Below are 288,358 nucleotides of genomic sequence, written 5' to 3'. Positions count from 1 at the left end.
GTCTTTTTGTACACCCATTAAATGAACATTGGATCGCCTTCCCCACTTAATCACGCAAGGTTATAAACGCTCAGTTCGGGCTTCTTCTTTTGTCTGGAGTTAAGTGCATTGACATGGGAACGTCATAGGTTTGCTGTCTAATGTTTCATCTCTCCGTCCTCAATTTCTGAGCATGCACAGTTTTTCAGAAGAACTACTGAAAAGGCACTGCTGGGATTTGAACCCAGGATCTCCTGTTTACAAGACAGGCGCTTTGACCAACTAAGCCACAGCGCCACGAGACTGAGCACACGTTCCCATCGTTGAATGAGTTAATACCAAGAAGTGGGCCGATTTCCCATTTTGCAGTTTCCAAATTAGCTCATACGTTCACCTTGCAGTGTCTTTTGGCAAAACCCCACGAAGCATGGATTCAATTGGCAATGCTCTATCAACGACAGTTGAAAATGGTCTTGATGTTGCGCTTTTACAGTTAGTTTACCTGGGTTACTTTTAGTCCAATGCACTGGAATGATCTTTTCATGAGCATAAAGCACATGAAATGCAACTGCTAAAAAAAGACTTTTTCGGAATTCAGTACCTGACTTGTCCGCTGTGCAGACATGCTTTTTGGCCAGCCAGGCCACAACACCACAATCTGTGTTCCAATAGCGCGTCACGCCAATTCTTTGAATCAAGAGGAGTACAATCAGTGGCCATCCAAAATAAGAGGGAAATGGCCTACCGTCCCTGGGTGGGCTCGAACCACCAACCTCTCGGTTAACAGCCGAGCGCGCTGGCCGATTGCGCCACAGAGACATTGTGCTTGGCACTGTACATACTTTTGACATCACATCTTTCATGAGTAAAGTTCATTTTAAGATTCCGGTTGAATTGGGCTTCCCACTAAAGTCATTGTGAGCCCCAGAGAGCTGCAAACTGTGGAGAATGACGGCATCGATCCCTCTACCTCTCGCATGCTAAGCGAGCGCTCTACCATTTGAGCTAATTCCCCTCTGGTTGGTGCATCCAAAATGGTTACCGTCAGCTGTCATATTGTGCACCCATTAAATGATGAGTGGGTCCCCTGGCCCACTTGGCCCACTTCATCACGCAAGGTTATAAAAGGTGTTTTGTCCGGAGGTAAGTGCAGAGCATCGACATGAGAATGTCATTTGTTTGCTGTCTGACGTTTCCTATTGGCTTCCTCAAGTTAAGAGCGCGCGCAGTTTTCAGAACGACTACTGAAAAGGCACTGCTGGGATTTGAACCCAGGATCTCCTGTTTACTAGACAGGCGCTTTGACCAACTAAGCCACAGCGCCACAAGACTGAGCACACGTTCCCATCGTTGAGTGAGTTAATACCAAGAAGTGGGCCGATTTCCCATTTTGCAGTTTCCAAATTAGCTCATACGTTCACCTTGCAGTGTCTTATGGCTAAACCCCAAGAAGCAAGGGTTCAATTGGCAATACTCTATCAACTACAGTGGACAATGGTCTTGATGTTGCGTTTTTGCAGTTAGTTTTCCTGGATTACTTTTAGTCCGATCGGTTCCGACTGCATTGGAATTATCTGTTCATGAGCATAAAGCGCATGAAATGCAACTGCTAAAAAAGACACTTTGGGAATTCAACAAATGAAATTGTCTGCTCTGCAGACATGCTCTTTGCTCAGCCAGGCCAACACACCACAATCTGTGTACCAATATCCCGTCACGCCAATTCTTTGAATCAAGAGGAGTACAATCAGTGGCCATCCAAAATAAGAGGGAAATGGCCTACCGTCCCTGGGTGGGCTCGAACCACCAACCTCTCGGTTAACAGCCGAACGCGCTGGCCGATTGCGCCACAGAGACACAGTGTTGATCACTGTACATACTTTGAACATCAAAACTTTCATGAGTCAAATTGATTTTTGGAATCCTGGCTGCCTTGGGCTTCTTGCTAAAGACATCGTGAGACCGAGACAGCTACAAACTGTGGAGAATGAGGGCATTGATCCCTCTACCTCTCGCATGCTAAGCGAGCGCTCTACCATTTGAGCTAATTCCCCTCTTCTTGGTGCATCCTAAAAGGTTCCCATCAGCTGTCTTTTTGTACACCCATTAAATGAACATTGGATCGCCTTCCCCACTTAATCACGCAAGGTTATAAAAGCTCAGTTCGGGCTTCTTCTTTTGTCTGGAGTTAAGTGCATTGACATGGGAACGTCATAGGTTTGCTGTCTAATGTTTCATCTCTCCGTCCTCAATTTCTGAGCATGCACAGTTTTTCAGAAGAACTACTGAAAAGGCACTGCTGGGATTTGAACCCAGGATCTCCTGTTTACAAGACAGGCGCTTTGACCAACTAAGCCACAGCGCCACGAGACTGAGCACACGTTCCCATCGTTGAATGAGTTAATACCAAGAAGTGGGCCGATTTCCCATTTTGCAGTTTCCAAATTAGCTCATACGTTCACCTTGCAGTGTCTTTTGGCAAAACCCCACGAAGCATGGATTCAATTGGCAATGCTCTATCAACGACAGTTGAAAATGGTCTTGATGTTGCGCTTTTACAGTTAGTTTACCTGGGTTACTTTTAGTCCAATGCACTGGAATGATCTTTTCATGAGCATAAAGCACATGAAATGCAACTGCTAAAAAAAGACTTTTTCGGAATTCAGTACCTGACTTGTCCGCTGTGCAGACATGCTTTTTGGCCAGCCAGGCCACAACACCACAATCTGTGTTCCAATAGCGCGTCACGCCAATTCTTTGAATCAAGAGGAGTACAATCAGTGGCCATCCAAAATAAGAGGGAAATGGCCTACCGTCCCTGGGTGGGCTCGAACCACCAACCTCTCGGTTAACAGCCGAGCGCGCTGGCCGATTGCGCCACAGAGACATTGTGCTTGGCACTGTACATACTTTTGACATCACATCTTTCATGAGTAAAGTTCATTTTAAGATTCCGGTTGAATTGGGCTTCCCACTAAAGTCATTGTGAGCCCCAGAGAGCTGCAAACTGTGGAGAATGACGGCATCGATCCCTCTACCTCTCGCATGCTAAGCGAGCGCTCTACCATTTGAGCTAATTCCCCTCTGGTTGGTGCATCCAAAATGGTTACCGTCAGCTGTCATATTGTGCACCCATTAAATGATGAGTGGGTCCCCTGGCCCACTTGGCCCACTTCATCACGCAAGGTTATAAAAGGTGTTTTGTCCGGAGGTAAGTGCAGAGCATCGACATGAGAATGTCATTTGTTTGCTGTCTGACGTTTCCTATTGGCTTCCTCAAGTTAAGAGCGCGCGCAGTTTTCAGAACGACTACTGAAAAGGCACTGCTGGGATTTGAACCCAGGATCTCCTGTTTACTAGACAGGCGCTTTGACCAACTAAGCCACAGCGCCACAAGACTGAGCACACGTTCCCATCGTTGAGTGAGTTAATACCAAGAAGTGGGCCGATTTCCCATTTTGCAGTTTCCAAATTAGCTCATACGTTCACCTTGCAGTGTCTTATGGCTAAACCCCAAGAAGCAAGGGTTCAATTGGCAATACTCTATCAACTACAGTGGACAATGGTCTTGATGTTGCGTTTTTGCAGTTAGTTTTCCTGGATTACTTTTAGTCCGATCGGTTCCGACTGCATTGGAATTATCTGTTCATGAGCATAAAGCGCATGAAATGCAACTGCTAAAAAAGACACTTTGGGAATTCAACAAATGAAATTGTCTGCTCTGCAGACATGCTCTTTGCTCAGCCAGGCCAACACACCACAATCTGTGTACCAATATCCCGTCACGCCAATTCTTTGAATCAAGAGGAGTACAATCAGTGGCCATCCAAAATAAGAGGGAAATGGCCTACCGTCCCTGGGTGGGCTCGAACCACCAACCTCTCGGTTAACAGCCGAACGCGCTGGCCGATTGCGCCACAGAGACACAGTGTTGATCACTGTACATACTTTGAACATCAAAACTTTCATGAGTCAAATTGATTTTTGGAATCCTGGCTGCCTTGGGCTTCTTGCTAAAGACATCGTGAGACCGAGACAGCTACAAACTGTGGAGAATGAGGGCATCGATCCCTCTACCTCTCGCATGCTAAGCGAGCGCTCTACCATTTGAGCTAATTCCCCTCTTCTTGGTGCATCCTAAAAGGTTCCCATCAGCTGTCTTTTTGTACACCCATTAAATGAACATTGGATCGCCTTCCCCACTTAATCACGCAAGGTTATAAACGCTCAGTTCGGGCTTCTTCTTTTGTCTGGAGTTAAAGGAATAGGCCACCGTTTTTACATACCGAGATATGTTCTTACCTCACTTTAGCCTAGTTAATATATCCCCGTCTGGTCTTTGTCCGTGCGCTCTGCCAGGCAAACGGAGCACATACGCAGCCTCTCCCACATGTCACATAGCTCCGAAAACGCTCACGATAGAAGCTAACAAGCTCTTCCACGTGTTCCCTATTTAAATAAAGTTACGTGAAGTGTTTTCATGCGAAGTATATTTACACAGAAATGTAACATGTCGATTTTATAAGCAAATAAAAAGGGGGACTATATTGTGAGGCGTAATGATACGAGGAGCAAAACGTCCGCGCAGTAATTCCTAAAGACTTCCCCCGCTCACTTCCGTCAATAACCTTTAGGAGTTACTGCGCGGACGTTTTGCTCCTTGTATCATTACGCCTTACAATATAGTCCCCCTTTTTATCTGCTTATAAAATCGACATGCTACATTTCTGTGTAAATATACTTCGCATGAAAACACTTCACGTAACTTTATTTAAATAGGGAACACGTGGAAGAGCTTGGTAGCTTCTATCGTGAGCTTTTTTGGAGCTATGTGACATGTGGGAGAGGCTGCGTATGTGCTCCGTTTGCCTGGCAGAGCGCACGGACAAAGACCAGACGGGGATATATTAACTCGACTAAAGTGAGGTAAGAACATATTTTAGTATGTAAAAACGGTGGCCTATTCCTTTAAGTGCATTGACATGGGAACGTCATAGGTTTGCTGTCTAATGTTTCATCTCTCCGTCCTCAATTTCTGAGCATGCACAGTTTTTCAGAACAACTACTGAAAAGGCACTGCTGGGATTTGAACCGAGGATCTCCTGTTTACAAGACAGGCGCTTTGACCAACTAAGCCACAGCGCCACGAGACTGAGCACACGTTCCCATCGTTGAATGAGTTAATACCAAGAAGTGGGCCGATTTCCCATTTTGCAGTTTCCAAATTAGCTCATACGTTCACCTTGCAGTGTCTTTTGGCAAAACCCCACGAAGCATGGATTCAATTGGCAATGCTCTACCAACGATAGTTGAAAATGGTCTTGATGTTGCGCTTTTACAGTTAGTTTACCTGGGTTACTTTTAGTCCAATGCACTGGAATGATCTTTTCATGAGCATAAAGCACATGAAATGCAAATGCTAAAAAAAGACTTTTTCGGAATTCAGTACCTGACTTGTCCGCTGTGCAGACATGCTTTTTGGCCAGCCAGGCCACAACACCACAATCTGTGTTCCAATAGCGCGTCACGCCAATTCTTTGAATCAAGAGGAGTACAATCAGTGGCCATCCAAAATAAGAGGGAAATGGCCTACCGTCCCTGGGTGGGCTCGAACCACCAACCTCTCGGTTAACAGCCGAGCGCGCTGGCCGATTGCGCCACAGAGACATTGTGCTTGGCACTGTACATACTTTTCACATCACATCTTTCATGAGTAAAGTTCATTTTAAGATTCCGGTTGAATTTGGCTTCCCACTAAAGTCATTGTGAGCCGCAGAGAGCTGCACACTGTGGAGAATGAGGGCATCGATCCCTCTACCTCTCGCATGCTAAGCGAGCGCTCTACCATTTGAGCTAATTCCCCTCTGGTTGGTGCATCCAAAATGGTTACCGTCAGCTGTCATATTGTGCACCCATTAAATGATCAGTGGGTCCCCTGGCCCACTTGGCCCACTTCATCATGCAAGGTTATAAAAGGTGTTTTGTCCGGAGGTAAGTGCAGAGCATCGACATGAGAATGTCATTTGTTTGCTGTCTGACGTTTCCTATTGGCTTCCTCAAGTTAAGAGCGCGCGCAGTTTTCAGAACGACTACTGAAAAGGCACTGCTGGGATTTGAACCCAGGATCTCCTGTTTACTAGACAGGCGCTTTGACCAACTAAGCCACAGCGCCACAAGACTGAGCACACGTTCCCATCGTTGAGTGAGTTAATACCAAGAAGTGGGCCGATTTCCCATTTTGCAGTTTCCAAATTAGCTCATACGTTCACCTTGCAGTGTCTTATGGCAAAACCCCAAGAAGCAAGGGTTCAATTGGCAATACTCTATCAACTACAGTGGACAATGGTCTTGATGTTGCGTTTTTGCAGTTAGTTTTGCTGGATTACTTTTAGTCCGATCGGTTCCGACTGCATTGGAATTATCTGTTCATGAGCATAAAGCGCATGAAATGCAACTGCTAAAAAAGACACTTTGGGAATTCAACAAATGAAATTGTCTGCTCTGCAGACATGCTCTTTGCTCAGCCAGGCCAACACACCACAATCTGTGTACCAATATCCCGTCACGCCAATTCTTTGAATCAAGAGGAGTACAATCAGTGGCCATCCAAAATAAGAGGGGAATGGCCTACCGTCCCTGGGTGGGCTCGAACCACCAACCTCTCGGTTAACAGCCGAACGCGCTGGCCGATTGCGCCACAGAAACACAGTGTTGATCACTGTACATACTTTGATCATCAAAACTTTCATGAGTCAAATTGATTTTTGGAATCCTGGCTGCCTTGGGCTTCTTGCTAAAGACATCGTGAGACCGAGACAGCTACAAACTGTGGAGAATGAGGGCATTGATCCCTCTACCTCTCGCATGCTAAGCGAGCGCTCTACCATTTGAGCTAATTCCCCTCTTCTTGGTGCATCCTAAAAGGTTCCCATCAGCTGTCTTTTTGTACACCCATTAAATGAACATTGGATCGCCTTCCCCACTTAATCACGCAAGGTTATAAAAGCTCAGTTCGGGCTTCTTCTTTTGTCTGGAGTTAAGTGCATTGACATGGGAACGTCATAGGTTTGCTGTCTAATGTTTCATCTCTCCGTCCTCAATTTCTGAGCATGCACAGTTTTTCAGAAGAACTACTGAAAAGGCACTGCTGGGATTTGAACCCAGGATCTCCTGTTTACAAGACAGGCGCTTTGACCAACTAAGCCACAGCGCCACGAGACTGAGCACACGTTCCCATCGTTGAATGAGTTAATACCAAGAAGTGGGCCGATTTCCCATTTTGCAGTTTCCAAATTAGCTCATACGTTCACCTTGCAGTGTCTTTTGGCAAAACCCCACGAAGCATGGATTCAATTGGCAATGCTCTATCAACGACAGTTGAAAATGGTCTTGATGTTGCGCTTTTACAGTTAGTTTACCTGGGTTACTTTTAGTCCAATGCACTGGAATGATCTTTTCATGAGCATAAAGCACATGAAATGCAACTGCTAAAAAAAGACTTTTTCGGAATTCAGTACCTGACTTGTCCGCTGTGCAGACATGCTTTTTGGCCAGCCAGGCCACAACACCACAATCTGTGTTCCAATAGCGCGTCACGCCAATTCTTTGAATCAAGAGGAGTACAATCAGTGGCCATCCAAAATAAGAGGGAAATGGCCTACCGTCCCTGGGTGGGCTCGAACCACCAACCTCTCGGTTAACAGCCGAGCGCGCTGGCCGATTGCGCCACAGAGACATTGTGCTTGGCACTGTACATACTTTTGACATCACATCTTTCATGAGTAAAGTTCATTTTAAGATTCCGGTTGAATTGGGCTTCCCACTAAAGTCATTGTGAGCCCCAGAGAGCTGCAAACTGTGGAGAATGACGGCATCGATCCCTCTACCTCTCGCATGCTAAGCGAGCGCTCTACCATTTGAGCTAATTCCCCTCTGGTTGGTGCATCCAAAATGGTTACCGTCAGCTGTCATATTGTGCACCCATTAAATGATGAGTGGGTCCCCTGGCCCACTTGGCCCACTTCATCACGCAAGGTTATAAAAGGTGTTTTGTCCGGAGGTAAGTGCAGAGCATCGACATGAGAATGTCATTTGTTTGCTGTCTGACGTTTCCTATTGGCTTCCTCAAGTTAAGAGCGCGCGCAGTTTTCAGAACGACTACTGAAAAGGCACTGCTGGGATTTGAACCCAGGATCTCCTGTTTACTAGACAGGCGCTTTGACCAACTAAGCCACAGCGCCACAAGACTGAGCACACGTTCCCATCGTTGAGTGAGTTAATACCAAGAAGTGGGCCGATTTCCCATTTTGCAGTTTCCAAATTAGCTCATACGTTCACCTTGCAGTGTCTTATGGCTAAACCCCAAGAAGCAAGGGTTCAATTGGCAATACTCTATCAACTACAGTGGACAATGGTCTTGATGTTGCGTTTTTGCAGTTAGTTTTCCTGGATTACTTTTAGTCCGATCGGTTCCGACTGCATTGGAATTATCTGTTCATGAGCATAAAGCGCATGAAATGCAACTGCTAAAAAAGACACTTTGGGAATTCAACAAATGAAATTGTCTGCTCTGCAGACATGCTCTTTGCTCAGCCAGGCCAACACACCACAATCTGTGTACCAATATCCCGTCACGCCAATTCTTTGAATCAAGAGGAGTACAATCAGTGGCCATCCAAAATAAGAGGGAAATGGCCTACCGTCCCTGGGTGGGCTCGAACCACCAACCTCTCGGTTAACAGCCGAACGCGCTGGCCGATTGCGCCACAGAGACACAGTGTTGATCACTGTACATACTTTGAACATCAAAACTTTCATGAGTCAAATTGATTTTTGGAATCCTGGCTGCCTTGGGCTTCTTGCTAAAGACATCGTGAGACCGAGACAGCTACAAACTGTGGAGAATGAGGGCATCGATCCCTCTACCTCTCGCATGCTAAGCGAGCGCTCTACCATTTGAGCTAATTCCCCTCTTCTTGGTGCATCCTAAAAGGTTCCCATCAGCTGTCTTTTTGTACACCCATTAAATGAACATTGGATCGCCTTCCCCACTTAATCACGCAAGGTTATAAACGCTCAGTTCGGGCTTCTTCTTTTGTCTGGAGTTAAGTGCATTGACATGGGAACGTCATAGGTTTGCTGTCTAATGTTTCATCTCTCCGTCCTCAATTTCTGAGCATGCACAGTTTTTCAGAAGAACTACTGAAAAGGCACTGCTGGGATTTGAACCCAGGATCTCCTGTTTACAAGACAGGCGCTTTGACCAACTAAGCCACAGCGCCACGAGACTGAGCACACGTTCCCATCGTTGAATGAGTTAATACCAAGAAGTGGGCCGATTTCCCATTTTGCAGTTTCCAAATTAGCTCATACGTTCACCTTGCAGTGTCTTTTGGCAAAACCCCACGAAGCATGGATTCAATTGGCAATGCTCTATCAACGACAGTTGAAAATGGTCTTGATGTTGCGCTTTTACAGTTAGTTTACCTGGGTTACTTTTAGTCCAATGCACTGGAATGATCTTTTCATGAGCATAAAGCACATGAAATGCAACTGCTAAAAAAAGACTTTTTCGGAATTCAGTACCTGACTTGTCCGCTGTGCAGACATGCTTTTTGGCCAGCCAGGCCACAACACCACAATCTGTGTTCCAATAGCGCGTCACGCCAATTCTTTGAATCAAGAGGAGTACAATCAGTGGCCATCCAAAATAAGAGGGAAATGGCCTACCGTCCCTGGGTGGGCTCGAACCACCAACCTCTCGGTTAACAGCCGAGCGCGCTGGCCGATTGCGCCACAGAGACATTGTGCTTGGCACTGTACATACTTTTGACATCACATCTTTCATGAGTAAAGTTCATTTTAAGATTCCGGTTGAATTGGGCTTCCCACTAAAGTCATTGTGAGCCCCAGAGAGCTGCAAACTGTGGAGAATGACGGCATCGATCCCTCTACCTCTCGCATGCTAAGCGAGCGCTCTACCATTTGAGCTAATTCCCCTCTGGTTGGTGCATCCAAAATGGTTACCGTCAGCTGTCATATTGTGCACCCATTAAATGATGAGTGGGTCCCCTGGCCCACTTGGCCCACTTCATCACGCAAGGTTATAAAAGGTGTTTTGTCCGGAGGTAAGTGCAGAGCATCGACATGAGAATGTCATTTGTTTGCTGTCTGACGTTTCCTATTGGCTTCCTCAAGTTAAGAGCGCGCGCAGTTTTCAGAACGACTACTGAAAAGGCACTGCTGGGATTTGAACCCAGGATCTCCTGTTTACTAGACAGGCGCTTTGACCAACTAAGCCACAGCGCCACAAGACTGAGCACACGTTCCCATCGTTGAGTGAGTTAATACCAAGAAGTGGGCCGATTTCCCATTTTGCAGTTTCCAAATTAGCTCATACGTTCACCTTGCAGTGTCTTATGGCTAAACCCCAAGAAGCAAGGGTTCAATTGGCAATACTCTATCAACTACAGTGGACAATGGTCTTGATGTTGCGTTTTTGCAGTTAGTTTTCCTGGATTACTTTTAGTCCGATCGGTTCCGACTGCATTGGAATTATCTGTTCATGAGCATAAAGCGCATGAAATGCAACTGCTAAAAAAGACACTTTGGGAATTCAACAAATGAAATTGTCTGCTCTGCAGACATGCTCTTTGCTCAGCCAGGCCAACACACCACAATCTGTGTACCAATATCCCGTCACGCCAATTCTTTGAATCAAGAGGAGTACAATCAGTGGCCATCCAAAATAAGAGGGAAATGGCCTACCGTCCCTGGGTGGGCTCGAACCACCAACCTCTCGGTTAACAGCCGAACGCGCTGGCCGATTGCGCCACAGAGACACAGTGTTGATCACTGTACATACTTTGAACATCAAAACTTTCATGAGTCAAATTGATTTTTGGAATCCTGGCTGCCTTGGGCTTCTTGCTAAAGACATCGTGAGACCGAGACAGCTACAAACTGTGGAGAATGAGGGCATTGATCCCTCTACCTCTCGCATGCTAAGCGAGCGCTCTACCATTTGAGCTAATTCCCCTCTTCTTGGTGCATCCTAAAAGGTTCCCATCAGCTGTCTTTTTGTACACCCATTAAATGAACATTGGATCGCCTTCCCCACTTAATCACGCAAGGTTATAAAAGCTCAGTTCGGGCTTCTTCTTTTGTCTGGAGTTAAGTGCATTGACATGGGAACGTCATAGGTTTGCTGTCTAATGTTTCATCTCTCCGTCCTCAATTTCTGAGCATGCACAGTTTTTCAGAAGAACTACTGAAAAGGCACTGCTGGGATTTGAACCCAGGATCTCCTGTTTACAAGACAGGCGCTTTGACCAACTAAGCCACAGCGCCACGAGACTGAGCACACGTTCCCATCGTTGAATGAGTTAATACCAAGAAGTGGGCCGATTTCCCATTTTGCAGTTTCCAAATTAGCTCATACGTTCACCTTGCAGTGTCTTTTGGCAAAACCCCACGAAGCATGGATTCAATTGGCAATGCTCTATCAACGACAGTTGAAAATGGTCTTGATGTTGCGCTTTTACAGTTAGTTTACCTGGGTTACTTTTAGTCCAATGCACTGGAATGATCTTTTCATGAGCATAAAGCACATGAAATGCAACTGCTAAAAAAAGACTTTTTCGGAATTCAGTACCTGACTTGTCCGCTGTGCAGACATGCTTTTTGGCCAGCCAGGCCACAACACCACAATCTGTGTTCCAATAGCGCGTCACGCCAATTCTTTGAATCAAGAGGAGTACAATCAGTGGCCATCCAAAATAAGAGGGAAATGGCCTACCGTCCCTGGGTGGGCTCGAACCACCAACCTCTCGGTTAACAGCCGAGCGCGCTGGCCGATTGCGCCACAGAGACATCGTGCTTGGCACTGTACATACTTTTGACATCACATCTTTCATGAGTAAAGTTCATTTTAAGATTCCGGTTGAATTGGGCTTCCCACTAAAGTCATTGTGAGCCCCAGAGAGCTGCAAACTGTGGAGAATGACGGCATCGATCCCTCTACCTCTCGCATGCTAAGCGAGCGCTCTACCATTTGAGCTAATTCCCCTCTGGTTGGTGCATCCAAAATGGTTACCGTCAGCTGTCATATTGTGCACCCATTAAATGATGAGTGGGTCCCCTGGCCCACTTGGCCCACTTCATCACGCAAGGTTATAAAAGGTGTTTTGTCCGGAGGTAAGTGCAGAGCATCGACATGAGAATGTCATTTGTTTGCTGTCTGACGTTTCCTATTGGCTTCCTCAAGTTAAGAGCGCGCGCAGTTTTCAGAACGACTACTGAAAAGGCACTGCTGGGATTTGAACCCAGGATCTCCTGTTTACTAGACAGGCGCTTTGACCAACTAAGCCACAGCGCCACAAGACTGAGCACACGTTCCCATCGTTGAGTGAGTTAATACCAAGAAGTGGGCCGATTTCCCATTTTGCAGTTTCCAAATTAGCTCATACGTTCACCTTGCAGTGTCTTATGGCTAAACCCCAAGAAGCAAGGGTTCAATTGGCAATACTCTATCAACTACAGTGGACAATGGTCTTGATGTTGCGTTTTTGCAGTTAGTTTTCCTGGATTACTTTTAGTCCGATCGGTTCCGACTGCATTGGAATTATCTGTTCATGAGCATAAAGCGCATGAAATGCAACTGCTAAAAAAGACACTTTGGGAATTCAACAAATGAAATTGTCTGCTCTGCAGACATGCTCTTTGCTCAGCCAGGCCAACACACCACAATCTGTGTACCAATATCCCGTCACGCCAATTCTTTGAATCAAGAGGAGTACAATCAGTGGCCATCCAAAATAAGAGGGAAATGGCCTACCGTCCCTGGGTGGGCTCGAACCACCAACCTCTCGGTTAACAGCCGAACGCGCTGGCCGATTGCGCCACAGAGACACAGTGTTGATCACTGTACATACTTTGAACATCAAAACTTTCATGAGTCAAATTGATTTTTGGAATCCTGGCTGCCTTGGGCTTCTTGCTAAAGACATCGTGAGACCGAGACAGCTACAAACTGTGGAGAATGAGGGCATCGATCCCTCTACCTCTCGCATGCTAAGCGAGCGCTCTACCATTTGAGCTAATTCCCCTCTTCTTGGTGCATCCTAAAAGGTTCCCATCAGCTGTCTTTTTGTACACCCATTAAATGAACATTGGATCGCCTTCCCCACTTAATCACGCAAGGTTATAAACGCTCAGTTCGGGCTTCTTCTTTTGTCTGGAGTTAAAGGAATAGGCCACCGTTTTTACATACCGAGATATGTTCTTACCTCACTTTAGCCTAGTTAATATATCCCCGTCTGGTCTTTGTCCGTGCGCTCTGCCAGGCAAACGGAGCACATACGCAGCCTCTCCCACATGTCACATAGCTCCGAAAACGCTCACGATAGAAGCTAACAAGCTCTTCCACGTGTTCCCTATTTAAATAAAGTTACGTGAAGTGTTTTCATGCGAAGTATATTTACACAGAAATGTAACATGTCGATTTTATAAGCAAATAAAAAGGGGGACTATATTGTGAGGCGTAATGATACGAGGAGCAAAACGTCCGCGCAGTAATTCCTAAAGACTTCCCCCGCTCACTTCCGTCAATAACCTTTAGGAGTTACTGCGCGGACGTTTTGCTCCTTGTATCATTACGCCTTACAATATAGTCCCCCTTTTTATCTGCTTATAAAATCGACATGCTACATTTCTGTGTAAATATACTTCGCATGAAAACACTTCACGTAACTTTATTTAAATAGGGAACACGTGGAAGAGCTTGGTAGCTTCTATCGTGAGCTTTTTTGGAGCTATGTGACATGTGGGAGAGGCTGCGTATGTGCTCCGTTTGCCTGGCAGAGCGCACGGACAAAGACCAGACGGGGATATATTAACTCGACTAAAGTGAGGTAAGAACATATTTTAGTATGTAAAAACGGTGGCCTATTCCTTTAAGTGCATTGACATGGGAACGTCATAGGTTTGCTGTCTAATGTTTCATCTCTCCGTCCTCAATTTCTGAGCATGCACAGTTTTTCAGAACAACTACTGAAAAGGCACTGCTGGGATTTGAACCGAGGATCTCCTGTTTACAAGACAGGCGCTTTGACCAACTAAGCCACAGCGCCACGAGACTGAGCACACGTTCCCATCGTTGAATGAGTTAATACCAAGAAGTGGGCCGATTTCCCATTTTGCAGTTTCCAAATTAGCTCATACGTTCACCTTGCAGTGTCTTTTGGCAAAACCCCACGAAGCATGGATTCAATTGGCAATGCTCTACCAACGATAGTTGAAAATGGTCTTGATGTTGCGCTTTTACAGTTAGTTTACCTGGGTTACTTTTAGTCCAATGCACTGGAATGATCTTTTCATGAGCATAAAGCACATGAAATGCAAATGCTAAAAAAAGACTTTTTCGGAATTCAGTACCTGACTTGTCCGCTGTGCAGACATGCTTTTTGGCCAGCCAGGCCACAACACCACAATCTGTGTTCCAATAGCGCGTCACGCCAATTCTTTGAATCAAGAGGAGTACAATCAGTGGCCATCCAAAATAAGAGGGAAATGGCCTACCGTCCCTGGGTGGGCTCGAACCACCAACCTCTCGGTTAACAGCCGAGCGCGCTGGCCGATTGCGCCACAGAGACATTGTGCTTGGCACTGTACATACTTTTCACATCACATCTTTCATGAGTAAAGTTCATTTTAAGATTCCGGTTGAATTTGGCTTCCCACTAAAGTCATTGTGAGCCGCAGAGAGCTGCACACTGTGGAGAATGAGGGCATCGATCCCTCTACCTCTCACATGCTAAGCGAGCGCTCTACCATTTGAGCTAATTCCCCTCTGGTTGGTGCATCCAAAATGGTTACCGTCAGCTGTCATATTGTGCACCCATTAAATGATCAGTGGGTCCCCTGGCCCACTTGGCCCACTTCATCATGCAAGGTTATAAAAGGTGTTTTGTCCGGAGGTAAGTGCAGAGCATCGACATGAGAATGTCATTTGTTTGCTGTCTGACGTTTCCTATTGGCTTCCTCAAGTTAAGAGCGCGCGCAGTTTTCAGAACGACTACTGAAAAGGCACTGCTGGGATTTGAACCCAGGATCTCCTGTTTACTAGACAGGCGCTTTGACCAACTAAGCCACAGCGCCACAAGACTGAGCACACGTTCCCATCGTTGAGTGAGTTAATACCAAGAAGTGGGCCGATTTCCCATTTTGCAGTTTCCAAATTAGCTCATACGTTCACCTTGCAGTGTCTTATGGCAAAACCCCAAGAAGCAAGGGTTCAATTGGCAATACTCTATCAACTACAGTGGACAATGGTCTTGATGTTGCGTTTTTGCAGTTAGTTTTGCTGGATTACTTTTAGTCCGATCGGTTCCGACTGCATTGGAATTATCTGTTCATGAGCATAAAGCGCATGAAATGCAACTGCTAAAAAAGACACTTTGGGAATTCAACAAATGAAATTGTCTGCTCTGCAGACATGCTCTTTGCTCAGCCAGGCCAACACACCACAATCTGTGTACCAATATCCCGTCACGCCAATTCTTTGAATCAAGAGGAGTACAATCAGTGGCCATCCAAAATAAGAGGGGAATGGCCTACCGTCCCTGGGTGGGCTCGAACCACCAACCTCTCGGTTAACAGCCGAACGCGCTGGCCGATTGCGCCACAGAAACACAGTGTTGATCACTGTACATACTTTGATCATCAAAACTTTCATGAGTCAAATTGATTTTTGGAATCCTGGCTGCCTTGGGCTTCTTGCTAAAGACATCGTGAGACCGAGACAGCTACAAACTGTGGAGAATGAGGGCATTGATCCCTCTACCTCTCGCATGCTAAGCGAGCGCTCTACCATTTGAGCTAATTCCCCTCTTCTTGGTGCATCCTAAAAGGTTCCCATCAGCTGTCTTTTTGTACACCCATTAAATGAACATTGGATCGCCTTCCCCACTTAATCACGCAAGGTTATAAAAGCTCAGTTCGGGCTTCTTCTTTTGTCTGGAGTTAAGTGCATTGACATGGGAACGTCATAGGTTTGCTGTCTAATGTTTCATCTCTCCGTCCTCAATTTCTGAGCATGCACAGTTTTTCAGAAGAACTACTGAAAAGGCACTGCTGGGATTTGAACCCAGGATCTCCTGTTTACAAGACAGGCGCTTTGACCAACTAAGCCACAGCGCCACGAGACTGAGCACACGTTCCCATCGTTGAATGAGTTAATACCAAGAAGTGGGCCGATTTCCCATTTTGCAGTTTCCAAATTAGCTCATACGTTCACCTTGCAGTGTCTTTTGGCAAAACCCCACGAAGCATGGATTCAATTGGCAATGCTCTATCAACGACAGTTGAAAATGGTCTTGATGTTGCGCTTTTACAGTTAGTTTACCTGGGTTACTTTTAGTCCAATGCACTGGAATGATCTTTTCATGAGCATAAAGCACATGAAATGCAACTGCTAAAAAAAGACTTTTTCGGAATTCAGTACCTGACTTGTCCGCTGTGCAGACATGCTTTTTGGCCAGCCAGGCCACAACACCACAATCTGTGTTCCAATAGCGCGTCACGCCAATTCTTTGAATCAAGAGGAGTACAATCAGTGGCCATCCAAAATAAGAGGGAAATGGCCTACCGTCCCTGGGTGGGCTCGAACCACCAACCTCTCGGTTAACAGCCGAGCGCGCTGGCCGATTGCGCCACAGAGACATTGTGCTTGGCACTGTACATACTTTTGACATCACATCTTTCATGAGTAAAGTTCATTTTAAGATTCCGGTTGAATTGGGCTTCCCACTAAAGTCATTGTGAGCCCCAGAGAGCTGCAAACTGTGGAGAATGACGGCATCGATCCCTCTACCTCTCGCATGCTAAGCGAGCGCTCTACCATTTGAGCTAATTCCCCTCTGGTTGGTGCATCCAAAATGGTTACCGTCAGCTGTCATATTGTGCACCCATTAAATGATGAGTGGGTCCCCTGGCCCACTTGGCCCACTTCATCACGCAAGGTTATAAAAGGTGTTTTGTCCGGAGGTAAGTGCAGAGCATCGACATGAGAATGTCATTTGTTTGCTGTCTGACGTTTCCTATTGGCTTCCTCAAGTTAAGAGCGCGCGCAGTTTTCAGAACGACTACTGAAAAGGCACTGCTGGGATTTGAACCCAGGATCTCCTGTTTACTAGACAGGCGCTTTGACCAACTAAGCCACAGCGCCACAAGACTGAGCACACGTTCCCATCGTTGAGTGAGTTAATACCAAGAAGTGGGCCGATTTCCCATTTTGCAGTTTCCAAATTAGCTCATACGTTCACCTTGCAGTGTCTTATGGCTAAACCCCAAGAAGCAAGGGTTCAATTGGCAATACTCTATCAACTACAGTGGACAATGGTCTTGATGTTGCGTTTTTGCAGTTAGTTTTCCTGGATTACTTTTAGTCCGATCGGTTCCGACTGCATTGGAATTATCTGTTCATGAGCATAAAGCGCATGAAATGCAACTGCTAAAAAAGACACTTTGGGAATTCAACAAATGAAATTGTCTGCTCTGCAGACATGCTCTTTGCTCAGCCAGGCCAACACACCACAATCTGTGTACCAATATCCCGTCACGCCAATTCTTTGAATCAAGAGGAGTACAATCAGTGGCCATCCAAAATAAGAGGGAAATGGCCTACCGTCCCTGGGTGGGCTCGAACCACCAACCTCTCGGTTAACAGCCGAACGCGCTGGCCGATTGCGCCACAGAGACACAGTGTTGATCACTGTACATACTTTGAACATCAAAACTTTCATGAGTCAAATTGATTTTTGGAATCCTGGCTGCCTTGGGCTTCTTGCTAAAGACATCGTGAGACCGAGACAGCTACAAACTGTGGAGAATGAGGGCATCGATCCCTCTACCTCTCGCATGCTAAGCGAGCGCTCTACCATTTGAGCTAATTCCCCTCTTCTTGGTGCATCCTAAAAGGTTCCCATCAGCTGTCTTTTTGTACACCCATTAAATGAACATTGGATCGCCTTCCCCACTTAATCACGCAAGGTTATAAACGCTCAGTTCGGGCTTCTTCTTTTGTCTGGAGTTAAAGGAATAGGCCACCGTTTTTACATACCGAGATATGTTCTTACCTCACTTTAGCCTAGTTAATATATCCCCGTCTGGTCTTTGTCCGTGCGCTCTGCCAGGCAAACGGAGCACATACGCAGCCTCTCCCACATGTCACATAGCTCCGAAAAAGCTCACGATAGAAGCTACCAAGCTCTTCCACGTGTTCCCTATTTAAATAAAGTTACGTGAAGTGTTTTCATGCGAAGTATATTTACACAGAAATGTAACATGTCGATTTTATAAGCAAATAAAAAGGGGGACTATATTGTGAGGCGTAATGATACGAGGAGCAAAACGTCCGCGCAGTAATTCCTAAAGACTTCCCCCGCTCACTTCCGTCAATAACCTTTAGGAGTTACTGCGCGGACGTTTTGCTCCTTGTATCATTACGCCTTACAATATAGTCCCCCTTTTTATCTGCTTATAAAATCGACATGCTACATTTCTGTGTAAATATACTTCGCATGAAAACACTTCACGTAACTTTATTTAAATAGGGAACACGTGGAAGAGCTTGGTAGCTTCTATCGTGAGCTTTTTTGGAGCTATGTGACATGTGGGAGAGGCTGCGTATGTGCTCCGTTTGCCTGGCAGAGCGCACGGACAAAGACCAGACGGGGATATATTAACTCGACTAAAGTGAGGTAAGAACATATTTTAGTATGTAAAAACGGTGGCCTATTCCTTTAAGTGCATTGACATGGGAACGTCATAGGTTTGCTGTCTAATGTTTCATCTCTCCGTCCTCAATTTCTGAGCATGCACAGTTTTTCAGAACAACTACTGAAAAGGCACTGCTGGGATTTGAACCCAGGATCTCCTGTTTACAAGACAGGCGCTTTGACCAACTAAGCCACAGCACCACGAGACTGAGCACACGTTCCCATCGTTGAATGAGTTAATACCAAGAAGTGGGCCGATTTCCCATTTTGCAGTTTCCAAATTAGCTCATACGTTCACCTTGCAGTGTCTTTTGGCAAAACCCCACGAAGCATGGATTCAATTGGCAATGCTCTACCAACGACAGTTGAAAATGGTCTTGATGTTGCGCTTTTACAGTTAGTTTACCTGGGTTACTTTTAGTCCAATGCACTGGAATGATCTTTTCATGAGCATAAAGCACATGAAATGCAACTGCTAAAAAAAGACTTTTTCGGAATTCAGTACCTGACTTGTCCGCTGTGCAGACATGCTTTTTGGCCAGCCAGGCCACAACACCACAATCTGTGTTCCAATAGCGCGTCACGCCAATTCTTTGAATCAAGAGGAGTACAATCAGTGGCCATCCAAAATAAGAGGGAAATGGCCTACCGTCCCTGGGTGGGCTCGAACCACCAACCTCTCGGTTAACAGCCGAGCGCGCTGGCCGATTGCGCCACAGAGACATTGTGCTTGGCACTGTACATACTTTTCACATCACATCTTTCATGAGTAAAGTTCATTTTAAGATTCCGGTTGAATTTGGCTTCCCACTAAAGTCATTGTGAGCCGCAGAGAGCTGCACACTGTGGAGAATGAGGGCATCGATCCCTCTACCTCTCGCATGCTAAGCGAGCGCTCTACCATTTGAGCTAATTCCCCTCTGGTTGGTGCATCCAAAATGGTTACCGTCAGCTGTCATATTGTGCACCCATTAAATGATCAGTGGGTCCCCTGGCCCACTTGGCCCACTTCATCATGCAAGGTTATAAAAGGTGTTTTGTCCGGAGGTAAGTGCAGAGCATCGACATGAGAATGTCATTTGTTTGCTGTCTGACGTTTCCTATTGGCTTCCTCAAGTTAAGAGCGCGCGCAGTTTTCAGAACGACTACTGAAAAGGCACTGCTGGGATTTGAACCCAGGATCTCCTGTTTACTAGACAGGCGCTTTGACCAACTAAGCCACAGCGCCACAAGACTGAGCACACGTTCCCATCGTTGAGTGAGTTAATACCAAGAAGTGGGCCGATTTCCCATTTTGCAGTTTCCAAATTAGCTCATACGTTCACCTTGCAGTGTCTTATGGCAAAACCCCAAGAAGCAAGGGTTCAATTGGCAATACTCTATCAACTACAGTGGACAATGGTCTTGATGTTGCGTTTTTGCAGTTAGTTTTGCTGGATTACTTTTAGTCCGATCGGTTCCGACTGCATTGGAATTATCTGTTCATGAGCATAAAGCGCATGAAATGCAACTGCTAAAAAAGACACTTTGGGAATTCAACAAATGAAATTGTCTGCTCTGCAGACATGCTCTTTGCTCAGCCAGGCCAACACACCACAATCTGTGTACCAATATCCCGTCACGCCAATTCTTTGAATCAAGAGGAGTACAATCAGTGGCCATCCAAAATAAGAGGGGAATGGCCTACCGTCCCTGGGTGGGCTCGAACCACCAACCTCTCGGTTAACAGCCGAACGCGCTGGCCGATTGCGCCACAGAAACACAGTGTTGATCACTGTACATACTTTGAACATCAAAACTTTCATGAGTCAAATTGATTTTTGGAATCCTGGCTGCCTTGGGCTTCTTGCTAAAGACATCGTGAGACCGAGACAGCTACAAACTGTGGAGAATGAGGGCATTGATCCCTCTACCTCTCGCATGCTAAGCGAGCGCTCTACCATTTGAGCTAATTCCCCTCTTCTTGGTGCATCCTAAAAGGTTCCCATCAGCTGTCTTTTTGTACACCCATTAAATGAACATTGGATCGCCTTCCCCACTTAATCACGCAAGGTTATAAAAGCTCAGTTCGGGCTTCTTCTTTTGTCTGGAGTTAAGTGCATTGACATGGGAACGTCATAGGTTTGCTGTCTAATGTTTCATCTCTCCGTCCTCAATTTCTGAGCATGCACAGTTTTTCAGAAGAACTACTGAAAAGGCACTGCTGGGATTTGAACCCAGGATCTCCTGTTTACAAGACAGGCGCTTTGACCAACTAAGCCACAGCGCCACGAGACTGAGCACACGTTCCCATCGTTGAATGAGTTAATACCAAGAAGTGGGCCGATTTCCCATTTTGCAGTTTCCAAATTAGCTCATACGTTCACCTTGCAGTGTCTTTTGGCAAAACCCCACGAAGCATGGATTCAATTGGCAATGCTCTATCAACGACAGTTGAAAATGGTCTTGATGTTGCGCTTTTACAGTTAGTTTACCTGGGTTACTTTTAGTCCAATGCACTGGAATGATCTTTTCATGAGCATAAAGCACATGAAATGCAACTGCTAAAAAAAGACTTTTTCGGAATTCAGTACCTGACTTGTCCGCTGTGCAGACATGCTTTTTGGCCAGCCAGGCCACAACACCACAATCTGTGTTCCAATAGCGCGTCACGCCAATTCTTTGAATCAAGAGGAGTACAATCAGTGGCCATCCAAAATAAGAGGGAAATGGCCTACCGTCCCTGGGTGGGCTCGAACCACCAACCTCTCGGTTAACAGCCGAGCGCGCTGGCCGATTGCGCCACAGAGACATTGTGCTTGGCACTGTACATACTTTTGACATCACATCTTTCATGAGTAAAGTTCATTTTAAGATTCCGGTTGAATTGGGCTTCCCACTAAAGTCATTGTGAGCCCCAGAGAGCTGCAAACTGTGGAGAATGACGGCATCGATCCCTCTACCTCTCGCATGCTAAGCGAGCGCTCTACCATTTGAGCTAATTCCCCTCTGGTTGGTGCATCCAAAATGGTTACCGTCAGCTGTCATATTGTGCACCCATTAAATGATGAGTGGGTCCCCTGGCCCACTTGGCCCACTTCATCACGCAAGGTTATAAAAGGTGTTTTGTCCGGAGGTAAGTGCAGAGCATCGACATGAGAATGTCATTTGTTTGCTGTCTGACGTTTCCTATTGGCTTCCTCAAGTTAAGAGCGCGCGCAGTTTTCAGAACGACTACTGAAAAGGCACTGCTGGGATTTGAACCCAGGATCTCCTGTTTACTAGACAGGCGCTTTGACCAACTAAGCCACAGCGCCACAAGACTGAGCACACGTTCCCATCGTTGAGTGAGTTAATACCAAGAAGTGGGCCGATTTCCCATTTTGCAGTTTCCAAATTAGCTCATACGTTCACCTTGCAGTGTCTTATGGCTAAACCCCAAGAAGCAAGGGTTCAATTGGCAATACTCTATCAACTACAGTGGACAATGGTCTTGATGTTGCGTTTTTGCAGTTAGTTTTCCTGGATTACTTTTAGTCCGATCGGTTCCGACTGCATTGGAATTATCTGTTCATGAGCATAAAGCGCATGAAATGCAACTGCTAAAAAAGACACTTTGGGAATTCAACAAATGAAATTGTCTGCTCTGCAGACATGCTCTTTGCTCAGCCAGGCCAACACACCACAATCTGTGTACCAATATCCCGTCACGCCAATTCTTTGAATCAAGAGGAGTACAATCAGTGGCCATCCAAAATAAGAGGGAAATGGCCTACCGTCCCTGGGTGGGCTCGAACCACCAACCTCTCGGTTAACAGCCGAACGCGCTGGCCGATTGCGCCACAGAGACACAGTGTTGATCACTGTACATACTTTGAACATCAAAACTTTCATGAGTCAAATTGATTTTTGGAATCCTGGCTGCCTTGGGCTTCTTGCTAAAGACATCGTGAGACCGAGACAGCTACAAACTGTGGAGAATGAGGGCATTGATCCCTCTACCTCTCGCATGCTAAGCGAGCGCTCTACCATTTGAGCTAATTCCCCTCTTCTTGGTGCATCCTAAAAGGTTCCCATCAGCTGTCTTTTTGTACACCCATTAAATGAACATTGGATCGCCTTCCCCACTTAATCACGCAAGGTTATAAAAGCTCAGTTCGGGCTTCTTCTTTTGTCTGGAGTTAAGTGCATTGACATGGGAACGTCATAGGTTTGCTGTCTAATGTTTCATCTCTCCGTCCTCAATTTCTGAGCATGCACAGTTTTTCAGAAGAACTACTGAAAAGGCACTGCTGGGATTTGAACCCAGGATCTCCTGTTTACAAGACAGGCGCTTTGACCAACTAAGCCACAGCGCCACGAGACTGAGCACACGTTCCCATCGTTGAATGAGTTAATACCAAGAAGTGGGCCGATTTCCCATTTTGCAGTTTCCAAATTAGCTCATACGTTCACCTTGCAGTGTCTTTTGGCAAAACCCCACGAAGCATGGATTCAATTGGCAATGCTCTATCAACGACAGTTGAAAATGGTCTTGATGTTGCGCTTTTACAGTTAGTTTACCTGGGTTACTTTTAGTCCAATGCACTGGAATGATCTTTTCATGAGCATAAAGCACATGAAATGCAACTGCTAAAAAAAGACTTTTTCGGAATTCAGTACCTGACTTGTCCGCTGTGCAGACATGCTTTTTGGCCAGCCAGGCCACAACACCACAATCTGTGTTCCAATAGCGCGTCACGCCAATTCTTTGAATCAAGAGGAGTACAATCAGTGGCCATCCAAAATAAGAGGGAAATGGCCTACCGTCCCTGGGTGGGCTCGAACCACCAACCTCTTGGTTAACAGCCGAGCGCGCTGGCCGATTGCGCCACAGAGACATTGTGCTTGGCACTGTACATACTTTTGACATCACATCTTTCATGAGTAAAGTTCATTTTAAGATTCCGGTTGAATTGGGCTTCCCACTAAAGTCATTGTGAGCCCCAGAGAGCTGCAAACTGTGGAGAATGACGGCATCGATCCCTCTACCTCTCGCATGCTAAGCGAGCGCTCTACCATTTGAGCTAATTCCCCTCTGGTTGGTGCATCCAAAATGGTTACCGTCAGCTGTCATATTGTGCACCCATTAAATGATGAGTGGGTCCCCTGGCCCACTTGGCCCACTTCATCACGCAAGGTTATAAAAGGTGTTTTGTCCGGAGGTAAGTGCAGAGCATCGACATGAGAATGTCATTTGTTTGCTGTCTGACGTTTCCTATTGGCTTCCTCAAGTTAAGAGCGCGCGCAGTTTTCAGAACGACTACTGAAAAGGCACTGCTGGGATTTGAACCCAGGATCTCCTGTTTACTAGACAGGCGCTTTGACCAACTAAGCCACAGCGCCACAAGACTGAGCACACGTTCCCATCGTTGAGTGAGTTAATACCAAGAAGTGGGCCGATTTCCCATTTTGCAGTTTCCAAATTAGCTCATACGTTCACCTTGCAGTGTCTTATGGCTAAACCCCAAGAAGCAAGGGTTCAATTGGCAATACTCTATCAACTACAGTGGACAATGGTCTTGATGTTGCGTTTTTGCAGTTAGTTTTCCTGGATTACTTTTAGTCCGATCGGTTCCGACTGCATTGGAATTATCTGTTCATGAGCATAAAGCGCATGAAATGCAACTGCTAAAAAAGACACTTTGGGAATTCAACAAATGAAATTGTCTGCTCTGCAGACATGCTCTTTGCTCAGCCAGGCCAACACACCACAATCTGTGTACCAATATCCCGTCACGCCAATTCTTTGAATCAAGAGGAGTACAATCAGTGGCCATCCAAAATAAGAGGGAAATGGCCTACCGTCCCTGGGTGGGCTCGAACCACCAACCTCTCGGTTAACAGCCGAACGCGCTGGCCGATTGCGCCACAGAGACACAGTGTTGATCACTGTACATACTTTGAACATCAAAACTTTCATGAGTCAAATTGATTTTTGGAATCCTGGCTGCCTTGGGCTTCTTGCTAAAGACATCGTGAGACCGAGACAGCTACAAACTGTGGAGAATGAGGGCATCGATCCCTCTAACTCTCGCATGCTAAGCGAGCGCTCTACCATTTGAGCTAATTCCCCTCTTCTTGGTGCATCCTAAAAGGTTCCCATCAGCTGTCTTTTTGTACACCCATTAAATGAACATTGGATCGCCTTCCCCACTTAATCACGCAAGGTTATAAACGCTCAGTTCGGGCTTCTTCTTTTGTCTGGAGTTAAGTGCATTGACATGGGAACGTCATAGGTTTGCTGTCTAATGTTTCATCTCTCCGTCCTCAATTTCTGAGCATGCACAGTTTTTCAGAAGAACTACTGAAAAGGCACTGCTGGGATTTGAACCCAGGATCTCCTGTTTACAAGACAGGCGCTTTGACCAACTAAGCCACAGCGCCACGAGACTGAGCACACGTTCCCATCGTTGAATGAGTTAATACCAAGAAGTGGGCCGATTTCCCATTTTGCAGTTTCCAAATTAGCTCATACGTTCACCTTGCAGTGTCTTTTGGCAAAACCCCACGAAGCATGGATTCAATTGGCAATGCTCTATCAACGACAGTTGAAAATGGTCTTGATGTTGCGCTTTTACAGTTAGTTTACCTGGGTTACTTTTAGTCCAATGCACTGGAATGATCTTTTCATGAGCATAAAGCACATGAAATGCAACTGCTAAAAAAAGACTTTTTCGGAATTCAGTACCTGACTTGTCCGCTGTGCAGACATGCTTTTTGGCCAGCCAGGCCACAACACCACAATCTGTGTTCCAATAGCGCGTCACGCCAATTCTTTGAATCAAGAGGAGTACAATCAGTGGCCATCCAAAATAAGAGGGAAATGGCCTACCGTCCCTGGGTGGGCTCGAACCACCAACCTCTCGGTTAACAGCCGAGCGCGCTGGCCGATTGCGCCACAGAGACATTGTGCTTGGCACTGTACATACTTTTGACATCACATCTTTCATGAGTAAAGTTCATTTTAAGATTCCGGTTGAATTGGGCTTCCCACTAAAGTCATTGTGAGCCCCAGAGAGCTGCAAACTGTGGAGAATGACGGCATCGATCCCTCTACCTCTCGCATGCTAAGCGAGCGCTCTACCATTTGAGCTAATTCCCCTCTGGTTGGTGCATCCAAAATGGTTACCGTCAGCTGTCATATTGTGCACCCATTAAATGATGAGTGGGTCCCCTGGCCCACTTGGCCCACTTCATCACGCAAGGTTATAAAAGGTGTTTTGTCCGGAGGTAAGTGCAGAGCATCGACATGAGAATGTCATTTGTTTGCTGTCTGACGTTTCCTATTGGCTTCCTCAAGTTAAGAGCGCGCGCAGTTTTCAGAACGACTACTGAAAAGGCACTGCTGGGATTTGAACCCAGGATCTCCTGTTTACTAGACAGGCGCTTTGACCAACTAAGCCACAGCGCCACAAGACTGAGCACACGTTCCCATCGTTGAGTGAGTTAATACCAAGAAGTGGGCCGATTTCCCATTTTGCAGTTTCCAAATTAGCTCATACGTTCACCTTGCAGTGTCTTATGGCTAAACCCCAAGAAGCAAGGGTTCAATTGGCAATACTCTATCAACTACAGTGGACAATGGTCTTGATGTTGCGTTTTTGCAGTTAGTTTTCCTGGATTACTTTTAGTCCGATCGGTTCCGACTGCATTGGAATTATCTGTTCATGAGCATAAAGCGCATGAAATGCAACTGCTAAAAAAGACACTTTGGGAATTCAACAAATGAAATTGTCTGCTCTGCAGACATGCTCTTTGCTCAGCCAGGCCAACACACCACAATCTGTGTACCAATATCCCGTCACGCCAATTCTTTGAATCAAGAGGAGTACAATCAGTGGCCATCCAAAATAAGAGGGAAATGGCCTACCGTCCCTGGGTGGGCTCGAACCACCAACCTCTCGGTTAACAGCCGAACGCGCTGGCCGATTGCGCCACAGAGACACAGTGTTGATCACTGTACATACTTTGAACATCAAAACTTTCATGAGTCAAATTGATTTTTGGAATCCTGGCTGCCTTGGGCTTCTTGCTAAAGACATCGTGAGACCGAGACAGCTACAAACTGTGGAGAATGAGGGCATTGATCCCTCTACCTCTCGCATGCTAAGCGAGCGCTCTACCATTTGAGCTAATTCCCCTCTTCTTGGTGCATCCTAAAAGGTTCCCATCAGCTGTCTTTTTGTACACCCATTAAATGAACATTGGATCGCCTTCCCCACTTAATCACGCAAGGTTATAAAAGCTCAGTTCGGGCTTCTTCTTTTGTCTGGAGTTAAGTGCATTGACATGGGAACGTCATAGGTTTGCTGTCTAATGTTTCATCTCTCCGTCCTCAATTTCTGAGCATGCACAGTTTTTCAGAAGAACTACTGAAAAGGCACTGCTGGGATTTGAACCCAGGATCTCCTGTTTACAAGACAGGCGCTTTGACCAACTAAGCCACAGCGCCACGAGACTGAGCACACGTTCCCATCGTTGAATGAGTTAATACCAAGAAGTGGGCCGATTTCCCATTTTGCAGTTTCCAAATTAGCTCATACGTTCACCTTGCAGTGTCTTTTGGCAAAACCCCACGAAGCATGGATTCAATTGGCAATGCTCTATCAACGACAGTTGAAAATGGTCTTGATGTTGCGCTTTTACAGTTAGTTTACCTGGGTTACTTTTAGTCCAATGCACTGGAATGATCTTTTCATGAGCATAAAGCACATGAAATGCAACTGCTAAAAAAAGACTTTTTCGGAATTCAGTACCTGACTTGTCCGCTGTGCAGACATGCTTTTTGGCCAGCCAGGCCACAACACCACAATCTGTGTTCCAATAGCGCGTCACGCCAATTCTTTGAATCAAGAGGAGTACAATCAGTGGCCATCCAAAATAAGAGGGAAATGGCCTACCGTCCCTGGGTGGGCTCGAACCACCAACCTCTCGGTTAACAGCCGAGCGCGCTGGCCGATTGCGCCACAGAGACATTGTGCTTGGCACTGTACATACTTTTGACATCACATCTTTCATGAGTAAAGTTCATTTTAAGATTCCGGTTGAATTGGGCTTCCCACTAAAGTCATTGTGAGCCCCAGAGAGCTGCAAACTGTGGAGAATGACGGCATCGATCCCTCTACCTCTCGCATGCTAAGCGAGCGCTCTACCATTTGAGCTAATTCCCCTCTGGTTGGTGCATCCAAAATGGTTACCGTCAGCTGTCATATTGTGCACCCATTAAATGATGAGTGGGTCCCCTGGCCCACTTGGCCCACTTCATCACGCAAGGTTATAAAAGGTGTTTTGTCCGGAGGTAAGTGCAGAGCATCGACATGAGAATGTCATTTGTTTGCTGTCTGACGTTTCCTATTGGCTTCCTCAAGTTAAGAGCGCGCGCAGTTTTCAGAACGACTACTGAAAAGGCACTGCTGGGATTTGAACCCAGGATCTCCTGTTTACTAGACAGGCGCTTTGACCAACTAAGCCACAGCGCCACAAGACTGAGCACACGTTCCCATCGTTGAGTGAGTTAATACCAAGAAGTGGGCCGATTTCCCATTTTGCAGTTTCCAAATTAGCTCATACGTTCACCTTGCAGTGTCTTATGGCTAAACCCCAAGAAGCAAGGGTTCAATTGGCAATACTCTATCAACTACAGTGGACAATGGTCTTGATGTTGCGTTTTTGCAGTTAGTTTTCCTGGATTACTTTTAGTCCGATCGGTTCCGACTGCATTGGAATTATCTGTTCATGAGCATAAAGCGCATGAAATGCAACTGCTAAAAAAGACACTTTGGGAATTCAACAAATGAAATTGTCTGCTCTGCAGACATGCTCTTTGCTCAGCCAGGCCAACACACCACAATCTGTGTACCAATATCCCGTCACGCCAATTCTTTGAATCAAGAGGAGTACAATCAGTGGCCATCCAAAATAAGAGGGAAATGGCCTACCGTCCCTGGGTGGGCTCGAACCACCAACCTCTCGGTTAACAGCCGAACGCGCTGGCCGATTGCGCCACAGAGACACAGTGTTGATCACTGTACATACTTTGAACATCAAAACTTTCATGAGTCAAATTGATTTTTGGAATCCTGGCTGCCTTGGGCTTCTTGCTAAAGACATCGTGAGACCGAGACAGCTACAAACTGTGGAGAATGAGGGCATCGATCCCTCTACCTCTCGCATGCTAAGCGAGCGCTCTACCATTTGAGCTAATTCCCCTCTTCTTGGTGCATCCTAAAAGGTTCCCATCAGCTGTCTTTTTGTACACCCATTAAATGAACATTGGATCGCCTTCCCCACTTAATCACGCAAGGTTATAAACGCTCAGTTCGGGCTTCTTCTTTTGTCTGGAGTTAAAGGAATAGGCCACCGTTTTTACATACCGAGATATGTTCTTACCTCACTTTAGCCTAGTTAATATATCCCCGTCTGGTCTTTGTCCGTGCGCTCTGCCAGGCAAACGGAGCACATACGCAGCCTCTCCCACATGTCACATAGCTCCGAAAACGCTCACGATAGAAGCTAACAAGCTCTTCCACGTGTTCCCTATTTAAATAAAGTTACGTGAAGTGTTTTCATGCGAAGTATATTTACACAGAAATGTAACATGTCGATTTTATAAGCAAATAAAAAGGGGGACTATATTGTGAGGCGTAATGATACGAGGAGCAAAACGTCCGCGCAGTAATTCCTAAAGACTTCCCCCGCTCACTTCCGTCAATAACCTTTAGGAGTTACTGCGCGGACGTTTTGCTCCTTGTATCATTACGCCTTACAATATAGTCCCCCTTTTTATCTGCTTATAAAATCGACATGCTACATTTCTGTGTAAATATACTTCGCATGAAAACACTTCACGTAACTTTATTTAAATAGGGAACACGTGGAAGAGCTTGGTAGCTTCTATCGTGAGCTTTTTTGGAGCTATGTGACATGTGGGAGAGGCTGCGTATGTGCTCCGTTTGCCTGGCAGAGCGCACGGAAAAAGACCAGACGGGGATATATTAACTCGACTAAAGTGAGGTAAGAACATATTTTAGTATGTAAAAACGGTGGCCTATTCCTTTAAGTGCATTGACATGGGAACGTCATAGGTTTGCTGTCTAATGTTTCATCTCTCCGTCCTCAATTTCTGAGCATGCACAGTTTTTCAGAACAACTACTGAAAAGGCACTGCTGGGATTTGAACCGAGGATCTCCTGTTTACAAGACAGGCGCTTTGACCAACTAAGCCACAGCGCCACGAGACTGAGCACACGTTCCCATCGTTGAATGAGTTAATACCAAGAAGTGGGCCGATTTCCCATTTTGCAGTTTCCAAATTAGCTCATACGTTCACCTTGCAGTGTCTTTTGGCAAAACCCCACGAAGCATGGATTCAATTGGCAATGCTCTACCAACGATAGTTGAAAATGGTCTTGATGTTGCGCTTTTACAGTTAGTTTACCTGGGTTACTTTTAGTCCAATGCACTGGAATGATCTTTTCATGAGCATAAAGCACATGAAATGCAAATGCTAAAAAAAGACTTTTTCGGAATTCAGTACCTGACTTGTCCGCTGTGCAGACATGCTTTTTGGCCAGCCAGGCCACAACACCACAATCTGTGTTCCAATAGCGCGTCACGCCAATTCTTTGAATCAAGAGGAGTACAATCAGTGGCCATCCAAAATAAGAGGGAAATGGCCTACCGTCCCTGGGTGGGCTCGAACCACCAACCTCTCGGTTAACAGCCGAGCGCGCTGGCCGATTGCGCCACAGAGACATTGTGCTTGGCACTGTACATACTTTTCACATCACATCTTTCATGAGTAAAGTTCATTTTAAGATTCCGGTTGAATTTGGCTTCCCACTAAAGTCATTGTGAGCCGCAGAGAGCTGCACACTGTGGAGAATGAGGGCATCGATCCCTCTACCTCTCGCATGCTAAGCGAGCGCTCTACCATTTGAGCTAATTCCCCTCTGGTTGGTGCATCCAAAATGGTTACCGTCAGCTGTCATATTGTGCACCCATTAAATGATCAGTGGGTCCCCTGGCCCACTTGGCCCACTTCATCATGCAAGGTTATAAAAGGTGTTTTGTCCGGAGGTAAGTGCAGAGCATCGACATGAGAATGTCATTTGTTTGCTGTCTGACGTTTCCTATTGGCTTCCTCAAGTTAAGAGCGCGCGCAGTTTTCAGAACGACTACTGAAAAGGCACTGCTGGGATTTGAACCCAGGATCTCCTGTTTACTAGACAGGCGCTTTGACCAACTAAGCCACAGCGCCACAAGACTGAGCACACGTTCCCATCGTTGAGTGAGTTAATACCAAGAAGTGGGCCGATTTCCCATTTTGCAGTTTCCAAATTAGCTCATACGTTCACCTTGCAGTGTCTTATGGCAAAACCCCAAGAAGCAAGGGTTCAATTGGCAATACTCTATCAACTACAGTGGACAATGGTCTTGATGTTGCGTTTTTGCAGTTAGTTTTGCTGGATTACTTTTAGTCCGATCGGTTCCGACTGCATTGGAATTATCTGTTCATGAGCATAAAGCGCATGAAATGCAACTGCTAAAAAAGACACTTTGGGAATTCAACAAATGAAATTGTCTGCTCTGCAGACATGCTCTTTGCTCAGCCAGGCCAACACACCACAATCTGTGTACCAATATCCCGTCACGCCAATTCTTTGAATCAAGAGGAGTACAATCAGTGGCCATCCAAAATAAGAGGGGAATGGCCTACCGTCCCTGGGTGGGCTCGAACCACCAACCTCTCGGTTAACAGCCGAACGCGCTGGCCGATTGCGCCACAGAAACACAGTGTTGATCACTGTACATACTTTGATCATCAAAACTTTCATGAGTCAAATTGATTTTTGGAATCCTGGCTGCCTTGGGCTTCTTGCTAAAGACATCGTGAGACCGAGACAGCTACAAACTGTGGAGAATGAGGGCATTGATCCCTCTACCTCTCGCATGCTAAGCGAGCGCTCTACCATTTGAGCTAATTCCCCTCTTCTTGGTGCATCCTAAAAGGTTCCCATCAGCTGTCTTTTTGTACACCCATTAAATGAACATTGGATCGCCTTCCCCACTTAATCACGCAAGGTTATAAAAGCTCAGTTCGGGCTTCTTCTTTTGTCTGGAGTTAAGTGCATTGACATGGGAACGTCATAGGTTTGCTGTCTAATGTTTCATCTCTCCGTCCTCAATTTCTGAGCATGCACAGTTTTTCAGAAGAACTACTGAAAAGGCACTGCTGGGATTTGAACCCAGGATCTCCTGTTTACAAGACAGGCGCTTTGACCAACTAAGCCACAGCGCCACGAGACTGAGCACACGTTCCCATCGTTGAATGAGTTAATACCAAGAAGTGGGCCGATTTCCCATTTTGCAGTTTCCAAATTAGCTCATACGTTCACCTTGCAGTGTCTTTTGGCAAAACCCCACGAAGCATGGATTCAATTGGCAATGCTCTATCAACGACAGTTGAAAATGGTCTTGATGTTGCGCTTTTACAGTTAGTTTACCTGGGTTACTTTTAGTCCAATGCACTGGAATGATCTTTTCATGAGCATAAAGCACATGAAATGCAACTGCTAAAAAAAGACTTTTTCGGAATTCAGTACCTGACTTGTCCGCTGTGCAGACATGCTTTTTGGCCAGCCAGGCCACAACACCACAATCTGTGTTCCAATAGCGCGTCACGCCAATTCTTTGAATCAAGAGGAGTACAATCAGTGGCCATCCAAAATAAGAGGGAAATGGCCTACCGTCCCTGGGTGGGCTCGAACCACCAACCTCTCGGTTAACAGCCGAGCGCGCTGGCCGATTGCGCCACAGAGACATTGTGCTTGGCACTGTACATACTTTTGACATCACATCTTTCATGAGTAAAGTTCATTTTAAGATTCCGGTTGAATTGGGCTTCCCACTAAAGTCATTGTGAGCCCCAGAGAGCTGCAAACTGTGGAGAATGACGGCATCGATCCCTCTACCTCTCGCATGCTAAGCGAGCGCTCTACCATTTGAGCTAATTCCCCTCTGGTTGGTGCATCCAAAATGGTTACCGTCAGCTGTCATATTGTGCACCCATTAAATGATGAGTGGGTCCCCTGGCCCACTTGGCCCACTTCATCACGCAAGGTTATAAAAGGTGTTTTGTCCGGAGGTAAGTGCAGAGCATCGACATGAGAATGTCATTTGTTTGCTGTCTGACGTTTCCTATTGGCTTCCTCAAGTTAAGAGCGCGCGCAGTTTTCAGAACGACTACTGAAAAGGCACTGCTGGGATTTGAACCCAGGATCTCCTGTTTACTAGACAGGCGCTTTGACCAACTAAGCCACAGCGCCACAAGACTGAGCACACGTTCCCATCGTTGAGTGAGTTAATACCAAGAAGTGGGCCGATTTCCCATTTTGCAGTTTCCAAATTAGCTCATACGTTCACCTTGCAGTGTCTTATGGCTAAACCCCAAGAAGCAAGGGTTCAATTGGCAATACTCTATCAACTACAGTGGACAATGGTCTTGATGTTGCGTTTTTGCAGTTAGTTTTCCTGGATTACTTTTAGTCCGATCGGTTCCGACTGCATTGGAATTATCTGTTCATGAGCATAAAGCGCATGAAATGCAACTGCTAAAAAAGACACTTTGGGAATTCAACAAATGAAATTGTCTGCTCTGCAGACATGCTCTTTGCTCAGCCAGGCCAACACACCACAATCTGTGTACCAATATCCCGTCACGCCAATTCTTTGAATCAAGAGGAGTACAATCAGTGGCCATCCAAAATAAGAGGGAAATGGCCTACCGTCCCTGGGTGGGCTCGAACCACCAACCTCTCGGTTAACAGCCGAACGCGCTGGCCGATTGCGCCACAGAGACACAGTGTTGATCACTGTACATACTTTGAACATCAAAACTTTCATGAGTCAAATTGATTTTTGGAATCCTGGCTGCCTTGGGCTTCTTGCTAAAGACATCGTGAGACCGAGACAGCTACAAACTGTGGAGAATGAGGGCATCGATCCCTCTACCTCTCGCATGCTAAGCGAGCGCTCTACCATTTGAGCTAATTCCCCTCTTCTTGGTGCATCCTAAAAGGTTCCCATCAGCTGTCTTTTTGTACACCCATTAAATGAACATTGGATCGCCTTCCCCACTTAATCACGCAAGGTTATAAACGCTCAGTTCGGGCTTCTTCTTTTGTCTGGAGTTAAAGGAATAGGCCACCGTTTTTACATACCGAGATATGTTCTTACCTCACTTTAGCCTAGTTAATATATCCCCGTCTGGTCTTTGTCCGTGCGCTCTGCCAGGCAAACGGAGCACATACGCAGCCTCTCCCACATGTCACATAGCTCCGAAAAAGCTCACGATAGAAGCTACCAAGCTCTTCCACGTGTTCCCTATTTAAATAAAGTTACGTGAAGTGTTTTCATGCGAAGTATATTTACACAGAAATGTAACATGTCGATTTTATAAGCAAATAAAAAGGGGGACTATATTGTGAGGCGTAATGATACGAGGAGCAAAACGTCCGCGCAGTAATTCCTAAAGACTTCCCCCGCTCACTTCCGTCAATAACCTTTAGGAGTTACTGCGCGGACGTTTTGCTCCTTGTATCATTACGCCTTACAATATAGTCCCCCTTTTTATCTGCTTATAAAATCGACATGCTACATTTCTGTGTAAATATACTTCGCATGAAAACACTTCACGTAACTTTATTTAAATAGGGAACACGTGGAAGAGCTTGGTAGCTTCTATCGTGAGCTTTTTTGGAGCTATGTGACATGTGGGAGAGGCTGCGTATGTGCTCCGTTTGCCTGGCAGAGCGCACGGACAAAGACCAGACGGGGATATATTAACTCGACTAAAGTGAGGTAAGAACATATTTTAGTATGTAAAAACGGTGGCCTATTCCTTTAAGTGCATTGACATGGGAACGTCATAGGTTTGCTGTCTAATGTTTCATCTCTCCGTCCTCAATTTCTGAGCATGCACAGTTTTTCAGAACAACTACTGAAAAGGCACTGCTGGGATTTGAACCCAGGATCTCCTGTTTACAAGACAGGCGCTTTGACCAACTAAGCCACAGCACCACGAGACTGAGCACACGTTCCCATCGTTGAATGAGTTAATACCAAGAAGTGGGCCGATTTCCCATTTTGCAGTTTCCAAATTAGCTCATACGTTCACCTTGCAGTGTCTTTTGGCAAAACCCCACGAAGCATGGATTCAATTGGCAATGCTCTATCAACGACAGTTGAAAATGGTCTTGATGTTGCGCTTTTACAGTTAGTTTACCTGGGTTACTTTTAGTCCAATGGGTTCCGACTGCACTGGAATGATCTTTTCATGAGCATAAAGCACATGAAATGCAACTGCTAAAAAAAGACTTTTTCGGAATTCAGTACCTGACTTGTCCGCTGTGCAGACATGCTTTTTGGCCAGCCAGGCCACAACACCACAATCTGTGTTCCAATAGCGCGTCACGCCAATTCTTTGAATCAAGAGGAGTACAATCAGTGGCCATCCAAAATAAGAGGGAAATGGCCTACCGTCCCTGGGTAGGCTCGAACCACCAACCTCTCGGTTAACAGCCGAGCGCGCTGGCCGATTGCGCCACAGAGACATTGTGCTTGGCACTGTACATACTTTTCACATCACATCTTTCATGAGTAAAGTTCATTTTAAGATTCCGGTTGAATTGGGCTTCCCACTAAAGTCATTGTGAGCCCCAGAGAGCTGCAAACTGTGGAGAATGAGGGCATCGATCCCTCTACCTCTCGCATGCTAAGCGAGCGCTCTACCATTTGAGCTAATTCCCCTCTGGTTGGTGCATCCAAAATGGTTACCGTCAGCTGTCATATTGTGCACCCATTAAATGATGAGTGGGTCCCCTGGCCCACTTGGCCCACTTCATCACGCAAGGTTATAAAAGGTGTTTTGTCCGGAGGTAAGTGCAGAGCATCGACATGAGAATGTCATTTGTTTGCTGTCTGACGTTTCCTATTGGCTTCCTCAAGTTAAGAGCGCGCGCAGTTTTCAGAACGACTACTGAAAAGGCACTGCTGGGATTTGAACCCAGGATCTCCTGTTTACTAGACAGGCGCTTTGACCAACTAAGCCACAGCGCCACAAGACTGAGCACACGTTCCCATCGTTGAGTGAGTTAATACCAAGAAGTGGGCCGATTTCCCATTTTGCAGTTTCCAAATTAGCTCATACGTTCACCTTGCAGTGTCTTATGGCAAAACCCCAAGAAGCAAGGGTTCAATTGGCAATACTCTATCAACTACAGTGGACAATGGTCTTGATGTTGCGTTTTTGCAGTTAGTTTTGCTGGATTACTTTTAGTCCGATCGGTTCCGACTGCATTGGAATTATCTGTTCATGAGCATAAAGCGCATGAAATGCAACTGCTAAAAAAAGACACTTTGGGAATTCAACAAATGAAATTGTCTGCTCTGCAGACATGCTCTTTGCTCAGCCAGGCCAACACACCACAATCTGTGTACCAATATCCCGTCACGCCAATTCTTTGAATCAAGAGGAGTACAATCAGTGGCCATCCAAAATAAGAGGGGAATGGCCTACCGTCCCTGGGTGGGCTCGAACCACCAACCTCTCGGTTAACAGCCGAACGCGCTGGCCGATTGCGCCACAGAGACACAGTGTTGATCACTGTACATACTTTGAACATCAAAACTTTCATGAGTCAAATTGATTTTTGGAATCCTGGCTGCCTTGGGCTTCTTGCTAAAGACATCGTGAGACCGAGACAGCTACAAACTGTGGAGAATGAGGGCATCGATCCCTCTACCTCTCACATGCTAAGCGAGCATTCTACCATTTGAGCTAATTCCCCTCTTCTTGGTGCCTCCTAAAAGGTTCCCATCAGCTGTCTTTTTGTACACCCATTAAATGAACATTGGATCGCCTTCCCCACTTAATCACGCAAGGTTATAAACGCTCAGTTCGGGCTTCTTCTTTTGTCTGGAGTTAAGTGCATTGACATGGGAACGTCATAGGTTTGCTGTCTAATGTTTCATCTCTCCGTCCTCAATTTCTGAGCATGCACAGTTTTTCAGAACAACTACTGAAAAGGCACTGCTGGGATTTGAACCGAGGATCTCCTGTTTACAAGACAGGCGCTTTGACCAACTAAGCCACAGCGCCACGAGACTGAGCACACGTTCCCATCGTTGAATGAGTTAATACCAAGAAGTGGGCCGATTTCCCATTTTGCAGTTTCCAAATTAGCTCATACGTTCACCTTGCAGTGTCTTTTGGCAAAACCCCACGAAGCATGGATTCAATTGGCAATGCTCTACCAACGACAGTTTCAACGACAGTTGAAAATGGTCTTTATGTTGCGCTTTTACAGTTAGTTTACCTGGGTTACTTTTAGTCCAATGGGTTCCGACTGCACTGGAATGATCTTTTCATGAGCATAAAGCACATGAAATGCAACTGCTAAAAAAAGACTTTTTCGGAATTCAGTACCTGACTTGTCCGCTGTGCAGACATGCTTTTTGGCCAGCCAGGCCACAACACCACAATCTGTGTTCCAATATCGCGTCACGCCAATTCTTTGAATCAAGAGGAGTACAATCAGTGGCCATCCAAAATAAGAGGTAAATGGCCTACCGTCCCTGGGTGGGCTCGAACCACCAACCTCTCGGTTAACAGCCGAGCGCGCTGGCCGATTGCGCCACAGAGACATTGTGCTTGGCACTGTACATAGTTTTGACATCACATCTTTCATGAGTAAAGTTCATTTTAAGATTCCGGTTGAATTGGGCTTCCCACTAAAGTCATTGTGAGCCCCAGAGAGCTGCAAACTGTGGAGAATGAGGGCATCGATCCCTCTACTTCTCGCATGCTAAGCGAGCGCTCTACCATTTGAGCTAATTCCCCTCTGGTTGGTGCATCCAAAATGGTTACCGTCAGCTGTCATATTGTGCACCCATTAAATGATCAGTGGGTCCCCTGGCCCACTTGGCCCACTTCATCACGCAAGGTTATAAAAGGTGTTTTGTCCGGAGGTAAGTGCAGAGCATCGACATGAGAATGTCATTTGTTTGCTGTCTGACGTTTCCTATTGGCTTCCTCAAGTTAAGAGCGCGCGCAGTTTTCAGAACGACTACTGAAAAGGCACTGCTGGGATTTGAACCCAGGATCTCCTGTTTACTAGACAGGCGCTTTGACCAACTAAGCCACAGCGCCACAAGACTGAGCACACGTTCCCATCGTTGAGTGAGTTAATACCAAGAAGTGGGCCGATTTCCCATTTTGCAGTTTCCAAATTAGCTCATACGTTCACCTTGCAGTGTCTTATGGCTAAACCCCAAGAAGCAAGGGTTCAATTGGCAATACTCTATCAACTACAGTGGACAATGGTCTTGATGTTGCGTTTTTGCAGTTAGTTTTGCTGGATTACTTTTAGTCCGATCGGTTCCGACTGCATTGGAATTATCTGTTCATGAGCATAAAGCGCATGAAATGCAACTGCTAAAAAAGACACTTTGGGAATTCAACAAATGAAATTGTCTGCTCTGCAGACATGCTCTTTGCTCAGCCAGGCCAACACACCACAATCTGTGTACCAATATCCCGTCACGCCAATTCTTTGAATCAAGAGGAGTACAATCAGTGGCCATCCAAAATAAGAGGGGAATGGCCTACCGTCCCTGGATGGGCTCAAACCACCAACCTCTCGGTTAACAGCCGAACGCGCTGGCCGATTGCGCCACAGAGACACAGTGTTGATCACTGTACATACTTTGAACATCAAAACTTTCATGAGTCAAATTGATTTTTGGAATCCTGGCTGCCTTGGGCTTCTTGCTAAAGACATCGTGAGACCGAGACAGCTACAAACTGTGGAGAATGAGGGCATTGATCCCTCTACCTCTCGCATGCTAAGCGAGCGCTCTACCATTTGAGCTAATTCCCCTCTTCTTGGTGCATCCTAAAAGGTTCCCATCAGCTGTCTTTTTGTACACCCATTAAATGAACATTGGATCGCCTTCCCCACTTAATCACGCAAGGTTATAAAAGCTCAGTTCGGGCTTCTTCTTTTGTCTGGAGTTAAGTGCATTGACATGGGAACGTCATAGGTTTGCTGTCTAATGTTTCATCTCTCCGTCCTCAATTTCTGAGCATGCACAGTTTTTCAGAACAACTACTGAAAAGGCACTGCTGGGATTTGAACCCAGGATCTCCTGTTTACAAGACAGGCGCTTTGACCAACTAAGCCACAGCGCCACGAGACTGAGCACACGTTCCCATCGTTGAATGAGTTAATACCAAGAAGTGGGCCGATTTCCCATTTTGCAGTTTCCAAATTAGCTCATACGTTCACCTTGCAGTGTCTTTTGGCAAAACCCCACGAAGCATGGATTCAATTGGCAATGCTCTATCAACGACAGTTGAAAATGGTCTTGATGTTGCGCTTTTACAGTTAGTTTACCTGGGTTACTTTTAGTCCAATGCACTGGAATGATCTTTTCATGAGCATAAAGCACATGAAATGCAACTGCTAAAAAAAGACTTTTTCGGAATTCAGTACCTGACTTGTCCGCTGTGCAGACATGCTTTTTGGCCAGCCAGGCCACAACACCACAATCTGTGTTCCAATAGCGCGTCACGCCAATTCTTTGAATCAAGAGGAGTACAATCAGTGGCCATCCAAAATAAGAGGGAAATGGCCTACCGTCCCTGGGTGGGCTCGAACCACCAACCTCTCGGTTAACAGCCGAGCGCGCTGGCCAATTGCGCCACAGAGACATTGTGCTTGGCACTGTACATACTTTTCACATCACATCTTTCATGAGTAAAGTTCATTTTAAGATTCCGGTTGAATTGGGCTTCCCACTAAAGTCATTGTGAGCCCCAGAGAGCTGCAAACTGTGGAGAATGAGGGCATCGATCCCTCTACCTCTCGCATGCTAAGCGAGCGCTCTACCATTTGAGCTAATTCCCCTCTGGTTGGTGCATCCAAAATGGTTACCGTCAGCTGTCATATTGTGCACCCATTAAATGATGAGTGGGTCCCCTGGCCCACTTGGCCCACTTCATCACGCAAGGTTATAAAAGGTGTTTTGTCCGGAGGTAAGTGCAGAGCATCGACATGAGAATGTCATTTGTTTGCTGTCTGACGTTTCCTATTGGCTTCCTCAAGTTAAGAGCGCGCGCAGTTTTCAGAACGACTACTGAAAAGGCACTGCTGGGATTTGAACCCAGGATCTCCTGTTTACTAGACAGGCGCTTTGACCAACTAAGCCACAGCGCCACAAGACTGAGCACACGTTCCCATCGTTGAGTGAGTTAATACCAAGAAGTGGGCCGATTTCCCATTTTGCAGTTTCCAAATTAGCTCATACGTTCACCTTGCAGTGTCTTATGGCAAAACCCCAAGAAGCAAGGGTTCAATTGGCAATACTCTATCAACTACAGTGGACAATGGTCTTGATGTTGCGTTTTTGCAGTTAGTTTTGCTGGATTACTTTTAGTCCGATCGGTTCCGACTGCATTGGAATTATCTGTTCATGAGCATAAAGCGCATGAAATGCAACTGCTAAAAAAAGACACTTTGGGAATTCAACAAATGAAATTGTCTGCTCTGCAGACATGCTCTTTGCTCAGCCAGGCCAACACACCACAATCTGTGTACCAATATCCCGTCACGCCAATTCTTTGAATCAAGAGGAGTACAATCAGTGGCCATCCAAAACAAGAGGGAAATGGCCTACCGTCCCTGGGTGGGCTCGAACCACCAACCTCTCGGTTAACAGCCGAACGCGCTGGCCGATTGCGCCACAGAGACACAGTGTTGATCACTGTACATACTTTGAACATCAAAACTTTCATGAGTCAAATTGATTTTTGGAATCCTGGCTGCCTTGGGCTTCTTGCTAAAGACATCGTGAGACCGAGACAGCTACAAACTGTGGAGAATGAGGGCATCGATCCCTCTACCTCTCACATGCTAAGCGAGCATTCTACCATTTGAGCTAATTCCCCTCTTCTTGGTGCATCCTAAAAGGTTCCCATCAGCTGTCTTTTTGTACACCCATTAAATGAACATTGGATCGCCTTCCCCACTTAATCACGCAAGGTTATAAACGCTCAGTTCGGGCTTCTTCTTTTGTCTGGAGTTAAGTGCATTGACATGGGAACGTCATAGGTTTGCTGTCTAATGTTTCATCTCTCCGTCCTCAATTTCTGAGCATGCACAGTTTTTCAGAACAACTACTGAAAAGGCACTGCTGGGATTTGAACCGAGGATCTCCTGTTTACAAGACAGGCGCTTTGACCAACTAAGCCACAGCGCCACGAGACTGAGCACACGTTCCCATCGTTGAATGAGTTAATACCAAGAAGTGGGCCGATTTCCCATTTTGCAGTTTCCAAATTAGCTCATACGTTCACCTTGCAGTGTCTTTTGGCAAAACCCCACGAAGCATGGATTCAATTGGCAATGCTCTACCAACGACAGTTGAAAATGGTCTTGATGTTGCGCTTTTACAGTTAGTTTACCTGGGTTACTTTTAGTCCAATGCACTGGAATGATCTTTTCATGAGCATAAAGCACATGAAATGCAACTGCTAAAAAAAGACTTTTTCGGAATTCAGTACCTGACTTGTCCGCTGTGCAGACATGCTTTTTGGCCAGCCAGGCCACAACACCACAATCTGTGTTCCAATAGCGCGTCACGCCAATTCTTTGAATCAAGAGGAGTACAATCAGTGGCCATCCAAAATAAGAGGGAAATGGCCTACCGTCCCTGGGTGGGCTCGAACCACCAACCTCTCGGTTAACAGCCGAGCGCGCTGGCCGATTGCGCCACAGAGACATTGTGCTTGGCACTGTACATACTTTTCACATCACATCTTTCATGAGTAAAGTTCATTTTAAGATTCCGGTTGAATTTGGCTTCCCACTAAAGTCATTGTGAGCCGCAGAGAGCTGCACACTGTGGAGAATGAGGGCATCGATCCCTCTACCTCTCGCATGCTAAGCGAGCGCTCTACCATTTGAGCTAATTCCCCTCTGCTTGGTGCATCCAAAATGGTTACCGTCAGCTGTCATATTGTGCACCCATTAAATGATCAGTGGGTCCCCTGGCCCACTTGGCCCACTTCATCATGCAAGGTTATAAAAGGTGTTTTGTCCGGAGGTAAGTGCAGAGCATCGACATGAGAATGTCATTTGTTTGCTGTCTGACGTTTCCTATTGGCTTCCTCAAGTTAAGAGCGCGCGCAGTTTTCAGAACGACTACTGAAAAGGCACTGCTGGGATTTGAACCCAGGATCTCCTGTTTACTAGACAGGCGCTTTGACCAACTAAGCCACAGCGCCACAAGACTGAGCACACGTTCCCATCGTTGAGTGAGTTAATACCAAGAAGTGGGCCGATTTCCCATTTTGCAGTTTCCAAATTAGCTCATACGTTCACCTTGCAGTGTCTTATGGCAAAACCCCAAGAAGCAAGGGTTCAATTGGCAATACTCTATCAACTACAGTGGACAATGGTCTTGATGTTGCGTTTTTGCAGTTAGTTTTGCTGGATTACTTTTAGTCCGATCGGTTCCGACTGCATTGGAATTATCTGTTCATGAGCATAAAGCGCATGAAATGCAACTGCTAAAAAAGACACTTTGGGAATTCAACAAATGAAATTGTCTGCTCTGCAGACATGCTCTTTGCTCAGCCAGGCCAACACACCACAATCTGTGTACCAATATCCCGTCACGCCAATTCTTTGAATCAAGAGGAGTACAATCAGTGGCCATCCAAAATAAGAGGGGAATGGCCTACCGTCCCTGGGTGGGCTCGAACCACCAACCTCTCGGTTAACAGCCGAACGCGCTGGCCGATTGCGCCACAGAGACACAGTGTTGATCACTGTACATACTTTGAACATCAAAACTTTCATGAGTCAAATTGATTTTTGGAATCCTGGCTGCCTTGGGCTTCTTGCTAAAGACATCGTGAGACCGAGACAGCTACAAACTGTGGAGAATGAGGGCATTGATCCCTCTACCTCTCGCATGCTAAGCGAGCGCTCTACCATTTGAGCTAATTCCCCTCTTCTTGGTGCATCCTAAAAGGTTCCCATCAGCTGTCTTTTTGTACACCCATTAAATGAACATTGGATCGCCTTCCCCACTTAATCACGCAAGGTTATAAAAGCTCAGTTCGGGCTTCTTCTTTTGTCTGGAGTTAAGTGCATTGACATGGGAACGTCATAGGTTTGCTGTCTAATGTTTCATCTCTCCGTCCTCAATTTCTGAGCATGCACAGTTTTTCAGAACAACTACTGAAAAGGCACTGCTGGGATTTGAACCCAGGATCTCCTGTTTACAAGACAGGCGCTTTGACCAACTAAGCCACAGCGCCACGAGACTGAGCACACGTTCCCATCGTTAAATGAGTTAATACCAAGAAGTGGGCCGATTTCCCATTTTGCAGTTTCCAAATTAGCTCATACGTTCACCTTGCAGTGTCTTTTGGCAAAACCCCACGAAGCATGGATTCAATTGGCAATGCTCTATCAACGACAGTTGAAAATGGTCTTGATGTTGCGCTTTTACAGTTAGTTTACCTGGGTTACTTTTAGTCCAATGCACTGGAATGATCTTTTCATGAGCATAAAGCACATGAAATGCAACTGCTAAAAAAAGACTTTTTCGGAATTCAGTACCTGACTTGTCCGCTGTGCAGACATGCTTTTTGGCCAGCCAGGCCACAACACCACAATCTGTGTTCCAATAGCGCGTCACGCCAATTCTTTGAATCAAGAGGAGTACAATCAGTGGCCATCCAAAATAAGAGGGAAATGGCCTACCGTCCCTGGGTGGGCTCGAACCACCAACCTCTCGGTTAACAGCCGAGCGCGCTGGCCGATTGCGCCACAGAGACATTGTGCTTGGCACTGTACATACTTTTGACATCACATCTTTCATGAGTAAAGTTCATTTTAAGATTCCGGTTGAATTGGGCTTCCCACTAAAGTCATTGTGAGCCCCAGAGAGCTGCAAACTGTGGAGAATGACGGCATCGATCCCTCTACCTCTCGCATGCTAAGCGAGCGCTCTACCATTTGAGCTAATTCCCCTCTGGTTGGTGCATCCAAAATGGTTACCGTCAGCTGTCATATTGTGCACCCATTAAATGATGAGTGGGTCCCCTGGCCCACTTGGCCCACTTCATCACGCAAGGTTATAAAAGGTGTTTTGTCCGGAGGTAAGTGCAGAGCATCGACATGAGAATGTCATTTGTTTGCTGTCTGACGTTTCCTATTGGCTTCCTCAAGTTAAGAGCGCGCGCAGTTTTCAGAACGACTACTGAAAAGGCACTGCTGGGATTTGAACCCAGGATCTCCTGTTTACTAGACAGGCGCTTTGACCAACTAAGCCACAGCGCCACAAGACTGAGCACACGTTCCCATCGTTGAGTGAGTTAATACCAAGAAGTGGGCCGATTTCCCATTTTGCAGTTTCCAAATTAGCTCATACGTTCACCTTGCAGTGTCTTATGGCTAAACCCCAAGAAGCAAGGGTTCAATTGGCAATACTCTATCAACTACAGTGGACAATGGTCTTGATGTTGCGTTTTTGCAGTTAGTTTTCCTGGATTACTTTTAGTCCGATCGGTTCCGACTGCATTGGAATTATCTGTTCATGAGCATAAAGCGCATGAAATGCAACTGCTAAAAAAGACACTTTGGGAATTCAACAAATGAAATTGTCTGCTCTGCAGACATGCTCTTTGCTCAGCCAGGCCAACACACCACAATCTGTGTACCAATATCCCGTCACGCCAATTCTTTGAATCAAGAGGAGTACAATCAGTGGCCATCCAAAATAAGAGGGAAATGGCCTACCGTCCCTGGGTGGGCTCGAACCACCAACCTCTCGGTTAACAGCCGAACGCGCTGGCCGATTGCGCCACAGAGACACAGTGTTGATCACTGTACATACTTTGAACATCAAAACTTTCATGAGTCAAATTGATTTTTGGAATCCTGGCTGCCTTGGGCTTCTTGCTAAAGACATCGTGAGACCGAGACAGCTACAAACTGTGGAGAATGAGGGCATCGATCCCTCTACCTCTCGCATGCTAAGCGAGCGCTCTACCATTTGAGCTAATTCCCCTCTTCTTGGTGCATCCTAAACGGTTCCCATCAGCTGTCATATTGTGCACCCATTAAATGAACATTGGATCACCTTCCCCACTTAATCACGCAAGGTTATAAAAGCTCAGTTCGGGCTTCTTCTTTTGTCTGGAGTTAAGTGCATTGACATGGGAACGTCATAGGTTTGCTGTCTAATGTTTCATCTCTCCGTCCTCAATTTCTGAGCATGCACAGTTTTTCAGAACAACTACTGAAAAGGCACTGCTGGGATTTGAACCCAGGATCTCCTGTTTACAAGACAGGCGCTTTGACCAACTAAGCCAGAGCGCCACGAGACTGAGCACACGTTCCCATCGTTGAATGAGTTAATACCAAGAAGTGGGCCGATTTCCCATTTTGCAGTTTCCAAATTAGCTCATACGTTCACCTTGCAGTGTCTTTTGGCAAAACCCCACGAAGCATGGATTCAATTGGCAATGCTCTACCAACGACAGTTTCAACGACAGTTGAAAATGGTCTTTATGTTGCGCTTTTACAGTTAGTTTACCTGGGTTACTTTTAGTCCAATGGGTTCCGACTGCACTGGAATGATCTTTTCATGAGCATAAAGCACATGAAATGCAACTGCTAAAAAAAGACTTTTTCGGAATTCAGTACCTGACTTGTCCGCTGTGCAGACATGCTTTTTGGCCAGCCAGGCCACAACACCACAATCTGTGTTCCAATATCGCGTCACGCCAATTCTTTGAATCAAGAGGAGTACAATCAGTGGCCATCCAAAATAAGAGGTAAATGGCCTACCGTCCCTGGGTGGGCTCGAACCACCAACCTCTCGGTTAACAGCCGAGCGCGCTGGCCGATTGCGCCACAGAGACATTGTGCTCGGCACTGTACATACTTTTGACATCACATCTTTCATGAGTAAAGTTCATTTTAAGATTCCGGTTGAATTGGGCTTCCCACTAAAGTCATTGTGAGCCCCAGAGAGCTGCAAACTGTGGAGAATGAGGGCATCGATCCCTCTTCCTCTCGCATGCTAAGCGAGCGCTCTACCATTTGAGCTAATTCCCCTCTGGTTGGTGCATCCAAAATGGTTACCGTCAGCTGTCATATTGTGCACCCATTAAATGATGAGTGGGTCCCCTGGCCCACTTGGCCCACTTCATCACGCAAGGTTATAAAAGGTCTTTTGTCCGGAGGTAAGTGCAGAGCATCGACATGAGAATGTCATTTGTTTGCTGTCTGACGTTTCCTATTGGCTTCCTCAAGTTAAGAGCGCGCGCAGTTTTCAGAACGACTACTGAAAAGGCACTGCTGGGATTTGAACCCAGGATCTCCTGTTTACTAGACAGGCGCTTTGACCAACTAAGCCACAGCGCCACAAGACTGAGCACACGTTCCCATCGTTGAGTGAGTTAATACCAAGAAGTGGGCCGATTTCCCATGTTGCAGTTTCCAAATTAGCTCATACGTTCACCTTGCAGTGTCTTATGGCAAAACCCCAAGAAGCAAGGGTTCAATTGGCAATACTCTATCAACTACAGTGGACAATGGTCTTGATGTTGCGTTTTTGCAGTTAGTTTTGCTGGATTACTTTTAGTCCGATCGGTTCCGACTGCATTGGAATTATCTGTTCATGAGCATAAAGCGCATGAAATGCAACTGCTAAAAAAGACACTTTTGGAATTCAACAAATAAAATTGTCTGCTCTGCAGACATGCTCTTTGCTCAGCCAGGCCAACACACCACAATCTGTGTACCAATATCCCGTCACGCCAATTCTTTGAATCAAGAGGAGTACAATCAGTGGCCATCCAAAATAAGAGGGGAATGGCCTACCGTCCCTGGGTGGGCTCGAACCACCAACCTCTCGGTTAACAGCCGAACGCACTGGCCGATTGCGCCACAGAGACACAGTGTTGATCACTGTACATACTTTGAACATCAAAACTTTCATGAGTCAAATTGATTTTTGGAATCCTGGCTGCCTTGGGCTTCTTGCTAAAGACATCGTGAGACCGAGACAGCTACAAACTGTGGAGAATGAGGGCATCGATCCCTCTACCTCTCGCATGCTAAGCGAGCGCTCTACCATTTGAGCTAATTCCCCTCTTCTTGGTGCATCCTAAAAGGTTCCCATCAGCTGTCTTTTTGTACACCCATTAAATGAACATTGGATCGCCTTCCCCACTTAATCACGCAAGGTTATAAAAGCTCAGTTCGGGCTTCTTCTTTTGTCTGGAGTTAAGTGCATTGACATGGGAACGTAATAGGTTTGCTGTCTAATGTTTCATCTCTCCGTCCTCAATTTCTTAGCATGCACAGTTTTTCAGAACAACTACTGAAAAGGCACTGCTGGGATTTGAACCCAGGATCTCCTGTTTACAAGACAGGCGCTTTGACCAACTAAGCCACAGCGCCACGAGACTGAGCACACGTTCCCATCGTTGAATGAGTTAATACCAAGAAGTGGGCCGATTTCCCATTTTGCAGTTTCCAAATTAGCTCATACGTTCACCTTGCAGTGTCTTTTGGCAAAACCCCACGAAGCATGGATTCAATTGGCAATGCTCTATCAACGACAGTTGAAAATGGTCTTGATGTTGCGCTTTTACAGTTAGTTTACCTGGGTTACTTTTAGTCCAATGGGTTCCGACTGCACTGGAATGATCTTTTCATGAGCATAAAGCACATGAAATGCAACTGCTAAAAAAAGACTTTTTCGGAATTCAGTACCTGACTTGTCCGCTGTGCAGACATGCTTTTTGGCCAGCCAGGCCACAACACCACAATCTGTGTTCCAATAGCGCGTCACGCCAATTCTTTGAATCAAGAGGAGTACAATCAGTGGCCATCCAAAATAAGAGGTAAATGGCCTACCGTCCCTGGGTGGGCTCGAACCACCAACCTCTCGGTTAACAGCCGAGCGCGCTGGCCGATTGCGCCACAGAGACATTGTGCTTGGCACTTTACATACTTTTCACATCACATCTTTCATGAGTAAAGTTCATTTTAAGATTCCGGTTGAATTTGGCTTCCCACTAAAGTCATTGTGAGCCCCAGAGAGCTGCAAACTGTGGAGAATGAGGGCATCGATCCCTCTACCTCTCGCATGCTAAGCGAGCGCTCTACCATTTGAGCTAATTCCCCTCTGGTTGGTGCATCCAAAATGGTTACCGTCAGCTGTCATATTGTGCACCCATTAAATGATGAGTGGGTCCCCTGGCCCACTTGGCCCACTTCATCACGCAAGGTTATAAAAGGTGTTTTGTCCGGAGGTAAGTGCAGAGCATCGACATGAGAATGTCATTTGTTTGCTGTCTGACGTTTCCTATTGGCTTCCTCAAGTTAAGAGCGCGCGCAGTTTTCAGAACGACTACTGAAAAGGCACTGCTGGGATTTGAACCCAGGATCTCCTGTTTACTAGACAGGCACTTTGACCAACTAAGCCACAGCGCCACAAGACTGAGCACACGTTCCCATCGTTGAGTGAGTTAATACCAAGAAGTGGGCCGATTTCCCATTTTGCAGTTTCCAAATTAGCTCATACGTTCACCTTGCAGTGTCTTATGGCAAAACCCCAAGAAGCAAGGGTTCAATTGGCAATACTCTATCAACTACAGTGGACAATGGTCTTGATGTTGCGTTTTTGCAGTTAGTTTTGCTGGATTACTTTTAGTCCGATCGGTTCCGACTGCATTGGAATTATCTGTTCATGAGCATAAAGCGCATGAAATGCAACTGCTAAAAAAGACACTTTGGGAATTCAACAAATGAAATTGTCTGCTCTGCAGACATGCTCTTTGCTCAGCCAGGCCAACACACCACAATCTGTGTACCAATATCCCGTCACGCCAATTCTTTGAATCAAGAGGAGTACAATCAGTGGCCATCCAAAATAAGAGGGGAATGGCCTACCGTCCCTGGGTGGGCTCGAACCACCAACCTCTCGGTTAACAGCCGAACGCGCTGGCCGATTGCGCCACAGAGACACAGTGTTGATCACTGTACATACTTTGAACATCAAAACTTTCATGAGTCAAATTGATTTTAGGAATCCTGGCTGCCTTGGGCTTCTTGCTAAAGACATCGTGAGACCGAGACAGCTACAAACTGTGGAGAATGAGGGCATCGATCCCTCTACCTCTCACATGCTAAGCGAGCATTCTACCATTTGAGCTAATTCCCCTCTTCTTGGTGCATCCTAAAAGGTTCCCATCAGCTGTCTTTTTGTACACCCATTAAATGAACATTGGATCGCCTTCCCCACTTAATCACGCAAGGTTATAAACGCTCAGTTCGGGCTTCTTCTTTTGTCTGGAGTTAAAGGAATAGGCCACCGTTTTTACATACCGAGATATGTTCTTACCTCACTTTAGCCTAGTTAATATATCCCCGTCTGGTCTTTGTCCGTGCGCTCTGCCAGGCAAACGGAGCACATACGCAGCCTCTCCCACATGTCACATAGCTCCGAAAAAGCTCACGATAGAAGCTACCAAGCTCTTCCACGTGTTCCCTATTTAAATAAAGTTACGTGAAGTGTTTTCATGCGAAGTATATTTACACAGAAATGTAACATGTCGATTTTATAAGCAAATAAAAAGGGGGACTATATTGTGAGGCGTAATGATACGAGGAGCAAAACGTCCGCGCAGTAATTCCTAAAGACTTCCCCCGCTCACTTCCGTCAATAACCTTTAGGAGTTACTGCGCGGACGTTTTGCTCCTTGTATCATTACGCCTTACAATATAGTCCCCCTTTTTATCTGCTTATAAAATCGACATGCTACATTTCTGTGTAAATATACTTCGCATGAAAACACTTCACGTAACTTTATTTAAATAGGGAACACGTGGAAGAGCTTGGTAGCTTCTATCGTGAGCTTTTTTGGAGCTATGTGACATGTGGGAGAGGCTGCGTATGTGCTCCGTTTGCCTGGCAGAGCGCACGGACAAAGACCAGACGGGGATATATTAACTCGACTAAAGTGAGGTAAGAACATATTTTAGTATGTAAAAACGGTGGCCTATTCCTTTAAGTGCATTGACATGGGAACGTCATAGGTTTGCTGTCTAATGTTTCATCTCTCCGTCCTCAATTTCTGAGCATGCACAGTTTTTCAGAACAACTACTGAAAAGGCACTGCTGGGATTTGAACCCAGGATCTCCTGTTTACAAGACAGGCGCTTTGACCAACTAAGCCAGAGCGCCACGAGACTGAGCACACGTTCCCATCGTTGAATGAGTTAATACCAAGAAGTGGGCCGATTTCCCATTTTGCAGTTTCCAAATTAGCTCATACGTTCACCTTGCAGTGTCTTTTGGCAAAACCCCACGAAGCATGGATTCAATTGGCAATGCTCTACCAACGACAGTTTCAACGACAGTTGAAAATGGTCTTGATGTTGCGCTTTTACAGTTAGTTTACCTGGGTTACTTTTAGTCCAATGCACTGGAATGATCTTTTCATGAGCATAAAGCACATGAAATGCAACTGCTAAAAAAAGACTTTTTCGGAATTCAGTACCTGACTTGTCCGCTGTGCAGACATGCTTTTTGGCCAGCCAGGCCACAACACCACAATCTGTGTTCCAATAGCGCGTCACGCCAATTCTTTGAATCAAGAGGAGTACAATCAGTGGCCATCCAAAATAAGAGGGAAATGGCCTACCGTCCCTGGGTGGGCTCGAACCACCAACCTCTCGGTTAACAGCCGAGCGCGCTGGCCGATTGCGCCACAGAGACATTGTGCTTGGCACTGTACATACTTTTCACATCACATCTTTCATGAGTAAAGTTCATTTTAAGATTCCGGTTGAATTTGGCTTCCCACTAAAGTCATTGTGAGCCGCAGAGAGCTGCACACTGTGGAGAATGAGGGCATCGATCCCTCTACCTCTCGCATGCTAAGCGAGCGCTCTACCATTTGAGCTAATTCCCCTCTGCTTGGTGCATCCAAAATGGTTACCGTCAGCTGTCATATTGTGCACCCATTAAATGATCAGTGGGTCCCCTGGCCCACTTGGCCCACTTCATCATGCAAGGTTATAAAAGGTGTTTTGTCCGGAGGTAAGTGCAGAGCATCGACATGAGAATGTCATTTGTTTGCTGTCTGACGTTTCCTATTGGCTTCCTCAAGTTAAGAGCGCGCGCAGTTTTCAGAACGACTACTGAAAAGGCACTGCTGGGATTTGAACCCAGGATCTCCTGTTTACTAGACAGGCGCTTTGACCAACTAAGCCACAGCGCCACAAGACTGAGCACACGTTCCCATCGTTGAGTGAGTTAATACCAAGAAGTGGGCCGATTTCCCATTTTGCAGTTTCCAAATTAGCTCATACGTTCACCTTGCAGTGTCTTATGGCAAAACCCCAAGAAGCAAGGGTTCAATTGGCAATACTCTATCAACTACAGTGGACAATGGTCTTGATGTTGCGTTTTTGCAGTTAGTTTTGCTGGATTACTTTTAGTCCGATCGGTTCCGACTGCATTGGAATTATCTGTTCATGAGCATAAAGCGCATGAAATGCAACTGCTAAAAAAGACACTTTGGGAATTCAACAAATGAAATTGTCTGCTCTGCAGACATGCTCTTTGCTCAGCCAGGCCAACACACCACAATCTGTGTACCAATATCCCGTCACGCCAATTCTTTGAATCAAGAGGAGTACAATCAGTGGCCATCCAAAATAAGAGGGGAATGGCCTACCGTCCCTGGGTGGGCTCGAACCACCAACCTCTCGGTTAACAGCCGAACGCGCTGGCCGATTGCGCCACAGAGACACAGTGTTGATCACTGTACATACTTTGAACATCAAAACTTTCATGAGTCAAATTGATTTTTGGAATCCTGGCTGCCTTGGGCTTCTTGCTAAAGACATCGTGAGACCGAGACAGCTACAAACTGTGGAGAATGAGGGCATTGATCCCTCTACCTCTCGCATGCTAAGCGAGCGCTCTACCATTTGAGCTAATTCCCCTCTTCTTGGTGCATCCTAAAAGGTTCCCATCAGCTGTCTTTTTGTACACCCATTAAATGAACATTGGATCGCCTTCCCCACTTAATCACGCAAGGTTATAAAAGCTCAGTTCGGGCTTCTTCTTTTGTCTGGAGTTAAGTGCATTGACATGGGAACGTCATAGGTTTGCTGTCTAATGTTTCATCTCTCCGTCCTCAATTTCTGAGCATGCACAGTTTTTCAGAACAACTACTGAAAAGGCACTGCTGGGATTTGAACCCAGGATCTCCTGTTTACAAGACAGGCGCTTTGACCAACTAAGCCACAGCGCCACGAGACTGAGCACACGTTCCCATCGTTAAATGAGTTAATACCAAGAAGTGGGCCGATTTCCCATTTTGCAGTTTCCAAATTAGCTCATACGTTCACCTTGCAGTGTCTTTTGGCAAAACCCCACGAAGCATGGATTCAATTGGCAATGCTCTATCAACGACAGTTGAAAATGGTCTTGATGTTGCGCTTTTACAGTTAGTTTACCTGGGTTACTTTTAGTCCAATGCACTGGAATGATCTTTTCATGAGCATAAAGCACATGAAATGCAACTGCTAAAAAAAGACTTTTTCGGAATTCAGTACCTGACTTGTCCGCTGTGCAGACATGCTTTTTGGCCAGCCAGGCCACAACACCACAATCTGTGTTCCAATAGCGCGTCACGCCAATTCTTTGAATCAAGAGGAGTACAATCAGTGGCCATCCAAAATAAGAGGGAAATGGCCTACCGTCCCTGGGTGGGCTCGAACCACCAACCTCTCGGTTAACAGCCGAGCGCGCTGGCCGATTGCGCCACAGAGACATTGTGCTTGGCACTGTACATACTTTTGACATCACATCTTTCATGAGTAAAGTTCATTTTAAGATTCCGGTTGAATTGGGCTTCCCACTAAAGTCATTGTGAGCCCCAGAGAGCTGCAAACTGTGGAGAATGACGGCATCGATCCCTCTACCTCTCGCATGCTAAGCGAGCGCTCTACCATTTGAGCTAATTCCCCTCTGGTTGGTGCATCCAAAATGGTTACCGTCAGCTGTCATATTGTGCACCCATTAAATGATGAGTGGGTCCCCTGGCCCACTTGGCCCACTTCATCACGCAAGGTTATAAAAGGTGTTTTGTCCGGAGGTAAGTGCAGAGCATCGACATGAGAATGTCATTTGTTTGCTGTCTGACGTTTCCTATTGGCTTCCTCAAGTTAAGAGCGCGCGCAGTTTTCAGAACGACTACTGAAAAGGCACTGCTGGGATTTGAACCCAGGATCTCCTGTTTACTAGACAGGCGCTTTGACCAACTAAGCCACAGCGCCACAAGACTGAGCACACGTTCCCATCGTTGAGTGAGTTAATACCAAGAAGTGGGCCGATTTCCCATTTTGCAGTTTCCAAATTAGCTCATACGTTCACCTTGCAGTGTCTTATGGCTAAACCCCAAGAAGCAAGGGTTCAATTGGCAATACTCTATCAACTACAGTGGACAATGGTCTTGATGTTGCGTTTTTGCAGTTAGTTTTCCTGGATTACTTTTAGTCCGATCGGTTCCGACTGCATTGGAATTATCTGTTCATGAGCATAAAGCGCATGAAATGCAACTGCTAAAAAAGACACTTTGGGAATTCAACAAATGAAATTGTCTGCTCTGCAGACATGCTCTTTGCTCAGCCAGGCCAACACACCACAATCTGTGTACCAATATCCCGTCACGCCAATTCTTTGAATCAAGAGGAGTACAATCAGTGGCCATCCAAAATAAGAGGGAAATGGCCTACCGTCCCTGGGTGGGCTCGAACCACCAACCTCTCGGTTAACAGCCGAACGCGCTGGCCGATTGCGCCACAGAGACACAGTGTTGATCACTGTACATACTTTGAACATCAAAACTTTCATGAGTCAAATTGATTTTTGGAATCCTGGCTGCCTTGGGCTTCTTGCTAAAGACATCGTGAGACCGAGACAGCTACAAACTGTGGAGAATGAGGGCATCGATCCCTCTACCTCTCGCTTGCGCCTGCTGCATTCTGATTTTAGAGCAAAGTAAGCCCAAGTAAGCCCACAGGCAACCAATCAGCGCACGGCCTCATGCTCCCCTCGGGCCAATCACGTCGCGAGCTGGTGGGCTTACTTTCGACCAATCACGCTGCACCTCCCGGCTCCTTCATAAAGTCACGGAGGAAAGTGCGGAGATGTCATTCATCTGTCTGGACACCTTTAGCGATCGGTAAGTTTAAACATATTTACTTTTTTAACAGCTAAGTGTGTTAGACACGAAGGGTATCTTGTTGTTAGCAGCACATTAATGGTTGTTAGCAGCATGACATAGTTTTTGCGGAGAAAAACATCTATATTAACGATGCGTGGCGTCACTTCAATGCTTCCTAACGAGCTTTTTTATTACAAATATTGTGTTCATCACAAAGACAGTACATAATACTGACATTATCTGAGGTGTACATCCATGTTTTACCTGTTGGATGTGTGTTTTTAGCGCGCCTGAAGCGCCTAACGTAGCTACATGTATGCTGTAGTAATAATATTAATATGCATTATTTTCGTAATGTAATCTAGCACATTTAGCCTTCACGTTATATTGTGTGCGTTCCTGTAATCTCTGCTACAATTGCTAGACACAACAAAACGACTCATGCATGGCATTTGTTTAATGATTGTTAATAGTGTCATTAAATGATGTTACAGAATAATACAGTTACATCCCGCCTAAAAAAATGCGGGTGTATTTTGGGCGGGCTGGATGCTGTCAAGATGCTGATGGTGGTACAACGTAGCTAAATATGATAAGTCTGTACGGTATTTTAATATGAATTAATACTACTACAATTACTTAGTGACTCCAGGGCAGCAGTGGGTGACATTTGTAAATGAATAAAACCCATTTGTAAGTTATTTCAATGATGACAGGTTTTATAAATCCAGTGTTTCAATTATTAAATGTTTTACAGTCATGTACAGGCAGGGCTAGTCAAGACAGGTTTATTTGTAGAGCACAATTTGTAAACAAGGCCATTAAAAGGGATTCACAGTGGTATAAAATAACAATAATGTAGTAGTGCAGTACAGTGTAGTAAAATGCTTTCAGCTCTAATATGACAGCTATGTAACGTTCTGTTTATGCCTGTGTCCTTTCAGATTATGCATGCATATCCAGTTTTCCGCAAAACCTCGGAAGGTCGACTCCTCATGGGGCCAACTGAGGAGGCCAATAGGAGTGAGATCGTGGTGGCAGGGAGAGCCAGGTGTAAGGAGGAGGTCCTGGCTGAGGCCACTGCCTTTGTGAGGCAGAATCGAGGGAATCCTGGAGACGAGTTCTTGGTTCTGGCTCATTGCAAGATCCAGTTTGGGAAACACCAGGGCCAGCGGTTCCTGTGGCTGCTGGAGAACTCACTGGGGTATGCAGTGTATCTGGTCAGCAGCATCATGGGGGAGGAGGAGAGGGACAACCCGCTGTCGGCCAATAAACACCTGTTCCTTAGATACACCTCACAGATCAGGGAGATAGGGGAGGCTGTGGAGGTGCACCAGAGAAAACAGGCCATGCTGCAGGAGGCCCAGAGGACGGGAGACTCTGGTTGTCTGATGGTGGAGTTTGGTGACTTCAAGGGTAGGTCAATGAAGGAGGTGTATGAGGACCCAAGCAAGGAAGCCCGGGCTCTCATCAACTACCTCAAGAAGGCAAAGGCCAGGCCTAACACCAACATGGCCCTCTTCAAAGCATACGTGCTGAAGAGGCAGGCTCCAGCCCACCTGCCCACCACTCCTGTGCCCGCTGCATCTGCCCCCTCTGCTGCTGTGCCCACTGCCACTGTGTCTGTTCCTCCTCCACCTGCTGCCACTCAGAGCAGGCCGCTGCTGGCTGCCAATGTGAAGGCCCTGTTGGCGCGGGGGAAGCATTTGTCTGCTTCACAGCTGGCACAAAAGCTTTTGTCGCCAGCCAAACCCTGTAAGTGATTTGTAAGCTTTAAAATTATTACAGTGTATATGCAGTATGTATGTCTCACAACAAGACGTGTTTTGTTAACAGCTGTAGGACCACGTTGCCCTCCTGTGTCTGAGTCCGCAGCCCGGAGACGGCTCTTTACATCTGGTGAGTATCAGTTGACGCATACAGGTGAGTTTGTGACATGTGCTCAGTGTTTTATGTTATTTTACAGACTCTCCTGCTGGGGATTTTTTTGAGGAGGAAGATGACGAGGAGATGGCAACTGTAGCCTCACAAGCTGAGGGGCAACTTGCTCAAGGTATGTAAATCTCAAACAATATTTTACAAACAATTCTGTGACAACAGTATTTTTTAAATGACATATGTTCTTTTATTTTGCAACACAGAGGAATGGCACTTCTCAGGTGTCAATCTACATTCACTCGTTTGAGTGAACATCTTCAAAGCAAAAAGAGAATTTAAAGGTGTATGTAAAAGGTTTTAACTTAATTTTTTGTCATAACCACTTACTAAAGCTCATTCTTGTCATCTCACACATTCCCCACTCCCCTTAGAATAGGTGGCTGTTGTAGTTAGCGGCGCTTACAGTGCTTGGGCTGCTTTGCTTCACCTTTGGCTGATCCCATCTCCTTTTTCTTCTTGTATTTGTCCTAATGGTGCTTGGGTGAAAAACTTTTCACTGCTTCCTCCCATCGTTTCATCATCATGTCGCCTGTCTACTAATCATACATGCTTTGTACGAAACCATGTAATCGCAGTAGCTGTCCAGCAGAGCTGAAAAAGTCATCTAATGAAAGTCTAATCCAATAAGATAATTATGTTGTGTCTTTTTACGCTCCAGTCACTGCGGCTTCGAGAGGCCCTGCCCTGGCCCCTGCTCCTGTCCCAGCTTGTGCTCCTGCCCTGGCCCCTGCCCCAGCCCCTCCTGCTGCTCCTGCCCCAGCCCCTGCTGCTGCTCCTGCTCCAGCCCCTGCTGCTGCTCCTGCTCCAGCATTGTGGACCCCTGGCCAGGTGTCCCATCCGCCCGCAGAGCTTCCAGTGCACTGGAACGAGCAGCTCCCATCTTTCCAGCAGGACTGGATCAGGAAGACTCTGTTCAGGGCCAACACCAGAACAGGGAAGCCAGAGCTGACGCCACACCCCAATTTCTGGTGGTACCCTCCCCAGCCCCCAACCGTCTTCACCCAGCCCCCTGCCTCTCCTGATGTCTTCTTCTGCCGCCCTTTGTTCCTCTGGATGCCGCTGAAGATGTGGTCCATTCCACTCGTCTGTGTCCAGCCAGCCTGCAATAGCCACAAGCTGACAGCTGCAGGTATTTACCGCACTGTGCGCAAGGTCCTGGACATAGACGGGTGGTATGACATGGCCACAGAGTATCTGGAGTGCAAATGGTGCAAGAAGAAGTATCCAGCCTGGTCTGAAGACATCCTGGGACAGCTGGACATGGGACACCGCAGGAAATTCCCCGCCATTCTGACCTACAGGTAGAACACATTCATAATTAGACCAATGAACTGTAATGTGTTGTACTGCATACAATTAAATACATTGTTTTACTGACAGTAACATTGAAATAACAAGATGTGGCATTGAACAGAATTATTTGACTGTCTGTAGGTACTCGTGTGACTACCGTGTGGTCATTATGATGCGGGAGAGGACCCAGGGCAACAGCGTCACACAGCTTCACAAGAAGCTACAGGAGCAGCACACAGCAGCGTGGTCACAGCGGACACTGGAGTACCTCACTGTCTGTGAGCCCTTCACAGACTCCTCCATCATTGAGCCTCCAGTGTTCTCTGCGCCCCCGCCCCTCCCACCCATCCCCAAACCCAAGTGGCTGCTGTCTGTGTACGCCAGGGACGTCCTCTCGCGGCTACCTGAGGTCAAGGCCAAAATTACATCGGCCTTTGGCTCTGTCCTCAAGATGGACTCCACTAAAAAGGTATAAAAAGTCAAGTTTGAATAATAATCATTTTTATTATCTTACATTATCTTACATTTGTTTTTCTACTGTTTTTTACATAGGTCACCAAAAAGCTGGCTGGCGCTGCTGCCAACACTGCTGGTTGGTGCACCAATGTGGGTAATGAGCACGGCCAGGTGTTGGTGTCAGTGCTCACAGCGGCAGAGGGACATGGATTGTGGCCCATGGCGGCGGGGCTCATGAAGAGGTACAGGGAGGCGGGAGTGGCACCGCCTGCCATCATGTATGTGGACAGAGACTGCTGCAGCCCACACGGACAGTCGCAGGTCAGAGCCATGTTCGCAGAGTGGGATGAGCTCCAAGTGCGCCTGGACATCTGGCACTTCATGCGGCGCTTTGCGGCAGGTGTCATCACGGAGGCTCATCCGCTCTACGGCGCCTACATGACTCGGCTCTCCAGGTGCATCTTTGAGCTGGATCCACATGACGTCGCTGCTCTTCGGCTGGCCAAGCAGGGGGAGCTACAGGCCAGAGGAGCTGGTCCAGTCTCAGAGAAGGCCCTGGACAAGCTGATCACCAGGAAGGAGTTGGCCCTGCACTGTCGTAAGCGGACCAGAGGAGTGGAGGAGACCACCAGGAGGATAAAGGCGCTCATTACGGAGATGGACAGTGAGAAGGGGAGGGACACTCTGGGCGTACCACTGCTGGACCACGAGCGCATCCAACAGGTCTGGATAGACCAGCAGAGGCACATCGCCTGTATTCAGGACCCAGAGGGCTTCCCTCTGTACCAGAAAACAGGCACCCTGAAGAAGGGTGGTGTGGAGCTCAGCTGCTACCGGTGCGCTCGTGGCTCCACCTCTTTGGAGTCTTTTCACCTCCATTTGAACCGCTTCATCCCAGGTAGGTTATAACTTAAAGGAAAATTTCAGTTTTAAATGATATTTGTTCTAAATACATCGCATGCATATATTTGACTTTATTTCACCTCTAGGGACCAGTGCCAGTGACGCGCATTTCCAGGCCTATCTCCTGGAAGGCCTGATGCGCTGGAACCAGGACCGTATGGATGAAGCGGTGGGGGGAAAGACTGACCTGAGGACCTACAGCAGTGCTGAGCGGGAGGCATTGGACCGGCTCAGCCGAAAAGTGCTGAAGGTGTCCCTGGATGAGCGCTATCAGCCTCCAGGGGCTTACACAGGTGAGAATTATTCATGTTAATTCAAACAAAAGATTATACGTTATACAGGTGTTTGAGTGTACATTTTTATACTTTATTTCAAATACTTCAACTATTGTTGGGAGTTATTTGTACTTTGTACAAGGCTTAATATTAGCCTTTATAGCCTAATTTCTTTCCTTTCTTTTACTAAAGTGAATTTGCTTTTTTTTGCATTTACACTTATTATTTTCTTCTTCAAATTTAGATGGTTATTTACGTTATTGTTTATTGGTCACTGGTAGGGGCTAATTGAAACATTAATGCCTTTTTGATCTGATAAACTGTAGCCTCAGTGGCCCTTTGAAAAGTTGGATTTTTTTTTTTTTTTTTCAGTTTGTTATGGACAAATAGCCACTACAGCTATTATAATGTGATTGTGCTTTGCATGTGTTCTTTCGCAGGGGAGCTGCTCGGTATGGAGTATCTATACAGTCAGTCTGGGAAATCCCTGACTGTTATGGATAACCCGGAGGAGGAGGATCGGCTGGTGGAGCAGATGGACGATGAGGTGGTTCAGGATGAAGGCTTCGTTGAGGAGGAACCAGAGGACCTCACAGTGCCTGTCCTCTTTGACCCCACTGAGACTGTCCCAGTCCACAGCAGAGGGCCGCAGGTCTTCAACCCCTGTCCCTCCGCACCAGGACCATCCTCACTGCAGCCACCCACATCCAGCCAAGGACTGCAGCGCCCTGCTCAGCCTCCTCAGCAGCGCCCTGCTCTGCCTCCTCTACACCCTCCTCCGCAGTCTCCTCAGCAGCGCCCTGCTCTGCCTCCTCTACATCCACCTCTGCAGCGCCCTGTTCACCTTCCTCAGCAGTCTCCGCAGCTGCGCCCAGCCCAGTCTCCTCTACAACCTCCTCTGCAGTCTCCGCCACAGCAGTCTTCTGTCCAGCCAAGTATTGCCTCTGGTCCTGCAACATCAACTGGGTCCAGTGTTGCAGACCAGGCTCCTGTAAGTAAGCTGCTCATTATTAGTTCATTTTTGCTTTTACACTCTGACATCTAACATGCTGTGCATTGTTATTGTAATACTTCCCTGCAGGCTCCTGTTCTTGGACCCGATGGCCTCGCGGGCTGGGATAAGGTGCAGGATCTGGCTGAGTACCTGGTGTCCCTCCGTCAGGCACTCTACCTGGACGAGCAGCAGGTCACAGAGGTCATCCGCCTGTGGACTGCTCTTCCTGATGGGGACAAGAAGAGGATCCACTATCAGCCCAGACACCAGCCCAAGCTGACCCATGGACGCTTCAAGCCGCCAAAAAACACAGGAGTGACACCGGGTGTGGAGAGTGTGAAGAGATGTCTGATCGGTCATCCTGGGGGGCCGGCTCAGTGGCCCAGCACCAGTCGCTTAGTTGAAGCCATGTGCATCAAACTTTGTGCACTGCACAAGTCCCCAACTAAAAAGGATGGAGTCCGTCTTCCTCGTTGGACCAAGGTGCTCAATGACTACCACCACATCCGAGACCTGGTGCTGAACTGCCACACTCTGATGGAGGCCACGTCACTTCAGCTGTTTGTGCTGAATCAAAGGACTCTCACTCAGTGGTAAGCACAATAGTTTTACATTGTCATTTGAAAGAAAGCTTGCAGTTATTTATAATAAATATTTTGTTTTTATTGCAGGTTTAATCGAAGGGAGAACACCCAGGAAGTGACTGTCCTCACCCAGGGTCTTGCTGCAGAAGACCGCTTCACTGTGGCCAGCTCACAGCTTCCTGCTCCACGGGAAAGGCTGGATGAGGCTCCGTCCACATCAGGGGCCCGGCACGAGTTTGTCCTTCCTCCAAACAGAGCGGGACAGGCTCCTAAGCTGCGGCCGGGCAGACGACCCGCCAGTGCTACAATTGTGCGGCCCATCACCCCAGCAGCCCCTTCTCTTCCATCAGTCCCTGCGCCAATGCCCCAGTTTGTTTTATTGAACCCTGTGCCCGCACTGGTAGCAGCAGCTGCAGGTGGCCCTTCAGCTGCTCCTCTCCTGGCTCCAACTCCAGTGTTTCCTGCCGCACCAGTTACTCCTGCTCCCACTGCCCCAGTGTCTGTGTCCCGCTTCACACAGAGAAACAGGCGACGCAGGGCAGAAGAGGAGGCCAGTGGAGCACACAAAAGAAAATATGTCCGTGAAGCGGCATATAACCAGTGCTCCAAGTGTGGCCAGCCCAAAACGAAGGAGTTTGGCCACAGCCGCTTTGGCAGTGCTACTTTTTGCCCCAGCGTCTCTGGTGGCAAATCTTTGGAGGAGTGGCTGGTTGAACAACGCCAGCAGAAACAACATGGACAGCCACCACCATAAAAATAATAATCTTGTAAATACTGTAAATATGTTAACATGTAAATATATCTTGATACTTACCTCAGCTGCAACTAATTAATGTCAAAATGTAAATACTCCTACTTGTTTAAAGATCGTTTGTAAATACTTGTAAATACATATCTATGTGTAAATACAGTTAATGTTTATTTTTTTTTACATCTTTGTGTTATGTCTTGTTTGTTACATTTATATTACAGAATGTTCTAGTGGTTTATTGTTGTTTATCAATGTCTTGTACTTAGTTTGAGTAAATAAATTTTTGTTCACCCTCCTATTCATTGTGCTGCTTAATTGCCTTGGGACAGGAATGTGCAATGTTTACTTAACTGAGGTCAGCTGCACTGTAATCACAGCAGCTTTTCTTTGAACACAAGTGTCACAGTGGGGGGTCAGTGCAGGTGCACATCACATGAACTTCAATGACCCCAGTACTTTTATGACTCCTGATTGCTATCAAGTTCAGTCTCAAATGCAGTTACACATTTGGTACATTAATAATAATAACAATAATAATAATAAACAGAAACAGCCTTAATAGTTTTGTTACAAAAATATATATTTATACTTTTATTTGACCAAACTGTACAAATAAATCATTTAAAATGAGCATTATACACAGTAAACAGTGTGTACAGTTACTTCACAATGCCTGTAACACATTATGCAGAATATGTATTTACATAAAAGCTATATTATTTATTTATAATATTAATATACAGTTATTAATTCCCAAATAAATAATAATACATGACATAAACAGTGTAATAGTATCCAAGAACTAAATATATTGAACGTAACAACGAATGGATGAAAGAATCTGCTCTCCTGCGGGACTATATAACAGGTAGGATGTGGCGGAAGGAAGACGCACGCGTCTGCTTTAACTCCAGGGTTGTGAGATCGCGGCAGCCCGGGTCTGCCATTGATATTTAAAGAGTTTTTAATCTCAAAACCACGACATGCCAAAATGTTCTTCGAGGGTCCTCCTTTCATCACTCCGTGCAAACTCTCCTCCTTACGCGTCATTGGCACCGCCTTCGCGTGTGCGGGGGGGCGAGAAGATTGGGCCCCAGCTTATGCTAAGCGAGCGCTCTACCATTTGAGCTAATTCCCCTCTTCTTGGTGCATCCTAAACGGTTCCCATCAGCTGTCATATTGTGCACCCATTAAATGAACATTGGATCACCTTCCCCACTTAATCACGCAAGGTTATAAAAGCTCAGTTCGGGCTTCTTCTTTTGTCTGGAGTTAAGTGCATTGACATGGGAACGTCATAGGTTTGCTGTCTAATGTTTCATCTCTCCGTCCTCAATTTCTGAGCATGCACAGTTTTTCAGAACAACTACTGAAAAGGCACTGCTGGGATTTGAACCCAGGATCTCCTGTTTACAAGACAGGCGCTTTGACCAACTAAGCCAGAGCGCCACGAGACTGAGCACACGTTCCCATCGTTGAATGAGTTAATACCAAGAAGTGGGCCGATTTCCCATTTTGCAGTTTCCAAATTAGCTCATACGTTCACCTTGCAGTGTCTTTTGGCAAAACCCCACGAAGCATGGATTCAATTGGCAATGCTCTACCAACGACAGTTTCAACGACAGTTGAAAATGGTCTTTATGTTGCGCTTTTACAGTTAGTTTACCTGGGTTACTTTTAGTCCAATGGGTTCCGACTGCACTGGAATGATCTTTTCATGAGCATAAAGCACATGAAATGCAACTGCTAAAAAAAGACTTTTTCGGAATTCAGTACCTGACTTGTCCGCTGTGCAGACATGCTTTTTGGCCAGCCAGGCCACAACACCACAATCTGTGTTCCAAAATCGCGTCACGCCAATTCTTTGAATCAAGAGGAGTACAATCAGTGGCCATCCAAAATAAGAGGTAAATGGCCTACCGTCCCTGGGTGGGCTCGAACCACCAACCTCTCGGTTAACAGCCGAGCGCGCTGGCCGATTGCGCCACAGAGACATTGTGCTCGGCACTGTACATACTTTTGACATCACATCTTTCATGAGTAAAGTTCATTTTAAGATTCCGGTTGAATTGGGCTTCCCACTAAAGTCATTGTGAGCCCCAGAGAGCTGCAAACTGTGGAGAATGAGGGCATCGATCCCTCTTCCTCTCGCATGCTAAGCGAGCGCTCTACCATTTGAGCTAATTCCCCTCTGGTTGGTGCATCCAAAATGGTTACCGTCAGCTGTCATATTGTGCACCCATTAAATGATGAGTGGGTCCCCTGGCCCACTTGGCCCACTTCATCACGCAAGGTTATAAAAGGTCTTTTGTCCGGAGGTAAGTGCAGAGCATCGACATGAGAATGTCATTTGTTTGCTGTCTGACGTTTCCTATTGGCTTCCTCAAGTTAAGAGCGCGCGCAGTTTTCAGAACGACTACTGAAAAGGCACTGCTGGGATTTGAACCCAGGATCTCCTGTTTACTAGACAGGCGCTTTGACCAACTAAGCCACAGCGCCACAAGACTGAGCACACGTTCCCATCGTTGAGTGAGTTAATACCAAGAAGTGGGCCGATTTCCCATGTTGCAGTTTCCAAATTAGCTCATACGTTCACCTTGCAGTGTCTTATGGCAAAACCCCAAGAAGCAAGGGTTCAATTGGCAATACTCTATCAACTACAGTGGACAATGGTCTTGATGTTGCGTTTTTGCAGTTAGTTTTGCTGGATTACTTTTAGTCCGATCGGTTCCGACTGCATTGGAATTATCTGTTCATGAGCATAAAGCGCATGAAATGCAACTGCTAAAAAAGACACTTTTGGAATTCAACAAATAAAATTGTCTGCTCTGCAGACATGCTCTTTGCTCAGCCAGGCCAACACACCACAATCTGTGTACCAATATCCCGTCACGCCAATTCTTTGAATCAAGAGGAGTACAATCAGTGGCCATCCAAAATAAGAGGGGAATGGCCTACCGTCCCTGGGTGGGCTCGAACCACCAACCTCTCGGTTAACAGCCGAACGCACTGGCCGATTGCGCCACAGAGACACAGTGTTGATCACTGTACATACTTTGAACATCAAAACTTTCATGAGTCAAATTGATTTTTGGAATCCTGGCTGCCTTGGGCTTCTTGCTAAAGACATCGTGAGACCGAGACAGCTACAAACTGTGGAGAATGAGGGCATCGATCCCTCTACCTCTCGCATGCTAAGCGAGCGCTCTACCATTTGAGCTAATTCCCCTCTTCTTGGTGCATCCTAAAAGGTTCCCATCAGCTGTCTTTTTGTACACCCATTAAATGAACATTGGATCGCCTTCCCCACTTAATCACGCAAGGTTATAAAAGCTCAGTTCGGGCTTCTTCTTTTGTCTGGAGTTAAGTGCATTGACATGGGAACGTAATAGGTTTGCTGTCTAATGTTTCATCTCTCCGTCCTCAATTTCTTAGCATGCACAGTTTTTCAGAACAACTACTGAAAAGGCACTGCTGGGATTTGAACCCAGGATCTCCTGTTTACAAGACAGGCGCTTTGACCAACTAAGCCACAGCGCCACGAGACTGAGCACACGTTCCCATCGTTGAATGAGTTAATACCAAGAAGTGGGCCGATTTCCCATTTTGCAGTTTCCAAATTAGCTCATACGTTCACCTTGCAGTGTCTTTTGGCAAAACCCCACGAAGCATGGATTCAATTGGCAATGCTCTATCAACGACAGTTGAAAATGGTCTTGATGTTGCGCTTTTACAGTTAGTTTACCTGGGTTACTTTTAGTCCAATGCACTGGAATGATCTTTTCATGAGCATAAAGCACATGAAATGCAACTGCTAAAAAAAGACTTTTTCGGAATTCAGTACCTGACTTGTCCGCTGTGCAGACATGCTTTTTGGCCAGCCAGGCCACAACACCACAATCTGTGTTCCAATAGCGCGTCACGCCAATTCTTTGAATCAAGAGGAGTACAATCAGTGGCCATCCAAAATAAGAGGGAAATGGCCTACCGTCCCTGGGTGGGCTCGAACCACCAACCTCTCGGTTAACAGCCGAGCGCGCTGGCCGATTGCGCCACAGAGACATTGTGCTTGGCACTGTACATACTTTTCACATCACATCTTTCATGAGTAAAGTTCATTTTAAGATTCCGGTTGAATTTGGCTTCCCACTAAAGTCATTGTGAGCCCCAGAGAGCTGCACACTGTGGAGAATGAGGGCATCGATCCCTCTACCTCTCGCATGCTAAGCGAGCGCTCTACCATTTGAGCTAATTCCCCTCTGGTTGGTGCATCCAAAATGGTTACCGTCAGCTGTCATATTGTGCACCCATTAAATGATCAGTGGGTCCCCTGGCCCACTTGGCCCACTTCATCATGCAAGGTTATAAAAGGTGTTTTGTCCGGAGGTAAGTGCAGAGCATCGACATGAGAATGTCATTTGTTTGCTGTCTGACGTTTCCTATTGGCTTCCTCAAGTTAAGAGCGCGCGCAGTTTTCAGAACGACTACTGAAAAGGCACTGCTGGGATTTGAACCCAGGATCTCCTGTTTACTAGACAGGCGCTTTGACCAACTAAGCCACAGCGCCACAAGACTGAGCACACGTTCCCATCGTTGAGTGAGTTAATACCAAGAAGTGGGCCGATTTCCCATTTTGCAGTTTCCAAATTAGCTCATACGTTCACCTTGCAGTGTCTTATGGCAAAACCCCAAGAAGAAAGGGTTCAATTGGCAATACTCTATCAACTACAGTGGACAATGGTCTTGATGTTGCGTTTTTGCAGTTAGTTTTGCTGGATTACTTTTAGTCCGATCGGTTCCGATTGCATTGGAATTATCTGTTCATGAGCATAAAGCGCATGAAATGCAACTGCTAAAAAAGACACTTTGGGAATTCAACAGATGAAATTGTCTGCTCTGCAGACATGCTCTTTGCTCAGCCAGGCCAACACACCACAATCTGTGTACCAATATCCCGTCACGGCAATTCTTTGAATCAAGAGGAGTACAATCAGTGGCCATCCAAAATAAGAGGGGAATGGCCTACCGTCCCTGGGTGGGCTCGAACCACCAACCTCTCGGTTAACAGCCGAACGCGCTGGCCGATTGCGCCACAGAGACACAGTGTTGATCACTGTACATACTTTGAACATCAAAACTTTCATGAGTCAAATTGATTTTTGGAATCCTGGCTGCCTTGGGCTTCTTGCTAAAGACATCGTGAGACCGAGACAGCTACAAACTGTGGAGAATGACGGCATCGATCCCTCTACCTCTCGCATGCTAAGCGAGCGCTCTACCATTTGAGCTAGTTCCCCTCTTCTTGGTGCATCCTAAAAGGTTCCCATCAGCTGTCTTTTTGTACACCCATTAAATGAACATTGGATCGCCTTCCCCACTTAATCACGCAAGGTTATAAAAGCTCAGTTCGGGCTTCTTCTTTTGTCTGGAGTTAAGTGCATTGACATGGGAACGTCATAGGTTTGCTGGCTAATGTTTCATCTCTCCGTCCTCAATTTCTGAGCATGCACAGTTTTTCAGAACAACTACTGAAAAGGCACTGCTGGGATTTGAACCCAGGATCTCCTGTTTACAAGACAGGCGCTTTGACCAACTAAGCCACAGCGCCACGAGACTGAGCACACGTTCCCATCGTTGAATGAGTTAATACCAAGAAGTGGGCCGATTTCCCATTTTGCAGTTTCCAAATTAGCTCATACGTTCACCTTGCAGTGTCTTTTGGCAAAACCCCACGAAGCATGGATTCAATTGGCAATGCTCTATCAACTACAGTTGAAAATGGTCTTGATGTTGCGCTTTTACAGTTAGTTTACCTGGGTTACTTTTAGTCCAATGCACTGGAATGATCTTTTCATGAGCATAAAGCACATGAAATGCAACTGCTAAAAAAAGACTTTTTCGGAATTCAGTACCTGACTTGTCCGCTGTGCAGACATGCTTTTTGGCCAGCCAGGCCACAACACCACAATCTGTGTTCCAATAGCGCGTCACGCCAATTCTTTGAATCAAGAGGAGTACAATCAGTGGCCATCCAAAATAAGAGGGAAATGGCCTACCGTCCCTGGGTGGGCTCGAACCACCAACCTCTCGGTTAACAGCCGAGCGCACTGGCCGATTGCGCCACAGAGACATTGTGCTTGGCACTGTACATACTTTTGACATCACATCTTTCATGAGTAAAGTTCATTTTAAGATTCCGGTTGAATTGGGCTTCCCACTAAAGTCATTGTGAGCCCCAGAGAGCTGCAAACTGTGGAGAATGACGGCATCGATCCCTCTACCTCTCGCATGCTAAGCGAGCGCTCTACCATTTGAGCTAATTCCCCTCTGGTTGGTGCATCCAAAATGGTTACCGTCAGCTGTCATATTGTGCACCCATTAAATGATGAGTGGGTCCCCTGGCCCACTTGGCCCACTTCATCACGCAAGGTTATAAAAGGTGTTTTGTCCGGAGGTAAGTGCAGAGCATCGACATGAGAATGTCATTTGTTTGCTGTCTGACGTTTCCTATTGGCTTCCTCAAGTTAAGAGCGCGCGCAGTTTTCAGAACGACTACTGAAAAGGCACTGCTGGGATTTGAACCCAGGATCTCCTGTTTACTAGACAGGCGCTTTGACCAACTAAGCCACAGCGCCACAAGACTGAGCACACGTTCCCATCGTTGAGTGAGTTAATACCAAGAAGTGGGCCGATTTCCCATTTTGCAGTTTCCAAATTAGCTCATACGTTCACCTTGCAGTGTCTTATGGCTAAACCCCAAGAAGCAAGGGTTCAATTGGCAATACTCTATCAACTACAGTGGACAATGGTCTTGATGTTGCGTTTTTGCAGTTAGTTTTCCTGGATTACTTTTAGTCCGATCGGTTCCGACTGCATTGGAATTATCTGTTCATGAGCATAAAGCGCATGAAATGCAACTGCTAAAAAAGACACTTTGGGAATTCAACAAATGAAATTGTCTGCTCTGCAGACATGCTCTTTGCTCAGCCAGGCCAACACACCACAATCTGTGTTCCAATAGCGCGTCACGCCAATTCTTTGAATCAAGAGGAGTACAATCAGTGGCCATCCAAAATAAGAGGGAAATGGCCTACCGTCCCTGGGTGGGCTCGAACCACCAACCTCTCGGTTAACAGCCAAGCGCACTGGCCGATTGCGCCACAGAGACATTGTGCTTGGCACTGTACATACTTTTGACATCACATCTTTCATGAGTAAAGTTCATTTTAAGATTCCGGTTGAATTGGGCTTCCCACTAAAGTCATTGTGAGCCCCAGAGAGCTGCAAACTGTGGAGAATGACGGCATCGATCCCTCTACCTCTCGCATGCTAAGCGAGCGCTCTACCATTTGAGCTAATTCCCCTCTGGTTGGTGCATCCAAAATGGTTACCGTCAGCTGTCATATTGTGCACCCATTAAATGATGAGTGGGTCCCCTGGCCCACTTGGCCCACTTCATCACGCAAGGTTATAAAAGGTGTTTTGTCCGGAGGTAAGTGCAGAGCATCGACATGAGAATGTCATTTGTTTGCTGTCTGACGTTTCCTATTGGCTTCCTCAAGTTAAGAGCGCGCGCAGTTTTCAGAACGACTACTGAAAAGGCACTGCTGGGATTTGAACCCAGGATCTCCTGTTTACTAGACAGGCGCTTTGACCAACTAAGCCACAGCGCCACAAGACTGAGCACACGTTCCCATCGTTGAGTGAGTTAATACCAAGAAGTGGGCCGATTTCCCATTTTGCAGTTTCCAAATTAGCTCATACGTTCACCTTGCAGTGTCTTATGGCTAAACCCCAAGAAGCAAGGGTTCAATTGGCAATACTCTATCAACTACAGTGGACAATGGTCTTGATGTTGCGTTTTTGCAGTTAGTTTTCCTGGATTACTTTTAGTCCGATCGGTTCCGACTGCATTGGAATTATCTGTTCATGAGCATAAAGCGCATGAAATGCAACTGCTAAAAAAGACACTTTGGGAATTCAACAAATGAAATTGTCTGCTCTGCAGACATGCTCTTTGCTCAGCCAGGCCAACACACCACAATCTGTGTACCAATATCCCGTCACGCCAATTCTTTGAATCAAGAGGAGTACAATCAGTGGCCATCCAAAATAAGAGGGAAATGGCCTACCGTCCCTGGGTGGGCTCGAACCACCAACCTCTCGGTTAACAGCCGAACGCGCTGGCCGATTGCGCCACAGAGACACAGTGTTGATCACTGTACATACTTTGAACATCAAAACTTTCATGAGTCAAATTGATTTTTGGAATCCTGGCTGCCTTGGGCTTCTTGCTAAAGACATCGTGAGACCGAGACAGCTACAAACTGTGGAGAATGAGGGCATCGATCCCTCTACCTCTCGCATGCTAAGCGAGCGCTCTACCATTTGAGCTAATTCCCCTCTTCTTGGTGCATCCTAAACGGTTCCCATCAGCTGTCATATTGTGCACCCATTAAATGAACATTGGATCACCTTCCCCACTTAATCACGCAAGGTTATAAAAGCTCAGTTCGGGCTTCTTCTTTTGTCTGGAGTTAAGTGCATTGACATGGGAACGTCATAGGTTTGCTGTCTAATGTTTCATCTCTCCGTCCTCAATTTCTGAGCATGCACAGTTTTTCAGAACAACTACTGAAAAGGCACTGCTGGGATTTGAACCCAGGATCTCCTGTTTACAAGACAGGCGCTTTGACCAACTAAGCCAGAGCGCCACGAGACTGAGCACACGTTCCCATCGTTGAATGAGTTAATACCAAGAAGTGGGCCGATTTCCCATTTTGCAGTTTCCAAATTAGCTCATACGTTCACCTTGCAGTGTCTTTTGGCAAAACCCCACGAAGCATGGATTCAATTGGCAATGCTCTACCAACGACAGTTTCAACGACAGTTGAAAATGGTCTTTATGTTGCGCTTTTACAGTTAGTTTACCTGGGTTACTTTTAGTCCAATGGGTTCCGACTGCACTGGAATGATCTTTTCATGAGCATAAAGCACATGAAATGCAACTGCTAAAAAAAGACTTTTTCGGAATTCAGTACCTGACTTGTCCGCTGTGCAGACATGCTTTTTGGCCAGCCAGGCCACAACACCACAATCTGTGTTCCAATATCGCGTCACGCCAATTCTTTGAATCAAGAGGAGTACAATCAGTGGCCATCCAAAATAAGAGGTAAATGGCCTACCGTCCCTGGGTGGGCTCGAACCACCAACCTCTCGGTTAACAGCCGAGCGCGCTGGCCGATTGCGCCACAGAGACATTGTGCTCGGCACTGTACATACTTTTGACATCACATCTTTCATGAGTAAAGTTCATTTTAAGATTCCGGTTGAATTGGGCTTCCCACTAAAGTCATTGTGAGCCCCAGAGAGCTGCAAACTGTGGAGAATGAGGGCATCGATCCCTCTTCCTCTCGCATGCTAAGCGAGCGCTCTACCATTTGAGCTAATTCCCCTCTGGTTGGTGCATCCAAAATGGTTACCGTCAGCTGTCATATTTTGCACCCATTAAATGATGAGTGGGTCCCCTGGCCCACTTGGCCCACTTCATCACGCAAGGTTATAAAAGGTGTTTTGTCCGGAGGTAAGTGCAGAGCATCGACATGAGAATGTCATTTGTTTGCTGTCTGACGTTTCCTATTGGCTTCCTCAAGTTAAGAGCGCGCGCAGTTTTCAGAACGACTACTGAAAAGGCACTGCTGGGATTTGAACCCAGGATCTCCTGTTTACTAGACAGGCGCTTTGACCAACTAAGCCACAGCGCCACAAGACTGAGCACACGTTCCCATCGTTGAGTGAGTTAATACCAAGAAGTGGGCCGATTTCCCATGTTGCAGTTTCCAAATTAGCTCATACGTTCACCTTGCAGTGTCTTATGGCAAAACCCCAAGAAGCAAGGGTTCAATTGGCAATACTCTATCAACTACAGTGGACAATGGTCTTGATGTTGCGTTTTTGCAGTTAGTTTTGCTGGATTACTTTTAGTCCGATCGGTTCCGACTGCATTGGAATTATCTGTTCATGAGCATAAAGCGCATGAAATGCAACTGCTAAAAAAGACACTTTTGGAATTCAACAAATAAAATTGTCTGCTCTGCAGACATGCTCTTTGCTCAGCCAGGCCAACACACCACAATCTGTGTACCAATATCCCGTCACGCCAATTCTTTGAATCAAGAGGAGTACAATCAGTGGCCATCCAAAATAAGAGGGGAATGGCCTACCGTCCCTGGGTGGGCTCGAACCACCAACCTCTCGGTTAACAGCCGAACGCACTGGCCGATTGCGCCACAGAGACACAGTGTTGATCACTGTACATACTTTGAACATCAAAACTTTCATGAGTCAAATTGATTTTTGGAATCCTGGCTGCCTTGGGCTTCTTGCTAAAGACATCGTGAGACCGAGACAGCTACAAACTGTGGAGAATGAGGGCATCGATCCCTCTACCTCTCGCATGCTAAGCGAGCGCTCTACCATTTGAGCTAATTCCCCTCTTCTTGGTGCATCCTAAAAGGTTCCCATCAGCTGTCTTTTTGTACACCCATTAAATGAACATTGGATCGCCTTCCCCACTTAATCACGCAAGGTTATAAAAGCTCAGTTCGGGCTTCTTCTTTTGTCTGGAGTTAAGTGCATTGACATGGGAACGTAATAGGTTTGCTGTCTAATGTTTCATCTCTCCGTCCTCAATTTCTTAGCATGCACAGTTTTTCAGAACAACTACTGAAAAGGCACTGCTGGGATTTGAACCCAGGATCTCCTGTTTACAAGACAGGCGCTTTGACCAACTAAGCCACAGCGCCACGAGACTGAGCACACGTTCCCATCGTTGAATGAGTTAATACCAAGAAGTGGGCCGATTTCCCATTTTGCAGTTTCCAAATTAGCTCATACGTTCACCTTGCAGTGTCTTTTGGCAAAACCCCACGAAGCATGGATTCAATTGGCAATGCTCTATCAACGACAGTTGAAAATGGTCTTGATGTTGCGCTTTTACAGTTAGTTTACCTGGGTTACTTTTAGTCCAATGCACTGGAATGATCTTTTCATGAGCATAAAGCACATGAAATGCAACTGCTAAAAAAAAGACTTTTTCGGAATTCAGTACCTGACTTGTCCGCTGTGCAGACATGCTTTTTGGCCAGCCAGGCCACAACACCACAATCTGTGTTCCAATAGCGCGTCACGCCAATTCTTTGAATCAAGAGGAGTACAATCAGTGGCCATCCAAAATAAGAGGGAAATGGCCTACCGTCCCTGGGTGGGCTCGAACCACCAACCTCTCGGTTAACAGCCGAGCGCGCTGGCCGATTGCGCCACAGAGACATTGTGCTTGGCACTGTACATACTTTTCACATCACATCTTTCATGAGTAAAGTTCATTTTAAGATTCCGGTTGAATTTGGCTTCCCACTAAAGTCATTGTGAGCCCCAGAGAGCTGCACACTGTGGAGAATGACGGCATCGATCCCTCTACCTCTCGCATGCTAAGCGAGCGCTCTACCATTTGAGCTAATTCCCCTCTGGTTGGTGCATCCAAAATGGTTACCGTCAGCTGTCATATTGTGCACCCATTAAATGATCAGTGGGTCCCCTGGCCCACTTGGCCCACTTCATCATGCAAGGTTATAAAAGGTGTTTTGTCCGGAGGTAAGTGCAGAGCATCGACATGAGAATGTCATTTGTTTGCTGTCTGACGTTTCCTATTGGCTTCCTCAAGTTAAGAGCGCGCGCAGTTTTCAGAACGACTACTGAAAAGGCACTGCTGGGATTTGAACCCAGGATCTCCTGTTTACTAGACAGGCGCTTTGACCAACTAAGCCACAGCGCCACAAGACTGAGCACACGTTCCCATCGTTGAGTGAGTTAATACCAAGAAGTGGGCCGATTTCCCATTTTGCAGTTTCCAAATTAGCTCATACGTTCACCTTGCAGTGTCTTATGGCAAAACCCCAAGAAGAAAGGGTTCAATTGGCAATACTCTATCAACTACAGTGGACAATGGTCTTGATGTTGCGTTTTTGCAGTTAGTTTTGCTGGATTACTTTTAGTCCGATCGGTTCCGATTGCATTGGAATTATCTGTTCATGAGCATAAAGCGCATGAAATGCAACTGCTAAAAAAGACACTTTGGGAATTCAACAGATGAAATTGTCTGCTCTGCAGACATGCTCTTTGCTCAGCCAGGCCAACACACCACAATCTGTGTACCAATATCCCGTCACGGCAATTCTTTGAATCAAGAGGAGTACAATCAGTGGCCATCCAAAATAAGAGGGGAATGGCCTACCGTCCCTGGGTGGGCTCGAACCACCAACCTCTCGGTTAACAGCCGAACGCGCTGGCCGATTGCGCCACAGAGACACAGTGTTGATCACTGTACATACTTTGAACATCAAAACTTTCATGAGTCAAATTGATTTTTGGAATCCTGGCTGCCTTGGGCTTCTTGCTAAAGACATCGTGAGACCGAGACAGCTACAAACTGTGGAGAATGACGGCATCGATCCCTCTACCTCTCGCATGCTAAGCGAGCGCTCTACCATTTGAGCTAGTTCCCCTCTTCTTGGTGCATCCTAAAAGGTTCCCATCAGCTGTCTTTTTGTACACCCATTAAATGAACATTGGATCGCCTTCCCCACTTAATCACGCAAGGTTATAAAAGCTCAGTTCGGGCTTCTTCTTTTGTCTGGAGTTAAGTGCATTGACATGGGAACGTCATAGGTTTGCTGGCTAATGTTTCATCTCTCCGTCCTCAATTTCTGAGCATGCACAGTTTTTCAGAACAACTACTGAAAAGGCACTGCTGGGATTTGAACCCAGGATCTCCTATTTACAAGACAGGCGCTTTGACCAACTAAGCCACAGCGCCACGAGACTGAGCACACGTTCCCATCGTTGAATGAGTTAATACCAAGAAGTGGGCCGATTTCCCATTTTGCAGTTTCCAAATTAGCTCATACGTTCACCTTGCAGTGTCTTTTGGCAAAACCCCACGAAGCATGGATTCAATTGGCAATGCTCTATCAACTACAGTTGAAAATGGTCTTGATGTTGCGCTTTTACAGTTAGTTTACCTGGGTTACTTTTAGTCCAATGCACTGGAATGATCTTTTCATGAGCATAAAGCACATGAAATGCAACTGCTAAAAAAAGACTTTTTCGGAATTCAGTACCTGACTTGTCCGCTGTGCAGACATGCTTTTTGGCCAGCCAGGCCACAACACCACAATCTGTGTTCCAATAGCGCGTCACGCCAATTCTTTGAATCAAGAGGAGTACAATCAGTGGCCATCCAAAATAAGAGGGAAATGGCCTACCGTCCCTGGGTGGGCTCGAACCACCAACCTCTCGGTTAACAGCCGAGCGCACTGGCCGATTGCGCCACAGAGACATTGTGCTTGGCACTGTACATACTTTTGACATCACATCTTTCATGAGTAAAGTTCATTTTAAGATTCCGGTTGAATTGGGCTTCCCACTAAAGTCATTGTGAGCCCCAGAGAGCTGCAAACTGTGGAGAATGACGGCATCGATCCCTCTACCTCTCGCATGCTAAGCGAGCGCTCTACCATTTGAGCTAATTCCCCTCTGGTTGGTGCATCCAAAATGGTTACCGTCAGCTGTCATATTGTGCACCCATTAAATGATGAGTGGGTCCCCTGGCCCACTTGGCCCACTTCATCACGCAAGGTTATAAAAGGTGTTTTGTCCGGAGGTAAGTGCAGAGCATCGACATGAGAATGTCATTTGTTTGCTGTCTGACGTTTCCTATTGGCTTCCTCAAGTTAAGAGCGCGCGCAGTTTTCAGAACGACTACTGAAAAGGCACTGCTGGGATTTGAACCCAGGATCTCCTGTTTACTAGACAGGCGCTTTGACCAACTAAGCCACAGCGCCACAAGACTGAGCACACGTTCCCATCGTTGAGTGAGTTAATACCAAGAAGTGGGCCGATTTCCCATTTTGCAGTTTCCAAATTAGCTCATACGTTCACCTTGCAGTGTCTTATGGCTAAACCCCAAGAAGCAAGGGTTCAATTGGCAATACTCTATCAACTACAGTGGACAATGGTCTTGATGTTGCGTTTTTGCAGTTAGTTTTCCTGGATTACTTTTAGTCCGATCGGTTCCGACTGCATTGGAATTATCTGTTCATGAGCATAAAGCGCATGAAATGCAACTGCTAAAAAAGACACTTTGGGAATTCAACAAATGAAATTGTCTGCTCTGCAGACATGCTCTTTGCTCAGCCAGGCCAACACACCACAATCTGTGTACCAATATCCCGTCACGCCAATTCTTTGAATCAAGAGGAGTACAATCAGTGGCCATCCAAAATAAGAGGGAAATGGCCTACCGTCCCTGGGTGGGCTCGAACCACCAACCTCTCGGTTAACAGCCGAACGCGCTGGCCGATTGCGCCACAGAGACACAGTGTTGATCACTGTACATACTTTGAACATCAAAACTTTCATGAGTCAAATTGATTTTTGGAATCCTGGCTGCCTTGGGCTTCTTGCTAAAGACATCGTGAGACCGAGACAGCTACAAACTGTGGAGAATGAGGGCATCGATCCCTCTACCTCTCGCATGCTAAGCGAGCGCTCTACCATTTGAGCTAATTCCCCTCTTCTTGGTGCATCCTAAACGGTTCCCATCAGCTGTCATATTGTGCACCCATTAAATGAACATTGGATCACCTTCCCCACTTAATCACGCAAGGTTATAAAAGCTCAGTTCGGGCTTCTTCTTTTGTCTGGAGTTAAGTGCATTGACATGGGAACGTCATAGGTTTGCTGTCTAATGTTTCATCTCTCCGTCCTCAATTTCTGAGCATGCACAGTTTTTCAGAACAACTACTGAAAAGGCACTGCTGGGATTTGAACCCAGGATCTCCTGTTTACAAGACAGGCGCTTTGACCAACTAAGCCAGAGCGCCACGAGACTGAGCACACGTTCCCATCGTTGAATGAGTTAATACCAAGAAGTGGGCCGATTTCCCATTTTGCAGTTTCCAAATTAGCTCATACGTTCACCTTGCAGTGTCTTTTGGCAAAACCCCACGAAGCATGGATTCAATTGGCAATGCTCTACCAACGACAGTTTCAACGACAGTTGAAAATGGTCTTGATGTTGCGCTTTTACAGTTAGTTTACCTGGGTTACTTTTAGTCCAATGCACTGGAATGATCTTTTCATGAGCATAAAGCACATGAAATGCAACTGCTAAAAAAAGACTTTTTCGGAATTCAGTACCTGACTTGTCCGCTGTGCAGACATGCTTTTTGGCCAGCCAGGCCACAACACCACAATCTGTGTTCCAATAGCGCGTCACGCCAATTCTTTGAATCAAGAGGAGTCCAATCAGTGGCCATCCAAAATAAGAGGGAAATGGCCTACCGTCCCTGGGTGGGCTCGAACCACCAACCTCTCGGTTAACAGCCGAGCGCGCTGGCCGATTGCGCCACAGAGACATTGTGCTTGGCACTGTACATACTTTTCACATCACATCTTTCATGAGTAAAGTTCATTTTAAGATTCCGGTTGAATTTGGCTTCCCACTAAAGTCATTGTGAGCCCCAGAGAGCTGCACACTGTGGAGAATGAGGGCATCGATCCCTCTACCTCTCGCTTGCGCCTGCTGCATTCTGATTTTAGAGCAAAGTAAGCCCAAGTAAGCCCACAGGCAACCAATCAGCGCACGGCCTCATGCTCCCCTCGGGCCAATCACGTCGCGAGCTGGTGGGCTTACTTTCGACCAATCACGCTGCACCTCCCGGCTCCTTCATAAAGTCACGGAGGAAAGTGCGGAGATGTCATTCATCTGTCTGGACACCTTTAGCGATCGGTAAGTTTAAACATATTTACTTTTTTAACAGCTAAGTGTGTTAGACACGAAGGGTATCTTGTTGTTAGCAGCACATTAATGGTTGTTAGCAGCATGACATAGTTTTTGCGGAGAAAAACATCTATATTAACGATGCGTGGCGTCACTTCAATGCTTCCTAACGAGCTTTTTTATTACAAATATTGTGTTCATCACAAAGACAGTACATAATACTGACATTATCTGAGGTGTACATCCATGTTTTACCTGTTGGATGTGTGTTTTTAGCGCGCCTGAAGCGCCTAACGTAGCTACATGTATGCTGTAGTAATAATATTAATATGCATTATTTTCGTAATGTAATCTAGCACATTTAGCCTTCACGTTATATTGTGTGCGTTCCTGTAATCTCTGCTACAATTGCTAGACACAACAAAACGACTCATGCATGGCATTTGTTTAATGATTGTTAATAGTGTCATTAAATGATGTTACAGAATAATACAGTTACATCCCGCCTAAAAAAATGCGGGTGTATTTTGGGCGGGCTGGATGCTGTCAAGATGCTGATGGTGGTACAACGTAGCTAAATATGATAAGTCTGTACGGTATTTTAATATGAATTAATACTACTACAATTACTTAGTGACTCCAGGGCAGCAGTGGGTGACATTTGTAAATGAATAAAACCCATTTGTAAGTTATTTCAATGATGACAGGTTTTATAAATCCAGTGTTTCAATTATTAAATGTTTTACAGTCATGTACAGGCAGGGCTAGTCAAGACAGGTTTATTTGTAGAGCACAATTTGTAAACAAGGCCATTAAAAGGGATTCACAGTGGTATAAAATAACAATAATGTAGTAGTGCAGTACAGTGTAGTAAAATGCTTTCAGCTCTAATATGACAGCTATGTAACGTTCTGTTTATGCCTGTGTCCTTTCAGATTATGCATGCATATCCAGTTTTCCGCAAAACCTCGGAAGGTCGACTCCTCATGGGGCCAACTGAGGAGGCCAATAGGAGTGAGATCGTGGTGGCAGGGAGAGCCAGGTGTAAGGAGGAGGTCCTGGCTGAGGCCACTGCCTTTGTGAGGCAGAATCGAGGGAATCCTGGAGACGAGTTCTTGGTTCTGGCTCATTGCAAGATCCAGTTTGGGAAACACCAGGGCCAGCGGTTCCTGTGGCTGCTGGAGAACTCACTGGGGTATGCAGTGTATCTGGTCAGCAGCATCATGGGGGAGGAGGAGAGGGACAACCCGCTGTCGGCCAATAAACACCTGTTCCTTAGATACACCTCACAGATCAGGGAGATAGGGGAGGCTGTGGAGGTGCACCAGAGAAAACAGGCCATGCTGCAGGAGGCCCAGAGGACGGGAGACTCTGGTTGTCTGATGGTGGAGTTTGGTGACTTCAAGGGTAGGTCAATGAAGGAGGTGTATGAGGACCCAAGCAAGGAAGCCCGGGCTCTCATCAACTACCTCAAGAAGGCAAAGGCCAGGCCTAACACCAACATGGCCCTCTTCAAAGCATACGTGCTGAAGAGGCAGGCTCCAGCCCACCTGCCCACCACTCCTGTGCCCGCTGCATCTGCCCCCTCTGCTGCTGTGCCCACTGCCACTGTGTCTGTTCCTCCTCCACCTGCTGCCACTCAGAGCAGGCCGCTGCTGGCTGCCAATGTGAAGGCCCTGTTGGCGCGGGGGAAGCATTTGTCTGCTTCACAGCTGGCACAAAAGCTTTTGTCGCCAGCCAAACCCTGTAAGTGATTTGTAAGCTTTAAAATTATTACAGTGTATATGCAGTATGTATGTCTCACAACAAGACGTGTTTTGTTAACAGCTGTAGGACCACGTTGCCCTCCTGTGTCTGAGTCCGCAGCCCGGAGACGGCTCTTTACATCTGGTGAGTATCAGTTGACGCATACAGGTGAGTTTGTGACATGTGCTCAGTGTTTTATGTTATTTTACAGACTCTCCTGCTGGGGATTTTTTTGAGGAGGAAGATGACGAGGAGATGGCAACTGTAGCCTCACAAGCTGAGGGGCAACTTGCTCAAGGTATGTAAATCTCAAACAATATTTTACAAACAATTCTGTGACAACAGTATTTTTTAAATGACATATGTTCTTTTATTTTGCAACACAGAGGAATGGCACTTCTCAGGTGTCAATCTACATTCACTCGTTTGAGTGAACATCTTCAAAGCAAAAAGAGAATTTAAAGGTGTATGTAAAAGGTTTTAACTTAATTTTTTGTCATAACCACTTACTAAAGCTCATTCTTGTCATCTCACACATTCCCCACTCCCCTTAGAATAGGTGGCTGTTGTAGTTAGCGGCGCTTACAGTGCTTGGGCTGCTTTGCTTCACCTTTGGCTGATCCCATCTCCTTTTTCTTCTTGTATTTGTCCTAATGGTGCTTGGGTGAAAAACTTTTCACTGCTTCCTCCCATCGTTTCATCATCATGTCGCCTGTCTACTAATCATACATGCTTTGTACGAAACCATGTAATCGCAGTAGCTGTCCAGCAGAGCTGAAAAAGTCATCTAATGAAAGTCTAATCCAATAAGATAATTATGTTGTGTCTTTTTACGCTCCAGTCACTGCGGCTTCGAGAGGCCCTGCCCTGGCCCCTGCTCCTGTCCCAGCTTGTGCTCCTGCCCTGGCCCCTGCCCCAGCCCCTCCTGCTGCTCCTGCCCCAGCCCCTGCTGCTGCTCCTGCTCCAGCCCCTGCTGCTGCTCCTGCTCCAGCATTGTGGACCCCTGGCCAGGTGTCCCATCCGCCCGCAGAGCTTCCAGTGCACTGGAACGAGCAGCTCCCATCTTTCCAGCAGGACTGGATCAGGAAGACTCTGTTCAGGGCCAACACCAGAACAGGGAAGCCAGAGCTGACGCCACACCCCAATTTCTGGTGGTACCCTCCCCAGCCCCCAACCGTCTTCACCCAGCCCCCTGCCTCTCCTGATGTCTTCTTCTGCCGCCCTTTGTTCCTCTGGATGCCGCTGAAGATGTGGTCCATTCCACTCGTCTGTGTCCAGCCAGCCTGCAATAGCCACAAGCTGACAGCTGCAGGTATTTACCGCACTGTGCGCAAGGTCCTGGACATAGACGGGTGGTATGACATGGCCACAGAGTATCTGGAGTGCAAATGGTGCAAGAAGAAGTATCCAGCCTGGTCTGAAGACATCCTGGGACAGCTGGACATGGGACACCGCAGGAAATTCCCCGCCATTCTGACCTACAGGTAGAACACATTCATAATTAGACCAATGAACTGTAATGTGTTGTACTGCATACAATTAAATACATTGTTTTACTGACAGTAACATTGAAATAACAAGATGTGGCATTGAACAGAATTATTTGACTGTCTGTAGGTACTCGTGTGACTACCGTGTGGTCATTATGATGCGGGAGAGGACCCAGGGCAACAGCGTCACACAGCTTCACAAGAAGCTACAGGAGCAGCACACAGCAGCGTGGTCACAGCGGACACTGGAGTACCTCACTGTCTGTGAGCCCTTCACAGACTCCTCCATCATTGAGCCTCCAGTGTTCTCTGCGCCCCCGCCCCTCCCACCCATCCCCAAACCCAAGTGGCTGCTGTCTGTGTACGCCAGGGACGTCCTCTCGCGGCTACCTGAGGTCAAGGCCAAAATTACATCGGCCTTTGGCTCTGTCCTCAAGATGGACTCCACTAAAAAGGTATAAAAAGTCAAGTTTGAATAATAATCATTTTTATTATCTTACATTATCTTACATTTGTTTTTCTACTGTTTTTTACATAGGTCACCAAAAAGCTGGCTGGCGCTGCTGCCAACACTGCTGGTTGGTGCACCAATGTGGGTAATGAGCACGGCCAGGTGTTGGTGTCAGTGCTCACAGCGGCAGAGGGACATGGATTGTGGCCCATGGCGGCGGGGCTCATGAAGAGGTACAGGGAGGCGGGAGTGGCACCGCCTGCCATCATGTATGTGGACAGAGACTGCTGCAGCCCACACGGACAGTCGCAGGTCAGAGCCATGTTCGCAGAGTGGGATGAGCTCCAAGTGCGCCTGGACATCTGGCACTTCATGCGGCGCTTTGCGGCAGGTGTCATCACGGAGGCTCATCCGCTCTACGGCGCCTACATGACTCGGCTCTCCAGGTGCATCTTTGAGCTGGATCCACATGACGTCGCTGCTCTTCGGCTGGCCAAGCAGGGGGAGCTACAGGCCAGAGGAGCTGGTCCAGTCTCAGAGAAGGCCCTGGACAAGCTGATCACCAGGAAGGAGTTGGCCCTGCACTGTCGTAAGCGGACCAGAGGAGTGGAGGAGACCACCAGGAGGATAAAGGCGCTCATTACGGAGATGGACAGTGAGAAGGGGAGGGACACTCTGGGCGTACCACTGCTGGACCACGAGCGCATCCAACAGGTCTGGATAGACCAGCAGAGGCACATCGCCTGTATTCAGGACCCAGAGGGCTTCCCTCTGTACCAGAAAACAGGCACCCTGAAGAAGGGTGGTGTGGAGCTCAGCTGCTACCGGTGCGCTCGTGGCTCCACCTCTTTGGAGTCTTTTCACCTCCATTTGAACCGCTTCATCCCAGGTAGGTTATAACTTAAAGGAAAATTTCAGTTTTAAATGATATTTGTTCTAAATACATCGCATGCATATATTTGACTTTATTTCACCTCTAGGGACCAGTGCCAGTGACGCGCATTTCCAGGCCTATCTCCTGGAAGGCCTGATGCGCTGGAACCAGGACCGTATGGATGAAGCGGTGGGGGGAAAGACTGACCTGAGGACCTACAGCAGTGCTGAGCGGGAGGCATTGGACCGGCTCAGCCGAAAAGTGCTGAAGGTGTCCCTGGATGAGCGCTATCAGCCTCCAGGGGCTTACACAGGTGAGAATTATTCATGTTAATTCAAACAAAAGATTATACGTTATACAGGTGTTTGAGTGTACATTTTTATACTTTATTTCAAATACTTCAACTATTGTTGGGAGTTATTTGTACTTTGTACAAGGCTTAATATTAGCCTTTATAGCCTAATTTCTTTCCTTTCTTTTACTAAAGTGAATTTGCTTTTTTTTGCATTTACACTTATTATTTTCTTCTTCAAATTTAGATGGTTATTTACGTTATTGTTTATTGGTCACTGGTAGGGGCTAATTGAAACATTAATGCCTTTTTGATCTGATAAACTGTAGCCTCAGTGGCCCTTTGAAAAGTTGGATTTTTTTATTTTTTTTTCAGTTTGTTATGGACAAATAGCCACTACAGCTATTATAATGTGATTGTGCTTTGCATGTGTTCTTTCGCAGGGGAGCTGCTCGGTATGGAGTATCTATACAGTCAGTCTGGGAAATCCCTGACTGTTATGGATAACCCGGAGGAGGAGGATCGGCTGGTGGAGCAGATGGACGATGAGGTGGTTCAGGATGAAGGCTTCGTTGAGGAGGAACCAGAGGACCTCACAGTGCCTGTCCTCTTTGACCCCACTGAGACTGTCCCAGTCCACAGCAGAGGGCCGCAGGTCTTCAACCCCTGTCCCTCCGCACCAGGACCATCCTCACTGCAGCCACCCACATCCAGCCAAGGACTGCAGCGCCCTGCTCAGCCTCCTCAGCAGCGCCCTGCTCTGCCTCCTCTACACCCTCCTCCGCAGTCTCCTCAGCAGCGCCCTGCTCTGCCTCCTCTACATCCACCTCTGCAGCGCCCTGTTCACCTTCCTCAGCAGTCTCCGCAGCTGCGCCCAGCCCAGTCTCCTCTACAACCTCCTCTGCAGTCTCCGCCACAGCAGTCTTCTGTCCAGCCAAGTATTGCCTCTGGTCCTGCAACATCAACTGGGTCCAGTGTTGCAGACCAGGCTCCTGTAAGTAAGCTGCTCATTATTAGTTCATTTTTGCTTTTACACTCTGACATCTAACATGCTGTGCATTGTTATTGTAATACTTCCCTGCAGGCTCCTGTTCTTGGACCCGATGGCCTCGCGGGCTGGGATAAGGTGCAGGATCTGGCTGAGTACCTGGTGTCCCTCCGTCAGGCACTCTACCTGGACGAGCAGCAGGTCACAGAGGTCATCCGCCTGTGGACTGCTCTTCCTGATGGGGACAAGAAGAGGATCCACTATCAGCCCAGACACCAGCCCAAGCTGACCCATGGACGCTTCAAGCCGCCAAAAAACACAGGAGTGACACCGGGTGTGGAGAGTGTGAAGAGATGTCTGATCGGTCATCCTGGGGGGCCGGCTCAGTGGCCCAGCACCAGTCGCTTAGTTGAAGCCATGTGCATCAAACTTTGTGCACTGCACAAGTCCCCAACTAAAAAGGATGGAGTCCGTCTTCCTCGTTGGACCAAGGTGCTCAATGACTACCACCACATCCGAGACCTGGTGCTGAACTGCCACACTCTGATGGAGGCCACGTCACTTCAGCTGTTTGTGCTGAATCAAAGGACTCTCACTCAGTGGTAAGCACAATAGTTTTACATTGTCATTTGAAAGAAAGCTTGCAGTTATTTATAATAAATATTTTGTTTTTATTGCAGGTTTAATCGAAGGGAGAACACCCAGGAAGTGACTGTCCTCACCCAGGGTCTTGCTGCAGAAGACCGCTTCACTGTGGCCAGCTCACAGCTTCCTGCTCCACGGGAAAGGCTGGATGAGGCTCCGTCCACATCAGGGGCCCGGCACGAGTTTGTCCTTCCTCCAAACAGAGCGGGACAGGCTCCTAAGCTGCGGCCGGGCAGACGACCCGCCAGTGCTACAATTGTGCGGCCCATCACCCCAGCAGCCCCTTCTCTTCCATCAGTCCCTGCGCCAATGCCCCAGTTTGTTTTATTGAACCCTGTGCCCGCACTGGTAGCAGCAGCTGCAGGTGGCCCTTCAGCTGCTCCTCTCCTGGCTCCAACTCCAGTGTTTCCTGCCGCACCAGTTACTCCTGCTCCCACTGCCCCAGTGTCTGTGTCCCGCTTCACACAGAGAAACAGGCGACGCAGGGCAGAAGAGGAGGCCAGTGGAGCACACAAAAGAAAATATGTCCGTGAAGCGGCATATAACCAGTGCTCCAAGTGTGGCCAGCCCAAAACGAAGGAGTTTGGCCACAGCCGCTTTGGCAGTGCTACTTTTTGCCCCAGCGTCTCTGGTGGCAAATCTTTGGAGGAGTGGCTGGTTGAACAACGCCAGCAGAAACAACATGGACAGCCACCACCATAAAAATAATAATCTTGTAAATACTGTAAATATGTTAACATGTAAATATATCTTGATACTTACCTCAGCTGCAACTAATTAATGTCAAAATGTAAATACTCCTACTTGTTTAAAGATCGTTTGTAAATACTTGTAAATACATATCTATGTGTAAATACAGTTAATGTTTATTTTTTTTTACATCTTTGTGTTATGTCTTGTTTGTTACATTTATATTACAGAATGTTCTAGTGGTTTATTGTTGTTTATCAATGTCTTGTACTTAGTTTGAGTAAATAAATTTTTGTTCACCCTCCTATTCATTGTGCTGCTTAATTGCCTTGGGACAGGAATGTGCAATGTTTACTTAACTGAGGTCAGCTGCACTGTAATCACAGCAGCTTTTCTTTGAACACAAGTGTCACAGTGGGGGGTCAGTGCAGGTGCACATCACATGAACTTCAATGACCCCAGTACTTTTATGACTCCTGATTGCTATCAAGTTCAGTCTCAAATGCAGTTACACATTTGGTACATTAATAATAATAACAATAATAATAATAAACAGAAACAGCCTTAATAGTTTTGTTACAAAAATATATATTTATACTTTTATTTGACCAAACTGTACAAATAAATCATTTAAAATGAGCATTATACACAGTAAACAGTGTGTACAGTTACTTCACAATGCCTGTAACACATTATGCAGAATATGTATTTACATAAAAGCTATATTATTTATTTATAATATTAATATACAGTTATTAATTCCCAAATAAATAATAATACATGACATAAACAGTGTAATAGTATCCAAGAACTAAATATATTGAACGTAACAACGAATGGATGAAAGAATCTGCTCTCCTGCGGGACTATATAACAGGTAGGATGTGGCGGAAGGAAGACGCACGCGTCTGCTTTAACTCCAGGGTTGTGAGATCGCGGCAGCCCGGGTCTGCCATTGATATTTACAGAGTTTTTAATCTCAAAACCACGACATGCCAAAATGTTCTTCGAGGGTCCTCCTTTCATCACTCCGTGCAAACTCTCCTCCTTACGCGTCATTGGCACCGCCTTCGCGTGTGCGGGGGGGCGAGAAGATTGGGCCCCAGCTTATGCTAAGCGAGCGCTCTACCATTTGAGCTAATTCCCCTCTTCTTGGTGCATCCTAAACGGTTCCCATCAGCTGTCATATTGTGCACCCATTAAATGAACATTGGATCACCTTCCCCACTTAATCACGCAAGGTTATAAAAGCTCAGTTCGGGCTTCTTCTTTTGTCTGGAGTTAAGTGCATTGACATGGGAACGTCATAGGTTTGCTGTCTAATGTTTCATCTCTCCGTCCTCAATTTCTGAGCATGCACAGTTTTTCAGAACAACTACTGAAAAGGCACTGCTGGGATTTGAACCCAGGATCTCCTGTTTACAAGACAGGCGCTTTGACCAACTAAGCCAGAGCGCCACGAGACTGAGCACACGTTCCCATCGTTGAATGAGTTAATACCAAGAAGTGGGCCGATTTCCCATTTTGCAGTTTCCAAATTAGCTCATACGTTCACCTTGCAGTGTCTTTTGGCAAAACCCCACGAAGCATGGATTCAATTGGCAATGCTCTACCAACGACAGTTTCAACGACAGTTGAAAATGGTCTTTATGTTGCGCTTTTACAGTTAGTTTACCTGGGTTACTTTTAGTCCAATGGGTTCCGACTGCACTGGAATGATCTTTTCATGAGCATAAAGCACATGAAATGCAACTGCTAAAAAAAGACTTTTTCGGAATTCAGTACCTGACTTGTCCGCTGTGCAGACATGCTTTTTGGCCAGCCAGGCCACAACACCACAATCTGTGTTCCAATATCGCGTCACGCCAATTCTTTGAATCAAGAGGAGTACAATCAGTGGCCATCCAAAATAAGAGGTAAATGGCCTACCGTCCCTGGGTGGGCTCGAACCACCAACCTCTCGGTTAACAGCCGAGCGCGCTGGCCGATTGCGCCACAGAGACATTGTGCTCGGCACTGTACATACTTTTGACATCACATCTTTCATGAGTAAAGTTCATTTTAAGATTCCGGTTGAATTGGGCTTCCCACTAAAGTCATTGTGAGCCCCAGAGAGCTGCAAACTGTGGAGAATGAGGGCATCGATCCCTCTTCCTCTCGCATGCTAAGCGAGCGCTCTACCATTTGAGCTAATTCCCCTCTGGTTGGTGCATCCAAAATGGTTACCGTCAGCTGTCATATTGTGCACCCATTAAATGATGAGTGGGTCCCCTGGCCCACTTGGCCCACTTCATCACGCAAGGTTATAAAAGGTCTTTTGTCCGGAGGTAAGTGCAGAGCATCGACATGAGAATGTCATTTGTTTGCTGTCTGACGTTTCCTATTGGCTTCCTCAAGTTAAGAGCGCGCGCAGTTTTCAGAACGACTACTGAAAAGGCACTGCTGGGATTTGAACCCAGGATCTCCTGTTTACTAGACAGGCGCTTTGACCAACTAAGCCACAGCGCCACAAGACTGAGCACACGTTCCCATCGTTGAGTGAGTTAATACCAAGAAGTGGGCCGATTTCCCATGTTGCAGTTTCCAAATTAGCTCATACGTTCACCTTGCAGTGTCTTATGGCAAAACCCCAAGAAGCAAGGGTTCAATTGGCAATACTCTATCAACTACAGTGGACAATGGTCTTGATGTTGCGTTTTTGCAGTTAGTTTTGCTGGATTACTTTTAGTCCGATCGGTTCCGACTGCATTGGAATTATCTGTTCATGAGCATAAAGCGCATGAAATGCAACTGCTAAAAAAGACACTTTTGGAATTCAACAAATAAAATTGTCTGCTCTGCAGACATGCTCTTTGCTCAGCCAGGCCAACACACCACAATCTGTGTACCAATATCCCGTCACGCCAATTCTTTGAATCAAGAGGAGTACAATCAGTGGCCATCCAAAATAAGAGGGGAATGGCCTACCGTCCCTGGGTGGGCTCGAACCACCAACCTCTCGGTTAACAGCCGAACGCACTGGCCGATTGCGCCACAGAGACACAGTGTTGATCACTGTACATACTTTGAACATCAAAACTTTCATGAGTCAAATTGATTTTTGGAATCCTGGCTGCCTTGGGCTTCTTGCTAAAGACATCGTGAGACCGAGACAGCTACAAACTGTGGAGAATGAGGGCATCGATCCCTCTACCTCTCGCATGCTAAGCGAGCGCTCTACCATTTGAGCTAATTCCCCTCTTCTTGGTGCATCCTAAAAGGTTCCCATCAGCTGTCTTTTTGTACACCCATTAAATGAACATTGGATCGCCTTCCCCACTTAATCACGCAAGGTTATAAAAGCTCAGTTCGGGCTTCTTCTTTTGTCTGGAGTTAAGTGCATTGACATGGGAACGTAATAGGTTTGCTGTCTAATGTTTCATCTCTCCGTCCTCAATTTCTTAGCATGCACAGTTTTTCAGAACAACTACTGAAAAGGCACTGCTGGGATTTGAACCCAGGATCTCCTGTTTACAAGACAGGCGCTTTGACCAACTAAGCCACAGCGCCACGAGACTGAGCACACGTTCCCATCGTTGAATGAGTTAATACCAAGAAGTGGGCCGATTTCCCATTTTGCAGTTTCCAAATTAGCTCATACGTTCACCTTGCAGTGTCTTTTGGCAAAACCCCACGAAGCATGGATTCAATTGGCAATGCTCTATCAACGACAGTTGAAAATGGTCTTGATGTTGCGCTTTTACAGTTAGTTTACCTGGGTTACTTTTAGTCCAATGCACTGGAATGATCTTTTCATGAGCATAAAGCACATGAAATGCAACTGCTAAAAAAAGACTTTTTCGGAATTCAGTACCTGACTTGTCCGCTGTGCAGACATGCTTTTTGGCCAGCCAGGCCACAACACCACAATCTGTGTTCCAATAGCGCGTCACGCCAATTCTTTGAATCAAGAGGAGTACAATCAGTGGCCATCCAAAATAAGAGGGAAATGGCCTACCGTCCCTGGGTGGGCTCGAACCACCAACCTCTCGGTTAACAGCCGAGCGCGCTGGCCGATTGCGCCACAGAGACATTGTGCTTGGCACTGTACATACTTTTCACATCACATCTTTCATGAGTAAAGTTCATTTTAAGATTCCGGTTGAATTTGGCTTCCCACTAAAGTCATTGTGAGCCCCAGAGAGCTGCACACTGTGGAGAATGAGGGCATCGATCCCTCTACCTCTCGCATGCTAAGCGAGCGCTCTACCATTTGAGCTAATTCCCCTCTGGTTGGTGCATCCAAAATGGTTACCGTCAGCTGTCATATTGTGCACCCATTAAATGATCAGTGGGTCCCCTGGCCCACTTGGCCCACTTCATCATGCAAGGTTATAAAAGGTGTTTTGTCCGGAGGTAAGTGCAGAGCATCGACATGAGAATGTCATTTGTTTGCTGTCTGACGTTTCCTATTGGCTTCCTCAAGTTAAGAGCGCGCGCAGTTTTCAGAACGACTACTGAAAAGGCACTGCTGGGATTTGAACCCAGGATCTCCTGTTTACTAGACAGGCGCTTTGACCAACTAAGCCACAGCGCCACAAGACTGAGCACACGTTCCCATCGTTGAGTGAGTTAATACCAAGAAGTGGGCCGATTTCCCATTTTGCAGTTTCCAAATTAGCTCATACGTTCACCTTGCAGTGTCTTATGGCAAAACCCCAAGAAGAAAGGGTTCAATTGGCAATACTCTATCAACTACAGTGGACAATGGTCTTGATGTTGCGTTTTTGCAGTTAGTTTTGCTGGATTACTTTTAGTCCGATCGGTTCCGATTGCATTGGAATTATCTGTTCATGAGCATAAAGCGCATGAAATGCAACTGCTAAAAAAGACACTTTGGGAATTCAACAGATGAAATTGTCTGCTCTGCAGACATGCTCTTTGCTCAGCCAGGCCAACACACCACAATCTGTGTACCAATATCCCGTCACGGCAATTCTTTGAATCAAGAGGAGTACAATCAGTGGCCATCCAAAATAAGAGGGGAATGGCCTACCGTCCCTGGGTGGGCTCGAACCACCAACCTCTCGGTTAACAGCCGAACGCGCTGGCCGATTGCGCCACAGAGACACAGTGTTGATCACTGTACATACTTTGAACATCAAAACTTTCATGAGTCAAATTGATTTTTGGAATCCTGGCTGCCTTGGGCTTCTTGCTAAAGACATCGTGAGACCGAGACAGCTACAAACTGTGGAGAATGACGGCATCGATCCCTCTACCTCTCGCATGCTAAGCGAGCGCTCTACCATTTGAGCTAGTTCCCCTCTTCTTGGTGCATCCTAAAAGGTTCCCATCAGCTGTCTTTTTGTACACCCATTAAATGAACATTGGATCGCCTTCCCCACTTAATCACGCAAGGTTATAAAAGCTCAGTTCGGGCTTCTTCTTTTGTCTGGAGTTAAGTGCATTGACATGGGAACGTCATAGGTTTGCTGGCTAATGTTTCATCTCTCCGTCCTCAATTTCTGAGCATGCACAGTTTTTCAGAACAACTACTGAAAAGGCACTGCTGGGATTTGAACCCAGGATCTCCTGTTTACAAGACAGGCGCTTTGACCAACTAAGCCACAGCGCCACGAGACTGAGCACACGTTCCCATCGTTGAATGAGTTAATACCAAGAAGTGGGCCGATTTCCCATTTTGCAGTTTCCAAATTAGCTCATACGTTCACCTTGCAGTGTCTTTTGGCAAAACCCCACGAAGCATGGATTCAATTGGCAATGCTCTATCAACTACAGTTGAAAATGGTCTTGATGTTGCGCTTTTACAGTTAGTTTACCTGGGTTACTTTTAGTCCAATGCACTGGAATGATCTTTTCATGAGCATAAAGCACATGAAATGCAACTGCTAAAAAAAGACTTTTTCGGAATTCAGTACCTGACTTGTCCGCTGTGCAGACATGCTTTTTGGCCAGCCAGGCCACAACACCACAATCTGTGTTCCAATAGCGCGTCACGCCAATTCTTTGAATCAAGAGGAGTACAATCAGTGGCCATCCAAAATAAGAGGGAAATGGCCTACCGTCCCTGGGTGGGCTCGAACCACCAACCTCTCGGTTAACAGCCGAGCGCACTGGCCGATTGCGCCACAGAGACATTGTGCTTGGCACTGTACATACTTTTGACATCACATCTTTCATGAGTAAAGTTCATTTTAAGATTCCGGTTGAATTGGGCTTCCCACTAAAGTCATTGTGAGCCCCAGAGAGCTGCAAACTGTGGAGAATGACGGCATCGATCCCTCTACCTCTCGCATGCTAAGCGAGCGCTCTACCATTTGAGCTAATTCCCCTCTGGTTGGTGCATCCAAAATGGTTACCGTCAGCTGTCATATTGTGCACCCATTAAATGATGAGTGGGTCCCCTGGCCCACTTGGCCCACTTCATCACGCAAGGTTATAAAAGGTGTTTTGTCCGGAGGTAAGTGCAGAGCATCGACATGAGAATGTCATTTGTTTGCTGTCTGACGTTTCCTATTGGCTTCCTCAAGTTAAGAGCGCGCGCAGTTTTCAGAACGACTACTGAAAAGGCACTGCTGGGATTTGAACCCAGGATCTCCTGTTTACTAGACAGGCGCTTTGACCAACTAAGCCACAGCGCCACAAGACTGAGCACACGTTCCCATCGTTGAGTGAGTTAATACCAAGAAGTGGGCCGATTTCCCATTTTGCAGTTTCCAAATTAGCTCATACGTTCACCTTGCAGTGTCTTATGGCTAAACCCCAAGAAGCAAGGGTTCAATTGGCAATACTCTATCAACTACAGTGGACAATGGTCTTGATGTTGCGTTTTTGCAGTTAGTTTTCCTGGATTACTTTTAGTCCGATCGGTTCCGACTGCATTGGAATTATCTGTTCATGAGCATAAAGCGCATGAAATGCAACTGCTAAAAAAGACACTTTGGGAATTCAACAAATGAAATTGTCTGCTCTGCAGACATGCTCTTTGCTCAGCCAGGCCAACACACCACAATCTGTGTTCCAATAGCGCGTCACGCCAATTCTTTGAATCAAGAGGAGTACAATCAGTGGCCATCCAAAATAAGAGGGAAATGGCCTACCGTCCCTGGGTGGGCTCGAACCACCAACCTCTCGGTTAACAGCCGAGCGCACTGGCCGATTGCGCCACAGAGACATTGTGCTTGGCACTGTACATACTTTTGACATCACATCTTTCATGAGTAAAGTTCATTTTAAGATTCCGGTTGAATTGGGCTTCCCACTAAAGTCATTGTGAGCCCCAGAGAGCTGCAAACTGTGGAGAATGACGGCATCGATCCCTCTACCTCTCGCATGCTAAGCGAGCGCTCTACCATTTGAGCTAATTCCCCTCTGGTTGGTGCATCCAAAATGGTTACCGTCAGCTGTCATATTGTGCACCCATTAAATGATGAGTGGGTCCCCTGGCCCACTTGGCCCACTTCATCACGCAAGGTTATAAAAGGTGTTTTGTCCGGAGGTAAGTGCAGAGCATCGACATGAGAATGTCATTTGTTTGCTGTCTGACGTTTCCTATTGGCTTCCTCAAGTTAAGAGCGCGCGCAGTTTTCAGAACGACTACTGAAAAGGCACTGCTGGGATTTGAACCCAGGATCTCCTGTTTACTAGACAGGCGCTTTGACCAACTAAGCCACAGCGCCACAAGACTGAGCACACGTTCCCATCGTTGAGTGAGTTAATACCAAGAAGTGGGCCGATTTCCCATTTTGCAGTTTCCAAATTAGCTCATACGTTCACCTTGCAGTGTCTTATGGCTAAACCCCAAGAAGCAAGGGTTCAATTGGCAATACTCTATCAACTACAGTGGACAATGGTCTTGATGTTGCGTTTTTGCAGTTAGTTTTCCTGGATTACTTTTAGTCCGATCGGTTCCGACTGCATTGGAATTATCTGTTCATGAGCATAAAGCGCATGAAATGCAACTGCTAAAAAAGACACTTTGGGAATTCAACAAATGAAATTGTCTGCTCTGCAGACATGCTCTTTGCTCAGCCAGGCCAACACACCACAATCTGTGTACCAATATCCCGTCACGCCAATTCTTTGAATCAAGAGGAGTACAATCAGTGGCCATCCAAAATAAGAGGGAAATGGCCTACCGTCCCTGGGTGGGCTCGAACCACCAACCTCTCGGTTAACAGCCGAACGCGCTGGCCGATTGCGCCACAGAGACACAGTGTTGATCACTGTACATACTTTGAACATCAAAACTTTCATGAGTCAAATTGATTTTTGGAATCCTGGCTGCCTTGGGCTTCTTGCTAAAGACATCGTGAGACCGAGACAGCTACAAACTGTGGAGAATGAGGGCATCGATCCCTCTACCTCTCGCATGCTAAGCGAGCGCTCTACCATTTGAGCTAATTCCCCTCTTCTTGGTGCATCCTAAACGGTTCCCATCAGCTGTCATATTGTGCACCCATTAAATGAACATTGGATCACCTTCCCCACTTAATCACGCAAGGTTATAAAAGCTCAGTTCGGGCTTCTTCTTTTGTCTGGAGTTAAGTGCATTGACATGGGAACGTCATAGGTTTGCTGTCTAATGTTTCATCTCTCCGTCCTCAATTTCTGAGCATGCACAGTTTTTCAGAACAACTACTGAAAAGGCACTGCTGGGATTTGAACCCAGGATCTCCTGTTTACAAGACAGGCGCTTTGACCAACTAAGCCAGAGCGCCACGAGACTGAGCACACGTTCCCATCGTTGAATGAGTTAATACCAAGAAGTGGGCCGATTTCCCATTTTGCAGTTTCCAAATTAGCTCATACGTTCACCTTGCAGTGTCTTTTGGCAAAACCCCACGAAGCATGGATTCAATTGGCAATGCTCTACCAACGACAGTTTCAACGACAGTTGAAAATGGTCTTTATGTTGCGCTTTTACAGTTAGTTTACCTGGGTTACTTTTAGTCCAATGGGTTCCGACTGCACTGGAATGATCTTTTCATGAGCATAAAGCACATGAAATGCAACTGCTAAAAAAAGACTTTTTCGGAATTCAGTACCTGACTTGTCCGCTGTGCAGACATGCTTTTTGGCCAGCCAGGCCACAACACCACAATCTGTGTTCCAATATCGCGTCACGCCAATTCTTTGAATCAAGAGGAGTACAATCAGTGGCCATCCAAAATAAGAGGTAAATGGCCTACCGTCCCTGGGTGGGCTCGAACCACCAACCTCTCGGTTAACAGCCGAGCGCGCTGGCCGATTGCGCCACAGAGACATTGTGCTCGGCACTGTACATACTTTTGACATCACATCTTTCATGAGTAAAGTTCATTTTAAGATTCCGGTTGAATTGGGCTTCCCACTAAAGTCATTGTGAGCCCCAGAGAGCTGCAAACTGTGGAGAATGAGGGCATCGATCCCTCTTCCTCTCGCATGCTAAGCGAGCGCTCTACCATTTGAGCTAATTCCCCTCTGGTTGGTGCATCCAAAATGGTTACCGTCAGCTGTCATATTTTGCACCCATTAAATGATGAGTGGGTCCCCTGGCCCACTTGGCCCACTTCATCACGCAAGGTTATAAAAGGTGTTTTGTCCGGAGGTAAGTGCAGAGCATCGACATGAGAATGTCATTTGTTTGCTGTCTGACGTTTCCTATTGGCTTCCTCAAGTTAAGAGCGCGCGCAGTTTTCAGAACGACTACTGAAAAGGCACTGCTGGGATTTGAACCCAGGATCTCCTGTTTACTAGACAGGCGCTTTGACCAACTAAGCCACAGCGCCACAAGACTGAGCACACGTTCCCATCGTTGAGTGAGTTAATACCAAGAAGTGGGCCGATTTCCCATGTTGCAGTTTCCAAATTAGCTCATACGTTCACCTTGCAGTGTCTTATGGCAAAACCCCAAGAAGCAAGGGTTCAATTGGCAATACTCTATCAACTACAGTGGACAATGGTCTTGATGTTGCGTTTTTGCAGTTAGTTTTGCTGGATTACTTTTAGTCCGATCGGTTCCGACTGCATTGGAATTATCTGTTCATGAGCATAAAGCGCATGAAATGCAACTGCTAAAAAAGACACTTTTGGAATTCAACAAATAAAATTGTCTGCTCTGCAGACATGCTCTTTGCTCAGCCAGGCCAACACACCACAATCTGTGTACCAATATCCCGTCACGCCAATTCTTTGAATCAAGAGGAGTACAATCAGTGGCCATCCAAAATAAGAGGGGAATGGCCTACCGTCCCTGGGTGGGCTCGAACCACCAACCTCTCGGTTAACAGCCGAACGCACTGGCCGATTGCGCCACAGAGACACAGTGTTGATCACTGTACATACTTTGAACATCAAAACTTTCATGAGTCAAATTGATTTTTGGAATCCTGGCTGCCTTGGGCTTCTTGCTAAAGACATCGTGAGACCGAGACAGCTACAAACTGTGGAGAATGAGGGCATCGATCCCTCTACCTCTCGCATGCTAAGCGAGCGCTCTACCATTTGAGCTAATTCCCCTCTTCTTGGTGCATCCTAAAAGGTTCCCATCAGCTGTCTTTTTGTACACCCATTAAATGAACATTGGATCGCCTTCCCCACTTAATCACGCAAGGTTATAAAAGCTCAGTTCGGGCTTCTTCTTTTGTCTGGAGTTAAGTGCATTGACATGGGAACGTAATAGGTTTGCTGTCTAATGTTTCATCTCTCCGTCCTCAATTTCTTAGCATGCACAGTTTTTCAGAACAACTACTGAAAAGGCACTGCTGGGATTTGAACCCAGGATCTCCTGTTTACAAGACAGGCGCTTTGACCAACTAAGCCACAGCGCCACGAGACTGAGCACACGTTCCCATCGTTGAATGAGTTAATACCAAGAAGTGGGCCGATTTCCCATTTTGCAGTTTCCAAATTAGCTCATACGTTCACCTTGCAGTGTCTTTTGGCAAAACCCCACGAAGCATGGATTCAATTGGCAATGCTCTATCAACGACAGTTGAAAATGGTCTTGATGTTGCGCTTTTACAGTTAGTTTACCTGGGTTACTTTTAGTCCAATGCACTGGAATGATCTTTTCATGAGCATAAAGCACATGAAATGCAACTGCTAAAAAAAGACTTTTTCGGAATTCAGTACCTGACTTGTCCGCTGTGCAGACATGCTTTTTGGCCAGCCAGGCCACAACACCACAATCTGTGTTCCAATAGCGCGTCACGCCAATTCTTTGAATCAAGAGGAGTACAATCAGTGGCCATCCAAAATAAGAGGGAAATGGCCTACCGTCCCTGGGTGGGCTCGAACCACCAACCTCTCGGTTAACAGCCGAGCGCGCTGGCCGATTGCGCCACAGAGACATTGTGCTTGGCACTGTACATACTTTTCACATCACATCTTTCATGAGTAAAGTTCATTTTAAGATTCCGGTTGAATTTGGCTTCCCACTAAAGTCATTGTGAGCCCCAGAGAGCTGCACACTGTGGAGAATGAGGGCATCGATCCCTCTACCTCTCGCATGCTAAGCGAGCGCTCTACCATTTGAGCTAATTCCCCTCTGGTTGGTGCATCCAAAATGGTTACCGTCAGCTGTCATATTGTGCACCCATTAAATGATGAGTGGGTCCCCTGGCCCACTTGGCCCACTTCATCATGCAAGGTTATAAAAGGTGTTTTGTCCGGAGGTAAGTGCAGAGCATCGACATGAGAATGTCATTTGTTTGCTGTCTGACGTTTCCTATTGGCTTCCTCAAGTTAAGAGCGCGCGCAGTTTTCAGAACGACTACTGAAAAGGCACTGCTGGGATTTGAACCCAGGATCTCCTGTTTACTAGACAGGCGCTTTGACCAACTAAGCCACAGCGCCACAAGACTGAGCACACGTTCCCATCGTTGAGTGAGTTAATACCAAGAAGTGGGCCGATTTCCCATTTTGCAGTTTCCAAATTAGCTCATACGTTCACCTTGCAGTGTCTTATGGCAAAACCCCAAGAAGAAAGGGTTCAATTGGCAATACTCTATCAACTACAGTGGACAATGGTCTTGATGTTGCGTTTTTGCAGTTAGTTTTGCTGGATTACTTTTAGTCCGATCGGTTCCGATTGCATTGGAATTATCTGTTCATGAGCATAAAGCGCATGAAATGCAACTGCTAAAAAAGACACTTTGGGAATTCAACAGATGAAATTGTCTGCTCTGCAGACATGCTCTTTGCTCAGCCAGGCCAACACACCACAATCTGTGTACCAATATCCCGTCACGGCAATTCTTTGAATCAAGAGGAGTACAATCAGTGGCCATCCAAAATAAGAGGGGAATGGCCTACCGTCCCTGGGTGGGCTCGAACCACCAACCTCTCGGTTAACAGCCGAACGCGCTGGCCGATTGCGCCACAGAGACACAGTGTTGATCACTGTACATACTTTGAACATCAAAACTTTCATGAGTCAAATTGATTTTTGGAATCCTGGCTGCCTTGGGCTTCTTGCTAAAGACATCGTGAGACCGAGACAGCTACAAACTGTGGAGAATGACGGCATCGATCCCTCTACCTCTCGCATGCTAAGCGAGCGCTCTACCATTTGAGCTAGTTCCCCTCTTCTTGGTGCATCCTAAAAGGTTCCCATCAGCTGTCTTTTTGTACACCCATTAAATGAACATTGGATCGCCTTCCCCACTTAATCACGCAAGGTTATAAAAGCTCAGTTCGGGCTTCTTCTTTTGTCTGGAGTTAAGTGCATTGACATGGGAACGTCATAGGTTTGCTGGCTAATGTTTCATCTCTCCGTCCTCAATTTCTGAGCATGCACAGTTTTTCAGAACAACTACTGAAAAGGCACTGCTGGGATTTGAACCCAGGATCTCCTGTTTACAAGACAGGCGCTTTGACCAACTAAGCCACAGCGCCACGAGACTGAGCACACGTTCCCATCGTTGAATGAGTTAATACCAAGAAGTGGGCCGATTTCCCATTTTGCAGTTTCCAAATTAGCTCATACGTTCACCTTGCAGTGTCTTTTGGCAAAACCCCACGAAGCATGGATTCAATTGGCAATGCTCTATCAACTACAGTTGAAAATGGTCTTGATGTTGCGCTTTTACAGTTAGTTTACCTGGGTTACTTTTAGTCCAATGCACTGGAATGATCTTTTCATGAGCATAAAGCACATGAAATGCAACTGCTAAAAAAAGACTTTTTCGGAATTCAGTACCTGACTTGTCCGCTGTGCAGACATGCTTTTTGGCCAGCCAGGCCACAACACCACAATCTGTGTTCCAATAGCGCGTCACGCCAATTCTTTGAATCAAGAGGAGTACAATCAGTGGCCATCCAAAATAAGAGGGAAATGGCCTACCGTCCCTGGGTGGGCTCGAACCACCAACCTCTCGGTTAACAGCCGAGCGCACTGGCCGATTGCGCCACAGAGACATTGTGCTTGGCACTGTACATACTTTTGACATCACATCTTTCATGAGTAAAGTTCATTTTAAGATTCCGGTTGAATTGGGCTTCCCACTAAAGTCATTGTGAGCCCCAGAGAGCTGCAAACTGTGGAGAATGACGGCATCGATCCCTCTACCTCTCGCATGCTAAGCGAGCGCTCTACCATTTGAGCTAATTCCCCTCTGGTTGGTGCATCCAAAATGGTTACCGTCAGCTGTCATATTGTGCACCCATTAAATGATGAGTGGGTCCCCTGGCCCACTTGGCCCACTTCATCACGCAAGGTTATAAAAGGTGTTTTGTCCGGAGGTAAGTGCAGAGCATCGACATGAGAATGTCATTTGTTTGCTGTCTGACGTTTCCTATTGGCTTCCTCAAGTTAAGAGCGCGCGCAGTTTTCAGAACGACTACTGAAAAGGCACTGCTGGGATTTGAACCCAGGATCTCCTGTTTACTAGACAGGCGCTTTGACCAACTAAGCCACAGCGCCACAAGACTGAGCACACGTTCCCATCGTTGAGTGAGTTAATACCAAGAAGTGGGCCGATTTCCCATTTTGCAGTTTCCAAATTAGCTCATACGTTCACCTTGCAGTGTCTTATGGCTAAACCCCAAGAAGCAAGGGTTCAATTGGCAATACTCTATCAACTACAGTGGACAATGGTCTTGATGTTGCGTTTTTGCAGTTAGTTTTCCTGGATTACTTTTAGTCCGATCGGTTCCGACTGCATTGGAATTATCTGTTCATGAGCATAAAGCGCATGAAATGCAACTGCTAAAAAAGAAACTTTGGGAATTCAACAAATGAAATTGTCTGCTCTGCAGACATGCTCTTTGCTCAGCCAGGCCAACACACCACAATCTGTGTTCCAATAGCGCGTCACGCCAATTCTTTGAATCAAGAGGAGTACAATCAGTGGCCATCCAAAATAAGAGGGAAATGGCCTACCGTCCCTGGGTGGGCTCGAACCACCAACCTCTCGGTTAACAGCCGAGCGCACTGGCCGATTGCGCCACAGAGACATTGTGCTTGGCACTGTACATACTTTTGACATCACATCTTTCATGAGTAAAGTTCATTTTAAGATTCCGGTTGAATTGGGCTTCCCACTAAAGTCATTGTGAGCCCCAGAGAGCTGCAAACTGTGGAGAATGACGGCATCGATCCCTCTACCTCTCGCATGCTAAGCGAGCGCTCTACCATTTGAGCTAATTCCCCTCTGGTTGGTGCATCCAAAATGGTTACCGTCAGCTGTCATATTGTGCACCCATTAAATGATGAGTGGGTCCCCTGGCCCACTTGGCCCACTTCATCACGCAAGGTTATAAAAGGTGTTTTGTCCGGAGGTAAGTGCAGAGCATCGACATGAGAATGTCATTTGTTTGCTGTCTGACGTTTCCTATTGGCTTCCTCAAGTTAAGAGCGCGCGCAGTTTTCAGAACGACTACTGAAAAGGCACTGCTGGGATTTGAACCCAGGATCTCCTGTTTACTAGACAGGCGCTTTGACCAACTAAGCCACAGCGCCACAAGACTGAGCACACGTTCCCATCGTTGAGTGAGTTAATACCAAGAAGTGGGCCGATTTCCCATTTTGCAGTTTCCAAATTAGCTCATACGTTCACCTTGCAGTGTCTTATGGCTAAACCCCAAGAAGCAAGGGTTCAATTGGCAATACTCTATCAACTACAGTGGACAATGGTCTTGATGTTGCGTTTTTGCAGTTAGTTTTCCTGGATTACTTTTAGTCCGATCGGTTCCGACTGCATTGGAATTATCTGTTCATGAGCATAAAGCGCATGAAATGCAACTGCTAAAAAAGACACTTTGGGAATTCAACAAATGAAATTGTCTGCTCTGCAGACATGCTCTTTGCTCAGCCAGGCCAACACACCACAATCTGTGTACCAATATCCCGTCACGCCAATTCTTTGAATCAAGAGGAGTACAATCAGTGGCCATCCAAAATAAGAGGGAAATGGCCTACCGTCCCTGGGTGGGCTCGAACCACCAACCTCTCGGTTAACAGCCGAACGCGCTGGCCGATTGCGCCACAGAGACACAGTGTTGATCACTGTACATACTTTGAACATCAAAACTTTCATGAGTCAAATTGATTTTTGGAATCCTGGCTGCCTTGGGCTTCTTGCTAAAGACATCGTGAGACCGAGACAGCTACAAACTGTGGAGAATGAGGGCATCGATCCCTCTACCTCTCGCATGCTAAGCGAGCGCTCTACCATTTGAGCTAATTCCCCTCTTCTTGGTGCATCCTAAACGGTTCCCATCAGCTGTCATATTGTGCACCCATTAAATGAACATTGGATCACCTTCCCCACTTAATCACGCAAGGTTATAAAAGCTCAGTTCGGGCTTCTTCTTTTGTCTGGAGTTAAGTGCATTGACATGGGAACGTCATAGGTTTGCTGTCTAATGTTTCATCTCTCCGTCCTCAATTTCTGAGCATGCACAGTTTTTCAGAACAACTACTGAAAAGGCACTGCTGGGATTTGAACCCAGGATCTCCTGTTTACAAGACAGGCGCTTTGACCAACTAAGCCAGAGCGCCACGAGACTGAGCACACGTTCCCATCGTTGAATGAGTTAATACCAAGAAGTGGGCCGATTTCCCATTTTGCAGTTTCCAAATTAGCTCATACGTTCACCTTGCAGTGTCTTTTGGCAAAACCCCACGAAGCATGGATTCAATTGGCAATGCTCTACCAACGACAGTTTCAACGACAGTTGAAAATGGTCTTTATGTTGCGCTTTTACAGTTAGTTTACCTGGGTTACTTTTAGTCCAATGGGTTCCGACTGCACTGGAATGATCTTTTCATGAGCATAAAGCACATGAAATGCAACTGCTAAAAAAAGACTTTTTCGGAATTCAGTACCTGACTTGTCCGCTGTGCAGACATGCTTTTTGGCCAGCCAGGCCACAACACCACAATCTGTGTTCCAATATCGCGTCACGCCAATTCTTTGAATCAAGAGGAGTACAATCAGTGGCCATCCAAAATAAGAGGTAAATGGCCTACCGTCCCTGGGTGGGCTCGAACCACCAACCTCTCGGTTAACAGCCGAGCGCGCTGGCCGATTGCGCCACAGAGACATTGTGCTCGGCACTGTACATACTTTTGACATCACATCTTTCATGAGTAAAGTTCATTTTAAGATTCCGGTTGAATTGGGCTTCCCACTAAAGTCATTGTGAGCCCCAGAGAGCTGCAAACTGTGGAGAATGAGGGCATCGATCCCTCTTCCTCTCGCATGCTAAGCGAGCGCTCTACCATTTGAGCTAATTCCCCTCTGGTTGGTGCATCCAAAATGGTTACCGTCAGCTGTCATATTTTGCACCCATTAAATGATGAGTGGGTCCCCTGGCCCACTTGGCCCACTTCATCACGCAAGGTTATAAAAGGTGTTTTGTCCGGAGGTAAGTGCAGAGCATCGACATGAGAATGTCATTTGTTTGCTGTCTGACGTTTCCTATTGGCTTCCTCAAGTTAAGAGCGCGCGCAGTTTTCAGAACGACTACTGAAAAGGCACTGCTGGGATTTGAACCCAGGATCTCCTGTTTACTAGACAGGCGCTTTGACCAACTAAGCCACAGCGCCACAAGACTGAGCACACGTTCCCATCGTTGAGTGAGTTAATACCAAGAAGTGGGCCGATTTCCCATGTTGCAGTTTCCAAATTAGCTCATACGTTCACCTTGCAGTGTCTTATGGCAAAACCCCAAGAAGCAAGGGTTCAATTGGCAATACTCTATCAACTACAGTGGACAATGGTCTTGATGTTGCGTTTTTGCAGTTAGTTTTGCTGGATTACTTTTAGTCCGATCGGTTCCGACTGCATTGGAATTATCTGTTCATGAGCATAAAGCGCATGAAATGCAACTGCTAAAAAAGACACTTTTGGAATTCAACAAATAAAATTGTCTGCTCTGCAGACATGCTCTTTGCTCAGCCAGGCCAACACACCACAATCTGTGTACCAATATCCCGTCACGCCAATTCTTTGAATCAAGAGGAGTACAATCAGTGGCCATCCAAAATAAGAGGGGAATGGCCTACCGTCCCTGGGTGGGCTCGAACCACCAACCTCTCGGTTAACAGCCGAACGCACTGGCCGATTGCGCCACAGAGACACAGTGTTGATCACTGTACATACTTTGAACATCAAAACTTTCATGAGTCAAATTGATTTTTGGAATCCTGGCTGCCTTGGGCTTCTTGCTAAAGACATCGTGAGACCGAGACAGCTACAAACTGTGGAGAATGAGGGCATCGATCCCTCTACCTCTCGCATGCTAAGCGAGCGCTCTACCATTTGAGCTAATTCCCCTCTTCTTGGTGCATCCTAAAAGGTTCCCATCAGCTGTCTTTTTGTACACCCATTAAATGAACATTGGATCGCCTTCCCCACTTAATCACGCAAGGTTATAAAAGCTCAGTTCGGGCTTCTTCTTTTGTCTGGAGTTAAGTGCATTGACATGGGAACGTAATAGGTTTGCTGTCTAATGTTTCATCTCTCCGTCCTCAATTTCTTAGCATGCACAGTTTTTCAGAACAACTACTGAAAAGGCACTGCTGGGATTTGAACCCAGGATCTCCTGTTTACAAGACAGGCGCTTTGACCAACTAAGCCACAGCGCCACGAGACTGAGCACACGTTCCCATCGTTGAATGAGTTAATACCAAGAAGTGGGCCGATTTCCCATTTTGCAGTTTCCAAATTAGCTCATACGTTCACCTTGCAGTGTCTTTTGGCAAAACCCCACGAAGCATGGATTCAATTGGCAATGCTCTATCAACGACAGTTGAAAATGGTCTTGATGTTGCGCTTTTACAGTTAGTTTACCTGGGTTACTTTTAGTCCAATGCACTGGAATGATCTTTTCATGAGCATAAAGCACATGAAATGCAACTGCTAAAAAAAGACTTTTTCGGAATTCAGTACCTGACTTGTCCGCTGTGCAGACATGCTTTTTGGCCAGCCAGGCCACAACACCACAATCTGTGTTCCAATAGCGCGTCACGCCAATTCTTTGAATCAAGAGGAGTACAATCAGTGGCCATCCAAAATAAGAGGGAAATGGCCTACCGTCCCTGGGTGGGCTCGAACCACCAACCTCTCGGTTAACAGCCGAGCGCGCTGGCCGATTGCGCCACAGAGACATTGTGCTTGGCACTGTACATACTTTTCACATCACATCTTTCATGAGTAAAGTTCATTTTAAGATTCCGGTTGAATTTGGCTTCCCACTAAAGTCATTGTGAGCCCCAGAGAGCTGCACACTGTGGAGAATGAGGGCATCGATCCCTCTACCTCTCGCATGCTAAGCGAGCGCTCTACCATTTGAGCTAATTCCCCTCTGGTTGGTGCATCCAAAATGGTTACCGTCAGCTGTCATATTGTGCACCCATTAAATGATGAGTGGGTCCCCTGGCCCACTTGGCCCACTTCATCATGCAAGGTTATAAAAGGTGTTTTGTCCGGAGGTAAGTGCAGAGCATCGACATGAGAATGTCATTTGTTTGCTGTCTGACGTTTCCTATTGGCTTCCTCAAGTTAAGAGCGCGCGCAGTTTTCAGAACGACTACTGAAAAGGCACTGCTGGGATTTGAACCCAGGATCTCCTGTTTACTAGACAGGCGCTTTGACCAACTAAGCCACAGCGCCACAAGACTGAGCACACGTTCCCATCGTTGAGTGAGTTAATACCAAGAAGTGGGCCGATTTCCCATTTTGCAGTTTCCAAATTAGCTCATACGTTCACCTTGCAGTGTCTTATGGCAAAACCCCAAGAAGAAAGGGTTCAATTGGCAATACTCTATCAACTACAGTGGACAATGGTCTTGATGTTGCGTTTTTGCAGTTAGTTTTGCTGGATTACTTTTAGTCCGATCGGTTCCGATTGCATTGGAATTATCTGTTCATGAGCATAAAGCGCATGAAATGCAACTGCTAAAAAAGACACTTTGGGAATTCAACAGATGAAATTGTCTGCTCTGCAGACATGCTCTTTGCTCAGCCAGGCCAACACACCACAATCTGTGTACCAATATCCCGTCACGGCAATTCTTTGAATCAAGAGGAGTACAATCAGTGGCCATCCAAAATAAGAGGGGAATGGCCTACCGTCCCTGGGTGGGCTCGAACCACCAACCTCTCGGTTAACAGCCGAACGCGCTGGCCGATTGCGCCACAGAGACACAGTGTTGATCACTGTACATACTTTGAACATCAAAACTTTCATGAGTCAAATTGATTTTTGGAATCCTGGCTGCCTTGGGCTTCTTGCTAAAGACATCGTGAGACCGAGACAGCTACAAACTGTGGAGAATGACGGCATCGATCCCTCTACCTCTCGCATGCTAAGCGAGCGCTCTACCATTTGAGCTAGTTCCCCTCTTCTTGGTGCATCCTAAAAGGTTCCCATCAGCTGTCTTTTTGTACACCCATTAAATGAACATTGGATCGCCTTCCCCACTTAATCACGCAAGGTTATAAAAGCTCAGTTCGGGCTTCTTCTTTTGTCTGGAGTTAAGTGCATTGACATGGGAACGTCATAGGTTTGCTGGCTAATGTTTCATCTCTCCGTCCTCAATTTCTGAGCATGCACAGTTTTTCAGAACAACTACTGAAAAGGCACTGCTGGGATTTGAACCCAGGATCTTTAGTCCGATCGGTTCCGACTGCATTGGAATTATCTGTTCATGAGCATAAAGCGCATGAAATGGCACTGCTGGGATTTGAACCCAGGATCTCCTGTTTACTAGACAGGCGCTTTGACCAACTAAGCCACAGCGCCACAAGACTGAGCACACGTTCCCATCGTTGAGTGAGTTAATACCAAGAAGTGGGCCGATTTCCCATTTTGCAGTTTCCAAATTAGCTCATACGTTCACCTTGCAGTGTCTTATGGCTAAACCCCAAGAAGCAAGGGTTCAATTGGCAATACTCTATCAACTACAGTGGACAATGGTCTTGATGTTGCGTTTTTGCAGTTAGTTTTGCTGGATTACTTTTAGTCCGATCGGTTCCGACTGCATTGGAATTATCTGTTCATGAGCATAAAGCGCATGAAATGCAACTGCTAAAAAAGACACTTTGGGAATTCAACAAATGAAATTGTCTGCTCTGCAGACATGCTCTTTGCTCAGCCAGGCCAACACACCACAATCTGTGTACCAATATCCCGTCACGCCAATTCTTTGAATCAAGAGGAGTACAATCAGTGGCCATCCAAAATAAGAGGGGAATGGACTACCGTCCCTGGATGGGCTCGAACCACCAACCTCTCGGTTAACAGCCGAACGCGCTGGCCGATTGCGCCACAGAGACACAGTGTTGATCACTGTACATACTTTGAACATCAAAACTTTCATGAGTCAAATTGATTTTTGGAATCCTGGCTGCCTTGGGCTTCTTGCTAAAGACATCGTGAGACCGAGACAGCTACAAACTGTGGAGAATGAGGGCATTGATCCCTCTACCTCTCGCATGCTAAGCGAGCGCTCTACCATTTGAGCTAATTCCCCTCTTCTTGGTGCATCCTAAAAGGTTCCCATCAGCTGTCTTTTTGTACACCCATTAAATGAACATTGGATCGCCTTCCCCACTTAATCACGCAAGGTTATAAAAGCTCAGTTCGGGCTTCTTCTTTTGTCTGGAGTTAAGTGCATTGACATGGGAACGTCATAGGTTTGCTGTCTAATGTTTCATCTCTCCGTCCTCAATTTCTGAGCATGCACAGTTTTTCAGAACAACTACTGAAAAGGCACTGCTGGGATTTGAACCCAGGATCTCCTGTTTACAAGACAGGCGCTTTGACCAACTAAGCCACAGCGCCACGAGACTGAGCACACGTTCCCATCGTTGAATGAGTTAATACCAAGAAGTGGGCCGATTTCCCATTTTGCAGTTTACAAATTAGCTCATACGTTCACCTTGCAGTGTCTTTTGGCAAAACCCCACGAAGCATGGATTCAATTGGCAATGCTCTATCAACGACAGTTGAAAATGGTCTTGATGTTGCGCTTTTACAGTTAGTTTACCTGGGTTACTTTTAGTCCAATGCACTGGAATGATCTTTTCATGAGCATAAAGCACATGAAATGCAACTGCTAAAAAAAGACTTTTTCGGAATTCAGTACCTGACTTGTCCGCTGTGCAGACATGCTTTTTGGCCAGCCAGGCCACAACACCACAATCTGTGTTCCAATAGCGCGTCACGCCAATTCTTTGAATCAAGAGGAGTACAATCAGTGGCCATCCAAAATAAGAGGGAAATGGCCTACCGTCCCTGGGTGGGCTCGAACCACCAACCTCTCGGTTAACAGCCGAGCGCACTGGCCGATTGCGCCACAGAGACATTGTGCTTGGCACTGTACATACTTTTGACATCACATCTTTCATGAGTAAAGTTCATTTTAAGATTCCGGTTGAATTGGGCTTCCCACTAAAGTCATTGTGAGCCCCAGAGAGCTGCAAACTGTGGAGAATGAGGGCATCGATCCCTCTACCTCTCGCATGCTAAGCGAGCGCTCTACCATTTGAGCTAATTCCCCTCTTCTTGGTGCATCCTAAAAAGTTCCCATCAGCTGTCTTTTTGTACACCCATTAAATGAACATTGGATCGCCTTCCCCACTTAATCACGCAAGGTTATAAAAGCTCAGTTCGGGCTTCTTCTTTTGTCTGGAGTTAAGTGCATTGACATGGGAACGTCATAGGTTTGCTGTCTAATGTTTCATCTCTCCGTCCTCAATTTCTGAGCATGCACAGTTTTTCAGAACAACTACTGAAAAGGCACTGCTGGGATTTGAACCCAGGATCTCCTGTTTACAAGACAGGCGCTTTGACCAACTAAGCCACAGCGCCACGAGACTGAGCACACGTTCCCATCGTTGAATGAGTTAATACCAAGAAGTGGGCCGATTTCCCATTTTGCAGTTTACAAATTAGCTCATACGTTCACCTTGCAGTGTCTTTTGGCAAAACCCCACGAAGCATGGATTCAATTGGCAATGCTCTATCAACGACAGTTGAAAATGGTCTTGATGTTGCGCTTTTACAGTTAGTTTACCTGGGTTACTTTTAGTCCAATGCACTGGAATGATCTTTTCATGAGCATAAAGCACATGAAATGCAACTGCTAAAAAAAGACTTTTTCGGAATTCAGTACCTGACTTGTCCGCTGTGCAGACATGCTTTTTGGCCAGCCAGGCCACAACACCACAATCTGTGTTCCAATAGCGCGTCACGCCAATTCTTTGAATCAAGAGGAGTACAATCAGTGGCCATCCAAAATAAGAGGGAAATGGCCTACCGTCCCTGGGTGGGCTCGAACCACCAACCTCTCGGTTAACAGCCGAGCGCACTGGCGGATTGCGCCACAGAGACATTGTGCTTGGCACTGTACATACTTTTGACATCACATCTTTCATGAGTAAAGTTCATTTTAAGATTCCGGTTGAATTGGGCTTCCCACTAAAGTCATTGTGAGCCCCAGAGAGCTGCAAACTGTGGAGAATGAGGGCATCGATCCCTCTACCTCTCGCATGCTAAGCGAGCGCTCTACCATTTGAGCTAATTCCCCTCTGGTTGGTGCATCCAAAATGGTTACCGTCAGCTGTCATATTGTGCACCCATTAAATGATGAGTGGGTCCCCTGGCCCACTTGGCCCACTTCATCACGCAAGGTTATAAAAGGTGTTTTGTCCGGAGGTAAGTGCAGAGCATCGACATGAGAATGTCATTTGTTTGCTGTCTGACGTTTCCTATTGGCTTCCTCAAGTTAAGAGCGCGCGCAGTTTTCAGAACGACTACTGAAAAGGCACTGCTGGGATTTGAACCCAGGATCTCCTGTTTACTAGACAGGCGCTTTGACCAACTAAGCCACAGCGCCACAAGACTGAGCACACGTTCCCATCGTTGAGTGAGTTAATACCAAGAAGTGGGCCGATTTCCCATTTTGCAGTTTCCAAATTAGCTCATACGTTCACCTTGCAGTGTCTTATGGCTAAACCCCAAGAAGCAAGGGTTCAATTGGCAATACTCTATCAACTACAGTGGACAATGGTCTTGATGTTGCGTTTTTGCAGTTAGTTTTGCTGGATTACTTTTAGTCCGATCGGTTCCGACTGCATTGGAATTATCTGTTCATGAGCATAAAGCGCATGAAATGCAACTGCTAAAAAAGACACTTTGGGAATTCAACAAATGAAATTGTCTGCTCTGCAGACATGCTCTTTGCTCAGCCAGGCCAACACACCACAATCTGTGTACCAATATCCCGTCACGCCAATTCTTTGAATCAAGAGGAGTACAATCAGTGGCCATCCAAAATAAGAGGGAAATGGCCTACCGTCCCTGGGTGGGCTCGAACCACCAACCTCTCGGTTAACAGCCGAACGCGCTGGCCGATTGCGCCACAGAGACATTGTGCTTGGCACTGTACATAGTTTTGACATCACATCTTTCATGAGTAAAGTTCATTTTAAGATTCCGGTTGAATTGGGCTTCCCACTAAAGTCATTGTGAGCCCCAGAGAGCTGCAAACTGTGGAGAATGAGGGCATCGATCCCTCTACTTCTCGCATGCTAAGCGAGCGCTCTACCATTTGAGCTAATTCCCCTCTGGTTGGTGCATCCAAAATGGTTACCGTCAGCTGTCATATTGTGCACCCATTAAATGATCAGTGGGTCCCCTGGCCCACTTGGCCCACTTCATCACGCAAGGTTATAAAAGGTCTTTTGTCCGGAGGTAAGTGCAGAGCATCGACATGAGAATGTCATTTGTTTGCTGTCTGACGTTTCCTATTGGCTTCCTCAAGTTAAGAGCGCGCGCAGTTTTCAGAACGACTACTGAAAAGGCACTGCTGGGATTTGAACCCAGGATCTCCTGTTTACTAGACAGGCGCTTTGACCAACTAAGCCACAGCGCCACAAGACTGAGCACACGTTCCCATCGTTGAGTGAGTTAATACCAAGAAGTGGGCCGATTTCCCATTTTGCAGTTTCCAAATTAGCACATACGTTCACCTTGCAGTGTCTTATGCCAAAACCCCAAGAAGCAAGGGTTCAATTGGCAATACTCTATCAACTACAGTGGACAATGGTCTTGATGTTGCGTTTTTGCAGTTAGTTTTGCTGGATTACTTTTAGTCCGATCGGTTCCGACTGCATTGGAATTATCTGTTCATGAGCATAAAGCGCATGAAATGCAACTGCTAAAAAAGACACTTTGGGAATTCAACAAATGAAATTGTCTGCTCTGCAGACATGCTCTTTGCTCAGCCAGGCCAACACACCACAATCTGTGTACCAATATCCCGTCACGCCAATTCTTTGAATCAAGAGGAGTACAATCAGTGGCCATCCAAAATAAGAGGGGAATGGCCTACCGTCCCTGGATGGGCTCGAACCACCAACCTCTCGGTTAACAGCCGAACGCGCTGGCCGATTGCGCCACAGAGACACAGTGTTGATCACTGTACATACTTTGAACATCAAAACTTTCATGAGTCAAATTGATTTTTGGAATCCTGGCTGCCTTGGGCTTCTTGCTAAAGACATCGTGAGACCGAGACAGCTACAAACTGTGGAGAATGAGGGCATTGATCCCTCTACCTCTCGCATGCTAAGCGAGCGCTCTACCATTTGAGCTAATTCCCCTCTTCTTGGTGCATCCTAAAAGGTTCCCATCAGCTGTCTTTTTGTACACCCATTAAATGAACATTGGATCGCCTTCCCCACTTAATCACGCAAGGTTATAAAAGCTCAGTTCGGGCTTCTTCTTTTGTCTGGAGTTAAGTGCATTGACATGGGAACGTCATAGGTTTGCTGTCTAATGTTTCATCTCTCCGTCCTCAATTTCTGAGCATGCACAGTTTTTCAGAACAACTACTGAAAAGGCACTGCTGGGATTTGAACCCAGGATCTCCTGTTTACAAGACAGGCGCTTTGACCAACTAAGCCACAGCGCCACGAGACTGAGCACACGTTCCCATCGTTGAATGAGTTAATACCAAGAAGTGGGCCGATTTCCCATTTTGCAGTTTCCAAATTAGCTCATACGTTCACCTTGCAGTGTCTTTTGGCAAAACCCCACGAAGCATGGATTCAATTGGCAATGCTCTATCAACGACAGTTGAAAATGGTCTTGATGTTGCGCTTTTACAGTTAGTTTACCTGGGTTACTTTTAGTCCAATGCACTGGAATGATCTTTTCATGAGCATAAAGCACATGAAATGCAACTGCTAAAAAAAGACTTTTTCGGAATTCAGTACCTGACTTGTCCGCTGTGCAGACATGCTTTTTGGCCAGCCAGGCCACAACACCACAATCTGTGTTCCAATAGCGCGTCACGCCAATTCTTTGAATCAAGAGGAGTACAATCAGTGGCCATCCAAAATAAGAGGGAAATGGCCTACCGTCCCTGGGTGGGCTCGAACCACCAACCTCTCGGTTAACAGCCGAGCGCACTGGCCGATTGCGCCACAGAGACATTGTGCTTGGCACTGTACATACTTTTGACATCACATCTTTCATGAGTAAAGTTCATTTTAAGATTCCGGTTGAATTGGGCTTCCCACTAAAGTCATTGTGAGCCCCAGACAGCTGCAAACTGTGGAGAATGAGGGCATCGATCCCTCTACCTCTCGCAAGCTAAGCGAGCGCTCTACCATTTGAGCTAATTCCCCTCTGGTTGGTGCATCCAAAATGGTTACCGTCAGCTGTCATATTGTGCACCCATTAAATGATGAGTGGGTCCCCTGGCCCACTTGGCCCACTTAATCACGCAAGGTTATAAAAGGTGTTTTGTCCGGAGGTAAGTGCAGAGCATCGACATGAGAATGTCATTTGTTTGCTGTCTGACGTTTCCTATTGGCTTCCTCAAGTTAAGAGCGCGCGCAGTTTTCAGAACGACTACTGAAAAGGCACTGCTGGGATTTGAACCCAGGATCTCCTGTTTACTAGACAGGCGCTTTGACCAACTAAGCCACAGCGCCACAAGACTGAGCACACGTTCCCATCGTTGAGTGAGTTAATACCAAGAAGTGGGCCGATTTCCCATTTTGCAGTTTCCAAATTAGCTCATACGTTCACCTTGCAGTGTCTTATGGCTAAACCCCAAGAAGCAAGGGTTCAATTGGCAATACTCTATCAACTACAGTGGACAATGGTCTTGATGTTGCGTTTTTGCAGTTAGTTTTGCTGGATTACTTTTAGTCCGATCGGTTCCGACTGCATTGGAATTATCTGTTCATGAGCATAAAGCGCATGAAATGCAACTGCTAAAAAAGACACTTTGGGAATTCAACAAATGAAATTGTCTGCTCTGCAGACATGCTCTTTGCTCAGCCAGGCCAACACACCACAATCTGTGTACCAATATCCCGTCACGCCAATTCTTTGAATCAAGAGGAGTACAATCAGTGGCCATCCAAAATAAGAGGGGAATGGCCTACCGTCCCTGGATGGGCTCGAACCACCAACCTCTCGGTTAACAGCCGAACGCGCTGGCCGATTGCGCCACAGAGACACAGTGTTGATCACTGTACATACTTTGAACATCAAAACTTTCATGAGTCAAATTGATTTTTGGAATCCTGGCTGCCTTGGGCTTCTTGCTAAAGACATCGTGAGACCGAGACAGCTACAAACTGTGGAGAATGAGGGCATTGATCCCTCTACCTCTCGCATGCTAAGCGAGCGCTCTACCATTTGAGCTAATTCCCCTCTTCTTGGTGCATCCTAAAAGGTTCCCATCAGCTGTCTTTTTGTACACCCATTAAATGAACATTGGATCGCCTTCCCCACTTAATCACGCAAGGTTATAAAAGCTCAGTTCGGGCTTCTTCTTTTGTCTGGAGTTAAGTGCATTGACATGGGAACGTCATAGGTTTGCTGTCTAATGTTTCATCTCTCCGTCCTCAATTTCTGAGCATGCACAGTTTTTCAGAACAACTACTGAAAAGGCACTGCTGGGATTTGAACCCAGGATCTCCTGTTTACAAGACAGGCGCTTTGACCAACTAAGCCACAGCGCCACGAGACTGAGCACACGTTCCCATCGTTGAATGAGTTAATACCAAGAAGTGGGCCGATTTCCCATTTTGCAGTTTACAAATTAGCTCATACGTTCACCTTGCAGTGTCTTTTGGCAAAACCCCACGAAGCATGGATTCAATTGGCAATGCTCTATCAACGACAGTTGAAAATGGTCTTGATGTTGCGCTTTTACAGTTAGTTTACCTGGGTTACTTTTAGTCCAATGCACTGGAATGATCTTTTCATGAGCATAAAGCACATGAAATGCAACTGCTAAAAAAAGACTTTTTCGGAATTCAGTACCTGACTTGTCCGCTGTGCAGACATGCTTTTTGGCCAGCCAGGCCACAACACCACAATCTGTGTTCCAATAGCGCGTCACGCCAATTCTTTGAATCAAGAGGAGTACAATCAGTGGCCATCCAAAATAAGAGGGAAATGGCCTACCGTCCCTGGGTGGGCTCGAACCACCAACCTCTCGGTTAACAGCCGAGCGCACTGGCGGATTGCGCCACAGAGACATTGTGCTTGGCACTGTACATACTTTTGACATCACATCTTTCATGAGTAAAGTTCATTTTAAGATTCCGGTTGAATTGGGCTTCCCACTAAAGTCATTGTGAGCCCCAGAGAGCTGCAAACTGTGGAGAATGAGGGCATCGATCCCTCTACCTCTCGCATGCTAAGCGAGCGCTCTACCATTTGAGCTAATTCCCCTCTGGTTGGTGCATCCAAAATGGTTACCGTCAGCTGTCATATTGTGCACCCATTAAATGATGAGTGGGTCCCCTGGCCCACTTGGCCCACTTCATCACGCAAGGTTATAAAAGGTGTTTTGTCCGGAGGTAAGTGCAGAGCATCGACATGAGAATGTCATTTGTTTGCTGTCTGACGTTTCCTATTGGCTTCCTCAAGTTAAGAGCGCGCGCAGTTTTCAGAACGACTACTGAAAAGGCACTGCTGGGATTTGAACCCAGGATCTCCTGTTTACTAGACAGGCGCTTTGACCAACTAAGCCACAGCGCCACAAGACTGAGCACACGTTCCCATCGTTGAGTGAGTTAATACCAAGAAGTGGGCCGATTTCCCATTTTGCAGTTTCCAAATTAGCTCATACGTTCACCTTGCAGTGTCTTATGGCTAAACCCCAAGAAGCAAGGGTTCAATTGGCAATACTCTATCAACTACAGTGGACAATGGTCTTGATGTTGCGTTTTTGCAGTTAGTTTTGCTGGATTACTTTTAGTCCGATCGGTTCCGACTGCATTGGAATTATCTGTTCATGAGCATAAAGCGCATGAAATGCAACTGCTAAAAAAGACACTTTGGGAATTCAACAAATGAAATTGTCTGCTCTGCAGACATGCTCTTTGCTCAGCCAGGCCAACACACCACAATCTGTGTACCAATATCCCGTCACGCCAATTCTTTGAATCAAGAGGAGTACAATCAGTGGCCATCCAAAATAAGAGGGAAATGGCCTACCGTCCCTGGGTGGGCTCGAACCACCAACCTCTCGGTTAACAGCCGAACGCGCTGGCCGATTGCGCCACAGAGACATTGTGCTTGGCACTGTACATAGTTTTGACATCACATCTTTCATGAGTAAAGTTCATTTTAAGATTCCGGTTGAATTGGGCTTCCCACTAAAGTCATTGTGAGCCCCAGAGAGCTGCAAACTGTGGAGAATGAGGGCATCGATCCCTCTACTTCTCGCATGCTAAGCGAGCGCTCTACCATTTGAGCTAATTCCCCTCTGGTTGGTGCATCCAAAATGGTTACCGTCAGCTGTCATATTGTGCACCCATTAAATGATCAGTGGGTCCCCTGGCCCACTTGGCCCACTTCATCACGCAAGGTTATAAAAGGTCTTTTGTCCGGAGGTAAGTGCAGAGCATCGACATGAGAATGTCATTTGTTTGCTGTCTGACGTTTCCTATTGGCTTCCTCAAGTTAAGAGCGCGCGCAGTTTTCAGAACGACTACTGAAAAGGCACTGCTGGGATTTGAACCCAGGATCTCCTGTTTACTAGACAGGCGCTTTGACCAACTAAGCCACAGCGCCACAAGACTGAGCACACGTTCCCATCGTTGAGTGAGTTAATACCAAGAAGTGGGCCGATTTCCCATTTTGCAGTTTCCAAATTAGCACATACGTTCACCTTGCAGTGTCTTATGCCAAAACCCCAAGAAGCAAGGGTTCAATTGGCAATACTCTATCAACTACAGTGGACAATGGTCTTGATGTTGCGTTTTTGCAGTTAGTTTTGCTGGATTACTTTTAGTCCGATCGGTTCCGACTGCATTGGAATTATCTGTTCATGAGCATAAAGCGCATGAAATGCAACTGCTAAAAAAGACACTTTGGGAATTCAACAAATGAAATTGTCTGCTCTGCAGACATGCTCTTTGCTCAGCCAGGCCAACACACCACAATCTGTGTACCAATATCCCGTCACGCCAATTCTTTGAATCAAGAGGAGTACAATCAGTGGCCATCCAAAATAAGAGGGGAATGGCCTACCGTCCCTGGATGGGCTCGAACCACCAACCTCTCGGTTAACAGCCGAACGCGCTGGCCGATTGCGCCACAGAGACACAGTGTTGATCACTGTACATACTTTGAACATCAAAACTTTCATGAGTCAAATTGATTTTTGGAATCCTGGCTGCCTTGGGCTTCTTGCTAAAGACATCGTGAGACCGAGACAGCTACAAACTGTGGAGAATGAGGGCATTGATCCCTCTACCTCTCGCATGCTAAGCGAGCGCTCTACCATTTGAGCTAATTCCCCTCTTCTTGGTGCATCCTAAAAGGTTCCCATCAGCTGTCTTTTTGTACACCCATTAAATGAACATTGGATCGCCTTCCCCACTTAATCACGCAAGGTTATAAAAGCTCAGTTCGGGCTTCTTCTTTTGTCTGGAGTTAAGTGCATTGACATGGGAACGTCATAGGTTTGCTGTCTAATGTTTCATCTCTCCGTCCTCAATTTCTGAGCATGCACAGTTTTTCAGAACAACTACTGAAAAGGCACTGCTGGGATTTGAACCCAGGATCTCCTGTTTACAAGACAGGCGCTTTGACCAACTAAGCCACAGCGCCACGAGACTGAGCACACGTTCCCATCGTTGAATGAGTTAATACCAAGAAGTGGGCCGATTTCCCATTTTGCAGTTTCCAAATTAGCTCATACGTTCACCTTGCAGTGTCTTTTGGCAAAACCCCACGAAGCATGGATTCAATTGGCAATGCTCTATCAACGACAGTTGAAAATGGTCTTGATGTTGCGCTTTTACAGTTAGTTTACCTGGGTTACTTTTAGTCCAATGCACTGGAATGATCTTTTCATGAGCATAAAGCACATGAAATGCAACTGCTAAAAAAAGACTTTTTCGGAATTCAGTACCTGACTTGTCCGCTGTGCAGACATGCTTTTTGGCCAGCCAGGCCACAACACCACAATCTGTGTTCCAATAGCGCGTCACGCCAATTCTTTGAATCAAGAGGAGTACAATCAGTGGCCATCCAAAATAAGAGGGAAATGGCCTACCGTCCCTGGGTGGGCTCGAACCACCAACCTCTCGGTTAACAGCCAAGCGCACTGGCCGATTGCGCCACAGAGACATTGTGCTTGGCACTGTACATACTTTTGACATCACATCTTTCATGAGTAAAGTTCATTTTAAGATTCCGGTTGAATTGGGCTTCCCACTAAAGTCATTGTGAGCCCCAGACAGCTGCAAACTGTGGAGAATGAGGGCATCGATCCCTCTACCTCTCACATGCTAAGCGAGCGCTCTACCATTTGAGCTAATTCCCCTCTGGTTGGTGCATCCAAAATGGTTACCGTCAGCTGTCATATTGTGCACCCATTAAATGATGAGTGGGTCCCCTGGCCCACTTGGCCCACTTCATCACGCAAGGTTATAAAAGGTGTTTTGTCCGGAGGTAAGTGCAGAGCATCGACATGAGAATGTCATTTGTTTGCTGTCTGACGTTTCCTATTGGCTTCCTCAAGTTAAGAGCGCGCGCAGTTTTCAGAACGACTACTGAAAAGGCACTGCTGGGATTTGAACCCAGGATCTCCTGTTTACTAGACAGGCGCTTTGACCAACTAAGCCACAGCGCCACAAGACTGAGCACACGTTCCCATCGTTGAGTGAGTTAATACCAAGAAGTGGGCCGATTTCCCATTTTGCAGTTTCCAAATTAGCTCATACGTTCACCTTGCAGTGTCTTATGGCTAAACCCCAAGAAGCAAGGGTTCAATTGGCAATACTCTATCAACTACAGTGGACAATGGTCTTGATGTTGCGTTTTTGCAGTTAGTTTTGCTGGATTACTTTTAGTCCGATCGGTTCCGACTGCATTGGAATTATCTGTTCATGAGCATAAAGCGCATGAAATGCAACTGCTAAAAAAGACACTTTGGGAATTCAACAAATGAAATTGTCTGCTCTGCAGACATGCTCTTTGCTCAGCCAGGCCAACACACCACAATCTGTGTACCAATATCCCGTCACGCCAATTCTTTGAATCAAGAGGAGTACAATCAGTGGCCATCCAAAATAAGAGGGAAATGGCCTACCGTCCCTGGGTGGGCTCGAACCACCAACCTCTCGGTTAACAGCCGAACGCGCTGGCCGATTGCGCCACAGAGACATTGTGCTTGGCACTGTACATAGTTTTGACATCACATCTTTCATGAGTAAAGTTCATTTTAAGATTCCGGTTGAATTGGGCTTCCCACTAAAGTCATTGTGAGCCCCAGAGAGCTGCAAACTGTGGAGAATGAGGGCATCGATCCCTCTACTTCTCGCATGCTAAGCGAGCGCTCTACCATTTGAGCTAATTCCCCTCTGGTTGGTGCATCCAAAATGGTTACCGTCAGCTGTCATATTGTGCACCCATTAAATGATCAGTGGGTCCCCTGGCCCACTTGGCCCACTTCATCACGCAAGGTTATAAAAGGTCTTTTGTCCGGAGGTAAGTGCAGAGCATCGACATGAGAATGTCATTTGTTTGCTGTCTGACGTTTCCTATTGGCTTCCTCAAGTTAAGAGCGCGCGCAGTTTTCAGAACGACTACTGAAAAGGCACTGCTGGGATTTGAACCCAGGATCTCCTGTTTACTAGACAGGCGCTTTGACCAACTAAGCCACAGCGCCACAAGACTGAGCACACGTTCCCATCGTTGAGTGAGTTAATACCAAGAAGTGGGCCGATTTCCCATTTTGCAGTTTCCAAATTAGCACATACGTTCACCTTGCAGTGTCTTATGCCAAAACCCCAAGAAGCAAGGGTTCAATTGGCAATACTCTATCAACTACAGTGGACAATGGTCTTGATGTTGCGTTTTTGCAGTTAGTTTTGCTGGATTACTTTTAGTCCGATCGGTTCCGACTGCATTGGAATTATCTGTTCATGAGCATAAAGCGCATGAAATGCAACTGCTAAAAAAGACACTTTGGGAATTCAACAAATGAAATTGTCTGCTCTGCAGACATGCTCTTTGCTCAGCCAGGCCAACACACCACAATCTGTGTACCAATATCCCGTCACGCCAATTCTTTGAATCAAGAGGAGTACAATCAGTGGCCATCCAAAATAAGAGGGGAATGGCCTACCGTCCCTGGATGGGCTCGAACCACCAACCTCTCGGTTAACAGCCGAACGCGCTGGCCGATTGCGCCACAGAGACACAGTGTTGATCACTGTACATACTTTGAACATCAAAACTTTCATGAGTCAAATTGATTTTTGGAATCCTGGCTGCCTTGGGCTTCTTGCTAAAGACATCGTGAGACCGAGACAGCTACAAACTGTGGAGAATGAGGGCATTGATCCCTCTACCTCTCGCATGCTAAGCGAGCGCTCTACCATTTGAGCTAATTCCCCTCTTCTTGGTGCATCCTAAAAGGTTCCCATCAGCTGTCTTTTTGTACACCCATTAAATGAACATTGGATCGCCTTCCCCACTTAATCACGCAAGGTTATAAAAGCTCAGTTCGGGCTTCTTCTTTTGTCTGGAGTTAAGTGCATTGACATGGGAACGTCATAGGTTTGCTGTCTAATGTTTCATCTCTCCGTCCTCAATTTCTGAGCATGCACAGTTTTTCAGAACAACTACTGAAAAGGCACTGCTGGGATTTGAACCCAGGATCTCCTGTTTACAAGACAGGCGCTTTGACCAACTAAGCCACAGCGCCACGAGACTGAGCACACGTTCCCATCGTTGAATGAGTTAATACCAAGAAGTGGGCCGATTTCCCATTTTGCAGTTTCCAAATTAGCTCATACGTTCACCTTGCAGTGTCTTTTGGCAAAACCCCACGAAGCATGGATTCAATTGGCAATGCTCTATCAACGACAGTTGAAAATGGTCTTGATGTTGCGCTTTTACAGTTAGTTTACCTGGGTTACTTTTAGTCCAATGCACTGGAATGATCTTTTCATGAGCATAAAGCACATGAAATGCAACTGCTAAAAAAAGACTTTTTCGGAATTCAGTACCTGACTTGTCCGCTGTGCAGACATGCTTTTTGGCCAGCCAGGCCACAACACCACAATCTGTGTTCCAATAGCGCGTCACGCCAATTCTTTGAATCAAGAGGAGTACAATCAGTGGCCATCCAAAATAAGAGGGAAATGGCCTACCGTCCCTGGGTGGGCTCGAACCACCAACCTCTCGGTTAACAGCCGAGCGCACTGGCCGATTGCGCCACAGAGACATTGTGCTTGGCACTGTACATACTTTTGACATCACATCTTTCATGAGTAAAGTTCATTTTAAGATTCCGGTTGAATTGGGCTTCCCACTAAAGTCATTGTGAGCCCCAGACAGCTGCAAACTGTGGAGAATGAGGGCATCGATCCCTCTACCTCTCGCAAGCTAAGCGAGCGCTCTACCATTTGAGCTAATTCCCCTCTGGTTGGTGCATCCAAAATGGTTACCGTCAGCTGTCATATTGTGCACCCATTAAATGATGAGTGGGTCCCCTGGCCCACTTGGCCCACTTAATCACGCAAGGTTATAAAAGGTGTTTTGTCCGGAGGTAAGTGCAGAGCATCGACATGAGAATGTCATTTGTTTGCTGTCTGACGTTTCCTATTGGCTTCCTCAAGTTAAGAGCGCGCGCAGTTTTCAGAACGACTACTGAAAAGGCACTGCTGGGATTTGAACCCAGGATCTCCTGTTTACTAGACAGGCGCTTTGACCAACTAAGCCACAGCGCCACAAGACTGAGCACACGTTCCCATCGTTGAGTGAGTTAATACCAAGAAGTGGGCCGATTTCCCATTTTGCAGTTTCCAAATTAGCTCATACGTTCACCTTGCAGTGTCTTATGGCTAAACCCCAAGAAGCAAGGGTTCAATTGGCAATACTCTATCAACTACAGTGGACAATGGTCTTGATGTTGCGTTTTTGCAGTTAGTTTTGCTGGATTACTTTTAGTCCGATCGGTTCCGACTGCATTGGAATTATCTGTTCATGAGCATAAAGCGCATGAAATGCAACTGCTAAAAAAGACACTTTGGGAATTCAACAAATGAAATTGTCTGCTCTGCAGACATGCTCTTTGCTCAGCCAGGCCAACACACCACAATCTGTGTACCAATATCCCGTCACGCCAATTCTTTGAATCAAGAGGAGTACAATCAGTGGCCATCCAAAATAAGAGGGGAATGGCCTACCGTCCCTGGATGGGCTCGAACCACCAACCTCTCGGTTAACAGCCGAACGCGCTGGCCGATTGCGCCACAGAGACACAGTGTTGATCACTGTACATACTTTGAACATCAAAACTTTCATGAGTCAAATTGATTTTTGGAATCCTGGCTGCCTTGGGCTTCTTGCTAAAGACATCGTGAGACCGAGACAGCTACAAACTGTGGAGAATGAGGGCATTGATCCCTCTACCTCTCGCATGCTAAGCGAGCGCTCTACCATTTGAGCTAATTCCCCTCTTCTTGGTGCATCCTAAAAGGTTCCCATCAGCTGTCTTTTTGTACACCCATTAAATGAACATTGGATCGCCTTCCCCACTTAATCACGCAAGGTTATAAAAGCTCAGTTCGGGCTTCTTCTTTTGTCTGGAGTTAAGTGCATTGACATGGGAACGTCATAGGTTTGCTGTCTAATGTTTCATCTCTCCGTCCTCAATTTCTGAGCATGCACAGTTTTTCAGAACAACTACTGAAAAGGCACTGCTGGGATTTGAACCCAGGATCTCCTGTTTACAAGACAGGCGCTTTGACCAACTAAGCCACAGCGCCACGAGACTGAGCACACGTTCCCATCGTTGAATGAGTTAATACCAAGAAGTGGGCCGATTTCCCATTTTGCAGTTTACAAATTAGCTCATACGTTCACCTTGCAGTGTCTTTTGGCAAAACCCCACGAAGCATGGATTCAATTGGCAATGCTCTATCAACGACAGTTGAAAATGGTCTTGATGTTGCGCTTTTACAGTTAGTTTACCTGGGTTACTTTTAGTCCAATGCACTGGAATGATCTTTTCATGAGCATAAAGCACATGAAATGCAACTGCTAAAAAAAGACTTTTTCGGAATTCAGTACCTGACTTGTCCGCTGTGCAGACATGCTTTTTGGCCAGCCAGGCCACAACACCACAATCTGTGTTCCAATAGCGCGTCACGCCAATTCTTTGAATCAAGAGGAGTACAATCAGTGGCCATCCAAAATAAGAGGGAAATGGCCTACCGTCCCTGGGTGGGCTCGAACCACCAACCTCTCGGTTAACAGCCGAGCGCACTGGCGGATTGCGCCACAGAGACATTGTGCTTGGCACTGTACATACTTTTGACATCACATCTTTCATGAGTAAAGTTCATTTTAAGATTCCGGTTGAATTGGGCTTCCCACTAAAGTCATTGTGAGCCCCAGAGAGCTGCAAACTGTGGAGAATGAGGGCATCGATCCCTCTACCTCTCGCATGCTAAGCGAGCGCTCTACCATTTGAGCTAATTCCCCTCTGGTTGGTGCATCCAAAATGGTTACCGTCAGCTGTCATATTGTGCACCCATTAAATGATGAGTGGGTCCCCTGGCCCACTTGGCCCACTTCATCACGCAAGGTTATAAAAGGTGTTTTGTCCGGAGGTAAGTGCAGAGCATCGACATGAGAATGTCATTTGTTTGCTGTCTGACGTTTCCTATTGGCTTCCTCAAGTTAAGAGCGCGCGCAGTTTTCAGAACGACTACTGAAAAGGCACTGCTGGGATTTGAACCCAGGATCTCCTGTTTACTAGACAGGCGCTTTGACCAACTAAGCCACAGCGCCACAAGACTGAGCACACGTTCCCATCGTTGAGTGAGTTAATACCAAGAAGTGGGCCGATTTCCCATTTTGCAGTTTCCAAATTAGCTCATACGTTCACCTTGCAGTGTCTTATGGCTAAACCCCAAGAAGCAAGGGTTCAATTGGCAATACTCTATCAACTACAGTGGACAATGGTCTTGATGTTGCGTTTTTGCAGTTAGTTTTGCTGGATTACTTTTAGTCCGATCGGTTCCGACTGCATTGGAATTATCTGTTCATGAGCATAAAGCGCATGAAATGCAACTGCTAAAAAAGACACTTTGGGAATTCAACAAATGAAATTGTCTGCTCTGCAGACATGCTCTTTGCTCAGCCAGGCCAACACACCACAATCTGTGTACCAATATCCCGTCACGCCAATTCTTTGAATCAAGAGGAGTACAATCAGTGGCCATCCAAAATAAGAGGGAAATGGCCTACCGTCCCTGGGTGGGCTCGAACCACCAACCTCTCGGTTAACAGCCGAACGCGCTGGCCGATTGCGCCACAGAGACATTGTGCTTGGCACTGTACATAGTTTTGACATCACATCTTTCATGAGTAAAGTTCATTTTAAGATTCCGGTTGAATTGGGCTTCCCACTAAAGTCATTGTGAGCCCCAGAGAGCTGCAAACTGTGGAGAATGAGGGCATCGATCCCTCTACTTCTCGCATGCTAAGCGAGCGCTCTACCATTTGAGCTAATTCCCCTCTGGTTGGTGCATCCAAAATGGTTACCGTCAGCTGTCATATTGTGCACCCATTAAATGATCAGTGGGTCCCCTGGCCCACTTGGCCCACTTCATCACGCAAGGTTATAAAAGGTCTTTTGTCCGGAGGTAAGTGCAGAGCATCGACATGAGAATGTCATTTGTTTGCTGTCTGACGTTTCCTATTGGCTTCCTCAAGTTAAGAGCGCGCGCAGTTTTCAGAACGACTACTGAAAAGGCACTGCTGGGATTTGAACCCAGGATCTCCTGTTTACTAGACAGGCGCTTTGACCAACTAAGCCACAGCGCCACAAGACTGAGCACACGTTCCCATCGTTGAGTGAGTTAATACCAAGAAGTGGGCCGATTTCCCATTTTGCAGTTTCCAAATTAGCACATACGTTCACCTTGCAGTGTCTTATGCCAAAACCCCAAGAAGCAAGGGTTCAATTGGCAATACTCTATCAACTACAGTGGACAATGGTCTTGATGTTGCGTTTTTGCAGTTAGTTTTGCTGGATTACTTTTAGTCCGATCGGTTCCGACTGCATTGGAATTATCTGTTCATGAGCATAAAGCGCATGAAATGCAACTGCTAAAAAAGACACTTTGGGAATTCAACAAATGAAATTGTCTGCTCTGCAGACATGCTCTTTGCTCAGCCAGGCCAACACACCACAATCTGTGTACCAATATCCCGTCACGCCAATTCTTTGAATCAAGAGGAGTACAATCAGTGGCCATCCAAAATAAGAGGGGAATGGCCTACCGTCCCTGGATGGGCTCGAACCACCAACCTCTCGGTTAACAGCCGAACGCGCTGGCCGATTGCGCCACAGAGACACAGTGTTGATCACTGTACATACTTTGAACATCAAAACTTTCATGAGTCAAATTGATTTTTGGAATCCTGGCTGCCTTGGGCTTCTTGCTAAAGACATCGTGAGACCGAGACAGCTACAAACTGTGGAGAATGAGGGCATTGATCCCTCTACCTCTCGCATGCTAAGCGAGCGCTCTACCATTTGAGCTAATTCCCCTCTTCTTGGTGCATCCTAAAAGGTTCCCATCAGCTGTCTTTTTGTACACCCATTAAATGAACATTGGATCGCCTTCCCCACTTAATCACGCAAGGTTATAAAAGCTCAGTTCGGGCTTCTTCTTTTGTCTGGAGTTAAGTGCATTGACATGGGAACGTCATAGGTTTGCTGTCTAATGTTTCATCTCTCCGTCCTCAATTTCTGAGCATGCACAGTTTTTCAGAACAACTACTGAAAAGGCACTGCTGGGATTTGAACCCAGGATCTCCTGTTTACAAGACAGGCGCTTTGACCAACTAAGCCACAGCGCCACGAGACTGAGCACACGTTCCCATCGTTGAATGAGTTAATACCAAGAAGTGGGCCGATTTCCCATTTTGCAGTTTCCAAATTAGCTCATACGTTCACCTTGCAGTGTCTTTTGGCAAAACCCCACGAAGCATGGATTCAATTGGCAATGCTCTATCAACGACAGTTGAAAATGGTCTTGATGTTGCGCTTTTACAGTTAGTTTACCTGGGTTACTTTTAGTCCAATGCACTGGAATGATCTTTTCATGAGCATAAAGCACATGAAATGCAACTGCTAAAAAAAGACTTTTTCGGAATTCAGTACCTGACTTGTCCGCTGTGCAGACATGCTTTTTGGCCAGCCAGGCCACAACACCACAATCTGTGTTCCAATAGCGCGTCACGCCAATTCTTTGAATCAAGAGGAGTACAATCAGTGGCCATCCAAAATAAGAGGGAAATGGCCTACCGTCCCTGGGTGGGCTCGAACCACCAACCTCTCGGTTAACAGCCGAACGCGCTGGCCGATTGCGCCACAGAGACATTGTGCTTGGCACTGTACATAGTTTTGACATCACATCTTTCATGAGTAAAGTTCATTTTAAGATTCCGGTTGAATTGGGCTTCCCACTAAAGTCATTGTGAGCCCCAGAGAGCTGCAAACTGTGGAGAATGAGGGCATCGATCCCTCTACTTCTCGCATGCTAAGCGAGCGCTCTACCATTTGAGCTAATTCCCCTCTGGTTGGTGCATCCAAAATGGTTACCGTCAGCTGTCATATTGTGCACCCATTAAATGATCAGTGGGTCCCCTGGCCCACTTGGCCCACTTCATCACGCAAGGTTATAAAAGGTCTTTTGTCCGGAGGTAAGTGCAGAGCATCGACATGAGAATGTCATTTGTTTGCTGTCTGACGTTTCCTATTGGCTTCCTCAAGTTAAGAGCGCGCGCAGTTTTCAGAACGACTACTGAAAAGGCACTGCTGGGATTTGAACCCAGGATCTCCTGTTTACTAGACAGGCGCTTTGACCAACTAAGCCACAGCGCCACAAGACTGAGCACACGTTCCCATCGTTGAGTGAGTTAATACCAAGAAGTGGGCCGATTTCCCATTTTGCAGTTTCCAAATTAGCACATACGTTCACCTTGCAGTGTCTTATGCCAAAACCCCAAGAAGCAAGGGTTCAATTGGCAATACTCTATCAACTACAGTGGACAATGGTCTTGATGTTGCGTTTTTGCAGTTAGTTTTGCTGGATTACTTTTAGTCCGATCGGTTCCGACTGCATTGGAATTATCTGTTCATGAGCATAAAGCGCATGAAATGCAACTGCTAAAAAAGACACTTTGGGAATTCAACAAATGAAATTGTCTGCTCTGCAGACATGCTCTTTGCTCAGCCAGGCCAACACACCACAATCTGTGTACCAATATCCCGTCACGCCAATTCTTTGAATCAAGAGGAGTACAATCAGTGGCCATCCAAAATAAGAGGGGAATGGCCTACCGTCCCTGGATGGGCTCGAACCACCAACCTCTCGGTTAACAGCCGAACGCGCTGGCCGATTGCGCCACAGAGACACAGTGTTGATCACTGTACATACTTTGAACATCAAAACTTTCATGAGTCAAATTGATTTTTGGAATCCTGGCTGCCTTGGGCTTCTTGCTAAAGACATCGTGAGACCGAGACAGCTACAAACTGTGGAGAATGAGGGCATTGATCCCTCTACCTCTCGCATGCTAAGCGAGCGCTCTACCATTTGAGCTAATTCCCCTCTTCTTGGTGCATCCTAAAAGGTTCCCATCAGCTGTCTTTTTGTACACCCATTAAATGAACATTGGATCGCCTTCCCCACTTAATCACGCAAGGTTATAAAAGCTCAGTTCGGGCTTCTTCTTTTGTCTGGAGTTAAGTGCATTGACATGGGAACGTCATAGGTTTGCTGTCTAATGTTTCATCTCTCCGTCCTCAATTTCTGAGCATGCACAGTTTTTCAGAACAACTACTGAAAAGGCACTGCTGGGATTTGAACCCAGGATCTCCTGTTTACAAGACAGGCGCTTTGACCAACTAAGCCACAGCGCCACGAGACTGAGCACACGTTCCCATCGTTGAATGAGTTAATACCAAGAAGTGGGCCGATTTCCCATTTTGCAGTTTCCAAATTAGCTCATACGTTCACCTTGCAGTGTCTTTTGGCAAAACCCCACGAAGCATGGATTCAATTGGCAATGCTCTATCAACGACAGTTGAAAATGGTCTTGATGTTGCGCTTTTACAGTTAGTTTACCTGGGTTACTTTTAGTCCAATGCACTGGAATGATCTTTTCATGAGCATAAAGCACATGAAATGCAACTGCTAAAAAAAGACTTTTTCGGAATTCAGTACCTGACTTGTCCGCTGTGCAGACATGCTTTTTGGCCAGCCAGGCCACAACACCACAATCTGTGTTCCAATAGCGCGTCACGCCAATTCTTTGAATCAAGAGGAGTACAATCAGTGGCCATCCAAAATAAGAGGGAAATGGCCTACCGTCCCTGGGTGGGCTCGAACCACCAACCTCTCGGTTAACAGCCAAGCGCACTGGCCGATTGCGCCACAGAGACATTGTGCTTGGCACTGTACATACTTTTGACATCACATCTTTCATGAGTAAAGTTCATTTTAAGATTCCGGTTGAATTGGGCTTCCCACTAAAGTCATTGTGAGCCCCAGACAGCTGCAAACTGTGGAGAATGAGGGCATCGATCCCTCTACCTCTCACATGCTAAGCGAGCGCTCTACAATTTGAGCTTATTCCCCTCTGGTTGGTGCATCCAAAATGGTTACCGTCAGCTGTCATATTGTGCACCCATTAAATGATGAGTGGGTCCCCTGGCCCACTTGGCCCACTTCATCACGCAAGGTTATAAAAGGTGTTTTGTCCGGAGGTAAGTGCAGAGCATCGACATGAGAATGTCATTTGTTTGCTGTCTGACGTTTCCTATTGGCTTCCTCAAGTTAAGAGCGCGCGCAGTTTTCAGAACGACTACTGAAAAGGCACTGCTGGGATTTGAACCCAGGATCTCCTGTTTACTAGACAGGCGCTTTGACCAACTAAGCCACAGCGCCACAAGACTGAGCACACGTTCCCATCGTTGAGTGAGTTAATACCAAGAAGTGGGCCGATTTCCCATTTTGCAGTTTCCAAATTAGCTCATACGTTCACCTTGCAGTGTCTTATGGCTAAACCCCAAGAAGCAAGGGTTCAATTGGCAATACTCTATCAACTACAGTGGACAATGGTCTTGATGTTGCGTTTTTGCAGTTAGTTTTGCTGGATTACTTTTAGTCCGATCGGTTCCGACTGCATTGGAATTATCTGTTCATGAGCATAAAGCGCATGAAATGCAACTGCTAAAAAAGACACTTTGGGAATTCAACAAATGAAATTGTCTGCTCTGCAGACATGCTCTTTGCTCAGCCAGGCCAACACACCACAATCTGTGTACCAATATCCCGTCACGCCAATTCTTTGAATCAAGAGGAGTACAATCAGTGGCCATCCAAAATAAGAGGGGAATGGCCTACCGTCCCTGGATGGGCTCGAACCACCAACCTCTCGGTTAACAGCCGAACGCGCTGGCCGATTGCGCCACAGAGAAACAGTGTTGATCACTGTACATACTTTGAACATCAAAACTTTCATGAGTCAAATTGATTTTTGGAATCCTGGCTGCCTTGGGCTTCTTGCTAAAGACATCGTGAGACCGAGACAGCTACAAACTGTGGAGAATGAGGGCATTGATCCCTCTACCTCTCGCATGCTAAGCGAGCGCTCTACCATTTGAGCTAATTCCCCTCTTCTTGGTGCATCCTAAAAGGTTCCCATCAGCTGTCTTTTTGTACACCCATTAAATGAACATTGGATCGCCTTCCCCACTTAATCACGCAAGGTTATAAAAGCTCAGTTCGGGCTTCTTCTTTTGTCTGGAGTTAAGTGCATTGACATGGGAACGTCATAGGTTTGCTGTCTAATGTTTCATCTCTCCGTCCTCAATTTCTGAGCATGCACAGTTTTTCAGAACAACTACTGAAAAGGCACTGCTGGGATTTGAACCCAGGATCTCCTGTTTACAAGACAGGCGCTTTGACCAACTAAGCCACAGCGCCACGAGACTGAGCACACGTTCCCATCGTTGAATGAGTTAATACCAAGAAGTGGGCCGATTTCCCATTTTGCAGTTTCCAAATTAGCTCATACGTTCACCTTGCAGTGTCTTTTGGCAAAACCCCACGAAGCATGGATTCAATTGGCAATGCTCTATCAACGACAGTTGAAAATGGTCTTGATGTTGCGCTTTTACAGTTAGTTTACCTGGGTTACTTTTAGTCCAATGCACTGGAATGATCTTTTCATGAGCATAAAGCACATGAAATGCAACTGCTAAAAAAAGACTTTTTCGGAATTCAGTACCTGACTTGTCCGCTGTGCAGACATGCTTTTTGGCCAGCCAGGCCACAACACCACAATCTGTGTTCCAATAGCGCGTCACGCCAATTCTTTGAATCAAGAGGAGTACAATCAGTGGCCATCCAAAATAAGAGGGAAATGGCCTACCGTCCCTGGGTGGGCTCGAACCACCAACCTCTCGGTTAACAGCCGAGCGCACTGGCCGATTGCGCCACAGAGACATTGTGCTTGGCACTGTACATACTTTTGACATCACATCTTTCATGAGTAAAGTTCATTTTAAGATTCCGGTTGAATTGGGCTTCCCACTAAAGTCATTGTGAGCCCCAGAGAGCTGCAAACTGTGGAGAATGAGGGCATCGATCCCTCTACCTCTCGCATGCTAAGCGAGCGCTCTACCATTTGAGCTAATTCCCCTCTGGTTGGTGCATCCAAAATGGTTACCGTCAGCTGTCATATTGTGCACCCATTAAATGATGAGTGGGTCCCCTGGCCCACTTGGCCCACTTCATCACGCAAGGTTATAAAAGGTGTTTTGTCCGGAGGTAAGTGCAGAGCATCGACATGAGAATGTCATTTGTTGGCTGTCTGACGTTTCCTATTGGCTTCCTCAAGTTAAGAGCGCGCGCAGTTTTCAGAACGACTACTGAAAAGGCACTGCTGGGATTTGAACCCAGGATCTCCTGTTTACTAGACAGGCGCTTTGACCAACTAAGCCACAGCGCCACAAGACTGAGCACACGTTCCCATCGTTGAGTGAGTTAATACCAAGAAGTGGGCCGATTTCCCATTTTGCAGTTTCCAAATTAGCTCATACGTTCACCTTGCAGTGTCTTATGGCTAAACCCCAAGAAGCAAGGGTTCAATTGGCAATACTCTATCAACTACAGTGGACAATGGTCTTGATGTTGCGTTTTTGCAGTTAGTTTTCCTGGATTACTTTTAGTCCGATCGGTTCCGACTGCATTGGAATTATCTGTTCATGAGCATAAAGCGCATGAAATGCAACTGCTAAAAAAGACACTTTGGGAATTCAACAAATGAAATTGTCTGCTCTGCAGACATGCTCTTTGCTCAGCCAGGCCAACACACCACAATCTGTGTACCAATATCCCGTCACGCCAATTCTTTGAATCAAGAGGAGTACAATCAGTGGCCATCCAAAATAAGAGGGAAATGGCCTACCGTCCCTGGGTGGGCTCGAACCACCAACCTCTCGGTTAACAGCCGAACGCGCTGGCCGATTGCGCCACAGAGACACAGTGTTGATCACTGTACATACTTTGAACATCAAAACTTTCATGAGTCAAATTGATTTTTGGAATCCTGGCTGCCTTGGGCTTCTTGCTAAAGACATCGTGAGACCGAGACAGCTACAAACTGTGGAGAATGAGGGCATTGATCCCTCTACCTCTCGCAAGCTAAGCGAGCGCTCTACCATTTGAGCTAATTCCCCTCTTCTTGGTGCATCCTAAAAGGTTCCCATCAGCTGTCTTTTTGTACACCCATTAAATGAACATTGGATCGCCTTCCCCACTTAATCACGCAAGGTTATAAAAGCTCAGTTCGGGCTTCTTCTTTTGTCTGGAGTTAAGTGCATTGACATGGGAACGTCATAGGTTTGCTGTCTAATGTTTCATCTCTCCGTCCTCAATTTCTGAGCATGCACAGTTTTTCAGAACAACTACTGAAAAGGCACTGCTGGGATTTGAACCCAGGATCTCCTGTTTACAAGACAGGCGCTTTGACCAACTAAGCCACAGCGCCACGAGACTGAGCACACGTTCCCATCGTTGAATGAGTTAATACCAAGAAGTGGGCCGATTTCCCATTTTGCAGTTTACAAATTAGCTCATACGTTCACCTTGCAGTGTCTTTTGGCAAAACCCCACGAAGCATGGATTCAATTGGCAATGCTCTATCAACGACAGTTGAAAATGGTCTTGATGTTGCGCTTTTACAGTTAGTTTACCTGGGTTACTTTTAGTCCAATGCACTGGAATGATCTTTTCATGAGCATAAAGCACATGAAATGCAACTGCTAAAAAAAGACTTTTTCGGAATTCAGTACCTGACTTGTCCGCTGTGCAGACATGCTTTTTGGCCAGCCAGGCCACAACACCACAATCTGTGTTCCAATAGCGCGTCACGCCAATTCTTTGAATCAAGAGGAGTACAATCAGTGGCCATCCAAAATAAGAGGGAAATGGCCTACCGTCCCTGGGTGGGCTCGAACCACCAACCTCTCGGTTAACAGCCGAGCGCACTGGCCGATTGCGCCACAGAGACATTGTGCTTGGCACTGTACATAGTTTTGACATCACATCTTTCATGAGTAAAGTTCATTTTAAGATTCCGGTTGAATTGGGCTTCCCACTAAAGTCATTGTGAGCCCCAGAGAGCTGCAAACTGTGGAGAATGAGGGCATCGATCCCTCTACCTCTCGCATGCTAAGCGAGCGCTCTACCATTTGAGCTAATTCCCCTCTGGTTGGTGCATCCAAAATGGTTACCGTCAGCTGTCATATTGTGCACCCATTAAATGATGAGTGGGTCCCCTGGCCCACTTGGCCCACTTCATCACGCAAGGTTATAAAAGGTGTTTTGTCCGGAGGTAAGTGCAGAGCATCGACATGAGAATGTCATTTGTTTGCTGTCTGACGTTTCCTATTGGCTTCCTCAAGTTAAGAGCGCGCGCAGTTTTCAGAACGACTACTGAAAAGGCACTGCTGGGATTTGAACCCAGGATCTCCTGTTTACTAGACAGGCGCTTTGACCAACTAAGCCACAGCGCCACAAGACTGAGCACACGTTCCCATCGTTGAGTGAGTTAATACCAAGAAGTGGGCCGATTTCCCATTTTGCAGTTTCCAAATTAGCTCATACGTTCACCTTGCAGTGTCTTATGGCTAAACCCCAAGAAGCAAGGGTTCAATTGGCAATACTCTATCAACTACAGTGGACAATGGTCTTGATGTTGCGTTTTTGCAGTTAGTTTTGCTGGATTACTTTTAGTCCGATCGGTTCCGACTGCATTGGAATTATCTGTTCATGAGCATAAAGCGCATGAAATGCAACTGCTAAAAAAGACACTTTGGGAATTCAACAAATGAAATTGTCTGCTCTGCAGACATGCTCTTTGCTCAGCCAGGCCAACACACCACAATCTGTGTACCAATATCCCGTCACGCCAATTCTTTGAATCAAGAGGAGTACAATCAGTGGCCATCCAAAATAAGAGGGAAATGGCCTACCGTCCCTGGGTGGGCTCGAACCACCAACCTCTCGGTTAACAGCCGAACGCGCTGGCCGATTGCGCCACAGAGACATTGTGCTTGGCACTGTACATAGTTTTGACATCACATCTTTCATGAGTAAAGTTCATTTTAAGATTCCGGTTGAATTGGGCTTCCCACTAAAGTCATTGTGAGCCCCAGAGAGCTGCAAACTGTGGAGAATGAGGGCATCGATCCCTCTACTTCTCGCATGCTAAGCGAGCGCTCTACCATTTGAGCTAATTCCCCTCTGGTTGGTGCATCCAAAATGGTTACCGTCAGCTGTCATATTGTGCACCCATTAAATGATCAGTGGGTCCCCTGGCCCACTTGGCCCACTTCATCACGCAAGGTTATAAAAGGTCTTTTGTCCGGAGGTAAGTGCAGAGCATCGACATGAGAATGTCATTTGTTTGCTGTCTGACGTTTCCTATTGGCTTCCTCAAGTTAAGAGCGCGCGCAGTTTTCAGAACGACTACTGAAAAGGCACTGCTGGGATTTGAACCCAGGATCTCCTGTTTACTAGACAGGCGCTTTGACCAACTAAGCCACAGCGCCACAAGACTGAGCACACGTTCCCATCGTTGAGTGAGTTAATACCAAGAAGTGGGCCGATTTCCCATTTTGCAGTTTCCAAATTAGCTCATACGTTCACCTTGCAGTGTCTTATGCCAAAACCCCAAGAAGCAAGGGTTCAATTGGCAATACTCTATCAACTACAGTGGACAATGGTCTTGATGTTGCGTTTTTGCAGTTAGTTTTGCTGGATTACTTTTAGTCCGATCGGTTCCGACTGCATTGGAATTATCTGTTCATGAGCATAAAGCGCATGAAATGCAACTGCTAAAAAAGACACTTTGGGAATTCAACAAATGAAATTGTCTGCTCTGCAGACATGCTCTTTGCTCAGCCAGGCCAACACACCACAATCTGTGTACCAATATCCCGTCACGCCAATTCTTTGAATCAAGAGGAGTACAATCAGTGGCCATCCAAAATAAGAGGGGAATGGCCTACCGTCCCTGGATGGGCTCGAACCACCAACCTCTCGGTTAACAGCCGAACGCGCTGGCCGATTGCGCCACAGAGACACAGTGTTGATCACTGTACATACTTTGAACATCAAAACTTTCATGAGTCAAATTGATTTTTGGAATCCTGGCTGCCTTGGGCTTCTTGCTAAAGACATCGTGAGACCGAGACAGCTACAAACTGTGGAGAATGAGGGCATTGATCCCTCTACCTCTCGCATGCTAAGCGAGCGCTCTACCATTTGAGCTAATTCCCCTCTTCTTGGTGCATCCTAAAAGGTTCCCATCAGCTGTCTTTTTGTACACCCATTAAATGAACATTGGATCGCCTTCCCCACTTAATCACGCAAGGTTATAAAAGCTCAGTTCGGGCTTCTTCTTTTGTCTGGAGTTAAGTGCATTGACATGGGAACGTCATAGGTTTGCTGTCTAATGTTTCATCTCTCCGTCCTCAATTTCTGAGCATGCACAGTTTTTCAGAACAACTACTGAAAAGGCACTGCTGGGATTTGAACCCAGGATCTCCTGTTTACAAGACAGGCGCTTTGACCAACTAAGCCACAGCGCCACGAGACTGAGCACACGTTCCCATCGTTGAATGAGTTAATACCAAGAAGTGGGCCGATTTCCCATTTTGCAGTTTCCAAATTAGCTCATACGTTCACCTTGCAGTGTCTTTTGGCAAAACCCCACGAAGCATGGATTCAATTGGCAATGCTCTATCAACGACAGTTGAAAATGGTCTTGATGTTGCGCTTTTACAGTTAGTTTACCTGGGTTACTTTTAGTCCAATGCACTGGAATGATCTTTTCATGAGCATAAAGCACATGAAATGCAACTGCTAAAAAAAGACTTTTTCGGAATTCAGTACCTGACTTGTCCGCTGTGCAGACATGCTTTTTGGCCAGCCAGGCCACAACACCACAATCTGTGTTCCAATAGCGCGTCACGCCAATTCTTTGAATCAAGAGGAGTACAATCAGTGGCCATCCAAAATAAGAGGTAAATGGCCTACCGTCCCTGGGTGGGCTCGAACCACCAACCTCTCAGTTAACAGCCGAGCGCACTGGCCGATTGCGCCACAGAGACATTGTGCTTGGCACTGTACATACTTTTGACATCACATCTTTCATGAGTAAAGTTCATTTTAAGATTCCGGTTGAATTGGGCTTCCCACTAAAGTCATTGTGAGCCCCAGACAGCTGCAAACTGTGGAGAATGAGGGCATCGATCCCTCTACCTCTCGCATGCTAAGCGAGCGCTCTACCATTTGAGCTAATTCCCCTCTGGTTGGTGCATCCAAAATGGTTACCGTCAGCTGTCATATTGTGCACCCATTAAATGATGAGTGGGTCCCCTGGCCCACTTGGCCCACTTCATCACGCAAGGTTATAAAAGGTGTTTTGTCCGGAGGTAAGTGCAGAGCATCGACATGAGAATGTCATTTGTTTGCTGTCTGACGTTTCCTATTGGCTTCCTCAAGTTAAGAGCGCGCGCAGTTTTCAGAACGACTACTGAAAAGGCACTGCTGGGATTTGAACCCAGGATCTCCTGTTTACTAGACAGGCACTTTGACCAACTAAGCCACAGCGCCACAAGACTGAGCACACGTTCCCATCGTTGAGTGAGTTAATACCAAGAAGTGGGCCGATTTCCCATTTTGCAGTTTCCAAATTAGCTCATACGTTCACCTTGCAGTGTCTTATGGCTAAACCCCAAGAAGCAAGGGTTCAATTGGCAATACTCTATCAACTACAGTGGACAATGGTCTTGATGTTGCGTTTTTGCAGTTAGTTTTGCTGGATTACTTTTAGTCCGATCGGTTCCGACTGCATTGGAATTATCTGTTCATGAGCATAAAGCGCATGAAATGCAACTGCTAAAAAAGACACTTTGGGAATTCAACAAATGAAATTGTCTGCTCTGCAGACATGCTCTTTGCTCAGCCAGGCCAACACACCACAATCTGTGTACCAATATCCCGTCACGCCAATTCTTTGAATCAAGAGGAGTACAATCAGTGGCCATCCAAAATAAGAGGGGAATGGCCTACCGTCCCTGGATGGGCTCGAACCACCAACCTCTCGGTTAACAGCCGAACGCGCTGGCCGATTGCGCCACAGAGACACAGTGTTGATCACTGTACATACTTTGAACATCAAAACTTTCATGAGTCAAATTGATTTTTGGAATCCTGGCTGCCTTGGGCTTCTTGCTAAAGACATCGTGAGACCGAGACAGCTACAAACTGTGGAGAATGAGGGCATTGATCCCTCTACCTCTCGCATGCTAAGCGAGCGCTCTACCATTTGAGCTAATTCCCCTCTTCTTGGTGCATCCTAAAAGGTTCCCATCAGCTGTCTTTTTGTACACCCATTAAATGAACATTGGATCGCCTTCCCCACTTAATCACGCAAGGTTATAAAAGCTCAGTTCGGGCTTCTTCTTTTGTCTGGAGTTAAGTGCATTGACATGGGAACGTAATAGGTTTGCTGTCTAATGTTTCATCTCTCCGTCCTCAATTTCTGAGCATGCACAGTTTTTCAGAACAACTACTGAAAAGGCACTGCTGGGATTTGAACCCAGGATCTCCTGTTTACAAGACAGGCGCTTTGACCAACTAAGCCACAGCGCCACGAGACTGAGCACACGTTCCCATCGTTGAATGAGTTAATACCAAGAAGTGGGCCGATTTCCCATTTTGCAGTTTCCAAATTAGCTCATACGTTCACCTTGCAGTGTCTTTTGGCAAAACCCCACGAAGCATGGATTCAATTGGCAATGCTCTATCAACGACAGTTGAAAATGGTCTTGATGTTGCGCTTTTACAGTTAGTTTACCTGGGTTACTTTTAGTCCAATGCACTGGAATGATCTTTTCATGAGCATAAAGCACATGAAATGCAACTGCTAAAAAAAGACTTTTTCGGAATTCAGTACCTGACTTGTCCGCTGTGCAGACATGCTTTTTGGCCAGCCAGGCCACAACACCACAATCTGTGTTCCAATAGCGCGTCACGCCAATTCTTTGAATCAAGAGGAGTACAATCAGTGGCCATCCAAAATAAGAGGGAAATGGCCTACCGTCCCTGGGTGGGCTCGAACCACCAACCTCTCGGTTAACAGCCGAGCGCGCTGGCCGATTGCGCCACAGAGACATTGTGCTTGGCACTGTACATACTTTTCACATCACATCTTTCATGAGTAAAGTTCATTTTAAGATTCCGGTTGAATTTGGCTTCCCACTAAAGTCATTGTGAGCCCCAGAGAGCTGCAAACTGTGGAGAATGACGGCATCGATCCCTCTACCTCTCGCATGCTAAGCGAGCGCTCTACCATTTGAGCTAATTCCCCTCTGGTTGGTGCATCCAAAATGGTTACCGTCAGCTGTCATATTGTGCACCCATTAAATGATCAGTGGGTCCCCTGGCCCACTTGGCCCACTTCATCATGCAAGGTTATAAAAGGTGTTTTGTCCGGAGGTAAGTGCAGAGCATCGACATGAGAATGTCATTTGTTTGCTGTCTGACGTTTCCTATTGGCTTCCTCAAGTTAAGAGCGCGCGCAGTTTTCAGAACGACTACTGAAAAGGCACTGCTGGGATTTGAACCCAGGATCTCCTGTTTACTAGACAGGCGCTTTGACCAACTAAGCCACAGCGCCACAAGACTGAGCACACGTTCCCATCGTTGAGTGAGTTAATACCAAGAAGTGGGCCGATTTCCCATTTTGCAGTTTCCAAATTAGCTCATACGTTCACCTTGCAGTGTCTTATGGCAAAACCCCAAGAAGCAAGGGTTCAATTGGCAATACTCTATCAACTACAGTGGACAATGGTCTTGATGTTGCGTTTTTGCAGTTAGTTTTGCTGGATTACTTTTAGTCCGATCGGTTCCGATTGCATTGGAATTATCTGTTCATGAGCATAAAGCGCATGAAATGCAACTGCTAAAAAAGACACTTTGGGAATTCAACAGATGAAATTGTCTGCTCTGCAGACATGCTCTTTGCTCAGCCAGGCCAACACACCACAATCTGTGTACCAATATCCCGTCACGGCAATTCTTTGAATCAAGAGGAGTACAATCAGTGGCCATCCAAAATAAGAGGGGAATGGCCTACCGTCCCTGGGTGGGCTCGAACCACCAACCTCTCGGTTAACAGCCGAGCGCGCTGGCCGATTGCGCCACAGAGACATTGTGCTTGGCACTGTACATACTTTTCACATCACATCTTTCATGAGTAAAGTTCATTTTAAGATTCCGGTTGAATTTGGCTTCCCACTAAAGTCATTGTGAGCCCCAGAGAGCTGCAAACTGTGGAGAATGACGGCATCGATCCCTCTACCTCTCGCATGCTAAGCGAGCGCTCTACCATTTGAGCTAATTCCCCTCTGGTTGGTGCATCCAAAATGGTTACCGTCAGCTGTCATATTGTGCACCCATTAAATGATCAGTGGGTCCCCTGGCCCACTTGGCCCACTTCATCATGCAAGGTTATAAAAGGTGTTTTGTCCGGAGGTAAGTGCAGAGCATCGACATGAGAATGTCATTTGTTTGCTGTCTGACGTTTCCTATTGGCTTCCTCAAGTTAAGAGCGCGCGCAGTTTTCAGAACGACTACTGAAAAGGCACTGCTGGGATTTGAACCCAGGATCTCCTGTTTACTAGACAGGCGCTTTGACCAACTAAGCCACAGCGCCACAAGACTGAGCACACGTTCCCATCGTTGAGTGAGTTAATACCAAGAAGTGGGCCGATTTCCCATTTTGCAGTTTCCAAATTAGCTCATACGTTCACCTTGCAGTGTCTTATGGCAAAACCCCAAGAAGCAAGGGTTCAATTGGCAATACTCTATCAACTACAGTGGACAATGGTCTTGATGTTGCGTTTTTGCAGTTAGTTTTGCTGGATTACTTTTAGTCCGATCGGTTCCGATTGCATTGGAATTATCTGTTCATGAGCATAAAGCGCATGAAATGCAACTGCTAAAAAAGACACTTTGGGAATTCAACAGATGAAATTGTCTGCTCTGCAGACATGCTCTTTGCTCAGCCAGGCCAACACACCACAATCTGTGTACCAATATCCCGTCACGGCAATTCTTTGAATCAAGAGGAGTACAATCAGTGGCCATCCAAAATAAGAGGGGAATGGCCTACCGTCCCTGGGTGGGCTCGAACCACCAACCTCTCGGTTAACAGCCGAACGCGCTGGCCGATTGCGCCACAGAGACACAGTGTTGATCACTGTACATACTTTGAACATCAAAACTTTCATGAGTCAAATTGATTTTTGGAATCCTGGCTGCCTTGGGCTTCTTGCTAAAGACATCGTGAGACCGAGACAGCTACAAACTGTGGAGAATGACGGCATCGATCCCTCTACCTCTCGCATGCTAAGCGAGCGCTCTACCATTTGAGCTAGTTCCCCTCTTCTTGGTGCATCCTAAAAGGTTCCCATCAGCTGTCTTTTTGTACACCCATTAAATGAACATTGGATCGCCTTCCCCACTTAATCACGCAAGGTTATAAAAGCTCAGTTCGGGCTTCTTCTTTTGTCTGGAGTTAAGTGCATTGACATGGGAACGTCATAGGTTTGCTGGCTAATGTTTCATCTCTCCGTCCTCAATTTCTGAGCATGCACAGTTTTTCAGAACAACTACTGAAAAGGCACTGCTGGGATTTGAACCCAGGATCTCCTGTTTACAAGACAGGCGCTTTGACCAACTAAGCCACAGCACCACAAGACTGAGCACACGTTCCCATCGTTGAATGAGTTAATACCAAGAAGTGGGCCGATTTCCCATTTTGCAGTTTCCAAATTAGCTCATACGTTCACCTTGCAGTGTCTTTTGGCAAAACCCCACGAAGCATGGATTCAATTGGCAATGCTCTACCAACGACAGTTTCAACGACAGTTGAAAATGGTCTTTATGTTGCGCTTTTACAGTTAGTTTACCTGGGTTACTTTTAGTCCAATGGGTTCCGACTGCACTGGAATGATCTTTTCATGAGCATAAAGCACATGAAATGCAACTGCTAAAAAAAGACTTTTTCGGAATTCAGTACCTGACTTGTCCGCTGTGCAGACATGCTTTTTGGCCAGCCAGGCCACAACACCACAATCTGTGTTCCAATATCGCGTCACGCCAATTCTTTGAATCAAGAGGAGTACAATCAGTGGCCATCCAAAATAAGAGGTAAATGGCCTACCGTCCCTGGGTGGGCTCGAACCACCAACCTCTCGGTTAACAGCCGAGCGCGCTGGCCGATTGCGCCACAGAGACATTGTGCTTGGCACTGTACATACTTTTGACATCACATCTTTCATGAGTAAAGTTCATTTTAAGATTCCGGTTGAATTGGGCTTCCCACTAAAGTCATTGTGAGCCCCAGAGAGCTGCAAACTGTGGAGAATGAGGGCATCGATCCCTCTACTTCTCGCATGCTAAGCGAGCGCTCTACCATTTGAGCTAATTCCCCTCTGGTTGGTGCATCCAAAATGGTTACCGTCAGCTGTCATATTGTGCACCCATTAAATGATCAGTGGGTCCCCTGGCCCACTTGGCCCACTTCATCACGCAAGGTTATAAAAGGTCTTTTGTCCGGAGGTAAGTGCAGAGCATCGACATGAGAATGTCATTTGTTTGCTGTCTGACGTTTCCTATTGGCTTCCTCAAGTTAAGAGCGCGCGCAGTTTTCAGAACGACTACTGAAAAGGCACTGCTGGGATTTGAACCCAGGATCTCCTGTTTACTAGACAGGCGCTTTGACCAACTAAGCCACAGCGCCACAAGACTGAGCACACGTTCCCATCGTTGAGTGAGTTAATACCAAGAAGTGGGCCGATTTCCCATTTTGCAGTTTCCAAATTAGCTCATACGTTCACCTTGCAGTGTCTTATGGCAAAACCCCAAGAAGCAAGGGTTCAATTGGCAATACTCTATCAACTACAGTGGACAATGGTCTTGATGTTGCGTTTTTGCAGTTAGTTTTGCTGGATTACTTTTAGTCCGATCGGTTCCGACTGCATTGGAATTATCTGTTCATGAGCATAAAGCGCATGAAATGCAACTGCTAAAAAAGACACTTTGGGAATTCAACAAATGAAATTGTCTGCTCTGCAGACATGCTCTTTGCTCAGCCAGGCCAACACACCACAATCTGTGTACCAATATCCCGTCACGCCAATTCTTTGAATCAAGAGGAGTACAATCAGTGGCCATCCAAAATAAGAGGGGAATGGCCTACCGTCCCTGGGTGGGCTCGAACCACCAACCTCTCGGTTAACAGCCGAACGCGCTGGCCGATTGCGCCACAGAGACACAGTGTTGATCACTGTACATACTTTGAACATCAAAACTTTCATGAGTCAAATTGATTTTTGGAATCCTGGCTGCCTTGGGCTTCTTGCTAAAGACATCGTGAGACCGAGACAGCTACAAACTGTGGAGAATGAGGGCATCGATCCCTCTACCTCTCGCATGCTAAGCGAGCGCTCTACCATTTGAGCTAATTCCCCTCTGGTTGGTGCATCCAAAATGGTTACCGTCAGCTGTCATATTGTGCACCCATTAAATGATGAGTGGGTCCCCTGGCCCACTTGGCCCACTTCATCACGCAAGGTTATAAAAGGTGTTTTGTCCGGAGGTAAGTGCAGAGCATCGACATGAGAATGTCATTTGTTTGCTGTCTGACGTTTCCTATTGGCTTCCTCAAGTTAAGAGCGCGCGCAGTTTTCAGAACGACTACTGAAAAGGCACTGCTGGGATTTGAACCCAGGATCTCCTGTTTACTAGACAGGCGCTTTGACCAACTAAGCCACAGCGCCACAAGACTGAGCACACGTTCCCATCGTTGAGTGAGTTAATACCAAGAAGTGGGCCGATTTCCCATTTTGCAGTTTCCAAATTAGCTCATACGTTCACCTTGCAGTGTCTTATGGCTAAACCCCAAGAAGCAAGGGTTCAATTGGCAATACTCTATCAACTACAGTGGACAATGGTCTTGATGTTGCGTTTTTGCAGTTAGTTTTGCTGGATTACTTTTAGTCCGATCGGTTCCGACTGCATTGGAATTATCTGTTCATGAGCATAAAGCGCATGAAATGCAACTGCTAAAAAAGACACTTTGGGAATTCAACAAATGAAATTGTCTGCTCTGCAGACATGCTCTTTGCTCAGCCAGGCCAACACACCACAATCTGTGTACCAATATCCCGTCACGCCAATTCTTTGAATCAAGAGGAGTACAATCAGTGGCCATCCAAAATAAGAGGGGAATGGCCTACCGTCCCTGGATGGGCTCAAACCACCAACCTCTCGGTTAACAGCCGAACGCGCTGGCCGATTGCGCCACAGAGACACAGTGTTGATCACTGTACATACTTTGAACATCAAAACTTTCATGAGTCAAATTGATTTTTGGAATCCTGGCTGCCTTGGGCTTCTTGCTAAAGACATCATGAGACCGAGACAGCTACAAACTGTGGAGAATGAGGGCATTGATCCCTCTACCTCTCGCATGCTAAGCGAGCGCTCTACCATTTGAGCTAATTCCCCTCTTCTTGGTGCATCCTAAAAGGTTCCCATCAGCTGTCTTTTTGTACACCCATTAAATGAACATTGGATCGCCTTCCCCACTTAATCACGCAAGGTTATAAAAGCTCAGTTCGGGCTTCTTCTTTTGTCTGGAGTTAAGTGCATTGACATGGGAACGTCATAGGTTTGCTGTCTAATGTTTCATCTCTCCGTCCTCAATTTCTGAGCATGCACAGTTTTTCAGAACAACTACTGAAAAGGCACTGCTGGGATTTGAACCCAGGATCTCCTGTTTACAAGACAGGCGCTTTGACCAACTAAGCCACAGCGCCACGAGACTGAGCACACGTTCCCATCGTTGAATGAGTTAATACCAAGAAGTGGGCCGATTTCCCATTTTGCAGTTTACAAATTAGCTCATACGTTCACCTTGCAGTGTCTTTTGGCAAAACCCCACGAAGCATGGATTCAATTGGCAATGCTCTATCAACGACAGTTGAAAATGGTCTTGATGTTGCGCTTTTACAGTTAGTTTACCTGGGTTACTTTTAGTCCAATGCACTGGAATGATCTTTTCATGAGCATAAAGCACATGAAATGCAACTGCTAAAAAAAGACTTTTTCGGAATTCAGTACCTGACTTGTCCGCTGTGCAGACATGCTTTTTGGCCAGCCAGGCCACAACACCACAATCTGTGTTCCAATAGCGCGTCACGCCAATTCTTTGAATCAAGAGGAGTACAATCAGTGGCCATCCAAAATAAGAGGGAAATGGCCTACCGTCCCTGGGTGGGCTCGAACCACCAACCTCTCGGTTAACAGCCGAGCGCACTGGCCGATTGCGCCACAGAGACATTGTGCTTGGCACTGTACATAGTTTTGACATCACATCTTTCATGAGTAAAGTTCATTTTAAGATTCCGGTTGAATTGGGCTTCCCACTAAAGTCATTGTGAGCCCCAGAGAGCTGCAAACTGTGGAGAATGAGGGCATCGATCCCTCTACCTCTCGCATGCTAAGCGAGCGCTCTACCATTTGAGCTAATTCCCCTCTGGTTGGTGCATCCAAAATGGTTACCGTCAGCTGTCATATTGTGCACCCATTAAATGATGAGTGGGTCCCCTGGCCCACTTGGCCCACTTCATCACGCAAGGTTATAAAAGGTGTTTTGTCCGGAGGTAAGTGCAGAGCATCGACATGAGAATGTCATTTGTTTGCTGTCTGACGTTTCCTATTGGCTTCCTCAAGTTAAGAGCGCGCGCAGTTTTCAGAACGACTACTGAAAAGGCACTGCTGGGATTTGAACCCAGGATCTCCTGTTTACTAGACAGGCGCTTTGACCAACTAAGCCACAGCGCCACAAGACTGAGCACACGTTCCCATCGTTGAGTGAGTTAATACCAAGAAGTGGGCCGATTTCCCATTTTGCAGTTTCCAAATTAGCTCATACGTTCACCTTGCAGTGTCTTATGGCTAAACCCCAAGAAGCAAGGGTTCAATTGGCAATACTCTATCAACTACAGTGGACAATGGTCTTGATGTTGCGTTTTTGCAGTTAGTTTTGCTGGATTACTTTTAGTCCGATCGGTTCCGACTGCATTGGAATTATCTGTTCATGAGCATAAAGCGCATGAAATGCAACTGCTAAAAAAGACACTTTGGGAATTCAACAAATGAAATTGTCTGCTCTGCAGACATGCTCTTTGCTCAGCCAGGCCAACACACCACAATCTGTGTACCAATATCCCGTCACGCCAATTCTTTGAATCAAGAGGAGTACAATCAGTGGCCATCCAAAATAAGAGGGAAATGGCCTACCGTCCCTGGGTGGGCTCGAACCACCAACCTCTCGGTTAACAGCCGAACGCGCTGGCCGATTGCGCCACAGAGACATTGTGCTTGGCACTGTACATAGTTTTGACATCACATCTTTCATGAGTAAAGTTCATTTTAAGATTCCGGTTGAATTGGGCTTCCCACTAAAGTCATTGTGAGCCCCAGAGAGCTGCAAACTGTGGAGAATGAGGGCATCGATCCCTCTACTTCTCGCATGCTAAGCGAGCGCTCTACCATTTGAGCTAATTCCCCTCTGGTTGGTGCATCCAAAATGGTTACCGTCAGCTGTCATATTGTGCACCCATTAAATGATCAGTGGGTCCCCTGGCCCACTTGGCCCACTTCATCACGCAAGGTTATAAAAGGTCTTTTGTCCGGAGGTAAGTGCAGAGCATCGACATGAGAATGTCATTTGTTTGCTGTCTGACGTTTCCTATTGGCTTCCTCAAGTTAAGAGCGCGCGCAGTTTTCAGAACGACTACTGAAAAGGCACTGCTGGGATTTGAACCCAGGATCTCCTGTTTACTAGACAGGCGCTTTGACCAACTAAGCCACAGCGCCACAAGACTGAGCACACGTTCCCATCGTTGAGTGAGTTAATACCAAGAAGTGGGCCGATTTCCCATTTTGCAGTTTCCAAATTAGCTCATACGTTCACCTTGCAGTGTCTTATGCCAAAACCCCAAGAAGCAAGGGTTCAATTGGCAATACTCTATCAACTACAGTGGACAATGGTCTTGATGTTGCGTTTTTGCAGTTAGTTTTGCTGGATTACTTTTAGTCCGATCGGTTCCGACTGCATTGGAATTATCTGTTCATGAGCATAAAGCGCATGAAATGCAACTGCTAAAAAAGACACTTTGGGAATTCAACAAATGAAATTGTCTGCTCTGCAGACATGCTCTTTGCTCAGCCAGGCCAACACACCACAATCTGTGTACCAATATCCCGTCACGCCAATTCTTTGAATCAAGAGGAGTACAATCAGTGGCCATCCAAAATAAGAGGGGAATGGCCTACCGTCCCTGGATGGGCTCGAACCACCAACCTCTCGGTTAACAGCCGAACGCGCTGGCCGATTGCGCCACAGAGACACAGTGTTGATCACTGTACATACTTTGAACATCAAAACTTTCATGAGTCAAATTGATTTTTGGAATCCTGGCTGCCTTGGGCTTCTTGCTAAAGACATCGTGAGACCGAGACAGCTACAAACTGTGGAGAATGAGGGCATTGATCCCTCTACCTCTCGCATGCTAAGCGAGCGCTCTACCATTTGAGCTAATTCCCCTCTTCTTGGTGCATCCTAAAAGGTTCCCATCAGCTGTCTTTTTGTACACCCATTAAATGAACATTGGATCGCCTTCCCCACTTAATCACGCAAGGTTATAAAAGCTCAGTTCGGGCTTCTTCTTTTGTCTGGAGTTAAGTGCATTGACATGGGAACGTCATAGGTTTGCTGTCTAATGTTTCATCTCTCCGTCCTCAATTTCTGAGCATGCACAGTTTTTCAGAACAACTACTGAAAAGGCACTGCTGGGATTTGAACCCAGGATCTCCTGTTTACAAGACAGGCGCTTTGACCAACTAAGCCACAGCGCCACGAGACTGAGCACACGTTCCCATCGTTGAATGAGTTAATACCAAGAAGTGGGCCGATTTCCCATTTTGCAGTTTCCAAATTAGCTCATACGTTCACCTTGCAGTGTCTTTTGGCAAAACCCCACGAAGCATGGATTCAATTGGCAATGCTCTATCAACGACAGTTGAAAATGGTCTTGATGTTGCGCTTTTACAGTTAGTTTACCTGGGTTACTTTTAGTCCAATGCACTGGAATGATCTTTTCATGAGCATAAAGCACATGAAATGCAACTGCTAAAAAAAGACTTTTTCGGAATTCAGTACCTGACTTGTCCGCTGTGCAGACATGCTTTTTGGCCAGCCAGGCCACAACACCACAATCTGTGTTCCAATAGCGCGTCACGCCAATTCTTTGAATCAAGAGGAGTACAATCAGTGGCCATCCAAAATAAGAGGGAAATGGCCTACCGTCCCTGGGTGGGCTCGAACCACCAACCTCTCAGTTAACAGCCGAGCGCACTGGCCGATTGCGCCACAGAGACATTGTGCTTGGCACTGTACATACTTTTGACATCACATCTTTCATGAGTAAAGTTCATTTTAAGATTCCGGTTGAATTGGGCTTCCCACTAAAGTCATTGTGAGCCCCAGACAGCTGCAAACTGTGGAGAATGAGGGCATCGATCCCTCTACCTCTCGCATGCTAAGCGAGCGCTCTACCATTTGAGCTAATTCCCCTCTGGTTGGTGCATCCAAAATGGTTACCGTCAGCTGTCATATTGTGCACCCATTAAATGATGAGTGGGTCCCCTGGCCCACTTGGCCCACTTCATCACGCAAGGTTATAAAAGGTGTTTTGTCCGGAGGTAAGTGCAGAGCATCGACATGAGAATGTCATTTGTTTGCTGTCTGACGTTTCCTATTGGCTTCCTCAAGTTAAGAGCGCGCGCAGTTTTCAGAACGACTACTGAAAAGGCACTGCTGGGATTTGAACCCAGGATCTCCTGTTTACTAGACAGGCACTTTGACCAACTAAGCCACAGCGCCACAAGACTGAGCACACGTTCCCATCGTTGAGTGAGTTAATACCAAGAAGTGGGCCGATTTCCCATTTTGCAGTTTCCAAATTAGCTCATACGTTCACCTTGCAGTGTCTTATGGCTAAACCCCAAGAAGCAAGGGTTCAATTGGCAATACTCTATCAACTACAGTGGACAATGGTCTTGATGTTGCGTTTTTGCAGTTAGTTTTGCTGGATTACTTTTAGTCCGATCGGTTCCGACTGCATTGGAATTATCTGTTCATGAGCATAAAGCGCATGAAATGCAACTGCTAAAAAAGACACTTTGGGAATTCAACAAATGAAATTGTCTGCTCTGCAGACATGCTCTTTGCTCAGCCAGGCCAACACACCACAATCTGTGTACCAATATCCCGTCACGCCAATTCTTTGAATCAAGAGGAGTACAATCAGTGGCCATCCAAAATAAGAGGGGAATGGCCTACCGTCCCTGGATGGGCTCGAACCACCAACCTCTCGGTTAACAGCCGAACGCGCTGGCCGATTGCGCCACAGAGACACAGTGTTGATCACTGTACATACTTTGAACATCAAAACTTTCATGAGTCAAATTGATTTTTGGAATCCTGGCTGCCTTGGGCTTCTTGCTAAAGACATCGTGAGACCGAGACAGCTACAAACTGTGGAGAATGAGGGCATTGATCCCTCTACCTCTCGCATGCTAAGCGAGCGCTCTACCATTTGAGCTAATTCCCCTCTTCTTGGTGCATCCTAAAAGGTTCCCATCAGCTGTCTTTTTGTACACCCATTAAATGAACATTGGATCGCCTTCCCCACTTAATCACGCAAGGTTATAAAAGCTCAGTTCGGGCTTCTTCTTTTGTCTGGAGTTAAGTGCATTGACATGGGAACGTCATAGGTTTGCTGTCTAATTTTTCATCTCTCCGTCCTCAATTTCTGAGCATGCACAGTTTTTCAGAACAACTACTGAAAAGGCACTGCTGGGATTTGAACCCAGGATCTCCTGTTTACAAGACAGGCGCTTTGACCAACTAAGCCACAGCGCCACGAGACTGAGCACACGTTCCCATCGTTGAATGAGTTAATACCAAGAAGTGGGCCGATTTCCCATTTTGCAGTTTCCAAATTAGCTCATACGTTCACCTTGCAGTGTCTTTTGGCAAAACCCCACGAAGCATGGATTCAATTGGCAATGCTCTATCAACGACAGTTGAAAATGGTCTTGATGTTGCGCTTTTACAGTTAGTTTACCTGGGTTACTTTTAGTCCAATGCACTGGAATGATCTTTTCATGAGCATAAAGCACATGAAATGCAACTGCTAAAAAAAGACTTTTTCGGAATTCAGTACCTGACTTGTCCGCTGTGCAGACATGCTTTTTGGCCAGCCAGGCCACAACACCACAATCTGTGTTCCAATAGCGCGTCACGCCAATTCTTTGAATCAAGAGGAGTACAATCAGTGGCCATCCAAAATAAGAGGGAAATGGCCTACCGTCCCTGGGTGGGCTCGAACCACCAACCTCTCGGTTAACAGCCGAGCGCACTGGCCGATTGCGCCACAGAGACATTGTGCTTGGCACTGTACATACTTTTGACATCACATCTTTCATGAGTAAAGTTCATTTTAAGATTCCGGTTGAATTGGGCTTCCCACTAAAGTCATTGTGAGCCCCAGAGAGCTGCAAACTGTGGAGAATGAGGGCATCGATCCCTCTACCTCTCGCATGCTAAGCGAGCGCTCTACCATTTGAGCTAATTCCCCTCTGGTTGGTGCATCCAAAATGGTTACCGTCAGCTGTCATATTGTGCACCCATTAAATGATGAGTGGGTCCCCTGGCCCACTTGGCCCACTTCATCACGCAAGGTTATAAAAGGTGTTTTGTCCGGAGGTAAGTGCAGAGCATCGACATGAGAATGTCATTTGTTTGCTGTCTGACGTTTCCTATTGGCTTCCTCAAGTTAAGAGCGCGCGCAGTTTTCAGAACGACTACTGAAAAGGCACTGCTGGGATTTGAACCCAGGATCTCCTGTTTACTAGACAGGCGCTTTGACCAACTAAGCCACAGCGCCACAAGACTGAGCACACGTTCCCATCGTTGAGTGAGTTAATACCAAGAAGTGGGCCGATTTCCCATTTTGCAGTTTCCAAATTAGCTCATACGTTCACCTTGCAGTGTCTTATGGCTAAACCCCAAGAAGCAAGGGTTCAATTGGCAATACTCTATCAACTACAGTGGACAATGGTCTTGATGTTGCGTTTTTGCAGTTAGTTTTGCTGGATTACTTTTAGTCCGATCGGTTCCGACTGCATTGGAATTATCTGTTCATGAGCATAAAGCGCATGAAATGCAACTGCTAAAAAAGACACTTTGGGAATTCAACAAATGAAATTGTCTGCTCTGCAGACATGCTCTTTGCTCAGCCAGGCCAACACACCACAATCTGTGTACCAATATCCCGTCACGCCAATTCTTTGAATCAAGAGGAGTACAATCAGTGGCCATCCAAAATAAGAGGGAAATGGCCTACCGTCCCTGGGTGGGCTCGAACCACCAACCTCTCGGTTAACAGCCGAACGCGCTGGCCGATTGCGCCACAGAGACATTGTGCTTGGCACTGTACATAGTTTTGACATCACATCTTTCATGAGTAAAGTTCATTTTAAGATTCCGGTTGAATTGGGCTTCCCACTAAAGTCATTGTGAGCCCCAGAGAGCTGCAAACTGTGGAGAATGAGGGCATCGATCCCTCTACTTCTCGCATGCTAAGCGAGCGCTCTACCATTTGAGCTAATTCCCCTCTGGTTGGTGCATCCAAAATGGTTACCGTCAGCTGTCATATTGTGCACCCATTAAATGATCAGTGGGTCCCCTGGCCCACTTGGCCCACTTCATCACGCAAGGTTATAAAAGGTCTTTTGTCCGGAGGTAAGTGCAGAGCATCGACATGAGAATGTCATTTGTTTGCTGTCTGACGTTTCCTATTGGCTTCCTCAAGTTAAGAGCGCGCGCAGTTTTCAGAACGACTACTGAAAAGGCACTGCTGGGATTTGAACCCAGGATCTCCTGTTTACTAGACAGGCGCTTTGACCAACTAAGCCACAGCGCCACAAGACTGAGCACACGTTCCCATCGTTGAGTGAGTTAATACCAAGAAGTGGGCCGATTTCCCATTTTGCAGTTTCCAAATTAGCTCATACGTTCACCTTGCAGTGTCTTATGCCAAAACCCCAAGAAGCAAGGGTTCAATTGGCAATACTCTATCAACTACAGTGGACAATGGTCTTGATGTTGCGTTTTTGCAGTTAGTTTTGCTGGATTACTTTTAGTCCGATCGGTTCCGACTGCATTGGAATTATCTGTTCATGAGCATAAAGCGCATGAAATGCAACTGCTAAAAAAGACACTTTGGGAATTCAACAAATGAAATTGTCTGCTCTGCAGACATGCTCTTTGCTCAGCCAGGCCAACACACCACAATCTGTGTACCAATATCCCGTCACGCCAATTCTTTGAATCAAGAGGAGTACAATCAGTGGCCATCCAAAATAAGAGGGGAATGGCCTACCGTCCCTGGATGGGCTCGAACCACCAACCTCTCGGTTAACAGCCGAACGCGCTGGCCGATTGCGCCACAGAGACACAGTGTTGATCACTGTACATACTTTGAACATCAAAACTTTCATGAGTCAAATTGATTTTTGGAATCCTGGCTGCCTTGGGCTTCTTGCTAAAGACATCGTGAGACCGAGACAGCTACAAACTGTGGAGAATGAGGGCATTGATCCCTCTACCTCTCGCATGCTAAGCGAGCGCTCTACCATTTGAGCTAATTCCCCTCTTCTTGGTGCATCCTAAAAGGTTCCCATCAGCTGTCTTTTTGTACACCCATTAAATGAACATTGGATCGCCTTCCCCACTTAATCACGCAAGGTTATAAAAGCTCAGTTCGGGCTTCTTCTTTTGTCTGGAGTTAAGTGCATTGACATGGGAACGTCATAGGTTTGCTGTCTAATGTTTCATCTCTCCGTCCTCAATTTCTGAGCATGCACAGTTTTTCAGAACAACTACTGAAAAGGCACTGCTGGGATTTGAACCCAGGATCTCCTGTTTACAAGACAGGCGCTTTGACCAACTAAGCCACAGCGCCACGAGACTGAGCACACGTTCCCATCGTTGAATGAGTTAATACCAAGAAGTGGGCCGATTTCCCATTTTGCAGTTTCCAAATTAGCTCATACGTTCACCTTGCAGTGTCTTTTGGCAAAACCCCACGAATTATGGATTCAATTGGCAATGCTCTATCAACGACAGTTGAAAATGGTCTTGATGTTGCGCTTTTACAGTTAGTTTACCTGGGTTACTTTTAGTCCAATGCACTGGAATGATCTTTTCATGAGCATAAAGCACATGAAATGCAACTGCTAAAAAAAGACTTTTTCGGAATTCAGTACCTGACTTGTCCGCTGTGCAGACATGCTTTTTGGCCAGCCAGGCCACAACACCACAATCTGTGTTCCAATAGCGCGTCACGCCAATTCTTTGAATCAAGAGGAGTACAATCAGTGGCCATCCAAAATAAGAGGGAAATGGCCTACCGTCCCTGGGTGGGCTCGAACCACCAACCTCTCGGTTAACAGCCGAGCGCACTGGCCGATTGCGCCACAGAGACATTGTGCTTGGCACTGTACATACTTTTGACATCACATCTTTCATGAGTAAAGTTCATTTTAAGATTCCGGTTGAATTGGGCTTCCCACTAAAGTCATTGTGAGCCCCAGACAGCTGCAAACTGTGGAGAATGAGGGCATCGATCCCTCTACCTCTCGCATGCTAAGCGAGCGCTCTACCATTTGAGCTAATTCCCCTCTGGTTGGTGCATCCAAAATGGTTACCGTCAGCTGTCATATTGTGCACCCATTAAATGATGAGTGGGTCCCCTGGCCCACTTGGCCCACTTCATCACGCAAGGTTATAAAAGGTGTTTTGTCCGGAGGTAAGTGCAGAGCATCGACATGAGAATGTCATTTGTTTGCTGTCTGACGTTTCCTATTGGCTTCCTCAAGTTAAGAGCGCGCGCAGTTTTCAGAACGACTACTGAAAAGGCACTGCTGGGATTTGAACCCAGGATCTCCTGTTTACTAGACAGGCGCTTTGACCAACTAAGCCACAGCGCCACAAGACTGAGCACACGTTCCCATCGTTGAGTGAGTTAATACCAAGAAGTGGGCCGATTTCCCATTTTGCAGTTTCCAAATTAGCTCATACGTTCACCTTGCAGTGTCTTATGGCTAAACCCCAAGAAGCAAGGGTTCAATTGGCAATACTCTATCAACTACAGTGGACAATGGTCTTGATGTTGCGTTTTTGCAGTTAGTTTTGCTGGATTACTTTTAGTCCGATCGGTTCCGACTGCATTGGAATTATCTGTTCATGAGCATAAAGCGCATGAAATGCAACTGCTAAAAAAGACACTTTGGGAATTCAACAAATGAAATTGTCTGCTCTGCAGACATGCTCTTTGCTCAGCCAGGCCAACACACCACAATCTGTGTACCAATATCCCGTCACGCCAATTCTTTGAATCAAGAGGAGTACAATCAGTGGCCATCCAAAATAAGAGGGGAATGGCCTACCGTCCCTGGATGGGCTCGAACCACCAACCTCTCGGTTAACAGCCGAACGCGCTGGCCGATTGCGCCACAGAGACACAGTGTTGATCACTGTACATACTTTGAACATCAAAACTTTCATGAGTCAAATTGATTTTTGGAATCCTGGCTGCCTTGGGCTTCTTGCTAAAGACATCGTGAGACCGAGACAGCTACAAACTGTGGAGAATGAGGGCATTGATCCCTCTACCTCTCGCATGCTAAGCGAGCGCTCTACCATTTGAGCTAATTCCCCTCTTCTTGGTGCATCCTAAAAGGTTCCCATCAGCTGTCTTTTTGTACACCCATTAAATGAACATTGGATCGCCTTCCCCACTTAATCACGCAAGGTTATAAAAGCTCAGTTCGGGCTTCTTCTTTTGTCTGGAGTTAAGTGCATTGACATGGGAACGTCATAGGTTTGCTGTCTAATGTTTCATCTCTCCGTCCTCAATTTCTGAGCATGCACAGTTTTTCAGAACAACTACTGAAAAGGCACTGCTGGGATTTGAACCCAGGATCTCCTGTTTACAAGACAGGCGCTTTGACCAACTAAGCCACAGCGCCACGAGACTGAGCACACGTTCCCATCGTTGAATGAGTTAATACCAAGAAGTGGGCCGATTTCCCATTTTGCAGTTTCCAAATTAGCTCATACGTTCACCTTGCAGTGTCTTTTGGCAAAACCCCACGAAGCATGGATTCAATTGGCAATGCTCTATCAACGACAGTTGAAAATGGTCTTGATGTTGCGCTTTTACAGTTAGTTTACCTGGGTTACTTTTAGTCCAATGCACTGGAATGATCTTTTCATGAGCATAAAGCACATGAAATGCAACTGCTAAAAAAAGACTTTTTCGGAATTCAGTACCTGACTTGTCCGCTGTGCAGACATGCTTTTTGGCCAGCCAGGCCACAACACCACAATCTGTGTTCCAATAGCGCGTCACGCCAATTCTTTGAATCAAGAGGAGTACAATCAGTGGCCATCCAAAATAAGAGGGAAATGGCCTACCGTCCCTGGGTGGGCTCGAACCACCAACCTCTCGGTTAACAGCCGAGCGCACTGGCCGATTGCGCCACAGAGACATTGTGCTTGGCACTGTACATACTTTTGACATCACATCTTTCATGAGTAAAGTTCATTTTAAGATTCCGGTTGAATTGGGCTTCCCACTAAAGTCATTGTGAGCCCCAGAGAGCTGCAAACTGTGGAGAATGAGGGCATCGATCCCTCTACCTCTCGCATGCTAAGCGAGCGCTCTACCATTTGAGCTAATTCCCCTCTGGTTGGTGCATCCAAAATGGTTACCGTCAGCTGTCATATTGTGCACCCATTAAATGATGAGTGGGTCCCCTGGCCCACTTGGCCCACTTCATCACGCAAGGTTATAAAAGGTGTTTTGTCCGGAGGTAAGTGCAGAGCATCGACATGAGAATGTCATTTGTTGGCTGTCTGACGTTTCCTATTGGCTTCCTCAAGTTAAGAGCGCGCGCAGTTTTCAGAACGACTACTGAAAAGGCACTGCTGGGATTTGAACCCAGGATCTCCTGTTTACTAGACAGGCGCTTTGACCAACTAAGCCACAGCGCCACAAGACTGAGCACACGTTCCCATCGTTGAGTGAGTTAATACCAAGAAGTGGGCCGATTTCCCATTTTGCAGTTTCCAAATTAGCTCATACGTTCACCTTGCAGTGTCTTATGGCTAAACCCCAAGAAGCAAGGGTTCAATTGGCAATACTCTATCAACTACAGTGGACAATGGTCTTGATGTTGCGTTTTTGCAGTTAGTTTTGCTGGATTACTTTTAGTCCGATCGGTTCCGACTGCATTGGAATTATCTGTTCATGAGCATAAAGCGCATGAAATGCAACTGCTAAAAAAGACACTTTGGGAATTCAACAAATGAAATTGTCTGCTCTGCAGACATGCTCTTTGCTCAGCCAGGCCAACACACCACAATCTGTGTACCAATATCCCGTCACGCCAATTCTTTGAATCAAGAGGAGTACAATCAGTGGCCATCCAAAATAAGAGGGAAATGGCCTACCGTCCCTGGGTGGGCTCGAACCACCAACCTCTCGGTTAACAGCCGAACGCGCTGGCCGATTGCGCCACAGAGACACAGTGTTGATCACTGTACATACTTTGAACATCAAAACTTTCATGAGTCAAATTGATTTTTGGAATCCTGGCTGCCTTGGGCTTCTTGCTAAAGACATCGTGAGACCGAGACAGCTACAAACTGTGGAGAATGAGGGCATCGATCCCTCTACCTCTCGCATGCTAACCGAGCGCTCTACCATTTGAGCTAATTCCCCTCTTCTTGGTGCATCCTAAACGGTTCCCATCAGCTGTCATATTGTGCACCCATTAAATGAACATTGGATCACCTTCCCCACTTAATCACGCAAGGTTATAAAAGCTCAGTTCGGGCTTCTTCTTTTGTCTGGAGTTAAGTGCATTGACATGGGAACGTCATAGGTTTGCTGTCTAATGTTTCATCTCTCCGTCCTCAATTTCTGAGCATGCACAGTTTTTCAGAACAACTACTGAAAAGGCACTGCTGGGATTTGAACCCAGGATCTCCTGTTTACAAGACGGGCGCTTTGACCAACTAAGCCAGAGCGCCACGAGACTGAGCACACGTTCCCATCGTTGAATGAGTTAATACCAAGAAGTGGGCCGATTTCCCATTTTGCAGTTTCCAAATTAGCTCATACGTTCACCTTGCAGTGTCTTTTGGCAAAACCCCACGAAGCATGGATTCAATTGGCAATGCTCTACCAACGACAGTTTCAACGACAGTTGAAAATGGTCTTTATGTTGCGCTTTTACAGTTAGTTTACCTGGGTTACTTTTAGTCCAATGGGTTCCGACTGCACTGGAATGATCTTTTCATGAGCATAAAGCACATGAAATGCAACTGCTAAAAAAAGACTTTTTCGGAATTCAGTACCTGACTTGTCCGCTGTGCAGACATGCTTTTTGGCCAGCCAGGCCACAACACCACAATCTGTGTTCCAATATCGCGTCACGCCAATTCTTTGAATCAAGAGGAGTACAATCAGTGGCCATCCAAAATAAGAGGTAAATGGCCTACCGTCCCTGGGTGGGCTCGAACCACCAACCTCTCGGTTAACAGCCGAGCGCGCTGGCCGATTGCGCCACAGAGACATTGTGCTCGGCACTGTACATACTTTTGACATCACATCTTTCATGAGTAAAGTTCATTTTAAGATTCCGGTTGAATTGGGCTTCCCACTAAAGTCACTGTGAGCCCCAGAGAGCTGCAAACTGTGGAGAATGAGGGCATCGATCCCTCTACTTCTCACATGCTAAGCGAGCGCTCTACCATTTGAGCTAATTCCCCTCTGGTTGGTGCATCCAAAATGGTTACCGTCAGCTGTCATATTGTGCACCCATTAAATGATCAGTGGGTCCCCTGGCCCACTTGGCCCACTTCATCACGCAAGGTTATAAAAGGTCTTTTGTCCGGAGGTAAGTGCAGAGCATCGACATGAGAATGTCATTTGTTTGCTGTCTGACGTTTCCTATTGGCTTCCTCAAGTTAAGAGCGCGCGCAGTTTTCAGAACGACTACTGAAAAGGCACTGCTGGGATTTGAACCCAGGATCTCCTGTTTACTAGACAGGCGCTTTGACCAACTAAGCCACAGCGCCACAAGACTGAGCACACGTTCCCATCGTTGAGTGAGTTAATACCAAGAAGTGGGCCGATTTCCCATTTTGCAGTTTCCAAATTAGCTCATACGTTCACCTTGCAGTGTCTTATGGCAAAACCCCAAGAAGCAAGGGTTCAATTGGCAATACTCTATCAACTACAGTGGACAATGGTCTTGATGTTGCGTTTTTGCAGTTAGTTTTGCTGGATTACTTTTAGTCCGATCGGTTCCGACTGCATTGGAATTATCTGTTCATGAGCATAAAGCGCATGAAATGCAACTGCTAAAAAAGACACTTTGGGAATTCAACAAATGAAATTGTCTGCTCTGCAGACATGCTCTTTGCTCAGCCAGGCCAACACACCACAATCTGTGTACCAATATCCCGTCACGCCAATTCTTTGAATCAAGAGGAGTACAATCAGTGGCCATCCAAAATAAGAGGGGAAAGGCCTACCGTCCCTGGGTGGGCTCGAACCACCAACCTCTCGGTTAACAGCCGAACGCGCTGGCCGATTGCGCCACAGAGACACAGTGTTGATCACTGTACATACTTTGAACATCAAAACTTTCATGAGTCAAATTGATTTTTGGAATCCTGGCTGCCTTGGGCTTCTTGCTAAAGACATCGTGAGACCGAGACAGCTACAAACTGTGGAGAATGAGGGCATCGATCCCTCTACCTCTCGCATGCTAAGCGAGCGCTCTACCATTTGAGCTAATTCCCCTCTGGTTGGTGCATCCAAAATGGTTACCGTCAGCTGTCATATTGTGCACCCATTAAATGATGAGTGGGTCCCCTGGCCCACTTGGCCCACTTCATCACGCAAGGTTATAAAAGGTGTTTTGTCCGGAGGTAAGTGCAGAGCATCGACATGAGAATGTCATTTGTTTGCTGTCTGACGTTTCCTATTGGCTTCCTCAAGTTAAGAGCGCGCGCAGTTTTCAGAACGACTACTGAAAAGGCACTGCTGGGATTTGAACCTAGGATCTCCTGTTTACTAGACAGGCGCTTTGACCAACTAAGCCACAGCGCCACAAGACTGAGCACACGTTCCCATCGTTGAGTGAGTTAATACCAAGAAGTGGGCCGATTTCCCATTTTGCAGTTTCCAAATTAGCTCATACGTTCACCTTGCAGTGTCTTATGGCTAAACCCCAAGAAGCAAGGGTTCAATTGGCAATACTCTATCAACTACAGTGGACAATGGTCTTGATGTTGCGTTTTTGCAGTTAGTTTTGCTGGATTACTTTTAGTCCGATCGGTTCCGACTGCATTGGAATTATCTGTTCATGAGCATAAAGCGCATGAAATGCAACTGCTAAAAAAGACACTTTGGGAATTCAACAAATGAAATTGTCTGCTCTGCAGACATGCTCTTTGCTCAGCCAGGCCAACACACCACAATCTGTGTACCAATATCCCGTCACGCCAATTCTTTGAATCAAGAGGAGTACAATCAGTGGCCATCCAAAATAAGAGGGGAATGGCCTACCGTCCCTGGATGGGCTCAAACCACCAACCTCTCGGTTAACAGCCGAACGCGCTGGCCGATTGCGCCACAGAGACACAGTGTTGATCACTGTACATACTTTGAACATCAAAACTTTCATGAGTCAAATTGATTTTTGGAATCCTGGCTGCCTTGGGCTTCTTGCTAAAGACATCGTGAGACCGAGACAGCTACAAACTGTGGAGAATGAGGGCATTGATCCCTCTACCTCTCGCATGCTAAGCGAGCGCTCTACCATTTGAGCTAATTCCCCTCTTCTTGGTGCATCCTAAAAGGTTCCCATCAGCTGTCTTTTTGTACACCCATTAAATGAACATTGGATCGCCTTCCCCACTTAATCACGCAAGGTTATAAAAGCTCAGTTCGGGCTTCTTCTTTTGTCTGGAGTTAAGTGCATTGACATGGGAACGTCATAGGTTTGCTGTCTAATGTTTCATCTCTCCGTCCTCAATTTCTGAGCATGCACAGTTTTTCAGAACAACTACTGAAAAGGCACTGCTGGGATTTGAACCCAGGATCTCCTGTTTACAAGACAGGCGCTTTGACCAACTAAGCCACAGCGCCACGAGACTGAGCACACGTTCCCATCGTTGAATGAGTTAATACCAAGAAGTGGGCCGATTTCCCATTTTGCAGTTTCCAAATTAGCTCATACGTTCACCTTGCAGTGTCTTTTGGCAAAACCCCACGAAGCATGGATTCAATTGGCAATGCTCTACCAACGACAGTTTCAACGACAGTTGAAAATGGTCTTTATGTTGCGCTTTTACAGTTAGTTTACCTGGGTTACTTTTAGTCCAATGGGTTCCGACTGCACTGGAATGATCTTTTCATGAGCATAAAGCACATGAAATGCAACTGCTAAAAAAAGACTTTTTCGGAATTCAGTACCTGACTTGTCCGCTGTGCAGACATGCTTTTTGGCCAGCCAGGCCACAACACCACAATCTGTGTTCCAATAGCGCGTCACGCCAATTCTTTGAATCAAGAGGAGTACAATCAGTGGCCATCCAAAATAAGAGGGAAATGGCCTACCGTCCCTGGGTGGGCTCGAACCACCAACCTCTCGGTTAACAGCCGAGCGCGCTGGCCGATTGCGCCACAGAGACATTGTGCTTGGCACTGTACATACTTTTCACATCACATCTTTCATGAGTAAAGTTCATTTTAAGATTCCGGTTGAATTTGGCTTCCCACTAAAGTCATTGTGAGCCCCAGAGAGCTGCACACTGTGGAGAATGACGGCATCGATCCCTCTACCTCTCGCTTGCGCCTGCTGCATTCTGATTTTAGAGCAAAGTAAGCCCAAGTAAGCCCACAGGCAACCAATCAGCGCACGGCCTCATGCTCCCCTCGGGCCAATCACGTCGCGAGCTGGTGGGCTTACTTTCGACCAATCACGCTGCACCTCCCGGCTCCTTCATAAAGTCACGGAGGAAAGTGCGGAGATGTCATTCATCTGTCTGGACACCTTTAGCGATCGGTAAGTTTAAACATATTTACTTTTTTAACAGCTAAGTGTGTTAGACACGAAGGGTATCTTGTTGTTAGCAGCACATTAATGGTTGTTAGCAGCATGACATAGTTTTTGCGGAGAAAAACATCTATATTAACGATGCGTGGCGTCACTTCAATGCTTCCTAACGAGCTTTTTTATTACAAATATTGTGTTCATCACAAAGACAGTACATAATACTGACATTATCTGAGGTGTACATCCATGTTTTACCTGTTGGATGTGTGTTTTTAGCGCGCCTGAAGCGCCTAACGTAGCTACATGTATGCTGTAGTAATAATATTAATATGCATTATTTTCGTAATGTAATCTAGCACATTTAGCCTTCACGTTATATTGTGTGCGTTCCTGTAATCTCTGCTACAATTGCTAGACACAACAAAACGACTCATGCATGGCATTTGTTTAATGATTGTTAATAGTGTCATTAAATGATGTTACAGAATAATACAGTTACATCCCGCCTAAAAAAATGCGGGTGTATTTTGGGCGGGCTGGATGCTGTCAAGATGCTGATGGTGGTACAACGTAGCTAAATATGATAAGTCTGTACGGTATTTTAATATGAATTAATACTACTACAATTACTTAGTGACTCCAGGGCAGCAGTGGGTGACATTTGTAAATGAATAAAACCCATTTGTAAGTTATTTCAATGATGACAGGTTTTATAAATCCAGTGTTTCAATTATTAAATGTTTTACAGTCATGTACAGGCAGGGCTAGTCAAGACAGGTTTATTTGTAGAGCACAATTTGTAAACAAGGCCATTAAAAGGGATTCACAGTGGTATAAAATAACAATAATGTAGTAGTGCAGTACAGTGTAGTAAAATGCTTTCAGCTCTAATATGACAGCTATGTAACGTTCTGTTTATGCCTGTGTCCTTTCAGATTATGCATGCATATCCAGTTTTCCGCAAAACCTCGGAAGGTCGACTCCTCATGGGGCCAACTGAGGAGGCCAATAGGAGTGAGATCGTGGTGGCAGGGAGAGCCAGGTGTAAGGAGGAGGTCCTGGCTGAGGCCACTGCCTTTGTGAGGCAGAATCGAGGGAATCCTGGAGACGAGTTCTTGGTTCTGGCTCATTGCAAGATCCAGTTTGGGAAACACCAGGGCCAGCGGTTCCTGTGGCTGCTGGAGAACTCACTGGGGTATGCAGTGTATCTGGTCAGCAGCATCATGGGGGAGGAGGAGAGGGACAACCCGCTGTCGGCCAATAAACACCTGTTCCTTAGATACACCTCACAGATCAGGGAGATAGGGGAGGCTGTGGAGGTGCACCAGAGAAAACAGGCCATGCTGCAGGAGGCCCAGAGGACGGGAGACTCTGGTTGTCTGATGGTGGAGTTTGGTGACTTCAAGGGTAGGTCAATGAAGGAGGTGTATGAGGACCCAAGCAAGGAAGCCCGGGCTCTCATCAACTACCTCAAGAAGGCAAAGGCCAGGCCTAACACCAACATGGCCCTCTTCAAAGCATACGTGCTGAAGAGGCAGGCTCCAGCCCACCTGCCCACCACTCCTGTGCCCGCTGCATCTGCCCCCTCTGCTGCTGTGCCCACTGCCACTGTGTCTGTTCCTCCTCCACCTGCTGCCACTCAGAGCAGGCCGCTGCTGGCTGCCAATGTGAAGGCCCTGTTGGCGCGGGGGAAGCATTTGTCTGCTTCACAGCTGGCACAAAAGCTTTTGTCGCCAGCCAAACCCTGTAAGTGATTTGTAAGCTTTAAAATTATTACAGTGTATATGCAGTATGTATGTCTCACAACAAGACGTGTTTTGTTAACAGCTGTAGGACCACGTTGCCCTCCTGTGTCTGAGTCCGCAGCCCGGAGACGGCTCTTTACATCTGGTGAGTATCAGTTGACGCATACAGGTGAGTTTGTGACATGTGCTCAGTGTTTTATGTTATTTTACAGACTCTCCTGCTGGGGATTTTTTTGAGGAGGAAGATGACGAGGAGATGGCAACTGTAGCCTCACAAGCTGAGGGGCAACTTGCTCAAGGTATGTAAATCTCAAACAATATTTTACAAACAATTCTGTGACAACAGTATTTTTTAAATGACATATGTTCTTTTATTTTGCAACACAGAGGAATGGCACTTCTCAGGTGTCAATCTACATTCACTCGTTTGAGTGAACATCTTCAAAGCAAAAAGAGAATTTAAAGGTGTATGTAAAAGGTTTTAACTTAATTTTTTGTCATAACCACTTACTAAAGCTCATTCTTGTCATCTCACACATTCCCCACTCCCCTTAGAATAGGTGGCTGTTGTAGTTAGCGGCGCTTACAGTGCTTGGGCTGCTTTGCTTCACCTTTGGCTGATCCCATCTCCTTTTTCTTCTTGTATTTGTCCTAATGGTGCTTGGGTGAAAAACTTTTCACTGCTTCCTCCCATCGTTTCATCATCATGTCGCCTGTCTACTAATCATACATGCTTTGTACGAAACCATGTAATCGCAGTAGCTGTCCAGCAGAGCTGAAAAAGTCATCTAATGAAAGTCTAATCCAATAAGATAATTATGTTGTGTCTTTTTACGCTCCAGTCACTGCGGCTTCGAGAGGCCCTGCCCTGGCCCCTGCTCCTGTCCCAGCTTGTGCTCCTGCCCTGGCCCCTGCCCCAGCCCCTCCTGCTGCTCCTGCCCCAGCCCCTGCTGCTGCTCCTGCTCCAGCCCCTGCTGCTGCTCCTGCTCCAGCATTGTGGACCCCTGGCCAGGTGTCCCATCCGCCCGCAGAGCTTCCAGTGCACTGGAACGAGCAGCTCCCATCTTTCCAGCAGGACTGGATCAGGAAGACTCTGTTCAGGGCCAACACCAGAACAGGGAAGCCAGAGCTGACGCCACACCCCAATTTCTGGTGGTACCCTCCCCAGCCCCCAACCGTCTTCACCCAGCCCCCTGCCTCTCCTGATGTCTTCTTCTGCCGCCCTTTGTTCCTCTGGATGCCGCTGAAGATGTGGTCCATTCCACTCGTCTGTGTCCAGCCAGCCTGCAATAGCCACAAGCTGACAGCTGCAGGTATTTACCGCACTGTGCGCAAGGTCCTGGACATAGACGGGTGGTATGACATGGCCACAGAGTATCTGGAGTGCAAATGGTGCAAGAAGAAGTATCCAGCCTGGTCTGAAGACATCCTGGGACAGCTGGACATGGGACACCGCAGGAAATTCCCCGCCATTCTGACCTACAGGTAGAACACATTCATAATTAGACCAATGAACTGTAATGTGTTGTACTGCATACAATTAAATACATTGTTTTACTGACAGTAACATTGAAATAACAAGATGTGGCATTGAACAGAATTATTTGACTGTCTGTAGGTACTCGTGTGACTACCGTGTGGTCATTATGATGCGGGAGAGGACCCAGGGCAACAGCGTCACACAGCTTCACAAGAAGCTACAGGAGCAGCACACAGCAGCGTGGTCACAGCGGACACTGGAGTACCTCACTGTCTGTGAGCCCTTCACAGACTCCTCCATCATTGAGCCTCCAGTGTTCTCTGCGCCCCCGCCCCTCCCACCCATCCCCAAACCCAAGTGGCTGCTGTCTGTGTACGCCAGGGACGTCCTCTCGCGGCTACCTGAGGTCAAGGCCAAAATTACATCGGCCTTTGGCTCTGTCCTCAAGATGGACTCCACTAAAAAGGTATAAAAAGTCAAGTTTGAATAATAATCATTTTTATTATCTTACATTATCTTACATTTGTTTTTCTACTGTTTTTTACATAGGTCACCAAAAAGCTGGCTGGCGCTGCTGCCAACACTGCTGGTTGGTGCACCAATGTGGGTAATGAGCACGGCCAGGTGTTGGTGTCAGTGCTCACAGCGGCAGAGGGACATGGATTGTGGCCCATGGCGGCGGGGCTCATGAAGAGGTACAGGGAGGCGGGAGTGGCACCGCCTGCCATCATGTATGTGGACAGAGACTGCTGCAGCCCACACGGACAGTCGCAGGTCAGAGCCATGTTCGCAGAGTGGGATGAGCTCCAAGTGCGCCTGGACATCTGGCACTTCATGCGGCGCTTTGCGGCAGGTGTCATCACGGAGGCTCATCCGCTCTACGGCGCCTACATGACTCGGCTCTCCAGGTGCATCTTTGAGCTGGATCCACATGACGTCGCTGCTCTTCGGCTGGCCAAGCAGGGGGAGCTACAGGCCAGAGGAGCTGGTCCAGTCTCAGAGAAGGCCCTGGACAAGCTGATCACCAGGAAGGAGTTGGCCCTGCACTGTCGTAAGCGGACCAGAGGAGTGGAGGAGACCACCAGGAGGATAAAGGCGCTCATTACGGAGATGGACAGTGAGAAGGGGAGGGACACTCTGGGCGTACCACTGCTGGACCACGAGCGCATCCAACAGGTCTGGATAGACCAGCAGAGGCACATCGCCTGTATTCAGGACCCAGAGGGCTTCCCTCTGTACCAGAAAACAGGCACCCTGAAGAAGGGTGGTGTGGAGCTCAGCTGCTACCGGTGCGCTCGTGGCTCCACCTCTTTGGAGTCTTTTCACCTCCATTTGAACCGCTTCATCCCAGGTAGGTTATAACTTAAAGGAAAATTTCAGTTTTAAATGATATTTGTTCTAAATACATCGCATGCATATATTTGACTTTATTTCACCTCTAGGGACCAGTGCCAGTGACGCGCATTTCCAGGCCTATCTCCTGGAAGGCCTGATGCGCTGGAACCAGGACCGTATGGATGAAGCGGTGGGGGGAAAGACTGACCTGAGGACCTACAGCAGTGCTGAGCGGGAGGCATTGGACCGGCTCAGCCGAAAAGTGCTGAAGGTGTCCCTGGATGAGCGCTATCAGCCTCCAGGGGCTTACACAGGTGAGAATTATTCATGTTAATTCAAACAAAAGATTATACGTTATACAGGTGTTTGAGTGTACATTTTTATACTTTATTTCAAATACTTCAACTATTGTTGGGAGTTATTTGTACTTTGTACAAGGCTTAATATTAGCCTTTATAGCCTAATTTCTTTCCTTTCTTTTACTAAAGTGAATTTGCTTTTTTTTGCATTTACACTTATTATTTTCTTCTTCAAATTTAGATGGTTATTTACGTTATTGTTTATTGGTCACTGGTAGGGGCTAATTGAAACATTAATGCCTTTTTGATCTGATAAACTGTAGCCTCAGTGGCCCTTTGAAAAGTTGGATTTTTTTTTTTTTTTTTCAGTTTGTTATGGACAAATAGCCACTACAGCTATTATAATGTGATTGTGCTTTGCATGTGTTCTTTCGCAGGGGAGCTGCTCGGTATGGAGTATCTATACAGTCAGTCTGGGAAATCCCTGACTGTTATGGATAACCCGGAGGAGGAGGATCGGCTGGTGGAGCAGATGGACGATGAGGTGGTTCAGGATGAAGGCTTCGTTGAGGAGGAACCAGAGGACCTCACAGTGCCTGTCCTCTTTGACCCCACTGAGACTGTCCCAGTCCACAGCAGAGGGCCGCAGGTCTTCAACCCCTGTCCCTCCGCACCAGGACCATCCTCACTGCAGCCACCCACATCCAGCCAAGGACTGCAGCGCCCTGCTCAGCCTCCTCAGCAGCGCCCTGCTCTGCCTCCTCTACACCCTCCTCCGCAGTCTCCTCAGCAGCGCCCTGCTCTGCCTCCTCTACATCCACCTCTGCAGCGCCCTGTTCACCTTCCTCAGCAGTCTCCGCAGCTGCGCCCAGCCCAGTCTCCTCTACAACCTCCTCTGCAGTCTCCGCCACAGCAGTCTTCTGTCCAGCCAAGTATTGCCTCTGGTCCTGCAACATCAACTGGGTCCAGTGTTGCAGACCAGGCTCCTGTAAGTAAGCTGCTCATTATTAGTTCATTTTTGCTTTTACACTCTGACATCTAACATGCTGTGCATTGTTATTGTAATACTTCCCTGCAGGCTCCTGTTCTTGGACCCGATGGCCTCGCGGGCTGGGATAAGGTGCAGGATCTGGCTGAGTACCTGGTGTCCCTCCGTCAGGCACTCTACCTGGACGAGCAGCAGGTCACAGAGGTCATCCGCCTGTGGACTGCTCTTCCTGATGGGGACAAGAAGAGGATCCACTATCAGCCCAGACACCAGCCCAAGCTGACCCATGGACGCTTCAAGCCGCCAAAAAACACAGGAGTGACACCGGGTGTGGAGAGTGTGAAGAGATGTCTGATCGGTCATCCTGGGGGGCCGGCTCAGTGGCCCAGCACCAGTCGCTTAGTTGAAGCCATGTGCATCAAACTTTGTGCACTGCACAAGTCCCCAACTAAAAAGGATGGAGTCCGTCTTCCTCGTTGGACCAAGGTGCTCAATGACTACCACCACATCCGAGACCTGGTGCTGAACTGCCACACTCTGATGGAGGCCACGTCACTTCAGCTGTTTGTGCTGAATCAAAGGACTCTCACTCAGTGGTAAGCACAATAGTTTTACATTGTCATTTGAAAGAAAGCTTGCAGTTATTTATAATAAATATTTTGTTTTTATTGCAGGTTTAATCGAAGGGAGAACACCCAGGAAGTGACTGTCCTCACCCAGGGTCTTGCTGCAGAAGACCGCTTCACTGTGGCCAGCTCACAGCTTCCTGCTCCACGGGAAAGGCTGGATGAGGCTCCGTCCACATCAGGGGCCCGGCACGAGTTTGTCCTTCCTCCAAACAGAGCGGGACAGGCTCCTAAGCTGCGGCCGGGCAGACGACCCGCCAGTGCTACAATTGTGCGGCCCATCACCCCAGCAGCCCCTTCTCTTCCATCAGTCCCTGCGCCAATGCCCCAGTTTGTTTTATTGAACCCTGTGCCCGCACTGGTAGCAGCAGCTGCAGGTGGCCCTTCAGCTGCTCCTCTCCTGGCTCCAACTCCAGTGTTTCCTGCCGCACCAGTTACTCCTGCTCCCACTGCCCCAGTGTCTGTGTCCCGCTTCACACAGAGAAACAGGCGACGCAGGGCAGAAGAGGAGGCCAGTGGAGCACACAAAAGAAAATATGTCCGTGAAGCGGCATATAACCAGTGCTCCAAGTGTGGCCAGCCCAAAACGAAGGAGTTTGGCCACAGCCGCTTTGGCAGTGCTACTTTTTGCCCCAGCGTCTCTGGTGGCAAATCTTTGGAGGAGTGGCTGGTTGAACAACGCCAGCAGAAACAACATGGACAGCCACCACCATAAAAATAATAATCTTGTAAATACTGTAAATATGTTAACATGTAAATATATCTTGATACTTACCTCAGCTGCAACTAATTAATGTCAAAATGTAAATACTCCTACTTGTTTAAAGATCGTTTGTAAATACTTGTAAATACATATCTATGTGTAAATACAGTTAATGTTTATTTTTTTTTACATCTTTGTGTTATGTCTTGTTTGTTACATTTATATTACAGAATGTTCTAGTGGTTTATTGTTGTTTATCAATGTCTTGTACTTAGTTTGAGTAAATAAATTTTTGTTCACCCTCCTATTCATTGTGCTGCTTAATTGCCTTGGGACAGGAATGTGCAATGTTTACTTAACTGAGGTCAGCTGCACTGTAATCACAGCAGCTTTTCTTTGAACACAAGTGTCACAGTGGGGGGTCAGTGCAGGTGCACATCACATGAACTTCAATGACCCCAGTACTTTTATGACTCCTGATTGCTATCAAGTTCAGTCTCAAATGCAGTTACACATTTGGTACATTAATAATAATAACAATAATAATAATAAACAGAAACAGCCTTAATAGTTTTGTTACAAAAATATATATTTATACTTTTATTTGACCAAACTGTACAAATAAATCATTTAAAATGAGCATTATACACAGTAAACAGTGTGTACAGTTACTTCACAATGCCTGTAACACATTATGCAGAATATGTATTTACATAAAAGCTATATTATTTATTTATAATATTAATATACAGTTATTAATTCCCAAATAAATAATAATACATGACATAAACAGTGTAATAGTATCCAAGAACTAAATATATTGAACGTAACAACGAATGGATGAAAGAATCTGCTCTCCTGCGGGACTATATAACAGGTAGGATGTGGCGGAAGGAAGACGCACGCGTCTGCTTTAACTCCAGGGTTGTGAGATCGCGGCAGCCCGGGTCTGCCATTGATATTTACAGAGTTTTTAATCTCAAAACCACGACATGCCAAAATGTTCTTCGAGGGTCCTCCTTTCATCACTCCGTGCAAACTCTCCTCCTTACGCGTCATTGGCACCGCCTTCGCGTGTGCGGGGGGGCGAGAAGATTGGGCCCCAGCTTATGCTAAGCGAGCGCTCTACCATTTGAGCTAATTCCCCTCTGGTTGGTGCATCCAAAATGGTTACCGTCAGCTGTCATATTGTGCACCCATTAAATGATCAGTGGGTCCCCTGGCCCACTTGGCCCACTTCATCATGCAAGGTTATAAAAGGTGTTTTGTCCGGAGGTAAGTGCAGAGCATCGACATGAGAATGTCATTTGTTTGCTGTCTGACGTTTCCTATTGGCTTCCTCAAGTTAAGAGCGCGCGCAGTTTTCAGAACGACTACTGAAAAGGCACTGCTGGGATTTGAACCCAGGATCTCCTGTTTACTAGACAGGCGCTTTGACCAACTAAGCCACAGCGCCACAAGACTGAGCACACGTTCCCATCGTTGAGTGAGTTAATACCAAGAAGTGGGCCGATTTCCCATTTTGCAGTTTCCAAATTAGCTCATACGTTCACCTTGCAGTGTCTTATGGCAAAACCCCAAGAAGCAAGGGTTCAATTGGCAATACTCTATCAACTACAGTGGACAATGGTCTTGATGTTGCGTTTTTGCAGTTAGTTTTGCTGGATTACTTTTAGTCCGATCGGTTCCGATTGCATTGGAATTATCTGTTCATGAGCATAAAGCGCATGAAATGCAACTGCTAAAAAAGACACTTTGGGAATTCAACAGATGAAATTGTCTGCTCTGCAGACATGCTCTTTGCTCAGCCAGGCCAACACACCACAATCTGTGTACCAATATCCCGTCACGGCAATTCTTTGAATCAAGAGGAGTACAATCAGTGGCCATCCAAAATAAGAGGGGAATGGCCTACCGTCCCTGGGTGGGCTCGAACCACCAACCTCTCGGTTAACAGCCGAACGCGCTGGCCGATTGCGCCACAGAGACACAGTGTTGATCACTGTACATACTTTGAACATCAAAACTTTCATGAGTCAAATTGATTTTTGGAATCCTGGCTGCCTTGGGCTTCTTGCTAAAGACATCGTGAGACCGAGACAGCTACAAACTGTGGAGAATGACGGCATCGATCCCTCTACCTCTCGCATGCTAAGCGAGCGCTCTACCATTTGAGCTAGTTCCCCTCTTCTTGGTGCATCCTAAAAGGTTCCCATCAGCTGTCTTTTTGTACACCCATTAAATGAACATTGGATCGCCTTCCCCACTTAATCACGCAAGGTTATAAAAGCTCAGTTCGGGCTTCTTCTTTTGTCTGGAGTTAAGTGCATTGACATGGGAACGTCATAGGTTTGCTGGCTAATGTTTCATCTCTCCGTCCTCAATTGCTGAGCATGCACAGTTTTTCAGAACAACTACTGAAAAGGCACTGCTGGGATTTGAACCCAGGATCTCCTGTTTACAAGACAGGCGCTTTGACCAACTAAGCCACAGCACCACAAGACTGAGCACACGTTCCCATCGTTGAATGAGTTAATACCAAGAAGTGGGCCGATTTCCCATTTTGCAGTTTCCAAATTAGCTCATACGTTCACCTTGCAGTGTCTTTTGGCAAAACCCCACGAAGCATGGATTCAATTGGCAATGCTCTACCAACGACAGTTTCAACGACAGTTGAAAATGGTCTTTATGTTGCGCTTTTACAGTTAGTTTACCTGGGTTACTTTTAGTCCAATGGGTTCCGACTGCACTGGAATGATCTTTTCATGAGCATAAAGCACATGAAATGCAACTGCTAAAAAAAGACTTTTTCGGAATTCAGTACCTGACTTGTCCGCTGTGCAGACATGCTTTTTGGCCAGCCAGGCCACAACACCACAATCTGTGTTCCAATATCGCGTCACGCCAATTCTTTGAATCAAGAGGAGTACAATCAGTGGCCATCCAAAATAAGAGGTAAATGGCCTACCGTCCCTGGGTGGGCTCGAACCACCAACCTCTCGGTTAACAGCCGAGCGCGCTGGCCGATTGCGCCACAGAGACATTGTGCTTGGCACTGTACATAGTTTTGACATCACATCTTTCATGAGTAAAGTTCATTTTAAGATTCCGGTTGAATTGGGCTTCCCACTAAAGTCATTGTGAGCCCCAGAGAGCTGCAAACTGTGGAGAATGAGGGCATCGATCCCTCTACTTCTCGCATGCTAAGCGAGCGCTCTACCATTTGAGCTAATTCCCCTCTGGTTGGTGCATCCAAAATGGTTACCGTCAGCTGTCATATTGTGCACCCATTAAATGATCAGTGGGTCCCCTGGCCCACTTGGCCCACTTCATCACGCAAGGTTATAAAAGGTCTTTTGTCCGGAGGTAAGTGCAGAGCATCGACATGAGAATGTCATTTGTTTGCTGTCTGACGTTTCCTATTGGCTTCCTCAAGTTAAGAGCGCGCGCAGTTTTCAGAACGACTACTGAAAAGGCACTGCTAGGATTTGAACCCAGGATCTCCTGTTTACTAGACAGGCGCTTTGACCAACTAAGCCACAGCGCCACAAGACTGAGCACACGTTCCCATCGTTGAGTGAGTTAATACCAAGAAGTGGACCGATTTCCCATTTTGCAGTTTCCAAATTAGCTCATACGTTCACCTTGCAGTGTCTTATGGCTAAACCCCAAGAAGCAAGGGTTCAATTGGCAATACTCTATCAACTACAGTGGACAATGGTCTTGATGTTGCGTTTTTGCAGTTAGTTTTGCTGGATTACTTTTAGTCCGATCGGTTCCGACTGCATTGGAATTATCTGTTCATGAGCATAAAGCGCATGAAATGCAACTGCTAAAAAAGACACTTTGGGAATTCAACAAATGAAATTGTCTGCTCTGCAGACATGCTCTTTGCTCAGCCAGGCCAACACACCACAATCTGTGTACCAATATCCCGTCACGCCAATTCTTTGAATCAAGAGGAGTACAATCAGTGGCCATCCAAAATAAGAGGGGAATGGCCTACCGTCCCTGGGTGGGCTCGAACCACCAACCTCTCGGTTAACAGCCGAACGCGCTGGCCGATTGCGCCACAGAGACACAGTGTTGATCACTGTACATACTTTGAACATCAAAACTTTCATGAGTCAAATTGATTTTTGGAATCCTGGCTGCCTTGGGCTTCTTGCTAAAGACATCGTGAGACCGAGACAGCTACAAACTGTGGAGAATGAGGGCATCGATCCCTCTACCTCTCGCATGCTAAGCGAGCGCTCTACCATTTGAGCTAATTCCCCTCTTCTTGGTGCATCCTAAAAGGTTCCCATCAGCTGTCTTTTTGTACACCCATTAAATGAACATTGGATCGCCTTCCCCACTTAATCACGCAAGGTTATAAAAGCTCAGTTCGGGCTTCTTCTTTTGTCCGGAGTTAAGTGCATTGACATGGGAACGTAATAGGTTTGCTGTCTAATGTTTCATCTCTCCGTCCTCAATTTCTGAGCATGCACAGTTTTTCAGAACAACTACTGAAAAGGCACTGCTGGGATTTGAACCCAGGATCTCCTGTTTACAAGACAGGCGCTTTGACCAACTAAGCCACAGCGCCACGAGACTGAGCACACGTTCCCATCGTTGAATGAGTTAATACCAAGAAGTGGGCCGATTTCCCATTTTGCAGTTTCCAAATTAGCTCATACGTTCACCTTGCAGTGTCTTTTGGCAAAACCCCACGAAGCATGGATTCAATTGGCAATGCTCTATCAACGACAGTTGAAAATGGTCTTGATGTTGCGCTTTTACAGTTAGTTTACCTGGGTTACTTTTAGTCCAATGCACTGGAATGATCTTTTCATGAGCATAAAGCACATGAAATGCAACTGCTAAAAAAAGACTTTTTCGGAATTCAGTACCTGACTTGTCCGCTGTGCAGACATGCTTTTTGGCCAGCCAGGCCACAACACCACAATCTGTGTTCCAATAGCGCGTCACGCCAATTCTTTGAATCAAGAGGAGTACAATCAGTGGCCATCCAAAATAAGAGGGAAATGGCCTACCGTCCCTGGGTGGGCTCGAACCACCAACCTCTCGGTTAACAGCCGAGCGCGCTGGCCGATTGCGCCACAGAGACATTGTGCTTGGCACTCTACATACTTTTGACATCACATCTTTCATGAGTAAAGTTCATTTTAAGATTCCGGTTGAATTGGGCTTCCCACTAAAGTCATTGTGAGCCCCAGAGAGCTGCAAACTGTGGAGAATGAGGGCATCGATCCCTCTACCTCTCGCATGCTAAGCGAGCGCTCTACCATTTGAGCTAATTCCCCTCTGGTTGGTGCATCCAAAATGGTTACCGTCAGCTGTCATATTGTGCACCCATTAAATGATCAGTGGGTCCCCTGGCCCACTTGGCCCACTTCATCACGCAAGGTTATAAAAGGTCTTTTGTCCGGAGGTAAGTGCAGAGCATCGACATGAGAATGTCATTTGTTTGCTGTCTGACGTTTCCTATTGGCTTCCTCAAGTTAAGAGCGCGCGCAGTTTTCAGAACGACTACTGAAAAGGCACTGCTGGGATTTGAACCCAGGATCTCCTGTTTACTAGACAGGCGCTTTGACCAACTAAGCCACAGCGCCACAAGACTGAGCACACGTTCCCATCGTTGAGTGAGTTAATACCAAGAAGTGGGCCGATTTCCCATTTTGCAGTTTCCAAATTAGCTCATACGTTCACCTTGCAGTGTCTTATGGCTAAACCCCAAGAAGCAAGGGTTCAATTGGCAATACTCTATCAACTACAGTGGACAATGGTCTTGATGTTGCGTTTTTGCAGTTAGTTTTGCTGGATTACTTTTAGTCCGATCGGTTCCGACTGCATTGGAATTATCTGTTCATGAGCATAAAGCGCATGAAATGCAACTGCTAAAAAAGACACTTTGGGAATTCAACAAATGAAATTGTCTGCTCTGCAGACATGCTCTTTGCTCAGCCAGGCCAACACACCACAATCTGTGTACCAATATCCCGTCACGCCAATTCTTTGAATCAAGAGGAGTACAATCAGTGGCCATCCAAAATAAGAGGGAAATGGCCTACCGTCCCTGGGTGGGCTCGAACCACCAACCTCTCGGTTAACAGCCGAACGCGCTGGCCGATTGCGCCACAGAGACATTGTGCTTGGCACTGTACATAGTTTTGACATCACATCTTTCATGAGTAAAGTTCATTTTAAGATTCCGGTTGAATTGGGCTTCCCACTAAAGTCATTGTGAGCCCCAGAGAGCTGCAAACTGTGGAGAATGAGGGCATCGATCCCTCTACTTCTCGCATGCTAAGCTAGCGCTCTACCATTTGAGCTAATTCCCCTCTGGTTGGTGCATCCAAAATGGTTACCGTCAGCTGTCATATTGTGCACCCATTAAATGATCAGTGGGTCCCCTGGCCCACTTGGCCCACTTCATCACGCAAGGTTATAAAAGGTCTTTTGTCCGGAGGTAAGTGCAGAGCATCGACATGAGAATGTCATTTGTTTGCTGTCTGACGTTTCCTATTGGCTTCCTCAAGTTAAGAGCGCGCGCAGTTTTCAGAACGACTACTGAAAAGGCACTGCTGGGATTTGAACCCAGGATCTCCTGTTTACTAGACAGGCGCTTTGACCAACTAAGCCACAGCGCCACAAGACTGAGCACACGTTCCCATCGTTGAGTGAGTTAATACCAAGAAGTGGGCCGATTTCCCATTTTGCAGTTTCCAAATTAGCTCATACGTTCACCTTGCAGTGTCTTATGGCTAAACCCCAAGAAGCAAGGGTTCAATTGGCAATACTCTATCAACTACAGTGGACAATGGTCTTGATGTTGCGTTTTTGCAGTTAGTTTTCCTGGATTACTTTTAGTCCGATCGGTTCCGACTGCATTGGAATTATCTGTTCATGAGCATAAAGCGCATGAAATGCAACTGCTAAAAAAGACACTTTGGGAATTCAACAAATGAAATTGTCTGCTCTGCAGACATGCTCTTTGCTCAGCCAGGCCAACACACCACAATCTGTGTACCAATATCCCGTCACGCCAATTCTTTGAATCAAGAGGAGTACAATCAGTGGCCATCCAAAATAAGAGGGAAATGGCCTACCGTCCCTGGGTGGGCTCGAACCACCAACCTCTCGGTTAACAGCCGAACGCGCTGGCCGATTGCGCCACAGAGACACAGTGTTGATCACTGTACATACTTTGAACATCAAAACTTTCATGAGTCAAATTGATTTTTGGAATCCTGGCTGCCTTGGGCTTCTTGCTAAAGACATCGTGAGACCGAGACAGCTACAAACTGTGGAGAATGAGGGCATCGATCCCTCTACCTCTCGCGTGCTAAGCGAGCGCTCTACCATTTGAGCTAATTCCCCTCTTCTTGGTGCATCCTAAACGGTTCCCATCAGCTGTCATATTGTGCACCCATTAAATGAACATTGGATCACCTTCCCCACTTAATCACGCAAGGTTATAAAAGCTCAGTTCGGGCTTCTTCTTTTGTCTGGAGTTAAGTGCATTGACATGGGAACGTCATAGGTTTGCTGTCTAATGTTTCATCTCTCCGTCCTCAATTTCTGAGCATGCACAGTTTTTCAGAACAACTACTGAAAAGGCACTGCTGGGATTTGAACCCAGGATCTCCTGTTTACAAGACAGGCGCTTTGACCAACTAAGCCAGAGCGCCACGAGACTGAGCACACGTTCCCATCGTTGAATGAGTTAATACCAAGAAGTGGGCCGATTTCCCATTTTGCAGTTTCCAAATTAGCTCATACGTTCACCTTGCAGTGTCTTTTGGCAAAACCCCACGAAGCATGGATTCAATTGGCAATGCTCTACCAACGACAGTTTCAACGACAGTTGAAAATGGTCTTTATGTTGCGCTTTTACAGTTAGTTTACCTGGGTTACTTTTAGTCCAATGGGTTCCGACTGCACTGGAATGATCTTTTCATGAGCATAAAGCACATGAAATGCAACTGCTAAAAAAAGACTTTTTCGGAATTCAGTACCTGACTTGTCCGCTGTGCAGACATGCTTTTTGGCCAGCCAGGCCACAACACCACAATCTGTGTTCCAATATCGCGTCACGCCAATTCTTTGAATCAAGAGGAGTACAATCAGTGGCCATCCAAAATAAGAGGTAAATGGCCTACCGTCCCTGGGTGGGCTCGAACCACCAACCTCTCGGTTAACAGCCGAGCGCGCTGGCCGATTGCGCCACAGAGACATTGTGCTCGGCACTGTACATACTTTTGACATCACATCTTTCATGAGTAAAGTTCATTTTAAGATTCCGGTTGAATTGGGCTTCCCACTAAAGTCATTGTGAGCCCCAGAGAGCTGCAAATTGTGGAGAATGAGGGCATCGATCCCTCTACCTCTCGCATGCTAAGCGAGCGCTCTACCATTTGAGCTAATTCCCCTCTGGTTGGTGCATCCTAAATGGTTACCGTCAGCTGTCATATTGTGCACCCATTAAATGATCAGTGGGTCCCCTGGCCCACTTGGCCCACTTCATCACGCAAGGTTATAAAAGGTGTTTTGTCCGGAGGTAAGTGCAGAGCATCGACATGAGAATGTCATTTGTTTGCTGTCTGACGTTTCCTATTGGCTTCCTCAAGTTAAGAGCGCGCGCAGTTTTCAGAACGACTACTGAAAAGGCACTGCTGGGATTTGAACCCAGGATCTCCTGTTTACTAGACAGGCGCTTTGACCAACTAAGCCACAGCGCCACAAGACTGAGCACACGTTCCCATCGTTGAGTGAGTTAATACCAAGAAGTGGGCCGATTTCCCATTTTGCAGTTTCCAAATTAGCTCATACGTTCACCTTGCAGTGTCTTATGGCTAAACCCCAAGAAGCAAGGGTTCAATTGGCAATACTCTATCAACTACAGTGGACAATGGTCTTGATGTTGCGTTTTTGCAGTTAGTTTTGCTGGATTACTTTTAGTCCGATCGGTTCCGACTGCATTGGAATTATCTGTTCATGAGCATAAAGCGCATGAAATGCAACTGCTAAAAAAGACACTTTGGGAATTCAACAAATGAAATTGTCTGCTCTGCAGACATGCTCTTTGCTCAGCCAGGCCAACACACCACAATCTGTGTACCAATATCCCGTCACGCCAATTCTTTGAATCAAGAGGAGTACAATCAGTGGCCATCCAAAATAAGAGGGAAATGGCCTACCGTCCCTGGGTGGGCTCGAACCACCAACCTCTCGGTTAACAGCCGAACGCGCTGGCCGATTGCGCCACAGAGACATTGTGCTTGGCACTGTACATAGTTTTGACATCACATCTTTCATGAGTAAAGTTCATTTTAAGATTCCGGTTGAATTGGGCTTCCCACTAAAGTCATTGTGAGCCCCAGAGAGCTGCAAACTGTGGAGAATGAGGGCATCGATCCCTCTACTTCTCGCATGCTAAGCGAGCGCTCTACCATTTGAGCTAATTCCCCTCTGGTTGGTGCATCCAAAATGGTTACCGTCAGCTGTCATATTGTGCACCCATTAAATGATCAGTGGGTCCCCTGGCCCACTTGGCCCACTTCATCACGCAAGGTTATAAAAGGTCTTTTGTCCGGAGGTAAGTGCAGAGCATCGACATGAGAATGTCATTTGTTTGCTGTCTGACGTTTCCTATTGGCTTCCTCAAGTTAAGAGCGCGCGCAGTTTTCAGAACGACTACTGAAAAGGCACTGCTGGGATTTGAACCCAGGATCTCCTGTTTACTAGACAGGCGCTTTGACCAACTAAGCCACAGCGCCACAAGACTGAGCACACGTTCCCATCGTTGAGTGAGTTAATACCAAGAAGTGGGCCGATTTCCCATTTTGCAGTTTCCAAATTAGCTCATACGTTCACCTTGCAGTGTCTTATGGCAAAACCCCAAGAAGCAAGGGTTCAATTGGCAATACTCTATCAACTACAGTGGACAATGGTCTTGATGTTGCGTTTTTGCAGTTAGTTTTGCTGGATTACTTTTAGTCCGATCGGTTCCGACTGCATTGGAATTATCTGTTCATGAGCATAAAGCGCATGAAATGCAACTGCTAAAAAAGACACTTTGGGAATTCAACAAATGAAATTGTCTGCTCTGCAGACATGCTCTTTGCTCAGCCAGGCCAACACACCACAATCTGTGTACCAATATCCCGTCACGCCAATTCTTTGAATCAAGAGGAGTACAATCAGTGGCCATCCAAAATAAGAGGGGAATGGCCTACCGTCCCTGGGTGGGCTCGAACCACCAACCTCTCGGTTAACAGCCGAACGCGCTGGCCGATTGCGCCACAGAGACACAGTGTTGATCACTGTACATACTTTGAACATCAAAACTTTCATGAGTCAAATTGATTTTAGGAATCCTGGCTGCCTTGGGCTTCTTGCTAAAGACATCGTGAGACCGAGACAGCTACAAACTGTGGAGAATGAGGGCATCGATCCCTCTACCTCTCGCATGCTAAGCGAGCGCTCTACCATTTGAGCTAATTCCCCTCTGGTTGGTGCATCCAAAATGGTTACCGTCAGCTGTCATATTGTGCACCCATTAAATGATGAGTGGGTCCCCTGGCCCACTTGGCCCACTTCATCACGCAAGGTTATAAAAGGTGTTTTGTCCGGAGGTAAGTGCAGAGCATCGACATGAGAATGTCATTTGTTTGCTGTCTGACGTTTCCTATTGGCTTCCTCAAGTTAAGAGCGCGCGCAGTTTTCAGAACGACTACTGAAAAGGCACTGCTGGGATTTGAACCCAGGATCTCCTGTTTACTAGACAGGCGCTTTGACCAACTAAGCCACAGCGCCACAAGACTGAGCACACGTTCCCATCGTTGAGTGAGTTAATACCAAGAAGTGGGCCGATTTCCCATTTTGCAGTTTCCAAATTAGCTCATACGTTCACCTTGCAGTGTCTTATGGCTAAACCCCAAGAAGCAAGGGTTCAATTGGCAATACTCTATCAACTACAGTGGACAATGGTCTTGATGTTGCGTTTTTGCAGTTAGTTTTGCTGGATTACTTTTAGTCCGATCGGTTCCGACTGCATTGGAATTATCTGTTCATGAGCATAAAGCGCATGAAATGCAACTGCTAAAAAAGACACTTTGGGAATTCAACAAATGAAATTGTCTGCTCTGCAGACATGCTCTTTGCTCAGCCAGGCCAACACACCACAATCTGTGTACCAATATCCCGTCACGCCAATTCTTTGAATCAAGAGGAGTACAATCAGTGGCCATCCAAAATAAGAGGGGAATGGCCTACCGTCCCTGGATGGGCTCGAACCACCAACCTCTCGGTTAACAGCCGAACGCGCTGGCCGATTGCGCCACAGAGACACAGTGTTGATCACTGTACATACTTTGAACATCAAAACTTTCATGAGTCAAATTGATTTTTGGAATCCTGGCTGCCTTGGGCTTCTTGCTAAAGACATCGTGAGACCGAGACAGCTACAAACTGTGGAGAATGAGGGCATTGATCCCTCTACCTCTCGCATGCTAAGCGAGCGCTCTACCATTTGAGCTAATTCCCCTCTTCTTGGTGCATCCTAAAAGGTTCCCATCAGCTGTCTTTTTGTACACCCATTAAATGAACATTGGATCGCCTTCCCCACTTAATCACGCAAGGTTATAAAAGCTCAGTTCGGGCTTCTTCTTTTGTCTGGAGTTAAGTGCATTGACATGGGAACGTCATAGGTTTGCTGTCTAATGTTTCATCTCTCCGTCCTCAATTTCTGAGCATGCACAGTTTTTCAGAACAACTACTGAAAAGGCACTGCTGGGATTTGAACCCAGGATCTCCTGTTTACAAGACAGGCGCTTTGACCAACTAAGCCACAGCGCCACGAGACTGAGCACACGTTCCCATCGTTGAATGAGTTAATACCAAGAAGTGGGCCGATTTCCCATTTTGCAGTTTCCAAATTAGCTCATACGTTCACCTTGCAGTGTCTTTTGGCAAAACCCCACGAAGCATGGATTCAATTGGCAATGCTCTATCAACGACAGTTGAAAATGGTCTTGATGTTGCGCTTTTACAGTTAGTTTACCTGGGTTACTTTTAGTCCAATGCACTGGAATGATCTTTTCATGAGCATAAAGCACATGAAATGCAACTGCTAAAAAAAGACTTTTTCGGAATTCAGTACCTGACTTGTCCGCTGTGCAGACATGCTTTTTGGCCAGCCAGGCCACAACACCACAATCTGTGTTCCAATAGCGCGTCACGCCAATTCTTTGAATCAAGAGGAGTACAATCAGTGGCCATCCAAAATAAGAGGGAAATGGCCTACCGTCCCTGGGTGGGCTCGAACCACCAACCTCTCGGTTAACAGCCGAGCGCACTGGCCGATTGCGCCACAGAGACATTGTGCTTGGCACTGTACATACTTTTGACATCACATCTTTCATGAGTAAAGTTCATTTTAAGATTCCGGTTGAATTGGGCTTCCCACTAAAGTCATTGTGAGCCCCAGAGAGCTGCAAACTGTGGAGAATGAGGGCATCGATCCCTCTACCTCTCGCATGCTAAGCGAGCGCTCTACCATTTGAGCTAATTCCCCTCTGGTTGGTGCATCCAAAATGGTTACCGTCAGCTGTCATATTGTGCACCCATTAAATGATGAGTGGGTCCCCTGGCCCACTTGGCCCACTTCATCACGCAAGGTTATAAAAGGTGTTTTGTCCGGAGGTAAGTGCAGAGCATCGACATGAGAATGTCATTTGTTTGCTGTCTGACGTTTCCTATTGGCTTCCTCAAGTTAAGAGCGCGCGCAGTTTTCAGAACGACTACTGAAAAGGGACTGCTGGGATTTGAACCCAGGATCTCCTGTTTACTAGACAGGCGCTTTGACCAACTAAGCCACAGCGCCACAAGACTGAGCACACGTTCCCATCGTTGAGTGAGTTAATACCAAGAAGTGGGCCGATTTCCCATTTTGCAGTTTCCAAATTAGCTCATACGTTCACCTTGCAGTGTCTTATGGCTAAACCCCAAGAAGCAAGGGTTCAATTGGCAATACTCTATCAACTACAGTGGACAATGGTCTTGATGTTGCGTTTTTGCAGTTAGTTTTCCTGGATTACTTTTAGTCCGATCGGTTCCGACTGCATTGGAATTATCTGTTCATGAGCATAAAGCGCATGAAATGCAACTGCTAAAAAAGACACTTTGGGAATTCAACAAATGAAATTGTCTGCTCTGCAGACATGCTCTTTGCTCAGCCAGGCCAACACACCACAATCTGTGTACCAATATCCCGTCACGCCAATTCTTTGAATCAAGAGGAGTACAATCAGTGGCCATCCAAAATAAGAGGGAAATGGCCTAGCGTCCCTGGGTGGGCTCGAACCACCAACCTCTCGGTTAACGGCCGAACGCGCTGGCCGATTGCGCCACAGAGACACAGTGTTGATCACTGTACATACTTTGAACATCAAAACTTTCATGAGTCAAATTGATTTTTGGAATCCTGGCTGCCTTGGGCTTCTTGCTAAAGACATCGTGAGACCGAGACAGCTACAAACTGTGGAGCATGAGGGCATCGATCCCTCTACCTCTCGCATGCTAAGCGAGCACTCTACCATTTGAGCTATTTCGCCTCTTCTTGGTGCATCCTAAAAGGTTCCCATCAGCTGTCATATTGTGCACCCATTAAATGAACATTGGATCGCCTTCCCCACTTAATCACGCAAGGTTATAAAAGCTCAGTTCGGGCTTCTTCTTTTTTCTGGAGTTAAGTGCATTGACATGGGAACGTCATAGGTTTGCTGTCTAATGTTTCATCTCTCCGTCCTCAATTTCTGAGCATGCACAGTTTTTCAGAACAACTACTGAAAAGGCACTGCTGGGATTTGAACCCAGGATCTCCTGTTTACAAGACAGGCGCTTTGACCAACTAAGCCAGAGCGCCACGAGACTGCGCACACGTTCCCATCGTTGAATGAGTTAATACCAAGAAGTGGACCGATTTCCCATTTTGCAGTTTCCAAATTAGCTCATACGTTCACCTTGCAGTGTCTTATGGCTAAACCCCAAGAAGCAAGGGTTCAATTGGCAATACTCTATCAACTACAGTGGACAATGGTCTTGATGTTGCGTTTTTGCAGTTAGTTTTCCTGGATTACTTTTAGTCCGATCGGTTCCGACTGCATTGGAATTATCTGTTCATGAGCATAAAGCGCATGAAATGCAACTGCTAAAAAAGACACTTTGGGAATTCAACAAATGAAATTGTCTGCTCTGCAGACATGCTCTTTGCTCAGCCAGGCCAACACACCACAATCTGTGTACCAATATCCCGTCACGCCAATTCTTTGAATCAAGAGGAGTACAATCAGTGGCCATCCAAAATAAGAGGGGAATGGCCTACCGTCCCTGGGTGGGCTCGAACCACCAACCTCTCGGTTAACAGCCGAACGCGCTGGCCGATTGCGCCACAGAGACACAGTGTTGATCACTGTACATACTTTGAACATCAAAACTTTCATGAGTCAAATTGATTTTTGGAATCCTGGCTGCCTTGGGCTTCTTGCTAAAGACATCGTGAGACCGAGACAGCTACAAACTGTGGAGAATGAGGGCATCGATCCCTCTACCTCTCGCATGCTAAGCGAGCGCTCTACCATTTGAGCTAATTCCCCTCTTCTTGGTGCATCCTAAAAGGTTCCCATCAGCTGTCTTTTTGTACACCCATTAAATGAACATTGGATCGCCTTCCCCACTTAATCACGCAAGGTTATAAAAGCTCAGTTCGGGCTTCTTCTTTTGTCCGGAGTTAAGTGCATTGACATGGGAACGTAATAGGTTTGCTGTCTAATGTTTCATCTCTCCGTCCTCAATTTCTGAGCATGCACAGTTTTTCAGAACAACTACTGAAAAGGCACTGCTGGGATTTGAACCCAGGATCTCCTGTTTACAAGACAGGCGCTTTGACCAACTAAGCCACAGCGCCACGAGACTGAGCACACGTTCCCATCGTTGAATGAGTTAATACCAAGAAGTGGGCCGATTTCCCATTTTGCAGTTTCCAAATTAGCTCATACGTTCACCTTGCAGTGTCTTTTGGCAAAACCCCACGAAGCATGGATTCAATTGGCAATGCTCTATCAACGACAGTTGAAAATGGTCTTGATGTTGCGCTTTTACAGTTAGTTTACCTGGGTTACATTTAGTCCAATGCACTGGAATGATCTTTTCATGAGCATAAAGCACATGAAATGCAACTGCTAAAAAAAGACTTTTTCGGAATTCAGTACCTGACTTGTCCGCTGTGCAGACATGCTTTTTGGCCAGCCAGGCCACAACACCACAATCTGTGTTCCAATAGCGCGTCACGCCAATTCTTTGAATCAAAAGGAGTACAATCAGTGGCCATCCAAAATAAGAGGGAAATGGCCTACCGTCCCTGGGTGGGCTCGAACCACCAACCTCTCGGTTAACAGCCGAGCGCGCTGGCCGATTGCGCCACAGAGACATTGTGCTTGGCACTCTACATACTTTTGACATCACATCTTTCATGAGTAAAGTTCATTTTAAGATTCCGGTTGAATTGGGCTTCCCACTAAAGTCATTGTGAGCCCCAGAGAGCTGCAAACTGTGGAGAATGAGGGCATCGATCCCTCTACCTCTCGCATGCTAAGCGAGCGCTCTACCATTTGAGCTAATTCCCCTCTGGTTGGTGCATCCAAAATGGTTACCGTCAGCTGTCATATTGTGCACCCATTAAATGATCAGTGGGTCCCCTGGCCCACTTGGCCCACTTCATCACGCAAGGTTATAAAAGGTCTTTTGTCCGGAGGTAAGTGCAGAGCATCGACATGAGAATGTCATTTGTTTGCTGTCTGACGTTTCCTATTGGCTTCCTCAAGTTAAGAGCGCGCGCAGTTTTCAGAACGACTACTGAAAAGGCACTGCTGGGATTTGAACCCAGGATCTCCTGTTTACTAGACAGGCGCTTTGACCAACTAAGCCACAGCGCCACAAGACTGAGCACACGTTCCCATCGTTGAGTGAGTTAATACCAAGAAGTGGGCCGATTTCCCATTTTGCAGTTTCCAAATTAGCTCATACGTTCACCTTGCAGTGTCTTATGGCTAAACCCCAAGAAGCAAGGGTTCAATTGGCAATACTCTATCAACTACAGTGGACAATGGTCTTGATGTTGCGTTTTTGCAGTTAGTTTTGCTGGATTACTTTTAGTCCGATCGGTTCCGACTGCATTGGAATTATCTGTTCATGAGCATAAAGCGCATGAAATGCAACTGCTAAAAAAGACACTTTGGGAATTCAACAAATGAAATTGTCTGCTCTGCAGACATGCTCTTTGCTCAGCCAGGCCAACACACCACAATCTGTGTACCAATATCCCGTCACGCCAATTCTTTGAATCAAGAGGAGTACAATCAGTGGCCATCCAAAATAAGAGGGAAATGGCCTACCGTCCCTGGGTGGGCTCGAACCACCAACCTCTCGGTTAACAGCCGAACGCGCTGGCCGATTGCGCCACAGAGACATTGTGCTTGGCACTGTACATAGTTTTGACATCACATCTTTCATGAGTAAAGTTCATTTTAAGATTCCGGTTGAATTGGGCTTCCCACTAAAGTCATTGTGAGCCCCAGAGAGCTGCAAACTGTGGAGAATGAGGGCATCGATCCCTCTACTTCTCGCATGCTAAGCGAGCGCTCTACCATTTGAGCTAATTCCCCTCTGGTTGGTGCATCCAAAATGGTTACCGTCAGCTGTCATATTGTGCACCCATTAAATGATCAGTGGGTCCCCTGGCCCACTTGGCCCACTTCATCACGCAAGGTTATAAAAGGTCTTTTGTCCGGAGGTAAGTGCAGAGCATCGACATGAGAATGTCATTTGTTTGCTGTCTGACGTTTCCTATTGGCTTCCTCAAGTTAAGAGCGCGCGCAGTTTTCAGAACGACTACTGAAAAGGCACTGCTGGGATTTGAACCCAGGATCTCCTGTTTACTAGACAGGCGCTTTGACCAACTAAGCCACAGCGCCACAAGACTGAGCACACGTTCCCATCGTTGAGTGAGTTAATACCAAGAAGTGGGCCGATTTCCCATTTTGCAGTTTCCAAATTAGCTCATACGTTCACCTTGCAGTGTCTTATGGCAAAACCCCAAGAAGCAAGGGTTCAATTGGCAATACTCTATCAACTACAGTGGACAATGGTCTTGATGTTGCGTTTTTGCAGTTAGTTTTGCTGGATTACTTTTAGTCCGATCGGTTCCGACTGCATTGGAATTATCTGTTCATGAGCATAAAGCGCATGAAATGCAACTGCTAAAAAAGACACTTTGGGAATTCAACAAATGAAATTGTCTGCTCTGCAGACATGCTCTTTGCTCAGCCAGGCCAACACACCACAATCTGTGTACCAATATCCCGTCACGCCAATTCTTTGAATCAAGAGGAGTACAATCAGTGGCCATCCAAAATAAGAGGGGAATGGCCTACCGTCCCTGGGTGGGCTCGAACCACCAACCTCTCGGTTAACAGCCGAACGCGCTGGCCGATTGCGCCACAGAGACACAGTGTTGATCACTGTACATACTTTGAACATCAAAACTTTCATGAGTCAAATTGATTTTAGGAATCCTGGCTGCCTTGGGCTTCTTGCTAAAGACATCGTGAGACCGAGACAGCTACAAACTGTGGAGAATGAGGGCATCGATCCCTCTACCTCTCGCATGCTAAGCGAGCGCTCTACCATTTGAGCTAATTCCCCTCTGGTTGGTGCATCCAAAATGGTTACCGTCAGCTGTCATATTGTGCACCCATTAAATGATGAGTGGGTCCCCTGGCCCACTTGGCCCACTTCATCACGCAAGGTTATAAAAGGTGTTTTGTCCGGAGGTAAGTGCAGAGCATCGACATGAGAATGTCATTTGTTTGCTGTCTGACGTTTCCTATTGGCTTCCTCAAGTTAAGAGCGCGCGCAGTTTTCAGAACGACTACTGAAAAGGCACTGCTGGGATTTGAACCCAGGATCTCCTGTTTACTAGACAGGCGCTTTGACCAACTAAGCCACAGCGCCACAAGACTGAGCACACGTTCCCATCGTTGAGTGAGTTAATACCAAGAAGTGGGCCGATTTCCCATTTTGCAGTTTCCAAATTAGCTCATACGTTCACCTTGCAGTGTCTTATGGCTAAACCCCAAGAAGCAAGGGTTCAATTGGCAATACTCTATCAACTACAGTGGACAATGGTCTTGATGTTGCGTTTTTGCAGTTAGTTTTGCTGGATTACTTTTAGTCCGATCGGTTCCGACTGCATTGGAATTATCTGTTCATGAGCATAAAGCGCATGAAATGCAACTGCTAAAAAAGACACTTTGGGAATTCAACAAATGAAATTGTCTGCTCTGCAGACATGCTCTTTGCTCAGCCAGGCCAACACACCACAATCTGTGTACCAATATCCCGTCACGCCAATTCTTTGAATCAAGAGGAGTACAATCAGTGGCCATCCAAAATAAGAGGGGAATGGCCTACCGTCCCTGGATGGGCTCGAACCACCAACCTCTCGGTTAACAGCCGAACGCGCTGGCCGATTGCGCCACAGAGACACAGTGTTGATCACTGTACATACTTTGAACATCAAAACTTTCATGAGTCAAATTGATTTTTGGAATCCTGGCTGCCTTGGGCTTCTTGCTAAAGACATCGTGAGACCGAGACAGCTACAAACTGTGGAGAATGAGGGCATTGATCCCTCTACCTCTCGCATGCTAAGCGAGCGCTCTACCATTTGAGCTAATTCCCCTCTTCTTGGTGCATCCTAAAAGGTTCCCATCAGCTGTCTTTTTGTACACCCATTAAATGAACATAGGATCGCCTTCCCCACTTAATCACGCAAGGTTATAAAAGCTCAGTTCGGGCTTCTTCTTTTGTCTGGAGTTAAGTGCATTGACATGGGAACGTCATAGGTTTGCTGTCTAATGTTTCATCTCTCCGTCCTCAATTTCTGAGCATGCACAGTTTTTCAGAACAACTACTGAAAAGGCACTGCTGGGATTTGAACCCAGGATCTCCTGTTTACAAGACAGGCGCTTTGACCAACTAAGCCACAGCGCCACGAGACTGAGCACACGTTCCCATCGTTGAATGAGTTAATACCAAGAAGTGGGCCGATTTCCCATTTTGCAGTTTCCAAATTAGCTCATACGTTCACCTTGCAGTGTCTTTTGGCAAAACCCCACGAAGCATGGATTCAATTGGCAATGCTCTATCAACGACAGTTGAAAATGGTCTTGATGTTGCGCTTTTACAGTTAGTTTACCTGGGTTACTTTTAGTCCAATGCACTGGAATGATCTTTTCATGAGCATAAAGCACATGAAATGCAACTGCTAAAAAAAGACTTTTTCGGAATTCAGTACCTGACTTGTCCGCTGTGCAGACATGCTTTTTGGCCAGCCAGGCCACAACACCACAATCTGTGTTCCAATATCGCGTCACGCCAATTCTTTGAATCAAGAGGAGTACAATCAGTGGCCATCCAAAATAAGAGGTAAATGGCCTACCGTCCCTGGGTGGGCTCGAACCACCAACCTCTCGGTTAACAGCCGAGCGCGCTGGCCGATTGCGCCACAGAGACATTGTGCTCGGCACTGTACATACTTTTGACATCACATCTTTCATGAGTAAAGTTCATTTTAAGATTCCGGTTGAATTGGGCTTCCCACTAAAGTCATTGTGAGCCCCAGAGAGCTGCAAATTGTGGAGAATGAGGGCATCGATCCCTCTACCTCTCGCATGCTAAGCGAGCGCTCTACCATTTGAGCTAATTCCCCTCTGGTTGGTGCATCCTAAATGGTTACCGTCAGCTGTCATATTGTGCACCCATTAAATGATCAGTGGGTCCCCTGGCCCACTTGGCCCACTTCATCACGCAAGGTTATAAAAGGTGTTTTGTCCGGAGGTAAGTGCAGAGCATCGACATGAGAATGTCATTTGTTTGCTGTCTGACGTTTCCTATTGGCTTCCTCAAGTTAAGAGCGCGCGCAGTTTTCAGAACGACTACTGAAAAGGCACTGCTGGGATTTGAACCCAGGATCTCCTGTTTACTAGACAGGCGCTTTGACCAACTAAGCCACAGCGCCACAAGACTGAGCACACGTTCCCATCGTTGAGTGAGTTAATACCAAGAAGTGGGCCGATTTCCCATTTTGCAGTTTCCAAATTAGCTCATACGTTCACCTTGCAGTGTCTTATGGCTAAACCCCAAGAAGCAAGGGTTCAATTGGCAATACTCTATCAACTACAGTGGACAATGGTCTTGATGTTGCGTTTTTGCAGTTAGTTTTGCTGGATTACTTTTAGTCCGATCGGTTCCGACTGCATTGGAATTATCTGTTCATGAGCATAAAGCGCATGAAATGCAACTGCTAAAAAAGACACTTTGGGAATTCAACAAATGAAATTGTCTGCTCTGCAGACATGCTCTTTGCTCAGCCAGGCCAACACACCACAATCTGTGTACCAATATCCCGTCACGCCAATTCTTTGAATCAAGAGGAGTACAATCAGTGGCCATCCAAAATAAGAGGGAAATGGCCTACCGTCCCTGGGTGGGCTCGAACCACCAACCTCTCGGTTAACAGCCGAACGCGCTGGCCGATTGCGCCACAGAGACACAGTGTTGATCACTGTACATACTTTGAACATCAAAACTTTCATGAGTCAAATTGATTTTTGGAATCCTGGCTGCCTTGGGCTTCTTGCTAAAGACATCGTGAGACCGAGACAGCTACAAACTGTGGAGAATGAGGGCATTGATCCCTCTACCTCTCGCATGCTAAGCGAGCGCTCTACCATTTGAGCTAATTCCCCTCTTCTTGGTGCATCCTAAAAGGTTCCCATCAGCTGTCTTTTTGTACACCCATTAAATGAACATTGGATCGCCTTCCCCACTTAATCACGCAAGGTTATAAAAGCTCAGTTCGGGCTTCTTCTTTTGTCTGGAGTTAAGTGCATTGACATGGGAACGTCATAGGTTTGCTGTCTAATGTTTCATCTCTCCGTCCTCAATTTCTGAGCATGCACAGTTTTTCAGAACAACTACTGAAAAGGCACTGCTGGGATTTGAACCCAGGATCTCCTGTTTACAAGACAGGCGCTTTGACCAACTAAGCCACAGCGCCACGAGACTGAGCACACGTTCCCATCGTTGAATGAGTTAATACCAAGAAGTGGGCCGATTTCCCATTTTGCAGTTTCCAAATTAGCTCATACGTTCACCTTGCAGTGTCTTTTGGCAAAACCCCACGAAGCATGGATTCAATTGGCAATGCTCTATCAACGACAGTTGAAAATGGTCTTGATGTTGCGCTTTTACAGTTAGTTTACCTGGGTTACTTTTAGTCCAATGCACTGGAATGATCTTTTCATGAGCATAAAGCACATGAAATGCAACTGCTAAAAAAAGACTTTTTCGGAATTCAGTACCTGACTTGTCCGCTGTGCAGACATGCTTTTTGGCCAGCCAGGCCACAACACCACAATCTGTGTTCCAATAGCGCGTCACGCCAATTCTTTGAATCAAGAGGAGTACAATCAGTGGCCATCCAAAATAAGAGGGAAATGGCCTACCGTCCCTGGGTGGGCTCGAACCACCAACCTCTCGGTTAACAGCCGAGCGCACTGGCCGATTGCGCCACAGAGACATTGTGCTTGGCACTGTACATACTTTTGACATCACATCTTTCATGAGTAAAGTTCATTTTAAGATTCCGGTTGAATTGGGCTTCCCACTAAAGTCATTGTGAGCCCCAGAGAGCTGCAAACTGTGGAGAATGAGGGCATCGATCCCTCTACCTCTCGCATGCTAAGCGAGCGCTCTACCATTTGAGCTAATTCCCCTCTGGTTGGTGCATCCAAAATGGTTACCGTCAGCTGTCATGTTGTGCACCCATTAAATGATGAGTGGGTCCCCTGGCCCACTTGGCCCACTTCATCACGCAAGGTTATAAAAGGTGTTTTGTCCGGAGGTAAGTGCAGAGCATCGACATGAGAATGTCATTTGTTTGCTGTCTGACGTTTCCTATTGGCTTCCTCAAGTTAAGAGCGCGCGCAGTTTTCAGAACGACTACTGAAAAGGCACTGCTGGGATTTGAACCCAGGATCTCCTGTTTACTAGACAGGCGCTTTGACCAACTAAGCCACAGCGCCACAAGACTGAGCACACGTTCCCATCGTTGAGTGAGTTAATACCAAGAAGTGGGCCGATTTCCCATTTTGCAGTTTCCAAATTAGCTCATACGTTCACCTTGCAGTGTCTTATGGCTAAACCCCAAGAAGCAAGGGTTCAATTGGCAATACTCTATCAACTACAGTGGACAATGGTCTTGATGTTGCGTTTTTGCAGTTAGTTTTCCTGGATTACTTTTAGTCCGATCGGTTCCGACTGCATTGGAATTATCTGTTCATGAGCATAAAGCGCATGAAATGCAACTGCTAAAAAAGACACTTTGGGAATTCAACAAATGAAATTGTCTGCTCTGCAGACATGCTCTTTGCTCAGCCAGGCCAACACACCACAATCTGTGTACCAATATCCCGTCACGCCAATTCTTTGAATCAAGAGGAGTACAATCAGTGGCCATCCAAAATAAGAGGGAAATGGCCTAGCGTCCCTGGGTGGGCTCGAACCACCAACCTCTCGGTTAACGGCCGAACGCGCTGGCCGATTGCGCCACAGAGACACAGTGTTGATCACTGTACATACTTTGAACATCAAAACTTTCATGAGTCAAATTGATTTTTGGAATCCTGGCTGCCTTGGGCTTCTTGCTAAAGACATCGTGAGACCGAGACAGCTACAAACTGTGGAGAATGAGGGCATCGATCCCTCTACCTCTCGCATGCTAAGCGAGCACTCTACCATTTGAGCTATTTCGCCTCTTCTTGGTGCATCCTAAAAGGTTCCCATCAGCTGTCATATTGTGCACCCATTAAATGAACATTGGATCGCCTTCCCCACTTAATCACGCAAGGTTATAAAAGCTCAGTTCGGGCTTCTTCTTTTTTCTGGAGTTAAGTGCATTGACATGGGAACGTCATAGGTTTGCTGTCTAATGTTTCATCTCTCCGTCCTCAATTTCTGAGCATGCACAGTTTTTCAGAACAACTACTGAAAAGGCACTGCTGGGATTTGAACCCAGGATCTCCTGTTTACAAGACAGGCGCTTTGACCAACTAAGCCAGAGCGCCACGAGACTGCGCACACGTTCCCATCGTTGAATGAGTTAATACCAAGAAGTGGACCGATTTCCCATTTTGCAGTTTCCAAATTAGCTCATACGTTCACCTTGCAGTGTCTTATGGCTAAACCCCAAGAAGCAAGGGTTCAATTGGCAATACTCTATCAACTACAGTGGACAATGGTCTTGATGTTGCGTTTTTGCAGTTAGTTTTCCTGGATTACTTTTAGTCCGATCGGTTCCGACTGCATTGGAATTATCTGTTCATGAGCATAAAGCGCATGAAATGCAACTGCTAAAAAAGACACTTTGGGAATTCAACAAATGAAATTGTCTGCTCTGCAGACATGCTCTTTGCTCAGCCAGGCCAACACACCACAATCTGTGTACCAATATCCCGTCACGCCAATTCTTTGAATCAAGAGGAGTACAATCAGTGGCCATCCAAAATAAGAGGGGAATGGCCTACCGTCCCTGGGTGGGCTCGAACCACCAACCTCTCGGTTAACAGCCGAACGCGCTGGCCGATTGCGCCACAGAGACACAGTGTTGATCACTGTACATGCTTTGAACATCAAAACTTTCATGAGTCAAATTGATTTTTGGAATCCTGGCTGCCTTGGGCTTCTTGCTAAAGACATCGTGAGACCGAGACAGCTACAAACTGTGGAGAATGAGGGCATCGATCCCTCTACCTCTCGCATGCTAAGCGAGCGCTCTACCATTTGAGCTAATTCCCCTCTTCTTGGTGCATCCTAAAAGGTTCCCATCAGCTGTCTTTTTGTACACCCATTAAATGAACATTGGATCGCCTTCCCCACTTAATCACGCAAGGTTATAAAAGCTCAGTTCGGGCTTCTTCTTTTGTCCGGAGTTAAGTGCATTGACATGGGAACGTAATAGGTTTGCTGTCTAATGTTTCATCTCTCCGTCCTCAATTTCTGAGCATGCACAGTTTTTCAGAACAACTACTGAAAAGGCACTGCTGGGATTTGAACCCAGGATCTCCTGTTTACAAGACAGGCGCTTTGACCAACTAAGCCACAGCGCCACGAGACTGAGCACACGTTCCCATCGTTGAATGAGTTAATACCAAGAAGTGGGCCGATTTCCCATTTTGCAGTTTCCAAATTAGCTCATACGTTCACCTTGCAGTGTCTTTTGGCAAAACCCCACGAAGCATGGATTCAATTGGCAATGCTCTATCAACGACAGTTGAAAATGGTCTTGATGTTGCGCTTTTACAGTTAGTTTACCTGGGTTACATTTAGTCCAATGCACTGGAATGATCTTTTCATGAGCATAAAGCACATGAAATGCAACTGCTAAAAAAAGACTTTTTCGGAATTCAGTACCTGACTTGTCCGCTGTGCAGACATGCTTTTTGGCCAGCCAGGCCACAACACCACAATCTGTGTTCCAATAGCGCGTCACGCCAATTCTTTGAATCAAAAGGAGTACAATCAGTGGCCATCCAAAATAAGAGGGAAATGGCCTACCGTCCCTGGGTGGGCTCGAACCACCAACCTCTCGGTTAACAGCCGAGCGCGCTGGCCGATTGCGCCACAGAGACATTGTGCTTGGCACTGTACATACTTTTGACATCACATCTTTCATGAGTAAAGTTCATTTTAAGATTCCGGTTGAATTGGGCTTCCCACTAAAGTCATTGTGAGCCCCAGAGAGCTGCAAACTGTGGAGAATGAGGGCATCGATCCCTCTACCTCTCGCATGCTAAGCGAGCGCTCTACCATTTGAGCTAATTCCCCTCTGGTTGGTGCATCCAAAATGGTTACCGTCAGCTGTCATATTGTGCACCCATTAAATGATCAGTGGGTCCCCTGGCCCACTTGGCCCACTTCATCACGCAAGGTTATAAAAGGTCTTTTGTCCGGAGGTAAGTGCAGAGCATCGACATGAGAATGTCATTTGTTTGCTGTCTGACGTTTCCTATTGGCTTCCTCAAGTTAAGAGCGCGCGCAGTTTTCAGAACGACTACTGAAAAGGCACTGCTGGGATTTGAACCCAGGATCTCCTGTTTACTAGACAGGCGCTTTGACCAACTAAGCCACAGCGCCACAAGACTGAGCACACGTTCCCATCGTTGAGTGAGTTAATACCAAGAAGTGGGCCGATTTCCCATTTTGCAGTTTCCAAATTAGCTCATACGTTCACCTTGCAGTGTCTTATGGCTAAACCCCAAGAAGCAAGGGTTCAATTGGCAATACTCTATCAACTACAGTGGACAATGGTCTTGATGTTGCGTTTTTGCAGTTAGTTTTGCTGGATTACTTTTAGTCCGATCGGTTCCGACTGCATTGGAATTATCTGTTCATGAGCATAAAGCGCATGAAATGCAACTGCTAAAAAAGACACTTTGGGAATTCAACAAATGAAATTGTCTGCTCTGCAGACATGCTCTTTGCTCAGCCAGGCCAACACACCACAATCTGTGTACCAATATCCCGTCACGCCAATTCTTTGAATCAAGAGGAGTACAATCAGTGGCCATCCAAAATAAGAGGGAAATGGCCTACCGTCCCTGGGTGGGCTCGAACCACCAACCTCTCGGTTAACAGCCGAACGCGCTGGCCGATTGCGCCACAGAGACATTGTGCTTGGCACTGTACATAGTTTTGACATCACATCTTTCATGAGTAAAGTTCATTTTAAGATTCCGGTTGAATTGGGCTTCCCACTAAAGTCATTGTGAGCCCCAGAGAGCTGCAAACTGTGGAGAATGAGGGCATCGATCCCTCTACTTCTCGCATGCTAAGCGAGCGCTCTACCATTTGAGCTAATTCCCCTCTGGTTGGTGCATCCAAAATGGTTACCGTCAGCTGTCATATTGTGCACCCATTAAATGATCAGTGGGTCCCCTGGCCCACTTGGCCCACTTCATCACGCAAGGTTATAAAAGGTCTTTTGTCCGGAGGTAAGTGCAGAGCATCGACATGAGAATGTCATTTGTTTGCTGTCTGACGTTTCCTATTGGCTTCCTCAAGTTAAGAGCGCGCGCAGTTTTCAGAACGACTACTGAAAAGGCACTGCTGGGATTTGAACCCAGGATCTCCTGTTTACTAGACAGGCGCTTTGACCAACTAAGCCACAGCGCCACAAGACTGAGCACACGTTCCCATCGTTGAGTGAGTTAATACCAAGAAGTGGGCCGATTTCCCATTTTGCAGTTTCCAAATTAGCTCATACGTTCACCTTGCAGTGTCTTATGGCAAAACCCCAAGAAGCAAGGGTTCAATTGGCAATACTCTATCAACTACAGTGGACAATGGTCTTGATGTTGCGTTTTTGCAGTTAGTTTTGCTGGATTACTTTTAGTCCGATCGGTTCCGACTGCATTGGAATTATCTGTTCATGAGCATAAAGCGCATGAAATGCAACTGCTAAAAAAGACACTTTGGGAATTCAACAAATGAAATTGTCTGCTCTGCAGACATGCTCTTTGCTCAGCCAGGCCAACACACCACAATCTGTGTACCAATATCCCGTCACGCCAATTCTTTGAATCAAGAGGAGTACAATCAGTGGCCATCCAAAATAAGAGGGGAATGGCCTACCGTCCCTGGGTGGGCTCGAACCACCAACCTCTCGGTTAACAGCCGAACGCGCTGGCCGATTGCGCCACAGAGACACAGTGTTGATCACTGTACATACTTTGAACATCAAAACTTTCATGAGTCAAATTGATTTTAGGAATCCTGGCTGCCTTGGGCTTCTTGCTAAAGACATCGTGAGACCGAGACAGCTACAAACTGTGGAGAATGAGGGCATCGATCCCTCTACCTCTCGCATGCTAAGCGAGCGCTCTACCATTTGAGCTAATTCCCCTCTGGTTGGTGCATCCAAAATGGTTACCGTCAGCTGTCATATTGTGCACCCATTAAATGATGAGTGGGTCCCCTGGCCCACTTGGCCCACTTCATCACGCAAGGTTATAAAAGGTGTTTTGTCCGGAGGTAAGTGCAGAGCATCGACATGAGAATGTCATTTGTTTGCTGTCTGACGTTTCCTATTGGCTTCCTCAAGTTAAGAGCGCGCGCAGTTTTCAGAACGACTACTGAAAAGGCACTGCTGGGATTTGAACCCAGGATCTCCTGTTTACTAGACAGGCGCTTTGACCAACTAAGCCACAGCGCCACAAGACTGAGCACACGTTCCCATCGTTGAGTGAGTTAATACCAAGAAGTGGGCCGATTTCCCATTTTGCAGTTTCCAAATTAGCTCATACGTTCACCTTGCAGTGTCTTATGGCTAAACCCCAAGAAGCAAGGGTTCAATTGGCAATACTCTATCAACTACAGTGGACAATGGTCTTGATGTTGCGTTTTTGCAGTTAGTTTTGCTGGATTACTTTAAGTCCGATCGGTTCCGACTGCATTGGAATTATCTGTTCATGAGCATAAAGCGCATGAAATGCAACTGCTAAAAAAGACACTTTGGGAATTCAACAAATGAAATTGTCTGCTCTGCAGACATGCTCTTTGCTCAGCCAGGCCAACACACCACAATCTGTGTACCAATATCCCGTCACGCCAATTCTTTGAATCAAGAGGAGTACAATCAGTGGCCATCCAAAATAAGAGGGGAATGGCCTACCGTCCCTGGATGGGCTCGAACCACCAACCTCTCGGTTAACAGCCGAACGCGCTGGCCGATTGCGCCACAGAGACACAGTGTTGATCACTGTACATACTTTGAACATCAAAACTTTCATGAGTCAAATTGATTTTTGGAATCCTGGCTGCCTTGGGCTTCTTGCTAAAGACATCGTGAGACCGAGACAGCTACAAACTGTGGAGAATGAGGGCATTGATCCCTCTACCTCTCGCATGCTAAGCGAGCGCTCTACCATTTGAGCTAATTCCCCTCTTCTTGGTGCATCCTAAAAGGTTCCCATCAGCTGTCTTTTTGTACACCCATTAAATGAACATAGGATCGCCTTCCCCACTTAATCACGCAAGGTTATAAAAGCTCAGTTCGGGCTTCTTCTTTTGTCTGGAGTTAAGTGCATTGACATGGGAACGTCATAGGTTTGCTGTCTAATGTTTCATCTCTCCGTCCTCAATTTCTGAGCATGCACAGTTTTTCAGAACAACTACTGAAAAGGCACTGCTGGGATTTGAACCCAGGATCTCCTGTTTACAAGACAGGCGCTTTGACCAACTAAGCCACAGCGCCACGAGACTGAGCACACGTTCCCATCGTTGAATGAGTTAATACCAAGAAGTGGGCCGATTTCCCATTTTGCAGTTTCCAAATTAGCTCATACGTTCACCTTGCAGTGTCTTTTGGCAAAACCCCACGAAGCATGGATTCAATTGGCAATGCTCTATCAACGACAGTTGAAAATGGTCTTGATGTTGCGCTTTTACAGTTAGTTTACCTGGGTTACTTTTAGTCCAATGCACTGGAATGATCTTTTCATGAGCATAAAGCACATGAAATGCAACTGCTAAAAAAAGACTTTTTCGGAATTCAGTACCTGACTTGTCCGCTGTGCAGACATGCTTTTTGGCCAGCCAGGCCACAACACCACAATCTGTGTTCCAATAGCGCGTCACGCCAATTCTTTGAATCAAGAGGAGTACAATCAGTGGCCATCCAAAATAAGAGGGAAATGGCCTACCGTCCCTGGGTGGGCTCGAACCACCAACCTCTCGGTTAACAGCCGAGCGCACTGGCCGATTGCGCCACAGAGACATTGTGCTTGGCACTGTACATACTTTTGACATCACATCTTTCATGAGTAAAGTTCATTTTAAGATTCCGGTTGAATTGGGCTTCCCACTAAAGTCATTGTGAGCCCCAGAGAGCTGCAAACTGTGGAGAATGAGGGCATCGATCCCTCTACCTCTCGCATGCTAAGCGAGCGCTCTACCATTTGAGCTAATTCCCCTCTGGTTGGTGCATCCAAAATGGTTACCGTCAGCTGTCATATTGTGCACCCATTAAATGATGAGTGGGTCCCCTGGCCCACTTGGCCCACTTCATCACGCAAGGTTATAAAAGGTGTTTTGTCCGGAGGTAAGTGCAGAGCATCGACATGAGAATGTCATTTGTTTGCTGTCTGACGTTTCCTATTGGCTTCCTCAAGTTAAGAGCGCGCGCAGTTTTCAGAACGACTACTGAAAAGGCACTGCTGGGATTTGAACCCAGGATCTCCTGTTTACTAGACAGGCGCTTTGACCAACTAAGCCACAGCGCCACAAGACTGAGCACACGTTCCCATCGTTGAGTGAGTTAATACCAAGAAGTGGGCCGATTTCCCATTTTGCAGTTTCCAAATTAGCTCATACGTTCACCTTGCAGTGTCTTATGGCTAAACCCCAAGAAGCAAGGGTTCAATTGGCAATACTCTATCAACTACAGTGGACAATGGTCTTGATGTTGCGTTTTTGCAGTTAGTTTTGCTGGATTACTTTTAGTCCGATCGGTTCCGACTGCATTGGAATTATCTGTTCATGAGCATAAAGCGCATGAAATGCAACTGCTAAAAAAGACACTTTGGGAATTCAACAAATGAAATTGTCTGCTCTGCAGACATGCTCTTTGCTCAGCCAGGCCAACACACCACAATCTGTGTACCAATATCCCGTCACGCCAATTCTTTGAATCAAGAGGAGTACAATCAGTGGCCATCCAAAATAAGAGGGGAATGGCCTACCGTCCCTGGATGGGCTCGAACCACCAACCTCTCGGTTAACAGCCGAACGCGCTGGCCGATTGCGCCACAGAGACACAGTGTTGATCACTGTACATACTTTGAACATCAAAACTTTCATGAGTCAAATTGATTTTTGGAATCCTGGCTGCCTTGGGCTTCTTGCTAAAGACATCGTGAGACCGAGACAGCTACAAACTGTGGAGAATGAGGGCATTGATCCCTCTACCTCTCGCATGCTAAGCGAGCGCTCTACCATTTGAGCTAATTCCCCTCTTCTTGGTGCATCCTAAAAGGTTCCCATCAGCTGTCTTTTTGTACACCCATTAAATGAACATTGGATCGCCTTCCCCACTTAATCACGCAAGGTTATAAAAGCTCAGTTCGGGCTTCTTCTTTTGTCTGGAGTTAAGTGCATTGACATGGGAACGTCATAGGTTTGCTGTCTAATGTTTCATCTCTCCGTCCTCAATTTCTGAGCATGCACAGTTTTTCAGAACAACTACTGAAAAGGCACTGCTGGGATTTGAACCCAGGATCTCCTGTTTACAAGACAGGCGCTTTGACCAACTAAGCCACAGCGCCACGAGACTGAGCACACGTTCCCATCGTTGAATGAGTTAATACCAAGAAGTGGGCCGATTTCCCATTTTGCAGTTTCCAAATTAGCTCATACGTTCACCTTGCAGTGTCTTTTGGCAAAACCCCACGAAGCATGGATTCAATTGGCAATGCTCTATCAACGACAGTTGAAAATGGTCTTGATGTTGCGCTTTTACAGTTAGTTTACCTGGGTTACTTTTAGTCCAATGCACTGGAATGATCGTTTCATGAGCATAAAGCACATGAAATGCAACTGCTAAAAAAAGACTTTTTCGGAATTCAGTACCTGACTTGTCCGCTGTGCAGACATGCTTTTTGGCCAGCCAGGCCACAACACCACAATCTGTGTTCCAATAGCGCGTCACGCCAATTCTTTGAATCAAGAGGAGTACAATCAGTGGCCATCCAAAATAAGAGGGAAATGGCCTACCGTCCCTGGGTGGGCTCGAACCACCAACCTCTCGGTTAACAGCCGAGCGCACTGGCCGATTGCGCCACAGAGACATTGTGCTTGGCACTGTACATACTTTTGACATCACATCTTTCATGAGTAAAGTTCATTTTAAGATTCCGGTTGAATTGGGCTTCCCACTAAAGTCATTGTGAGCCCCAGAGAGCTGCAAACTGTGGAGAATGAGGGCATCGATCCCTCTACCTCTCGCATGCTAAGCGAGCGCTCTACCATTTGAGCTAATTCCCCTCTGGTTGGTGCATCCAAAATGGTTACCGTCAGCTGTCATATTGTGCACCCATTAAATGATGAGTGGGTCCCCTGGCCCACTTGGCCCACTTCATCACGCAAGGTTATAAAAGGTGTTTTGTCCGGAGGTAAGTGCAGAGCATCGACATGAGAATGTCATTTGTTGGCTGTCTGACGTTTCCTATTGGCTTCCTCAAGTTAAGAGCGCGCGCAGTTTTCAGAACGACTACTGAAAAGGCACTGCTGGGATTTGAACCCAGGATCTCCTGTTTACTAGACAGGCGCTTTGACCAACTAAGCCACAGCGCCACAAGACTGAGCACACGTTCCCATCGTTGAGTGAGTTAATACCAAGAAGTGGGCCGATTTCCCATTTTGCAGTTTCCAAATTAGCTCATATGTTCACCTTGCAGTGTCTTATGGCTAAACCCCAAGAAGCAAGGGTTCAATTGGCAATACTCTATCAACTACAGTGGACAATGGTCTTGATGTTGCGTTTTTGCAGTTAGTTTTCCTGGATTACTTTTAGTCCGATCGGTTCCGACTGCATTGGAATTATCTGTTCATGAGCATAAAGCGCATGAAATGCAACTGCTAAAAAAGACACTTTGGGAATTCAACAAATGAAATTGTCTGCTCTGCAGACATGCTCTTTGCTCAGCCAGGCCAACACACCACAATCTGTGTACCAATATCCCGTCACGCCAATTCTTTGAATCAAGAGGAGTACAATCAGTGGCCATCCAAAATAAGAGGGAAATGGCCTACCGTCCCTGGGTGGGCTCGAACCACCAACCTCTCGGTTAACAGCCGAACGCGCTGGCCGATTGCGCCACAGAGACACAGTGTTGATCACTGTACATACTTTGAACATCAAAACTTTCATGAGTCAAATTGATTTTTGGAATCCTGGCTGCCTTGGGCTTCTTGCTAAAGACATCGTGAGACCAAGACAGCTACAAACTGTGGAGAATGAGGGCATCGATCCCTCTACCTCTCGCATGCTAAGCGAGCGCTCTACCATTTGAGCTAATTCCCCTCTTCTTGGTGCATCCTAAACGGTTCCCATCAGCTGTCATATTGTGCACCCATTAAATGAACATTGGATCACCTTCCCCACTTAATCACGCAAGGTTATAAAAGCTCAGTTCGGGCTTCTTCTTTTGTCTGGAGTTAAGTGCATTGACATGGGAACGTCATAGGTTTGCTGTCTAATGTTTCATCTCTCCGTCCTCAATTTCTGAGCATGCACAGTTTTTCAGAACAACTACTGAAAAGGCACTGCTGGGATTTGAACCCAGGATCTCCTGTTTACAAGACAGGCGCTTTGACCAACTAAGCCAGAGCGCCACGAGACTGAGCACACGTTCCCATCGTTGAATGAGTTAATACCAAGAAGTGGGCCGATTTCCCATTTTGCAGTTTCCAAATTAGCTCATACGTTCACCTTGCAGTGTCTTTTGGCAAAACCCCACGAAGCATGGATTCAATTGGCAATGCTCTACCAACGACAGTTTCAACGACAGTTGAAAATGGTCTTTATGTTGCGCTTTTACAGTTAGTTTACCTGGGTTACTTTTAGTCCAATGGGTTCCGACTGCACTGGAATGATCTTTTCATGAGCATAAAGCACATGAAATGCAACTGCTAAAAAAAGACTTTTTCGGAATTCAGTACCTGACTTGTCCGCTGTGCAGACATGCTTTTTGGCCAGCCAGGCCACAACACCACAATCTGTGTTCCAATATCGCGTCACGCCAATTCTTTGAATCAAGAGGAGTACAATCAGTGGCCATCCAAAATAAGAGGTAAATGGCCTACCGTCCCTGGGTGGGCTCGAACCACCAACCTCTCGGTTAACAGCCGAGCGCGCTGGCCGATTGCGCCACAGAGACATTGTGCTCGGCACTGTACATACTTTTGACATCACATCTTTCATGAGTAAAGTTCATTTTAAGATTCCGGTTGAATTGGGCTTCCCACTAAAGTCACTGTGAGCCCCAGAGAGCTGCAAACTGTGGAGAATGAGGGCATCGATCCCTCTACCTCTCGCATGCTAAGCGAGCGCTCTACCATTTGAGCTAATTCCCCTCTGGTTGGTGCATCCTAAATGGTTACCGTCAGCTGTCATATTGTGCACCCATTAAATGATCAGTGGGTCCCCTGGCCCACTTGGCCCACTTCATCACGCAAGGTTATAAAAGGTCTTTTGTCCGGAGGTAAGTGCAGAGCATCGACATGAGAATGTCATTTGTTTGCTGTCTGACGTTTCCTATTGGCTTCCTCAAGTTAAGAGCGCGCGCAGTTTTCAGAACGACTACTGAAAAGGCACTGCTGGGATTTGAACCCAGGATCTCCTGTTTACTAGACAGGCGCTTTGACCAACTAAGCCACAGCGCCACAAGACTGAGCACACATTCCCATCGTTGAGTGAGTTAATACCAAGAAGTGGGCCGATTTCCCATTTTGCAGTTTCCAAATTAGCTCATACGTTCACCTTGCAGTGTCTTATGGCAAAACCCCAAGAAGCAAGGGTTCAATTGGCAATACTCTATCAACTACAGTGGACAATGGTCTTGATGTTGCGTTTTTGCAGTTAGTTTTGCTGGATTACTTTTAGTCCGATCGGTTCCGACTGCATTGGAATTATCTGTTCATGAGCATAAAGCGCATGAAATGCAACTGCTAAAAAAGACACTTTGGGAATTCAACAGATGAAATTGTCTGCTCTGCAGACATGCTCTTTGCTCAGCCAGGCCAACACACCACAATCTGTGTACCAATATCCCGTCACGCCAATTCTTTGAATCAAGAGGAGTACAATCAGTGGCCATCCAAAATAAGAGGGGAATGGCCTACCGTCCCTGGGTGGGCTCGAACCACCAACCTCTCTGTTAACAGCCGAACGCGCTGGCCGATTGCGCCACAGAGACACAGTGTTGATCACTGTACATACTTTGAACATCAAAACTTTCATGAGTCAAATTGATTTTTGGAATCCTGGCTGCCTTGGGCTTCTTGCTAAAGACATCGTGAGACCGAGACAGCTACAAACTGTGGAGAATGAGGGCATCGATCCCTCTACCTCTCGCATGCTAAGCGAGCGCTCTACCATTTGAGCTAATTCCCCTCTTCTTGGTGCATCCTAAAAGGTTCCCATCAGCTGTCTTTTTGTACACCCATTAAATGAACATTGGATCGCCTTCCCCACTTAATCACGCAAGGTTATAAAAGCTCAGTTCGGGCTTCTTCTTTTGTCTGGAGTTAAGTGCATTGACATGGGAACGTCATAGGTTTGCTGTCTAATGTTTCATCTCTCCGTCCTCAATTTCTGAGCATGCACAGTTTTTCAGAACAACTACTGAAAAGGCACTGCTGGGATTTGAACCCAGGATCTCCTGTTTACAAGACAGGCGCTTTGACCAACTAAGCCACAGCACCACGAGACTGAGCACACGTTCCCATCGTTGAATGAGTTAATACCAAGAAGTGGGCCGATTTCCCATTTTGCAGTTTCCAAATTAGCTCATACGTTCACCTTGCAGTGTCTTTTGGCAAAACCCCACGAAGCATGGATTCAATTGGCAATGCTCTATCAACGACAGTTGAAAATGGTCTTTATGTTGCACTTTTACAGTTAGTTTACCTGGGTTACTTTTAGTCCAATGGATTCCGACTGCACTGGAATGATCTTTTCATGAGCATAAAGCACATGAAATGCAACTGCTAAAAAAAGACTTTTTCGGAATTCAGTACCTGACTTGTCCGCTGTGCAGACATGCTTTTTGGCCAGCCAGGCCACAACACCACAATCTGTGTTCCAATAGCGCGTCACGCCAATTCTTTGAATCAAGAGGAGTACAATCAGTGGCCATCCAAAATAAGAGGGAAATGGCCTACCGTCCCTGGGTGGGCTCGAACCACCAACCTCTCGGTTAACAGCCGAGCGCGCTGGCCGATTGCGCCACAGAGACATTGTGCTTGGCACTGTACATACTTTTGACATCACATCTTTCATAAGTAAAGTTCATTTTAAGATTCCGGTTGAATTGGGCTTCCCACTAAAGTCATTGTGAGCCCCAGAGAGCTGCAAACTGTGGAGAATGAGGGCATCGATCCCTCTACCTCTCGCATGCTAAGCGAGCGCTCTACCATTTGAGCTAATTCCCCTCTGGTTGGTGCATCCAAAATGGTTACCGTCAGCTGTCATATTGTGCACCCATTAAATGATGAGTGGGTCCCCTGGCCCACTTGGCCCACTTCATCACGCAAGGTTATAAAAGGTGTTTTGTCCGGAGGTAAGTGCAGAGCATCGACATGAGAATGTCATTTGTTTGCTGTCTGACGTTTCCTATTGGCTTCCTCAAGTTAAGAGCGCGCGCAGTTTTCAGAACGACTACTGAAAAGGCACTGCTGGGATTTGAACCCAGGATCTCCTGTTTACTAGACAGGCGCTTTGACCAACTAAGCCACAGCGCCACAAGACTGAGCACACGTTCCCATCGTTGAGTGAGTTAATACCAAGAAGTGGGCCGATTTCCCATTTTGCAGTTTCCAAATTAGCTCATACGTTCACCTTGCAGTGTCTTATGGCTAAACCCCAAGAAGCAAGGGTTCAATTGGCAATACTCTATCAACTACAGTGGACAATGGTCTTGATGTTGCGTTTTTGCAGTTAGTTTTGCTGGATTACTTTTAGTCCGATCGGTTCCGACTGCATTGGAATTATCTGTTCATGAGCATAAAGCGCATGAAATGCAACTGCTAAAAAAGACACTTTGGGAATTCAACAAATGAAATTGTCTGCTCTGCAGACATGCTCTTTGCTCAGCCAGGCCAACACACCACAATCTGTGTACCAATATCCCGTCACGCCAATTCTTTGAATCAAGAGGAGTACAATCAGTGGCCATCCAAAATAAGAGGGGAATGGCCTACCGTCCCTGGATGGGCTCAAACCACCAACCTCTCGGTTAACAGCCGAACGCGCTGGCCGATTGCGCCACAGAGACACAGTGTTGATCACTGTACATACTTTGAACATCAAAACTTTCATGAGTCAAATTGATTTTTGGAATCCTGGCTGCCTTGGGCTTCTTGCTAAAGACATCGTGAGACCGAGACAGCTACAAACTGTGGAGAATGAGGGCATTGATCCCTCTACCTCTCGCATGCTAAGCGAGCGCTCTACCATTTGAGCTAATTCCCCTCTTCTTGGTGCATCCTAAAAGGTTCCCATCAGCTGTCTTTTTGTACACCCATTAAATGAACATTGGATCGCCTTCCCCACTTAATCACGCAAGGTTATAAAAGCTCAGTTCGGGCTTCTTCTTTTGTCTGGAGTTAAGTGCATTGACATGGGAACGTCATAGGTTTGCTGTCTAATGTTTCATCTCTCCGTCCTCAATTTCTGAGCATGCACAGTTTTTCAGAACAACTACTGAAAAGGCACTGCTGGGATTTGAACCCAGGATCTCCTGTTTACAAGACAGGCGCTTTGACCAACTAAGCCACAGCGCCACGAGACTGAGCACACGTTCCCATCGTTGAATGAGTTAATACCAAGAAGTGGGCCGATTTCCCATTTTGCAGTTTCCAAATTAGCTCATACGTTCACCTTGCAGTGTCTTTTGGCAAAACCCCACGAAGCATGGATTCAATTGGCAATGCTCTACCAACGACAGTTTCAACGACAGTTGAAAATGGTCTTTATGTTGCGCTTTTACAGTTAGTTTACCTGGGTTACTTTTAGTCCAATGGGTTCCGACTGCACTGGAATGATCTTTTCATGAGCATAAAGCACATGAAATGCAACTGCTTAAAAAAGACTTTTTCGGAATTCAGTACCTGACTTGTCCGCTGTGCAGACATGCTTTTTGGCCAGCCAGGCCACAACACCACAATCTGTGTTCCAATATCGCGTCACGCCAATTCTTTGAATCAAGAGGAGTACAATCAGTGGCCATCCAAAATAAGAGGTAAATGGCCTACCGTCCCTGGGTGGGCTCGAACCACCAACCTCTCGGTTAACAGCCGAACGCGCTGGCCGATTGCGCCACAGAGACACAGTGTTGATCACTGTACATACTTTGAACATCAAAACTTTCATGAGTCAAATTGATTTTTGGAATCCTGGCTGCCTTGGGCTTCTTGCTAAAGACATCGTGAGACCGAGACAGCTACAAACTGTGGAGAATGAGGGCATCGATCCCTCTACCTCTCGCATGCTAAGCGAGCGCTCTACCATTTGAGCTAATTCCCCTCTTCTTGGTGCATCCTAAAAGGTTCCCATCAGCTGTCTTTTTGTACACCCATTAAATGAACATTGGATCGCCTTCCCCACTTAATCACGCAAGGTTATAAAAGCTCAGTTCGGGCTTCTTCTTTTGTCTGGAGTTAAGTGCATTGACATGGGAACGTCATAGGTTTGCTGTCTAATGTTTCATCTCTCCGTCCTCAATTTCTGAGCATGCACAGTTTTTCAGAACAACTACTGAAAAGGCACTGCTGGGATTTGAACCCAGGATCTCCTGTTTACAAGACAGGCGCTTTGACCAACTAAGCCAGAGCGCCACGAGACTGAGCACACGTTCCCATCGTTGAATGAGTTAATACCAAGAAGTGGACCGATTTCCCATTTTGCAGTTTCCAAATTAGCTCATACGTTCACCTTGCAGTGTCTTATGGCTAAACCCCAAGAAGCAAGGGTTCAATTGGCAATACTCTATCAACTACAGTGGACAATGGTCTTGATGTTGCGTTTTTGCAGTTAGTTTTCCTGGATTACTTTTAGTCCGATCGGTTCCGACTGCATTGGAATTATCTGTTCATGAGCATAAAGCGCATGAAATGCAACTGCTAAAAAAGAGACTTTGGGAATTCAACAAATGAAATTGTCTGCTCTGCAGACATGCTCTTTGCTCAGCCAGGCCAACACACCACAATCTGTGTACCAATATCCCGTCACGCCAATTCTTTGAATCAAGAGGAGTACAATCAGTGGCCATCCAAAATAAGAGGGGAATGGCCTACCGTCCCTGGATGGGCTCGAACCACCAACCTCTCGGTTAACAGCCGAACGCGCTGGCCGATTGCGCCACAGAGACACAGTGTTGATCACTGTACATACTTTGAACATCAAAACTTTCATGAGTCAAATTGATTTTTGGAATCCTGGCTGCCTTGGGCTTCTTGCTAAAGACATCGTGAGACCGAGACAGCTACAAACTGTGGAGAATGAGGGCATTGATCCCTCTACCTCTCGCATGCTAAGCGAGCGCTCTACCATTTGAGCTAATTCCCCTCTTCTTGGTGCATCCTAAAAGGTTCCCATCAGCTGTCTTTTTGTACACCCATTAAATGAACATTGGATCGCCTTCCCCACTTAATCACGCAAGGTTATAAAAGCTCAGTTCGGGCTTCTTCTTTTGTCTGGAGTTAAGTGCATTGACATGGGAACGTCATAGGTTTGCTGTCTAATGTTTCATCTCTCCGTCCTCAATTTCTGAGCATGCACAGTTTTTCAGAACAACTACTGAAAAGGCACTGCTGGGATTTGAACCCAGGATCTCCTGTTTACAAGACAGGCGCTTTGACCAACTAAGCCAGAGCGCCACGAGACTGAGCACACGTTCCCATCGTTGAATGAGTTAATACCAAGAAGTGGACCGATTTCCCATTTTGCAGTTTCCAAATTAGCTCATACGTTCACCTTGCAGTGTCTTATGGCTAAACCCCAAGAAGCAAGGGTTCAATTGGCAATACTCTATCAACTACAGTGGACAATGGTCTTGATGTTGCGTTTTTGCAGTTAGTTTTCCTGGATTACTTTTAGTCCGATCGGTTCCGACTGCATTGGAATTATCTGTTCATGAGCATAAAGCGCATGAAATGCAACTGCTAAAAAAGACACTTTGGGAATTCAACAAATGAAATTGTCTGCTCTGCAGACATGCTCTTTGCTCAGCCAGGCCAACACACCACAATCTGTGTACCAATATCCCGTCACGCCAATTCTTTGAATCAAGAGGAGTACAATCAGTGGCCATCCAAAATAAGAGGGAAATGGCCTACCGTCCCTGGGTGGGCTCGAACCACCAACCTCTCGGTTAACAGCCGAACGCGCTGGCCGATTGCGCCACAGAGACATTGTGCTTGGCACTGTACATAGTTTTGACATCACATCTTTCATGAGTAAAGTTCATTTTAAGATTCCGGTTGAATTGGGCTTCCCACTAAAGTCATTGTGAGCCCCAGAGAGCTGCAAACTGTGGAGAATGAGGGCATCTATCCCTCTACTTCTCGCATGCTAAGCGAGCGCTCTACCATTTGAGCTAATTCCCCTCTGGTTGGTGCATCCAAAATGGTTACCGTCAGCTGTCATATTGTGCACCCATTAAATGATCAGTGGGTCCCCTGGCCCACTTGGCCCACTTCATCACGCAAGGTTATAAAAGGTCTTTTGTCCGGAGGTAAGTGCAGAGCATCGACATGAGAATGTCATTTGTTTGCTGTCTGACGTTTCCTATTGGCTTCCTCAAGTTAAGAGCGCGCGCAGTTTTCAGAACGACTACTGAAAAGGCACTGCTGGGATTTGAACCCAGGATCTCCTGTTTACTAGACAGGCGCTTTGACCAACTAAGCCACAGCGCCACAAGACTGAGCACACGTTCCCATCGTTGAGTGAGTTAATACCAAGAAGTGGGCCGATTTCCCATTTTGCAGTTTCCAAATTAGCTCATACGTTCACCTTGCAGTGTCTTATGGCAAAACCCCAAGAAGCAAGGGTTCAATTGGCAATACTCTATCAACTACAGTGGACAATGGTCTTGATGTTGCGTTTTTGCAGTTAGTTTTGCTGGATTACTTTTAGTCCGATCGGTTCCGACTGCATTGGAATTATCTGTTCATGAGCATAAAGCGCATGAAATGCAACTGCTAAAAAAGACACTTTGGGAATTCAACAAATGAAATTGTCTGCTCTGCAGACATGCTCTTTGCTCAGCCAGGCCAACACACCACAATCTGTGTACCAATATCCCGTCACGCCAATTCTTTGAATCAAGAGGAGTACAATCAGTGGCCATCCAAAATAAGAGGGGAATGGCCTACCGTCCCTGGATGGGCTCGAACCACCAACCTCTCGGTTAACAGCCGAACGCGCTGGCCGATTGCGCCACAGAGACACAGTGTTGATCACTGTACATACTTTGAACATCAAAACTTTCATGAGTCAAATTGATTTTTGGAATCCTGGCTGCCTTGGGCTTCTTGCTAAAGACATCGTGAGACCGAGACAGCGACAAACTGTGGAGAATGAGGGCATTGATCCCTCTACCTCTCGCTTGCGCCTGCTGCATTCTGATATTAGAGCAAAGTAAGCCCAAGTAAGCCCACAGGCAACCAATCAGCGCACGGCCTCATGCTCCCCTCGGGCCAATCACGTCGCGAGCTGGTGGGCTTACTTTCGACCAATCACGCTGCACCTCCCGGCTCCTTCATAAAGTCACGGAGGAAAGTGCGGAGATGTCATTCATCTGTCTGGACACCTTTAGCGATCGGTAAGTTTAAACATATTTACTTTTTTAACAGCTAAGTGTGTTAGACACGAAGGGTATCTTGTTGTTAGCAGCACATTAATGGTTGTTAGCAGCATGACATAGTTTTTGCGGAGAAAAACATCTATATTAACGATGCGTGGCGTCACTTCAATGCTTCCTAACGAGCTTTTTTATTACAAATATTGTGTTCATCACAAAGACAGTACATAATACTGACATTATCTGAGGTGTACATCCATGTTTTACCTGTTGGATGTGTGTTTTTAGCGCGCCTGAAGCGCCTAACGTAGCTACATGTATGCTGTAGTAATAATATTAATATGCATTATTTTCGTAATGTAATCTAGCACATTTAGCCTTCACGTTATATTGTGTGCGTTCCTGTAATCTCTGCTACAATTGCTAGACACAACAAAACGATTCATGCATGGCATTTGTTTAATGATTGTTAATAGTGTCATTAAATGATGTTACAGAATAATACAGTTACATCCCGCCTAAAAAAATGCGGGTGTATTTTGGGCGGGCTGGATGCTGTCAAGATGCTGATGGTGGTACAACGTAGCTAAATATGATAAGTCTGTACGGTATTTTAATATGAATTAATACTACTACAATTACTTAGTGACTCCAGGGCAGCAGTGGGTGACATTTGTAAATGAATAAAACCCATTTGTAAGTTATTTCAATGATGACAGGTTTTATAAATCCAGTGTTTCAATTATTAAATGTTTTACTGTCATGTACAGGCAGGGCTAGTCAAGACAGGTTTATTTGTAGAGCACAATTTGTAAACAAGGCCATTAAAAGGGATTCACAGTGGTATAAAATAACAATAATGTAGTAGTGCAGTACAGTGTAGTAAAATGCTTTCAGCTCTAATATGACAGCTATGTAACGTTCTGTTTATGCCTGTGTCCTTTCAGATTATGCACGCATATCCAGTTTTCCGCAAAACCTCGGAAGGTCGACTCCTCATGGGGCCAACTGAGGAGGCCAATAGGAGTGAGATCGTGGTGGCAGGGAGAGCCAGGTGTAAGGAGGAGGTCCTGGCTGAGGCCACTGCCTTTGTGAGGCAGAATCGAGGGAATCCTGGAGACGAGTTCTTGGTTCTGGCTCATTGCAAGATCCAGTTTGGGAAACACCAGGGCCAGCGGTTCCTGTGGCTGCTGGAGAACTCACTGGGGTATGCCGTGTATCTGGTCAGCAGCATCATGGGGGAGGAGGAGAGGGACAACCCGCTGTCGGCCAATAAACACCTGTTCCTTAGATACACCTCACAGATCAGGGAGATAGGGGAGGCTGTGGAGGTGCACCAGAGAAAACAGGCCATGCTGCAGGAGGCCCAGAGGACGGGAGACTCTGGTTGTCTGATGGTGGAGTTTGGTGACTTCAAGGGTAGGTCAATGAAGGAGGTGTATGAGGACCCAAGCAAGGAAGCCCGGGCTCTCATCAACTACCTCAAGAAGGCAAAGGCCAGGCCTAACACCAACATGGCCCTCTTCAAAGCATACGTGCTGAAGAGGCAGGCTCCAGCCCACCTGCCCACCACTCCTGTGCCCACTGCATCTGCCCCCTCTGCTGCTGTGCCCACTGCCACTGTGTCTGTTCCTCCTCCACCTGCTGCCACTCAGAGCAGGCCACTGCTGGCTGCCAATGTGAAGGCCCTGTTGGCGCGGGGGAAGCATTTGTCTGCTTCACAGCTGGCACAAAAGCTTTTGTCGCCAGCCAAACCCTGTAAGTGATTTGTAAGCTTTAAAATTATTACAGTGTATATGCAGTATGTATGTCTCACAACAAGACGTGTTTTGTTAACAGCTGTAGGACCACGTTGCCCTCCTGTGTCTGAGTCCGCAGCCCGGAGACGGCTCTTTACATCTGGTGAGTATCAGTTGATGCATACAGGTGAGTTTGTGACATGTGCTCAGTGTTTTATGTTATTTTACAGACTCTCCTGCTGGGGATTTTTTTGAGGAGGAAGATGACGAGGAGATGGCAACTGTAGCCTCACAAGCTGAGGGGCAACTTGCTCAAGGTATGTAAATCTCAAACAATATTTTACAAACAATTCTGTGACAACAGTATTTTTTATATGACATATGTTCTTTTATTTTGCAACACAGAGGAATGGCACTTCTCAGGTGTCAATCTACATTCACTCGTTTGAGTGAACATCTTCAAAGCAAAAAGAGAATTTAAAGGTGTATGTAAAAGGTTTTAACTTAATTTTTTGTCATAACCACTTACTAAAGCTCATTCTTGTCATCTCACACATTCCCCACTCCCCTTAGAGTAAGTGGCTGTTGTAGTTAGCAGCGCTTACAGTGCTTGGGCTGCTTTGCTTCACCTTTGGCTGATCCCATCTCCTTTTTCTTCTTGTATTTGTCCTAATGGTGCTTGGGTGAAAAACAGGATGATTTTCACTGCTTCCTCCCATCGTTTCATCATCATGTCGCCTGTCTACTAATCATACATGCTTTGTACGAAACCATGTAATCGCAGTAGCTGTCCAGCAGAGCTGAAAAAGTCATCTAATGAAAGTCTAATCCAATAAGATAATTATGTTGTGTCTTTTTACGCTCCAGTCACTGCGGCTTCGAGAGGCCCTGCCCTGGCCCCTGCTCCTGTCCCAGCTTGTGCTCCTGCCCTGGCCCCTGCCCCTGCCCCTGCTGCTGCGGCTGCTCGTGCTCGTGCTCCTGCCCCCGCTCCTGCTCCTGCTCCTGCTCCTGCCCCAGACCCTGCTCCTGCTCGTGCTCCTGCCCCAGACCCTGCTGCTGCTCCTGCTCCAGCATTGTGGACCCCTGGCCAGGTGTCCCATCCGCCCGCAGAGCTTCCAGTGCACTGGAACGAGCAGCTCCCATCTTTCCAGCAGGACTGGATCAGGAACACTCTGTTCAGGGCCAACACCAGAACAGGGAAGCCAGAGCTGACGCCACACCCCAATTTCTGGTGGTACCCTCCCCAGCCCCCAACCGTCTTCACCCAGCCCCCTGCCTCTCCTGATGTCTTCTTCTGCCGCCCTTTGTTCCTCTGGATGCCGCTGAAGATGTGGTCCATTCCACTCGTCTGTGTCCAGCCAGCCTGCAATAGCCACAAGCTGACAGCTGCAGGTATTTACCGCACTGTGCGCAAGGTCCTGGACATAGACGGGTGGTATGACATGGCCACAGAGTATCTGGAGTGCAAATGGTGCAAGAAGAAGTATCCAGCCTGGTCTGAAGACATCCTGGGACAGCTGGACATGGGACACCGCAGGAAATTCCCCGCCATTCTGACCTACAGGTAGAACACATTCATAATTAGACCAATGAACTGTAATGTGTTGTACTGCATACAATTGAATACATTGTTTTACTGACAGTAACATTGAAATAACAAGATGTGGCATTGAACAGAATTATTTGACTGTCTGTAGGTACTCGTGTGACTACCGTGTGGTCATTATGATGAGGGAGAGGACCCAGGGCAACAGCGTCACGCAGCTTCACAAGAAGCTACAGGAGCAGCACACAGCAGCGTGGTCACAGCGGACACTGGAGTACCTCACTGTCTGTGAGCCCTTCACAGACTCCTCCATCATTGAGCCTCCAGTGTTCTCTGCGCCCCCGCCCCTCCCACCCATCCCCAAACCCAAGTGGCTGCTGTCTGTGTACGCCAGGGACGTCCTCTCGCGGCTACCTGAGGTCAAGGCCAAAATTACATCGGCCTTTGGCTCTGTCCTCAAGATGGACTCCACTAAAAAGGTATAAAAAGTCAAGTTTGAATAATAATCATTTTTATTATCTTACATTATCTTACATTTGTTTTTCTACTGTTTTTTACATAGGTCACCAAAAAGCTGGCTGGCGCTGCTGCCAACACTGCTGGTTGGTGCACCAATGTGGGTAATGAGCACGGCCAGGTGTTGGTGTCAGTGCTCACAGCGGCAGAGGGACATGGATTGTGGCCCATGGCGGCGGGGCTCATGAAGAGGTACAGGGAGGCGGGAGTGGCACCGCCTGCCATCATGTATGTGGACAGAGACTGCTGCAGCCCGCACGGACAGTCGCAGGTCAGAGCCATGTTCGCAGAGTGGGATGAGCTCCAAGTGCGCCTGGACATCTGGCACTTCATGCGGCGCTTTGCGGCAGGTGTCATCACGGAGGCTCATCCGCTCTACGGCGCCTACATGACTCGGCTCTCCAGGTGCATCTTTGAGCTGGATCCACTTGACGTCGCTGCTCTTCGGCTGGCCAAGCAGGGGGAGCTACAGGCCAGAGGAGCTGGTCCAGTCTCAGAGAAGGCCCTGGACAAGCTGATCACCAGGAAGGAGTTGGCCCTGCACTGTCGTAAGCGGACCAGAGGAGTGGAGGAGACCACCAGGAGGATAAAGGCGCTCATTACAGAGATGGACAGTGAGAAGGGGAGGGACACTCTGGGCGTACCACTGCTGGACCACGAGCGCATCCAACAGGTCTGGATAGACCAGCAGAGGCACATCGCCTGTATTCAGGACCCAGAGGGCTTCCCTCTGTACCAGAAAACAGGCACCCTGAAGAAGGGTGGTGTGGAGCTCAGCTGCTACCGGTGCGCTCGTGGCTCCACCTCTTTGGAGTCTTTTCACCTCCATTTGAACCGCTTCATCCCAGGTAGGTTATAACTTAAAGGAAAATTTCAGTTTTAAATGATATTTGTTCTAAATACATCGCATGCATATATTTGACTTTATTTCACCTCTAGGGACCAGTGCCAGTGACGCGCATTTCCAGGCCTATCTCCTGGAAGGCCTGATGCGCTGGAACCAGGACCGTATGGATGAAGCGGTGGGGGGAAAGACTGACCTGAGGACCTACAGCAGTGCTGAGCGGGAGGCATTGGACCGGCTCAGCCGAAAAGTGCTGAAGGTGTCCCTGGATGAGCGCTATCAGCCTCCAGGGGCTTACACAGGTGAGAATTATTCATGTTAACTCAAACAAAAGATTATACGTTATACAGGTGTTTGAGAGTACATTTTTATACTTTATTTCAAATACTTCAACTATTGTTGGGAGTTATTTGTACTTTGTACAAGGCTTAATATTAGCCTTTATAGCCTAATTTCTTTCCTTGCTTTTACTAAAGTGAATTTGCTTTTTTTTGCATTTACACTTATTATTTTCTTCTTCAAATTTAGATGGTTATTTACGTTATTGTTTATTGGTCACTGGTAGGGGCTAATTGAAACATTAATGCCTTTTTGATCTGATAAACTGTAGCCTCAGTGGCCCTTTGAAAAGTTGGATTGTTTTTTTTTTTTCAGTTTGTTATGGACAAATAGCCTCTACAGCTATTATAATGTGATTGTGCTTTGCATGTGTTCTTTCGCAGGGGAGCTGCTCGGTATGGAGTATCTATACAGTCAGTCTGGGAAATCCCTGACTGTTATGGATAACCCGGAGGAGGAGGATCGGCTGGTGGAGCAGATGGACGATGAGGTGGTTCAGGATGAAGGCTTCGTTGAGGAGGAACCAGAGGACCTCACAGTGCCTGTCCTCTTTGACCCCACTGAGACTGTCCCAGTCCACAGCAGAGGGCCGCAGGTCTTCAACCCCTGTCCCTCCGCACCAGGACCATCCTCACTGCAGCCACCCACATCCAGCCAAGGACTGCAGCGCCCTGCTCAGCCTCCTCAGCAGCGCCCTGCTCTGCCTCCTCCGCAGTCTCCTCAGCAGCGCCCTGCTCTGCCTCTTCTACACCCTCCTCTGCAGTGCCTCCTCCGCAGTCTCCTCAGCAGTGCCCTGCTCAGCCTCCTCTACACCCTCCTCTGCAGCGCCCTGTTCACCTTCCTCAGCAGTCTCCGCAGTTGCGCCCAGCCCAGTCTCCTCTACAACCTCCTCTGCAGTCTCCGCCACAGCAGCCTTCTGTCCAGCCAAGTATTGCCTCTGGTCCTGCAACATCAACTGGGTCCAGTGTTGCAGACCAGGCTCCTGTAAGTAAGCTGCTCATTATTAGTTCATTTTTGCTTTTACACTCTGACATCTAACATGCTGTGCATTGTTATTGTAATACTTCCCTGCAGGCTCCTGTTCTTGGACCCGATGGCCTCGCGGGCTGGGATAAGGTGCAGGATCTGGCTGAGTACCTGGTGTCCCTCCGTCAGGCACTCTACCTGGACGAGCAGCAGGTCACAGAGGTCATCCGCCTGTGGACTGCTCTTCCTGATGGGGACAAGAAGAGGATCCACTATCAGCCCAGACACCAGCCCAAGCTGACCCATGGACGCTTCAAGCCGCCAAAAAACACAGGAGTGACACCGGGTGTGGAGAGTGTGAAGAGATGTCTGATCGGTCATCCTGGGGGGCCGGCTCAGTGGCCCAGCACCAGTCGCTTAGTTGAGGCCATGTGCATCAAACTTTGTGCACTGCACAAGTCCCCAACTAAAAAGGATGGAGTCCGTCTTCCTCGTTGGACCAAGGTGCTCAATGACTACCACCACATCCGAGACCTGGTGCTGAACTGCCACACTCTGATGGAGGCCACGTCACTTCAGCTGTTTGTGCTGAATCAAAGGACTCTCACTCAGTGGTAAGCACAATAGTTTTACACTGTCATTTGAAAGAAAGCTTGCAGTTATTTATAATAAATATTTTGTTTTTATTGCAGGTTTAATCGAAGGGAGAACACCCAGGAAGTGACTGTCCTCACCCAGGGTCTTGCTGCAGAAGACCGCTTCACTGTGGCCAGCTCACAGCTTCCTGCTCCACGGGAAAGGCTGGATGAGGCTCCGTCCACATCAGGGGCCCGGCACGAGTTTGTCCTTCCTCCAAACAGAGCGGGACAGGCTCCTAAGCTGCGGCCGGGCAGACGACCTGCCAGTGCAACAATTGTGCGGCCCATCACCCCAGCAGCCCCTCCTCTTCCATCAGTCCCTGCGCCAATGCCCCAGTTTGTTTTATTGAACCCTGTGCCCGCACTGGTAGCAGCAGCTGCAGGTGGCCCTTCAGCTGCTCCTCTCCTGGCTCCAACTCCAGTGTTTCCTGCCGCACCAGTTACTCCTGCTTCCACTGCCCCAGTGTCTGTGTCCCGCTTCACACAGAGAAACAGGCGACGCAGGGCAGAAGAGGAGGCCAGTGGAGCACACAAAAGAAAATATGTCCGTGAAGCGGCATATAACCAGTGCTCCAAGTGTGGCCAGCCCAAAACAAAGGAGTTTGGCCACAGCCGCTTTGGCAGTGCTACTTTTTGCCCCAGCGTCTCTGGTGGCAAATCTTTGGAGGAGTGGCTGGTCGAACAACGCCAGCAGAAACAACATGGACAGCCACCACCATAAAAATAATAATCTTGTAAATACTGTAAATATGTTAACATGTAAATATATCTTGATACTTACCTCAGCTGCAACTAATTAATGTCAAAATGTAAATACTCCTACTTGTTTAAAGATCGTTTGTAAATACTTGTAAATACATATCTATGTGTAAATACAGTTAATGTTCATTTTTTTTTCATCTTTGTGTTATGTCTTGTTTGTTACATTTATATTACAGAATGTTCTAGTGGTTTATTGTTGTTTATCAATGTCTTGTACTTAGTTTGAGTAAATAAATTTTTGTTCACCCTCCTATTCATTGTGCTGCTTAATTGCCTTGGGACAGGAATGTGCAATGTTTACTTAACTGAGGTCAGCTGCACTGTAATCACAGCAGCTTTTCTTTGAACACAAGTGTCACAGTGGGGGGTCAGTGCAGGTGCACATCACATGAACTTCAATGACCCCAGTACTTTTATGACTCCTGATTGCTATCAAGTTCAGTCTCAAATGCAGTTACACATTTGGTACATTAATAATAATAACAATAATAATAATAAACAGAAACAGCCTTAATAGTTTTGTTACAAAAAAATATATTTATACTTTTATTTGACCAAACTGTACAAATAAATCATTTAAAATGAGCATTATACACAGTAAACAGTGTGTACAGTTACTTCACAATGCCTGTAACACATTATGCAGAATATGTATTTACATAAAAGCTATATTATTTATTTATAATATTAATATACAGTGTAATAGTATCCAAGAACTAAATATATCGAACGTAACAACGAATGGATGAAAGAATCTGCTCTCCTGCGGGACTATATAACAGGTAGGATGTGGCGGAAGGAAGACGCACGCGTCTGCTTTAACTCCAGGGTTGTAAGATCGCGGCAGCCCGGGTCTGCCATTGATATTTACAGAGTTTTTAATCTCAAAACCACGACATGCCAAAATGTTCTTCGAGGGTCCTCCTTTCATCACTCCGTGCAAACTCTCCTCCTTACGCGTCATTGGCACCGCCTTCGCGTGTGCGGGGGGGCGAGAAGATTGGGCCCCAGCTTATGCTAAGCGAGCGCTCTACCATTTGAGCTAATTCCCCTCTTCTTGGTGCATCCTAAAAGGTTCCCATCAGCTGTCTTTTTGTACACCCATTAAATGAACATTGGATCGCCTTCCCCACTTAATCACGCAAGGTTATAAAAGCTCAGTTCGGGCTTCTTCTTTTGTCTGGAGTTAAGTGCATTGACATGGGAACGTAATAGGTTTGCTGTCTAATGTTTCATCTCTCCGTCCTCAATTTCTGAGCATGCACAGTTTTTCAGAACAACTACTGAAAAGGCACTGCTGGGATTTGAACCCAGGATCTCCTGTTTACAAGACAGGCGCTTTGACCAACTAAGCCACAGCGCCACGAGACTGAGCACACGTTCCCATCGTTGAATGAGTTAATACCAAGAAGTGGGCCGATTTCCCATTTTGCAGTTTCCAAATTAGCTCATACGTTCACCTTGCAGTGTCTTTTGGCAAAACCCCACGAAGCATGGATTCAATTGGCAATGCTCTATCAACGACAGTTGAAAATGGTCTTGATGTTGCGCTTTTACAGTTAGTTTACCTGGGTTACTTTTAGTCCAATGCACTGGAATGATCTTTTCATGAGCATAAAGCACATGAAATGCAACTGCTAAAAAAAGACTTTTTCGGAATTCAGTACCTGACTTGTCCGCTGTGCAGACATGCTTTTTGGCCAGCCAGGCCACAACACCACAATCTGTGTTCCAATAGCGCGTCACGCCAATTCTTTGAATCAAGAGGAGTACAATCAGTGGCCATCCAAAATAAGAGGGAAATGGCCTACCGTCCCTGGGTGGGCTCGAACCACCAACCTCTCGGTTAACAGCCGAGCGCGCTGGCCGATTGCGCCACAGAGACATTGTGCTTGGCACTGTACATACTTTTGACATCACATCTTTCATAAGTAAAGTTCATTTTAAGATTCCGGTTGAATTGGGCTTCCCACTAAAGTCATTGTGAGCCCCAGAGAGCTGCAAACTGTGGAGAATGAGGGCATCGATCCCTCTACCTCTCGCATGCTAAGCGAGCGCTCTACCATTTGAGCTAATTCCCCTCTGGTTGGTGCATCCAAAATGGTTACCGTCAGCTGTCATATTGTGCACCCATTAAATGATGAGTGGGTCCCCTGGCCCACTTGGCCCACTTCATCACGCAAGGTTATAAAAGGTGTTTTGTCCGGAGGTAAGTGCAGAGCATCGACATGAGAATGTCATTTGTTTGCTGTCTGACGTTTCCTATTGGCTTCCTCAAGTTAAGAGCGCGCGCAGTTTTCAGAACGACTACTGAAAAGGCACTGCTGGAATTTGAACCCAGGATCTCCTGTTTACTAGACAGGCGCTTTGACCAACTAAGCCACAGCGCCACAAGACTGAGCACACGTTCCCATCGTTGAGTGAGTTAATACCAAGAAGTGGGCCGATTTCCCATTTTGCAGTTTCCAAATTAGCTCATACGTTCACCTTGCAGTGTCTTATGGCTAAACCCCAAGAAGCAAGGGTTCAATTGGCAATACTCTATCAACTACAGTGGACAATGGTCTTGATGTTGCGTTTTTGCAGTTAGTTTTCCTGGATTACTTTTAGTCCGATCGGTTCCGACTGCATTGGAATTATCTGTTCATGAGCATAAAGCGCATGAAATGCAACTGCTAAAAAAGACACTTTGGGAATTCAACAAATGAAATTGTCTGCTCTGCAGACATGCTCTTTGCTCAGCCAGGCCAACACACCACAATCTGTGTACCAATATCCCGTCACGCCAATTCTTTGAATCAAGAGGAGTACAATCAGTGGCCATCCAAATTAAGAGGGAAATGGCCTACCGTCCCTGGGTGGGCTCGAACCACCAACCTCTCGGTTAACAGCCGAACGCGCTGGCCGATTGCGCCACAGAGACACAGTGTTGATCACTGTACATACTTTGAACATCAAAACTTTCATGAGTCAAATTGATTTTTGGAATCCTGGCTGCCTTGGGCTTCTTGCTAAAGACATCGTGAGCCCGAGACAGCTACAAACTGTGGAGAATGAGGGCATCGATCCCTCTACCTCTCGCATGCTAAGCGAGCGCTCTACCATTTGAGCTAATTCCCCTCTTCTTGGTGCATCCTAGAAGGTTCCCATCAGCTGTCATATTGTGCACCCATTAAATGAACATTGGATCACCTTCCCCACTTAATCACGCAAGGTTATAAAAGCTCAGTTCGGGCTTCTTCTTTTGTCTGGAGTTAAGTGCATTGACATGGGAACGTCATAGGTTTGCTGTCTAATGTTTCATCTCTCCGTCCTCAATTTCTGAGCATGCACAGTTTTTCAGAACAACTACTGAAAAGGCACTGCTGGGATTTGAACCCAGGATCTCCTGTTTACAAGACAGGCGCTTTGATCAACTAAGCCAGAGCGCCACGAGACTGAGCACACGTTCCCATCGTTGATTGAGTTAATACCAAGAAGTGGGCCGATTTCCCATTTTGCAGTTTCCAAATTAGCTCATACGTTCACCTTGCAGTGTCTTTTGGCAAAACCCCACGAAGCATGGATTCAATTGGCAATGCTCTACCAACGACAGTTTCAACGACAGTTGAAAATGGTCTTTATGTTGCGCTTTTACAGTTAGTTTACCTGGGTTACTTTTAGTCCAATGGGTTCCGACTGCATTGGAATTATCTGTTCATGAGCATAAAGCGCATGAAATGCAACTGCTAAAAAAGACACTTTGGGAATTCAACAGATGAAATTGTCTGCTCTGCAGACATGCTCTTTGCTCAGCCAGGCCAACACACCACAATCTGTGTACCAATATCCCGTCACGCCAATTCTTTGAATCAAGAGGAGTACAATCAGTGGCCATCCAAAATAAGAGGGGAATGGCCTACCGTCCCTGGGTGGGCTCGAACCACCAACCTCTCGGTTAACAGCCGAACGCGCTGGCCGATTGCGCCACAGAGACACAGTGTTGATCACTGTACATACTTTGAACATCAAAACTTTCATGAGTCAAATTGATTTTTGGAATCCTGGCTGCCTTGGGCTTCTTGCTAAAGACATCGTGAGACCGAGACAGCTACAAACTGTGGAGAATGAGGGCATCGATCCCTCTACCTCTCGCATGCTAAGCGAGCGCTCTACCATTTGAGCTAATTCCCCTCTTCTTGGTGCATCCTAAAAGGTTCCCATCAGCTGTCTTTTTGTACACCCATTAAATGAACATTGGATCGCCTTCCCCACTTAATCACGCAAGGTTATAAAAGCTCAGTTCGGGCTTCTTCTTTTGTCTGGAGTTAAGTGCATTGACATGGGAACGTCATAGGTTTGCTGTCTAATGTTTCATCTCTCTGTCCTCAATTTCTGAGCATGCACAGTTTTTCAGAACAACTACTGAAAAGGCACTGCTGGGATTTGAACCCAGGATCTCCTGTTTACAAGACAGGCGCTTTGACCAACTAAGCCACAGTGCCACGAGACTGAGCACACGTTCCCATCGTTGAATGAGTTAATACCAAGAAGTGGGCCGATTTCCCATTTTGCAGTTTCCAAATTAGCTCATACGTTCACCTTGCAGTGTCTTTTGGCAAAACCCCACGAAGCATGGATTCAATTGGCAATGCTCTATCAACGACAGTTGAAAATGGTCTTGATGTTGCGCTTTTACAGTTAGTTTACCTGGGTTACTTTTAGTCCAATGGGTTCCGACTGCACTGGAATGATCTTTTCATGAGCATAAAGCACATGAAATGCAACTGCTAAAAAAAGACTTTTTCGGAATTCAGTACCTGACTTGTCCGCTGTGCAGACATGCTTTTTGGCCAGCCAGGCCACAACACCACAATCTGTGTTCCAATAGCGCGTCACGCCAATTCTTTGAATCAAGAGGAGTACAATCAGTGGCCATCCAAAATAAGAGGGAAATGGCCTACCGTCCCTGGGTGGGCTCGAACCACCAACCTCTCGGTAACAGCCGAGCGCGCTGGCCGATTGCGCCACAGAGACATTGTGCTTGGCACTCTACATACTTTTGACATCACATCTTTCATGAGTAAAGTTCATTTTAAGATTCCGGTTGAATTGGGCTTCCCACTAAAGTCATTTTGAGCCCCAGAGAGCTGCAAACTGTGGAGAATGAGGGCATCGATCCCTCTACCTCTCGCATGCTAAGCGAGCGCTCTACCATTTGAGCTAATTCCCCTCTGGTTGGTGCATCCAAAATGGTTACCGTCAGCTGTCATATTGTGCACCCATTAAATGATCAGTGGGTCCCCTGGCCCACTTGGCCCACTTCATCACGCAAGGTTATAAAAGGTGTTTTGTCCGGAGGTAAGTGCAGAGCATCGACATGAGAATGTCATTTGTTGGCTGTCTGACGTTTCCTATTGGCTTCCTCAAGTTAAGAGCGCGCGCAGTTTTCAGAACGACTACTGAAAAGGCACTGCTGGGATTTGAACCCAGGATCTCCTGTTTACTAGACAGGCGCTTTGACCAACTAAGCCACAGCGCCACAAGACTGAGCACACGTTCCCATCGTTGAGTGAGTTAATACCAAGAAGTGGGCCGATTTCCCATTTTGCAGTTTCCAAATTAGCTCATACGTTCACCTTGCAGTGTCTTATGGCTAAACCCCAAGAAGCAAGGGTTCAATTGGCAATACTCTATCAACTACAGTGGACAATGGTCTTGATGTTGCGTTTTTGCAGTTAGTTTTGCTGGATTACTTTTAGTCCGATCGGTTCCGACTGCATTGGAATTATCTGTTCATGAGCATAAAGCGCATGAAATGCAACTGCTAAAAAAGACACTTTGGGAATTCAACAAATGAAATTGTCTGCTCTGCAGACATGCTCTTTGCTCAGCCAGGCCAACACACCACAATCTGTGTACCAATATCCCGTCACGCCAATTCTTTGAATCAAGAGGAGTACAATCAGTGGCCATCCAAAATAAGAGGGGAATGGCCTACCGTCCCTGGGTGGGCTCGAACCACCAACCTCTCGGTTAACAGCCGAACGCGCTGGCCGATTGCGCCACAGAGACACAGTGTTGATCACTGTACATACTTTGAACATCAAAACTTTCATGAGTCAAATTGATTTTTGGAATCCTGGCTGCCTTGGGCTTCTTGCTAAAGACATCGTGAGACCGAGACAGCTACAAACTGTGGAGAATGAGGGCATCGATCCCTCTTTCTCTCGCATGCTAAGCGAGCGCTCTACCATTTGAGCTAATTCCCCTCTTCTTGGTTCATCCTAAAAGGTTCCCATCAGCTGTCTTTTTGTACACCCATTAAATGAACATTGGATCGCCTTCCCCACTTAATCACGCAAGGATATAAAAGCTCAGTTCGGGCTTCTTCTTTTGTCTGGAGTTAAGTGCATTGACATGGGAACGTCATAGGTTTGCTGTCTAATGTTTCATCTCTCCGTCCTCAATTTCTGAGCATGCACAGTTTTTCAGAACAACTACTGAAAAGGCACTGCTGGGATTTGAACCCAGGATCTCCTGTTTACAAGACAGGCGCTTTGACCAACTAAGCCACAGCACCACAAGACTGAGCACACGTTCCCATCGTTGAATGAGTTAATACCAAGAAGTGGGCCGATTTCCCATTTTGCAGTTTCCAAATTAGCTCATACGTTCACCTTGCAGTGTCTTTTGGCAAAACCCCACGAAGCATGGATTCAATTGGCAATGCTCTACCAACGACAGTTTCAACGACAGTTGAAAATGGTCTTTATGTTGCGCTTTTACAGTTAGTTTACCTGGGTTACTTTTAGTCCAATGGGTTCCGACTGCACTGGAATGATCTTTTCATGAGCATAAAGCACATGAAATGCAACTGCTAAAAAAAGACTTTTTCGGAATTCAGTACCTGACTTGTCCGCTGTGCAGACATGCTTTTTGGCCAGCCAGGCCACAACACCACAATCTGTGTTCCAATATCGCGTCACGCCAATTCTTTGAATCAAGAGGAGTACAATCAGTGGCCATCCAAAATAAGAGGTAAATGGCCTACCGTCCCTGGGTGGGCTCGAACCACCAACCTCTCGGTTAACAGCCGAGCGCGCTGGCCGATTGCGCCACAGAGACATTGTGCTTGGCACTGTACATACTTTTGACATCACATCTTTCATGAGTAAAGTTCATTTTAAGATTCCGGTTGAATTGGGCTTCCCACTAAAGTCATTGTGAGCCCCAGAGAGCTGCAAACTGTGGAGAATGAGGGCATCGATCCCTCTACCTCTCGCATGCTAAGCGAGCGCTCTACCATTTGAGCTAATTCCCCTCTGGTTGGTGCATCCAAAATGGTTACCGTCAGCTGTCATATTGTGCACCCATTAAATGATCAGTGGGTCCCCTGGCCCACTTGGCCCACTTCATCACGCAAGGTTATAAAAGGTGTTTTGTCCGGAGGTAAGTGCAGAGCATCGACATGAGAATGTCATTTGTTGGCTGTCTGACGTTTCCTATTGGCTTCCTCAAGTTAAGAGCGCGCGCAGTTTTCAGAACGACTACTGAAAAGGCACTGCTGGGATTTGAACCCAGGATCTCCTGTTTACTAGACAGGCGCTTTGACCAACTAAGCCACAGCGCCACAAGACTGAGCACACGTTCCCATCGTTGAGTGAGTTAATACCAAGAAGTGGGCCGATTTCCCATTTTGCAGTTTCCAAATTAGCTCATACGTTCACCTTGCAGTGTCTTATGGCTAAACCCCAAGAAGCAAGGGTTCAATTGGCAATACTCTATCAACTACAGTGGACAATGGTCTTGATGTTGCGTTTTTGCAGTTAGTTTTGCTGGATTACTTTTAGTCCGATCGGTTCCGACTGCATTGGAATTATCTGTTCATGAGCATAAAGCGCATGAAATGCAACTGCTAAAAAAGACACTTTGGGAATTCAACAAATGAAATTGTCTGCTCTGCAGACATGCTCTTTGCTCAGCCAGGCCAACACACCACAATCTGTGTACCAATATCCCGTCACGCCAATTCTTTGAATCAAGAGGAGTACAATCAGTGGCCATCCAAAATAAGAGGGAAATGGCCTACCGTCCCTGGGTGGGCTCGAACCACCAACCTCTCGGTTAACAGCCGAACGCGCTGGCCGATTGCGCCACAGAGACACAGTGTTGATCACTGTACATACTTTGAACATCAAAACTTTCATGAGTCAAATTGATTTTTGGAATCCTGGCTGCCTTGGGCTTCTTGCTAAAGACATCGTGAGACCGAGACAGCTACAAACTGTGGAGAATGAGGGCATCGATCCCTCTACCTCTCGCATGCTAAGCGAGCGCTCTACCATTTGAGCTAATTCCCCTCTTCTTGGTGCATCCTAAAAGGTTCCCATCAGCTGTCTTTTTGTACACCCATTAAATGAACATTGGATCGCCTTCCCCACTTAATCACGCAAGGTTATAAAAGCTCAGTTCGGGCTTCTTCTTTTGTCTGGAGTTAAGTGCATTGACATGGGAACGTCATAGGTTTGCTGTCTAATGTTTCATCTCTCCGTCCTCAATTTCTGAGCATGCACAGTTTTTCAGAACAACTACTGAAAAGGCACTGCTGGGATTTGAACCCAGGATCTCCTGTTTACAAGACAGGCGCTTTGACCAACTAAGCCACAGCACCACAAGACTGAGCACACGTTCCCATCGTTGAATGAGTTAATACCAAGAAGTGGGCCGATTTCCCATTTTGCAGTTTCCAAATTAGCTCATACGTTCACCTTGCAGTGTCTTTTGGCAAAACCCCACGAAGCATGGATTCAATTGGCAATGCTCTACCAACGACAGTTGCAACGACAGTTGAAAATGGTCTTTATGTTGCGCGTTTACAGTTAGTTTACCTGGGTTACTTTTAGTCCAATGGGTTCCGACTGCACTGGAATGATCTTTTCATGAGCATAAAGCACATGAAATGCAACTGCTAAAAAAAGACTTTTTCGGAATTCAGTACCTGACTTGTCCGCTGTGCAGACATGCTTTTTGGCCAGCCAGGCCACAACACCACAATCTGTGTTCCAATATCGCGTCACGCCAATTCTTTGAATCAAGAGGAGTACAATCAGTGGCCATCCAAAATAAGAGGTAAATGGCCTACCGTCCCTGGGTGGGCTCGAACCACCAACCTCTCGGTTAACAGCCGAGCGCGCTGGCCGATTGCGCCACAGAGACATTGTGCTTGGCACTGTACATACTTTTGACATCACATCTTTCATGAGTAAAGTTCATTTTAAGATTCCGGTTGAATTGGGCTTCCCACTAAAGTCATTGTGAGCCCCAGAGAGCTGCAAACTGTGGAGAATGAGGGCATCGATCCCTCTACCTCTCGCATGCTAAGCGAGCGCTCTACCATTTGAGCTAATTCCCCTCTGGTTGGTGCATCCAAAATGGTTACCGTCAGCTGTCATATTGTGCACCCATTAAATGATCAGTGGGTCCCCTGGCCCACTTGGCCCACTTCATCACGCAAGGTTATAAAAGGTCTTTTGTCCGGAGGTAAGTGCAGAGCATCGACATGAGAATGTCATTTGTTTGCTGTCTGACGTTTCCTATTGGCTTCCTCAAGTTAAGAGCGCGCGCAGTTTTCAGAACGACTACTGAAAAGGCACTGCTGGGATTTGAACCCAGGATCTCCTGTTTACTAGACAGGCGCTTTGACCAACTAAGCCACAGCACCACAAGACTGAGCACACGTTCCCATCGTTGAGTGAGTTAATACCAAGAAGTGGGCTGATTTCCCATTTTGCAGTTTCCAAATTAGCTCATACATACACCTTGCAGTGTCTTATGGCAAAACCCCAAGAAGCAAGGGTTCAATTGGCAATACTCTATCAACTACAGTGGACAATGGTCTTGATGTTGCGTTTTTGCAGTTAGTTTTCCTAGATTACTTTTAGTCCGATCGGTTCCGACTGCATTGGAATTATCTGTTCATGAGCATAAAGCGCATGAAATGCAACTGCTAAAAAAGACACTTTGGGAATTCAACAAATGAAATTGTCTGCTCTGCAGACATGCTCTTTGCTCAGCCAGGCCAACACACCACAATCTGTGTACCAATATCCCGTCACGCCAATTCTTTGAATCAAGAGGAGTACAATCAGTGGCCATCCAAAATAAGAGGGGAATGGCCTACCGTCCCTGGGTGGGCTCGAACCACCAACCTCTCGGTTAACAGCCAAACGCGCTGGCCGATTGCGCCACAGAGACACAGTGTTGATCACTGTACATACTTTGAACATCAAAACTTTCATGAGTCAAATTGATTTTTGGAATCCTGGCTGCCTTGGGCTTCTTGCTAAAGACATCGTGAGACCGAGACAGCTACAAACTGTGGAGAATGAGGGCATCGATCCCTCTTTCTCTCGCATGCTAAGCGAGCGCTCTACCATTTGAGCTAATTCCCCTCTTCTTGGTGCATCCTAAAAGGTTCCCATCAGCTGTCTTTTTGTACACCCATTAAATGAACATTGGATCGCCTTCCCCACTTAATCACGCAAGGATATAAAAGCTCAGTTCGGGCTTCTTCTTTTGTCTGGAGTTAAGTGCATTGACATGGGAACGTCATAGGTTTGCTGTCTAATGTTTCATCTCTCCGTCCTCAATTTCTGAGCATGCACAGTTTTTCAGAACAACTACTGAAAAGGCACTGCTGGGATTTGAACCCAGGATCTCCTGTTTACAAGACAGGCGCTTTGACCAACTAAGCCACAGCGCCACAAGACTGAGCACACGTTCCCATCGTTGAGTGAGTTAATACCAAGAAGTGGGCCGATTTCCCATTTTGCAGTTTCCAAATTAGCTCATACGTTCACCTTGCAGTGTCTTATGGCTAAACCCCAAGAAGCAAGGGTTCAATTGGCAATACTCTATCAACTACAGTGGACAATGGTCTTGATGTTGCGTTTTTGCAGTTAGTTTTGCTGGATTACTTTTAGTCCGATCGGTTCCGACTGCATTGGAATTATCTGTTCATGAGCATAAAGCGCATGAAATGCAACTGCTAAAAAAGACACTTTGGGAATTCAACAAATGAAATTGTCTGCTCTGCAGACATGCTCTTTGCTCAGCCAGGCCAACACACCACAATCTGTGTACCAATATCCCGTCACGCCAATTCTTTGAATCAAGAGGAGTACAATCAGTGGCCATCCAAAATAAGAGGGGAATGGCCTACCGTCCCTGGGTGGGCTCGAACCACCAACCTCTCGGTTAACAGCCGAACGCGCTGGCCGATTGCGCCACAGAGACACAGTGTTGATCACTGTACATACTTTGAACATCAAAACTTTCATGAGTCAAATTGATTTTTGGAATCCTGGCTGCCTTGGGCTTCTTGCTAAAGACATCGTGAGACCGAGACAGCTACAAACTGTGGAGAATGAGGGCATCGATCCCTCTTTCTCTCGCATGCTAAGCGAGCGCTCTACCATTTGAGCTAATTCCCCTCTTCTTGGTTCATCCTAAAAGGTTCCCATCAGCTGTCTTTTTGTACACCCATTAAATGAACATTGGATCGCCTTCCCCACTTAATCACGCAAGGATATAAAAGCTCAGTTCGGGCTTCTTCTTTTGTCTGGAGTTAAGTGCATTGACATGGGAACGTCATAGGTTTGCTGTCTAATGTTTCATCTCTCCGTCCTCAATTTCTGAGCATGCACAGTTTTTCAGAACAACTACTGAAAAGGCACTGCTGGGATTTGAACCCAGGATCTCCTGTTTACAAGACAGGCGCTTTGACCAACTAAGCCACAGCACCACAAGACTGAGCACACGTTCCCATCGTTGAATGAGTTAATACCAAGAAGTGGGCCGATTTCCCATTTTGCAGTTTCCAAATTAGCTCATACGTTCACCTTGCAGTGTCTTTTGGCAAAACCCCACGAAGCATGGATTCAATTGGCAATGCTCTACCAACGACAGTTTCAACGACAGTTGAAAATGGTCTTTATGTTGCGCTTTTACAGTTAGTTTACCTGGGTTACTTTTAGTCCAATGGGTTCCGACTGCACTGGAATGATCTTTTCATGAGCATAAAGCACATGAAATGCAACTGCTAAAAAAAGACTTTTTCGGAATTCAGTACCTGACTTGTCCGCTGTGCAGACATGCTTTTTGGCCAGCCAGGCCACAACACCACAATCTGTGTTCCAATATCGCGTCACGCCAATTCTTTGAATCAAGAGGAGTACAATCAGTGGCCATCCAAAATAAGAGGTAAATGGCCTACCGTCCCTGGGTGGGCTCGAACCACCAACCTCTCGGTTAACAGCCGAGCGCGCTGGCCGATTGCGCCACAGAGACATTGTGCTTGGCACTGTACATACTTTTGACATCACATCTTTCATGAGTAAAGTTCATTTTAAGATTCCGGTTGAATTGGGCTTCCCACTAAAGTCATTGTGAGCCCCAGAGAGCTGCAAACTGTGGAGAATGAGGGCATCGATCCCTCTACCTCTCGCATGCTAAGCGAGCGCTCTACCATTTGAGCTAATTCCCCTCTGGTTGGTGCATCCAAAATGGTTACCGTCAGCTGTCATATTGTGCACCCATTAAATGATCAGTGGGTCCCCTGGCCCACTTGGCCCACTTCATCACGCAAGGTTATAAAAGGTGTTTTGTCCGGAGGTAAGTGCAGAGCATCGACATGAGAATGTCATTTGTTGGCTGTCTGACGTTTCCTATTGGCTTCCTCAAGTTAAGAGCGCGCGCAGTTTTCAGAACGACTACTGAAAAGGCACTGCTGGGATTTGAACCCAGGATCTCCTGTTTACTAGACAGGCGCTTTGACCAACTAAGCCACAGCGCCACAAGACTGAGCACACGTTCCCATCGTTGAGTGAGTTAATACCAAGAAGTGGGCCGATTTCCCATTTTGCAGTTTCCAAATTAGCTCATACGTTCACCTTGCAGTGTCTTATGGCTAAACCCCAAGAAGCAAGGGTTCAATTGGCAATACTCTATCAACTACAGTGGACAATGGTCTTGATGTTGCGTTTTTGCAGTTAGTTTTGCTGGATTACTTTTAGTCCGATCGGTTCCGACTGCATTGGAATTATCTGTTCATGAGCATAAAGCGCATGAAATGCAACTGCTAAAAAAGACACTTTGGGAATTCAACAAATGAAATTGTCTGCTCTGCAGACATGCTCTTTGCTCAGCCAGGCCAACACACCACAATCTGTGTACCAATATCCCGTCACGCCAATTCTTTGAATCAAGAGGAGTACAATCAGTGGCCATCCAAAATAAGAGGGAAATGGCCTACCGTCCCTGGGTGGGCTCGAACCACCAACCTCTCGGTTAACAGCCGAACGCGCTGGCCGATTGCGCCACAGAGACACAGTGTTGATCACTGTACATACTTTGAACATCAAAACTTTCATGAGTCAAATTGATTTTTGGAATCCTGGCTGCCTTGGGCTTCTTGCTAAAGACATCGTGAGACCGAGACAGCTACAAACTGTGGAGAATGAGGGCATCGATCCCTCTTTCTCTCGCATGGTAAGCGAGCGCTCTACCATTTGAGCTAATTCCCCTCTTCTTGGTGCATCCTAAAAGGTTCCCATCAGCTGTCTTTTTGTACACCCATTAAATGAACATTGGATCGCCTTCCCCACTTAATCACGCAAGGTTATAAAAGCTCAGTTCGGGCTTCTTCTTTTGTCTGGAGTTAAGTGCATTGACATGGGAACGTCATAGGTTTGCTGTCTAATGTTTCATCTCTCCGTCCTCAATTTCTGAGCATGCACAGTTTTTCAGAACAACTACTGAAAAGGCACTGCTGGGATTTGAACCCAGGATCTCCTGTTTACAAGACAGGCGCTTTGACCAACTAAGCCACAGCACCACAAGACTGAGCACACGTTCCCATCGTTGAATGAGTTAATACCAAGAAGTGGGCCGATTTCCCATTTTGCAGTTTCCAAATTAGCTCATACGTTCACCTTGCAGTGTCTTTTGGCAAAACCCCACGAAGCATGGATTCAATTGGCAATGCTCTACCAACGACAGTTGCAACGACAGTTGAAAATGGTCTTTATGTTGCGCGTTTACAGTTAGTTTACCTGGGTTACTTTTAGTCCAATGGGTTCCGACTGCACTGGAATGATCTTTTCATGAGCATAAAGCACATGAAATGCAACTGCTAAAAAAAGACTTTTTCGGAATTCAGTACCTGACTTGTCCGCTGTGCAGACATGCTTTTTGGCCAGCCAGGCCACAACACCACAATCTGTGTTCCAATATCGCGTCACGCCAATTCTTTGAATCAAGAGGAGTACAATCAGTGGCCATCCAAAATAAGAGGTAAATGGCCTACCGTCCCTGGGTGGGCTCGAACCACCAACCTCTCGGTTAACAGCCGAGCGCGCTGGCCGATTGCGCCACAGAGACATTGTGCTTGGCACTGTACATACTTTTGACATCACATCTTTCATGAGTAAAGTTCATTTTAAGATTCCGGTTGAATTGGGCTTCCCACTAAAGTCATTGTGAGCCCCAGAGAGCTGCAAACTGTGGAGAATGAGGGCATCGATCCCTCTACCTCTCGCATGCTAAGCGAGCGCTCTACCATTTGAGCTAATTCCCCTCTGGTTGGCGCATCCAAAATGGTTACCGTCAGCTGTCATATTGTGCACCCATTAAATGATCAGTGGGTCCCCTGGCCCACTTGGCCCACTTCATCACGCAAGGTTATAAAAGGTCTTTTGTCCGGAGGTAAGTGCAGAGCATCGACATGAGAATGTCATTTGTTTGCTGTCTGACGTTTCCTATTGGCTTCCTCAAGTTAAGAGCGCGCGCAGTTTTCAGAACGACTACTGAAAAGGCACTGCTGGGATTTGAACCCAGGATCTCCTGTTTACTAGACAGGCGCTTTGACCAACTAAGCCACAGCACCACAAGACTGAGCACACGTTCCCATCGTTGAGTGAGTTAATACCAAGAAGTGGGCTGATTTCCCATTTTGCAGTTTCCAAATTAGCTCATACATACACCTTGCAGTGTCTTATGGCTAAACCCCAAGAAGCAAGGGTTCAATTGGCAATACTCTATCAACTACAGTGGACAATGGTCTTGATGTTGCGTTTTTGCAGTTAGTTTTGCTGGATTACTTTTAGTCCGATCGGTTCCGACTGCATTGGAATTATCTGTTCATGAGCATAAAGCGCATGAAATGCAACTGCTAAAAAAGACACTTTGGGAATTCAACAAATGAAATTGTCTGCTCTGCAGACATGCTCTTTGCTCAGCCAGGCCAACACACCACAATCTGTGTACCAATATCCCGTCACGCCAATTCTTTGAATCAAGAGGAGTACAATCAGTGGCCATCCAAAATAAGAGGGGAATGGCCTACCGTCCCTGGGTGGGCTCGAACCACCAACCTCTCGGTTAACAGCCGAACGCGCTGGCCGATTGCGCCACAGAGACACAGTGTTGATCACTGTACATACTTTGAACATCAAAACTTTCATGAGTCAAATTGATTTTTGGAATCCTGGCTGCCTTGGGCTTCTTGCTAAAGACATCGTGAGACCGAGACAGCTACAAACTGTGGAGAATGAGGGCATCGATCCCTCTTTCTCTCGCATGCTAAGCGAGCGCTCTACCATTTGAGCTAATTCCCCTCTTCTTGGTTCATCCTAAAAGGTTCCCATCAGCTGTCTTTTTGTACACCCATTAAATGAACATTGGATCGCCTTCCCCACTTAATCACGCAAGGATATAAAAGCTCAGTTCGGGCTTCTTCTTTTGTCTGGAGTTAAGTGCATTGACATGGGAACGTCATAGGTTTGCTGTCTAATGTTTCATCTCTCCGTCCTCAATTTCTGAGCATGCACAGTTTTTCAGAACAACTACTGAAAAGGCACTGCTGGGATTTGAACCCAGGATCTCCTGTTTACAAGACAGGCGCTTTGACCAACTAAGCCACAGCACCACAAGACTGAGCACACGTTCCCATCGTTGAATGAGTTAATACCAAGAAGTGGGCCGATTTCCCATTTTGCAGTTTCCAAATTAGCTCATACGTTCACCTTGCAGTGTCTTTTGGCAAAACCCCACGAAGCATGGATTCAATTGGCAATGCTCTACCAACGACAGTTTCAACGACAGTTGAAAATGGTCTTTATGTTGCGCTTTTACAGTTAGTTTACCTGGGTTACTTTTAGTCCAATGGGTTCCGACTGCACTGGAATGATCTTTTCATGAGCATAAAGCACATGAAATGCAACTGCTAAAAAAAGACTTTTTCGGAATTCAGTACCTGACTTGTCCGCTGTGCAGACATGCTTTTTGGCCAGCCAGGCCACAACACCACAATCTGTGTTCCAATATCGCGTCACGCCAATTCTTTGAATCAAGAGGAGTACAATCAGTGGCCATCCAAAATAAGAGGTAAATGGCCTACCGTCCCTGGGTGGGCTCGAACCACCAACCTCTCGGTTAACAGCCGAGCGCGCTGGCCGATTGCGCCACAGAGACATTGTGCTTGGCACTGTACATACTTTTGACATCACATCTTTCATGAGTAAAGTTCATTTTAAGATTCCGGTTGAATTGGGCTTCCCACTAAAGTCATTGTGAGCCCCAGAGAGCTGCAAACTGTGGAGAATGAGGGCATCGATCCCTCTACCTCTCGCATGCTAAGCGAGCGCTCTACCATTTGAGCTAATTCCCCTCTGGTTGGTGCATCCAAAATGGTTACCGTCAGCTGTCATATTGTGCACCCATTAAATGATCAGTGGGTCCCCTGGCCCACTTGGCCCACTTCATCACGCAAGGTTATAAAAGGTGTTTTGTCCGGAGGTAAGTGCAGAGCATCGACATGAGAATGTCATTTGTTGGCTGTCTGACGTTTCCTATTGGCTTCCTCAAGTTAAGAGCGCGCGCAGTTTTCAGAACGACTACTGAAAAGGCACTGCTGGGATTTGAACCCAGGATCTCCTGTTTACTAGACAGGCGCTTTGACCAACTAAGCCACAGCGCCACAAGACTGAGCACACGTTCCCATCGTTGAGTGAGTTAATACCAAGAAGTGGGCCGATTTCCCATTTTGCAGTTTCCAAATTAGCTCATACGTTCACCTTGCAGTGTCTTATGGCTAAACCCCAAGAAGCAAGGGTTCAATTGGCAATACTCTATCAACTACAGTGGACAATGGTCTTGATGTTGCGTTTTTGCAGTTAGTTTTGCTGGATTACTTTTAGTCCGATCGGTTCCGACTGCATTGGAATTATCTGTTCATGAGCATAAAGCGCATGAAATGCAACTGCTAAAAAAGACACTTTGGGAATTCAACAAATGAAATTGTCTGCTCTGCAGACATGCTCTTTGCTCAGCCAGGCCAACACACCACAATCTGTGTACCAATATCCCGTCACGCCAATTCTTTGAATCAAGAGGAGTACAATCAGTGGCCATCCAAAATAAGAGGGAAATGGCCTACCGTCCCTGGGTGGGCTCGAACCACCAACCTCTCGGTTAACAGCCGAACGCGCTGGCCGATTGCGCCACAGAGACACAGTGTTGATCACTGTACATACTTTGAACATCAAAACTTTCATGAGTCAAATTGATTTTTGGAATCCTGGCTGCCTTGGGCTTCTTGCTAAAGACATCGTGAGACCGAGACAGCTACAAACTGTGGAGAATGAGGGCATCGATCCCTCTTTCTCTCGCATGGTAAGCGAGCGCTCTACCATTTGAGCTAATTCCCCTCTTCTTGGTGCATCCTAAAAGGTTCCCATCAGCTGTCTTTTTGTACACCCATTAAATGAACATTGGATCGCCTTCCCCACTTAATCACGCAAGGTTATAAAAGCTCAGTTCGGGCTTCTTCTTTTGTCTGGAGTTAAGTGCATTGACATGGGAACGTCATAGGTTTGCTGTCTAATGTTTCATCTCTCCGTCCTCAATTTCTGAGCATGCACAGTTTTTCAGAACAACTACTGAAAAGGCACTGCTGGGATTTGAACCCAGGATCTCCTGTTTACAAGACAGGCGCTTTGACCAACTAAGCCACAGCACCACAAGACTGAGCACACGTTCCCATCGTTGAATGAGTTAATACCAAGAAGTGGGCCGATTTCCCATTTTGCAGTTTCCAAATTAGCTCATACGTTCACCTTGCAGTGTCTTTTGGCAAAACCCCACGAAGCATGGATTCAATTGGCAATGCTCTACCAACGACAGTTGCAACGACAGTTGAAAATGGTCTTTATGTTGCGCGTTTACAGTTAGTTTACCTGGGTTACTTTTAGTCCAATGGGTTCCGACTGCACTGGAATGATCTTTTCATGAGCATAAAGCACATGAAATGCAACTGCTAAAAAAAGACTTTTTCGGAATTCAGTACCTGACTTGTCCGCTGTGCAGACATGCTTTTTGGCCAGCCAGGCCACAACACCACAATCTGTGTTCCAATATCGCGTCACGCCAATTCTTTGAATCAAGAGGAGTACAATCAGTGGCCATCCAAAATAAGAGGTAAATGGCCTACCGTCCCTGGGTGGGCTCGAACCACCAACCTCTCGGTTAACAGCCGAGCGCGCTGGCCGATTGCGCCACAGAGACATTGTGCTTGGCACTGTACATACTTTTGACATCACATCTTTCATGAGTAAAGTTCATTTTAAGATTCCGGTTGAATTGGGCTTCCCACTAAAGTCATTGTGAGCCCCAGAGAGCTGCAAACTGTGGAGAATGAGGGCATCGATCCCTCTACCTCTCGCATGCTAAGCGAGCGCTCTACCATTTGAGCTAATTCCCCTCTGGTTGGCGCATCCAAAATGGTTACCGTCAGCTGTCATATTGTGCACCCATTAAATGATCAGTGGGTCCCCTGGCCCACTTGGCCCACTTCATCACGCAAGGTTATAAAAGGTCTTTTGTCCGGAGGTAAGTGCAGAGCATCGACATGAGAATGTCATTTGTTTGCTGTCTGACGTTTCCTATTGGCTTCCTCAAGTTAAGAGCGCGCGCAGTTTTCAGAACGACTACTGAAAAGGCACTGCTGGGATTTGAACCCAGGATCTCCTGTTTACTAGACAGGCGCTTTGACCAACTAAGCCACAGCACCACAAGACTGAGCACACGTTCCCATCGTTGAGTGAGTTAATACCAAGAAGTGGGCTGATTTCCCATTTTGCAGTTTCCAAATTAGCTCATACATACACCTTGCAGTGTCTTATGGCAAAACCCCAAGAAGCAAGGGTTCAATTGGCAATACTCTATCAACTACAGTGGACAATGGTCTTGATGTTGCGTTTTTGCAGTTAGTTTTCCTGGATTACTTTTAGTCCGATCGGTTCCGACTGCATTGGAATTATCTGTTCATGAGCATAAAGCGCATGAAATGCAACTGCTAAAAAAGACACTTTGGGAATTCAACAAATGAAATTGTCTGCTCTGCAGACATGCTCTTTGCTCAGCCAGGCCAACACACCACAATCTGTGTACCAATATCCCGTCACGCCAATTCTTTGAATCAAGAGGAGTACAATCAGTGGCCATCCAAAATAAGAGGGGAATGGCCTACCGTCCCTGGGTGGGCTCGAACCACCAACCTCTCGGTTAACAGCCAAACGCGCTGGCCGATTGCGCCACAGAGACACAGTGTTGATCACTGTACATACTTTGAACATCAAAACTTTCATGAGTCAAATTGATTTTTGGAATCCTGGCTGCCTTGGGCTTCTTGCTAAAGACATCGTGAGACCGAGACAGCTACAAACTGTGGAGAATGAGGGCATCGATCCCTCTTTCTCTCGCATGCTAAGCGAGCGCTCTACCATTTGAGCTAATTCCCCTCTTCTTGGTGCATCCTAAAAGGTTCCCATCAGCTGTCTTTTTGTACACCCATTAAATGAACATTGGATCGCCTTCCCCACTTAATCACGCAAGGATATAAAAGCTCAGTTCGGGCTTCTTCTTTTGTCTGGAGTTAAGTGCATTGACATGGGAACGTCATAGGTTTGCTGTCTAATGTTTCATCTCTCCGTCCTCAATTTCTGAGCATGCACAGTTTTTCAGAACAACTACTGAAAAGGCACTGCTGGGATTTGAACCCAGGATCTCCTGTTTACAAGACAGGCGCTTTGACCAACTAAGCCACAGCGCCACAAGACTGAGCACACGTTCCCATCGTTGAGTGAGTTAATACCAAGAAGTGGGCCGATTTCCCATTTTGCAGTTTCCAAATTAGCTCATACGTTCACCTTGCAGTGTCTTATGGCTAAACCCCAAGAAGCAAGGGTTCAATTGGCAATACTCTATCAACTACAGTGGACAATGGTCTTGATGTTGCGTTTTTGCAGTTAGTTTTGCTGGATTACTTTTAGTCCGATCGGTTCCGACTGCATTGGAATTATCTGTTCATGAGCATAAAGCGCATGAAATGCAACTGCTAAAAAAGACACTTTGGGAATTCAACAAATGAAATTGTCTGCTCTGCAGACATGCTCTTTGCTCAGCCAGGCCAACACACCACAATCTGTGTACCAATATCCCGTCACGCCAATTCTTTGAATCAAGAGGAGTACAATCAGTGGCCATCCAAAATAAGAGGGGAATGGCCTACCGTCCCTGGGTGGGCTCGAACCACCAACCTCTCGGTTAACAGCCGAACGCGCTGGCCGATTGCGCCACAGAGACACAGTGTTGATCACTGTACATACTTTGAACATCAAAACTTTCATGAGTCAAATTGATTTTTGGAATCCTGGCTGCCTTGGGCTTCTTGCTAAAGACATCGTGAGACCGAGACAGCTACAAACTGTGGAGAATGAGGGCATCGATCCCTCTTTCTCTCGCATGCTAAGCGAGCGCTCTACCATTTGAGCTAATTCCCCTCTTCTTGGTTCATCCTAAAAGGTTCCCATCAGCTGTCTTTTTGTACACCCATTAAATGAACATTGGATCGCCTTCCCCACTTAATCACGCAAGGATATAAAAGCTCAGTTCGGGCTTCTTCTTTTGTCTGGAGTTAAGTGCATTGACATGGGAACGTCATAGGTTTGCTGTCTAATGTTTCATCTCTCCGTCCTCAATTTCTGAGCATGCACAGTTTTTCAGAACAACTACTGAAAAGGCACTGCTGGGATTTGAACCCAGGATCTCCTGTTTACAAGACAGGCGCTTTGACCAACTAAGCCACAGCACCACAAGACTGAGCACACGTTCCCATCGTTGAATGAGTTAATACCAAGAAATGGGCCGATTTCCCATTTTGCAGTTTCCAAATTAGCTCATACGTTCACCTTGCAGTGTCTTTTGGCAAAACCCCACGAAGCATGGATTCAATTGGCAATGCTCTACCAACGACAGTTTCAACGACAGTTGAAAATGGTCTTTATGTTGCGCTTTTACAGTTAGTTTACCTGGGTTACTTTTAGTCCAATGGGTTCCGACTGCACTGGAATGATCTTTTCATTAGCATAAAGCACATGAAATGCAACTGCTAAAAAAAGACTTTTTCGGAATTCAGTACCTGACTTGTCCGCTGTGCAGACATGCTTTTTGGCCAGCCAGGCCACAACACCACAATCTGTGTTCCAATAGCGCGTCACGCCAATTCTTTGAATCAAGAGGAGTACAATCAGTGGCCATCCAAAATAAGAGGGAAATGGCCTACCGTCCCTGGGTGGGCTCGAACCACCAACCTCTCGGTTAACAGCCGAGCGCGCTGGCCGATTGCGCCACAGAGACATTGTGCTTGGCACTCTACATACTTTTGACATCACATCTTTCATGAGTAAAGTTCATTTTAAGATTCCGGTTGAATTGGGCTTCCCACTAAAGTCATTGTGAGCCCCAGAGAGCTGCAAACTGTGGAGAATGAGGGCATCGATCCCTCTACCTCTCGCATGCTAAGCGAGCGCTCTACCATTTGAGCTAATTCCCCTCTGGTTGGTGCATCCAAAATGGTTACCGTCAGCTGTCATATTGTGCACCCATTAAATGATCAGTGGGTCCCCTGGCCCACTTGGCCCACTTCATCACGCAAGGTTATAAAAGGTCTTTTGTCCGGAGGTAAGTGCAGAGCATCGACATGAGAATGTCATTTGTTTGCTGTCTGACGTTTCCTATTGGCTTCCTCAAGTTAAGAGCGCGCGCAGTTTTCAGAACGACTACTGAAAAGGCACTGCTGGGATTTGAACCCAGGATCTCCTGTTTACTAGACAGGCGCTTTGACCAACTAAGCCACAGCACCACAAGACTGAGCACACGTTCCCATCGTTGAGTGAGTTAATACCAAGAAGTGGGCTGATTTCCCATTTTGCAGTTTCCAAATTAGCTCATACATACACCTTGCAGTGTCTTATGGCAAAACCCCAAGAAGCAAGGGTTCAATTGGCAATACTCTATCAACTACAGTGGACAATGGTCTTGATGTTGCGTTTTTGCAGTTAGTTTTCCTGGATTACTTTTAGTCCGATCGGTTCCGACTGCATTGGAATTATCTGTTCATGAGCATAAAGCGCATGAAATGCAACTGCTAAAAAAGACACTTTGGGAATTCAACAAATGAAATTGTCTGCTCTGCAGACATGCTCTTTGCTCAGCCAGGCCAACACACCACAATCTGTGTACCAATATCCCGTCACGCCAATTCTTTGAATCAAGAGGAGTACAATCAGTGGCCATCCAAAATAAGAGGGGAATGGCCTACCGTCCCTGGGTGGGCTCGAACCACCAACCTCTCGGTTAACAGCCGAACGCGCTGGCCGATTGCGCCACAGAGACACAGTGTTGATCACTGTACATACTTTGAACATCAAAACTTTCATGAGTCAAATTGATTTTTGGAATCCTGGCTGCCTTGGGCTTCTTGCTAAAGACATCGTGAGACCGAGACAGCTACAAACTGTGGAGAATGAGGGCATCGATCCCTCTTTCTCTCGCATGCTAAGCGAGCGCTCTACCATTTGAGCTAATTCCCCTCTTCTTGGTGCATCCTAAAAGGTTCCCATCAGCTGTCTTTTTGTACACCCATTAAATGAACATTGGATCGCCTTCCCCACTTAATCACGCAAGGATATAAAAGCTCAGTTCGGGCTTCTTCTTTTGTCTGGAGTTAAGTGCATTGACATGGGAACGTCATAGGTTTGCTGTCTAATGTTTCATCTCTCCGTCCTCAATTTCTGAGCATGCACAGTTTTTCAGAACAACTACTGAAAAGGCACTGCTGGGATTTGAACCCAGGATCTCCTGTTTACAAGACAGGCGCTTTGACCAACTAAGCCACAGCGCCACGAGACTGAGCACACGTTCCCATCGTTGAATGAGTTAATACCAAGAAGTGGGCCGATTTCCCATTTTGCAGTTTCCAAATTAGCTCATACGTTCACCTTGCAGTGTCTTTTGGCAAAACCCCACGAAGCATGGATTCAATTGCCAATGCTCTATCAACGACAGTTGAAAATGGTCTTGATGTTGCGCTTTTACAGTTAGTTTACCTGGGTTACTTTTAGTCCAATGGGTTCCGACTGCACTGGAATGATCTTTTCATGAGCATAAAGCACATGAAATGCAACTGCTAAAAAAAGACTTTTTCAGAATTCAGTACCTGACTTGTCCGCTGTGCAGACATGCTTTTTGGCCAGCCAGGCCACAACACCACAATCTGTGTTCCAATATCGCGTCACGCCAATTCTTTGAATCAAGAGTAGTACAATCAGTGGCCATCCAAAATAAGAGGTAAATGGCCTACCGTCCCTGGGTGGGCTCGAACCACCAACCTCTCGGTTAACAGCCGAGCGCGCTGGCCGATTGCGCCACAGAGACATTGTGCTTGGCACTGTACATACTTTTGACATCACATCTTTCATGAGTAAAGTTCATTTTAAGATTCCGGTTGAATTGGGCTTCCCACTAAAGTCATTGTGAGCCCCAGAGAGCTGCAAACTGTGGAGAATGAGGGCATCGATCCCTCTACATCTCGCATGCTAAGCGAGCGCTCTACCATTTGAGCTAATTCCCCTCTGGTTGGTGCATCCAAAATGGTTACCGTCAGCTGTCATATTGTGCACCCATTAAATGATCAGTGGGTCCCCTGGCCCACTTGGCCCACTTCATCACGCAAGGTTATAAAAGGTCTTTTGTCCGGAGGTAAGTGCAGAGCATCGACATGAGAATGTCATTTGTTTGCTGTCTGACGTTTCCTATTGGCTTCCTCAAGTTAAGAGCGCGCGCAGTTTTCAGAACGACTACTGAAAAGGCACTGCTGGGATTTGAACCCAGGATCTCCTGTTTACTAGACAGGCGCTTTGACCAACTAAGCCACAGCGCCACAAGACTGAGCACACGTTCCCATCATTGAGTGAGTTAATACCAAGAAGTGGGCCGATTTCCCATTTTGCAGTTTCCAAATTAGCTCATACGTTCACCTTGCAGTGTCTTATGGCTAAACCCCAAGAAGCAAGGGTTCAATTGGCAATACTCTATCAACTACAGTGGACAATGGTCTTGATGTTGCGTTTTTGCAGTTAGTTTTGCTGGATTACTTTTAGTCCGATCGGTTCCGACTGCATTGGAATTATCTGTTCATGAGCATAAAGCGCATGAAATGCAACTGCTAAAAAAGACACTTTGGGAATTCAACAAATGAAATTGTCTGCTCTGCAGACATGCTCTTTGCTCAGCCAGGCCAACACACCACAATCTGTGTACCAATATCCCGTCACGCCAATTCTTTGAATCAAGAGGAGTACAATCAGTGGCCATCCAAAATAAGAGGGAAATGGCCTACCGTCCCTGGGTGGGCTCGAACCACCAACCTCTCGGTTAACAGCCGAACGCGCTGGCCGATTGCGCCACAGAGACACAGTGTTGATCACTGTACATACTTTGAACATCAAAACTTTCATGAGTCAAATTGATTTTTGGAATCCTGGCTGCCTTGGGCTTCTTGCTAAAGACATCGTGAGACCGAGACAGCTACAAACTGTGGAGAATGAGGGCATCGATCCCTCTACCTCTCGCATGCTAAGCGAGCGCTCTACCATTTGAGCTAATTCCCCTCTTCTTGGTGCATCCTAAAAGGTTCCCATCAGCTGTCTTTTTGTACACCCATTAAATGAACATTGGATCGCCTTCCCCACTTAATCACGCAAGGTTATAAAAGCTCAGTTCGGGCTTCTTCTTTTGTCTGGAGTTAAGTGCATTGACATGGGAACGTCATAGGTTTGCTGTCTAATGTTTCATCTCTCCGTCCTCAATTTCTGAGCATGCACAGTTTTTCAGAACAACTACTGAAAAGGCACTGCTGGGATTTGAACCCAGGATCTCCTGTTTACAAGACAGGCGCTTTGACCAACTAAGCCACAGCACCACAAGACTGAGCACACGTTCCCATCGTTGAATGAGTTAATACCAAGAAGTGGGCCGATTTCCCATTTTGCAGTTTCCAAATTAGCTCATACGTTCACCTTGCAGTGTCTTTTGGCAAAACCCCACGAAGCATGGATTCAATTGGCAATGCTCTACCAACGACAGTTTCAACGACAGTTGAAAATGGTCTTTATGTTGCGCTTTTACAGTTAGTTTACCTGGGTTACTTTTAGTCCAATGGGTTCCGACTGCACTGGAATGATCTTTTCATGAGCATAAAGCACATGAAATGCAACTGCTAAAAAAAGACTTTTTCGGAATTCAGTACCTGACTTGTCCGCTGTGCAGACATGCTTTTTGGCCAGCCAGGCCACAACACCACAATCTGTGTTCCAATATCGCGTCACGCCAATTCTTTGAATCAAGAGGAGTACAATCAGTGGCCATCCAAAATAAGAGGTAAATGGCCTACCGTCCCTGGGTGGGCTCGAACCACCAACCTCTCGGTTAACAGCCGAGCGCGCTGGCCGATTGCGCCACAGAGACATTGTGCTTGGCACTGTACATACTTTTGACATCACATCTTTCATGAGTAAAGTTCATTTTAAGATTCCGGTTGAATTGGGCTTCCCACTAAAGTCATTGTGAGCCCCAGAGAGCTGCAAACTGTGGAGAATGAGGGCATCGATCCCTCTACCTCTCGCATGCTAAGCGAGCGCTCTACCATTTGAGCTAATTCCCCTCTGGTTGGTGCATCCAAAATGGTTACCGTCAGCTGTCATATTGTGCACCCATTAAATGATCAGTGGGTCCCCTGGCCCACTTGGCCCACTTCATCACGCAAGGTTATAAAAGGTGTTTTGTCCGGAGGTAAGTGCAGAGCATCGACATGAGAATGTCATTTGTTGGCTGTCTGACGTTTCCTATTGGCTTCCTCAAGTTAAGAGCGCGCGCAGTTTTCAGAACGACTACTGAAAAGGCACTGCTGGGATTTGAACCCAGGATCTCCTGTTTACTAGACAGGCGCTTTGACCAACTAAGCCACAGCGCCACAAGACTGAGCACACGTTCCCATCGTTGAGTGAGTTAATACCAAGAAGTGGGCCGATTTCCCATTTTGCAGTTTCCAAATTAGCTCATACGTTCACCTTGCAGTGTCTTATGGCTAAACCCCAAGAAGCAAGGGTTCAATTGGCAATACTCTATCAACTACAGTGGACAATGGTCTTGATGTTGCGTTTTTGCAGTTAGTTTTGCTGGATTACTTTTAGTCCGATCGGTTCCGACTGCATTGGAATTATCTGTTCATGAGCATAAAGCGCATGAAATGCAACTGCTAAAAAAGACACTTTGGGAATTCAACAAATGAAATTGTCTGCTCTGCAGACATGCTCTTTGCTCAGCCAGGCCAACACACCACAATCTGTGTACCAATATCCCGTCACGCCAATTCTTTGAATCAAGAGGAGTACAATCAGTGGCCATCCAAAATAAGAGGGAAATGGCCTACCGTCCCTGGGTGGGCTCGAACCACCAACCTCTCGGTTAACAGCCGAACGCGCTGGCCGATTGCGCCACAGAGACACAGTGTTGATCACTGTACATACTTTGAACATCAAAACTTTCATGAGTCAAATTGATTTTTGGAATCCTGGCTGCCTTGGGCTTCTTGCTAAAGACATCGTGAGACCGAGACAGCTACAAACTGTGGAGAATGAGGGCATCGATCCCTCTACCTCTCGCATGCTAAGCGAGCGCTCTACCATTTGAGCTAATTCCCCTCTTCTTGGTGCATCCTAAAAGGTTCCCATCAGCTGTCTTTTTGTACACCCATTAAATGAACATTGGATCGCCTTCCCCACTTAATCACGCAAGGTTATAAAAGCTCAGTTCGGGCTTCTTCTTTTGTCTGGAGTTAAGTGCATTGACATGGGAACGTCATAAGTTTGCTGTCTAATGTTTCATCTCTCCGTCCTCAATTTCTGAGCATGCACAGTTTTTCAGAACAACTACTGAAAAGGCACTGCTGGGATTTGAACCCAGGATCTCCTGTTTACAAGACAGGCGCTTTGACCAACTAAGCCACAGCACCACAAGACTGAGCACACGTTCCCATCGTTGAATGAGTTAATACCAAGAAGTGGGCCGATTTCCCATTTTGCAGTTTCCAAATTAGCTCATACGTTCACCTTGCAGTGTCTTTTGGCAAAACCCCACGAAGCATGGATTCAATTGGCAATGCTCTACCAACGACAGTTTCAACGACAGTTGAAAATGGTCTTTATGTTGCGCTTTTACAGTTAGTTTACCTGGGTTACTTTTAGTCCAATGGGTTCCGACTGCACTGGAATGATCTTTTCATGAGCATAAAGCACATGAAATGCAACTGCTAAAAAAAGACTTTTTCGGAATTCAGTACCTGACTTGTCCGCTGTGCAGACATGCTTTTTGGCCAGCCAGGCCACAACACCACAATCTGTGTTCCAATATCGCGTCACGCCAATTCTTTGAATCAAGAGGAGTACAATCAGTGGCCATCCAAAATAAGAGGTAAATGGCCTACCGTCCCTGGGTGGGCTCGAACCACCAACCTCTCGGTTAACAGCCGAGCGCGCTGGCCGATTGCGCCACAGAGACATTGTGCTTGGCACTGTACATAGTTTTGACATCACATCTTTCATGAGTAAAGTTCATTTTAAGATTCCGGTTGAATTGGGCTTCCCACTAAAGTCATTGTGAGCCCCAGAGAGCTGCAAACTGTGGAGAATGAGGGCATCGATCCCTCTACTTCTCGCATGCTAAGCGAGCGCTCTACCATTTGAGCTAATTCCCCTCTGGTTGGTGCATCCAAAATGGTTACCGTCAGCTGTCATATTGTGCACCCATTAAATGATCAGTGGGTCCCCTGGCCCACTTGGCCCACTTCATCACGCAAGGTTATAAAAGGTCTTTTGTCCGGAGGTAAGTGCAGAGCATCGACATGAGAATGTCATTTGTTTGCTGTCTGACGTTTCCTATTGGCTTCCTCAAGTTAAGAGCGCGCGCAGTTTTCAGAACGACTACTGAAAAGGCACTGCTGGGATTTGAACCCAGGATCTCCTGTTTTCTAGACAGGCGCTTTGACCAACTAAGCCACAGCGCCACAAGACTGAGCACACGTTCCCATCGTTGAGTGAGTTAATACCAAGAAGTGGGCCGATTTCCCATTTTGCAGTTTCCAAATTAGCTCATACGTTCACCTTGCAGTGTCTTATGGCAAAACCCCAAGAAGCAAGGGTTCAATTGGCAATACTCTATCAACTACAGTGGACAATGGTCTTGATGTTGCGTTTTTGCAGTTAGTTTTGCTGGATTACTTTTAGTCCGATCGGTTCCGACTGCATTGGAATTATCTGTTCATGAGCATAAAGCGCATGAAATGCAACTGCTAAAAAAGACACTTTGGGAATTCAACAAATGAAATTGTCTGCTCTGCAGACATGCTCTTTGCTCAGCCAGGCCAACACACCACAATCTGTGTACCAATATCCCGTCACGCCAATTCTTTGAATCAAGAGGAGTACAATCAGTGGCCATCCAAAATAAGAGGGGAATGGCCTACCGTCCCTGGGTGGGCTCGAACCACCAACCTCTCGGTTAACAGCCGAACGCGCTGGCCGATTGCGCCACAGAGACACAGTGTTGATCACTGTACATACTTTGAACATCAAAACTTTCATGAGTCAAATTGATTTTTGGAATCCTGGCTGCCTTGGGCTTCTTGCTAAAGACATCGTGAGACCGAGACAGCTACAAACTGTGGAGAATGAGGGCATCGATCCCTCTACCTCTCGCTTGCGCCTCCTGCATTCTGATTTTAGAGCAAAGTAAGCCCAAGTAAGCCCACAGGCAACCAATCAGCGCACGGCCTCATGCTCCCCTCGGGCCAATCACGTCGCGAGCTGGTGGGCTTACTTTCGACCAATCACGCTGCACCTCCCGGCTCCTTCATAAAGTCACGGAGGAAAGTGCGGAGATGTCATTCATCTGTCTGGACACCTTTAGCGATCGGTAAGTTTAAACATATTTACTTTTTTAACAGCTAAGTGTGTTAGACACGAAGGGTATCTTGTTGTTAGCAGCACATTAATGGTTGTTAGCAGCATGACATTGTTTTTGCGGAGAAAAACAACTATTTTGATGATATTTGGCGTCAATGCTTCCTAACGAGCTTTTTTATTAAAAATATTGTGTTCATCACAAAGACAGTACATAATACTGACATTATCTGAGGTGTACATCCATGTTTTACCTGTTGGATATGTGTTTTTAGCGCGCCTGAAGCGACGTAGCTACATGTATGCTGTAGTAATATTATTAATATGCATTATTTTCGTATTGTAATCCAGCAAATTTAGCCTTCACGTTATATTGTGTGCGTTCCTGTAATCTCTGCTACAATTGCTAGACACAACAAAACGATTCATGCATGGCATTTGTTTAATGATTGTTATACCATGGTCTGGGTGAATACTCGATTCTGATTGGCTGGTGGGCGCTAACAAGCGTGCATTATTTTGGTATAACCGCACACGTAGTCCGGTAGTTAATCACTGGGATATCACTCCGCTGTGGCATCGCCATAGCAACGCATGACACAGCTGATTCAGATAAACACGTAATTAGTGACTGACAGGAACGTATGAGATGGATTTTGTTTAATTTCAACGTTTTTTGGCCAAAACAAAATGTTTGATAAATGTGAAGTAGAGGAGAGTAAGCAGCTAGGTTAGCTACTGTTCATAAAATATGAGCTTTCCATTTCTATTGAAAACGGTTAAGGCACTATTCATGATTTTCAGGCGTACATAAAATGATCCTGCATTTAAGCATATTTGTCTGGATTAGTAAAGTCAAACATAAAAGTTTCAGTTTGTGGGGCCCAGGTGTGAGCGACTCCACCACAGCTGTTTCCATAAACAGTTGAGCTCGTTGAGCTAGCTAGCTAGCTTCAGGTTAATGAAGGAGGTGTATGAGGACCCAAGCAAGGAAGCCCGGGCTCTCATCAACTACCTCAAGAAGGCAAAGGCCAGGCCTAACACCAACATGGCCCTTTTACGCATACGTGCTGAAGAGGCAGGCTCCAGCCCACCTGCCCACCACTCCTGTGCCCGCTGCATCTGCCCCCTCTGCTGCTGTGCCCACTGCCACTGTGTCTGTTCCTCCTCCACCTGCTGCCACTCAGAGCAGGCCGCTGCTGGCTGCCAATGTGAAGGCCCTGTTGGCGCGGGGGAAGCATTTGTCTGCTTCACAGCTGGCACAAAAGCTTTTGTCGCCAGCCAAACCCTGTAAGTGATTTGTAAGCTTTAAAATCATTACAGTGTATATGCAGTATATATGTCTCACGACAAGACGTGTTTTGTAAACAGCTGTAGGACCACGTTGCCCTCCTGTGTCTGAGTCCGCAGCCCGGAGACGGCTCTTTACATCTGGTGAGTATCAGTTAACGCATACAGGTGAGTTTGTGACATGTGCTCAGTGTTTTATGTTATTTTACAGACTCTCCTGCTGGGGATTTTTTTGAGGAGGAAGATGACGAGGAGATGGCAACTGTAGCCTCACAAGCTGAGGGGCAACTTGCTCAAGGTATGTAAATCTCAAACAATATTTTACAAACAATTCTGTGACAACAGTATTTTTTAAATGACATATGTTCTTTTATTTTGCAACACAGAGGAATGGCACTTCTCAGGTGTCAATCTACATTCACTCGTTTGAGTGAACATCTTCAAAGCAAAAAGAGAATTTAAAGGTGTATGTAAAAGGTTTTAACTTAATTTTTTGTCATAACCACTTACTAAAGCTCATTCTTGTCATCTCACACATTCCCCACTCCCCTTAGAATAGGTGGCTGTTGTAGTTAGCGGCGCTTACAGTGCTTGGGCTGCTTTGCTTCACCTTTGGCTGATCCCATCTCCTTTTTCTTCTTGTATTTGTCCTAATGGTGCTTGGGTGAAAAACAGGATGATTTTCACTGCTTCCTCCCATCGTTTCATCATCATGTCGCCTGTCTACTAATCATACATGCTTTGCACGAAACCATGTAATCGCAGTAGCTGTCCAGCAGAGCTGAAAAAGTCATCTAATGAAAGTCTAATCCAATAAGATAATTATGTTGTGTCTTTTTACGCTCCAGTCACTGCGGCTTCGAGAGGCCCTGCCCTGGCCCCTGCTCCTGTCCCAGCTTGTGCTCCTGCCCTGGCCCCTGCCCCTGCCCCTGCTGCTGCGGCTGCTCGTGCTCCTGCCCCAGCCCCTGCTTGTGCTCCTGCCCCAGCCCCTGCTGCTGCTCCTGCTCCAGCCCCTGCTGCCGCTCCTGCTCCAGCATTGTGGACCCCTGGCCAGGTGTCCCATCCGCCCGCAGAGCTTCCAGTGCACTGGAACGAGCAGCTCCCATCTTTCCAGCAGGACTGGATCAGGAACACTCTGTTCAGGGCCAACACCAGAACAGGGAAGCCAGAGCTGACGCCACACCCCAATTTCTGGTGGTACCCTCCCCAGCCCCCAACCGTCTTCACCCAGCCCCCTGCCTCTCCTGATGTCTTCTTCTGCCGCCCTTTGTGCCTCTGGATGCCGCTGAAGATGTGGTCCATTCCACTCGTCTGTGTCCAGCCAGCCTGCAATAGCCACAAGCTGACAGCTGCAGGTATTTACCGCACTGTGCGCAAGGTCCTGGACATAGACGGGTGGTATGACATGGCCACAGAGTATCTGGAGTGCAAAGGGTGCAAGAAGAAGTATCCAGCCTGGTCGGAAGACATCCTGGGCCAGCTGGACATGGGACACCGCAGGAAATTCCCCGCCATTCTGACCTACAGGTAGAACACATTCATAATTAGACCAATGAATGATGTAATGTGTTGTACTGCATACAATTGAATACATTGTTTTACTGACAGTAACATTGAAATAACAAGATGTGGCATTGAACAGAATTATTTGACTGTCTGTAGGTACTCGTGTGACTACCGTGTGGTCATTATGATGCGGGAGAGGACCCAGGGCAACAGCGTCACACAGCTTCACAAGAAGCTACAGGAGCAGCACACAGCAGCGTGGTCACAGCGGACACTGGAGTACCTCACTGTCTGTGAGCCCTTCACAGACTCCTCCATCATTGAGCCTCCAGTGTTCTCTGCGCCCCCGCCCCTGCCACCCATCCCCAAACCCAAGTGGCTGCTGTCTGTGTACGCCAGGGACGTCCTCTCGCGGCTACCTGAGGTCAAGGCCAAAATTACATCGGCCTTTGGCTCTGTCCTCAAGATGGACTCCACTAAAAAGGTATAAAAAGTCAAGTTTGAATAATAATTATTTTTATTATCTTACATTTTCTTACATTTGTTTTTCTACTGTTTTTTACATAGGTCACCAAAAAGCTGGCTGGCGCTGCTGCCAACACTGCTGGTTGGTGCACCAATGTGGGTAATGAGCACGGCCAGGTGTTGGTGTCAGTGCTCACAGCAGCAGAGGGGCATGGATTGTGGCCCATGGCGGCGGGGCTCATGAAGAGGTACAGGGAGGCGGGAGTGGCACCGCCTGCCATCATGTATGTGGACAGAGACTGCTGCAGCCCGCACGGACAGTCGCAGGTCAGAGCCATGTTCGCAGAGTGGGATGAGCTCCAAGTGCGCCTGGACATCTGGCACTTCATGCGGCGCTTTGCGGCAGGTGTCATCACGGAGGCTCATCCGCTCTATGGCGCATACATGACTCGGCTCTCCAGGTGCATCTTTGAGCTGGATCCACATGACGTCGCTGCTCTTTGGCTGGCCAAAGCGGGGGAGCTACAAGCCAGAGGAGCTGGTCCAGTCTCAGAGAAGGCCCTGGACAAGCTGATCACCAGGAAGGAGTTGGCCCTGCACTGTCGTAAGCGGACCAGAGGAGTGGAGGAGACCACCAGGAGGATAAAGGCGCTCATTACAGAGATGGACAGTGAGAAGGGGAGGGACACTCTGGGCGTACCACTGCTGGACCACGAGCGCATCCAACAGGTCTGGATAGACCAGCAGAGGCACATCGCCTGTATTCAGGACCCAGAGGGCTTCCCTCTGTACCAGAAAACGGGCACCCTGAAGAAGGGTGGTGTGGAGCTCAGCTGCTACCGGTGCGCTCGTGGCTCCACCTCTTTGGAGTCTTTTCACCTCCATTTGAACCGCTTCATCCCAGGTAGGTTATAACTTAAAGGAAAATTTCAGTTTTAAATGATATTTGTTCTAAATACATCGCATGCATATATTTGACTTTATTTCACCTCTAGGGACCAGTGCCAGTGACGCGCATTTCCAGGCCTATCTCCTGGAAGGCCTGATGCGCTGGAACCAGGACCGTATGGATGAAGCGGTGGGGGGAAAGACTGACCTGAGGACCTACAGCAGTGCTGAGCGGGAGGCATTGGACCGGCTCAGCCGAAAAGTGCTGAAGGTGTCCCTGGATGAGCGCTATCAGCCTCCAGGGGCTTACACAGGTGAGAATTATTCATGTTAACTCAAACAAAAGATTATACGTTATACAGGTGTTTGAGTGTACATTTTTATACTTTATTTCAAATACTTCAACTATTGTTGGGAGTTATTTGTACTTTGTACAAGGCTTAATATTAGCCTTTATAGCCTAATTTCTTTCCTTTCTTTTGCTAAAGTGTATTTGCTTTTTTTTGCATTTACACTTATTATTTTCTTCAAATTTAGATGGTTATTTACGTTATTGTTTATTGGTCACTGGTAGGGGCTAATTGAAACATTAATGCCTTTTTGATCTGATAAACTGTAGCCTCAGTGGCCCTTTGAAAAGTTGGATTTTTTTTTTTTTCAGTTTGTTATGGACAAATAGCCACTACAGCTATTATAATGTGATTGTGCTTTGCATGTGTTCTTTCGCAGGGGAGCTGCTCGGTATGGAGTATCTGTACAGTCAGTCTGGGAAATCCCTGACTGTTATGGATAACCCGGAGGAGGAGGATCAGCTGGTGGAGCAGATGGACGATGAGGTGGTTCAGGATGAAGGCTTCGTTGAGGAGGAACCAGAGGACCTCACAGTGCCTGTCCTCTTTGACCCCACTGAGACTGTCCCAGTCCACAGCAGAGGGCCGCTGGTCTTCAACCCCTGTCCCTCCGCACCAGGACCATCCTCACTGCAGCCACCCACATCCAGCCAAGGACTGCAGCGCCCTGCTCAGCCTCCTCAGCAGCGCCCTGCTCTGCCTCCTCCGCAGTCTCCTCAGCAGCGCCCTGCTCTGCCTCTTCTACACCCTCCTCTGCAGTGCCTCCTCCGCAGTCTCCTCAGCAGTGCCCTGCTCAGCCTCCTCTACACCCTCCTCTGCAGCGCCCTGTTCACCTTCCTCAGCAGTCTCCGCAGCTGCGCCCAGCCCAGTCTCCTCTACAACCTCCTCTGCAGTCTCCGCCACAGCAGTCTTCTGTCCAGCCAAGTATTGCCTCTGGTCCTGCAACATCAACTGGGTCCAGTGTTGCAGACCAGGCTCCTGTAAGTAAGCTGCTCATTATTAGTTCATTTTTGCTTTTACACTCTGACATTTAACATGCTGTGCATTGCTATTGTAATACTTCCCTGCAGGCTCCTGTTCTTGGACCCGATGGCCTCGCGGGCTGGGATAAGGTGCAGGATCTGGCTGAGTACCTGGTGTCCCTCCGTCAGGCACTCTAACTGGACGAGCAGCAGGTCACAGAGGTCATCCGCCTGTGGACTGCTCTTCCTGATGGGGACAAGAAGAGGATCCACTATCAGCCCAGACACCAGCCCAAGCTGACCCATGGACGCTTCAAGCCGCCAAAAAACACAGGAGTGACACCGGGTGTGGAGAGTGTGAAGAGATGTCTGATCGGTCATCCTGGGGGGCCGGCTCAGTGGCCCAGCACCAGTCGCTTAGTTGAGGCCATGTGCATCAAACTTTGTGCACTGCACAAGTCCCCAACTAAAAAGGATGGAGTCCGTCTTCCTCGTTGGACCAAGGTGCTCAATGATTACCACCACATCCGAGACCTGGTGCTGAACTGCCACACTCTGATGGAGGCCACGTCACTTCAGCTGTTTGTGCTGAATCAAAGGACTCTCACTCAGTGGTAAGCACAATAGTTTTACATTGTCATTTGAAAGAAAGCTTTCAGTTATTTATAATAAATATTTTGTTTTTATTGCAGGTTTAATCGAAGGGAGAACACCCAGGAAGTGACTGTCCTCACCCAGGGTCTTGCTGCAGAAGACCGCTTCACTGTGGCCAGCTCACAGCTTCCTGCTCCACGGGAAAGGCTGGATGAGGCTCCGTCCACATCAGGGGCCCGGCACGAGTTTGTCCTTCCTCCAAACAGAGCGGGACAGGCTCCTAAACTGCGGCCGGGCAGACGACCTGCCAGTACAACAATTGTGCGCATCACCCAGCAGCCCCTCCTCTTCCATCAGTCCCTGCGCCAATGCCCCAGTTTATTTTATTGAACCCTGTGCCCGCACTGGTAGCAGCAGCTGCAGGTGGCCCTTCAGCTGCTCCTCTCCTGGCTCCAACTCCAGTGTTTCCTGCCGCACCAGTTACTCCTGCTTCCACTGCCCCAGTGTCTGTGTCCCGCTTCACACAGAGAAACAGGCGACGCAGGGCAGAAGAGGAGGCCAGTGGAGCCCACAAAAGAAAATATGTCCGTGAAGCAGCATATAACAATTGCTCCAAGTGTGGCCAACCCAAAACGAAGGAGTTTGGCCACAGCCGCTTTGGCAGTGCTACCGTTTGCCCCAGCGTCTCTGGTGGCAAATCTTTGGAGGAGTGGCTGGTCGAACAACGCCAGCAGAAAAAAACATGGACAGCCACCACCATAATAATAATAATCTTGTAAATACTAGACTGTAAATATGTTAACATGTAAATATATCTTGATACTTACCTCAGCTGCAACTAATTGATGTCAAAATGTAAATACTCTTGTTTAAAGATCGTTTGTAAATACTTGTAAATAAATATATATGTGTAAATACAGTGAATGTTCATTTTTTCCATTTTCGTGTTATGTCTTGTTTGTTTCATTTATATTACAGAACTAGCTGAGACCCGGCCTTCGGCCGGGCCTCGCTAGTCTCCACATTTGATATTCTGAGATTATGAGTGATTACAAAGAAATGTCCAACCCGTCACACAGTTCAGCTGTAGACCAGTGGTTCCCAACCCAGTCCAAAAACTATGGCCACTAAAAACGTTTAAAATAATGAATGCTAAAAATAATTTCAAACAATCTGCAATTGGAGTGTTTGATGCACCCGTACTCTTTTCTTATAAACTACAACGACAATATGTTCGCTAAACTCAGGGAATTGAATTCAAGAGACAGTGGAATAATTATGGATAAATATTAGGGGTTCAGCTCTAACGGTTTGGTTCACGGTGCAGGACCCGTGGTGTGCAATCAAAAAAATAATCAGTAGGTTTTGAAATGAAATAGCCTAATGATCGTTGTGAGACAGTATTTATAGCTTTACAATAAAATTGGCAATGCGTTCAAAGCTGCTTTAGAATAAAATGAACCTCTGGGCTCACAATACGTGAAAGCAAAATAGAAAACAAATGGTACAGCAGCAAAAGAAAAAAAAAGAAAAAAACTACGCAGGGCAGGCCATGCGCTCGTTAAGTTGTAGTTTCATTTTCGCTTTTACTCACACGGAGGATATCAGTCGGAGCGGCGCGTTTGATTAGAGGCTTTTGGGCAATGTTTTGCGTGTACTGTTTTTCGGAGACAAAGCTTTAGAGACGGAATACTGCCTGGATCTATAATGAACCACAGGCTCGGTCACTGCAGGAGAGACTTAAACAAAGACGCGCAGATGTCTTTTGGAGGATGTAACTGTACCTGTGCGGAGCGTCTACAGGTTAGCGGTGAGTGACGATGACACACATCGCCCTGTTAGGATGCGCGCGCACGCACGGCAGTCAGATCTCGTGCACTCGCGTTGTTGTGACGGCGGGTTGTCCTCGGACAGCAGCACCGCGGTCCATATGGACCCGTGGTCAATGCCCGCGGCTGGTGGGACCGTCACGTGGGGGCCGGCCGCGGATGTAATAATAATAATAATAGTAATAATGCATTAGTGTTATATAGCGCTTTTCCAGACGCTCAAAGTTGCTGAACAATTATGCGCACATGAGCCCCCACCACCAACCACGCACACACTCACTACTCTCGCCAGGCTTCCTGGTGTTCCCAAACGGTCTCCCATCCCAGGCCTAACCAGGCCCGTCCCTGCTTAGCTTCAAAGTCGGTATGGGAAATAAACATGGCGGCGCCCAGGCGGCGGCCATTGAGATAGCGTTTTCTATTATAGATGTTCTATTCTATTTCTACATTGTTAGTGGTTTATTGTTGTTTATCAATGTCTTGTACTTAGTTTGAGTAAATAAATTGTTGTTCACCCTCCTATTCATTGTGCTGCTTAATTGCCTTGGGACAGGAATGTGCAATGTTTACTTAACTGAGGTCAGCTGCAGTGTCATCACAGCAGCTTTTCTTTGAACACAAGTGTCACAGTGGGGGGTCAGTGCAGGTGCACATCACAAGAACTTCAATGACCCCAGTACTTTTATGACTCCTGATTGCTGCCAAGTTCAGTCTCAAATACAGATACACATTTGGTACATTAATTACATAAACAGAAACAGCCTTAATAGTTTTGTTACATATAATAATAATAATAATATATTTATACTTTTATTTGACCAGACTGTACAAATAAAGCATTTAAAATGAACATTATGTAAGGGATAATGTATAGAACGCTGGTCATTATCGGGAAAATAAGGTAGAACGTTGGGAAATCCCATTCAAATCAACGGAGCTTCTACTTACGTTGTGAAGAGCCGTATAATAAACACTGTTAACAGTGTGTACGGTTACTTCACAATGCCTGTAACACATTGTGAAGAATATGTATTGACATAAAAGCTATATTATTTATTTTTATTATACGGCTCTTCACAGCGTAAGTAGAAGCTCCGTTGATTTGAATGGGATTTCCCAACGTTCTACCGGTCATTATTTTCTGATAAAGGACCTCTGAAAAAAATAATGACCGCTGCCAATGGCAACGGAGTTCGTGCTTTCATATCACTCCGCGCGTACGTAGTAGCGACACTCTCTCTGTCCCCGTCACTGCGAGAGAAGTTGGGGGAATTGCTCGTGAAGTTAGCGTGAGTCTGACTTTCAACTTACCCAGAGATTCACCACCATTCCTCCAACTGCGCCTTCAACTAAGTAGCTATGCTAGCTACTAGCCTTGCTGCTTCTAGCCTAGCAAAACGTGGCCGAGCAACGCGCAAACTTTTGGGAACTATTTGTTGCGGAAGTCATTAAATAAACCTTTCGACCTTCATAAAAGTGTACGAAGTTTATGTTGTGTGTGTTCAGTTGGCAAATGGCCGTATAATAAGCGCGTATAAACAAGACCCCTCCACTTCGCGTCGGGGTCCGGTTCGCCCTGTCGGTGCTTATTTTCACGATAATGACCAGCGTTCTATACATTATCCATTACATAATATTAATATACAGTTTCTAATTCCCAAATAAACAAAGGTCTGGGCACAATACATGAGATAAACAGTGTAATAGTATCCAAGAACTAAATATATCTAACGGAACTAGGAATGGATGAAAGAATCTGCTCTCCTGTGGGACTATATAACAGGTAGGATGTGGCGGAAGGAAGACGCACGCGTCTGCTTTAACTCCAGGGTTGTGAGATCGCGGCAGCCCGGGTCTGCCATTGATATTTACAGAGTTTTTAATCTCAAAACCACGACATGCCAAAATGTTCTTCGAGGGTCCTCCTTTCATCACTTCGTGCAAACTCTCCCCCTTACGCGTCATTGGCACCGCATTCGCGTGTGCGGGGGGGGCGAGAAGATTGGGCCCCAGCTTTCCCTCTACCTCTCGCACGCTAAGCGAGCCCTCTACCATTTGAGCTAATTCCCCTCCGCTTGGTGCATCCAAAATGGTTCCCGTCAGCTGTCATATTGTGCACCCATTAAATCAACATTGCCAGGTGGTCTCAGCAGCCAAACCCGCTCAATAATATCTGATATCTGATATCACCTTTCGTCCTCTCTCAATGAAAAAGTGTGATTGAGAACCTTTGATTTGAGATTTTCACATGTGACGGTGGGAATATGCTAGGGCTGTTAGCAGACTAAATTAGCCGGCGGCTATTTAGTCATGATTCCTACAAACCAAATTCCAAAATGGCTGTGACTGCTTTAAAACCTATGAAACATGATAGTTTACGTAAAAAAGTAGGAGACTAAAATTTGATTCAAACTGAAGAGAATTATTTGACTAAATCTCAACTAAAAGTAAGTTTGGTTCTACTTTGGGATTTTTAACTACTGCTCTTGTAGCAGAAGGCACACCAATATCTAGGAACCAGGACAAGGCAAGCAAATACTAACAAATGATGCACCAACTTCTAGAAAAGACACTTTGAGAAGTGAAAGCTTCTACTATATTACTCAACATCACTCCAACGTGCAGGATTGACTGATACAACATCTCTAGGCTTGTCACAGTCACAGTCAAGCTCAAAAGAACCCGTTTAGTGTTCATGCAGTTCATTTAATGGTGAAACCTTAACCACTAGGGCCTGGGTTATTGTACTGCACAATACATCGCCTTAGGAGTGAGGAGTACTAAATTTTGTAGGATCACATTAATAACTGCATTTATTCTGATTGCCAAATGCTGTGTGGCAAGCACAAAGCATCAAAGAGAATCTGGGAGCGATCCGGCTGGTCTTGCCCCGCTCCTCCTGCGCTCCCAGCCGCTCGTTTGAATATGGAAATGTGCCGTTGGAGATATTGTGTTATTATTTCAAAGTGCTGGGCTTCAAAGCAGCTGTGAGAGAGTCAGGGGCCCCTCCCACTGTGACTTAACGGGCCAACATCACCGTGAGCTCTCTCATGATGTTTCCGCGCCATGGGGTCAACAACAGTGCACACGTCAGCAGGCCGACATTTTTATTAATAGTCATTTTGGTCGCCATGGCACTAACACTGCATGCTTTGATAACAGTCTTGATTACGGTGTGTAGTGTGCGCTCGACTGGTTTAAAAGGCCAACATTATAACATTATTTTAAACTACTTTTGGTTGGAATAAATGAGCAATGGATTCACAACAAGATGAACGCAAGCACAATTAAGTCAAACTACCACCTTTTAGTCCAACCTCCGGTGAGCCAGTCTCCACCGCCGCAGCACAACCGGAACACACAGAACATAGGGAAACATAGACATAGTCCTTGCACACAGTATTTACCTTATTCCGGAAGCTCCCGTGGGTGCCGCCATGTTGTGCCCACCCCTTCACACCTACTTGTTTAGATTGCAGACATCAAGAGAAAATCAGTTCTACATGGACACAAAGCCTTGCCTTGCCTTTTTAGGCGCCCCACAGAAAGTGGTGTTTTTTTGTCCATCCATCCATCCATTTTCTTCCACTTTTCCGTTGCCGGGTCGTGGGGGCAGCTGTTGGAGCTGCCCAAATCACATTACACTGGCTCCTCCTGCAGGTGGTGGGTCCACAGTTGGACGGCCTCCTGGTTCTAACTGGGCCTGTTGGTCTCTCATAAGTGGCTTCTGAATCGCTCTTTGTCTGACCCATCACCTTGGACCTAATGCCTTACACTTGTAATGCGCTTTACAAGCCTGTATTAACAAGTTTCTCAAAGCGCTACATTGTCGTCATTATTCATTCACTCCATACTCGGTGGTGATAAGCTACTGTTGTAGCCACAGCTGCCCTGGGGTAAACTGACGGAAGCGAGGCAACCAGTCTGCGCCATCGGCCCCTCCGACCACCACCAACCACTCACTCACACACCACATTCACCCCAGGCTTCCTGGTGTTACCAAACGGTCTCCCATCCAAGTACCGACCAGGCCCTTCCCTGCTTAGCTTCCAAGATCTGACGGGATTGGGCATAGCAAAGGCGGTATGACCTGTTTGCCTGTTTGAGACCCTACCAGGGGCATGAAACCCCCGACAACAGAGCTCCCAGAATCATTCAGGTGCTCAAATCCCTCCACCACATTGAGGTGGCGGTTCCAGGAGGGGTGTGTGTTTTTTAGTCACATTATCATTTCTTTCTTCACTCATTAAAACTCCAACCTGTGTAAAACTGAAAGGCTGCTGGGTTGAAGCGTCCGAGGTGATGGCGATGTTTGTAATGAGAGGAAGGCCCAATCTCAACTCTACCCCTTAGCGTAGCTGTTTATTCCCCGGGACTTGTTCTTGCCATTGAGCTGGCTTCTTAGGACATGCCTTACTCGTTGGAGGTATTTGGCCGTAGCCGCTTTACTTGTCACCTCTTCGAGGTTGCCATTTGCTTGTGGGATTCCGAGGTACTTGTAACTGTCCTCAATGTCTGCTATTGTTCCTTCTGGGAGTGAGACCCCTTCTGTGTGGACTACCTTCCCTCTCTTAGTCACCATCCGACCACACTTCTCTAGTCCGAATGACATCCCAATGTCTGCACTGTATATCCGGGTGGTCTGGATCAGCGAGTCGATGTCTCGCTCATTCTTAGCGTACAGCTGGATGTCATCCATGTAGAGGAGGTGACTGATGGTGGCCCCGTTCCTGAGTCGGTATCCATAGCCAGTGTTTGTGGATGTTGGAACACTGAGCTACTAGTTGTTTCGCCTTGAGTTCGGACTGTGGGTTTCAAAGTAACCATTTCTCCCACATCCTCTGCATGTAGCCCCTCTGACTAGGGTTACTGGAGTAGTAGCATTCCATCAGAGCCCTGTTCTCGCATCTTGCCCATTTCCGCCTTGTTCCAGTAGCCCATTTTACATTGAGGTGCTCTGGTTCCCCAGCACCTGACGCAGACCTTGTTTGGCCGGGCGACGTCTGAGCCGGCATGTCATTCATTTCATTGTCTCTCATCATTCTATGAGGTAGGCAGTGGTGTGAAGGGTCTTGCCTAATGACCCACACTGGCAGCCCATTTACTTCACTTTGGAATGGCTAAAATAGCATGATAGACAGATCCTTTTAGACACATAGGCCAAAATATTGAGACTGGGTCAGGAACGATCTTAAGGGTGCACTCAAACTTGTTCACATCCGAACCGTGCACAAGCGCTGTAAGCGCCTTCAGCTCGGTTCATTTGTGTAGTGCGAGCGCGATCAAAACGTGCCCAGGTCCAGTTCGGTTCCGCACTTTAGCCTCATAGTGGACTTGCATTATTTCATGCATTGAACATGTTGCTTTGCTGCTGCACATGTAAAACAAACAACAATTCATGCTTCAGACCTCAAACAAACACGGTTCAGATGTCAAGTGTGAGTGCGCCTACGACAGTTGTCAAAGTTTTTATGGATTGTTGAGATCAGACGGTGGTCCAAGATGTCGAGGAGGGAGGGCAGGCGGGAAAAAAAAATGTTGGCTCTTGGTCTCAGTCTACGAGCCCTACGTTTCCTCTTTGGCAAAAACGACCAAGTGAAGGGACTGTTGAATAATGTTTATTTAAGAAAAGGTCTTGAAATCAAAATGTACAAACCCCAAAACTGGCAAAAGGTGAGGAAGAAGAAGGCAGCAGAAAACCCAGAACTGCAGAGTACAATGAACGAAGAAGAACAAGGGGAAACACACTAGGTACTGGGAGCAGACATTAGGAAGAGGCAGGAAATCAACACAAGGGAAGTCTAGCAAAACCACAAGGACATAACAGACTTACCAAAATAACACACCGCAGGGACAGAAACAAAGACAAGAAGTAGAAAACTCACTAAACTGGGGAACAAAGCGCGGTCCACGACAGACAGGTATTAGTTTCAGTATAAAATATTGAATTACAGTTACAGTGGTCATGACTTTTTTCTACTTTTTACAGAGACTTCCGCCAGAGGAAAATCCAAATTGCATTAACTTTTTAGCCATTTGGCGGTAGTACACACGTGGTTTTAGACATTGCAACCCATTTAGCCTCGATCTGGAGGATTTTGCGCTGGGATCGCACCAAAACAAGTCACACACTTCTCCCCCGCTACGACATGTGTTTACACTCCACGTCTTGACGGAGCTGGCCAACAATTGCTAGCTTTGGCGAAAGGTCAGTTGTGTGTGGTCTTCAAAACACATGGGAGCTACTTGACTTTCTCTGTGTGATGTACATCGGAGAGTTGGCAGGCATATCGAGCACAGAAGAGAGAGTCACAATAAATCTATTACCAAAGCAAGTGCAATCCGCCGGTAAATTGCATTAAACGCGTTAACATTTCCCATGAGGCACCGCACGGTAGCGCCAATGCTGCTGCGGACGCGAGAATGTCAACATCAGACAGGGGACGGGAGATGCGGCGCTTCTGCAGACGACTTCAATCATCAATCAATCATCAATTCATCAACCGGGGAAACAAACTAAAAGCAGCGGACTGTGAGAGAGAAGCTTCTGAAACAGGTGGAGACGTCAGAACGCGAGGGAGAAACTTCAGCTGTTCAGCTAAACATGTGCTGGAAAAGTTACAGCTCTGCAGCAGGACAAAAAGGACCTTTACCATATTTACCTTTAGGACATTGCAAAGCGAACACACTGTATTAGTGTTTAAAAGTGTCACAACAGTTAAGTGAGGAGCCTTTTCTCTCCATCTCTCTCTCAGAGCTACACTATCATGTGTCCTTAATAATCTTTATTAAGGACACATGTGCGAACACATGATCCATAGTTACATTAAAAATACAGAATATGGAAATGTGTAAAAATACTGCAAATATTTACAGAAACATTGACAGTAAAATCTAAGCCCCATCAGTTCTCTAACTGTCGGTCACAAAAAGGCCTGAGGGCAGTGACTCCACATTATTTACATGAGGTGAATTTCACTGAGCTGATCTCAGACACACCAGAGTCTGGAAAATGACATTTGTTCATTTTGAATTTCTTTAATAGACTCACAGACAGAAACTGGACCTGAGATCACTGATGCCCTGAACCAAATTGGGATTCATTACAAAAAAAACTAATTGTCTAAGTCTGTAATTTCAAATGTAGAAGCTCAGCAAATGTTTGGCTGATTGGAAACCTCTAGAAGCTTAAAATGTGCAGATAGGTAATGTACAGTCTATTTTAAGTTATATTATAGCAAACAATAAAAAGCTGTAAAATCATAATTGACATAAAAAACTTTGAACAAGTCATGCACACTTTTATCTCCACTTGCCTGGACTACTGCAATGCACTCTATACAGGAATCAGCCAAAATGCTCTTTACCGCTTGCAGTTAGTCCAGAACTCCGCGGCACGGCTTTTAACAGGAAACAAAAAATATGAACATATTTCACCAATTCTTGCTTCTTTGCACTGGCTTCCTGTTAATTTTAGAATTGATTTTAAGGTTTTATTGTTTGTTTTTAAAGCTTTGAATGGACTGGCCCCTCAGTACCTCACAGACCTCATCCAAATTTACTCTCCAGCGCGCGCTCTGAGGTCTGAGGGCCGCCTCCAGCTCGTGGTTCCTAAGACGAACCGTAAAACCAGAGGGGACAGAGCGTTCTCCGTTGTCGGCCCTAAGCTGTGGAACGCTCTGCCCCCCCACGTCCATACGGCCCCCACCCTGGAGTGTTTTAAATCTCGTCTTAAAACCCACTTTTATTCTCGGGCTTTTAACACCGCGTGAGTTGTGTGGTCCTCTGTGTCTTTTATTTTCTTTTATTGTTTTAATTTTCTTTTATTATTTTATAATATGTTTTAAAGTATTTTATCGTTTTAGCTGAATGTATAGTTTAGTTTCACTTGAATTTATTATATTTATTTTTTATTCCTATATTGCCGATTTTATGTGCAGCACTTTGGAAACACTTGTTTATAAAATGTGCGATATAAATAAAGTGGATTGGATTGGATTAATATAAAAGGCTTCGTCTGTTGCGGCCCCCGACCAACACTGGGTTCGCATTTTTGGCCCCCAGTCCAAATGATTTTGAGACCCCTGGTCTAAAGGTTACTAAATATTTGAATGTTGATATCACCACTATTGGCAAAGGACAAAAATAACAAGCTCATTACAGCATGGAATTTGCAGGCACGTTAGCGCAGGAGATACTTGTGGGTGTGAATGAAAAGCTTTAATTTGTGGATTATTTTGTTTGTGCGCTGTGATTTACTCCCACTAATGCCATTAAGGATTATTATGCCTTAAATAAGTGTCCCACGACCAGTGAAGTCACAGCTTACTATGAATGGTGAAGTGGGACCGTGAGAACTGGCACTGCACACGATCATTCAACTCCCAGTCACTGCATGTTTTGGCATGTATCAATATGGACGTGGGTGTCTGGTGCCCTCAAATCCTCCGCCAGGTCAGGAGGTGGAGGAAAAAATACACCTCTATCACTGTCAAGTTTAATCCCTGCTTTTCATTGCAGTTCAAGTCACTTGTCATGGTAGTATGTGAAAAACCTAAGATATATAATATAATACAATGTATAAATAAAAGCATTCATATAAGTGAACATGATTTTCCTACATTATAGGCACTCAGTAGCTTTTGACATATGCTTCAACATAATAGCTTTTAACTTAATACACAACCCATAGCTACATTAAAGGAACTATGCAGAGTTTAAATATGTTAAAATTAAGTATTTTCCTCCCTCTCCAGCCATGTCTTGATGTGGAGAATGAGCCCAGACCTGTTCACCACAACTGTCTCTAAAATCCTTGTCCTGAAAAGTTGTTCATTTGGGTCCAATGTGCCGTCATGAGCTTAATATAGAACCTGCAGTGCTGAGTTTAAAAATGACCAACTTGCATCTGGTCCCATTAAGTTGAGTGAGTACCAAACATTTTCAGTCCATCTCATATTTGACGTGTAGCCAACATTTATCCAGGTAAATAGAAGTCAAATCTGGTTTTCTTACCGGCTGTCCATCAGGGATGTTACTTGGGAGAGTTTGTAGTTGCACGGCAATTATGCAAGGATTAAGTGAGGAGCCGTGCATTATATAGTTATAATGCACAACGTGGAGTAGTTCCTCCGCAAAGTGCATTATAACTGTATAATGCACCACTCCTTATGGTTTTGTAACGCCCAGAGTTCTGTCTGACAACCAGTGGGTGGACAAAATTAGCAGAGCCAGGTATTTGTTCTTAAAAAGGTCAAGTTTTATTATTACAAAAATTAAAATGTTTAAAAAGGTAGGATAAAAGGGGGGATTAGTCCAAAAGTGCGGTGTGCGTAACAATCAGGACGGGGAAGAGTTAATGGAGGAGTTGGGTCGGTTCTGTTACTCCGACCGGCAGCTGTGATGCGAAGCGTTGCTGGGCTGCAGTGAGTCGGACCTTTGGCTTGGACCCACTTTACTTCTCCAGAGGGCCACGCCCGTAGTTTGCCCTTCCGCACACCTGCACAAGTTTAACCAGAGACACAGAGAGTGGCTAGTCACATATACACTCATTTTACAAAGGGCAAGTATTCGTCAAGTGGTTAAAGTATGTTGTTTTGAAAGGTAGGGCTGCTGTGAGTTACCTGCACAAGTTTAACCAGAGACACAGAGAGCCAGAGTGGTGTGTGTCTGCTGCTTAAGTAGAGTGTTCCCTGAGCTGATTCCCAACACCTGTGCTGCCACACCAAGACACGCCCACAGCAAACACAAACACAAAGAGGAGGAGGTGTGGATACAGCTTAATCCGCTTACACCATGGTCTCACAAACTAAACATTGTTTTTTTACATTTACTAAACTGGATAAATATGCCAAACTCCAGGGACTATTTTATGTGGGTTTTTAGCCGGTCTTACACAGTCTGAAGGCCCTCAGAGCGAGTCATTCTCTACTAGGATCTCCGTCAGGCTCAACAAAACAACCTAAGCACACGCTGCTGAAGAAAAAGAACGAAAGAACACAGCGTGGATCCGTTCTGTGAAAAATTAAAAATGGAACAGGTGCTTGGAAAGTGGGGTTGCTGAAACTGCAAAAAAGAGAAAATCCAAGGCACACTGTATAGAAAGAATTAAAGGCCTTTAATAAATCATGGCTCCCAAAAAATAAAATGCACCAACCTTCGTCAGGATGCAAGCCCACACGCTGCATCGCCAGAATCACAACACAACAGGACTATCCCAGCACTTTTCCATGGAAGTAAACACCGATAGTATGTAGCCCTCCAGGGCAGGAGTTATTTCACTTCACGCTGTTTAAACTGAAGCGAGCTAGCTACCTACCTGAAGCTCAAACAGCTGCAGTGGAGTCTCTTATACCTTGGTCCCATGAACTGAAACTTTTATGTTTGACTTTAAAGAGGGGGTATTATGCTTTTTTCAGCCACATAGCACCAGTCTATAGCACACTACAATGATGACGAAACCTTCTGTTGGTCTGTCAATGCAGTAAATTAGAATAACTGCCTTGTATAAAATTGCTCTCTCAAAATGGCTGTAGCAAATGACTTGAAATAGGCCTCTGTCTCTTTAAGACGCTCCCTGACCCTTTCCGACACGCCCCCTCCACACGCTGTCTGTGGCATCACAACAACACTGCGCTCGTTGTCTCAACAGTATTGAAACTACGATCGGTGCATTTTAATTTTTATTGTTGGAAAGGAGCTACTGTTTATCACTTTGTGAACAATGGCCACACAGGATATTATTTGGAGACGAACCTTCCACACCGGACGCTTGGAAGGGGCTCTTGCCTGAAAAATAACTGCTGTTTGGAGGCTATCTCTTTGCATCTGCCATGCCCTATGGATCTCTAACTATACCCCATGGACGACACCAGGATCTGCAGGAGCCCATACGATTCAAAGACGGACATTATCTGTGCAGGTGGACAATGGTTTTTCGAGGTTACCCGTTAGCTTGTTATAATCGACTACAGCTCATTGTTGATGAAAAGTCTGCAATAAACCACAAATGTGTAAAGCCAGGCTCATTGTGTGATCATCGTAAAGGCTGCTTCAAGTAGTTGCTGCTTTATTGACGTTATTTGTGCATAATATGCTGCCTGCTTTCAATGAATGTTGTGAAGGTGAAGGTTGTTAGCTTGTCGCGGCTAATAGTGCCTTAGCTCCGGGAGAAAACCACTCGGCTACGACTCACTGTAGATGAAATGTGAGCAATAAACTACGAAATCAACAAGCCAGGCTCAGTGTGTGGTCGTCATAAAGGCTGCTTCAAGCAGTTGCCTGTTTTAGTGACGTTTTCAATGCATAATATGCTGCTTGTATTCAGTGAATTTTCCCGTTAGCTTGTCGCGGCTAGCTTGTTAGCTCCGGGAGAAAACCACTCGGCTATGACCCATTGTAGATGAAATGTGGCAATAAACTTCCAAATCAACAAGCCAGGCTCCGTGTGTGATCATTGTTAAACGGTTCTTTATGTGTGTGGTGGTTTTATTGACTTTATTTGTGCATATTTATCGTTTTCACGTGATGACTCGAGGTTTAGCTTAGCATTAGCTTTCTCCGGAGGCTCTGTGCATCATCAAGGCCCAGCGCAGAACCAGACACTGAAATAAGTGTTCTTGTCACCGGTTTTAATCCTGGGTGTTTCGGTAACAGAAACGCTGATGTGTGTCTTTGTAAAAGTCTGCTGTGGCTCCGGTTCACAACACATGAAGCTACTCTGTTTACATCTTAGGGCTAGACACTGCGGGGAGGGGGTTCTGCTGAGGAGCAGTGGTTGGTTACTCGGCTGGTGACGAAAGGTCGGAGGCGTATCCTGGAGGTCGAGGCGTTCCCTGATGGAATCAGGCGTTTTATCCCTAAAATGGCTGCCATCAGAGTTTTTACAGATTACTCAAAAATACGTGAATGTGCCAAGGCAACACTTCAGGCATGGTTTTAATGAGGGAATGACTTAATAACATGATGTAAAGCTTGAAAAAGTCGATTTTGCATAATACCCCCCCTTTAATAATCTTGCCAAATATGCTTAAGTGCAGGGATCATTTTATGTAGGTGTGAAAATAGTGCAATTGATGAAGACGGCAATCTGGGTATTTCTGATGTAGCTATTCCCCTAGTTACAACGTCCACCAAATTGTCATCATAGAAAGTGTTTCATTAATTCCTATGGGTGTCTATGCCGCAAATGCATGAAACTGGTATTTATGGCAGGTTGCACCCCAAAAAAAATCACAATAACTGTGGTAGTTTCTGAGCGTGTTCCTACAAATGCACACTTATGATGTAAACAGCTTCACAGACCTGTAAATAGACCACATGGTCTGGAATGGAGAAACAAGTGCCTACCATCACAAGGTAAGAATGCCCATTTCATGGCATTTATAAAAATTCTGAAGTTCCCTCAAAATAAACAGATTATTAGGTGATGTTTAGTGGCAAGTTAGACGTGAACCCGACCCACAATTAGCAGAAAAAATTAAAATGTTGTAACATTTGTATTAAAAGCCACTTTTGTATGTTAATTTTATTATTATCTGTTTCATTAATGAGTTCTAGCTAGGCTTTGACTTCATCTAAATGAGGTCAGTGGGTTGACAACAGCTGAAAACATCTGCACAAACAAGGGCCGTGTTTTTCATTAAGGTGGCATTCTTTACTGTGGCCATCACCCAATATTGTCTGGTGATGTTTCGTAAGTAATAGTAGTGCTGTATTTGATTTGAACTGGCAATTAACCCTCATTATACTGACTTAGCTTCTCTAGTGGTGGCCACATGACAAAAACCACCCACTGCCATTTTAGATAATGCCGCTAATGTGACTAATATCAAACTCAGCCTGAACTGTTACTTTTTATTGTGAAAGAGGCGTACAGCCCAAAACAATAACATCTTAAAGCATAAAAAATTGCTCGGCATATACGGCCGACCACAGTGGTGACTAATAAAAATATCAACAGTTTATTTACAAAAAAAGATAAGCTGCTTCAAAAAAAAAAAAAAGAAAAAAAAAACCTACTTAAGCTTGTATTATTCTCTTTGAGTGGAAGTGTTTTTAATGACCAAAGCACTATTTTATTATCATAAAAATATCATTCATTAGAAGGAAACTCAGACTTTTGCTGTAAGAATTAACCATTACAAAACCAAGTATATGAATGTATATGTCGAGTCATGTTTGTTCCAGTGGTGCTGCAGGACTGATGTGGACTGGTCCATGTTCCAGAAGAAGTGCATGAGATTCATTTTAACTATATAGCGTAACTATTTTCCCCAAAGTCAAACTACATCTACCACAGATAAAAGTTATTTCCTTTTATACATTTTAGATTTGTGTAATTAAGGATTTTTCCCCTCTCTGCCTCCAATACTTGATATAAACACTTTCAGTCACAGTATTTAATTCTTTCACCCAGCAGAACCATGAAGTTCTGTCTAATGACCTTCCTCATCTGTCGCTCCGTGCCAGACAAGAGCAATGAGGCCTCAGCCTTTATGCTGAAAATAATGAGCGCATTATATTTCGTGTCATGTTGCTGTCAGTCATGGTGTCTGCCCTGAAGTGTAAAACTGAAGAGAGTCAATTCACAGTAACTCAGAGTGAGTGGACTCATTTCAACACTGCTGGTCATGTGATCAATAGATAGTTTTCCATTGACGTCACACTCCCGCACAGTTCCATATGGCGCCATCTTGTGTGTCAGGGGTCTAATTGTTTGTGTTACGGATCATTGATAACATCGTGAAGAAATAGTGCTCACACCTGTGTTGTGTGGGACTGATCCCGACACGACGAAAAGAAAACGTCTCAATATCCCAAAAGTTATTCATCACTAAGGAACAGAAACAGAAAAACTTTTGTACAAGAGATTTAAACTATGGCCGCCTACCGCTCGTCCTGGTATCGGGTCTGACTTTATGGGGCAGCTTATTCCACTGTGTCTGTGTCTGAGTCTCATGTCTTGACTGATGTTCCCTGTCAGCTTTTATCTGACAGATAAATGAGAAAAAGTGGCATCAAACAGATTTGACAACGGGGCTAGCTGGTAGCATGAAATAAAGCAAGTCTACGATGAGCTCATAGTAGAATTGTATTATTTCATGCTGCTGCCAAACGCAAACCAGGTACAATGTACAGGTAGAGTGTGAGGAAAAGGCCGGGGAGGCGAGAGCGAGGCGGGCGGGGAGGAGCGCGAGTTGGAGCAGTTACTCTCTCCGTTCATCAGGAGGTAAACGCAGCACAGATCGGCACTGATACACGTTTTAAATACAACCTTTTCTCATTGTTTAACTGCTCACATGACAGCTGTTTGTTTGGTTCGATGGACAAGTTTAAGTGCACGCTCGGGCCTACGTGTTTTACTGTTATGATTACCATGCATGTGTACATCACGATGATTTTGTTAGCCTACCCATCACATGGCTCATTGTGAGTGAAAAAAAAAACATTAGCGACGACAGAACGCCCGTAGTAGACACAATTATTCATTAAATGTGCGAGTAAACATTGTCGAATGCCACACAACATGGCGGCCGCTGCTGTGGATCGAGAAACGGAAAACCATCTAGGTTAGTGCTAGATCGTATGCTCCGGAGGGACGGTCTGCTGTGAGTTTGTATAGATTTATGAGTTGGTTTGTCTAAAAATGCAAATACTCCTAATCCCAACCCTAATCCTTAAGGTTAACCCCTTAACTCCCACTTGAACCGAGCACATTTTCTCCAGTTTGGCTTTACCCCAGTCCAAAAGCTTCTGGAAAAAAGCTGTGAAAATAGCAACAAAACAATGATGGAAATGTGACAAAAAAGTGAGAAAACATTGACAAAAAGTGGCAAAAATGTCACAAGAAATTGACAAAAAATTGACCAAAAAAAATAAAAAAATTGACAGAAAAATGTCAAAAATGTGACAAAAAAGTGACAAAAATGTGACAAAAAATTGATTAAAAATGGATGAAAAAATTGACAGAAAAAAAATGACAAATGTGATAAATTACAAAAAAGTTACAAAAATGAGTTGAACACCCAACAAAAAAATCTGATGACGTGAGGAAAAAGATCCTCTCGGTTCAGGTGGGAGTTAAGAGGTATATATAGCTGGAAATATAGCTGGCGGAAAACGCACAAGTCTCCTCTGATGCATCCTCGGTAAAACGGGCGGAGCAAGTTCTCATCCGGGGATTTACAGCGAACTTTCTGAGAAGCGAACTTTGAATTGGAACAGGACTTGGGCCGCGCGTGATGACGTTTCACGAGTCCACGAGCACAGAAGTCCACACAAGTACACAGATTGAGAAATGGCCAATGATACGATTGGCTTGGTTCGTAAACCACCCCTCTCCTACGAGAAAATGAATTGGTTCTTTCAAACTGCCATTGGAAGTTTGGGGGATTTTAGTCTCTTCTTTTTATTTTTATTTAGTCATAATTTAGTCAGTTTTAGTCTCATAAACAACTTTTAATATAGTTTTAGTCCAATTTTAGTCAGCAAAAATATTACTTTAACTAAAATTATGACATGTCATATATTTTGTGGCTTAAATTAACTCTGTAAAGTTTTTGTGTCTACATTATTTGTTTTCTTTTGAAGCGATTGTCCAATCAGAAAGCACAAGGGGCCCAACCAAGCGCACTCAAACCAAGCGTGAAAAGCGCGTTCTCCTTCGCTTGGTTCACCCTAGTTGTGAGTAGGGTGGGTGACACAGCTGAAGGGTGTGAGCCAATTACGCACAGAGCTTGTCCTGTGGTTGGTGCTATCGCTCTGCATTTGCATAGAGTGGAATTCATTTTGACGATAGTCCCTGCTCTGTTCGCTCGTGTCGTGCCGCTCTCCTGCACCTTCCTGTCCCCGGCCTGCAGAGGGAATACTGTAAATGGCCTCGTCCCGCAGCTGCTGGCTAAAGTCAAACCTCTGCACTTCCAAAATCCCAGCACCTGTCCACGATCAAGTACTAATCCCATGGCTTCATTAGAAGTCCTTAAACTAGATTCCAACTGGCATTACATCTACATTTCTTGGATACAATGATATTGTTCAACTATTTTTGCTGCACAAGATCATTAAAGGATCTATATCATGCTATTTTAGCCATTCCAAAGTTAAGTATAGGCATTTATATGAATGATTGTACCTCTACCGCTACTGAGCACTCATTTTTGTGATAAATATAAGTATTTTCTGGAGGTATTTTTCAAACCCGGAAGACACAACGCTTCGATTCAGTTAACTCCGCCCCCTCTCTCCGCACATACTTTACCGTAATATAAATAAACAGCAATAAGTGAAGTTACTTCACGATGCAGTTATAAGGAGTTGACATCTGCAACACAGCTTCATAAATGGCTAACACACATGCTAATATGCTAACACACAAGCTAACACGCGTTTGGACTGACTCACCGCTCTGGTCCATCGCTGTTTACATTATGGGACTCGCGTTGGTTATAAAAGTTAATCCACTTTGATTCTGGCGAAGGTTCACCAAACATCCATCAGAGACAGTCACAGAAAAATAATATTTTGGTGATAGTCGCTGAATCCCGGAGAAAAAAACAACTTCAAGTGGCCTCTTCTTGAAAAAGGTTGAATAAACTCCCGTCCTCGTAGCAAACGCGCTTCTTTTCCTCCGTGACATTATCATTAGGTAAGAATAAAGAACAGGTGTGTCCAGTTATAACGAGCTCCATCTTCACAGCTGCAGCGCAAACATGAAGTCTGTTCAGACGCTCAGGGGATGTGTTTGTTTTGGCCTCAGCTGACCTGGAAGCACCTCGGGGACATCCTTATTATTATTTTTTTTCCTTTTTTTTTCTCTTTGTTTCTCTCTTACGACAGAAATAATGAAAAAGCTGTTTTACAAATTAAAATCCGGCCGTAAGCATAGAATTAAGACATTACATTACAGACGTCGAGCACTTCCGTTCCGCTGTTACGACACAACTCAACAGGTCAGTCGTTCACCAGGAGAGGGAGGAGCAGCTGCTCAGAGAGCAGGATTCAGGAGGATTACTGAGAGCTGCGTGAATGAAGCCACAAATCACTATGGGGGTGTTTTTGATAAGGAAATAGCATAACAACATGACTAAAAGCTCCAAAAAGTCGATTTTGCATGATATAGGACCTTTAAATACAAACAAAAATATATGAGGCGAGAAGGAAAAAGCTTTTAATTAAGTAAGTAAGTAAGTAAGTAAGTGCTTTATTGTCATTGTACAAGCGTACAATAAAATTGTGTTCAGGTGTTAGTCCTGAGCCACTGCCACTGAGCCGCACTGCCACTGTGTGTCAACCTGACCAGCATGACCTTGGAGGACGGGGAAACTGTAGCATCCAGAAGAAACCTGGCTGGCTGCCCTCAGTCTCCTCATCCTCTGAAACGGTGCACCGCCTCCTGGGTTTGTCCCTGTTTTAAAGCGTGGTGTCCTGCACTGGTGCCAGCTCCACGTCCTCTTTCCTCTACCGCCTGCGCAGCTCCCTCCGCTCCATAGCAGTCTTTCACCATCGCCTTGTTTGTCCCTTTTTTGTTTCCTGTAGCTCCTCTTGTGACACCTCCTCTGTGCTGCAGGTGTGGGGGCTCTTGGTGCCTCTTCAGGGTCTCAGAAGAAGAAATGTTTGTTTACATTTAAAAAGCTGTTTTCTTCAGGACCATTTTGGAGTCTCAAAATAAACAAATTCACCAAACCTCCACAAAAACACAGCAAAGACGTACAAAAGTATCCAGAAAAACAATGTGGAACACAGAAACCACAATGCAGTTCGCAGAAAAAGGCAAACAATTCAGCTGTACCAGGAGAGAGGGAGATCGCTTCCTGTTTTATGTTTTGTGATGTACTGGTTGTATTAATTTCATAATTTTTTAATGAGAGCATGCCCTTCTTTGCGCCCTAAGATATAGGTGGGTCCTTGAGCGCGATGGCTTTTGGAGTTTTCTTGGTTATTATTTTTTGAATTTGCCATTTGTACACTGTAAACCCAAATTTTCTTTCACATAATAAGTTAAGCTATTATTACAAATCTTTTCATTATTTTACAAAAGGCGGGACCATTACTAAACCAAATGTGAATTGTAAACTACTTAAAATTAGTATTTGCAATACTAATGACTCTGAGCAGAGATACCTCACATTTACATGTTTTTACCGATTTTGGGAGGGGCTTCACCGGTGAATTCAAACAGGAGCACGCCTCTTCAGACTGTTGGCTGCAGATTGACAGTACCAGAGCTTATGAGATGAAGTGGATGACTCAACGGCAGTCTGGTTCATAATAGTTTATCAACGCATGGTAAGTGCACACATTTGGTTCCGTTAGCAGCATAATATTTCAACTTGCTTAGTAAAGTAACATTTTCGACGCACGTACCTAAGACAATGTCAACCTCGCAATTTAGCCCTAACCTGCGTTATAAGTCAATCATATCTGAGAGTCCTTTGTAGTTTTCTTTTCTTTTGTGACTGAAAAGTGCTTGTAGTGAACATAAGGCTTACTGCCACCAACAGACAACGGCTAATGCTAAGTAGTAGCCATCGGTAATGTTAGCTTTCTGTTGCGTACAGAGTCATTTATTACATGCTTTACATTTTTCGTAACTTTGACAGACAGGGAACCGTGCAAACAGTGATTCCTGGCGCTGTTGCCATACATTTTGCTTTAGCATAAAAGCATTCATACAAGTGAAGAGTTCTCCTTACATACATAATGCAAAATCTGATGTGACTTCTTTCCTCTAGATGACGGCACCTGAGAAAAGGACCATGAGGGCCATCTTTACTGAAGCTGATGCACTAGAACTGACACTGGAAACCAGACCCACAGAATCTTCCCCAATAGAGAGTGGTGCTGTGAGTGGGGACCTGGTCTGCACTCCTTGCAGGTATACATAACTATTCTGTATGGTCATTTGCTCTCTAGTTGTACAGCACACTAACTTCTTTCTTCTTCTTTTTTACATTTATCTGGAAATCCAAAGGATTGTGGGAAATTGTCAACATTTGGCACAGCTTTTGCAGCAAATGCAGGTAACACTTTATAATCGGGACAACACAACAAAGCACAAATTGTCTTGTATGTTTGTGTCTCTGTTGGAGTGTATGAGATACTACTTTTTCTTTTAAAGTATCATGCTTTCTGTCTTACAGTCACTGGATCCCTCTGGGAAACAAAGAACAGTTTCACTGAGAGGACTTCATCACCTACTCTGAGACAATCACTGAGTTCTTCAAATCTAGCTTTGTAAGTATACATTTAGTTTGTAATGTGCATCTTTAATAATTTGACATTCATTGTCTAATTTGAACAAGCCAAAATTAGCCTTCATTATGAGCTCCAGCCAGTCCATAAATATTCTTAATTTAACACAAAACAAAAAGCGAGATAACGTTTCGACATAACCAAAATTAATAATGATTGCAAACAATTTGAAGTATCTGCCACCTGCTTGCTATATGAAACCGCACCCTTAGACACCTCACAGGTCGTCTTTAACTAGTTCCTGTTTTTGTAAGTCTTAATGGTGGTCTGTTGTAGCTCAGTCATTTTTTTTCAAAAATGGTTATATTTCTGGCAATGTTTTTTGTTTGTCTTTAGGACGGTGCTGAGTGCTTTGGCCAAATGGACGTTGGGATCTTGTTGGTGAATCCGGAAGATGCCTCTCCCTCAACATCAGATCTTCACCCAGCGAGCCTGAAAATCATCATTGAGGGTAAAGTTGTGGAAAAGCTGACGACCCTATCCAGCTGTCTGCCTCCTTTTTGAACTTATATGGACTCCACCTAAACTACCCCATGAAAATCTGAAATACCCTCCAGTTCATTCAACAAGTATTTTATAAAGCAGAGACTTCAAACACTGACAAATCTATTACTTATGTAAAATAGTGCCGGTCCTATTTTTTTGGCAAGACAAATAGGTCAACAAAAAGTTTGGTGTTTTGAAAATTTATTTAGCAGCTAGAAGTTTGTATTTTAAAAGGTGGCTACAAATATATCCAGCAGTACATATTTCATTAAAATGTGAAGTGAGTTAAAATGTATGTTTACCTGTCTAAGCCATTCCTGGGTTCCATAGTCTTTTGACCACATTAAAGATGTAAATGATGTACTTTACTGTACTTTACTGTACTTCTTTTTGTTTTATATTAATGTTAAAAATGTTTAACGCTTTGCTTATTGGTAACAGAAGACTGGAATACTTACATTTAAATGTTTAAAATGTTGCTATTGCACTATTTTTACAAAAAAAATTGTGGAAAATAAAATGAAATTGTCTTTTTTATGTAAGAAACAACGGATATACAGTCTATTATTGTGTAATGTAAAATAAAAAACATGATTATGATTTACATTTAATAATTCTAATAAACAAGGGTAATACATTCTCATGAATATGATGCATAAATACTCATAAACATGATAAATAAATAATGATAAACATGTATAATGATTACTAATATACACGGGTAATGGTGAAGTTGATTACTCGTAAACATTTGTTTTAAAAGCTTGAGTTCTTTAGTTATGAATTATCTTGGACACAAGACTTTACGTGAACCGAGCTTGATTTGTTAGGTTTTGGATTTTGTAAAAACTAGACATCCCAGTGCAATCACTTACCATGCGCGGCTTTAGTAATGATTACTAATTTGGGTTTACAGTGTATGCTCCTCTGGCTGACAGTGGCGCACAGCACTTTTTGTCTTTATATGGTGAAAGATAGGCGGTGACATATGTTTCCATACGTATGTGGCATTCACCAACCTCATAACACAGGTGTGAATGATTTTCCCGAATTAAAGCAATACTAAGTAAGTCTTGCCCCTAGAGGCCGTAAGCGCCACTGCAGATGTCGTAGCACGTTGCATTTTTTACTTATTAATTGTCTGTGAGAGTAAATTCTACGCTGACAGAAAAGACAAAGGGACAGAGGGATATTGTACATCTAATTACACAATGGAGATCATTTTTTTCACTCAAACTTGGCTGTAAATACTGTTTAATTGGCGTTAGCTCGCAGTTAGCTTTGCTCATTAGCCTGTTAGCTTCTACTTTGTCATTCCATTAGTGTGTATTGGTGACTCCGACACAGAGGCAGCGAAGTTGTAATTGTTGTTTTCTGGCCAGAGACACCAGAGGGAGATGAAAGACCCCCCAATCACCCCATCAACACCGGTGTCTCCCTGTGCCGCTGTGCTCTGAGCCCGGGTCCGAGACGGTCTGTTCCTGGTCTTACCCCCAGAGGGACTACAAAGATGGATCTCAATTCTTCCCCATAGCCCTCGGATTAGCCCTTCCCCTCTGTTTTGCGCGTTCTCGAGAGACGAAGGGGAGTCCCAGTTCTATTTTGTGGTGAGGGGTAGGGGCAAGGGTCTGCGGCTGCCGCGTCCCCGCCCTGAGTGCACTGTGAGCGGGTCTATCACTGCCTGTCCCCGCTATGAGTGCACTATATGAGCGGATCGGCTGATCTCTCACAGCTCTGGCTCACAGTCTGCAACAGAAGTAGCAACACATGGACGGGGGAAGGAGAATGTAGCGCCGGATGAAGCAGAAATAGATGAAAATCTGTAGAGTTTGGGCTGAGACTGAGTCCTGTTGTTTAGGTGTTGCAAAACAGCATCAGTTACAAGTCACTGATGAACTGGTTCAGTAGAAACATATTATAGAGACAGGTAGAGGCTCGCTTTTTTGCATTTTCTTTCATATACATGTGTTCTAATTGATAAAAGAAAATATACAAATAAGATTCCATTCCGATCCAAACTCACAAAACATTAATCTAAATGCTAAATCGGTTTCAAGGTGTGGGGAAAGGGCGAGGGGTAGAAAAGAGAATTGAGATAGAACGTGTCAATCTGAAGCAATTTTCTGACACTGCCTTCATAAGTAAAGATTTGAAAATGTTACTGAATAAGGCCTATTATTAGTTGTCTTGTCAAGTGTAAAAACGCCAGAGATGCAAACAGATGCCAATCCAAATCATGCTAGCTCTGTGTAAAAATCAGAAAAATGCCAGAGAGACACTCAGATGAAGTCCTCTGCGAAATTCACAGCCCTGGTACCCGATTCATTACATTCCCTTCAATCTTACTGTGGTATTTTTTTTCTCATTAACCTTCGGCCTTGTCACCTGGTTGAAAAGGTCTCTTCCTCTGCCGCGGCTGGTGTCGGCGCAGCTGTTGACATTTTCCGCTGTGAGTCCAATAAAAAAAGCAATACCATTAGATTGCTTTTAGTAGAAATTGAAAAAGTTATGGCGAATATCATTCATTGTGTCTCCTCTGAACAGTGAACCAGTGATTGCTTCGAATCCAGGGTTTATACAGGCAGGAGCGAGTAAAATGTCATGCTTTTTAATGCCCAAATACCATATTTAAATGGCCCAAACGCAGAAAGAAATCAGCACAGAATTCCTTTCTTAAGATTAGCAAACATTTAATTAACAAAGGATAGAGAATTGGACAAAACTGGAAACTTTTTAGCCCAAAAAATGTGGTCAATTTCAGTCAAAAGCTGAACATGTTTTAGATCATTTTGTTATTTTCTATTAACTTTTTCAGTAAAAAATGTTGAGTGAAATGATTATTCTCCAATGAATTGAGAGTTAATGCCAGTGAATTCAATGTTGTGCTTTTTAATGTAATGGAAGGGCTTGATTTTGGCAGAATTAATATAATGACTTTTAACAATGTTTTTTTTTTTTAATCACAGATTTGATTTGCAAGCACATCAGTCGAAAAGCCTCAGATCGATGCAGCTAAAATGACAACATACGATGCACCCGGATTTGTATTGGTTATTATATCACATGTGTGTGTCCAAATGGAGCACACAGAGGGGGTCATTTACTAAAGCCCCGATTCCACTGGCAGTTCCTACCCAGCCCAGTGCTTGGCTTGGTCTACTCTGTTAGGGCTACGTCCCCACTGCCAGGGCCAGGACCAGTCCGTGCTGACTGCAGGTAGAAGTTATGGCACCGACCTTAGCCCTGGATCAAAGCGCTGAACTGAAGCTGACGTGACTTGAACAAACTGCTAGCATCTGACTGGCCAGAGGAGAGAGAACCGCCCTCACTAAAGCAGGCACGTCATACAAGATTTCATATTTTACATCATACCGCTGTTGAAAACGGTGATTTCACCGATACAATTTAGCCACTGCTAGCACAACTTTAGCTGGGGTTAGCATAACATCGCATGCAGCTTCATAGCTCGTCAAGCCCAACTAAAAGGCATTATTTGTCTACATTGTTCTCATCGCAGTTTACAAAACCTTTCATTGTCACTCTGCTTTTCCTTCAGTAATGTGTGTTCTAGCGCAGTGCTTCTCAAATGGTGGGTTGCAGAACCATTTTCAGTGTTTCGTGACTTTTCTTTTTTTTATGTAGGTACTGGAGAAACACCCCTAGAGTCTCTTAACTCATTGACTGCCAATGACGTCTATAGACGTCAATTAGGTTTTTCAATGGGAGCAGCTGCAGCAAAACCTTGAGCATGTCTGGTGTTAAAATCTTAGTTGTGCTGCCTAATGCTGTTTAACATCTCTTATTGTGTTTAAAATCTCTCATTTGTTTTATTTTATTTGTCTGTGTGTTCTTGTTTATAATGTCTTTTACTGACCATTTCATACCTGTTGTCTTTTGTTCATGTCTGTTGTGCTTGTTGTTCTGTGGCCTTCCCTATCTGAGAACAGTAACCTGCCCTGGGACTACAGTTGAATATTAGCCATTGTGGCTAACACTGGCATATTTACTTGTGGACTTTGAGGACTCATGTTAATTAATGTGCACTGTCCCATCTTAAATAAAATAAAAATGCTGCCACCTAGTGACTCAATAAAAGAACTACAAGTTATTTCATTGAGTCACTATGTGGCAGCTTTGCTCTTTCGTTTTCTCAGCTTTTTGGTCAGAAAACAGCATTTTGGGTGATTTCACCTCTTTTCTATAGACGATAGACGACTAGACTAAAGAATGGAAAGAGGTACAAACAAACTTTTTTTAGATGAAAGAAGAGAGTCTAGTCTTTTTTTGGTGGGTTTCGTGTTGACATAGACCTAGACCTAAATTTTCTGTGGGTCTTGAAAAACAGTCAAAATCCTGTAAAACCTCTGGCAGTGGGGAGCTCTCTGATTTGAATATGGCTGGCAGTCAATGAGTGAAAGTGACTGTTGTTATGACCATAATTTCAGCTTTAAAGGTGCATTAGGTAAATTTTTCATAAAAAAAAAAAAAGGATATTTGACCTTGACCCAGCACAAGGTGTAGTGTATGAGTGGTCAGCATGGCACCTTTACTTTCCATCACTGGCCTCTGCAACACTCTAGAATCATTTTTTTTTTTTGCTCTAGTGAGAGGGTCTGTCAGCAGTGAAAACCTTTTGAACACTTCGGGCGTTCTGCTCTCCCCAAAATCAACAGATTTTTTAATCAGTGACTGATTTTTTTATCAGCGACTGATTTTTGTTGCATTATGGGCAATTGTCACCATCACAACTTCCGGATTTGTCTGCCAGCGTGTCTTTGTTCACTCTGCTCGCTGTCATCCTTTTTCTAATTAAGTAAAAAAGTTGTGTAGCTGATGTTTATGATGCAGCCCTCAGCCCCATCTCATAAGCACTGACACTCTGATTGGCTCTGTCTGCCCAATACAGCTTTATTGTGCCTGTATTTTCAGTGAGAGAGAAAAACAGCAGCTATTTTTCAGGCATGAGCTCCTTCCAAAATGTGACTACAGTTCGGGAAACTGGAGCACCCGGAGGAAACCTAAGCAGACACATTTCCGATTGATGAGCGGCAGAGTGCTCGGACTCCCGGGGCTCAGAACCAGGAGGCTGGAGAGCAGGGCAGTGTGTGGCTGAGTGATCGTGGAAGGCAGCCGGGGACACGGGGGATCTTCAATGAAGCAGATTGTGGCAGGTGTATTGAGATGTGAATCGTATCGCACAGAGACCTGAGAGGTCCAGTCATTCTTCATTTGAAAGCACCTCCAGCATTCCGTCACTGAGCTTTAACTGCAGGAGGCTGCACTAGCGATGATTAGGACTTGATTGGGGCAGGGGATGGGATTGTGGAAGTATTTTTTTTACTTCTGTCAACTGCCGTTTGGAAAGCAGGGACCCACAGCTGGGGCTGGAGTTATGGATTAGTCTCCGGAACACAGACTGTAACACCTGATTTCACCATGACCACGCGGTGACTGGCCTCACCGACACAGAGTTCAAAGGAGTTACTAACGGATTAGACACGCCCACGCCCCACACCTCCCTCTGGTACTGACTGTATAAGTCTGGTTGACAAGGACTCTGCTCTGCTGCTGGGGTTGGGCCTGGTGATGTGACACTAATGTCCAAATAAGATCTTTGGGATGGCTGAAGCACAAACTGTTCAAACCAGACCTGGATCCCCATTTGCATCCACAAGTGGTTGCCAGTCTTCCTGGGGTCCTGACACAATATAAAACAGTTAAAATAGAATACATGAATGTTACACATTTCATATAATCATGCAACCTTATAGGACACATATAGGACATGTACTGAGCTAATTGACCTTGACTTTCAGCTTGAAGTGTGGTTTACTTTTAGTATTTCTAACATTAAAAGGAAACGAGTTCCAGGCGTTTGCTCCTCTGTACAGAACAGTTCTTTTCATTGAGTTACTTTTGGGTCTGGGAACAACCAAAGAGTTTGTCGTCACTTGGCGAGTTACATATCTGTGACTAAACCCACTGAATAAGAGTTTGTTAAACAAAAAAATTGGGCTGTTTGTCCATCAGTCTCCTGTGCATCTCATGGACATTAGTTCGGAAAGGACAGTGGAGCACAACTCTTGCCGCTCTGTTCTGAGCAATCGGCTGCAAGAGGGTGAACTGCAGGCTCATTTCAATAGCGTCTCAATGCATTTTCATTGCGTCAATCTCTATTTGCATGTTTTGAAACTCTGCTGCACCCACTGTCAGTTTGTTCTTGAGCGGCCGCTGGTTCAAACTGATCTCATTTGTAGACCTATCAGTGATTTCTGTTTCTAAGCTGACATATCAAGAAAATCAACTTTTTTGAGCTTGAAACCTAGTCTAATCGTTTCAACCAGCAGGATTTTCTATATTCAAGGTGAGACATGACAGGTGAAAACATCGCTTTTTCATACAGTGGTCAATCTTGAGATTTTGCATAGTTTTCTCCCAGAACATTTTGGTTTTAATGACAAAGTTAAAAAAAAACAGACCAAACATTTTATGCTAAATTTTTTATGATGTTTTAGGGTCTTGCACTGGCGGATTTCTCCCCCGTGTTTTTCCCTCGCATCTCTATTCACAAATACTTGACATATTTGATATTCACATGAATCATGGCATCACCCCAAAAGGACTCAGTAATCCAAATGCATTAATGGGGTGGGACATGGCAATCGCCAAAATCTGCAGAGAAAAGCACATACATGCGCATATGTTACAAAGCTTTAAAGCCTATTTTCTCCTTTTGGTGCCGGTCCAGTGGAAGCCTGAGCTTTTACTCTTCACAAGTATCCCCTCAGCAGCCAAGCTGCCTTGCAGCGAGCGATGTGTATTCACATTGCCAGTGAACAGGAGAGAAGCAGCTGCAGCCTCTGCCTCCCTATAGTGAAGCCGTTCTGCCTCAGAAGGGGAGCATTCCCCATAGAACTGATCAGAAGAGACTAAAGTTGACTATAAAGGTTTGTCTTCCTCCTGGTTTTACTGATTTGTGCAAATGCCAGTTCTTTACAAAAGTGAAAATGAAAGTCTGTGATACTCCTTAAAAACAGTCTTCCTTCTCATGTCATGCACGAGGGGCATGTATTAGAGATGCACATTTCTCTTTGCTTGCGTGAACAAAAATGCTCTATGCAGTCTTTTGGCTGTATAGTATTTCACTGTACGAGCTACAGGCAAAACAAATGCGCATAAGTTCCACTTTTCAGTGTAGGAGCAGAAAGGGCTGCACCTTGAGCCGCTCAGCAGTGCATCGCCTGGACGTGCAGTGTGACTATAAAAGCACATTCTCATCTGCTAAACTGGATGTGAATTGAAGCGGCCCTTGCGAGTGCTCCTGCAAAATGATTTGCTCATCAATTCGCTTGACAAACACATGCGGTGTGAAAAAGTCCTAAGCTCAAGGCCACGCCGATTCTGTCGATCACATTCCAGGTCAAATGTAAAAAGTTAATAGGGTCATTTCGGGTGGAGCTCATGCTCCTGGTAATGGTTCGGACAGGACGGGCTCGGGTCCACAACCTGGTTCTGGAGAAAAAAAACTGTTCAAAAGACACCCTGCAGTGTGGCATCATCCAGACTCTTTTTTTCTAGAATATGTGGGTCACCCTACAGCCAAATACACTAGTGTCCACCAGACTACTGTATAATGTGCTATATATGGATCTGATGCATAATTCAGGGAGTCTGTTGGCAGCTGGAGGTGAGGGGCTGCTCTCTCTCCTCTAGTCTGTTTGTAGCCGCTGCTCCTTTGAACACTGTGCCATGGAGACTTCACTGGTGTCTGAGAAATTAACGTCTACTACTCAGTCTCAGCTCTGGGTAGTTATTCACACCGCTTCAATATGAGTCAACCCTTGACATCTGTTCATCACAATAGTTTTTAGGGACGACTGCCATTGTCTAGGCGTCTTGACGAGATATTGCTAATGAGTAGTGGGACCAATTTGTTGGTGCATCATGGGAGCTGCCGGTGACATGCGGTGACATGCCTCTTTGCTCCTCCTCCTGTTTTTAGCTGAAGCTTTTCCTGCTCCGAATGACCCAGCTGGCTGCAGCTCCAGTTCAGCGGGCCGTTGCAAACTTTCTCCACGCCCTGAGTGGCCTGTTCGGTGGCTGGTGCTCTGAATGCCCTGACCAATGGCATCTGCAGTGCTTTGACTCTCTTGACTTGTTTGACATGGCTGCAGCTGCGGGACCTCTCATGCCGCTGTGTCTCTTTCTGTACATCACAGGCACGTGTGGTCATTAAACCACCTTTTCTTTCATAGAACTCGGGCATGATCTGCTTAACACAAAACAAAGGCATTTCCTTGTGGATTAGGCCTCTCCGGGAATACTGATGGGAATGGGCTGGTTTTGCTCAGAGTGCAATGGACAAGGAACATTTTGTAATTTAAGAATAATTGCTCTTTAACACCACAGTCCCCGAGGAAAGTACACAACAGGCCTGGTGTCCAGCTTTGCGTCTGCTGCTAGACTGAGACTTTGATAATTGCTCCAGAGCAGAAAATCCCCTTAATTGTGATCCGCCTTGGTTCTCTGAGCTCCTCGCTTAAGAGGAGCATCGGAAATGTTGCTGTTTGGTTTGACCGATCTTTGTGTCTTTTGCTCCAACTCTGATCTTGAATGGGTGATCAACGCTTTAATCTCCTCTCGTTTATAATATTGTAACTCTCTCTTAACAAATCTGCTTTGAATCATCTTCAAATGGTTCAAAATGCAGCAGTGAGGCTTTTAACAGGATCTAGCAGACGGTCACAAATTACTCCCATTTTATCTTCTCTGCACTGGCTCCCCATCAAATTTCAAGATGATTTTAAAACCACAGGAGACTTGTCCTTCGAAGCTGTTTCTCCCAAAGAGTGGAATGACCTTCCTCCGTCGCTGCGAGAAGCCGACTCTGTTGATTCTTTTAAAATGCAGTTGAAGAAACGGCTGTTCAGACAGTGGCTAACAATTGCTTCTATTTGTTTCATTGTGAAGAACTTTGTGATTTTATATACAGACTTTTCCAAAAAATCATGGGAAAGTATTTATTTCCATAACTCCATTCAAAACGTTAAACTTCCAAAGATTATAGATTACGGGCCTACAACTTTAACGATTGCAAGTATTGAGTTGTTTATTTGTACATAATTTGGGCTTCCAGCTCATAAAACCCACGAAAACAGGATATCCAAAAAATAAAATACTGTGAAGAAATCACCATTTACTTCTCAGTTTTTACAGAAAAATAATCCCTTTGCCTTAAAGGAACAGGCCACCATTTCTTCATACTGAGATACGTTCTTACCTGAACTTAGACGAGTTGAAACGTACCTGTCTGGTCTTTGTGCGTGCGCTCAGTCATGCACAACGACCAAAGAGGTTGTTAGCATTTGGCCTTTCCCAATGTAGCTTCAAAAAGGGGGTGGAGTTGGAAGCTACCAAGCTCTTCCACGGGCACGCACAAAGACCAGACAGGTACGTATCACCTCGTCTAAGCTCAGGTAAGAACATATCTCAGTATGGGAAAAACGGTGGCCTGTTCCTTTAATCATTGCCTCGATACGCCGTGGCATTGAGGCATCAGCCTGTGGCATTGCCAGGGAGTTATGGAAGCCCAGATTTCCTTGATGCTTGCCATCAGCTCTTTTTGGGTCTGGTGTCCCTCATAAAACCCTACAGATTCTCAATGAGGTTCAGGTCCGGCGAGTTGGCTGGCAGTCAGGCACTGTGATGGCATGAGCATCAAACCAGGTTTTGGTGCTTCTGGCGGTGTGGGCAGGGGCCAGGTCCTGCTGGAAGATGAAATCTGCATCTCCATACAGATCCTCAGCAGAAGGAATCATGAAGTCCTCTAAGACATTCTGGTAGACTGATGCGGTGACCTTGGATTTAAGAAAAGCAGAGTTTACCAACACCTGCACTGGACATTGCCCCAAATCATGACTGACTGTGGATATTTCACACTGGACCTCAGCAGCTTGGGTTCTGTTCCTCACCCGTCTTCCTCCAAACCCTTGGACCTTGATTCCCCAATGAAAGGCACACTTTACTTTCATCAGAAAAGAGGACCTTGGACCACTGGCCAACAGTCCAGTCCTTCTTCTCCTTGGCCCAGTTGAGACGCTTCCTACGTTGGCTCAGGCTCAGAAGTGATTTAACCCGAGGAACCCGAAAGTTGTAGCCCATCTCCCGGATGCGTCTGAATGTGGTGTTTTTGAAGCTGTGACTCCCGCCTCATTCCACTCCTTCTGGATCTCTGGCAGAACCCACGGTCAGTTTTTCTGCTGGTGCATCTTCTGCCACATTTTGCCAATGAACTTTTGTGGCTTACCCATCCTATGAAGGGTGTCAATGATGGTCTTCTGGCCAGTTGTCAAGTCTGCAGTCTTCCCCATATTGATCCTAACTGAGACAACTGAACCAAAGTGAAGCAATTCAATTACGCCTGGGAAAACCTGTGCAGGTGCTTTGAATTTAGTAGATGAGTCAGTTTAAAATATTCATGCCTTCATCACAATATTCTCATTTTTTGAAATCCTGTTTTCATGGATTTTGTGAGCTGGAAGCCCAAATTATGTACAAATAAACAACTAAATACTTGAAATGGTTTAAGTTGTGGGCCCTGAGTCTATAATCTATGGAAGTTAACGTTTTGAATGGAATTATGGATATAAATAAACTTTTCCATGATATTCTAATTTTTTGGCAAGGTTCTGTATATATGCTATATAAATAATGTTACTTTTAGTTTAATATTGGGTTTTCAGAGACTTGAATTCACTTTAAATAGTGACAGAGTGGAGTGATCATTTCCAGCAGAAACAGTTTTAAGATCTATCGACGCAAGTGGCTTTTTATAATTTAAACATATCAATGAATTCAGCCAAGGTAAGGAGAACAGGGAAGAGAAACAATGGTCGACTGTACCATTGAAAGTGTAAAAGCTGGTACGGCAAGTCACTTCTTTGATGGGAGTTCAAGTTTTGGGATCTGTTCATTTCCAAGAGCTATTCACAAAGTGGTTATGACTAAAGAGCTGCTCTCCTACTCGCCTAATCCGTTTGTAGCATGTACGCTTCTCCTTTGAAACACCGTCACAGTCTCCACTCCCAGGCGCAGAGCCCGGGGGGATAACTCGTGTGACGGGCCCCGGCAGTGTCCCCGTGTATCCCCCCCGTGTGTCCCCGTGTGACATGGCCCGGCGCTCTGATTGGCTGTCGGCGAGTCTATATTTGCCGCACTGCTTTGAAGTATTTGGTCCCATTCGCGGGGAGCTCCTTTCAGATCAAGCCTCTTTGAGCAGCTGTGGTGAGGGCAGTCCAGTTCAAAGATTAGAGAGCGTTTAGGATGGCTCAGGAAGGTAGTAATATTTAAAAAGGGCTTCTTATGCATGATTAGCTCTAGATTTTATCGCAGAAAATTCAGACAATTTTCTGGGGTGACGGTGGCGCAGATAGTAGAGCTGGTCGTCTTCTGACCAGAGGGTCTGTGGCTCGAATCCTGTAGGTACACGTGGTCATTTTGTCCTTGGGCAAGACACTCCACCTGCCTTGCATTCAGTGTCTGGTCTGCATACATTGGTGTGTGAATGGGTGAGTGGTTCCTTGATCTAAAGTGCCTATATCAACAGCTGCAAGGTGACAGGCCGTAAACAAAGGACAGGACAACAGCGTGGAGTTGGACACTTTTACTCAAATACAATTTCAGTGTCTCCACATCAACACGCACAGTGGCTCCCCTCTTCAGCAGACACATTACTAAGAGGGAGGGGGAGCAGTATATTGATGGCCGTGTTATTACAAAAATTACATATATTTTTCCACAAGATACAATTACTGACTCTCCAATAGTATATGTATGTGAGAGGGTGCAACTTTTGATTTTATTTTTTAAAGATTTGCTGTTTGATTTTACTTGCATGATTTTCATATATTTATGTTTTAATGTTTTGCACGCCTCATAAGCTGTTTGCCTGAGACCCCAATCATGCTATAAGACCTGACCCCATCCTGAGCGGGAGGCAATCAAGACACCGGTGGCCAGGGAGGCATGGGTGACATAAAAGGAGAGCGTACAGAGAGTCGGAAAGAGAAGCCAGGCGGCTGCATGGCCTGTTGGGGAGACTATGGAGAGGTGTCCAAGTGACCTGGAGACCAGAGTGTCAGGATGGACGGGCGGACAGGTGGACGAGCGAGAGGACGGACAGGTGGACGAGCGAGAGGACGGACAGGTGGACGAGCGAGAGGGCGGACAGGTGGACGGAGGAAAATGTGGGGCTGCGTAACGCGGGTGAGGCTGGACCAGCAGGCAGCTGGCAACGGGGGTGAACGGCAGGCAAGAGCACAGCAGAGGAGGAGGCGCAAGGAACGACCCGGGAAAGAGCACCACGACGAACACCAGCAGTGGGTACTTTGTACTGTAATCAAGCTAGTGGTGCTCCTAAAGTTGGCCTATGGCGACCGGTTCTTGTGGCGCATGTACTCTGCTGTGTTCTGTCCATCTGCCCAGGTACCCGGAGGTGGACGCCTCCCGTAATGGGGATCGGTTGAGGCACACCGGAGGACGACCCATCCCGTTGCGCTGCTGGAGTTCTGGAGCCACAGCGTGGAGGACCTGCTGGTGCGCCCTCCTGTCAAAATGTACCGTGGAGCCTCGCAGGAGATGGCTTGTGTTCGTCCAGGATTTTAGCCAACCTATTTGTAGCATACCTGTTTTTATAGAGGCCTTTTATTAATAAACGTACTTTAATTCCTTTTTAACAGCGACTTTCTTATTGGTTACACCACATACAGCTCCCACCTCAACTTTGTTATTTTTTGCCATAAACTGTTCCTTTCTTTGGTCATCGTCATATTCAAACTCCTCCATCAAAACTCAACCCCACCTGTGACATGTAAACTCAAAATATCAACAATACATTTGTACTAAATTACATGGTGTCAGTGGGGAGATAATTTACAGAGAAAAGCATATATAAATAAAATGAACCATACCTGTGAAACACAGAAATACAATCTCACTGTCTCCACCTTTGACACGCACACTGGCTCCCTCTAAAATCAAAACAGCACTGTAAAATGGCTGCACAACTGTCAGGACACTAACACCTATGTAAAAGTTAGCTAATTGGGAAAAGTGCACAAACTTAAAATTTCAAATTAAAACATGTGAAAATTGTATCATATCAATACATATTTGGATGGGGACGATAATAGAATTAGAAATGTGTTCAATATATTCTTTTAAACCGAGACACACTCGCCCTCTTTAGCAGACCCCGCGCTACTGAAGGAGGAGCGGCAAGTTACCCAATCACGTTGTCCCCCACCCCCCACCATGATGCTCCCCCTACCATACTTCACAGAGGGGATAGGGTTCTGATGTTGGTGTCCTGTTCCATTTTCCCTCCACACATGACTTTGTGTGTTCCTGTATGAGCTCTGTCCTGAACATATGAACGTATAAAGCAGCTCAGAGTAAAAGCCACAGCAGCATCTGGAAGTTTTATATCGGAAATCTATGAACTTATAGCAACATCACACACTTTTGTTCCCATTTTACAAGAACGAAACGTAAGTCGCATCCTCATTTGCATAAGATCCGCTGTGAAAGAACAGACCTCTCTGCCGCTAAACAGCAGTCTGCGCTGAACTAAAGCACAGGGTTGGTGGAATATTTGACCAGAGCATGTTATTTCTGTGACAGAGCTGTAGCAGCAGAGATGAGGATGAAACAGTCTTTTCATCTGTCTGAGTAGTTTCATATCGCAGTTGTTTGTGTTTGAAGCTTTCAGAGTCAGGGATAATTGAAAATGAATATATTTGTCCGGTTGGTAATTGGAGGATATAGAACATATATTGTAGTCCATTGTGCGGGTTTTGTAGCTTTTATGAAACAATTGTTGTTCTGGCTCGTTGCTCTCTCCGCTGGGTTAGGAAGGTTCAGATAAATCATGGTAAATCATGTTAAGTATCATTAGTATCATAGGCCGAATCATAATTTTACAAATAAAAAGAGGAAGAAAGGAGGCCAGTCAATAAGAATAACAATAACAATAATAAACAAATGAATTATTTTATATTTTATAAAATAAAACATTAAGGAGCTCTGGAATAAGGCTCCCCCACCTGCATCATGTACTACCCTATGGGTTTTTAACTGCACCACATACCACAAAGTTTTTAATGCACCACACAAGGACAGAGATGCAGGTGGGGGTGGGCAGAACTTAATATTGTAGTTTCCTGTTTATTCTCTCCCTTTTCTTCCTCCAAATCTAAATGGTTTATATGATTTCAATCTTGAATGTTTACCCTTCCTCATGTTCATTACCCCATTCAGTTTACCTTTACCTCTATTATTATTGTTTCCTTACTATTATTTGTTACTATCATCATTTTTCATGTTCAACGATTTGTTTCCCATGATTTACTATTTGCTTTCATCTTTTTTGTTGTGTTTTCTCTCTTATTCATATCTCACACCTACTCAGCACACACACCACACATCCACGCCATGCAGAACCCAAGAACGAAGAATCAAATATGTACCCTACCCTTATGTGTCTTTCCTTTGTCTATGTGCTATTTGTAAGCTTTGTTTTATGTCAATAAAAAAAAAAAAAAAAAAAAAGGAAGGTTCCTCAAGGTCGAACTCATGACGTCGGCCTCAAAGGTGAAGGAACAGGAGGAAGCAGCTATTTTGCCACTTTTTACATGCAGCCCAAGTTTTGAGTGTGATTTTGGAAACAAACCTTCTTCCTACTACACTGTTTTGAGCGGTTTTCACTCATTTAGACACTTTTCCTGATCGGACCCAGTTTACTTTGCTTGTTTGAGGACATTTCAGACCAGTTCTAGGGTAAATCTCGCTTGAAATAAGAAAGTAAAATTGCCAATGAGACAAGACAAATTTTCTTACCCCATTGGCAAAGAAAATGACCTGAAATAAGGACGAAATGTATCGAAACGAGTCAGAAAGATAAGATAAGATAAGATGATACTTTATTGATCTCACAGATGGAGAAACATCTCAGAACAAGTGAAATAATCTCGGACAAATGCCCAAGAACTTCTTAACTTGTCAAAACAACTAAAATTTGGATTATTATGCTCAAATTGAGATGTTTATACTGATCTAGTTCAATACTTTTTGCCGTGTAGACAGAACCCCAGTACAGGTGACGACCTTTTGTAGACACTGATAAGCGTAAACCAGGCTGACACGCAGCGCATGATCCCGTACGTCCTCACGAGTCCATCGCTCGGAGGATTGGCTGGAGGGCTGGTCCTTGTTCGGTGCTTGGCGCTCGGGCCCAGCCGGCAGTAAGGTAATGGACATCGACTGCTGTCTGCGTCGGGAGTCTCGGCGGTGTTCTCGGCTCTGAATACTAATGCCATCGATCGGGCCGCTCCATCTGCCGCGGTCTGGGCTCCCCTGAAGTGGGAGCTTTCAGAGCTGTCCATAAAAAAAAGGGCTTAATTTGTCATTACACACACGTACAAGCTGTTGGACGATGAGTGCGAGCTTCTGAATACGTCGAACTTGGCAGGAGAGTCCTAATGAGAGGATGAGAGAGGTGTTTTTAATAAATGACCAGCTTAAGATCAAAATGACAAGATCAATATGGCATTTTCTAACCAACAAAGCATAAGATCAGCATGTGAAAGGTTTTTTGGCCAGTTTGTTTTTTTGTGTGCCTTCACCTGGAGATATAGAAAAAGTAAAATCTACAAAATTCACTCTTGGCCGTACAGGGAGAACTTCTCCGTGTTAAAGGTTATGTTTGTAAGCGTCGCTCCGAGGCGTTGCCCTGAGCCACTCACCAGGACATCTGCACAAGTCTGACGACATGCGAACGAACCATACCTCAGCACAGCCGGTGGCCTAGTGGTTATCGCTGCTGCTTACGTATGCGGATTGCTGTTCCGATGCCAGCCTCGTGGGTCTTAGTGCCGACTTCCCGCTCTCCACCCCTTTCACTGGAACTGCCCAATCCAGTGGAGACTATAATGTGAGCTTTAATGACTGGAGGCTATGAGGTGCTGGGATTGTGGAAGGAGAGCTACCTACCTCAGGGCAGCTCTGGCTAAAAGAGCAGATAACCACCACCGAGCTTTCAAAGAAGCGTGCAGATGTTAATAATATCCATCCATCCATCCATCCATCCAGTTTCTTCCACTTTTCCATTGCCAGGTCGTGGAATCACATTGCATCAGCCTCTTATGGCTCCTCCTGCAGGTGGTGAGTCCACGGGAGGACGGACTCATGGTTCTAAACGGGCCTGTTGGTCTCTCATAAGGGGCTTCTGAACCGCTCTTTGTCTGACCCGTCACCTAGAACCTGTTTGCCATGGGAGACCCTACCAGGGGCACAAAGCCCCCGACAACATAGCCCCCTGGATCACTCAGGTGCTCAAACCCCTCCACCACTTTAAGGTTGCGGTTCCAGGAGGGGGCATCAATAATATATTGCAAGTTAATTCTAAGACTAATTAACGATATTCAAAATGTTTTGAAGCTCTTCATGGACAGGCTTCCTCGAACCTGTCCGGTTTACGTCCATTGCATTACATCCTCAGGTAGTTTGGATGTGCCCAGATCCTGGTCCAGATCCAGGCAGGACCAACACAGTGCGATGGCTTAAGATTTGAGTCATCACTGACCTACCACTGTTAGTGTTTAAAAATTAAGTTAAGTTAATTAATTCTCTGCATTTGACCTCCTCCGTTCCGCTGGGGCGACCTGTAGGAGCAGTGGGTACCCTTTGAATTTCTATATGAAGTATGAAGTAAACATAGACAAAGTTATAGTTGTTGGCAAGTCCACACAGAATAGCAGGATCGTTCAGCTTGTGTCCTCAATATACAGTTTTGTTCATTATCTTTAAAGAGAACCGGTTGAGTTGTGAAATACAGTAGTAAAGCTACATCCCCTGCCTGTAAAATGTGTTGAAGACGCAGCTGTGAGGCTGGAGGAGATGCCTGAGGAAAGGTTCTGCATCCATCAGCCCCTCACCAACAAAATGTGTTTTTCTATGGCAAGGAGCAGAGTCACATAAACCTGGTGAATAATTTAGTATCAGACAGTGTTGGAAAAATACACTCAACACAATAGTGTCTCTCAACTGATGTGACACAAACCCTCAGCACCACTGAATCTGTGATAAACTGTGTAAAATAGAATATTTCCCCACAGAATTTGCTGATTTAGACGTGGAATAACCTGATTAGGCTGAAAATCGTTTTAAAATACTACACACCGATCGTTGCACACTGTTGCTGTTCTTAGGCAAGACACTTCACTTGCCTGTGTGCATGAGGTGCGAGTTCCCTTCCCTTATGTAGGCCTTGTTGAAGACACATACTTATAGACACTTATAATACAGATTATTAATCTCAGTGGGACTTTCTTGGTTTAATAAAAGGTCAAGAATATGGTCAGACTGAACAAGCTGGTCAGCTCCGTCCTGGGCTGCCCCCTGGACTCTGTGGAGGAGGTGAGGGACAGGAGGGTGTTAGCCAAGCTCACCTCCATCATGGACAACACCTCCCACCCTGCATGGGACTGTAGAGGAGCTGAGCAGCTCTTTCAGTGGAAGACTGAGACACCCTCAATGCAAGAAGAAGCGCTACCGCAGGTCCTTCATCCCCACTGCTGTCAGACTGTATAACAAGACTGTGAAGTAACATGTGCAATAACCCCTGTATTTAAATCACTTACCTGCGTCACTTTATCAACCATCATGATGTAAACCTGCACTGCTATAACATTCTTGTTTATAGTCTGTTTACTTAATTTTCTACTGTTTATACTTCTGTCCCCACAAAGTCCTTGGTAGTCATTATACATAAGATATCACTATTTTACTATTTAATCGTTTTTTGTTTATTTTCTCACATTTTCTGCCTATTTGCACACCCACAGTGTTTCTAAGAGCTGAATGTAACAAGTAAATTTCTCCATTGTGGGATCAATAATGGCTATCTTATCTTATCTTATCTTATCTTATCTTATCTTATCTTATCTTATCTTATCTTATCTTATCTTATCTTATCTTATCTTATCTTATCTTATCTTATCTTATCTTATCTTATCTTATCTTATCTTATCTTATCTTATCTTATCTTATCTTATCTTATCTTATCTTATCTTTAAAGTGGCCCACATATATTAAGGAGCTGCATTTGTCCTCAATAACCTGTTCGTGACGTTACAATTTTACATTAATTTAAGGCTGATTGTTGTGAGAAAATGAAAGCATGATGTAAAAAAGACATTGTTTCAACACATCTGCTCAGAACCCCAGTAAAAACCGTCTTGAACAGTGAACAATCAAAGATTCTGTACCCGGTCACATCGCCGTGTTTATTTCCATGCACACGATCAGCTGTTGATCAGCTGGAGCTCGAGTTCAAAGCGGAATAAATCAGGCTAGGAACTAGATATTAAAAAATCCCTCTGAAAAGATCTTGTTAAGTCCAAGACTGGAGACTTTGGAGTCTGTAGAGCTGCTAAAGTGGCTATGTCGTTGCATCAGTGGAGGAAAAACCTCATTTAGAGAAAACCAGCCCTAAAGTTTTGTAAAGTGTGTGTGGTACATTTCTCTGACTCGCAGAAGGAAAAACACCATATTTGGGTGATGGCGTCATCTCGGACTCCCTTCAGGACACGTGGATGTAAAATCAGTCAATATTTGTGAATGAATACCCGTGGGAAAGACGGCTTTGAGGAGCGACGTAGTAGCTACTTTCAGGTTATCTCTGTCTTGACAGAAAAAGTCAAGGGAGGAAACTAGCTCAAGATGAAAAATCAATGC

At 46.1% G+C, this 288,358-nt stretch overlaps 5 protein-coding genes across 5 annotated transcripts; all 5 read left to right on the top strand.

Annotated features, from left to right (window-relative positions):
- Positions 1-54,671: 54,671 nt before the first annotated feature.
- LOC306963495 (uncharacterized protein) lies at positions 54,672-56,817 on the top strand (the record flags this gene model as incomplete). The annotated part of the gene is made up of 6 exons (XM_079557066.1): positions 54,672-54,683; positions 55,056-55,866; positions 55,948-56,010; positions 56,078-56,164; positions 56,253-56,332; positions 56,708-56,817. 5 exons carry the CDS (start codon positions 54,672-54,674, stop codon positions 56,294-56,296), a joined length of 1,017 nt encoding a protein of 338 aa, XP_079413192.1. The 3' UTR covers positions 56,297-56,332; positions 56,708-56,817.
- On the top strand, positions 56,684-79,843 carry LOC306963494 (uncharacterized protein; the record flags this gene model as incomplete). Its single annotated transcript, XM_079557065.1, has 14 exons — positions 56,684-56,758; positions 56,878-57,350; positions 57,484-57,811; positions 57,895-58,696; positions 58,788-58,994; positions 59,417-59,967; positions 60,058-60,563; positions 60,642-61,263; positions 76,966-77,112; positions 78,082-78,892; positions 78,974-79,036; positions 79,104-79,190; positions 79,279-79,358; positions 79,734-79,843. 13 exons carry the CDS (start codon positions 56,684-56,686, stop codon positions 79,320-79,322), a joined length of 4,716 nt encoding a protein of 1,571 aa, XP_079413191.1. The 3' UTR covers positions 79,323-79,358; positions 79,734-79,843.
- Positions 79,710-159,957, top strand: LOC306963493 (uncharacterized protein; the record flags this gene model as incomplete). The annotated part of the gene is made up of 14 exons (XM_079557064.1): positions 79,710-79,784; positions 79,904-80,376; positions 80,510-80,837; positions 80,921-81,722; positions 81,814-82,020; positions 82,443-82,993; positions 83,084-83,589; positions 83,668-84,289; positions 157,080-157,226; positions 158,196-159,006; positions 159,088-159,150; positions 159,218-159,304; positions 159,393-159,472; positions 159,848-159,957. The coding sequence occupies 13 exons, from the start codon at positions 79,710-79,712 to the stop codon at positions 159,434-159,436; spliced, it is 4,716 nt and encodes a 1,571-aa protein (XP_079413190.1). The 3' UTR covers positions 159,437-159,472; positions 159,848-159,957.
- Positions 159,824-206,965, top strand: LOC306963492 (uncharacterized protein; the record flags this gene model as incomplete). Its single annotated transcript, XM_079557063.1, has 10 exons — positions 159,824-159,898; positions 160,018-160,490; positions 160,624-160,951; positions 161,035-161,836; positions 161,928-162,134; positions 162,557-163,107; positions 163,198-163,703; positions 163,782-164,403; positions 205,031-205,177; positions 206,147-206,965. The coding sequence occupies 10 exons, from the start codon at positions 159,824-159,826 to the stop codon at positions 206,963-206,965; spliced, it is 4,530 nt and encodes a 1,509-aa protein (XP_079413189.1).
- A 1,415-nt stretch (positions 206,966-208,380) lies between these two features.
- LOC306963491 (uncharacterized protein) lies at positions 208,381-211,574 on the top strand (the record flags this gene model as incomplete). Its single annotated transcript, XM_079557062.1, has 7 exons — positions 208,381-208,502; positions 208,636-208,963; positions 209,047-209,848; positions 209,940-210,146; positions 210,567-211,111; positions 211,258-211,495; positions 211,549-211,574. 7 exons carry the CDS (start codon positions 208,381-208,383, stop codon positions 211,572-211,574), a joined length of 2,268 nt encoding a protein of 755 aa, XP_079413188.1.
- Between the last annotated feature and the right edge of the window lie 76,784 nt (positions 211,575-288,358).

This window comes from Gobius niger, assembly GCF_951799975.1.
Source record: "Gobius niger genome assembly, chromosome: 5".
Taxonomy (NCBI): Eukaryota; Metazoa; Chordata; class Actinopteri; order Gobiiformes; family Gobiidae; genus Gobius; species Gobius niger.
Note: the sequence above shows the minus strand (reverse complement) of the source record. Positions and strands in the feature narration are given on the sequence as shown.